The sequence below is a fragment of the Notechis scutatus genome, chromosome 1, assembly GCF_049901735.1.
Source record: "Notechis scutatus isolate UNSWTSFEM ecotype Mainland chromosome 1, rNotScu1.2, whole genome shotgun sequence".
Lineage (NCBI taxonomy): Eukaryota > Metazoa > Chordata > Lepidosauria > Squamata > Elapidae > Notechis > Notechis scutatus.
The window spans coordinates 94,641,138-94,929,495 of NC_142009.1; the positions used below are offsets into that span (position 1 = coordinate 94,641,138).

Genomic DNA, 288,358 nt, shown 5'->3' on the forward strand with positions numbered 1-288,358 from the left:
TCCAATTTCACCCAACAGTGAAAATGAAAGCAGACTTCATGATGTTGTTGTTTGCTGTATCATTCCCCATCTTTAACCCTTAATTTTTTTCTGATAGTTATTATACCATTTGCTTTTCTATTATCCTCTTGTAAAATCCAGTCTCGTCATCTATGTCCAAAATCCTAGAGCAGTCCTACAGTGTTCAAAGTGTAGCAAGAGATGGTTTTATAATCACTGTCATCTCCATCTCCTCCTCCTCCTTTTTCTCCTTTCTCTTGCTTCATTACAGAGCCTGCCTGTTTTGTATTACACTTGCCTGGTTTTTTAGTCAGCTTGTCACACAGCCTTATGATGATTATGACTGAGAGGAAGTGACTGGCTCAAAATCACCCAACTGGGGACCATGTCTAAGGAGAACCAGTGCCTGGATCTCCCTACTGTTTATCAGATAACCACTACACCACACTGGTTCACTAAATGACTTTATGATACCATCTATTCTTTATAAAAGTCATTCTAACCATTCCAAATGGTTCATTCTATAGCTTTCTAGATAGTCTATTCCTAGGACCGGTTTTTCTTGTGCTTAGGAGGCACAGGAATGTGAAGCTTTTCCTGCTGGCAGAAGCTAATCAAAGTATTACTGTATTAGTTATCTTTTAAAGAACAGAGGGGGAAATGTGACAACTCAGCCCTGACAAGCAGAGATTAGAAATTCATATCAAGCAAGCTTCAAGTTATACTGTTAGAGAGGAAGAATAAAAATAAACTGAATTGTGGAAAGACACACACACACACACACACACAGAGAGAGAGACACACAGAGAGCAGGGATAGCTAGGGTGACAGTGTAGGACTGGTGGGTACGGAGTTAGCCATTTGGCAGCATCTTGCAATGACCAGCCAGGAGTCTACTATCAGTTATAGACCATCTGGAACTTTAACTCAGTTTACTTCAAAGTGGGTGAAATTTCTAAAAATAGTTATTTAAGTTTGATATAGCAAGTAATCGATTGATCGTGTGCCACTACTTTGGTGCTGGCTATGGGTGACCACATAGAATTTTTTTTCTAGGATTACCTGTTTCAGTTTTGATCTTCGGATCTTCCAGTGTTGTCCCTATCACCACTGCAATTGAGTCCCTCTATCTTGCTCCTGATCATCCTCTTCCCTGGAGATTGATACAGATTACAAATGAGGCCTTTAATGTTCAGGTCTCCAAAAATAATGGGGACATATCTGGACTAGAGAGCATGTTATGGGTGCAGTCACAAAACTGCTGCAATGAGAAATTTGTTTATAGACAATATGGGTATCTGGCAGACATGGCTCATTGCAGAAATGGCTTTTCTCTTAATTTTTTTTTCATTTGAACTCTTTTGCAGTAGGGGCAAAAGAGGTTGGCTTGGACTCTTATTCACATAGTTATAACTCTGAAAGAAACATGATTCTTAGTTTAAAAATCCCACAACAAAAAAGAAAAAAAAAAAAAATTATTTGTTTTATAAAAAAAAAAAAAAAAAAAAAAAGTTGTCTAGAAAGAAGACAGATTAGCACAGCAGATTATTTGCTACTTGCGGTGTTTGAACACTTCAATTAACACACTGATAGTTAGGATTGTCAGTGATTTGGCAATGTCACTAAGCTCCAACATTTATATACACTGTGCTATAAGGTCAGCTCATCCAAAGCATGAATGATCATCTCAATCCCTTTTCTGAGTGCTGAAAGAGGAAGTGCTATGAACACCCTGCAACATGTTATCTTCTGAATTACTGGATCTATTTCCACTCCAAATTCCAAATAGAAAAATAGTCCCTCTCAGGACTACAGGGTGGGGTAGGATGAGGTGGGTGTCCCTGATTACAGAAGTTGCATTTTCTGTAGTCCCAACCCCTATTTGCCTGTTTTCATTTTCATCTGTCTCCATTTGCAGTGCACAACAAGCAATAAACACCAGAAAATTAGCTTTGGAAATAATAACTTCCTGCATTTGTCATTGAATTTCACTTCCTAATCATGCTGTTATGGCTGTTATCCCAACACTCTGCATGAATCATTAAGAGCTACTACCATTATTCTATAATTAGGAAGTTCTGTGAGAGTTTGTAATGAAAACATCCAAATATTTTGAATCCAGGTATATGGGATGGAATGCATCCAAGGAAAAGTCAAGTTCTTTGAGTGATCTACCATGGATTATATTTACCTCATGGCTTCTTTATTTTATTCCTGGTTACTCCGGGATGAGTAGATTCTGAACACATGAAAGGAAAACATAAAGGGGCATGTGTAATCTATCCTGAACTGAACAAGTTGTATCTTTTCCTTTATTTACGGATTTCAGAAAAGAAGAATATGAAAGACTGATTTATATCAAATTAAAATTTTAATATGTTTAAGTAAGCATTATTTTCTCTGGATGAGAACAGCAACCTAATCTTTCAGGAAAGGGACATTCCCTGCTCTACTTAGCAGGGGTGGGATTCCACCAGTTTGCACCTATTTGCTAGAACTGGTTGTTAAGATTCTAAGCAGTTCCGAGAACTGGTTGTTAGAAGAAATTACTGGCCTAATCCTGTAAGGAAGGCAGGAAGGAAACATTCTGGTGTTGCTTACAGAAAGTGCCTCTCCATTAACCGTTATTACATTCTTGGCAGGACTAGACTTCCTGTCTCAGGAACATCACTGGAGTTTTTTTCCCTCCTTTGCTGGTTCTTTGCTTGTGTGGAGTGACCATTCAAAGTTACAATGGCACTGAAAAAAGTGACTTATGACCGTTTTTCACACTTACGACTGTTGCACCATCCCCACAATCATGAGAGGCCAGGCGAGGAGATGCGTGCCTCGATGTGAGTGATGTTGAGTTGGCCATACCCAGCCAGTCACATGACCACCAAGCCATGCCCACCAACTAAGCCACAACCACAGAACTGGTTGTTAAAAAATTTGAATCCCACCCCTACTACTTAGGAATTAAAAATATTGAAACTGGGCCCATTTATATGCAGGCAGGCTACGGACATTTTCTTCACAACCAGAAAACAGCTCAACCTAGTGCCTTCTAGGTGGTTCCAATACAACTATTAGTCACCTAACCATAACTATTGGTAGTGGAAAATTTAGCCTCACATAACTGGAGGAACTACCATTTTCTGTGAATCTGCCAGACGATGGGGAAAAGAACAGGGACTTTCCAAATATGCATCTCTATTTATTCTTATTCTTTTGTATGTTTACAGATAGAAGTCAGGTCTCCCTTATCCAGGGGTTTTCATCAACCTTTAAACATCTCCTTCTCAATAACTACATAAGCCTGAGTGTTGGCCCACAAGAGAAAAACCTTTAATTCTGAGATGATGACATCATTCCAAGTCCATCAGGACAACTCAGCCTACCAAAGTTGCCAAATGAGAAGGCGATGTTTGAACTTCACTCTGCTGTGCATTGATCTAACATCATTTTGACTTGAGCTAGGAGACAGTGTATGCTAAATTGGCATGCTATTAATCAAGCACTGAAGACCTTGCTTCCCTGTGTGGATTTTTGGCACAGACAAAGCTCTTTTCTGCATCAAAAAAAGAACTTCAGTATTAATACCTACTCGTGTTTTTGTAAACAGAACACATAATTTCACTGCCATTGTGGCAACGACTAAGGACACCATACAGATATAAAAGGAACTGTGTGAATTGTTCATAGATGATGTGGCCTACAGCAAAAGATGTATTCCTTAAAGGGGCTTTCTCCAATCTAGTACATTGGACTGTTAGAAGAGAGTCCAGAGTTCGAAACCAGGCTGGGTCACCCAAAGAACACACAGGGCAAGCCACTTGGAGCAGAGGCAAAGTTTATTTGAGAGCATAATGTGAAGTACAGCGATCAAAGTTTGCGACCAAGTTACAATTGTCAAGTGATTACCTTTATACATTTCCTCTGTTCTGTTCACGCTTTCCAGAAATAGAGCATACCTTGCAGGAATTATTGGAAACTGCAATTAACTGGGTGGTCAAAGGGGGGCATGGTGGTTAGTTTGTGGCATTTTTCCATTCATTTACCATATCAACTGGCTTCTTGCTTAATTAATATTGATGCTGGGAATGGTAGGCACCCAATGGAAGGGATCTTTTTATTAATACATGTGATATCTGTTATGTACCTGAATGGGCTGCAACCTTTGGCTAATCTCAACCACTTTATGTGTGTAAAGGGGGGGGTGTTTATAATGACCATTCTTTTATAATGATCGAGTTATTAATGTCTGCCAACTTCCTATCAGTTTTGTGCAAAGAGTCTGTTCTATATTAACATACTTGTAATCCTGTAATCTGATTGGTCCACTGACTCAGCTTACTGATTGGCCCGTTTTCCCTATTCTGATTGGACCATATTTACCACCTTACGATTGGTCCGGCTAGATGGCAGGAGATTCAAGGAGCTGTCATTGGCCGCTAGCCGCGAGCAGCCGTCAATAAAAGAGGCTGCCGCGGCCCACGGTTTACACAGATTTTAAGAACTAAATAAAGAGCTGAAAGTCACACTGGTCTCCAGTCTCTTTTCCCGCGATCTAACAGAGTCAAACTCGGCTGAAAGCTCAGGAAGTTCTTTGTTTTGTGACCTAGAGTTTCCTGGGGTCAGGTATGGGCAAGATTAGTGTGTGGTCTGGCTAGAAGATATCATGGACACTTTTACTTTCTAACAGTACAATTCCATAAATTCTGACATGACTATGATTTGTGTCTATTTCTGCTAAGGAAGAAGAGGGCTAGTCGCCTTGTCCCATACAGCTTGAAGGAATTGCTGGGAAAAGATCTGGAGAAGCCTGTTAAAAGAGATTATCAATAGACTGGCTCTATTTTCTCTGTATATCAAATTGATAAAAGAAAAGAAAAAAGCTAAATTAGGGAATTTTCAGAACAATCTGATTCATACAAAGTTTAATTAAATATATACATAAAACTCAAATGGAATATGCCTGGATAGCCTGGGTAAGAATGTTAAGACTCAAAAAAATGTATGCAAGATCCTAAATACAAACCATTTCAGAGTCATAAATCCAAAACACAGATTCAAATGGTTGTTTATTGTTAAGTTTGGAGAATAATGGAGACCAGACATCTGACCAGTGACTTCAACTCTTTAATAACAGTAAATAGAATAGAACAGAGCAAGGCTATGGGCAGCAGTAGCCCCTTTTATAGGGTTGGCTGCTACCCTTTTAACCAATACTAAGTGCATCAAGTTCAAACTAATAACCAATAAGAAGTGTCCTAAGATTGGCCAATCAGAGGCTTGTTATGAACCAATCCTTGTTCATTGTTTAAGGACCAATCAAATGTGCAGGCTTCCAAAACCTGCTTTGCATTTAGGTTTAGTAATTTTTATTCATTCACAACACCCTCCCCTTGGGTTCCGCTTTGAGGAGCTGTAACAAAATCTTCAAGGTAGACAGGCCGCTTGGTCTGTCTGGATGATTTCCGTGGCTCCACCGGGTTTGTTCTCAAGTCCGGTTCCGTGGAGCGTTTGGGTGATCTTTATTAAGTTCCGCTTCGCTGCACGGTGATTCCGTGCTGCTTCCGTTGTTGTTGTCTCCGCCAATCAATGTTTCTTCGGGTTTCGCAGTTCGGTTTCCCGTGTTCAAGTCCCATGGAAAAGTCAACTCCCTCCCGTTTCAATCCCGGTACTTCGCTGGGCCGTAGGGTTTCCGTTGGCCTGCTATCCGTTATATCGAAGTCAATTTCCTCGATATTTCCTCCCCTCAGTTTGTGAACCCGGGAGCCATGGGCGCTGGGTAGTAATCTCGAACGGAGTTGGTCTATGTGGCGTTTCCACACCTTACCATCGTCTGTTAGCAGGCGGTAAGATTTAGGTCCAGTGAGGTGGGTAACGGTAGCGGGTATCCATAAAGGGTCGCCGGAGAAGTTTTTGGCAAAGATTAAATCGCCTACCTTAAATTCCCGGCATTTGCTGCTGGAGCCGAAAGGCTTTTCGGGTGCGTATGCGGGTGGAGCCGGTCGAGGTGCGATCGTAGTTTCCGCCCCATAAGAAGTTCGGCGATGCGTTTTGTTGGTAACGCTGTGGGGCGTGATGTGCTGCAATAATAAAATTCATTGATTTTCTCATCGATGTTTCCGAATTCCATTTTGTGGAGGGTCTTTTTACAAACTGTACCATGCGCCTCTGCACGCCGCTCGCCGCAGGGTGCGCGGGCGAGGTTAGCGCATGGCGGATGCCTCAGTCAGCAAGATATTGTTCAAATGGTAATGCTGTGAACTGTGGGCCGTTATCCGAGACGAGGACGTCCGAAAACCCATGTGTGGCAAATAACCTGTTTAATTTGTTGATAACTGAGTCCGTTGTAGTTGTGCTCATTCGATGGATCTCGAGCAAATTTGAATAGGCATCGACTGTAATAAGTAAAGTGTGCCCTTCGTAGGCCCCGCAAAGTCAATATGGATACGGGACCATGGTCCTCTAGGAGTTTCCCATTCGGTTGGGCTTGCTTTAGGTGGGGCGTTGCTGACGCCTTGGCAACGTTGGCAAGTAGCGACCCAGGCCTCGATTCTTTTGTCGATTCCCGCCACCAGGCGTAGCTCGTGCAAGTGCTTTCATCCGCACGATGCCCGGATGTCCGTCGTGCAATACCGCTAAAACAGTTCGTTGCAGTTTGCCCGGGATTACGACTTATCGCCCCACAAGATGCAACCCTTTGAGAAAACAGTTCGGGTTTGGCGTGCTTTAAAGGGCGCCCATTCAGGTGATAGCTGTTCAGTTGGCCAACCACGCTCAACCCAGCGTAGGATGTGTTGCAGGACCGGATCTCGTTTTGTCTCGAGTGCAATGTCTCTCGCCGTCAATGGCAGCGCGTGTAGAGTCTCAATTTGCAACGTTGTGATGGTTGGGGCTGGATCTTCAACCGATTCTGGAAGCGGTGTTCTGCTCAATGCATCAGCGTGGAGAATTGATTTCCCGGCGGTGTTGCAAGGTGTAGTTGTACGCCGCCAAGAATTCAGACCAGCGGGTCATTCTGGGGGACAATATATACGGGTTGGTTTATTACCCGCAATAATCCCCAGTAGTGGTTTATGATCAGTAATTATTGTAAACGCACGCCCATACACATATTCATGAAACCTTTTAACTGCTGCCACAATAGCTAAAGCTTCTTTATCCAGCTGACTATAATTTCTTTCAGCTTTAGCTAAAGTTCGTGAAAAAAATGCGACGGGAGCTTCTGTCTGCTCGGTAATACGTGGACCAAGATTGCTCCAACCCCAAAAGGTGAGGCATCACAAGTAATAGTTAACGGCAGAGTCTCGTTGTACTGCATAAGTACAGAATCAGAAGTTAGCAATTTCTTTACTTGTTGGAAAGCGTTTTGTTCACGTTGTCCCCAAACCCACGTTGCTTTTTTGTCTAATAGTCTATGTAATGGTTCAGCTACGGTTGCTTTATTGGGTAAAAAGACGTTATAAAATTGATAAGTCCAAGGAACGCCTGTAGATCTGCCTTGTTCCTTGAGTGGGGGCCTTCTTAATTGCCTTTAGTTTGTCCTCAGTGGGATGGATTCCTTGACTGTCCAGGAGGTATCCCAAAACTCCACCCTTTCGGTACATAGCTGGCATTTATTTTTTTAACTTTGAGGCTCATGCTTTGGAACCTTTGTAAAACTATGCGGAGTCGCTTTTTCTAGAATGTCCCTGTTCGGGCGGCGATGAGCACATCGTCGAAATACGGTATGACCCCTCTTATCCCTTGTAACAGCCTTTCCATTAAGCTCTGAAAGATTCCTGGGGCGACGCTCACCCCGAACTGGAGTCGGTTGCATTTAAATGCGCCCTATGCGTGACGATAGTTTGTGCCTCCGCGGTGGCCGAATCTACAGGCAATTGTTGATATGCCTGTGCTAGGTCTAGTTTAGCGAAAACTTTCCCGCCACCCAGGGAATGGAGCAGGTGTTGCACTACCGGCACTGGATATGCACTTTGCTGAAGTGCGTGGTTTAAGGTGGCCCGGTAGTCTCGCAAATTCTCAGTGACCCATCAGGCTTGATAGGCGTCACTATTGGGGTTTCCCATCGGGCGTGGTCAGTGGGTTCCAGCACGCCCTGTTCTATTAGTTTATTGAGTTGTTCATCGATTTTAGGTTTCAGGGCGAACGGCACCCGCCGCGGCTTAAGGCGGATGGGTGCTACCTCGGGGTTCAAGTTAAATGAGATCGGGGTCCCCTTGTACTTGCCTAGTCCGTTCGCAAAACGCCTTGGAATTCTTGCACGAGGGCTTCCTCCCAATCGTTGCTCTCGGCACGGTGGACTCCAGCTACAGTGATCCCAAGGGGTCTGAACCATTGAAGGCCTAAAAGACTAGGCCGGTCACGGTCCACGACAGTCAGTGGCAGTGCGACGGTGCGGTCCTTGAAAGAGACCTGGAATCGGCAGGACCTGACAACGGGAATTCGGTTACCCTGGTAATCTTTGAGGATAACCCTTTGAGGGTTTAGGTCTTGGCGGCGAATCGTCGGGATGAGCTGTTGAAGCGCCTTCCAGGACACCATCGAGAGGGATGATCCTGAGTCCACCTCCATTATACAAGGTTTGTTTTCGATAGCGACCTCTACTCGGATTTTCCCGGCATCAAGGGATGTAGCGTGGCCTATGGTAATTGTTTGGTGGGTCTCTTCCCGCCTGGTTTCTTCCGCCTGGTGGAAGTGGTGGACGGTTTGTTTCTGTAGGAGTGGCTTCCCCATTGGTGATTCAGTTTGTTTCGGGTGTGCCAAGAACTCTGAAGACTGGCATTCGGCCTGTCGGGGTTTGGAGTTTTGTTTGCTTCTGCAAACCTTTGCGATGTGACCTCTTTTCCCGCAAATGCGGCAGAGTGCGCCGAGGAATTTGCAGCTGGATCGTGGGTGATTCGCCCACATCCTGCACACGGTCGGGATGAGGGTTGTGTGAACTGGTCTCGCTCCGCTCGGAGTCAGTTGACCTCTTCCTCATTGCTTTCTGATGGGGATTCTAGGTCTTCGTGGTGAGTCGATACCGGTGTCTCTCTGAGCGAGGCGAGGTATCTTTGGCGAGTTGACGAGCGGTGCGTTGGTGCGGCGCATTCAGGCTGCCGACTTCTTGGTCGCTCCGCTGCAGTGGCTTCTTTAAGGGCATCGGTGAGGCTGATGTCCCCTTAGCCATAATTTTGCTCTGGATCGTGCCGCCTTCTAGGCCCAGAACCAGGCGGTCTTGGAGGGCTTCTTCTAAATCCGAAAATCCGCAGAGGCCTCCAAGGTTGCGGAGGTCCGCGATGTAGTTGGCAAGGCTTTCGCCTTCCGCTGGTCCCTCTGGTAATATTCGTGTCTTCTGACTAAGGTTGGCACGGTGGGCGCGTAGTGAGCCCGTAGCAAAGGCTCGAGGATGTCCCAGTCCATCGATTTTACTGCTGGCTTGGCAAGTGATTTTGCCATTTTAAACACGGTAGGCCCGCAATGGGTTAGGAATATAGCTCTTTTTTGCTGGTTGTAGCGCCTTTCAAATTGTTGGTCTCCAGAAACATCTGGAATCGATCCATGTATGACTCCCAGTCTTCGGTTTCTGGGTCGAATGGAGTGGGTGGTACGGCACCGCTGGTCATGTTGCCGTTGATGGTGCGTGTTCGACCACGTGCTCTGTTGGTTGCTCTGTAACTCAGTCAGCTCTTCGGTCTCCGTATCCCACCTTCGTCGCCAGTGTTAAGTTTGGAGAATAATGGAGACCAGACATCTGACCAGTGACTTCAACTCTTTAATAACAGTAAATAGAATAGAACAGAGCAAGGCTATGGGCAGCAGTAGCCCCTTTTATAGGGTTGGCTGCTACCCTTTTAACCAATACTAAGTGCATCAAGTTCAAACTTATAACCAATAAGAAGTGTCCTAAGATTGGCCAATCAGAGGCTTGTTATGAACCAATCCTTGTTCATTGTTTAAGGACCAATCAAATGTGCAGGCTTCCAAAACCTGCTTTGCATTTAGGTTTAGTAATTTTTATTCATTCACAACATTTATGCTTTCGACAGATGTCCATTTCAACAAAGATTAGATTAGATTAAGTTAGAATAGAATAGAATAGAATAGAATAGAATAGAATAGAATAGAATAGAATAGAATAGAATAGAATAGAATTTTTTATTGGCCAAGTGTGATTGGACACACAAGGAATTTGTCTTGGTGCAAATGCTCTCAGTATACATAAAAGAAAAGATACATTCGTCAAGAGACAAGAATCATAAGGTACAGACATTTAATAATAGTCATAGGGTACAATAAGCAATCAAACCATACTAGGAAACAATCAATAAAAACCATTAGGATACAAGGGACAAAGTTACAGTCACAAGTGGGAGGGGATGGGTGATAAGGAGTGATGAGAAGATTAATAGTAATAGACAGCAAATACTTACCTAAATACCTAAAGGGTAACAAAGACAGGAGCCAAATCTCTAAAATCAGTCTATATGCTTATTTTTTGTTTTACACTCTCCTTAAAAATGCCTATTAATGTCTGCAATATTTTCCTTCTATGTTTTATCCAAATATTTACATTCTTTTTTTCCAAGGCAGATGTCCTCACAATAAAGTTTGCATATGATTAAACTAGCATATAAGCCAATTAAAGAATACAGCATCCAATTATTTTATGAGAAACACAACAAAAGTAATTCAGAGTCTGGGTAAATCATGAGGAGTTAATCTCCAGTGAGCTTTTAAATCGGAGAGTTTGCATGTAACAATAGTGGGACAAAAGGATCCCAGGGAACACTGTCTTCAAAATTAAGATTGTTGGTTTTAATACAGAGTTCCCCAACCTTTCTGGCTTTGTGGTCCAGTGAGGGAGGGGAAGAGGGGTTCCACACTAGCAGTGGGCAAGCACACATGCTGCTTGTGCAAGTGAGGACATACGCATGCACACACACTCCATTTCCTTGGCCTGGTTCCAAATGGCTCAAGGCCCAGTAGTGGGTGGTGGCCAGCTAGCTGGGGACCCCCTGTTATAACAATACAGGTAGTCCTCCACTTATGACCACAACTGAGCCCAAAAGTTTGGCTGCTAAGTGAAACAGTTAAGTGAGTTTACAACATTTTGCAACCTTTTAAATGTTGCAAAGGCTGTTGAACGAATCACTACAGTTGTTAGGTTAGTAATATGGTGGTTAAGAATGTTGTTGGCGGCATTCTCAAAACTGTGTCTAGTATAAGTGTGTGTGTGTGTGTGTGTGTGTTAGTGTGTGTATCAAAGCTAAGCATGCTTTGGAAAAGACCCACGAACTCTGAAGTGCTTCTTTTCATTCGTTTTCAAAACATACACAGCGCCCATATAGTATTTTTTTCCTTTACCAACCATATCACAACCTACTTTGTATTCCGGCAATGTCTTGTTTAGACAGTTCTAAACACCTTCATTAATGCTACATAGTATGGCAAAAACATTAAGCCTGCCCTCCTATTGCTAACCCTTTAATAAAACTTCCCAGGAGTCCTCTTTAGTCAGTGGCAAAATGACTTACCTGCTGATTTCTGCAGAGCCTCCCCCTCTGTTAATGGAATAAAATCAGTCTAAGCCTTTCTTTCTTTATTGTCCAGTTGCACCAGGTGATTCCAAACTCATTTTGCATTTCACATGTGATTCATTCCTGATCGCAATATGTTGAACAGAAAATAGTAGCCAAGTTCAGCATTTAATGAAAGGTGTAATATATCAGGAAATTATTCTAGGTCTGCAGTTAGCGGATTTTGCTCCCTGATAAGACTTGATGCTATTTATATAGAGTAAATGGCAACAGAAGGTGCTGTGAACCAGTTAGCCATGCAATGCTGTAAAATACTTGAGTGTCAGGGGGGAAAAATGATGTGTGTTTCCAGGCTGAAAGCCCCTGGCCTGTAATGACATTGAACAGAATGCAAGCCAGCAAAAGCAGGCATATGTTTGAGCTCATGAAGCATGATTTTGACAAATGATTGGTTTAATACATCTTGCAATAAATTCGTCCTACTGCAAAGAGCACAGCATAAAGACCTCTATCAACATCCAAAGAAACTTGTGTATTCATATGTAATGAAATTGTTTGAGAAATGTCACAAAGAGTAGCTAAGTAGTTAATACATTCAGCACATATATGCAAATGATCACTGAAGTTTTAATAGATTAATAGCAGCCCACTGTGTCTCTGCTCCATCACTTCTTTTGCTTGCCTGTGAGATTTTTTTTTTTTAATATAGTCTCTTTTCTCTGTTCCTCTTGTGATATTTTTATTGAAATTAAGGAATCTGTAAATATTTTATTTTCCTTTACCCACTGTGTTTATCAATCCCTTGGCCTCATGATCAATGCCTTCATGTTTTTGTATTGATGTTTCACATCCCAAGCTGTCATTCCTTCACTTCCCTGTCTGTCTCTACCGATCACTTTTAGTCTTAACAGGAGTCTTAACAAAAGTTTGCAAGCTATATTTTGTTGAATCTACTTATCTACTTTTATTCAACACCTTTTTATCCAGTCCTTTTGTACCAACTTGAATGGTGAAAGCATTACCCATAAAGCATCATTCAATACCTCTTTTATTCAGTCTTCTTCTCCTTGTACTTCCTTGAATAAAGCATTATCTGTGCTCCTTTATAGCCATTCATTAGAAAGAGAAATCATTTTTCTTTGTGTGTGTTCTGTGCTGATCAGGGCAATTGTTAGTTTTACATTGATCAAAAACATTGCCACAACTTGAACATAAGTGCCAAAAGGGACACGTTATGGACATGAACACTTTGAAATGTTTGTGTTTAGGTTTGGTTGAGGATACCACCCTTCAGCAAACACAGATTGCATTTTGCGCTAATTCCTAAACCAGAGTTTCTAGCCAAGGTGACAGCTGTGACGCAGAGTAGGAAAACTTGTTTAATGCATGTGTAAGTATTTGAAATGCCAGCATAGATGTCTGCTGTCTCTGCACAACTTGGGCAAGAAGCCTACTCAGCTATTAAAACCATAATTCAAGGCAGTTGCTCAGTGGTGAGATTCAATTTTTTTTTACTACCGGTTCTGTGGGTGTGGCAGGGGAAGGATACTGTAAAATCTCCAGTCAGAGGTGACATTTGCTGGTTCTCTGAACTACTCAAAAGTTCCGCTACCAACAGATGGGTTTTGCCAGAAAATTTGTCCAAGCAATAGAAGCCATATACAATAAACAGACAGCAAAGGTAATGATGGAGGGAGAACTTACAGATTTTATTAATATAAGAAAAGGCACAAGACAAGGATGTCCCCTATCTCCTTTGCTATTTGTATTGACTTTGGAAGTGTTGAATAGAAATATTAGAGATGATAAAAGCATAAAAGAATGAAAATTAAAAAGGAAGAATTTAAATTGCAAGCTTTTGCTGACGACTTAGTCTTTATTTTGGAAGATCCGTTAGAAACAGCTCCACAGTTATTGGAAAAGATAGAGATATATGGTGAGGTGGCTGGTTTGAAAATAAATAAAGACAAAACAAAGATTTTGACAAAGAACATGCTACTGAGACAAAGAGAAGAACTGGCAGACCTGTTGAAAATCCAAGTTACGAATAAGGTTAAGTATCTGGGGATACATTTGACAGCAAGATGTAGCACATTAAAAGAGAATAATTATATTAAACTTAAACAACAGATAGCTATAGACTTGAAGAAATGGGAAAATTTGCAATTGTCATTAATAGGGAGAATTTCAACAATTAAGATGAATATTTTACCCAGAATCCTATTTCTTTTTCAAACAATACCAATTAGGCTCGGAAAAGACTATTTTGATGATTTAAATAAAATTATGTTGAAGTATATATGGCAAGGTAAGAAAGCGAGAATAAAGCTAAAGCTTTTGCAAGATGCTAGAATTAGAGGAGGTTTTGACCTGCCCAATTGGGAATTGTACTAGCAAGCTGCAAGTTTGATGTGGGTTAAGGAATGGATAACATTAAGAAAGACTAGATTGTTGACATTAGAAGGTCATGACTTGCTGTTGGGTTGGCATGCTTTTTTATGGTATAAGGGAACTAAAACACAGGGTTATTTTAGAAGACATTATATACGGGAGTCTTTGTGGTTAAACTGGGAGAAGATAAAAAGACAATGTTATTTGAAAATTCCAGTTTGGTTATCGACTATTGAAGCATTTTCCTATCCTATAATTTATAAGAAGGAACAAACAGTTAGATATGGGGAACTATTGGATGAAAAGGGTGAACTTAAATCGATACAAAATTTAGAGGAACAAGGTATAAAGATGAATTGGTTTTCATATGCGCAAATACATTCAAGGTATGATGAAGATTTAAGGGATTCTATGATAAACAGACTGATCTAGATAAGATCTTGATGGGTACTGATGAGAAGGTGATTAAAAAATTATATGGTTATTTACTGGGAATTAAATTAGAAGAAGAACAAGTTAAAGAAACTATGATTGTTTGGGGAAGAATTTTGGATATGGGATTGATTTAGAGAAATGGCAAAAATTGTGGTCTCAAAATTATAAAATGACAATGTCAACAGCATATAAGGAAAATTTGTATAAGATGTTTTAAAGGTGGCATTTTCCCCCGACAAGAATAGCAAGAATGTTCAAGAACAAATCTGAAAAATGCTGGAAATGTCACCAGATACCTGGCTCATATTACCATATGTGGTGGACTTGTGAGGACGCTAAAAAATATTGGACTAAAAATCGCATGTGGTTGGAAAAATGACAAAGAAACGTATAGATTTGAAACCGGAGTTCTTTTTATTGGGAATCTTACCAGATACATATAGTAAAGATTTGAAATATCTGATTGTAAATGTGTTAACAGCGGCTAGGATTGTATTTGCTAAAAACTGGAAGAATGAGAAAATACCATCACAGGAAGAAATTATTAAGAAAATATTGGAATGTGCTGAGATGAGTAGATTGACATTTGAAATTAGAGAGCAAGAGGATAAACAATTTTATGAAATTTGGGATCTTTTTTATCAATGGCTAGATGATAAAATACGATAATAGAATATTTAGAAAGTTAGATAGCAAGGAATACCTTTATTTTTTCTTTTGCCTATGTTATTTGACATTATATCTATAAAGTGTTTTTAGGATAGATTTGGTATGATTATATGATTTGTTATAGAATAAACTGTTTAAAGTATTGTTATCTCATAAAGCATGAATGATTAAAAGTATAGTCAAATGATTTATTAATAGCGATATTAGGATATATAAGTTTGGATTGACAAAATGAGTTGTTATGTAATATAACTGTAATTGAGACTACGAAATGAATGCACAAAACTGATGAACCAACCGACACACTGTACGTACATAAGAGAGTTGATGTTTTAATGTTTTGTTTGTCTTGTTTGTTTGTAGAAAATCAATAAAATTGTTTCCAAAAAAAAAAGTTCCGCTACCGGTTTTCCAGAACTGGTCAGAACCTGCTGAATACTACCTCTGCAGTTGCTCCACTTTTCTAACTTGGGTGCCTTCCAGATGTGTGGGCTTCAATGTCCAGGATTTGCAACCAATATGGCTATTGCTCTGAAAGCAAAGAATTGAATAACAGAATTGGAGGAAACCTTGGAGGTCTTCTAGTCCAACTCCCTGCTCAAGCAGGAGACCCTATATCAAGGGTCTTCAACCTTGGTAAGTTGAAGACTTGTGGACTTCAACTCCCAGAATTTCTGAGCTAACATGATGGGAGGAGGACTTCTGGGAATTGAAGTCCATAAGTCTTAAAGCTGTTGAGTTTGAAGACCCCTGACCTATATCATTTTGGATGAATGGCTTCTTAAAAACCTCCAGTGATGTAAGACTCACAACTTCTGAAGGGAAGCCACTGGTCCAGTTCTACTGGTTAATTGTTCTCACTATCAGAAAATTTCTCCTTAGTTCTAAGTTGGTTCTCTCCTTGATTAATTTCCACCCATTGCTTCTTGTCCTGCCCTCAGGTGCTTTGGAGAATAGTTTGACTCCCTCTTCTTTGTTGCAATCCCTCAAATATTAGAACACTGCTATCATGTCTCCCCTAGTCCTTCTTTTCACTAGAACACTGCTATCATGTCTCCCCTAGTCCTTCTTTTCACTAGACTAAACACACCCAGTTCCTGCATTTGTTCTTCATGTTTTAGCCTTCAGCCCCCTAATCATCTTTGTTGCTGTTCTCTGCATTGTTTCCAAAATCTCAACATCTTTTTTATACTGTGGTGACCAAAACTGGATGAAGTATTCCAAGTGTGATCTTTCCAATTCCAAGTGTCATCAAGTGAGGTGCGCATATCTGAGGAGCACTTGTTCATGGGCAGTCTTTCTGAACTTTCAGATAGATTGGATCAGAACTCCAGGCTGGCTGGCAATTGGAGAAGTGGTAATTGCATGCATCCCGAGGGCACGGGGTTGGTGGAAGTTTAGATATATAGATGGTCTCTGTTAGGAATTGATAGTCACCTAACAGTTGGGTTGGAAATATATAAACCAGGATAGACATTTAATACTGTCTCTTTAAGGGAATGCTAAAATTGTAATTGGGTATGGTTCCTCAAACAGCCATAAGATGGAGCCAGAAACCTGGGTTGTTTAGTCCTGTTGTTGATAGTTGCTAGTTGGTCGATGTTCTGATGTTCGCTGTTTTTAGTTCCTGAATTTTTCCCTATTTACTGTTGCCTGATTGTTGTTCTTCTTGGATTTGATGTGAGTCTATTTACTGAACTGTTTATGATACTGGACTTTGTTTTTGGATTATTCCTGAACTGTCTGCTTTAACCGTGAATGACTTGGACTGTTTATTGAACTTTGCTTAACTGTTTACTGGAAGTAAAAACCTACATTTTACTATTCAGTGTATCTGTGTGCTGGTCGTGTGTTATTCAACATTACTCTCACTATGTCAGAACAGCTTGGTTTGAAATAACATGTTTTGTTAAGCCCCAACTGATCAACTTACCAGCAGAAAAATATTGTAACTTGACAAGGTAAGTGTCAGGCTCTATATAACATACCTTTGCTTGTGTATTCAATTAGCTGAAGGCCAAATATGTGCCTGAAATATTTCTTTACAGCAATAATCTGAATCTTGAAATATGTGGTACCATGACAACCACAGTGTGTTTCCTTTCATGCCATTGTACATTGCTGTATGTTGTTAACAAAAGCATTTCAGAATAGCAATTTCAAAGAGCCATACACACAATTTTAAATGAGGTAGTTGGGGGCAGAAATAAATGACCAAAAACATCTGATTCCAAAATACTCATCTTGAGAAAGGATGCTTGACTGCAGCATAATATTGTAGGATTCCAGGTTTGTGTTGGCTTCCTTCTGCTTGGCTGAGTCACTCTGCTGTTTGAATCCATACTGATTATTTGATTGGGTCTATCATTATCTGTGCAGAGATGTCATAGCAGGGTCCACTTTCAGATGAGGCCAACTTCTGCTTTGGGGTGGGGTGCCTCCTTTCAGCTTGAAGATTGTTACTGATTAGTGACCATCTATTTGGAGGGAGGATAAGCATCCTGCAGTTCAGTGGTAGGTCATTGCTTCCTGCAGAAGGTTCATGATTCAGTCAAGTTCAGAGAAATTTGAAATGGGGCATTGAGAGATCTGCAGTCATTGTAGGGAAAACTGGGCTACTTAACCCTGATACAATATATGGCACTACCTTCCTTTCTTCATACAATGCAGAATTCTTGCCTTTTGCTATTAAAAGCAAACCAAGGCTTGGTTTACATAAGAGTTTATCTATGCTCCATTAAATAATATGTGTTAACTTGCACAATATATTAGGCCTTGCTTTAATATAAGTCTTATTTCATATGTTATGAGCAGATCCTCACTTTTTGATAGGCTCATTGTCTAGTATGGGTCGTTTTCCCTGTTCTGAATCTAGCCCATTGCAGATGCATCCCATATCTGAAATTGGCTTAAGAAACAACTGGAAGCAGCCTTAGAGACAAGCAGTTTACTACATTTGTCAGAGTTTACCCAATGTAACAAGCCAATAAATATAGTTAATAACCACAAAGACTTCATTCACATAGCAAATGAAAACCAAACCAAACCACAATAGCCATATTGCGTGAAATAGGTCTAAAAGTGCCACTCAGTTTGAACTTGCATATTAAAACCAAATACAAATTTGGCACTCTGCCAATCTGAGTGCCAAAAAAGTATACATAAATGTTCCTGTACTATATTAGCATACTCCAAACCCTCACAACTGATTGGTCCGGACGGACAGCGACCTGATTGGTCGAAACCCCAGCCGTGATTGGAGCGCTAAGAATCTACCGCGATTGGCTGCGCCGATCGCGGGAGATTCAAAGTGCTGCCATTGGCCGCAGAGCCGCGAGCCAGCCCTATATGAAGGGCTGCCGCGGCTTGTATTATTCAGACTATTCTTATCCTAAATAAAGAGCTGAACTCACTAGGATGGTCTCGCGTCTCCTTCGAACCGATCCACCCCAGATCTAACAGTTCCCTTAAAAAAAGAAAGAAATTCTTGAAATTGCTCTGCTCACATTCCTTTTCATCATGGGAAAAAATCTATCCATCCTGGTTCTGTCATCTTGAGGTGAGAATCAGCATCAGGAATGAGATGCAAATGCAGGCTTTTTATGAAGAGGAAGTGGAGGAAGGAGTACATAGATAATATCCATGCCAAATTAGGTTTGCCCTAAAAGTAAATATTTTCTATTCTTATCATGTGCTTCCAGTTGGAATGCTGAAAAAAGAACACCGTTAATATTAGTTTTCTGTTCTGATGAAATGCTGTCATGCAACTAGAGGAGATTCTCCAAAGACAGATACAATAAAACAGTCTTGTCCTTACAAGTCATAAAATTCCTGGTCCTGATTTTTACATTCCTTCCCTTGGATGAATCTGCTGGTGCATGAAATAACTAACTTTTAATTCAACAACCTCTGTTAGACAGCTTCAGGGTGTCTTGAGGTATGGCCTTTACGCCTCTCCTCTTATTCCTCATACACTTCAGTTGTGATGCAGCCAAAATTTTAACATTTCTGCCATTTGTACCACTAGAGCTCCATAACGCTCGGAGATGGCTATTTTCCACTTTCCTTTAGGAAATTCTTGCATCAGCTACCTCTCTCCTACAGTTTAACCTCTGCTATCTAAACCCCTCTAAGAAGCAATCTTATCAATAAACTTGGTCTTAATCCTTTGAGTCAGTCTCACAATCCCTGTTGGTTTGTTTTTTTTAATCTGTTTCCTTTCCTTGCTTAGGTGAACAATTGCCTCTAGACAAGATGGGCAGCACACAAATCAATCAAATAGATAAATAAATAGTCTGCACTAAATTCATTCCCCACTTTGGCCATTTCATGGCCATGGAAACATATGGCCCTCTCATTCTTCAATTGGGAGGAAAGTACACTGACGTAGTAAGCTTTGTCCTTTACCATTATTCAAGGATAAACTGGCTAGCAATTGCTACCCAGAGTACACATTAGGGCAATTATTTAGGTGATTCAATGATTGGTATATTCCTGGCTCTCCTTCCCCTCCTGCCCACCATCTCCTACTGTTGGAAAAAACAACCGCTACTTGTTGTTCTGAACATGTGGGTGTCTGTGACGAGGGACATGGTTTGACATTCAAGCTGTCATTTTTATTTTCTTAGGTATTTTGACTTTTTTCTCTCTGGAGAAGGCTCTGAAAAGATGGAAAGAAAGAGAATGAGTGGTGATTGACTGCCTTGATGCATGCCCCAGTTGATCAAGATCAGCATGGAGAAAAACTATTTATGTAGCCACTAAGAGTCATCTACAACTTATTACAAAGCTCACAACGTTTTCTTTAGAGGAGAATAAGAATCTGTGCACATGCTTGAAAGCAGCTGCTTGAAAGGTTTTCTCTAATCCTAAAGTTCACTGTGTTGTGGAATTTTGTGAGTTACAAATCCAATTTCTTTAGAAATACATGTATCTAAACCGGTTTTTTTTAAAAACACACATGCTAATTATCAAGGAGGAAATTTGATTACCATTGATTTTCATAGAACCGGAGAACCGTAAATAAAAATGCATCTATTTTATTTTTAAAACTGCAACTCGGACTTTCTATGCTTGTGGAACGGGCTTCCCAGATAAATACAAATGCTATGTGTCACCTTTCTGCTCTTGCAAGAACAACAATACATGATATTTGATCATGCGCTAAGAATAGCAATACAGCCAGGGATCTATTTATTAATGAGTGACCACTGAACACCTTGGGTATGGTGTGGATAAACTGCCAAGAAAGCAGCTCAAAAAATAAAGGAATGTTGGTAAAGACTTACCTAAGTGACACATGGGTGGCATGACTGGAAAATCTTCAGGAGTAAAGATGTAATCACATGTAGGAGGTATCATTAGTAAATATAGGAGACAAAAAAGGGTTGGATAGTAAACTTTTTTAAAAAAAAATCAGACTAGAAAAGCTCCTGTGCAACTGGCTGTTAATAAAAGAGGAATAGTTCAGTTTTCTATCCCATGGAAGGGAATTAAAAGTGTCTCTAATTAATAGCAATAGCATTTAAGACTTATATACTGTTACATATAGTGCTTTACAGCACTGTCTAAGTATTTTACAGAGTCAGTAGATTGTCCCCAACAATCTGGGTCCTCATTTTACTGACCTCGGAAAGATGGAAGGTTGAGTCAACCTTGAGCTGGTCAGGATCAAACTCCTGGCAATGGGGAGAATCAGCCTGCAATACTGCATTCTAACCACTGCACCACCATGGCTCTTAATTAAGTTAAATTAAACCTAAATAAGGAAAGGTGTGGGCTAAGAACTGGGGTAGTGGCATTCTAATAGCAGAATTAACTGCAAAGAATATGCTGGTTTGCCATTTTGAATATTTTTTTTAAATGGAGTGTTTCCTTCCTAAAATAGAAAACAGCAACATAAAAATGGTTTCTAATAAAATAAAGCCCACAACCCTTCAGCACCACAAACCTCCAACTCAAAGTACTTCCCCAAACAGAAAACAAACTATTAGCAAGGGCATGACAATTTCTTTTCTGCTAATACTTTTATTCACTATATATATAAAATACTGTACAGAGATTATGTGATGGCAAAAATCCCATCTTCTATAAATTGGACAACATAATTAACGTTTGCTTCATCTAATAATCCATTTTTGGGTCACAATCACAACTTTTTCAAATACACAAGCAACAGCTCTGTTTTTTTTCTAACTCTGCATGGAAGAGTGAAGGGTCATAAAGGTTTTATTCCTGTTGTTGTTCACAAAACACACTTTCATTTCTCCATGGTAACTACTGAGTAACCAGATAGAGACACCATCCTACACAAATGTTTACCTAGAAATATTAAGGCTTTTGTGAAAATAACCTGCAGTTGCTGAGTTGGAAGCCAGCAGCGAAGACTCTTAGATTTCTACTGTTCCTGAAGTTAGACAATACTTTTCTGTTTTTGGGAATCATTTTGCAAAAATGGATTGTTTATAAGGTCAACAAAGATATATTCACCATCACAAAGTTCAACCTAACCCAAGAATCTCTTTAATTATAGGACTCTAGTAGCTTAGTAAACAAAGAATTCCACAGCTTGCTGGTATAACACACGATTTGATGCAGAAAGTTCATCCATGAATGCTGCCTTTTGATTTATTTGAGAAGTGTAATGGGGTTGATGGAAAGGCCTCAATGGCATGAAATATTGAAAAAAAAGGCAGTTGATGTTGGTACTATCAACAGTTACAATACAGTAATGATTGGTATATGAAGTGGCACCTTTGTTAAAAAATGAAGATGGAATATGCTGTTATAATTCTCATATACAAAGGAAAGAGGAACAAATGACCAGACTCAAGTTATCCTACTTTGGTCACATTCTGAAAAGACTTAGCTGCCTGAAGAAATCTCTGATACTGAGAAAGGTGAAAGGAAAGAGAAGAGGATGACAAGCACCAGGGTGGAGTAACTCACTTACAGTGGTGATGGATGCACTGTTTGAAGAACTGAAAGACCAGATTAGGGACAGATTGTCACAGAAAAAAATCTGTATGTTCATTAAGAGTTGACCCCAACTTAATGGCACATGCTGTAATCAAATAAATATAAAGGGAAAGATAATAATAATGCAAACCATACAGGTGGATCCGTTTGTCAAGTACATTGGGAAAGTACATTCCATCCAATAGAAAGGATACAGAATAATAATTAGTGCAGTTTAGGAAATGGAACATTTTTACACTGGAAAGAGCTGTGCAATTCAAATTGTTGCTGGTAGACAAATGCATTAATGTGAGAAAGTTGTAATTTAGAGGAAGTGGCAAAATACTTTGAGTAACTCAAAATTGGTTATAGAATTTATTAAGAATGGTATATGATAGGAGCAAAAACACAAATGAGAATAAATTGGTTAATGAATAATTCAATATTAGCAGAAAGTGAGGGTACATCATATATTTTTGCTATGAAATATATTTAAGAATTCATAAAATACTTGTGGTGTAAATGTGTAGACATGCAGGTGAATAGAGGTGACATCTCAAAGTATATTCAATCATATGGTACAATAAAGAGCCCAGATCTAAATAATAATAATGCCTGAAAGGTCAAGGCTTGATAAGGAAAATTTAACAATGCTTATAATCTACACATCAATGGTGAAAAATTAGATCAATGTGTGTATCTTTGTAAAATGTTTATTAAAGAGGGAATAGATGGAGAGGATTTAACTGTAAATGCTGATAGAAAAATAATGGTAGAATGTAGTACTAATATTTGCCAAAAGAAGTTAAAATTTCTGTAAGTTATTTACATGGAAATAAAAGTTGGATATGGCAGGAAAAAACATAAAAGTTGACATGCAGTGGGAACATGTAACGTAAGAAATATGATGATAAAACAAGAGACAGGGTCAAGAATGAGTGGACTGATCGGATGTGGACAGAATCCAAAAGTGAGTGACCCGTTTGAAAGAAATGTACTAAGGTTGGATCATATATGAATGAAGACTGAATCACAAATAAATACAGTATATGAGGGGCCCTTGGTGCTCTCTGAGTTTGTTTTCTTGCAGACATTTCATTACCCAAACTAGGTAACATCATCAGTGCTAGTAAGGAGTGCTGTTTGCTGTCAGTTTATATTCTATAGTGCAGAGGTCTTCAAACTTGGCAACTTTGGACTTCAACTCCCAGAATTCTGGGAGTTCAAGTCCACAAGTCTTAAAGTAGCCAAGTTTGGAGACCCCTGTTCTAGTAGCTTGCCTATCAGTAGGAGTGGGGATGGTCTTAGATTCTTTGATTGGGCTGTTGGCTGTTGGCTTCTTTGGCAATTTCTTGATTGGGGAATTATTTGTTAGTCTGACGTTAACTTCAAATTAAGCAATGCCAGGGGTGTCAAACTCGTATTGTCACGTCATCACATTACGTATGAGGACTTTAACCCCCCCTTCACTAAACTAGGCATGGATGTGGCCCACACGTGACATATCCGGCCCTCAGTCTGGGAGTTTGACAGCCCTGATCTATGCTGATCTGAGTGCTTGAGTCATTTTGTTCCTTTTTGGGCTAGGTTATAGTCTCTTTTGCACAATCATGTACATAGAGTATATGATTGTAGAGTCAATGGGTCAAGAGGAAAGCATAAAACGAAAAAGTCGTGGCTAGATGGAGTTGATGACAACCTCAAAAAGTGAGAAATATAAAGTATATGAATTAGCAGCATTTCACAGTACTTGTGAAAAAAGTTTGGTTTGCTGGAACATATGGAGAAGTTAGTGAACGTTCTTGGTATAAACTAGATTTACTTAAACTTCTTTTTCTCATCTCTTGCATTTAATATTGTTGCTCATTGCTTCTCATTCTTTGTTTCCCCTACTTTTCATAATGTTGGTTACAATACTTGCAAACGAATAGCATGTTGGGTATATACAGGTTGAATATTAACTTGGGCAATTTTAACGATCTCTCAAGAGACCAGAAACTGCAGGCAGAAATATATTTAATTATGCCTTTCAAGCATTCATGTGTGAATTGAATTGGAAAATAAAAATAGCAATCTTTGATGTATAACTTTATATTGCAAACAAATTACATTAGAACACCCTTTTCACTAATGAATTGTGTGTCAGGGTGGGTAGGTAGATACATTCAGAGATTTTTTAAAGTCTTCTATATGCAGTTTGACATGGAAAAAAACAATGGATCAAACATTTGAGCCAGTTAATATAATCACATATATACCACATAGAATAAAATTATAGCTGAATGCCCTGAAATTAAAAGCTTGAAGCGTAATATTAGATTCATTTTTCCAAGGGTTTTAATTTTTAAATTTTAGCTTAATTTTTACAGAGAGGAACAATGTGTAATTATGATTTTCAAGTATTAACATTACACACATAATATGTATCAATATGCTCTCCAAACATTCAAAACGTTGGCAGACATGTAATAGTAGCTTTATTTAATGAAACCACTAATGGAAGATATAAAAAAATGTTAAAAGGAACATTTGAGTGTATTATTTCTGTAATAGTCTGCTTTCTTCAGTGCAGATAATTTTTAGTAATGTTTTTTCTAAATCCTCAACAGGCTTCTAATTATTGTTTGGATGTGAAAGTACATTTTAGCCTCTGCAGAATCAGTTTCCCTGTAGTACAAATGTTCTTATTAGGAAGACATTTTAACATGGGAAGAATATAAATGAGATTTGTTTTTTTTATATTTTGATCAAAAGAATAATGGGAGCCAAACCACTACGCTATTAGGTCTTTCACAGAAATTAGATGACCAAGTGGCTTTTTTAACGAGCCTTGTTATAAACACTGACTTTTCATGAAACATTCATGTTTGAATAGCACACTGCCTTTTAGAAATCAAAGGACAATTTGATGGAGTCATCTCTATATGACACTGTCTTTCTTTACATTTTCCCCATTTTTTGGGTAATGCTACATACCCAACTCTAACTCAACCCAGGATCTTATTCTTAATCCAATATGTGTATGGATTTACTCAAGCATACCTGAACATGTGTAAAAATCCAAATATTAGAGTTGTAGGCTCTCTGATCAGTTTGGCCTATTGTACTTATGATAGCAATGTAATCAACATAGGCTATTATGTTTAAACTGGCCAAGAATCGGATTTATCAAACAGGATTTATATAATAACACTATCAGGCATTGGGGAAACCCAATGTGCCAACAAAAATAGAATACAGAATAAAGTGTGCTTGCTTTAATATTGCGGGCACGCTCAATGCTGGATTGAACAATTTGAGGAAATGACTTAGGTCTAACAATTAAGAATGCTTCCAAACTAGTCCCTTTCTTTCTTTCTTTTAATAAAGCCTATTTGTCTCCTTCGCAAAACGTTATGGCAAATAGAATCCAAGTACTTCCAATATGAAAGCAGACAATATTCTTGATTAAGAAAAAAGCAAAGCCAGGATCATTGAACAATATATTCTGATTGACAGCATAGGACCCTCCCCCTCCCATCTGATAGCATCCCCTATCAACTGAGGCTTCCAAGGATAAAAAGCTGCTTCTCTGGTTAAACGCATGGTGCTTAGTTGGTACATTTTCCCTTCAGTGTAGATTGCCCATTTTCTTCTGAGGTAGTCCGCGACTTACAACAGTTCATTTAGCAACCAAAGTTACATCACTGAAAAAGTGACTTATGACTGCTTTTCATTCTTATGACTGTTTGCTGCAGCAGCATTCCCATGGTTACCTGATCAAAATTTGGATGCTTGACCACTTACTCATATTTATGATGGTTGCAAAGTCCCGGTTTCATGTGTTCACCTTTGGCGACCTTCTGACAAAGTCAATGGGGAAGCCAGATTCACATTTAATAACAACCGCAGTGATTCACTGAATAGCTGTGGCAAGAAAGGTCATAAAATGGGGCAAAATTCACCTAACAAATGTCTTACTCAGCTGAATAAATTCTGGGTCCAACTGTAGTCGCAAGTCAAGGACACATATGGAATGTTGCAAACAAACATCCCAAGAAGGAAGTGTTATTATACGCCGTTGTTGTTTTTTAACTGGCATGAAAATCAAGTCAAATCTTTATTATTGTCAAAGACCAGCATAATTACTCAACAACAAAAGCAAAACAAAAACAAAAGCAGCATGCCAAGAATGTATTCATAGATCTTCCTGCCTAGCAGGCTGTCCAGGGTACAGTTCAAATGGAGAAGATATGGCTTCGCCCCTTTTCTCTCAGGGCAAAGGAGTGATAGCAAAGGAGGATTTGGAAGGCGGGTAGGGTGGAAAATATGTGCATCACACACAGAAGGTGTTATGAAAAGCCTCTCAGTGGCACTCAGATGGAGCGTTGCTCCGTACATATTCTCAAGGATTCTGCTTTGTTGTGATTTAAATGGAGTAACTCAAATTGTCCAGGAAATAAGCGGACAGGGCTGACAGTGAAATGAGATAGTTGGCATTTGTTCTGGTGAACTCTGCGTTCTCAAGCTTGTGAAATAAAAGGATTTATTATGCGTGTATTTACATGTTGGCTTTGGCTGTCACTTATGGCATCAAGGTAAAACACACAAAACTTTTATTCTAGCCAATCAATCTTATTTGTCCAGCCATTTTACCCTTGGGATCATGTCAACAGAGCATAGCAAAGATCCTGATTCTTTCTAATGCCGTGTCAAGCAGGTTTTTTTTTTTTAAAGCTATTTAAAATCTTGGCTTTGGAAACAGGGAAAACATCACACTTATACAATATATTTGACATTGTACAAAGTAATTAGATGAAAAAGTCACTTTTTTCCTACAAACATTGCTTCTTATTGGTTCCTGTGTATCTCACAAGACTGGACAATGCTGCAGCTGAAAAAAATGCAGGGAAACACATCTTCATAAACATGCTAACTAATTATCTATCATGAATTTTAATTTTCCCCCTAACTACGTACCCAGAAGAAGCTTACCTTCCTAAACTTCCCTGATACAGGTAGCCCTTGACTTACTTACAACAGTTCATTTAGTGACCATTCAAAGTTACAACGGTGCTAAAAAAAGGGACTTATGACCATTTTTTACATTGACAACACTGTGGCATCCCTTGGTAGTCACGTGATCAAAATTCAGATGCTTGGCAACCGGCTCCTATTTATGACGGTTGCAGTGTTCTGGGGACATGTGATCCCCTTTTGCAACCTTCTGTCAAACAAAGCTGATGGGGGAAACCAGATTCACTTAAAAACCATGTCACTAAATTAACAATTGCAGTGATCCACTTAAACAATTGTGGCAAGAAAGGTCCTCAAATGGAGCAAAACTCAACAAACGTTTCACTTAGCAGCCAAAATTCCAGGTTCTATTGTGGTTGTAAGTCGAGGACTACCTGTAATGCTGAAACCCTATCTGCATCAGGACCTATGTACACAACACTTATTTTTCCTTTTCCCCCCTCCTTCCTTGGTCAATCTGCATGTCGGATTAGATCTCTCTCCCTCTGGTCTTACTCTCCCAGAGGTTTATGTGAAGCCCTAAAGGTAGTGTTCTCTTCGGAACATTCAGGACAGGGTATATCTGTATTCAGTTTCTGGATTACTGATTTCCTGGAGATGGAGATGTTGGCACTGAACCTCACATCTATTACTGCAAAGACAGATTCCATATAAACTTCAGCAGTAGCAGCAGCCCTAAATTCAATTAATTTAAGTATGAAATGTCCCCCTATGAATGGACTTGGAAGAAGCAACAACAAGCATCCAGAAAGCTGAATTTAAAGATAGAAGAAGAGCAAGAGAATTAAAAGAACCATTAAGGCATTTGAAGAGATCAACTTCCTTCTTTCATCAATTGCCTAGAAGGTAGAAGACAGAGACAAGCATACCACACTCTGTTTATGTATCTACTGGAAGCACAAACCTGCATTCAGAAAATACACTTTGTATAAACATTCATATGATGTGTCTTAACCCCCCTGCCCATGCACACTTTTAGCCCTTTTGAAATTTCAGAAATTATATTCACAAAAGCTATTTTTTCCCCTGTTTTAAAATTAGTATACTCATAACACATGATGAAATAAATGACCTGCTGCAATTTTACAATAAATATTAAAACATTTTAAACCATCTTGTTTTGCATGTAAACAATAGCAAAAATTGTATGTCAGAATCTGTACATAAGATTTAAAACTTGGTGTGTTAAAAAAGTAAGCAGTTCAAAACCAAAGTATCAATAGATAAAAGACAGGAGGATAATACAAAAATGTTCTCTTAGGTGGTAACAGTTTAAAGCCACCTAACAAAACCTTGTTATAAAGTTTACAGCCATAGAAATAATCCACTCTATTATTTATTACAGAATAAACATGGGCTAAGAGAGGTCATGGTCTGGTCAATATGGTAACTGGTGTAAGGGAAAAAAAAGGTAATGAGATGATATAATTCATATGTGAGACAGTGCATGCAATTCCACTCTAAACAGTACCTGTCCTCAACTTAGTTTTTGGTTTGTACTAAATGATCCACTCTAAGCAATGAAAGTTTGCATCTAAGTTTTATACACCGACTTTCCCCATGCCAATAATAAAATGCATAGGATGAGATTAGTCATATGACAAATCATGACTTCTCTCAAATCAATACTACAGCATTACACTGTATTTCCATGTACTGATACACATTGGTAGCATTAGAGTCCTTTATGTACCTACTTACAATACAATAGACTTGGCTTCTTCTGACTGTCAGATTTCCTCACTCCTCACCAAATAGGATGGATCTTAGAAAAGAATCCTTATGTATTATATTATCTACATGTGTTTCCTCTGAAAATAAGAACAGGTCCTGTATTCATTTTTGCTCAAAAAGATGCATTAGGGCTTATTTTTGGGAAAATACAGTTCTAAATCTATCCGTCTGGCTGACAATCTTAACTGGGGCTTATTTTGTGCGTAGGGCTTATATTATGAATATTCTAAAATCATGCTGGGGCTCATTTTCCAGTTGGGTCTTATTTTTGGGGGAACATGGTATTTTTCCCTATCACTTTCAATTATTTGGATACAGGTACGTCTCTTCCTCTAAAAAAGAAGCAATACAAACTGGGTATGTAAGTTATCTTCGTTTAAAATTAATCTGTATAATTTGCAGTTAAAAATTAAGACACTAAAGAAGTTGGATCAGTGACATTTTCCAAGATGTTGTCAACTAAGCTGTCCTTGTTCAAGCAGTTCCTTGTATATTTTCATCCGAATTGATGGTCTGCATAAAAGTTCTCTTATCTGATTCACTTTGGCCAACAGAGGCAACAATTCTCTATGCAAAGCTTCCTTTACTAGAGCTGTTTCAGGGCTCTTCCCTAAAGGAAAAAGAATAACAACACGTTTGTATACAATTAATAGTGATTAAAATGTTATGGAACAAATTACTAAACAATACGCCATTGTGCAGAAAGTATATAATTTTGCTTGAATGCATTTTTTTTTTACTGTGAAGTAAAAAAAATGTTAATCAGAGAAAAATACAACTTATGTGTGAAAATTGTACTTCAAAATGATGCATGATAGGAGGTTCAGTATCCAGTTACATTCTATTGGGTAACAGTAATTGTGATTCACATTAAGATTTCAGTACTGACTGCTCTTCGATACAATAGATTGCCTTCTTCTCCAACAAAACACTTTATTTAGTTCTGCTGAACAAAATTCAAGATACTGTTTCTTTGGCCATTCGTTTTGCATCCAGGCGGCACAGAAAGAAAGCAGTGGAGAAATAACTCTGTAGTCAAGAACACAAGAAAGATGGCACTTTGGGTGGATCACATCTCTCGTCCTTCTTGTCCTGTTCTCTCTCAGGCTTATCTTCTTTCCCAGAGTTCAGTAGTGTTTTTTTAAATAATCATTTTCAGTAGCATTGACATTAGTTCTTGCAAAGCTCTGTGTTCTCAGTTCAGAAAGGATACCTGATAGCAAACCGTAACCATCATGCCAGCGAGGACAACTCTGAAGAGTAGGGAGCAGAGACATGGATGTTGGTGCTACAGCCCTGCCTTTTTGGCCTCCAAAACAGTCATTTTCTACTAATGTCACTCTCACTTTCTTTGCTATTTCCAATGGCCACCTCCTCAGTTTTCACTGGGGTCCCACAATCATTTTGTATGTTTTTGTTTTGAGTTTCTTCTAGATACTGCTGTACCGCCTTGAGGACTGCAGTCTCCACCAGCTTTTTGCTGAGGCTCAGCAATTCTGCATCATCTGGCTCTGCCCCCTTTTTGTCACCTGTACACCACAACAGACAAAAATCAGTAAAACTAAGCAGAGAAAACTGCATGCAAATACACACTTCAGGGGAAAAGCTTCTCAGCACATGGGATACACATTCAGCAGGGTGTTCTTGCTTTCGTTGGTTCCAAAACCCTTGAAAAACCTTCAGAATGAAACATAAGAGGAGTCCCTGGTGCTCCCTGAGCCTGGGTGTTTTATTGCAGACATTTCATTACCCAAACTAGGTAACATCATCAGTGCTAGTAAGGAATGGGGTGGACTCTCAGTTTATAGTCAACCCTGAGTACAAACATTCTCCTTTGTTATAAAAAAAGGACCTGTAATAAGAGCAGTAAGGAAGATGACCTTGCTAGAGATACTGTCCAGGTCTGTTCCTAAAGCAACAAGGGCAAAAACACACCTAGTCTAAAACAAGAAAGTATGCTTAAGCAACTCAGACAGATACTTGCCTAATTTACATGAATATGGTGAGAGTAAAGAACGGACAGATTCGCAAGATTCTGCTACTATAGCCAATGATAATAAAAAATGTTGTAGACTGAGCCTTCTTGTAGAGTTGATTTCTTGGTTTGGTCTACATAATGAGGCTGAACTTAATTCTTTCTCAGTTCTTTGCCTGAATCTTAAGGCAGCCTGTCTTATTTCCCTGCCATGGAATTCCATTCCATGGATTCTGGCTGTTCCATTTACCTCTTTTGCCCAAAGAAAATTCCTAATCCAACAATTACCCAAAGCCTCAGCTTATACATTGAAAATCATCTTATTTCAGGAATTTGAAATATAAAACTTGGTGCAATTTGGGACTAATTTGTGTTATAGTCTGTTTAAATTATGAAATTGTGGCTGAGATGAGAAAGCCTGATGAGGGACTACTGGAAGACTAATTAAGAATAACAAAACATATAATAAATATCTTTAAACAGAAACAGAAGTCACATAGAGCTTATCCTCCAGAAGAATCACTTATTCTTTTTAGTTATGAAATGTTTTTCCAAGTTGATACACTATTGAAATGGCAAGTCAATGTTATCCAAAGATTCCTAGTTTGAAATCCTGTTTATTTCATATTTACTCCATAAGTCATACTTTGCAACACTCTTGGACTAGTTCCATACTTCAATGATCACATAAGGCAGAAATTGGAGCAAGGCAAATATTTTCCTTGGAATCTTTGCAATTCTGCAAATATGAGAAATCTTGCTTCACCACTTACTGCTCTTGGGTTCAAGCTACCCATTACTCTTTACCCATAAGATCCTGAAGCTGAATTCTTCCTTTTCTTCTCCTTTCTCACTTTGTAAGAATGCAAAGCGATCATGGTCTTAGTATTGGAAATAACTTCTGAAAAAGTAATGACTTGCTATTCTGTCACTTTCATAGCACATAGAGCTTTTAAATGCAAATAGCATGCTAGATATAATCAACAACATGCTAGAAAGCCTTTGAAAGATTGCCATGCCTTGTTTGAATATATTCCCATCACTGCTATCACTCAAATTCTTTTGCAAAGTGCAAATGAATCTATTTAAAAACATGGTGCTGGCAATTTATTTTGTGTAGTAGAGGTGAGGGATATTTGTTAAATGGTGGTAGCTCTCAGGGCAGAACATGAGCTGGGTGACATATTCTTATTGGTTAGCTGAAACAGAAGTGCTAAGTCCTGATGAACTCATAGTATTCTTGGTTTTTCAAGGTTAGTACAAATATATAGTAGGTCAATCTGAAACTGCTTTGTGAGGAACTGGGAAATGGAAATGCTGCCATGTGGAGGTGCTTTCTTTTTTAATGAAAATGTAATAAGCCCTAGCTGTTTAATCATATGCTTTCCTACCAAAGGGCAATTTATAAATATACAACTCTGTTGAATGCAGTCAATTTATATTTTGCTATGAAACTAGTATTATTGTAAAAGCAAAGTAAAACTGCTATTTTGCTCCTAAGCAACTCATTAGTAATGGACTGAAAATGTCACTTGCATCTAAAACGAACTCTGAAAAATAGTGAGCAGGGAGAGGAACACTGGTTCTTCTTTTATTTTACTTGTTTGGTTTCTATAGTTGCCCATCTCAATAATGACTCTGAATGGTATACATCTATGCCTCCCTCCTCTGCTCACCTAGCATTAATTTAGTTCAGGAGTTTTAAGAAGTGGATGGCTTAAACCACTGTGCCCCCTTAAAAACCCATATGCACATTCAAGGAGGAAAATAAGGGTCCGTAGTTATGCTCCATTATTATGGCAAGCTTTAGGAATAACTAAAGAATACGGACAGGCCAAACACAGTGAGCTGTGGTTTTCGTATCCCTACTTTAGCCATAGTCTTTGGCTTGAACCTGTTCTGACCAAGGCTTCCTGAGACAGTAACAAACACACACTAGTCCCAAAAACCTTTTGTTTTATTTCAACAGCTGTGAATTATATTCATTCACAGCTCGTAATGAGTCCCAAACAGTTGGTGAATAGTCCAAAAGAAGTCTGCCACAGTCCTTTGGGATAAGGCTGATAAGCAAGCACCTTTATCTCCCTTGAAATGCTGCCAACAACTAAATTGCCAATTAGCTGTACAAGGCCAAACGGAGCACAAAGTCAACACGGAGCTTCAGACTCCAAACCGATCAGAACAAAGTTGCTTCCCTCAAAGGCTCATGTCCCTTTGCTCCTCTTTCATATCTTATGGGAGGGGCCAATCACCTCCAAGCCTTACTCCTGAGTCACCCCTTTTGTCTTAACTGTTCTTGCCTTCTGACAGCTCTGCGCACTGGGAACAGGCTCCCTCTGTTCCTTTGCCTTGCTGATGTCAGATTCTGGAGGCTCCGAAGTCAGCACATAACTCCCTGGCCCCATCTCTGTGTCGATGCAGATTCCTGGTCTGAGCCTTCCCTGGCCTCCAAGACCGGCCCCTGTTCCTCCCCACTGTCTGACTCTGCTGCCAGCTCTGCAGGCCGCCAGCAGGTCACAACAGAACCATAGTTTTCATATTGTACTTTAGGTTATTCAAATTTAGACTCTTTTAAATCCTTCATGAAAATGAGTAAACTGTGAACTATTCACCTGCTTTCAATCATTTAAAAATAGAGAAACAGGGCACATTCTATTCTTCTTGCACTGCATTAGAAAGACCTTTTAATCTATTGAGATGAGAAACAGTGGAAAGCCTTGGGACTTGTAATAATAGCTAGGAAACTTTCACTGACTAATTTTTATTACATTGCTTGTATGCTTGGCCTTGAATGCTGTATAAATCATAAACAGGCCAAATAATTGAAAGACTTCAGTTGAAACAAGTTATTTTTCACTTTGAAGGAACTGTGTTTCTCTTCTGTTTTATTCAGTCCTATTTAGCACTTCCAATGAAGCTTCAATCTTTTATCTATTGTCATCCCCTGGGATACTATGTCACCTTTAATGGTAAAAAAAAAAATTCTTTTCCAGCATTAATGGACATCTTGTACAAAACACATTCTAAGTGGCTTCCTCCCCTCCTGGAATCTCTGTAACAAATGTTCAGAGACTTCAGGAGGGAATCCTGTCCATCTAACTGGGCAGTTTGTTTTCTAAGGTGACCAGATGCCTATGGGAATCCCATAATAATGGCCTAATAAAGAAAGCTACATCACATTTTTCTTTTCCTCTCCCTAGATTCTGAAATTAAACTTAAGTTATTGTTATTCTGTCAGCTCTCACATATATTAAAAGTATATTATCCATAATTTGTTTGATCCTTTCTGTAAAACAATCAGGAACCATTGCAACGTATTTTGTCAAAACATACAGTATATTCACTACCTTTGCATTCTGTATATAATCACACAATATATTTTATTTCCACACTCTTCAACCCAGTGGGATTTAAATTATTCATGGTAACTTGGATTGTACTAACATCAATGGTTCTACTCTGATTAAGTTTTGCGCAGGGGTGGGATTCAAATTTCTTAGCAACCGGTTCTGTGGGTGTGGCTTAATTTGCAGGTGTAGCTTGGTGGTCATGTGACTGGGTAGGTATGGCTTGCTGGCTGGGCGTGTTTGGTGGTCACATGACTGCTGGGCGTGGCTTGGTGGTCATGTGACTGGGTGGGTGTGAGCAACTTAATGTCATTCACATCAAGGGGTGCTCTGCCAGGCCCGTCCTCTCCCAGCCATTCCTTGTCACACCCAGCCTCAACTTATTTATAGTTCTGTAAAAATGTTGTTCACCTTTTTTTGACTTTATTATCTATTATTTATTCATTTATTATGAAATGGTATAGGGTTCCCCCAAGGTCCCTTCTAAGTTTTATTCTGACACCTTTCCCAGGACCTCTACTCAGAGTTTGGCATCCTCCACTTTCCTGCCTGGACTAGGAGGCCTCCAAAGTACCTTTCAACTGTATTAAACACAAGTGTACTTATGCTCTGGAGTCTGGACTATAGACTTTGAATGTATGTAAACCCTGAAAAATATGTGGTAGCTCTAGGCAAAAGAAAGGCAGTAAAATCACTCTAGGTGTAGGGACAGTGTAAAATATTAATATATGATAAATAATGGAACAATTAAAAATAATAGCAGTTTTCTCTCCCCCCTTCCTTCCTATTTCTTTTTTTTTTTTGTTCTTTCTTCCCATTTCTTTTTTCTCTCTCTCCCTTCCTTCTTGTTTTTTTCCTCGTTTCTCTCTCTCTCTCTCACACACACCAGTCTTTCTACCTTCCTAATTCTTTCTTTCCCTTCCTTTCTTTCTCTTTCTCTCCCTTCCTTCCTTTTTTCCTTTCTTTCTTTTCCTTTTTTTCTCCCCCTTCCTTTCTTTCTTGCTCTTTCTTTCTCTTTCTCTCCCTTCCTTCCTTTCTCTCCCTTCCTTTTTTTCTTGCTCTTTCTTTCTTTATTTTCTTTTTCTTTATTTCTTTTTTCTTTCTTTCCTCCCTCCCTCCCTTCCTTCCTTCCTTCCTTCCTTCCTTCCTTCCTTCCTTCCTTCCTTCCTTCCTTCCTTCCTTCCTTTTCTTTCTTCCCCTCTCTCTCTCACACACACACACCTGGTCTGGGTCGAACTGAATGATAAGGCAGGCTCCAGTCAGCAGCGGGCGGCGGGAAAAGGAAGAAAGTGGGGGGGGTGGCATGCACCGGCAGCAGGGCCATGGAGCACTCCCCCCAGCCCTCCCAAAGTACCTCTGCAGACAGTGTGCAGCGGTGGCAGCATGGCTGTGGAGCACCCCCGCCTTCCCAAAGTACCTCTGCGGGCAGTGGTGAGTCCGTGGAGCACCCCCAGCCCTCCCAAAGCACCTCCTCGGGTAGCATGCGGCAGCGGCAGTGGGGTCGTGGAGCACCCCCAAGCCCTCCTAAAGCACCTCCATGGGTGGCAGTGCTTACAAGAGGCAGCCAGGTCCCTGCCCTCCTGGTCAGAGCACCACCACCGCCACTAGCTTCTCCCAGGGGCAAAACGAAAGGAAGCGGGCGATGGCGGCGGATCTGGCTGCCTCCCATAAGCAGTGCTGTCGCTGCAGTGCCTCCACCCGCTTCCTTTCATTTTGCCCCAGGAGAAGCGGGCGGCGGTGACAGAGGCGGCAGAGGCGCTGTAGTGATGGCACTGCTTATGGGAGGCAGCCGGGTCTGCTACCCTACTATTCATAGCACCACTGCTGCCGTTCGCTGCGCTGCAGACACCACATGGTAAGGAGAGCTGGGGGAGCGTCATGTGGCGGCTTAGCCAGCCAGCCAAGCCCAAGGATGGTGGGGGCAGTAGCTAGCTAGGCCCCAGCCAGCACCACTGCCGGGATGGGGCCGCGCTGATCGGGAAGCCAGCCAGTTGAGCCCGGGGATGGTGTGTGGTGGGCAGCTAGCTAGGCCCCAGCTAGCGCCGCTGATGGGATGGAGCCGCACTGGTGGGGAAGCCAGCCAGACTAGCCAGGGAACAGTGGGGGGATGGCAAGGTCTGGGCACAGGCTTACTTGTGAGCAGGCAGATCAGGGCTGCTCAGTTGGGGTTAGGGTTAGCCTAACTCAGCTGGAAGGAACAGTGGAGAGACTCGTGTTGGCTCCGGCCAGGTCAGCGGCTGCTTCTCTCACTTGCTCTTGCTGGGAGAGCCTCTCCCGGCAGAGCAAAAAGCTTGCAAGTCCCCCTCCCTTTGGGAACCAGCTCCTGGGCAGCAGAGAGAAACAGGATCCAACTGGGCTGCTTCTCTGCTTCCCAGGAGCCATTTCCCGATGGGAGGGGGACTTGCAAGCTTTTCACTCTGCCAGGAGAGGCTCTCTCACTCTCCTTGCTGGAGCAAGTGAGAGAAGCAGCTGCTGGCTTGGCTGGAGCCAACAGGAGTCTCTCTATGTGTTCCTTGGTTGAAGGCAAGTGGTGATGGAGGGGGAGAAAGGCAACCAGCAGCGGTGACAAAACACAAGTGGTGGGGGAGAAGGGGCAAAACAAGAGGCAAGTGGTGGAGGGGAAGGCAACCGGGGATTCCACTCACCCAGGGAGATCATCAGATCAGGCAGGGCCACAGCGAAAGGCAGGCAGCAATGGCTGGCCTGGCGGGCAGGCAAAAGCTGGCTGAAGGCATGTCACACATGCGCACGATGTTGTGCATGTGCAATAGGGACTGACTGGGCAGGGAGCGGAGAAGCAGGCAGAGAGGGGTGGGACCAACCAGAGGCCCAATTTCCCGGTTCTCTGAACTACGGAGAATCATAACAACCAGTTCTATCGAACCGGTCCAAACCGGTAGAATCGCACCCCCTGGCTTTGCGTCTTGTCCTTTGGGATAAAAATCCTGTTCTTTTATGGGGCATCTATTCAGATACATAAAGAGTATTAACATTCTCCTAAACTTTGTCAAGGGTTTTTTTAGTCTGTCATTGGATTTAGATCCTAATTGTTCTTTTCTGAATCTATACCAATATGTCTAATCTTCTCAAAGTCTGTTGGTCTGATTTAGGTTATGGGACTACTAGCCTTTCTTCGCTATTTTTCCAATATTTATAAGAAGAGAATTAAAGTAGCTTCCATATAATAACACTTCATTCTGCAACTGGAGAAAGAAAAGAAGGTAGATAAGCTTGCAAGATTAATAAAGTTTATTATCTGCTCTTCTCTTGATTAAAGTCAAGAAACAAAGAGAAACTAGCAGATTTCATAGCACCAGGTTGATAAATGAAAACCTAACCAAAATGTGGCCTGGACCTTGATCTATTTCCCCAGACTAGAATGAAATTGAAGCATCATTCAAAAACCTTCACAAGCAACTGTATTGCCCATATTGGAAACTGAACTAGAAGATAAAATTGAGTCTGAAATTATAATGTTCATAGTTAAACAAGTGACCCTATTATATAATCATTTGGTTTGATTATAAAAAAGAAATGTTTGAGGAGATTTTTATGTTATTTGCATGTGCTTGCTAATATGAATTCTATATTCTTTAGCATACAGTGAAGAAAGCTAAGCAATCTGCGGGAAAGGTGGAAGGAACAGTATGTATATCACTTTTGTGTACTGCGGAGTGGATCTTCTGTGCTGAATTTTGTTGTACACACTTAATAAAGTTGTTGTAAAATCTTCCTCATTTCAAACATTTGGCATTAAGGAATGACTATCAATTACTGTGTTTAAAAATTAATATCCCATTCTAGATAGGCTATAAATGTTCCTGTTCCTGTGCAAGAGTCAGAACAAGTAGAATAGCTTCTAAAATATCTCATTTAAAAGAGGAATCAAGATAAAAATGTGTTGTGCAAATGCTACACAGTGGTTGCATATTTAATTTAAATAGCATATATTTTTCATGCTACTAATACCTTAAATGGCATGTAGAGTCCATGGGCATTGGGTCCCTGATTATCAGAGCCCAGATGAAATGGGTGGGACATGTCATCAGAATAGATGACCAATGTACACTTTGCCAGTTGCTCTATGGTGAACTAGAGTCTGGGAAGAGACCTCAAAGTTGACCATGCAACAGCTACAAAGATGTTGTGAAAGAAACCCTACATCATTGTGATATCCAATCAAGGGAACTAGAAGCTACAAATGCCGATGGAACTTGTTGGCCAGCTTTCAAGTCAGGCATTACCAAAAACTGACAGAAAACCATGAGCAGCATCATAAAATAATGTCCAATTACCACAACAATGGCATTGTAGTGCTCCCATTGGGCTGAATTCTGGTCTTCCAGATTGGGACTCTAGAACCACCTCCGTATCCACAAATGGTACAGCAGTATGTCTTCTTCAAACCTGAAGGCCTATCATAGCTATAAATGTAGTTTTCATGCTACTGTACTTTATCTTTAAGTAGCATTTAACATTATATGGTTCTGTTGTCATTTTCCCTTCATTCTCCTTTAACTTGTGCTATACAAATTCCAGGGTTTTTTGTTTTTTGAAGCACATGTAACAAGGTTAGAATACTTATTTCTTTTGTGATATAAGCATACTAGAATCATAATAAGTTCATTCAATTCCTCCCTCCCACCAGGATAGCAGCTGATTTAAAGAAGTCAGGAACACCCAATTCCAAATTGGGCTATGCTGTACCTGCTCCTGAAAAACAACTTCTACTAGAAGTGGCAAATTGCAAAGTTGTTATAAGGTGGTGTTCATATTCAAATCAGCCAGGTTTGTAAATATGCAGATCTCTTCTTTCACACACATCCCTTCTCACACACATGCATATACATGTATCTGGTGATAGGCCTGAATTGAGGATAAACATAATGGAGAATCAGCTTTTGTAAAAAGACAATTCTATATAAAGATAGCCTCATGTCAAATTCAACCTGCTGACAGCATCGTTCAATTTTCTTGGCAAAATTACAGAAGTTCTTTACGGTTATTTTCTTCTAGGATGTCCTTTAATTTCTCAAACTAGCTTTCAGCCCTGGAATTCCCATATAAGTACAAGCCAGAGCCAATTCTGTTTTATCATCCAGGATACATCTGATAGCGATGGATCCACAGGCATTCCTTTGTCTCTTTATACTGTATTTCTATTCATATTTCATCATCCTATTAGCCTGTTAACACTGGGGATATTTGTTCTTGCAAAGTGATCTTAAACTAGACACAATGGAAATATATTTGGTTGCCTAACCTCTTGGCTTCTGAAGCCATTTGACATTTTGACTAAATAGCTCATCTATGCCATCAATAGTTTTTCACTTGCAAATTCTTTATTTTGCTTCTTCCATAGACCTCTTTCAAAAGGTTTATGTTATTAATTGCAGTTTTCAGTCTTGTGTTTTTGACTGAGATATATCCACACTGATGCCCCAATACTGTAGTGAACTAGTCTACAAACCAATGTTATTGGAATGTGTCATTTCAAACTCTGGATTAAAGCTTATGCAACTAATATGCTTTCACTTTTTGATTATTTTCTTATATGTAAGATTTATTCTTTTGCATGGGGGAGGGAGGGCAATCATTTGACCTGCAAACTTAACCAAAACATCTTACATACAGACCAAAGATAGACGATGAAAGTTATTGTCTCATTTTTACTTCATAATTCAACTTCCTTTGCATTTGTGTGCACAAAGTTAATGGCCCCAATTAAGAAAAATCTTACTAACATTTCAGTCTCTGGCTTAATTACATTTAACATTAAAAGTTTCAGTACGTGAAGTTAAATTTTTTAAATAATATATTCGTTATTGTTTATTCTGCATAAAAAAGACTACCAAGGAAGAAGTGCTTGAAAAGGATCTCAATGTCCTTGATTGCTTTATAATTGCAATGAATGTTAAAAGTGGGAATTATTTATTGTTAAAAAAAAACCCAGTATAACCAAACTCATTGCCCTATTGGATAAAAATTAAAAAATGATGTATATTGGAAACAGATCTGCAAGCATGTTTTGAAGAATAAATATGTATTATAATCATGTCATATAATCTACATGATAGCTTCCCTTTTATATGTGGCAAATCAAACTTTTTAACAAACTTCATTCATATTATATTACGATGTCACAAACTTGTACTCATACTAATTCAGTTAAGCTCAGAATTAATGGAAGCCTCTAATATTTATCCTAAAATACTGTACTTCTGTGCTTAAAAAAAGCCACCCAGATATTTGGAGAAAGAATATACTAAAAAAAGTATTGCAGTCAAAAAGGGATTAACAAAGTGGAGGTACTTTGAAGCTTGACAATAATTATCAATTTGAAAAAGAACATTTTTCATAAAATAAAGAAGACTAATATTTTAAAATGTACCATAGTGAAGTGGACCAGATATCTGCATTTACCTAGTTATCATCTATGTTTCTATATATCTTTCTATAGCCCTCACTTCATCTGAATTCGGCTTCATTAGCTTTTTATTTAATTTGTTCCATGACTTTCTAGCAAAATACCATAATAACAAAATTTCTTTGGGACCCATTGTTTTATCCTACCTCTCTTACTTGATTCCAAGATTCTGCCAGTTATTTCAGCAACATATCTGCTCACTTCCTCTTACATTAAACCTGGCTCTTATCCTGCGCTTCTCATTAAATTTCTCAGAACTACATTGGATCTCCATCCAAGATTCTTAAGATTCTATTTTTGTATTCTATTGTATTTTACTTCATTTATAGTAACCGGAAGGAGATGTTGGATTAATTAAATGTTACTTAGAATCCGGAATTAAGCAGTAAAGTGACTAAATCATGGGTCTGCCACAGCTAAGGTACCTTAGTAATATTACTGGTTAACTAATATACTATTCTTATAACTGTTTATTTGGAAATTCCACTGAGTGGACAAGGTTATGTGTATAAACTGCAGAGTTTATCATTAAAGCCAACTATAGCAAAAACAGAAATGAAATGTAAAATAAAACAAAAATGCAACGTTAAGAACAGTTCCCCTAAATATTCCCAATTAAAAATAAATGAAATTTAAGATATGGGAGGTATCTCAGTTAGTTTTCTGACAGAAAGACTGACAGCACATAATGTTTGAATGTTGCTATACAAACTATTCTGAAACACAATTAAAAATGAACATTCCATTGAAATGATTATTATTAAATAAGTTAATAAAATTTATATGTTGCAGTGCCTTTTAAGTAATCTGAATAAAACTAAAAACATGCCTGGCAGCTGTTCAGAAAAGAAGACTCTCTTTGAAGAGTGCCATGCAATAAAACAAAAATACTAGAAAATCCTTTCCCTATTTTTAAGTACAACAGCAACAAATCATCAGTCTTTTTGGTCCTCCATGTCTATTGCATTTTGCTAGTAAGCACAGTCTTCAACTGAAATTAGATTTAGCGTGGCAATACTGCCCTATCGGATAGGGTACATCTGGTAAGTTAAACAAATACACACCCCAATGTTAAGTCATATTTCATTATATGCACTAACAGAATAACCATCCATACTTCAGAGTTACAGACATAAAATCTGTTTCCTAGCCTAAGAAAACATACAGATACATATTCAATTTCTACTTACCTGCATTCCTTTAAACCATAATATATAATTTAAAGTGTAGGTGAAAATAACCCATGCTCCAAATGCATATAGCTGGATTTTTTTTGTTCTTAGCAGTAAACTACATTCTGAAATAACTGCACCCAGTACTGGCATTGCACAAAACAACCAGACTTACTGATTTTTTTCTCCTCTCTCCCAAAAGGATAACAGCACAACTGGCCCATGATATTTACTGTTTGATTTTCTTCCTCGTCCTCTCAGTGTGTACCACCCCAAACTGTAAACTGCATGTTGCTCTCGACTCGGAAGGCAAACTGTTCATTCTACTCAGAGGAACACAGAAAGGCATACACACACACACACACACACACACACACTGAGGGGAGGGAAAGAGAAAGCAGCCAGCTCTCTGCTGTAAAGAATGAGAAAGGCTCCACCTCTTTGTCCTCGGCACTGATAGGTGTAGAGAAGGAAAAGTATTCCTACCATCTGGAGGGGTTTACAGTGACACTATTTTACGCATACACACATGGATGCTTCACACATTTCACAATTTCTTTGCACAGGAATTTAGAATGTCAAAATATAGTACCTTGTCACCATCAAGAACTAGTTATATGAATAGCTAGTTTTAAATCTTACAGTTGGGACAATGTTAGAGGCAGAGTTTCCTACTCAGATTTTTTTCCTCTTGTCTTTCTATGCCTCAAAAGCTGTAATACTTGCAGAAATGTAAGAGATACAATGTTTTCCATCACTTTATCTCAATTTTAAAAACAACCCATGTAATTTTATAATCCTACCTCACTTAAAACTTATAAAGATGCAGGAATGCAACCAGAGATGGGCAAAATCTTTATTTAAAGTCTATATGTTTTTCCCAATTGTTAATGTCGGGGACACATTGGTGCCTCAGTACTCGTTCCCAACTGGTTCAGGGAGGTGGAATGAGTATTAAAAAGGATGAATACCAAACAAACCATATGACTAATCACATGTTCCTTTGTTTTGGCCAGGAAGGACCTCCTATCTGTCCCTTTTCCTATGTCAATGACCTTCCCAGCATGGTCAACTTCCTGTCAGCCCCTGTGGCTACCCCTCACTTCTTTTTGCAGAGCATCAAAACAAACAATGAGTACTGGGACAACATTTTCACGTCCAAATTAAGTATTAAGTGCATTAAGTACCAAATTCAACAAGTTTTGAAGTGGTCGAGTACCGAGGTACCACTGTATTAAATCTTCTTCTAGACTTCAACTACTACAATATGCTTGATAATGCTTGGTTCTGCTTATGTGATTAACATTACAAGAGAGAAAATGCCCAACAGGAGATGGGACATGTCCTGAAGTCGTGCTCTATAGACAGAAGCAGCTACCAACACTGAAGTAATGAGGGCAAAAGTTGAAAATCCACTATTGTTTGACCTTGTCCTGGCAGAACAACATCTTATATATCAGCCATTCTGAAAATTATTTTGATAATTTTATTTGAGAAAGGGGATAGCTGGCCTCAACATATGGGAATCTAGTCTGTACTAGAACCATAGCTTAGCTTAGCTTTCACCACATGCAGTGCTCACGGAGATTAATTTAACTTTGCAGCCCCAAATTCCAACAAAAGCAATAATTTCTCACCACTATCAGAAAAGTAATTAATATTTCACTCTAGCTTTCCCCTTATGAATTACCATAAACAATTGTAAGGTAATTGCTAAACTCTTAGTCTAACAGGGATAATGTGATACAGCTGATACTTGGTTCTCTTAATCTTTAATAGTAAAAGAAATTTGAAAAATTTGATTTTATCTGATTACATGATAAAAAGTTATGTAATAAGCCTCTATCCTATTCTTTCTGTATCTTTACCAACTACTATCCACTTGCTAGAAGAATTTCTTCTTTGCAGTATTATCCACAAACAAAAACAGAGGAGCATTATTTTTAAATATTGAATCACAACTGTTCTTTAAAACAATGTGAAAAAAACACTCTGTCCTGAGGACACTGAGAATTGTTCCAAGATAATTTGGTACCTTATCAGGGACAGAAGTCAGAATGTTCTTTCATGGAAATACTAGTGTGATACTTTTCAGGCAAATATTATATGGTTCTTATAAATTATTCTGATATGGCAGGATGGACTGTAAAACTCTATCATGCATATGAACAGCTTCGTCTACATTTTGTAATAAAGCCTGCTTAAGCAAAACTGTCATCCTGTCAAATCACATGTAAAAAAAAAAAAAAGCACATGACCCATATTCTAAAGAAGAAATGAATTAAACATGACTACTTAACACACATCTACAGGGCATAAGTAAAAGCCTGTAATTAAAGCAAAAGAAAAGATGTCTGGTGGGAACTTCTTTCATTTTACTCTTTTCAGGAGACTAATGCCCTATTTATTTAAAAAGGAAACTAACTGGGAAAAATGCTAGAAATGTACTATTTGTTTCATTTTACAACTGTGAAGTGACAACAGATAGTTTATTTCTAAGAGTATTTAATGAAATATGTCCAAATAATTTCAGAATGAAGAAAAATGTGGGTTTAAAATTCTCATACTGAATTTAATAAAATTTCACTATGAAATCTGTCACTGATGCCAAATGAATATACAGGTTTTGATAAATAAATCTATTCACTATAATTTCACTGTTTTTATACAACATTTTATTCTATAGTTACTCTTCATACCCTTCTATATTTATTTACAATTTTTAAAAATCTGCATAAAAATTTATAACCATACTTTTTTCCTCAAATGCACATATCCTGAATAAAATGATGCTTTGTCCATTATCTTTTAAAATATACAGTTTTGTGTACTTTAGTATGCAGATTTATACAGGTAGTCCTCGACTTACAACAGTTCACTTAGTGATCGTTCAAAGTTACAATGGCAATGAAAAAAGTGACTTATGACCATTTTTCACAGTTATGACCTCTGAAGCATCCCCATGATTATGTAATTGAAATTCAGATGCTTGGCAACTGGTTCACACTTATGACCGTTCCTGTGTCCTAAAGTCATGTGATCACCTTTTGCAACTTTCTGACAAGTAAAGTCAATAGGGAAGCCTGATTCACTTAACAACCAGGTTATTAGCTTATCAACTGCAGTGATTCACTTAACAACTTTGGCAAGAAAGGTCGTAAAATTCAGTTTAAAAATGTCTCACTTAACAACAGAAATTTTGGGCTCAATTGTGGTCATAAGTCAAGGACTATCTGTCCTCTGTTTCGATTGAAAAACAGCATCACAGAACTCAGAAAGATACAAAAATAGATAACTGCATTTCTGCATACAAATTTATTCAAGAAATACTATTTAGAAATGTATGCTTGAAAAGTTGAGCCGAACAAATTTATCTCCCAGCCCTATTAACACATCACATTGGTTTCCTGAAGCCACTGAATAAGTTTAAGCAAGACATTATCTCTCCAATGCAGTCCCCAATCTGCATCATGATGACAAGCTGTGGCTCCCACAATGCTCTACAGACCCTTCTGAATAGAATCCTTGAAATCATTTTGATTTTGGTAGTATTTTCTTTTTGTCTTGAGTGTTTATATTTGTTCTTGTTCTAGGTATCTGTCAATAAAATAAAGTAAAATTTTATCATGGCCATGGCTATCTTTTCTGTTATAATCGTCCTTCCTTTTGAATTGCAGGTCTGGCAAAAGGAAAGCCAAGTGAAAAAAACAAAAAATCTCACTTCTATAAATAAATTGTTGAGTGCTACCTCAAACTCAAAGAACAAACAAACAAACAAAAAGAAGAAATATTAGAGCCAAGGATGTGAGGGAACCAAGCTTCTTTTTTGTTGTTGTTGTTGTTATTCAGATTCACACGGAATTTGTGGTTATACTATTCTGGACCTGAACTAGCTGCTACTACAACTAACTACTACAAGCTACTTCTGCTGCAGCCAGTTGCCTGCAATTTGGCAGTTCAAATTGCACCAGGCTCACGGTTGACTCAGCCTTTCATCCTTCCAAGGTGGGTAAAATGAGGTCCCAGATTGCTGGGGGCAATATGCTGAACTCTGTAAACCGCTGAGAGGGCTATAAAGCACTTATAAAGTGGTATATAAGTCTAAGTGCTATTGCTATGAGCATTAAATACAGGGTTAACAGCATCAAAATAGCAGGCAAAACTGACAACTTGCCTCTACTAATATGGGAGGGGGGAGCAATTAGATTACTCCAATAGCTTCTACCATTTTGAACCAGCTAACATTGCCAATGGATATCCCAAATGGTACTATGTTCCAAAGCAAATAATTCAATTCCTTAAACTATAAAGCAGATTTATTTATTTGTACCCCACCTTTATTATTATTATTATTTCTGGACTTAATTCAAGAACATATCCAATACACCATCCTTCTCCTATTTTCCCAACAACTCTGTGAGGTGAGCTAAGAATTACTTGCCCAAGGTCATGGCTAAAGCTAAGTTAGAACTCGCAGTCTCTTGCTTTCTAGCCTGGTTAACTACTAGACAAAATTGGTTCTCAGACCTTAAAACAATACTTTAATGTTTATTTAAAAATTAGGCCAAAGAAACCTGTCTTAATTGAAAAGTCCTTCTGCCCTTTCTCCAGAGTCTATTGATAGAAGTGAGTTAAACCTCCTCACTGTGGTTTCTCAACAATGTGTAAACTATCTTTCTCGAAGAGTTTTAACTGTATCTAATAATATATTTTGAAGATGAACCCTATAAATCAAAAGCAGAAAGGGCCCCCAAATCTTTTCATTTTTCACTGCAGGGTGGCACTTTCTAATATCAACCTTTATACCAAAAATCAAAACAATTTAGCTCAGCAAAATATGACCAATATATCTATTTATAACCCTTTATGTGTACCTCAACAATAATTCAGCAATCCTAAAATATTTTCAGAATTGGGCCAGAGTGCTTGATCAAATCAAAACAGATATTTTTAGAGTATTAGCTCATAGCCTGAATGACAGGCTAATGCTGTTAAAAGAAAATATTTTATGGAGACTTTTATGCTAAAGCAGGCAAACTTCAAAGAAAGTTTTATCTTAATGCTTTGAGATACGATCATTCCATGATGACATATCATCATTAATCTTTTGTAAGTTTTAACCAAATAGCCTAATATGTTTTAACAGGTTAGCCTTGTTGCCATTTATTAATTCTGAGAATTAAGCTTTTAATTCATCCATCATTCAGTTCTTCCCATTTTCAAACAACAGTATTGAATATACAAACCTTTGATTTACAAGACACTATTCTTTTAAATAAAAGGTATAGTATTTGAGTAAGAAATCTGTTCGCTGTAAATGGAGTTTTAAACTAAATATTTATATTAAAAATCAAAGGGGAAAAAGTCTCAGCCAAATGAAAATTAAATCAAATTATTTGCTGACCCTGAAGTATACTGCTAAAATCATGTTTTTTCAAGTTGTATTAATACATCAATATAAAATTGATACATAATACTGAATAATAAATTATTTTACTATTTAATGGCATCTTAGGATTTTAATCATTATAAAGCTAATAAATTATCTCAAAGCACAGCTAAAATGAATTAATTCATTATTGCCTACGGTCCTTTCTATCAATAAATTCATGAAGTATTTTTAAAGATTATAGCATCATATTACTTGTTAAGTATGCTTGCTCTGCATATAGATAAAAGTGGAATTTTTAACATCTAATTTCTTAACATAAATATTTTTAATTTTAATTTCAGATAATTATGAGACCATTGCATAAAACATTTGGTTTTGTATTTTTCTGCATTTTTTCAAACCCTTACTGCAACCTTTGATCTAAAATTTATTAGCAGCTACTAGTTACACAATCACAGTATACATACTAAATCTAAAGAGATCCCAATATTCAGTACTGCAATTTAAACATTCTGATAAAAAGAAGACCCTTATACTGCAGAACAATTTCCACTTTTGGTTGTTCTCAACCTCAGTTTTTTTCAGCCATTTTTAAAGTGTTGATTACTTGAGGGACCACTTGTCTCCCATAACATCTGCCCAGTCAATTCAATTCTGGATTCTTTCATATATTTTAGTTTGCACAGATGGCTTATCGTAGGTGGCACATTTCTCCTGATATTTTGGTTAAAAATCTGAGGTTGAATTATATGTGGATGGGCTCATACGTGAGTATACTGTATACATGATATATGGTTACTTTAGAGAAGTACTGTCATATGTTTTCACAGATAAGCCCATCCATGAATAAACTGAACTCAATTTGGGGGGTATATTATGGCACCTAAAACTCTGAGATTTTCTGCAAGTTTACGAAGTACACAGCACTTGTTTGCTCGTCAAACTGGAGGCTAGAGATTTCCTCTGCAAAAAGATTTTGAACTTTGTACCTAATTAGTTTCTATTTTTCTTTCACTGTCCCTGCTCCTCTTTTGACATTCTCATTTATCAAGTACAAGGCTGAAGTTATAAAGAACTGGCTCTATTTCTGTACAAATTTTAGCTGTGAAGTTTAAAGGAAGAAGAGCAAATGAAAAGCCAATTCAATGCTGCTTTTCTGTGATATAAAAACATCTGCACTTGCAAGCTGGGTAAACCACCTACTGACAGTCAAAGAGTCAGCTAGGCTCCTCTATGAGAGGGCCAAAAAAAAAAATCTTTGGAAACAAAAATTTAATGCTCTGGAAAAAAAATGCTGGCCTGTTTTTTAAAAAACATGGATTTAAGGTTTTTTTTTAAAGCAATAGTCCTATGTACACAGAAACTGGAAAAGAAAGACAAGTTCTGCCGTATGTATATTGCTAGCTGATACGACTGGCTGTACAAATAATCCTCGAGTTACAAATATAATACAGCCTACCAATGACATTTGTAACCGAGGATTCGTTTCCCTGCTTTCCCCAAAGCATTCGCCAATCAACATGGAGCCCAATGAGACAAAGGAAACAAGCTCCATGTTGACTGGCTGCCATGCCGCGATCCCTGAAGCTGCTCATTCGAACTAGTCTGTCAGTAGCAAGCAGGAGGCTGCTTGCCAGCAGCCAGACTGGGCCCAAATGAAGCCTGCAGACCCTCATGGCAGGGAAAGCCGGGCTTTCAGATGGGGTGAAGCTGTTTTCCTTACATCTCATGTTCTTACAGTTCACTGGCTTCTGAAGAAAAGACTTCAGCTTCTCTGCCTTGTGGGTGATCTTCTTCTGAAGCTCTTGAGAAAGTAAGTATAGTAAAGCTTGGGAAATAGAGTGGGGAGGAGACAGTGGAATACAGGATGCTAATGGCGAACTGGTGGGGTAGGATGGTGGGGTGAATAGGCAGGGAGCATGTTGTAGCATCTCTGTGGTCGGTTGTAAGGGCGAATGACCACTATGGTGCTGCAACATTCAGAACTTCGGGACCAGGTTGTAAATACTTTTTTTGGGAGGGTAGTAATTTTGAATGGTTGCAAACTAAACTGTCGTAATTCGAGGGATACCTATATTACAAATTTTCTGCTGCTTCTGCCAAAAAGTTTTGCATGGATTTGCTTTTTACTATTTCTTTTGTTTCTCAGGACTCTTGTAAGAATGTTACAGCTATTGCCTTGACCAAACAATTCTCCTGGCCATTCAACTGTAGTTTCCATAGCTGTTTATAATGCACTAAGGTTACTTCTTATTATTTTCAATGCAGAGTAGCCAGGCACAATTTAGCCCAGGGTGTCAAACTTGCGTCGTCATGGCGTCGTCACGTGATGCATCGGGACTTTTTCCCCCTTTGCTAAACTGGGCAGGGGCTGGGGCCAGCACGTAACGCATCCAGGCTGCGGGCTTGACACCCCTGATTTAGCCCATTCTGTTCCAGCTTTGGAGGTGATCCATATCAGGGTGATGACAGTTCTTACAGGCAGACCATTCACAATTACATGTTTCCAGAAATCTCCTGTAGTACGTTTGCTTTCCATAGCTCTTCCCTGGATTCTCAGTCATGAAATCAACTGGATCCCTTGGTCACTCATTGCCAGTGCAGCCACTTCCATACAGTGCTCTTTGGAGAGAGTCTTTGCATAAAATAAATAATTCCCATCTATTTTACTTGACATCCCTTTTAGGAGCCTGTCATTTATTAATTGACCAACTTGACAGGTAGCTAAATCTTTTATTGTAAGCCTTCACACAAACTTTCCCTACTCTTTACTGGGGACAGTGTTTTCCTACCAGCAAGATTCACTTTCTGGAAGGGGGAAACAAAGCAAAGGGAATTTATCAAGCCTTTCTTTATGTGGCCTGCAGTAAATAAATAACAGCACCATGCTGACCTTGTTACTGTAGCAGAATAGGATTCTACAGAATAGAAGAGGCAATTCTTTTGCTGGCTCTAGGACAGCTGCATAATACTTCAAATCAACTGAGAGAAACAGCCCTATTTCTGTTTAGTTTCCATCAACTTGGTTACAACAGAACAAGATAAGCAGATTCCAAATATATCTTTTAGCCTTTCCTCCCCAAAGCATGACAGAGAAAGCAATTTTAATGTGTAATTATAGATCTAATTTGTGAAGTAGGCAGTTTTTCAAAATGAAAACACTACCTTGATAACTGGGTATTGGAAATGTCAGTCAAAGAATGATTAACATATGGCCGCACATTTCCATTTAAATTCTAAAGGAAAGTAAGGTGAAGAAACAGAGATTTGGTGGACAGGTATAAAAAGTCTATAGCCTCAACCCAAGGAAAATCTACGATCACTGTATACAGATAAAAGACATATTCTTAAGAACTGTATATTCTAGAGCAAGATTTGAATTATTGGATTCTATGGCTAAATATTGGTGCTTCTATCACTTGCCATATCACGAGAAGAGCTTCAGTTGTTGAAAATACTGTTCATGCTTTTTTTTACTGTCAACTGTATGTACATCTTAGATTTACATATTTAACATTGCTCCTTGAAAAGATGGCCCACTGGGATCTGAATTGCAGATTGTCCTGTTTCCTCCTGAGCTTTAAGCTACACATTGTGAGCAGAATTGCTAAGTTTATACTTAAGGCAGCTAAGAACCCATTACACTGAATAGATCAGGGTATCCTGTAAAGCAAAGAATGCTGATTCTTCGTATTTACCACATATGTATTTTATTATTGTATTTCCTTTGATATATTTTACCCCAAAATTAAATCTTGTATTTTATTTTATGATATGGTCATAAGACTAATCAATCAATAAACTACCACTGTATACAAATATTTATTGATATATAGATACTTTGTAGTGTTCTACAAATTAGGAGTCATCTTGCTGTGAAAGAGACATAAAGGTAAATTATAAACTTAAAGGTAATGCTTTTACAGTTCTTTTTATAGAAGAATTGTTTTACTCCAAAGCATGTTACCTTTTATACATGCATACCTATATACAAATGCACTTATGGATATATACGAATGTACACATTACAAAATTTAAAAAAAATTCCAAATCAGGAAAGTATTTGGTGGTGACAGAAAAAACAATAGATGCTATAATAATCTCCCCAGATTACTGAAATTATGCTGCAGTGCTGAAACACAAAAAAAACGAGGGCATCTACTCAGTGGTGGGATTCAAATTGTTTTACCACTGGTTCGGTGGGAGTGGCTTGGTGGGCGTGCTTTGCGCGCACGCAGAGGCTTTCCTACTGACCTTCTCTTGCACTCCTGCACTCTCCCTGTGTCTTCAACAGTTGATGCGTGGCAATCCATTGTGCCACACGATGCAGCTGAGGTTGAAAAGCAGCAAATAAAGGTCAATATGGAGCCCGGGCAGGCGGGGCCCAGCAGCTGATCATCAGAGCGATTGAACCGGGCAGCGATCTTCAGAGCTACTGGGAGCGACTTAACTGGGATGAACTGGTAGAATCCCATCTCTGCATCTACTGTAATGAGGGTGTGCCACACAGCCACTTTTCTAAGAGTACTGGTTGAAGACAGGGCAATACTATGTAAAAAAGCTTCAAAGCCTTATGACAGGCCTAGCACTTAAGCTTGCATTCTTAATGTTATATTCACTTACAAAATTCTACAAAGAAATCAGCAAAGGTTTTATACATGCAGTATATTCTGCATTATTAGATAGCATAGAAAGGATTAAGAAATGTATTTTCTTACCCACTATAATCGAGGATTCACAATGATAGTAGCCATTGGGTTGCTTTTTTTTCAACATTGAGCAAAGATCTAGACGGTTCATAAGTTCATCTCCAAAATAATGATTTTTGAAATTTGCAAACATGCTTGAATCAATTCTCTTCACTCCCTTGTAACATCAAAGAAAAAGCACAGACAGAAGAAGACAAAGTGAACATAATAGAATGAGTATATATAAAATATTTCAAAGAATAACCTAAAGATGTGACTCCTTGGGTAGTACTAGTTTAGATCTCATTAAGTTTTCAAATAAAATTGATTATTTCTTAGTTAAATACTTTATTTAGAAAACTACTAGAGCTGTGGGAATATATTAAGCATTAAATTTCACTACTATAGCTTAAGTAGTAAGATTAGCATCTTCTTAAAGTAGCCTTCTGTCTGACAAAGAAAAAGACAACACTGTAGACTGCAACCCACTATCAACTGTAAATGCAATCTCTGATGTGTATATACCCTGTTCATTAGTATAATTCTTCTGATTGGTAAATTAGCAACTGAGGTTAACACCAGACTTATAGCTGATCTCTGGAAGCTCCAGGCTTTGCTGTTTTATTTCCAGCTGTTCCTGGCAGTTCAGCTCTATCATGCAGACAACGGCAAGAGTGACAAGATGCAGTATGCCTTCACATTGTTTGAACTCTTCCTCTGGACAGTTGTGCAGATAGAGGTAAGCAGGCAGTACAACTTTAGCTCTCTACCTATACTCTACTGCTCTCTTGTGATGAGAAGCTCATGAGGAGTTGAAGATTCAGTGCCAATAGATTTGCACATCAGAATTTCAATCGTCTCTACCCTCTCCACTAAAATAAACAAAAATTGGTGCCCACATTTGGGTTACTTTTTCCTAATTCTTTACCTTTGTATCTTTTTTATGGGTTTCTTTGTTGAATAATGGAAATTAGCTCAACATTTTATTTTCTCTGTAATTTGACTTTTAATAAAAATATGGATAACAAAATAAGTTTTTTGTTCTCTTCTTTTATTGTATCTCTATTTCCCCCTTTTCTCAGTTGTTTTCCTGTGTTTATTTCTGAACAGATGTCCTTTGAGATTTTCCTGCATGGCATTTTGGATATGATTCCAAAAATGTGTTAAGGATTGGAGAAAATTGTAAACTCAGCTCTTGGCCCCAACTATTTAGAATAATCATCTTTCTAGGATCAAGCAGATGCCTTTTGTAACAGCTACACAATTTTGAGAAAAAATGTGACTACTCTAATAAGTTGCAGGCAGGTGTTGCACTCATGTTCCCAAGTACATAACTGAATTTTACATAACTGTATTTTACATAACCGAATCTGAACACAACTTTCACAATTTAAAAAAAAAGTTAATTATGACAATTACTGCCATTTGTGATAGGAAGGGACTTCTGCTATTCTATTATATAAGTGAACAGAACAACCACCAATTGCATAACAGTAAATGTTACGATATCAACCTGACATCTGATACCTAAAGAAAGTATTGATTCAATAATTTGAAATGATTTCCTACTAAGCGATATAACATGTACTTCAAAATATAGGCATATCATATATATAAATTTTAAAATATAATATTTAAAATAAAATAGGCAGAAAAAGACTTATAATCAGCTTTAAATTTAGTTCTCTCAAGGCACAATGACCAGACTCAAAGTATCATATTTGGGGACATTACCTAGTTCTTTAGAAAAGTCTATTAAGTTGCTAAATGTGGTGGGAGAGAGAAGAAGAGGACAAGATGCATGAACTCAATTATAACAGCAATGGGTGCAATTTTTTGAAGAACCAAAAGATCAGGTTAGGGGCATCTATCTATATGGCTTCTAAGAATCAAAAGAGACTGAATAGCACATAATAATTATCATATTTTTCCTTAAAGTTATCTATAAACAAGTGTTATAGTTTTTCTTCTAGTAATGATTTATTTTGAACAATTTTTTTTTGCACAAAAAACAAGCAACACTCAGAAAAATAAGGGGACATATGAGATTTAGTACTAACCACTATAGTATATGCTAGATAGCTCTGTTTCGGTTAATGCCTGAAATGCGGCTGACATCTAGTGGTGCATCATGTGTGCTGCATATGAGCTGCTTCTTGATTTCTCATCCCTAGCTCCTTTTAGTTCCATAGGAAGTATTTTTAAATCAATAACTATGGACAGAGCCTATTTAACCACCCACTCTGCCACTACAATACACTGTAATAGAATAATATGATATTTGCATTCCATCAGCTACCAAGGGATTTAAACGAATGAGAAACAGGAGACAAACTAACCCTTTTAATGAGGGGTCCTTGGTGCTCCCTGAGCTTGGTTGTTTTCTTGCAGTCATTTCATTACCCAAACTAGGTAACATCATCAGTGCACTGAAATGAGTGCAAGAAAACAACCGAGCACAGAGCTTACCAAGGATCCCTCATTTTAACCCTGAATTACAAATATTCTCCTTTAATCTACATTTTAACAAGGTAACTTCCAAAACTAATCTCATCTTCCTCTAATATATTCAACCTTCCTTATCTTATGTCCAGGATATCTATATAAGGGACTAGTTTCCCACCCTACTTTTGTTATCCCTTTGTTAAACTCAGAAATGTTTCTGTGAAAAAGGAAGGCCTTGTGCAAATGCCTCACTCCAAGTAAGTTCCCAAGTTAATTCAAAAACTAATTTTCATTCATTCAGGGGAACAGAAACATGTAAGTTAGTTCTCTCCCCTCAAGATTCTGGCAAAGAAGCAATCTGAAAAGAATTTTATTTTGATGTCATGGCATGCTAAATGGCTCCCCTGAGTCGTGTTCGTCTCTTCACCCATCTCAAAGCGTTTTTTTCTGCTAGGTGACAACCCTTCCCCCACCTTTGTTTTGACAATGACAGAAAAGAGCCTGCAGAACAAACACTGAGTGGGGGAGGGGACCCTCTCTGGAATGCTGAAAGTGAGAGAAAGCAGCCATTGTGAGAGGATTTATTTAGGGAAGAGAAATTATTTAGGAAGGATCTGAAGGGTGGGTGTGTGTGTGTGTGTGTGTGTGTGTGTGTGTGTGTATGCGCCTGCATGCACATGTGCACAATTGTGCCGTTCCCCATTGCTCATGTGCCTTGGGGAATGGCGAGCTGGCCTTTTTGGATTGGCAGCAGTGGGGTTAGGGCTGAAGTCAAGGCCTAGGCCTCCATTTCAGGCCTAGCCTCGGGGTTGCTATCAAGTGCCACTGTTCCGGGGGAACAGTGTAGCCAACGGGGGAAGAGATGGGGGGGAATGTAAAGAATTTATCTTTTGGTCAGGCATGGTGGTAGTGTGACACATCAACTGAGTCAAGTTAGGCAATTTAAAATTTTTCACAAATCAAGCCTAAAAGGTTTGCCATTGCTGTCCTAGAAGCTCTGTCAAAGGCAAGTTCAGTTTCTTTAAGACCAATGTAGCCATCTTGGAATAAAAGGATCACAAGACTTCAGTGGATGATTAAAGGTGATGGAAAAATGTGTTACTTCTATGAGAAAAGAATGCAAAAGAGACAAATTCAGAAAATAAATGTTATGTAAAATAGGCTTTGATGGGAAAGTATTAGCAAGATATTTTTGCAACTGTATTGCAACAGCATGCATAGGAAATATGCTAGTCTATGTATCCGTGTGGATACCTGTCTATAAAATAAGGCTATGCCTCAATCAGAAATTATCCAGAAGAGATGCAGTACATTGAACACATAAGAATGCAAGCATGGCTTCTTAGCAAAGGGGTTTTCATCTTTTCCAAATAATTTTCAAAGCATGCACTAGACTAAAATATAGTACATGTATATAAATCTAAGAAGAAAAAATAATATGGATTTAGGAAATACTGATCAAGCGAGGTTACACCACTGGAATAATTAGAAAATACTGTAAATGGACGTCCATTTTAGAAAGGTACAGTCAGGAACACTTGTACAAAACTTCTTAATTCTTACAAGGGATAAAGTGAGATGCAGAATTAGAAGTGTTCTGCATGAGAAATATCTACTTACAATATAAAAAAGTGGCTTGTAGATAGATGAAACTTAGATTAACATTGTCATGGTATCTCTATTAGCAGGATACTTATGAGGGAACCCATTCATGCAGAATCTGGGTACTTTAGGCTTGGGATCAGGAATGCATTGGGGATTTTGTTACTGTACTAATCATCCTGATGCTGAAGGAAATTCCTATCAAGTTTATTTTAGATGTCATTTTCAAGTTTTAGAAGCATCTGGGCTTATTATGCTGGGTGACTTCAATATCCACTTTGGAGCTGGTTTGTTTGGGGTGGTTTAGAAATATACAGCACAAAACAGGGCAGTATAACAGGGTCAATATAATATAGCTTCCATGATTGATTTGATTTTTTTGTTCTAATCAGGAGGCTGTTCTGACAATGGAGAAGTCTGAGGTCTTCCCTGGAGTTATGGACAGACTGCTATCTGGTTAATGTTGGATGAATGGCTATACATCATCTTTGTGGGGACCCTGAATCCATTAGGATGATTTACCCCAAAAAAACTATTGGACAGGTGACTTGAGATGGTATTATTTTTTTACTATATGCCCCTCTGATCTTTGTTTATTACTTCTACCTATGACGTTACTAGAGATTTATTCAATTCTGTAAATTTCTGAATAAATAAATATACTATGAATAAACATACTGCATTCTTTAAAGGAGTCAGTTATTAAATATCTTAAGCACATTGGATTCCTTAGAGATATCTCTCAGGGAGATATTGATTGCTCTAGACTACCTCCAATCTTTTTCAATATTTACATGAAATGTCTGATGGGGCATCATCAAGAGATACAGAATTGGGTGCTCTCAGTCTGATGATGACACCCAAATCTATTTCGGTATGATAACCTCAGGTTCCCTTATATGTCTGACAGCTTGCAGTCAATAATAAATTGTATGAAACCAAAATGCAGACAAAATGGAAATGCTTACTGTGACTGGCATAATGGAGCAGCATCTATTATGTGAATTTTTTCACATATTTAATTCTGTATACAAAAGCTATAATATAATACCAACCATGCAGAAGAATAGCTGTTTGTTAGCTAAAATTTAATCTGGTTCATATGTTGCTGTCCAGAATTTATATTTCTGTATATTTACATACACATTTGGTCCTGTATATTTATTGTGCACAATATTTCTATTTAGACTTTTTACTTCAAAGATTCCAAATATCAGTATTCTCACTTTAAAAATACTTCTAAGAAGCATATGTTCTAAGAAGCATAGTCTTGATTCCAAAATGCAAAAAAAAAAAAAAAAAATTATTCATTCCTTATTAACAATATTACAACAATGTTGAAACCTTTCTTTTAAAAATGTATATAGAAAGATTATGGACCTGGTGTATGAATGTTATATTTTAATTTAAAACTGGATTCAGGGAATAAATTAATGTTAAGGGTGGATGGGGCCCTCAGAATGTACAGGTGTATGAGTTAATTATCTTGTATTAATTAGATTTTGTCCTGGTCCATCCACTATTTTACCCTGGGCCCCTTTACTCTTTGATATATGGCTTATACTTTAAAAAGATTATATAATCATTGTTTTGCACACATGTTCCATAAAGGATGAGCCACTAATTCAATATTGTGTATCCAACTACACAGGTGCTTGAACTTCTTTGAAGTCAAGGAAAATGAGTACTGCTGCTACTTTTTCCAACCAGTGCCAGTTCCAACCTCAGCATGTCACTGAAGAAGGTGATGGGCTATCTGAAATCTACCTGTGTGTTTTATGGTATGGAGGTGAGCTGGGAATTGTTTACTATGACACTGGAGACTGCTCAGTATATTTCATGTCTGACTCACCTGACAACGAAGACCTCAAACTGCTTCAGAGAGTGGTAGATGAGGTTTCTCCCAAATGTATATTGAGTAGTGCCAAACAAGATTCTAACATTGCCAAATTTCTGACCAAGATAGATACCACTGAAGGAGAAAAGCCAGAAGGAGGAAAACTAGAGGTTGTCCTCTATCCAAATATGGATTTTGGTTTGGAAGTGAGCAAACAAAGGATTCTATCTAGGCAATTCCCTTTTGTCCCTTCTCACATGACAGCAACTGAGAAAATTCTTTATTTGTCCTCTATTTTACCTTTTGAGAGCCCTCTTGTGCTAAGAGCATTAGGAGGTCTGCTAAAATTCCTTGACAGGAGAAGGCCTGGAGTTGAACTAGAAGATAGTCATGTTGTTGTCCCAATCTTAGCCTTTAAAAAGTTTGTATTGACAGATACTGTAAATGTGGATCAAGACACTTACTGTGTACTGCAGATTTTTAAAAGTGAAGTACATCCTTCTGTGTATAAGCAGGCCACTGGGAAGAAAGAAGGCCTGAGCTTATATGGAATTCTGAACCACTGTAGGTGCAAGTGGGGAGAGAAACTGATGAGACTGTGGCTCATGAGGCCCACCAGCAACTTTACAGAGCTTAATAAGCGACTGGATGTTATCCAATTCTTTTTGTTAGCTCAGAACCATGAAACAATTCTGACCTTACAGGAATGTCTCAAAAATATAAAAAACGTACCTCTGATTCTTAAGAGGATGGCTCTTTCTAACACAAAGGTAAGCGACTGGCAGGCACTTTATAAAACTGTTTACAGTGCTGTGTGCCTAAGAGATAAATGTCGCTCTCTCCCAAGTACCATTGAGCTTTTCCGGACAATTTCTCATGTTTTCACTGATGATCTACACTATATAGCCAGCCTAATTAGCAAAGTGGTAGATTTTGAAAGCAGCATCTCAGAAAACCACTTCATTGTCAGACCAAATGTGGACCCCATAATTGATGAGAAGAAACGAAAACTAGTGGGGCTTTCAGACTTTCTCACAGAGGTAGCTCGCAAAGAACTAGACGACCTGGATAGTAGGATCCCATCTTGCAGTGTTATTTATATTCCTTTGATAGGGTTCTTACTCTCTATTCCACGGCTGCCCACAATGGTGGGCAAGACTGACTTTGAGATTGAAGGTCTAGATTTTATGTTCTTATCAGAAGAAAAGCTGCATTACCGCAGTGCCAGGACCAAAGAACTGGATAGTTTGCTTGGTGACCTTCACTGTGAAATACGAGATCAGGAAACATTAATCATGTACCAGCTACAGTCTAAGATCCTGGAAAAATCTGCAGTACTTAGTGATGTGATTGAATATACAGCACATTTAGATGTGCTATTATCCATGGCAGTCATGGCTCGAGAGAATGGATATACCAGACCCAGCTTCTCTCATGCTCATATTATTCACATAAAAGATGGAAGGCACCCTCTGATAGAGTTATGCGCAAAAACTTTTGTGCCTAATTCAGTGGACAGCAGTGAAACATATGGACGGATTAAGCTCCTTACGGGGCCTAATTCATCTGGTAAAAGTGTGTACCTAAAACAAGTAGGTCTTATTACATTTATGGCTCTAATTGGCAGTTATGTCCCTGCTACCGAAGCTGAAATAGGACCTATAGATGGAATTTATACAAGGATCCACAGCAGAGAATCAGTATCTCTTGGACTCTCCACTTTCATGATTGATCTTAACCAGATAGCCAAAGCAGTGAATAATGCCACTGAAAACTCTTTGGTGTTAATTGACGAGTTTGGCAAAGGCACAAATACTATGGATGGCCTCTCTCTTTTGGCTGCTGTTCTAAGGCACTGGATTGCACAAGTGAGCCAGTGCCCATACATTTTTGTTGCTACTAACTTCCATAGCTTGATGCACCTGAAGCTCTTGCCCCATACTCCTCTTATGCAATATCTGACCATGGATACACATCAAGATGGAGACGAGCTTGTATTTTTCTATCAGATTAAAGAAGGCATGTCCACTGTCAGCCATGCAGCCAATATTGCAGCTTTGGCTGGCATGCCTTCCAAAATCATTGATAGAGGAGTCGAAGTATCAGAACTGTTTCGCAATGGAAAACCTATCCAACGTACTGACCATCCCTCAAAAGAGAAACAGATGCAAAATTGCAAATCTCTGGTGGATAAATTCCTCTCCCTAGATCTTGATAATTCCCAAGTGGATATAAAGGAGTTTATGATTCAGGAGGTGCTACCTTCTTCAGCTTCCATATTGTAACCTATTAACCTAGAGTGATTTGAATAGAGACCATATAAGTAATTGTAATACAAATAATATATGACTGAACTATAACGTTTAGTGTATACTGAATTGTTACAAAGTAGGAAATACATCAGAAAGAAATGCCATTTATTGATTCAGACAAAAAGCCTGAAAAATTCATAATCCACCAAACTGAGTTTTACCCATCAGGCCTTTATTATGTTTTACCCGATGCTTGTCACCCCAACCAGCATATTCCATTCTGTCATATATGGGAGATGACAAAACTATGATCCTGATCCTGCAAACCATCATACTGCTATTGTTATATTTGATGAATTATTAATGTGTATTAGTGAATAAATTATAACTGAAATGAAATTTAGAAGATTATTTATAGATTCCCTGGTTTTTTTGTAAACATATTTGTCAATAACATGATATTTGGACAAGTGGATTATGTTCAGGTTTACTTAACTTCTTTTTCACCGATAAATTATTTCAAAATTTGTGTGATGTTCATAACACAAAAATAGTCCAGAAAATATACAATACAAAAACATTTAAAAGCAAAGAAACTGGTATTAATATTCCTTTTTAAATAGTAGATTTTTCTTTGCTTTGGTGTATTTGTTAAATGTTTTTGTATGCTGGTATTCTAAAAAATAAAATCTACAATGCTTCATGTTGGTATTATTTTCAAATGTCCCAGTTTCTTTAGCTTTACAACAGAACTCTTTAATTCAGAACATTCAGGTATTTTGCATAAGGAAAAAATACCTCTATTACTGGTTACTGAAATACAGTTATAATATATGAGAAATTAAATTAGTTCAGGCACAACATAGATGGCAGTATATGATCAAGACTAGATTATATTTCTCTTTCTCTCTTTAGAGATATATATATCTCTCTCTCTCTCTCTCTCTCTCTCTCTCTCCCTCCCTCCCTCCCTCCCTCCCTCTCCTTTTGCATCCATAGTACAAACCTATGGCTTCCATATACATTTAAACCCGTACTATTCTTAAATCATTCATTAAGGCTGACATTAGATCAAAAGTGACATACTACTCCTGTTTAAATAAACTCATACATCATACATTGTTAAAATTACTAAACTAGTTTCATTATTTATTTTGAACACTTGCTAGTAATGAGACAACTATCATCCTGTAAAATGGAGATCTATTTACTAATAATGTTGTTCTTACTGTATTTTTTCTATGTTCAAATTACTCTAAAATGTTATTTATAATCTTGGAGAAATAATAAATATATTTGTAAAAATACAAATGTTTTAATTCTACTTTCATACTTTTTAAAAATATATTTTTCTGAATTTTATCTGCAAGCTATTACAATGGCTGCACTTAAAAGTTACATTATTTTCATTACTCAAGGGCTTCAGTGCTATGTATATTTACTTTGGAAATAAATGTGAGGCTCACTTCTAAGTGGACAGGTTATACTATCAATATTGTTTGATTTTTAACTCAAATTAAAATTAATTCAAACAGAAACTACATTTATGTAATGATGTGTATATATCATTTTAATGTCTTACAAATCAGGGAAATTCATATATTCTGTTTCTCAGATTCTCCTTTATAAAATATGAGCAATAATGACATCAAGGCAAAGGTCTTACTTTCATTTAATAAAGAAGTACTATATTTATTACACTCCAGAAAAGTGTTTGGCCCCAGTATTTCCTTATAATCTTAAAAAAAACCCTATGACTTGGGAATTACTATTAAAAAGCATGAAAACTGCAGAGGAAAACAGAATTTGTAAAAATGCCCTCTCCCTTAAATTAATCTTTCTTTTCTTTATTTAAGAGAGCTGTATAAACTGAAATTAATAGTTTTGAACATAATTGTTTTTAAATAGTATCAGATTATTTAAATAATTTCAATTATGCTGTTGGATTAGATTTCAACTGTGAAATAATCTCTGTAGGGCTTCCTGATAACAGACTTAATACTGATTTACCTGTCACTTAGCTACATTTAAATATAAAATTATATAACAATAATTTGTGGACAATGCAAACTGCCCCTCAGCCCTATTGTGATTACTTTACCTGCTTTTGTAGTTTTGGGGATTTTGACAACTTCATGAAGGTCAAGTGAGGCTTTAAAACTTTGTCATCTATGATGATACCTTTTTCTTGAAACATCTTCTTCACAATTTCTAGGTTTAAAAAAATAGAAGTACTTAGAGGTAAATCAGAGAATGAGAAATATCTGTTTCATGAAAAAGAAGAATCCACTGAAAAGAGAGAACACTTTATTTCTAAATTTGCTACAACTAAACCATATAATTTTACACATGTAACATTAATTGCATATAATTATGGTGCATATTATTTATTGGAGAAAGCAGAAATCCTACTCCAACATGGCTGTATAATGATACACAAGGATTGCCTTATTCTGAGACCACTCTCACACTTAATTTTACTATTACTGGGATGTGTGAAAGCAAACTGTCAGCTCAAATTTGCTTCAAACATGTTAATGCTAAATCACATTGTGCATTAAACTTACATGTATTTGGCAAGTCAGTAGTAAAGCAAACACTATTGTGACTTTTACAAAAGACAGAACTATTTTTAGTCTACTGCAATGTATTTTTTTTAAATCTTAAAACAGATGTCAAGAGTTTAAACATTTTTTTTATCATAATAATGTTTAAAATAAGGAGGGAATTGCAGAAGCATAGAGTTGGAAAGTCCACTGAATCCACATCCTGCTCAGTGCAGGAATCTAAATCTAAGTATTGTTAACATATGACTGTCTTTCCTCCACTTGAAGACATTAAAGGGGATCAACTACCTTCAAGGTGCTCTTGGTGGTTTTTCCCCCCTATTGAAATGGATTCTGCCTTCCTGCTACTTAAATCTATTATTCTGAATCTTGCACTCTAAAGAGAACAGGGATTGCTCTTCTATATATCTTTTCAGGTCATTGAAGAACACTATCAGTCCTCTTTTGTCAAGGCCGTTTCTCCAGTGTTTCTTCACAGGAGTTCGTTTCTAGCTCCATGATCGTTATTTTCTGAATCTTTTCAGTTTTCCTCAATCTGTCTTGAAATACGTGTCCAGAACTCAACACAACAGTCAAGATGGGATTTGACCAAGTAGAATGGTTACTACTTACTTATCATGTAGAAATTATACTTTTACTGATGTGGTATAAAAAGTGTGTTTGTCATCTTTCAATACATCCGTTGATTTATATTTAGTTCACAATAACTTACTGCTGTAATATCTTTTTCAAAAGTACTATTACCAATTTAAGTATTCTATAGCTGTACCTTTGATTTTTATTACTGAAGAACTTTGCACTTGTCACTTTCAATTTTCACTTTGTATGTTTGATTTGAATTCCATTTCTGTCTTCTGGTATATTAGCTATCACATCCAATTTTCTATCATCTGCAAACTGATAAGCATTCTTCCACCACTGCACCCAAATCATTAATTAAAAACACTGAAAAATAGAAGACTGAACCAAACAGCATTTGGTCTCCAATTTGATGAGAAACCACTGACAAGAACCTGATGAGTTATGATTTTCAAGCCAATTATAAATCCACTTAATGATCATGCATCCAGCCCATACCTAATAGCTTTATAATCAATATGTTATGGAGTCCTTTGTCAAATGCTTTCCTACAGTTAAGGTATAGTTTTTCTACAGTAATCCCATAATCTATGAAGGAAGTTACTGCAGCAGAACTATTTTTATGACATAATGACATAAAATTAGTCTGGCCAAATTAGTTCCTGCCAAATGTGTGCTGATATCCAGCAATTGTAAATTGCTTTCAAGATATTTACAGATCAATCTTTTTAAAGCCGCTACAGAATTTCCACAGGTATTGCTATGATGTTAATTGCTAGTTTCTTGAATTTGCCCCCAATTTTTGAAGATAGGAATATTTGCCCTCCTTCATTCATGAGGCACTTCAGATTTCCAGAGTGCCTCAAAATCTAATACACAAGATTTTATCAAGACTATTAGCATAATTCCTTCAATACTCTTAAAATGCAATTAATCTGGTCCTAGATACTGAAATAGTTTTTCCTTAATATGGTTCTTTCAGTTCATTCATCCTATCCTTCACATTTTGCTGTGGAACACATTGTTGAAAAAAACTAGACCAAAATAGGAGCTAAGTAACTGCATTTTTTTTAACCTTCTTCACTGAGCAGCTGGTATACAAGTTTTTAATTCTTCTTTGTAATATAAGATAGTCATAGATCAGAAAACTGTTCTCTTTGAATTTTTAAAACAGGCCACAGTTATCTGATCAAAGGTTTATATTAAACTTTAAATGTTAATGTCAATAGTTTATTGGAAATTTTCAGTATCTCCTTCTGACATTCATTTCCCATTTTAATTTCCTTTGCTTTATTTTCATGCAAAGATATTCACATTTGTTAACACGGCTAGATTCAGATTTCATGCCTCAGTAACCTTTCAGACATGTCCTCCGATTTTCCCTTTGAACTAGAAAGTTCAGTAGGCCTGTTCAGAGATTCTACGTAAGTTGGGAATGCCCAGAACTGAGTTCTATCTATTCTATCTCTGTCTTCATGAGCCCATTTCTTCATTCAGCTAAATATTTACTTATAGGCCTATTTAACATCAATAGTAATAGCACATAGCTCTTCATAGCCCTCTCTAAGTGGTTTACAGAATCAGCATATTGCCCCCAACAATTTGGTCCTCATTTTACCGATCTTGGAAGGATGAATGGCTGAGTTGACTTTGAGCTGGTGAGGATGAAACTGCTTGCAGTTGGCAGAATTAGCTTGCAATAACGACTGAGCCACCACAGATAAGAGGGAAAACTATTTTTGTCCCTGTTGTTAATTTTTAAACATTTCTAGAATCAGAAATGTAAACCTGCAACAGACCATCAGTCCGGTTTAGTTCATCGGTCTAGTCCTGTTTTAGTTCCACAACTGAGACCAGCAACCTGGTCCTTAAGGAAATGATCTCTGGGTGAACCGCAATTCTATTTATAATCTTACTTTGGTTTTCCTTTGCTTTACAGACCTGTGAAGGTTGTAAATGTGACCATTAGTTGCAAAGTTACATTTTCATCTTTGTTGTAACTGCAAACAGTTGCTAGATGAGGCGGTTGCTAAATGAAGAATAGTAGAATAGAATGGAAGGGACCTTGGAGGTCTTCTAATCCAGCTCCCTGCTCAAGCAGGAGAACCTGTATCTCAGACAAGTGAGTGAAAAAACCTCCAGTGATGGACCGCCCACGATTTCTGGAGGCAAGCTGTTCCACTGGTTCACTGTTCTTGCTGTTAGGAAGTTTCTCCTTAATTCCAGGTTGCTTCTCTTTGATTAGTTTCTAACCATTATTTCTTGTCCTGCCTCTGGTATTTTGGTGAATAATCTGACCCCTTCTTCTTTGTGGCAGCCCCTCAAATACTGGAATAGTGCTATCATGTCACCCCAATTCTTCTTTTCTTCATACTAGCCAGACCCAAAACCTGCAACCATTCTTCGAATAGTTTAGTCTCCAGGCCTTTGATCATCTTAGTTACCCTTCTCTGATCTTTTTCCAAAGCCTCAACATCTTTTTTTTTATTGTGGTGACAAAAATTGGCTGCAGTATTCCAGGTGTGGTCTTACTAGGGTTTTGTAAAGCATGTAATCTTCATGTAATCTGATTCTATGCTTCTGTTTATACAACCCAGGATTGTATTAGCTTTTTTGGATGCTGTTGCACATTGTTGGCTCATATTCAAATGATCATCTACTAAGACTCCAAGGTCCCTCTTACAGTTACTGTTTTTGAGACAGGTCTCACCTAACCTGTACTTAGACATTTTATTTTTCCTGCCTAAATGTAAAGCTTTGCTTTACTCCAGATTAACATTCATTTTGTTGGATAGGGCCCATTGTTCAAGTTTGTCAAGAACTTTTGGGAACTTGAACTAACTGTATTTGTCAAAAAACTTAAGATTTATGTTGAAAGGCAAAATGACACCAGAACTATAATTACTGATTATAGTCCCACAAATATGGCAGAAACGAAGTTTTAGCACTAAATAAAATTTGCTCAAGATTGAAAAAGGAAAATTGCTTACCCAATGAACTTGAAATACTTTACGGTGGAAATTATGTTTAAAATGTTAATAAAACTAGAAAGGGTACAGAAATGACCAGTAAAATAACTGCCTAGAAGTGACAGTGCAGTAATAAAAGATTCTTCTGCAATCAGTACCATCAAAGCATATCCATGTTGAAAAAGGAATTGCTCATTTTTGGTTTTCACACGTCAAACAACCTATATGAAATCAGTACTTTTCAAATGATATTTTAACTGCTTGTTTACTAAAGTAGAAAGCTCATCTAAAACAACTTGTTCAATGCTGATTTCAGTCTTCTGCAAGGATACTTTTGAGTTCATTCAGATCCAACAGATTTGAGTTGTACCTTGTGTAAAAATGCATTGATAATGAAACTGATAGATGGCCGTGCAGTTTTATGCAACATTTTCAAACAAGGAAGCAATGAAACAGGAAAAATAAAATATTGCAGAGAGAAAGAAAGATCGCTTGCGCCCAATTCTACTTCTAGCTCTACCTCTTGCCTGTTTCAATATTACTCATTCTAGGAAAATGTTGCTGTTGGAAGAAAGAAGGATTTCTTACCCACTTAATATAATGATTGATTTGTTTGACTTCTCTGGAAATCTGACAAATTCTACAATGATTATCTCAAGTTAGAAACTTGGCAAAATTTGGGATTTAATTTGGGATTCAAGAGAACTTGGACTACTGAATTTATTCTGACATTGCTATTAACCACATCTACTAACCAAATGGAACATTTTTACTACTTGAATTTTGAACGGCACAAATATTTTGAAATGACATGCATTGTGTCTAATAGTTATATTCAAATAAAGACTTATTGTGTTCCCTAATGCATTCCCCTCCTCCTTTCCTGATTGCTGGGTAATGCTTGTAGTAAATGTAGGCTTTTATGAAAGAGCCAGAGTAAGTGCTGCTAACATTGTCAATAAAGACCCACACAGTTTCAAGACATAAGCTTTTCAATTGTTAGTTTGTGTACCATCAGCACAAAATAGGTAAGGAAAAAAAAGTCATTGTTTATGGTAAATGCTTTCTCACAGCCTAACAGTATGAGAATGTATTTCCAATTACTGTCTCTTTATCTTCCCTTTTTTGTAAAATGCAGGTGAGAGTTTTTTAAAAAGCTTCACATATAGGTGTTGAGGTGCTGATACACCAAATGTCATGGCTCTTTAACAGCAGGTGGCAGCACTTCACTGACCATGGCTGATCATGAGAAAGTTTATTAAAATGTGTATTTTGTGTGTGTGAAAGAGAGACAGAGAGAAAAAGCCTAATTAACAGCAGAAAATGCAGCACTACTAACAGGGATGTGTGTGTGTGTGTGCTTTTTAAGTCTAGAAAGAAAGCCCTATGAGGAACCAATAAAAGGATGGGGGATTATTTAGCCTACGTCTCTCACAGGACTTTCTAGATTCGTCAATTTAGAAGTTTCCCTTTGACTTGCTCCCATTTGACACTGTTGAAATTTGACAAATTCACTGTTTAAGGAATCAAAGTATCTGTCCAATTATTTATTCTAATTAATGGCAATCTAGGATGAAATTACTTTTTCTATATTAATAGCACAAAACTTAGGTGATTTCTATTATCGTATTTCACCATCTGAGGAAGTTTTAAAGTGTACATTCCTTTTTGTAAAATACACAGTGATCAGAAAGCCATTTCTTTGTGAAGCAGCATTTAGAATCCTAAGGGATTCATTCCATTTCATTTTGTTCCATTCTAAGCACTTTGGTTGCTCATTTATTTATTCTTTTTTTCAGTAAAACCTGATTCAATTAACAGCTACTGAGATGTTTGCTCTTAGACAATCAGCATCTAACCCACAAAAAATATGATAGGCATAGCAGGAAAAAGAAAGCATATTAAATAAGCTTATTTAGAAACACATTAGGAACAAATAAAATATTACTACTTATTTTGTGTATAGCATGATACTCAAACAGATGCACAATAGTTACAGTGTATACAATATGTATACATGCTGAAGGCCTGCCTTGTGTGTGAACTTTTACTTCAAAATGATTTGATTAGACTCACTCTCAAAATGTACACAAGTTTCTCTAGAAAAGCTAGATGTTATTAGCAACCTGAACAATGCCAACACAAGATTAGTATCTAATTAAATTCATATAATCTGCTTGTTGGCTGACCTTAAACGCTCTCATTTCCTGTCATTTCTTTATATCGTTCTTCCTCTAAACCGCTTTGGTTCAGTAATAAACAATAGGCAACCTAATAACTCTTTTTTACAAAATGAAACAATAATCCTAACAGTTAAAATAATATAATTGCCATAACAGTACATTGGAATAAGACAAATACAATACAGAGTGCTGTACTAAGAGAAGCAACAAAATATGTGGGGGGCTTTTTGTCTGTGAAAATACTAGTAAACACATGACATGATGTCACCATATTGGCAATGTTTCTTTTGCTTACAAAAGATAACAAATAGATAAAAACAGATTATGTATAATAATAATAATAATAATAATAATAATAATAATAATAATAATAATATTTATTTATTTATTTATTTATTTATTTTTATGAGATGTATCCGAAAGTCATATGTAGAATAGATGCATCTTTTGGAGGAAATGACTTGTGTTCCTAAAGTGAGTGGCCCACCCTATGCAAAGTCTATTGAAGCAAATGTGGCAGCTTTAACAGAAATAAATTTTAGTTATAGGAAAAAAATTCAGATAGGCAGAAAAGCAGCATCTAGCTAACTACATCCTACCAGAAGCAAAGTCAGCAATAGAATGTTCATGTGCAAAAAACAGAAAGGAGGAATTTGAGATTAACAATCGCATCAATCAAGAACAGAAATAGTTAGTGATAAAACCAGAGAGAATTCCCAGCAGATTTTCTGCATCTTGTGGTCCGTAAGTTATGAAAAACTGAAGTTACATCTTCAACATCCACTTCTTATTTTCCCCTACTCTTGAAACTTTTAGGAAAGTAATCAAGAAGGTAAGAGATTAACCTTGGTTTTAAAATTAATTAAATTTGCGGGGGAGGAGTGAAACAGAAGAAAGAACAAGTGAAAAAATACATTGAAATTGAAAAAGAAAGAAAACAAAGAGCCATATGCAAGTTTCAGATGAATTCTGGATTCAGAAGCAAAGTGTATGGATGCAGGAAGATTTCTTAAGGCTCCTTCCACATTTGAAACAACTGGCTTCACACTGGCAAAAGACCTGCTTACTCCTTTGGGATTCCCATTTACTTCTCTCCCATATGTAATCATTAATGCCTTTTTTCCCATTTACAAAAGAAAACAGTGCTAGAGGCAAGAAGATGGGAGGAAGGACAATGGCTTGGCCATTAATTTTCTTGGTATCTCCTTGTAGATGGCCCTTTTTTCTTCTCTCTGCTTTGAAACTCTTCTCCTTGGACACCCTGAGATAAACCACGAGGATCCTCACGCAATGCAGAAAAGTGAAAAAGTGAGGAGAGTGAGGCTGCTAGCTGTGCCACAAATTATAAAATAGTTCTAAAACTTATTAAATGACTTTGAGATTCAAAAGTCTATACAAATATTTGCAATGCGTTTCCCCAAACATTTGTTCCTGAGGAAAATAGGAAAATAAAAATAAGAGAACAAATAAGGGCAATAATGTGGCAGATAGTTCAAGTTTTAGTCATAGTGAAATTCTTCTTCTAGAGCTCACTAATAATTCTGATCTATGGAGAAAGATCCTGAAAGAAAATCTAAGGTATTGTCGGCTGCCAGCAGAGCTAGCTGCAGAATCAGACGAGGAGGAGGTGGAGGGAGAGCCTGGGCTGGCTTCGGAGCCTTTGCAAGGCTCTGATAAGGAAACAGCACCAGAGAGAGGCAGAGTGGGGGCCTTCTGTCCTCCCCCAGGTGGAGAGGCAGATGTTTACGGGGCCTGAGCTGAGTGAGGGGAAGGAACAGATGGGGCCCATCCCAGATGCCCATATGCAGAGGAAAGGAGAGGAGAGCAAAGGAAAACAATAAGCCAGCTCTCAAGGAAAAGCAGACATCAACGCAAGCCAGCTCCTCCCTGGCTGGGAAATAAATAGTAGGGGTTTGGGAGTGGCCGGTTGTCACAGACAACCGTTCGCTTTTAGATACACCAACCCATTCGGATTTCTTGGCCAGGTCTGTTGGGACTAAATTACATTTGATTTTTGTTTATCCACATGAATAAAAAGACTGTTTCTACTCTGTTTGAAAAGGGATTTTTACTTGTGAGTAAGTGGCTTATTATTATTTGCTAAGGCTGGGTCAGAACAGGTATTTTCTTAAGATTGTTTGCCATTTTTAATAGGTTTCCCTATAAAAATGTAGATTTCATAATCTGCCATACTTTGCTCCAGGTCCATCATCAAGCTCAATTTTATTAGTATTTTTGATTAATCCACATAATGTTCTGAAACAAGAAATATTTACAGTAATATAAAAAAGTAACCCCATGTAGGTTTTTTTTTTGCATTTTTGACATTGGCAGACATATTAATATCTAATTTTCATTCAAGAAGTATGTGAAAATAAAGGTGATGTAATTGAACCAAAAAACTATGAAAAATTGATTTTGCAATCATTTATTTTAAAAAATTAACATATGAATTTCCTTCTGTAGAAAAAGCTTCTTGGCTCTTTTGGCAGAAACAAACTCAAGTAAGCATTTATTATCCGTGTCTACCAGCTTTTTATATTGACTGGAAAGACTTCTTTCCCATTTCTCCATGCAGAATATTTCCAGCTGTGTGATGTTTAACTGGTTTCTTGCAGGCACCCCCTATTTCAAATCACCTGACAATGTCATCTAAATTAATCAGATTTTCAGTTGGCTAAGCCATCTCAAAAAACTCAATTAATAATAAAGGAGATCTTGACCCCACTTTTTAACTGTGTGAATTTACAGAAACACAGTTGTTAGGAAAAGTGTTGCATAGCATGAGATATTTCATGACATCATACATATAAACGGGTAGAACAAAGGACCATTAGAGTGTTTGGTATTTATTTCTGTGTTTTTCTCATAATTGGTTATTAGTTATTGCTCCTAGAAACATTTTGTTTAGACATTTAAAATTAAAATACAAGATTGCCCTTGTTATTTGTGCTTTCATTGACACCTGACAACTGCCTGGAACATTTTCTTGGCAAAATTTCAGAAGTGGTTTGCCAATCTTTTCTTCTTAGGATTGAGGGAGAATATATGGCCCAAAATTACCCAACCAGTGTTTATGCCAAAGTTGGCAGTAGAACATATGATTCCCCAATTTTATAACCTCGTATCTTATCCACTTTATCTAAGTGGCTGTCATATCAAAGAGATATAATGATACAAAAATTAACAATGCTTAAGTATTGCAGTATATAATACTAGAAGCTTTTGAGTTAGAACTGGAAATACTTTTTTTGGCTACAAAGGTCCAACTTGAAAAAAATGCTCCTTTTCTAATAAGTCCTGATTTATTTCAAAGGATGCGTATTTTATTTTCCATGAGTAGAACAACATGTTTATTTCATTCTCCCTGAGAATGTTTTCAATGCTGCTAAAACTGCCCCCATCTCCATCCTCCAGTTTCATACTAATCATTTGGAAATTAGAGAAATACATAGAGTGCCTGTGAATCTTCTATTGAGCTATGCAAAACATAATCAAGATGGCTGTGGCCTTTGCAACTTTGAAAAATTCTCCTAATGTGAGTCACACAATATTCAGGCATGGTACGACTTCACATTCCTTCAAGCACAAAAGAACATTCATTGCATTTAATAATGTCTTAAAGGAAAACTTTTCAAGAAATGATTGGAATTTGGGGAACAGTCTAAAAGGACAATGTCAAACTCCAGGCTTTTCTGCAAAACTAAGATCTTTTTGTTAATTTATTTTTCCAACACTTTGCTTTATCAGATGGTTTCTGTTTTTTAATACTACATTTTGTATTGCTCCCATTTTAAGTTCCATTCCATTGGATCTAATGCCTACAATCTCTCATTTCTCCTATACCTAGCAAAAATCATGGGGCAATTCCCAAGAAATGCATATATTTCTCTCTGTTTTTCTTAGCAAGTGATACATGACAAGAGGTTACATCCCATTCTGAAAATTATTTGTAGCCATCCTGACTACTTGCCAAAGATAATTTATTCCTCCATAAATCTGTGTATTTTTAAAGTGCTGTTTTCAGTGGCCAACCAAATTGTAGTTGCAATCAAAATTTAGATATTGGCCTAAAAGCAGTATTGCTATCACCAAAGGATAAAAGTCAAAAAAAATCATGTTACTGACACTACTTTCTCCATTTAAACTTTTCTTTCCCATTCGTACCCTCATTAATTTTGCACCCTCTGACAAATATCAATATTTATTTTATTTATTGATTTATTTGATTTGTTAAATCACTTACAAAATAATAGGTATAAGTATAAACATGAGTAAGAATACAGAAAATAGATACGATTAAATGGGGACAATAGGACAGGGACGGGAGGCATGATGGTGCACTTATGCACGCCCCATATGTATGTATGTAGAATATGAAATAAATCCTACAGAAAGAAATTTTATACATCCCCCATCTTCACAAGATACCAACTACAAACCTCCACTGATGTTTAAGCTAATAACTCTACTTCCTTGATACACTTGAAGTAATAACTGTTTTCTTTACACTTAAGCCACCAAGGCAACTTGTAAGAGTCTGTTTTACATTTTTTTGCTGTGCTCTTTTCACTAAGGATACTCCTGTGATTGCCCCTCACCTCCCAGTTCATATTTCACACAATCCAACAGGAAAAAAGCTCTTAAGAGTGTTTGCTGGCTTGCAGATCTGTAGGCGTGCAATGCTCTCAGGAGCTGCTCTCAGGGAATACACATTTCATCTTGTAGGATCCTGTAGAGCTGTAGAGCTATGGAGTAAGATTTTTTAACCTTTTCTGTACATTTTTACCGTATTTCTCACAAAATAAGGCCGGGCCTTATTTTATTTTTTTGACCCCCGAAAAAATGGCTAGGCCATCTTTTTGGGGGTGACTTAATTCCACCCCCTTGCATGCTCGGGCGGGAGGGTGGCAATGGCTTGGATGTTGACCTTGGCATTAGTGGGGCACTTCGTATCGGGAGAGCTTCCGCCACCGTTGCTTTCCCTTCTCCCCGTGCTGCTGCGGCGTTTAGAGCAACTCCACGGCGTTTGACACAGCCACACGTGGCCAGCCAGGGCTCCTCCCTGCAACCAGAGCCCGGCGGAGACATTCAGCTTCAGGCACTCCTGTCGCCGCCTTCCCTTCGCCTTCAAAGGCAAAGCCAATTCTTTTAAAAACAACGCCCTACTACCGGTACAACAAAGCCTCCCCTGCCCGAGAGGGCAGCCCAACCCCACGTGGGGAGGCATATCTCCCGGGGCCGCAGTGCAGGATCGGCGCACCCCGGGAGAAGCGCCCAGCCGCCATCCCTGCCTGGCGCTGGGCAGAGCATGAAGAACTTCGCCTGAGGCGCCTAGCGCAGCTGACAGGCGGGCCCTCCTGCCCGGCAGCGGAGCTCTCGCCAAGGCAGTGAGCGCCTCCCCGCCGGGCCCTCCGCTCATCCTGCCAGGGCCGCGCCAGAGCCATGGGGGCTGGGCAGAGCCGGGAAAGCGAGTTGCGGGTGCGCACCCGCCTGCCAAGCGAAAGAGCCGGCCCGACCCGAGCTTGGCTTCCTTCCCAAGTCCCTCCAGCCTGAACCCAAAGGGGCCACCGGGAGAGGCCACCCGAGGCAGTGATAGAGCCCACCCATCCGTGGACAGGGAGGCAAGGTGACGGCCCGTGCCGCGTCCTCCTCCGAGCTGAGCCCTGTTGAGTCAGCGCCTCTGCCCAATGCCTGTGCTGCTGCAGCATTTGGAGCTGCCGGCGCATTTGGAGATGTGTGGGGACAGGGACGGGCTGGGCGAGGGGTGGAAAGGACGGGCAGCTTCGGGCTCTCTCCGCCGGACCCTCCCGCCAGGGAAGCAGCGCTACCGTGGCCTTGCCTCCCTATCTGCGGATGGGTGGGTGCTATCACTGCCTCGGGCAGCCTCTCCTGGTGGCCCCTTTGGGTTAGGGCTGGAGGGACTTGGGAAGGAAGCCAAGCTTGGGTTGGCCCGGCTCTTTCGCTTAGCAGGTGGGCGCACACCCGCAGCTCGCTTTCCCAGCTCTGCCCAGCCCCCATGGCTCTGGTGCGGCTCTGGCGCAACCCTGGCGGGATGAGCAGAGGGCCTGGCAGGGAGGCACTCGCCTTGGCGAGAGCTCCGCCACCAGGCAGGAGGGCCCAACTGTCAGCTGTGCTGGGCGCCCCAGGTGAAGCTCTTCGCGCTCTGCCCAGCGCCAGGCAGGGATGGTGGCTGGGCACTTCTCCCAGGGTGGGCCGATCCTGTGCTGCGGCCCCAGGAGATTCGTCTCCCCACGTGGGGTTGGGCTGCCCTCTTGGGCAGGGGAGGCTTTGTTGTACCGGTAGTAAGGCATTGTTTTTAAAAGAATTGGCTTTGCCGGTGAAGGGAAGGCGGCGCCAGGACGCCTGAAGCCGAGTGTCTCCGCCGGGCTCCGTTTGCAGGGAGGAGCCCTGGCTGGCCACGTGTGGCTGCGCCAAACACCGGCAGCATGGGGAGAAGGGAAAGCAATGGTGGCAGAAGGTCTCCCGATACGAAGTGCCCCACCAATGCCAAAGTCAACGCAGGCAGCACCATATCCGGGTATGCAACAAAAGTACTTCCTAACGGCAAGCCCCCCTGCCATTCCTCCCCATTTCACATGTTTAATATAGGCCTTAATTTGGGGGGAGGGGCTTAATTTGATTTTATGCCTATAAAACATGCTGGGACTTCCTATTGGGGGAAGCCGTATTGTTGAAGAAACACGGTAATACTTTCAAAATGAATTAGATCTTAAGGAAGAATATTTTACAATGCAACAGATAAATATGCACATGCATACTATGTAAGTGCAGTGTGTGTGTGTACAAATATGTTTATGCAAGGATGCCCAGGAACTTAATTACTCCTGTTCTGGTGAAGGGAAAGGCTTTTTTTAAAAAAAAATCTTAGGAGCACTGGAAGCTCTGGGAACACTTAGCAATTTGCAGATTTGAAACATACAGGGTGAGTCCTCTTTGGCTGTACAGTACCTTCTGTGACCACGAACATAAGACTCTAACTCAGCATCAGAAATTGCTCTTTGCAAATTCTAAACCCACAAGTATACAGACATTAAACTAAAAGTGGTTTTTATCTGGAAATGGCAAGGACAAAGTATAGCAATCTCAGGGTGGTTTTAAAATGGGTTGAGAATCACTTGCAATGGGAAAGCTAGTGATTATGGCAGAGTTCTGTGTTTGAAGTATTATCTATATAGGATGCCTTTTTGCTCAGTGCAGTCCAAACAATCTCATGCAGAACCCTTTCCTTTGTAACCTCCATACATGAACTCATGGATGAGACATCAATAGCAGACCTTATACTTCTGTCTGGTTGTGGCTTTTCCCTTAATATGGACATTGGTTTCCAGATGCTTAGATTGCCAATGAATTTGAGTCTCTGTCTATAGAAACCTCTAGCTCTGTAATTGTAGATAATGGTTTGTTGCTCTCTTCATAACTAGACAATGGATACAGCTGTGCATTGCATGCAAGTGGTCTGTCACTGCCTTGTATTAATGATAATCTTTCATTTGTTATCACAGTTTCTGATGAAATAAAAATAATAGTTTCACATGTTTATGTGTGCAACTGGTTCCCTACCTGTGAAAACTAATTATTTCCACAATGTGGAAAAGTAGGGAATCTAAAGCTGCTTAAGCAACGTTACTAAAAAAAAAACACCAAGATCAAACAGTGTTTTTAGACTATCTGGCCTCAACACCTTGAGTTCCTCAAGTGCAGACATCACACAGAACTGTGATTAGCCTTTAATATGAAGCTCATTTTTGTAGGCATGAAATAAAAATAGTAAGAAAGGACTGCAGGTGCCCAAAGTGTCTCTCTGTTTATTCTCCTAACGCGTAATCTCAGGCTTCAGATTATCTCTGAATCAAGATTAGGTATCTAATCCTTCTTGAATTGGTGAATGATCATGTAGTTTCCAATCATTCTGTAGGAGTGGTAGAATAGTGATGTTATCCCCATTTCTAGAGTTATTATCTTGTGTTCTCTTTAACTCCAGATTCACAAATGGATCAAGCTTGCTCAAGGACTAATGTAGCAGCTATATCTAAACAACTTTTTTTTTTTTACAAAAATTAGGCTACTTTGTAATAATATTAAAAAAAGATTTACCTGCTATCTTTAAAAGCGTGGTTGTGTTATCACTCTCAGTCAACTTTACAAATCCAATTTGATTTCTGAAGTGATCAATGCCTTGAAAAGATAAATTCAAAGGCTTCCCTTGCAGTAATTCTTCAATTAAACCTCCACTCTCCAAGAAAGCACCAACACCACTATCAGAAAGAAAATAACATATGCATATTAATCTATCAGTCTATCTTCTATCTGACTTAATACATACAATCACTGCATTAACTTGCTACAGGAAGTTCTGACTTAATGATCATTGGTTCTGTGACCAAAGTCATAGCAGCACTCAATGAACGATACTTATAGCCAGTTCCCAGAGTTATTGCCATTACAATGCCACCAATGGTCACATGATCAGAATGTGAGTGCTTTGCAGCTCACAAAAAATCAGGACTTCAACTCCTCCCCTGCCTACCCCACCCCCATTTCTGCCTTTTTGGCCACTTTTCACAGTGACACTTCTTGGTGGTGGCAGAAATGCTGGGGCTGAAATAGAGGCTTGGACCTCTAGCAATCTCAAGCCTGCTGTGCCTATTGACTTGTGCTGTCTTCTTCCCTCTGCAGACAAGGAACGCAAAGCCTGGTCCTACCCAAGGCAGCTGCTGGCCACATCAGACCTTCCTTCCCCACGAGGCCACTTGCATCGTTTTAAAAAAAGGATTGTCATTGTCCAAATAGCTTTCATCATTCTCGTGATGCTTTGGAAGATCTCAGAAGCTTTTGGAAGGCTTTCTGAAGCATTGCAAGAACCAGCATGCGCTATTTGGAGAATGACGGGTGCAGCCTTCTCACGAGATTTCAGAAGGCCTCCGAAGCCTCTCAAAGCAACACAAGAATGCTGCATGCTATTTGGAGAATTGTATGAGTAGCCTTAGGAAGGCCTGGTGTAACCAACAGCTGCCTCACACAGGTATGCCTTGTCAGCAGGAGAAGACAGCAAAGGTCAGCCGGGAGCAGCAAGGCCTTCAGAGTACGGGGCAGAGTACAGGGCATTGGTAGGCAGTGGTGTGGGGTTTGAGGTGGCACTCCTTGGCAGCAGCGGTGTCGAATCTGAAGTAGAGGCCCAGGGGAACTGACAGCAGACTAGACTGCTGAAGACCCCAGGGCCTTTACCTCAGCTCCAATGTACCGTCACCAAGGAGTGTCGCTATGCAGGGTAGTCAAAAGGGAAGAGATGGGGGGGGGGGGGAATAGGTAGATTGGAGTAGTAGAAGAGGCAGGGGAGGCACTCCCTTATGTTAGAAGGCTTGAGACTGGGAAGGACCAGGCTGGGAATTGAACCCAGGCTGGATTGTCACCTAACAACTAGTAGGATACAGACAATGAGAACAACGGGGACTGCCAGGATTGAGGTTGCTAAATGAAATTATGTGACATCATGCTTTACAACTGCATTGTTTAGCAACAGAAATTCCAGTTCCAAATATGATTGCAACTTGAGCATTACCTGTATTAATTATTTTCTAGACTGCCTCCCTCATTTTTCATAGATTTCCTGTTTACAGAATACTAACAGTAATTTAAATTATCAATTTACCACATGCAGTTGTATAAAATGTTAACTTTACCTGAGCTAATAGACAACTCATGACCCACCCCACCCCCTGGGTCACGAGTTAAGAGGTTTTTCCTTACCAGAATCCTCAATGCCTTCAACAATGGCAGAGCTTCTAATATGTTTGAAAAGTTCTTCAAAAATTTAAAAAGATGCATCCGCCTTGAAAAGAGCCCATGTTAAACTGTCAAATATCAGGAGCTGACCACAGGAAACATTTTATGACATTTTTGTATTGTGACATGAAATGCTTTCTGATCATTTTTTTTGTCATAAAATGTTTTATGAAATCTACCAAATTTCAATTCCAGAGGAGTCGTGGATCCTGGATTTTAGATTCATTCTTTAACTTACCCTGATTTGAGAAATCTCGGCTGAAAAACTTTTTCCCTATGATAAACTGTTTTACCCAGTTTACAGACATGAGAGTTTTAGCAGTATATATAGTTAAATCTAGGGCAAACTACAATGCTTCCTTGTAAACTTCCAATTTGACTGAAGGCAAGACAGACATCAGTGATATTTCAGTCTTGCCTTGTTGCCCATCTTGGCAACCTATGCACACTGCTTTCTCTAACACATACAATAGAGAAAATGTCTTTTTCCTAGCACGGTTTCAGATCAAGTTGCCTAATGCAATATTTCTGTTACATATTTTGCCATAGGAAAAGAAAAGAAAATTTAACTGATCTGTCTTGCACATTTAAAAAAAAATCTTGTTCTTTCGGTGTTCTGGATGAAGTAAAGTATCAAACTAAGACTTTGGGAGAGTTGGATACAGAGCAAATTACAAAATGATATAGTTAACCTTGGGTCAGGATCCTGGTTTTTGAAATTTTATAATTCATTGTTATTCTGGTGAGAAATGGATCAGATTAAAACACAATACAGCTTAAAAAATAATTAATGGGATTTCCTGCCAGTAGGCATCATTAAGAATTCAGCCTTATTAAGCCTATTAAAGCCTTTAAAACCTTTGTTGTTGTTATTGTTGCCATTGTATTCACATAACTATCACTAGGTGGCAGTAACTACCTTTTAAGCAAGCGTCTTTCCTTTCATACATTGCCCTGCAAAAATGCATTTTGACTCAAAGTATGCCTTAAGGAAAGAAATGTTAAGATATGCAATTAGTTCCTTTAATAATTACCAAGACAGCTTACTAAAGCCATAACTGTGACTGGGGATAGTAACACAATCAACACAAATAAGGCATATATATGTTCTGACATCATTGCCTCTAAATTAATCATTTTCTAGCTTTCTCTTTCTATCCCTTTTTGTCTACTGTGAACTCTGAAGGGCTTTGCTACAATATTGATGTGAATTGTAGAGACTCCCATGACGTGTCCTGGAGATCACATATGTCACACTTTTCAAGCCATATTATTTCAAAGTATAACTGTGCCTGTAAATAAATTTAATAATCTCCCATAGCAACACACTAAAGTACAGGGAAGAATCAGCAGCTAGGGACTGATTTTCAAGAAAACATGCTCACTACAATTCATTGAGAAGGGTAGCAAAACAATAATTGTTTCCTAGAATACAGCTTTAAAATTACTGTTGTAAAATCATGGATTTCATAAGAAAAAGAACAAGAAATCAAAACAGCAAGCAGTATGCCTGGGTAATGGATAAACTCTTGGAACTGAACTACAAAGACCCAATTTTAATCCCTCCTTGACCAGGGAGTCTGGATGGGTCTCATAACCCAATTTTAAAAGGTTGCTATTATGGGAGATAGAAAGGGAAGGGGGGTGATTTTATAAATTCCATAAAAATTTTTAAAGATCTGAGTTTTTAGAAAAAGTTGGAATATAAATTGAGTAAGATAAGACTGTTTCGAGGCTTAGTTCACATCAGCAACTCTTTCTCCACATGACTGTTTCTAATATTAGTTGCTACGAAGAAACTCAAGGACTTTCATTGCCTATATGCTAAGGAAAGAGGCAGGGGTAGGTTAGTTTCCGTAGTAAAAGCAGTCCTTTATTTCAATCTATCACAAGTATAGGAACCAGCCACATCAGGGTGGTTTCTCTTCCCATTGTCTGATAAGGAGGGTCTGCATAAAAGTAATTGGCTGGATTGCACGTGTGAACAAGTATTACATGGTGAAGAAACCAGCCAAGAATGGTTTATATTCAGCTCTCCCAACCAAGAATGTAGGAAGCTTCAAAACTCATTCACACCAGATTTATAATTTCTAAAGTAATAAAAAATAATAATTATCAAGTCACATGAACATTAATAACTGCCTGGTCTTGATATCTCCAAAAAAGAGGTATATATTGGTAGAGGAACATACTATTCTTTATACTTTCTTAAACATTATCTACGCTTCAGCCACCCAACTTTCTCCCTAATCACTTTCTACCCTATATATGCAAATGGTTCTTAGCTATTCTACAATCTTAACTGTCTCAGAGATCTTCTATTGCCAGTCTCTAAACTAAGCAATAGCTGATTCATTTGCTGACACTAACCACAAAAGCAAAGCATGAATGATTCTCACTTCTTCTGCTTCTAGTTCTGCTATATGGGGGGGGAAAAAATCAATCCTCTTTCTCACTGAGAATTGTGATGCTTGGCGTTAACTAGATCTCACATTACAACAGAAACTTATCATGCTGGTGACCCAAGACTGGGTTGGCATCTACTATCTTTTGTCCACGCTATGTGATCTTGGAATGTACTTTGAAGATTCTGAAAGATAACATGGATTTTTTGAAGTATTTTATTTTCTTTCTATTTTTTCGGCAGTGACCATTTTCAGAAAACTATCCCTTAGATTTATTTAATTATTTACCTTGTTTTGGTTTTGTTATCGAACTTTCCTTTGTAAAGCAAAGTTATAAACATAAACCATTTTTTAAAAAAATCTTATGAACCCTTTTTCAGATTTTCCCTTTTTCATGTCTGTCTTTTATGTTTTCCAAGAAAATATAATCACCATACCTATAAACCACTTGGTAAAAAGACAAAAGTCAAATCCAAGTAAATGCACTCAAGTCAATATTACAAGTGACATTATGTCAGGCTTAACAAACAAGAAAGCTGTCATCCTGAACTGCTATTATAATTGAAGTACCAGTATTATATATATAATATAATGTACTTATTGGAGAAGCTACTGTTAAGATAATATGAGGTCAAGGCCACAATAAATAACCATTTGCAAGAGATAGGTTCCTCTCAGATAAGGATAACAAAAGACAGAAAATGAGGTGGTTGAACATCTGAACTTTTCCTGGAATCAATCAATTACAGAAAACATATCTAGCCAGATGATACTGTGACATTCCTGCTGGATGAAAAGATAGCAAGATGTTTAGATAACCTTTGAGTGACTGCTGTAAAAAATATTAGTAACAGCTATACAAACATCTGAGATTATAAGTGTGGAAGAAGACTAGGGTCTTCATCCAAACTTTTATAAAATGGCGCTCATTTTATAAAATTGGATGGCTATCAAAATAAAAAAAATATGGGGCACAGAAAAGAGGTGCTATAGGATTCAGAAATGGAACAACTTTTTATTTGATGACAAAGGAGAAAAGACTAGAAGTATATTCGGCCAATGTAAAAGTGTTGGAAAATATACCACTTTTAGGTGGTATATTTAGCACAGCATGTGCAAAGGAATTCTGTTGCCAATTTTACACAGTAAGTGAAGAGAGGGAGAGTTTATTTAAACGTAGGTTTCATTTCCATTGGAGACATACCACAGACTGAACCTAACTATCTGCAGAAGCAATGGAGTATTTCAGATGCTGCACTGGCTTTCAGTAATTGATGGTATGCTGAGACAGACTGGAGGAGAAGACCTGCTTCCATATGATCCCCTTTTTAATTAGTGAAGGATGAAACTCCATATTCAATATTTTTAAGTGGTCATTTGCATACTTCACTACTCCGGCTAGAGAATACAGAACTTCAAGTTGGCACTGAAAGAACATTCAAAAATAATGAGTGCACAAGCATAAATTGAATTATGAGGAGACAAAGAAATTGCAGGAAAAGGGGGAAGGGGAAAAGAATAGAATAGAAAAGGCAGTGGGTGCAGCAAACAAGTCTTTATAAAGCAGTACTTGTTTTTTATATATAAATCATTAAATAAACTATAATGTTTAACAGACCACTTATGTCAAAAGTGAAACTTCTTCATTTTTTTCATCGTTAATTTAAAGCTGTGTTAAAAGTAATTTTTGCTGCAAATCAATAGTGTATTCAACATCTGCGAACTGTAGGATTTAAGATCACAGCTAAAATTACTGGAAGCAAGTAAATGGAAATGTTTTGGTTTTTAGCACAGTTATGTTGAGAGGTTCAGCCACAGACTCATTATATCCTCTAATTTACCACATGATTTATTTTTTGCTAAACTCAAGCCATTAGCTGCTTTGTGAAGAAGTCAGAGCTGAACACAAAGTTCCCAAAAACAGTTTTAATGGTCCAAATTCATAGGCCCTTAGCCAAGTGCAACAGCGTGAAAAGTATGTATGTAGCCTTTAGTGGTGCCATCAAATACAGTATATGCTGACTAGAAAGTTAAGTTCTAGTTTGAAATAGACAAAGATAATCAACAAGAGTAACATATGCCATTTCTGTCCTATAATCAAGCCTAAATTCTGACTGAGAAGAATCTGGATAATCTGTTTTATTTAGACCAACGCTAATTTGTCACCACCTTCTCTATCAAAGTGGGTAAACATTATTAAAAAGGGCTGACTCTCTTCAGACAAAAGCACATTACTGAATTCTTAAAAACAAGGAGCATTATAATCTTTATCAAAGACAGGCATGATATTCCCCTCTGAAAAAAAAATCGGGGCCGGCCAAAAGAGACCCCCCCCGCCCGCCCGCCTCTCGCACCGCCCGCCCGCCCGGCCTCCGCTCGCACCGCGTTGCCTCGGGAAGGGAAAGGCAAAACCAGGAGCTGCTGCTGCCGTTGCAAAGCGCCGCCGTGGCTCTTCCTTTTTGCCTTTCCCTTCCTGAGGCAACGCGGGACTGGAGCCACGCAGAGCCGCGCCGGCGGTAGCAACTCCTGACTTGGGGCCTCCGAGGGGAGGGGAAGGAGGAGAAGAAGGGGGGGAAAGGGGGGGCGATTTCCAAAAAAATCGGAATTCCGATTTTAATCGGAAGAATATCATGTCTGCAAAGAGTGTATTCTAACTTGCTCACATCTCACTTAACCAAACCATCCAAAGGCCCTGGGAAGGATGTGGACTGAGTCCACAACTGCATAATCCAGGTTACTGAAACCAGTAACCACTTCTTCTGGTTCCAAAATAAAAAGAAATCTAGATTAAAATTTAAAAAGATGACTTGCTCACCAGAACAGGTTCTGTCCAACTAGCGCCCAAAGCAGATATCTACTAAGATACCCACAAATTCACCAGGTGTGTCTGTCCCATTCATCTTTTCTCGAAAGAATCCAGGTTACTCTAAATGGCATTTCTGGGAAGCAATTTATGAATGTAATAAATGTGGAGAAAAAGTGACACTTTAGTGCTCTTGCTGCCACCATGCAATCTCAAAAGAACAGCTCATCTCAGTATTTAATTGTGTCCATTTCTAGGTTTTCACCAGCTATGTTTAAATGTCACTATGTATGTGTACAATATGAATGTACAGTGCTAAAATATCAATGAGGAGCCTACCACTTCACATAGTTGCTAAGTATGTGTTAGTTCTAGTTATCTAGAAGTAACTGATCATTCCCCTCCTGGACTACAAAAATTCATATTAATAATATATCAATGGTTACTGGGAAAGTAATTGATGTCATAATTAATATTAAAATAATTAATACTTGTTTCTACTCCTATTCATTCTTTTCCCAGTTCTATCCTAAACAAAACAGATTTTAAAACAACCTTTGATTTCAGAATAAAAGACTTACTTGCTAATTGCTTCTTCGTTGGACAGATGCATCACTAAGAGGGTGACATGGAAAGTGCCATAATGAATCATTGCTTTGGAGAGCCTATTATCTTTTTGTATGATTGTGTTCTGAAGAGTCTGAATGCCATCTATAATCTAAGATAAAACAGAAGCATATAGAAAACCAAATTACTGCAAAGATTACTACAATTACTGCAAAAGAAAAAAGGGAGGGTGAAAAAAGATTGAGCATTTTAGTTTTAGGTAAGCAAATATGATAGTTAGTAGAGTCATGGAAGAACACAACCAACCAAGGCAAGGAATCCATTATATCTTAGTGGGATTTATGCCATAAACTAGTCCAGGGTATGGCATTTATTTATTTTTTTGAAATTGTTCCAGTGCACAAGTATATAATCAGGTCCCTGATTGGAGTTTTAAATCTGCTTCAATAAATTTGAAGCTGGTGGGGAATAAATAATTTGTGGATAAAATGGCACCCTGCTGTCACATCTTGTTATGGTTTTTCCTTGCAAAATCATGTCACTGTACACCATTTGTGCCCGATTATATGCTTTCACAAACATTTCATTCATATTAATCTTAAGCAAAGGACATGACAGCAAGTAAGGTTTCCCATTAAAACATGCAAATCCAATCATAACATTAATGAATACAATCATTGAAAAAAAGGACAAACTGTATTAGCTTTCGCTCTGAAGAGAATTGTGATGGCATGTCCAGTCTATTTGACTGGAAATGCCAAAACAAAGCAGTAAAAGAAGCTATTATCACAAAACATCTGTGTTACATCAACCTCATTTTAACAGCAGGTATTGCTAGGTTGGAAGTTATAGGAGTGAGAATATGTAGCCCATCCTCAAATATTAATATATTTAATATTTAATTAATATTTAATATTTAATATTTAAATATTTAATATTTAAATATTTAATATTTAATAATAAAGGAATTGAAGTCCATTTTATACCACATCAACATAAAGAGTTTGATTGTTCTTGAGTTATCATGGCCTGGGACATTAAATTCATACAGTCTGGTAAATAATGACAGGATTATAAAGTAACTCCACTAGATTAAATCAACTGTAGCAATGGGATGGGGGATATTAGTATTGATTAGAGATTCACAAAACATATGAATAAGGTGCTTCCCTGTTCAATGAGCAGGATTGTACTTGTTGTTGTTGTTGGCCTGGGACAAATTTAACATAATTGGAGAGAATGAGGGCTATAATACCGGTATGTAGGGAGAGAATGCCATGATATTCATTGAGGATTTTGAAATAGGTATTTAGGATTTACATAATAGTATTTTTGTAATGTAACTCAATTCTTCAGACTGAAGTAAACTGTATCCACAATATCTGACAAGTTACTAGCACTGTCAAAAAGCGTTGCAAATATGTTTTAGTTTGGATCCTCCAAATTATAAAGTAAAACACTGAGAACAAACTCACCAGTCATATTTTAACCTAGCATGTTATGGAAACACAGATAATATGCTTGAGGGAAAGAAAAAATGCTAACTGGCAGATAATCATTTCTCAAAAATCTTCCTGTTTTCAAACTACCCTCTTACTTTCCTCACTCCTTCCACCTTCTTATTAAATTTATCTTTGATGTCACTGTTGCAATCAGAATGTAATCAGAATAGGTGAGCCTTTTCTAGATAACATGATTTTAAATCAGTGGAGTTCCTGTGCCAGCAATATGAACAGATTGTTGTGATTAGAACTAAACTGTGGTTTATCAACTGTGTGCCATTTTGGCTACTAAAAGAGTAGATTTTAAGAAAACAAATCACCTTTGGATTTGTGATTGGAACAGAAATGAAATAATTGGGTCTGTCTTGGTTTTTCTTTTTCTTCGTTATTGTACTGTCTTCTTCAGTCCCCTTTCCTGCTAATCTCTTTCTCTTCTTTTTAACAGATGGTTTAGATTTGCTCGAGGCTGGATAGAAAGCAAAACAGTTATTATACTGTAAGCACATGTAAGTAGAACAATGCATAACATCTGATAAATACAACATCAAAAGGCCATTCAGACATTATTTTACCCTCATTTTCAAATCTGAATGGTAAAGTTTCATCCTTTCTTAGTCAGAAACAACACCACCTCCATTCTGTTCAAGATGTTCCTGTCCTTGGAAGTCCCAAAGGTGTTTTTTTTTTAATGCAACTAGACTTGTTTTGTTTTGCTTGAAGACATTTCACTTCTCATCCAAGAAGCTTCTTCAGTTCTGAACGGAAACTCAGAATTGAAGAAGCTTCTTGGATGAGAAGCGAAACATCTTGTATCAAAACAATGAAAGTCCAGTTGCCTTTTAAAAAGCACATTTGAGACACCCATGACCAGGATGGTCAAGAATCTCCATAGACACACACCCTTGGAAGTAATGCTCAGGAGTGCAGGTGGAAGGAAGAACTAAAAACAAAGGCCATGTTGCCCTCTTTTTTCAATGTTTAAAAAAACCAACAATAACACTGCTATATACAAATCTGGTCCCAGTCCAGGTTTACAAACCTGGAGCTTCCACATATTTTGGACTGAAATTCCTTGCCACTGGCTGTCCTGCAGTAACTAATGACTAACGAAAGCCCAGAATCCAATAGAAGAGAATATGTGTAGTTCAGAGTTGAATTGTGAGGTCCTTGGTGCTCTCTAAGCTTGCTGTTAGCTTGCAGATATTTCATTACCTGACAAGATAACATCATCAGTGCATGGAGTTTGCTACTGTGGTATACAACAGCTTGGCCTGCCAGCATATGCGGGAATATGATTTTCTCTTCACTAGTTCCTTGATTGGGCTATTGCCTTCTACTAGATTACTCATCGGGTCTTAAACTCAGTGTTGATTGCTGCAGAGGATGTGTTTAAGTACACATCAGTGTTCAAGACAAGCAATCTAGCAAAAAACAATACCCTAAATGAAGAAACTGTCAAGGAGAAAACCACACCCTCCATCAGCACTGGTAGGCAAGCTAATGGATGGGGGAGCAACATCCCTAGCATTGATGATATGTTCTAGTCAAGTAATGAAATGTCTGCAAGCAACCAACCAAACTAGGAGCATTAAGAACTCCAAAGCCCAGACCCGTGATGGCAAACCTATGGCACGCGTGCCACAGGTAGCACGCAGAGCCATTTGTGCCGGCACACAAGCCAAAGGCAAACTTACCTTACTGCACATGCACGTGCCTCACAGCTGATTTTCGGCTGGTTTGAGGCCTTTTTCGGCCTTCCAGAGGCTTGAAAAAAGCCTCTGCAGGATGAATAGGCCCATTTCATCACTTCCGGTATTAACAGGAAGTGACAAAATGGGCCCATTCAGCCTGCAGAGGCTTTTTTCAAGCCTTTGGAAAGCTGAAAAAGACCTCAAACCAGCCGAAAATCAGCTATGAGGTGCAGTGCAGGTAAGGGGGATGGGGATTGCACGCGCATGCGCAGGGGGGCGCGCATTGCCTTCTGGGTGCTGGTATGAGAGCGCACAAGTGCCAGCGTGCACACAATTTTTGGCACAGGAGCCCAAAAAGGTTAGCCACTACTGGCCCAGACTATCTGATACCAGTTTGCTTCATCCTGCTAATGTTTTTTTCAATTCAATCTCTAATACATTGATGGGAAAATCTCCCTAAACAAATATTTGTTATGGCTAAAAAAGAATCAAAAATTCAAAGTTTGAAATGTTTCTACCTGTTATAAATGTAAACATAGTGGGATCAAGATGATTAGGAAATACTGTTGTTTCCAGAAGGGCCACTTGTTTTGTTCATTTTTTCTTTTACGAGGCACTCATACAATGTTGCTTCAAAATTATTGTATTCCAGTATCTTCTGGGGCACCTTAAATCCATGTCATTTTTTTCAGAGTGCTTGTGTGAGTGTACCCTTTGTGCGTGTTTTGAAATTAAAACTCAAATTACAACATCATTTGGTTCCAGGTGGCCTTTGCAAAGTACTTATTAAGACTTCCTTCTGCTCTGCTCCTAAAGCTTTAATTAGTTCTGTGTTCATACGCCCTGGTCTCACTTAATCTTTGAGTTAGTTGCCTCAGGTATAATCAAGCAATCCCATCTTTCGTTATTAAATGTTTTAACTGCATTTTTCATTATTGAAATTGCCCTTTTGTGGCATTTCCCTACAAGGTTAGCATGAGCAAGCATTAGAACACAGGAAGCTTTTGCTTTATAGAAATTCTTATACTGAATAACTTGGAATTCAAATATATTTCAGAAAAAGGAAACTTCTAGCCATTTTGAAAGGGAGAATTAACAAGACCTGGAATTTGAAATGGCAAATGTTAGGGATTTTTTTTTTTTAAGAAATCTGGCCTAAATATTCTTGTTTGCTTAACTACAATGTGAATATTCAATCTAACAAAGTTTCAGAGTTCTATTCTACTAAACTTACTGCTAAGTTCAAGTTCAATATCTACTTCAGCAAATGGCATTTCCGCCATCAAGTTATCAATCGAATTGTTAGAGCTGTACGATTTCTTCCTCTGCTTTTTCCGTTCTTTTTTCTTGCACTCCACAGTTTGTTTTCCATCTGGAATACATTTAAAACAATGAATTTGGTTTTAGATTTCATGGCTGATTAAACCATCACCAGTAAAATTCTGTCCTAGGCTTACAAGCTCATTACAGGGCAGTTTTTCAAGCACAATATCAGAGGTTCTCCTGCATTTGCTTGTTTCTCCAGTTTGCAAGTTTAACTGATTTTTAAAGCATTAAATAGATTACAATAATGGATTTGCATATGTATTTTGATCCCCATTTGAAAAACAGGGATGAAGCGGACACAAGTCTTTCATAACAATCTACAGTTTAGAGTAATTCTCTTGCTCTGATTTTTAAGCTTTGAAACTAGAACAAATTTATCTGGCTATGGCTAAATAAGCTATTAACAGTGTTTTATTAATGTGAAGAAAGGTTGGCGACTCAGTTCTGCACTGAAAAAAATGATTCAGCCAGGGTACATTCAAAGGCTTCTCACAGCTGGCTGGAACTGTTAAATGGAAACAATATTATCACTTATTTGACTTCAGATTTTATTGGTTACCACTCATTTCTTATTTAGAGCTATTTGGGAAACTTACGATAAAAGGTGGTACACATACTTTTAAATAAATAAAACTCAAACTTTTTTTTTCTATTCTACGAGGGCTATCCACAAAATAGATTACGTTTTCGTCTGTAGCAAGAAGGGGCGGAGCTAGCGCGGCCATCTTTGGTCTGTGCGTGCGCCGCTCAGTCTGCATCTAGTCATGCTAGTGGGAGGTTCGTATCGTTGCTCATTATTTCACAGCAAACGTTTGAGATGTGTGCTGCAATTGTGAGGTGCGATCAGTGATAAGGTTTTTGTTGGCAAAAAACCATAAACCAATTGAAATTTCCATCCTCGTAAGAAAAGGAATTCAGAACAAGCGTAGATGAAAGTTAAGCTCAAAAATTTTGTTTTTACATGACAATGCCCGACCACACACAGCAAATCGCACTCGAGAAGTCCTGAATGCTTTCAAGTGGGAGATTTTTCCTCATCTGCCCTACAGCCCCGATCTTGCACCAGGAGGCTGAATTTTATGACAATGGAATTACAAAGCTTGTTCACCGCTATGATAAGTGCCTCAATTTGTTCGGTGAATATGTTGAAAAGTAGTATTTAAGTGTCACTTTCAAGTGTATATAATAAATTTTTTTCCCTACACTTTGTTTTTTTCCTATCGCAAAACGTAATCTATTTTGTGGATAGCCCTCGTAGATACTCAAGTATCTGCAACTCCACTATTGTGTTATCATTATGTATGCATTCAGGAACGTAACCAAAAGCCATGATTCAATTATATTCTTATCCATTATCCATTGTAATGGTGGTTATCAAACAACCATATAACAGAGGAACTGTGAGAATTGTTTTTCTTTTTGATCTAGGTTGCAGATTTAAGCAGACTTAGAGAGATTTGTTCGAGAATCTCGGAAATCTTGCTGGGTTGCCCAAGGAAAAATGAACACAGGATTCTATCCTGAAAAGCAATAAACTCAGTTAACGTGTTTAAATTTTGCTCCATATCACATTGTTTATTAGCCATATTTTTATAAATCATATCCTTCATGTATATTTCAGAATTTCATGCCACTTTGATTACACCATGTTCTGTACAAATACGTTTGCACCTTTAAAAAAACAGGGCTTAAAACTCTTTGCTGTGTTTGGCTTTTTCTTTTCTTGAGCAGTAATGGCAAACTACAGATGATATGCCATGCCATTTCTGGTGACACACCAGGCCTCTAGACCAGTTTGTGGTCAAACTCAGGGTGTCAAACTCACGGCCCATGGGCCTGATACATCACGCACTGGACACGCCCATGCCTGGTTTAGCAAAGAGTCACAACACCTCACGTGACAACAAAACAAGATTAGTTTGACACCCCTGTTCTAGATGCTCTAGAGCTCACCTGAGATGGCGCTGCTCTCACATGGCCTCTGGGGCCTCATGCAAGAATTTCAGAGTGAAGTAAAAAAAATCTCCCATCACTGCAGAAAGACAGATCTCATTGTCAAGGTTGGATATTCCACCTCTAACCTAGAGGGAATTTGGTAACAAAGGAGCACATGCTATTCTTAAGACATAAAAAGAAACCAGTGGCTTGATAGATGGGAGTGTGAAAAAACCCAAACATTTAATCCAGATTATTAGTATCCTGTATAGTTTCCTGGATACCTCATCCCTAGATAGGGGAGATAAGCCACCCGATTACAAGCTAATTGGCTTCAGTGTTCAAAAAACAAGGGAAGGATAACAAGGATAACTGCTCCTGGAAGCTGTACAGAAATTCTAATAGCTGTTAGATGGCAGCCGATTGGGGAAAAGAGATTTTGTATGAAATGCTAAGATGAATATCCTAGTTGAGCAATCCTGTCTTCAACAGGTTAATGGTTTTAAAACCACCATGTGCCTTTTTATCGGGGAGGGGAACAAAAGGGAGAAGAAAAATTGTGTGACCCCAAATCAGAGGCATGAATTTCATTTGCTCTGTTTTAGACAGGCAGCTAAAAGCTTACAAATGTATGCACCATGTAGGCAATTTATTGGGATATAGATCACAAGTACCTTTTAGGTACACTATCACTGACCAAATCTAGTTTGCCATCTTAAATTTCCAAAATTATTGCAAGTAAAAGGGCTATTATGGCAACTGTCTTTTATTAGTCTAATTATACTTTTGGTCCTGTATGAAGACAGTATTTAATGAAACAAACAAAAAGGTAAGATGAATTTCCCTGATGGCTTTGCATCAGAGCTTAATTGTCCCATTTGCAACACATAGAAATGTGTGGTTTGGCCATTATATAAATATAAATGCTGTGAACAATCAATACACAAGGAAGCAGAAACTGCTGAACAAAATGATTTGCCGTATTAAACAAGTGAGGCAGGTATTCTTTCTCTCAAGGGAAATCATCAAAAAAGGATGAGACAAACAAGTGAGTCATAGTCATGAGTGGATAGTCTGCTGGTTAACAATAGTAAATAGATAGATCATAAGTTACTCCAACACGTAACAGTTGGTTATTGTCCTTTATTGGCCTATAACTTTCATTAAAGAGTATTTTTTTGTAAAAGTTTCATTCAGAAAAAAAGACCAATTATACTTTGCAACCCAATCTATATACCTCTAATATTGAAAGCTTTTGCTCTCAGAGACCGAAAAGCTTTAAGTTTCCTGCTGTAAGTTGCAGGTTGAACTGAATAGCCTCAATGATTCCTTTCAACTCTATGACGGCATTGTTATAAAACAATGAAAATCATTAATTGAGTAATGTATGCCTAGGATTAGGTACTTTCACAGAATATACTGTTCCTTCCTTGTTTTCAAACTGAAGATGCATTTTTAATTATGGAGAAGCAGGGGTGTGGATACTATTAGAATGGAAGGCATCTAGGGAATACAAGAGATGTAGACTAGATTGAGAAATCAAAACAACACATTAGAAAATGTCTATGGCAAACCACATCTGAGACTGTTACCAATAAAATCATAAGAATATTCATTATATCATCAAGAATTGAGTCTGACCTCGAGAATCTACTGCATAGATTCATAGGATGTTCTGTTCCTTATTACTGAGAAACAGTGATTTGAACCAGATTCTATTGTAAATGTTCAATTTCTAAAATACGAACACACTCTCAGGAATAGACAACATGTGGTTTTATAACAAGGTTGCTTACTGCTGTCATACAGAAGCGTGTAATCCTTAATTATTAGAAATTTTGAACTCTGGAATGCCTCAGATAGGTTTTGCTGAAGTTATACTACCTGGATCTGTGAGCAGTATCAAATACTATTCACAAATATTAGGAACATAACAAAATATACCTTGATTCAACCCTTGCATCTCCCAAGATAGGTATTTCCTCATTATTTGTGCTACCATATCTGCCCTTGAGAGTATTGGTTGTTAACTAGGAACTAGGGTTTATTTCAGCATATCCTGCATTGTAAAATATTTTTGGAACAGTTTTCAGTATCCCTCAGTGAAAGAAAAGTACTCCATTTTGGTTGTCTGTAACTTAGAAACAGGCAACATTTTAATACAGTTGGCCCTTGACTCATGGCCACAATTTCTGCTGCTAATCAAAGTGGTTAATTGAACCACATCTGGTTTTACCCTTTTATGCTATAGCTGTTAAGCGAATCACTGTGGTTATAAGTGAATCGTATGGTTATGTGAATCTGGCTTTCTCCATTAACTTTGGTTGTCAGAAGCCATCTGGGAAGATTACAAATGGTGATCACATGACCACAGGATGCTACAACGGTTGTAAATACTTGTTAGTTGCTAAGTTTACTTTACTTTATTGTCACTGCACCTCATACAACAAAATCAAACACCATCTTCAGTGCACATCATGACCATGAAAATAAACACAAACACACATCCTTCACACTCCACACATTGAACCGAAAACCCCCAACACTGCACTATACAGTAGAATTCAAAAGAGCTACTGCCCTGGGATAGAAGCTGTTTTTCAGCCTATTTGTGCTTGTTTTTAATTATTCTGTACCGCCTGCCAGATGGTAATAATTCAAAAAAAGTGTGCTCAGGATGAGATGGATCTTTAAGAATGTTTTGAACTTTCTTAAGGCAGCAGGAGCTATAAAGCTCTTCCAAAGAGGGGAGAGGGCAACCAATGATCTTCCGGGCAATGACGTTAACCCTCTGGAGTGCTTTCCTTTCAATATTGCATCATGTGACTATGAGGATGCTGTGAGAATTGTAAGTGTGAGTCAATTTTTTTCAATACTGTTGTAACTTCAAACCAGTGCTAAACCAGTTTTAAGTTGAGGACTACCTGTACCTGAATAATTGCTGTCTTAGGTAGTAAATATAAATGTACCTCATTGACATTTCCCCCCAAACTGTATTAAAAGTCTACTACAAAGCCTGAGTTGCTGACAGGTGTTAAAGTAGACCAGGTATTAATATCACTTTCTTTCTAAGTGTATTTAAAAGATAGAAACTTCTAATTTCTCTCAGTAATTCGGTTTCTAGAGAAAATGGAAGGGCAGGGGCACAAAAAGCACCTGTAATTTTAATGCAAACTGAAACAGTTTGAGATAATGGACTAAGATGGATAGAAAATTCAACTTAATATTGTATCATGAAGTTTGTCACATCCACCAAGTTTTAGTCAAATTTCTCTAACAGGATAAACATACAGTGAAAGAAAATCAATTCTTGTGTTATATGCCTACTAAAAACAAAACAAAATACCCACATGAATACATGTAAACCAAAAGGTGACTTTGTAACAAACGAAATGAAGTGACTTCTAAAGCATTTCTTAGAATTGTTCAAATTGAGGTTTTATTACCCTTATCAACTTGTTTGCTTAAAAAGCATGGGTTAATAGTGGCATGTTTACGCACTTAAATGCTCACTTACTACACTTCAATAAGCCCATCGTAACTCCCATTCCTAGTGGTAACCTCCAGCTGCCAAGTTACATGATAAACCAGCAGCAGGATTACACTTGATCACTAAATTGGAAAGGAGGCCATCAGAAAACACCCGAATAGCAAGCTGGGTTGATTATTATTATTTTTTAAAAGAAGGCGACAGTGGCAAGTCACTTTGTACTCTTGCCAAGAAAGCAAAGGGGGTCAGGTCTGTATAATATTCAGAAGTTGAATTGGATTCAAACAAGATCCTCCGTTAGCTGCAAGGTTTTCTTACTCAAGTCTTTTCAGCCCAATTCGTTGATTTCTTTGAGCAGGATTATCACCCCTTTTGTGGAAGACTTATTCATAATACATTGGGGAACACTCGTACTTATTCATTCACGCATCGGGTGGTCTCTCTCTAGAGAGAGTATTCTGATGCCCTTATGATGACCGAGCTCCCTTTTTTGGGTTAACTAAGGGCCCGGAACAAAGCATTGCACAAGTTTCCTTGGAAGGGAGGATTCATTATCTGCGACTGCCAAACTGAGAGAGACAAAATGGAAGTGCCCCCGCCCCACTCCCACGTTAAGGAAGGAAAAGTTGAAGAGAAGGGTGAGTCTGCTGGACGCTCCTCTCTTGGCTTTGGGGCCGCTGCTAGCATTCATTATCTCCTCCTCACCGATCTGTCGTGACAACTTCTTGCTCGCAGGGGGAGGCTGAACTTTTCCTCCTATTCCAGCTTTCTCCTCCTCCTCCTCCTCCTTCGCTTCCAGCCTTTGGGAATCCGCCCGGAGAGGGGAGGATCCCTGCACAGCCATAACGGCGCCGGAGAAGACAGATCCTCGTCCCACCTCTGGGGGCGCCCAGGGGATCTGGGGGCTAGAGGACCCAGCTGCCCCCGCGGCGAAGCGAACGGAGCGAAGAGCCCAGAAAAGAAGTCGCGGCACTTTCGATATCATAGCCCGGGCTCTCGCTTTTCTCCGAGCACCTACGGAAAAACGGAGGAGTCAAAAGGAAAGCTCCACCGGTGCCTGCCGTTCAATCGGCGGAGCGGACACGACTCTGCTCCCCCGCCCCCGCACGTGTAATTTAGGGGAAACTACGGCTCCCAGCATGCAACGCAGTTTGCAGAGGGGGCTCGAAAGGAGCAAGCCGTGCGTTATGTTTGTTGGGAGTCAACGGCGCTTCGAATGTTTGTTGGGAGTCAACGGCGCTAAGCCTTTCTGATCGGTTTGCATCGTATGGTTTGCATCGTATGAAAATATTTTCCAGCTATTATTCGTTCTCCTTCTTGGGATTCTCCGTTGTATTCTCTGAAGAATCAAAATTCTTGGTGTGGGATATGGACTGCATCTGTATAATATTCTTGAGCCACATAACCCGTAATTCCCGCCATAGCTGCTCTTTATTGGAGGTGGCAACACACCCCTTTCAACCAGATCAAGGTTTAACCGTTTTGAAAAACACAGTGTTTCTCAATACTTTGTCCTTTCTGGTATCCCACGAGCATTTGTGCCAGGAGAGCACCAACTTCACTGTAGTAAATATGACTGGTTCAAACGGGAAATAATGGGTATGGCAGCCAAGCAATTTTGGAAGTTGTATGTATGGCATGCTGTCGTTGCATGGCCCTTAGCAGCCAACTTCATAATGAGCGCCTTGTATTTTCAGCTGCTCTACACCTGTCCACATACCTGGCTTTGAAATATAAACAGGAATTGAAGAGGCTTCTAGAACGAGGCTTCACCGGGAGATGGCTTAATTGATGATTTACTTAGGATGAGGTGATGCTAGAATGGTTCTCATTTGGGTATATATTCAGTTTGGGCTTTTGCACAATGCACTGCACCTAAAAATTACCATTTAAATGTATTTTGCAAATTTACCCAGTGTAGGCAAATAATTGAATGCCAAGACAGAAAATCAGGGAACATTTTAAACTCAGTTGCAATTATTGACTTGTAGCTCAATGTACTGTGGAATAAAGTTAATTTATGCTCCATTAAATCATATAAATCCATGTTAACTCAGGAAACTAAAGTTGTCAATCATGAGCTAGTAAGTTGCATGAACCCAGCCAAAGCAAACCCAGCTAAAAGAAATGATGGAATTCTAGTCACAATGCAAGCCCTGCCCTTTTTACACATATCTGTATGTGACATCTGCATATACAAAAAAGAGTGCAAGTTTGTATAGCTTACTTAGTTTCCACCTTGCTTTTTGAATCTCCCTCCTAACAGATGATCTTTGAAATATTCTTACTACTGGATTACTCCATCCTTTTGATCAACCCCCATCATTTGGAGTCCATTAAAAATATATATTTGAGTATATACAAATTTGAAACTTAGCTGTTTTTGTCTTTTAAGGAAACTAAATAATATCTTGGGCAAATTACCTGTAATTTTTTTAGAAGAGCCTCAAAATGTTTGATCTCCATACTTTTCCCTCCTCATTTGTAAACATGATGTTTGTCTTAAAGTGGGACAGTGGGTCTCTTTTAGCACAATCTATGTCACTGGAGTGTTGTGGGGGGAAAGTAATGAAGGAAGAGCTATGCATACATTGTTGAATTGCAATGTTAAATAAAAGCAAGATATAATAAAATAATCCTTAACGTTGTCAAAATATTCTGGTTCTGGAATTCTGGAACATGTTTCCATCAATATGCTGTATTCTTTTTAACAGTTTTGAGTTTTCACATAGCATTTAGTCTGTCCGCCTGGTCAAAGCCAGATCTAGTCTTCTGAAATCTGGTCCTTTCAGATCTGATGGGACTACAATACCCAAAATTCCCAAATTGGGAAACATTTCAATTAATATGTACATGTACATGAAAATAAAACAAAGCTAGGTTATCTCTCTTGCAAATTCACACACACAGCATGAATAGAACTGAAGCTGCAGCAGACGTCTAAGGAGGGAGGAAGGAGTTAATAAGGCACTGGAAAGAAAAGGGGAAAGTGTTCATATGGAACCAATTACAGTGGTATTGTAAAGGATGTTCCCTCCAGAGGAAGAAAGCTAGCTAATGGAAGAGTTATCTTCCTGGAAATGCAACAACACACATCTTGAACAGCTGGCAATGAACCAAAATATTTTTAAACCCCTTTGTTAAGATTAAAGGGAAAGAGTGACCAGTAAGATGGAGTTAGCAAAATTCTTCTAGAAAAATAGTTCTGAATGCAGCCCATTTTCTACCAGTTTCCAGATTTTGAATTGGTTGGGAGGGAAGGATACTTATAATACTTAATCGTCTTGGTTGTTTACTATTCAATTCAGTGATTTTCCAGGTATGTTATAACTTTCAAATTAAAGAGCAGGCTTTCATCAAAATTAGTATTCTGCTACAGAATGTTAAAAGACCAGTTGAATCTGGCCTGGTAGCCTGAGTTCCTTATTTAATGGCTCTTTTCAAAGGGAAAACCTAATTGTGAATGACTTAAGTCCTAACTAGACTTGTGTATTCCACTTCTTACTAATTATCACAAAGGTTTTATAAAGGCAGCAAACTTGCTTTGTACATGGAACAGAAAAATGGAAATCTAAACACCAAGTGGCATTGAAAAAATAAAATATTACCAATCACCGCTTAACGTTTATATAGCACACCCTACAACAGGAAATGCCATTGAGGATTTATTTGCTTACAGATTTGTGATTGTGGATGTAGGATCATCTGAGAGATGGATTTGTGATTGTAGTCGAGACTTCATAGTGATTTGTGTGTCTTTTATAAAGCTAGAGATGTCACTTCATCTAACTTGGCTGAAAAATGGACAAGGGAGGAATCAATGTTCATGGTATATGTTGGCATTAATGTTGGTTAAATATTATGGAGAATTTCTGAAATATAGCTAAAACAGACATAATGGAACCCTAGTGAAATGGACAGAACTAGTGAAGATACAAATTATAGAAAGGAGAAGGAAACACAATTGGAATTTGTGTCACTTTGCAGTTCAAAAGAAAGTAGTGAATTTGCTGTGATTTCAAGCTTGAACTTATATTGACCATCTGTGACTGGGAGCCTACTGTCTACTTTTAATTCCAATCATGTGGCTTTTTATATCTTTTTATACCAGGTGTCTATCCAGATACACAAGAGATTGTAGTGCTTTGTTTCCACTTCCCCACGTCAAAATATTTTTCCATGTAATACCTTATGCTACTACTAGTTAAAAAAGAAATTTCCTTGTGACAATTTTATTTCTGAATTCTTTGTAGATTCCCTCCTCCTAATTGACATGGAGAGGATGCCAAAATTCTAGATTTCTTTTTAGTGCAACTTTTGAAACATAGCTCTTCATGGTTACTATTTAATATCCCTATAAATAATAATAATAATAATAATAATAATAATAATAATAATAATAATAATAATAATAATAATAATAATATAAATCATCTGAGTGATCTGAAGTTATACGGAAAATCGGAAATCAAAATCCAGTCACTGACCAATACAATTCAAATTTTCAGCACTGACATGTGGCACTGAAGAAAAGAAAAATTGTAGAAAGTGATGGAATCGTAATGCCAAATGGATAAACCATCAAGTGCCACCAACCTGAAGCCTACAAATACCTGGGCATACTGCAGCTGGACAATGTCAAGTATGGGCAAGTGAAAAATGTGGTCAGCATAGAATACACACCAAGGGTCAGAAAAATTCTAAAAAGCAAACTGAATGGTGGTAACACCATCAAGGCTATAAATACCTGGGCCATACCCATCATCAGATATACTGCTGGGATCGTAAATTGGACACAGGCAGAGCTGGACAGCCTGGATAGAAAAATGAGAAAAATGAAGATCATACGCTATGCATTGCACCCACATAGTGACGTTGACAGGCTATATTTGCCCAGAAAAGCAGGTGGCAGAGGACTTTTGCAAGTGAAGCAGATAGTCGAAGAAGAAAAGCATGTTCTGGCAGATTATGTGAAAAACAGTGTTGAACCAGTTTTGATGGAGGTCAACAATAGGAAGCTGCTCAAAGTGCAGCAAACCAAGAATCAATACAGGAAAACCGATGCAAACTCGGGCTGACAGGTGTAACAAAGTACTGCATGGACAGTTCCTTGAAAAGATCCAAGGAAAAGTAGATAAGGAAAAGACCTGGTTATGGCTGACCAATGGAACACTGAAGAAAGAGACAGAAGGCCTGATTCTTGCAGCTCAAGAACAAGCCATCAGAACAAATGCAATCAAAGCCAGAACAGAAAAATCTGCTGATGACCCCAAATGCAGATTCTGCAAAGAAGCAGATGAAACCATCAATCACATACTGAGCTGTTGCAAGACAATCGCTCAGACTGACTTACAAACAACATCATAACACAGTCGCTCAGATTGTCCACTGGAACTTGTGTCACAACTACCATCTGCCTGTAGCAAAGAACTGGTTGGCAAGATTTAAATATAGTTAAAAGTGTCTTAAATTAGTTAGTTGGCTCTAATACAAATGCCTATGTAATCTAAGTCAGATTACTATTCCATAGTATTGTATGAACCTCCCCAGCAGTCCCAATCATACTCGCAAAGTTCAGTGGTAAGATTATTCATTTCTGGTGGTAGAAATTGGATATGCCACACTCAAGGCTAAGGATGTTGACAGTAACATTACTTGGCTGCTCAGCCTACCTATTCCTCCCACTATTTTCCTAGCCCCTTCTTTTCCTAACATTCCCTTTGCTACTGCCAATAATTTTGGAGTTTTCCTTTTCTCCTCCTGAAGCATTTTTAGCCAAACATAGACTACCTGGAACTACCTATCTGCACAAAGAATAATGTGTATAGAAGGTTGCATAGCCCTATATTTTTGTCATTTGACAGCTGATGTATGGGAGGTTATATATGGGTTGGCAGCAATTCCATGCATACTTGTAGCATGTTCTGCTCTGTTAAGTCCATTTTTTTCTTATTAGTTCCATATTAGATTGGGAATTCTAAAAGTAATTAGAAGAAGAAGGCAATGGCAAACCTCTTTCGTGCTGATTTCTAGAAAACTTCATGGATTCTTACTCTGTAGGGTTGAGCTGAAATGTTATGAATTTGGGATGTTTACTTTTGAAAATTAAGTTTTCAAAATAATATTCTTGTGGCTTTTCCAAATCCCTAACGTGCTATGGAAAACTGGTGTTTACAACTCTTATAGCTGGGTTTTTTTAAAAATTCTCTAAGATATGAAGACAATAGTTTCAGTTGTTTTATTTTGAAAACATGTTATCTTATCTTTTGTATGGAAACAAGGAATGATGATGTCTTTAATTGGGCTGCTGTGGCGCATGGCTTTTTGATGGCGCACTTCTGTTTACATACAATTGATCTGATCCTACCAGAGAGCTTTTTGTATGCTTAGGATCCAAGACACTTCCAGGCCTTACTGATCTCCAAGTAGTATTTCTCAGCATTGCATGATGAAGGTTTATTACTCTTCTAAGCAAAATCCATATAGCTTACAGTTTCTGAATACAGAGTTTTGACACCATTCCAGGATGCCACATTGCATTAGTGTATGAAGTCAGCCCAAAGCAGGAAACTGCTTCAATGGGATGTCTGTTGCCTTTTTGTTTCCTGCCTTTCGAAAAGAAAACGTATCTCTAAGTAAAAGGATATGTGCTTGAGAGGCCACTATCAGAAGTTATCCACCAAAGCAAGATACCATGAAACAGCTCACTAAAATCCAAAAATCTCATACTTTGAAACAGGTTGATGGGGGGAAATATGCCTCTCATACAATAACACTGGTAAATCTTTGCATTCTGAAGAGAGAAGGGGAGGGAGGGAGAATGGAAATCTTCCAACTGCTGTAAGTATTTTGAATTAATCTTCAGTCTGAAATGGACTGAAGAGAAAATGTGTCAAACAGATCATTAAAAAGCAACATCCACAATAAAAGGCATAATTTCAGCTTGATGCATATGCTGTGTACTGATTTCCTTTCCGGAAAAAAACGCCCTGTATTTTGCATTTTTGACCATGCGTATACATAACTACCAACAAAACAGAACACTCTTAATTGATTTCACTGGGATTTTCAGTCAGGAATGCAGAACTGGATCCAAAAATTTTCTTGTTCCAGTTGGAAGAGATGCATTATTGCGACCTAGTAAATCATTGTTTTAAGACTAAATTCATTGTTGGATAAAAATCCAAAGGTAAAACTTTGCTTCCCCAATGTTATTTTTGTGAAACATTATGGTTACTTTAAAAACCTTCGTTACACTTATATCTTTTTTAAAAATCCTTTTGAGATTTTTACTTTTTTTCCTGTCTAAAGGGCTATGTTGCAAAATAAAGGATATTGTTATCTATTTTTTTAGATGCAGAGGATATTGACAGTAGCATAGGTAGGATGCCATGAAACAGCTTGCACTACAGGGAAGCTCACGTTTTATAGAAGGATAAAGAAGACAGTAGATGAGAGATACAAAGAAAAGACATCTTAATATCCAGTGCTACAGAATGCTAGTTGACCAAAATGAAAAGAAGTGTACAGAAATTCAGCAACATGTTGAGTATGCATGCAGCCTCTTTTAAACTCAGTTTGCTCATTTTTGGTCTCATTTTGCAAGAGCTCCTCTTTCCCCATATAGTTACAAATTCATTCATGTATATCTGTGTGTGCACAAATACACAGAAAGACACAGGTAGACACTCTCATATAGAGTCAGGTTGCCTAAATTATCCAAGGCAGACAATGGATTTAGGTACTGTTATTTTTATTTCACACATATTTCGAATCACAAATTAAGTTCAAATTTTCATTCAAAACTCCAACAATATTTAACAAAAGTTAACACTTTATTTAATAAGCAATGAGGAAATTAGGTTAATATATGTAATTTAGGAACACATTTGTATGGGAATAGAGATAAACATAATAGTGGCAATTCTTTGTTTTTACCAAGGGAAAAACTGGATCATTTTACACATCTTCATAGCATATGAACTGGCAGACTAATACTCATCCTAAAATCCAAACATAAAACAAATATGGGCGTCCATTCTTTCTCTTTCCAAGACTGTTCCACATTTGAAACTGAAAGTAGAATTATACATTCCTATTAAAGGTCACTTTATTAGATCATGCAAGTCTTTTTAAGGGGGAGAAAGCTTGCAGCAAATTAGCTCTTGTAGATAGCAATATCTTGCAAATTTCTCTTTCAATCTGTGCAGGAAGGTACAAGTTGCTGTCAAATTTGTTCTGAGTGTAGATCTCTCCATCCAGCTCCAGAAGCTGATTTCTCTGTTTCTTCTTGTTCTTTATACTGTTTGCCTTTGCCTCCTGCTTTCGCTCTTTCATTTTCTCTGCCCCCAGTTCTTGACTCTGTAAGCTTTTTGTTACCCCTGGAAAGTATTACTCAGCAGGTGTAACAGTTTCTTCCACGTACCTTGACTTCCAAAAGCCACAACACCATCTTGCTTTTTATTGCAATCTATTGTGCCTTGCACATGGGGGCATTGGTGTTTGGACAGAGGCAGTGGTGGGATTCAATTTTTTTTACTACCGGTACTGTGGGGTTCTGTGGGCGTGGCAGGGGAAGGATACTGTGAAAATCTCCAGTCAGAGGGGGTATTTGCTGGCTCTCCGAACTACTCAAAATTTCCCCTATCAGTCCTCCGGAACTGGTCAGAACCTGCTGAATACCACCTCTGGACAGAGGCAACTGAATTTGGGAGGACATTGAATGAATTATTGACGTGTAAATAGTAAGCCAAGAAATATATTTGGACTCATAAGTAGTAGAGATTCATCTAGGCCATGGTTCCTCAAAGAAGTCAATATTGACCCCTGAGTTGAAGAGGTTACTAAATGTTTGGTGATCAGCAAATGAACAATAAATGATGAAAGGTTGATTGTGATCAATTAATTTTTTCGGGATCTCTGTAGAGTTCCACACCAGTCTCTCATCCTGAAGATGAGATAGATATTAACAGTTTCAGTAAAAGAAAAGGAAAGCTAAATCTCATATTGTTCATATTTTAAATATTACCTATTTTTATGAAGTCATGTCTACGATCATGGTACTATTAAATTAGTTATTAAATTATTTTCATATAATAGATGTTTGGGGGTCAATGAACAATCTGAAAGGATTGAAGAGTTCAGGGACCTCTGATCAAGCACAATCTTGCTAGGCAATAATATTAACTCAAAATTATTGAATTATGTTGCTAATTCAAAGTGATTCAATATAGGTTTTCATAATCCGAATCTCAGTTGTAACAGCCAAAATGCAGGTCTTTGCCCTGTTTTTGATTATAGCAAGTTAGGAAAGCCCAGTTTAATATTTTGTATCACTACACTTAGAGTGAGGTAACTAAAATAATAAATATCAGAAGTAGTCATCATCATCATCATTATCTTCTTCATCATTCCTGCAAGTGCAGAGTCGCTTTTTGGATCAAAGAACACCATCTTGCTTGAAGAAACACAGCATCCAGGTCATGTCTGCATTTGAATGGAGATGGGTGGTGACAAAAAATTGATCAAATGGCTTGTCACCTGGCTTTAAGTTAGTTTGATCCGTGTTTGATCTGTGTTCACTTTGGCATTGCCCTGATGAGTGGGCAGTACCTCACTGCCAAATATCAAAAGTAGTGATGGCCACATTTTTAAAATTATCACAACATTTACAAATTCCTACATACACGTAGCATTTAGCAGGGAGTGTCCTTTTATCTTGCACCTCATGCATTTCTTGTCTGAACATTTCCCATCAACTGGCCAAAGCAGAGCTGGTATTCAGCAGGTTCTGACCAGTTCTGGAGAACCGGTAACGGAAATTTTGAGTAGTTCGAACAACCGGCAAATACCACCTCTGCCTGGTCCTGCCCCCATCTATTCTCTGCCTCCTGAGTCCCAGCTTTTCTTGCCCTGCACAGGAGAACGGAGCTGGAAAGTAGGTTAGTGGGGTGGGGAGGGAATGGGGATTTTACAGTATCCTTCCCCTGGAGTGGGGTGGAAATGGAGATGTTACAGTATCCTTCTCCTGCCATGCCCATCAAGCCAAGCCACACCCACCAAGCCACGCCCACAGAACCGGTAGTAAAAAAAATTGAATATCACCACTGGGCCAAGTCACTTTGACTAAGGAGATCCATCACCGTAAGACTCTTAAGAAGCAGTTTTCCTTTCTTGCACAAACATTTGTACATAACTTTTGATTGTCTTTTCTGACAGAGCCAACAACTAACCATTATGGGAAAAGCAGATAGACTTTCACTTCCCTTTGCCAACACAAGCTGGTTATATTCTGTGTCTTGGCGCTTTTCTGAGTCTCTTTATTCTGGGTAACGTTACTAGAGCAGAAAAGCCTATCTTTTGTCCTTGTTTATAAAGGGATATTTTATTCAGAAGGATATACTGTATACAGTACTGATTTGCAAGAGAACAGCTGGACTGAAATTCAAACCTATAATATTGTACTTTGGCGATGATCCCTGAACAGATAGTTCCATGTTCTGGGTTCCATAGAAACAAGAATTTTGTTGAGATAAAAACACGAAGCTAACCTCTTAAAAAGGAAAATTAACACTTGAGTCGCCTCACATGTTTAACCTGGAGAATATATTTGGATTATGAATTGCATTAGTAGTGTATATATGTACACAGGGGATAGGTGATGTAAACCATTGGACTGGAAATTCAGAAAAAGAACATTTTGCTTATAGCGATGTTTTGAAATATATCATATTGTGAATTAACTTTTATTTGTAATTTCACAACAGAGTTGCTCTGTCCACCAGCCGAGATAACTATACTTATAGGTCATTTGATTTCTTGAATGTTATTTCCACATTGTAAACCAGATGTTGAACAGAATAAGAGACTGCTTTAATGTTTTTGTATTGTTTTATGCTTTTTAACATTCTAAGCTGCCCAGTCATCTTGTAGTGTGATGGATGGCTAAATAAATAAATAAAGTAAGTAAGTAAGTGATTTCCACCACTCCCTGACTGAAATCACCAGATTCCTCAAAGCCAATGGGCATTTTCTTCCTGTACATAGGTACCATTGCAGAAGTAACTGCTCATAGATGAACACTGAAAATAGATGGTATAATCATGCCGCAATAGATAATGATGTGGCACCATAGTTGGCAGGATTGCAGAAGCTATGTACCGATACAGAGACATTTATTTGCATACTTAAATAGAAATATATAAAGAGAAGGGCTTCAAAACAGAATTATTGGGTGAGTAGCACCGTAATCCACAGTTCTGGGATCTCATACTGCCACACACCTTCTATTTGCAGACTTTGTGAAATTCACTGGACAAAGGGATCCCACCTTGCTGCTATATGCAACGGAAGGCTTCAGCATTTAAATACGTTTCCTGCAATACACATGTGATTAATGCTATTCCATGTTCATAGTGTTTAAGAACTAGAATGCACTTCTGTACATCTTGGAGTATTAATGTTAAATCTTGATAAAGTTTCTAGGAAGTTTGTTTCTTTTTAACCACTTTTATGACATGCATTTAGATATTCAAACTTTAAAGATTTTCATAACTTTTCCAGTATCTTATTTGCTTTAAAAAAAAACTGGCCTTGCTTAAAAAAATAAATAAAGGTGATATGAAGAGATCCAGGGTAGGACTTGGAAGTTCCAAGTTTCAAGCCAATCCTCAGCTATGGAAATTCTCAGCTATGGAAAGTCACTGGATGACTTTGAACCAGCCATTCTGTCCCAGTGGTGGGATTCAAATTTTTTTTACTACCGGTTCTGTGGGCATAGCTTAGTGGGCATGGCAGGGGAAGGATAGTGTAAAATCTCCAGTCAGAGGTGGTGGCTTTGCCGGCTCTCCGAACTACTCAAAATTTCCGCTACCAGTTCTCCAGAACTGGTCAGAACCTGCTGAATACCACCTCTGCCTGTCTCCAATTATTTCTGTCTGACCACCAAATTTAAGTACAATAGGTGTGCTCCAGATCCCTTAAATGTTGCCATTTTGTGGGACTGAGGACAATAAGGACAACTGAGAACACATGTATTTTTTATCATTGCCCCTGTCCTCAGGAACGACATCCTTCCAGACAGAGGTGGTATTCAGCAGGTTCTGACCAATTCTGGAGAACTGGTAGCGGAAATTTTGAGTAGTTCGGAGAACCGGCAATTACCACCTCTGACTGGAGATTTTACGGTATCCTTCCCCTGCCACACCCAAGCCACGCCCACAGAACTGGTAGTAAAAAAATTTGAATCCCACCATTGCTTCCAGCGATATGTGTGGCACATTTTATTCATTTAACTTATATGCTGCCCATCTCACCTAGAAGCAATTACTCTCCTGTAGCTCTGAAAAACCCTTTGAGACTTTGTTGTGCACCACAGTCTGGGGTTAATGTGTTTCTGATATATTTGTGTACCGTCTATTGTTATAGTTGTTTTAGTCTGAGCTGTTTATGTGTGTTTTAAATGTTTTAATTTTTTACTGTTTGGGGGATTTGGTAAGCCACCCAAAAACTTCTGGAATGGGTGGCCACTACACATCTAATAAAGGTAAAGGTAAAGATAAAGGTTTGCCCTACCCAGTTGTGTTTGACTCTAGAGGCTGGTGCTCATTTCTTGGTCGAGAGAGTGTGTTGTCCAAAGAAATTTCCATGGTCATGTGGCCAGCATGACTATATGCCAAGGCACATGGAACGCTGTTACCTTCCCACTCCCATTTATCTACTCGCATTTGCATGCTTTCAAACTTCTAGATGGGCAGGAGCTGGAGCAAGTGACAGGAGCTAGCCCTGTCATATGGCACTCTGGTCTTGAACTCCTGCTGCCAGCTTTCCAGCTGACAAGCTCAGCGTTTTCAATTGCTGAGCCATTGTGCTCCCTCTTAACACATCTAATAAATTAAATTGGTTAATTTAATTTAATTTAATTTAATTGTGTTTTTGGAGGCATTATTGGATATAAATGTAGAGCAGGTAGTCCTGGCTTACCAACTATTTGTTCAGCAATCTGTTGAAGTTGTAATGACTGATATTTATGACTGAAGTGCTGATCGTTGTGACCATCCCATGGTCACATGATCACAATTCAGATTGATCCACTTATACTTACAATGGTTATAGCATCCTGCAGTCGTGTGATTGCCATTTGCAACCTTCCTTGCTGACCTACCACAAGCAAAGTCAATGGAGAAGGTGGCAGGGAAAGTCACCAATTGTTGTGGCAAGTCCCTTCAGGCTCATATGATCAGAGCTATCGTAGTGCAGTGGTTAGAATGCAGTATTGCAGGCTATTTCTGCTGACTGACAACTGACTGCAGCTTGGCAGTTCAAATCTCACTAGGCTCAAGGTTGATTCAGCCTTCCATTCTCCTGAGGTTGGTAAAATGAGGACCCAGATTGTTGGGGGCAATAGGCTGAACCTGTAAACCGCTTAGAGAGGGCTGTAAAGCACTATAAAGCAGTATATAAGTCTAAGTGCTATTGCTATTGCTATCAGTCCCTCCCCACCCTTCCTGTGCTTGTACCCTGCTGCGCCATTAACCCCTCACCTTCCTGCACTCACATCATCCCTTCTGCAACACCCCTCCCCCCCCCGCACCATTCCTGCATTCATTACCTAGGATGCCCCATGCTTCTTGCTTAACAACTTCTTTTGTGGAAAATCTTGCCTATCTTGGGGTTACGACAGCAGCTGGGACTGCCAAGATTATCGCCATTAAGTGATGCAGTCTCATGATACCACTGCATCACTTAGTGACAGCAATGCCAGTCCAATTACTGCTGTGATGAGGTCTATCTGTAATGTTAAATAAAAGATTGCTTTATTTCGCACCAGCCCTGTCTGCAACTGAAATGATAAATGTAGCACTAGTGACATTCAGATGTGGTAAGCAGACAAAACTGGTTATTGAGTGCAACGAGTATGGGCCTTGATTCAGCAATAATCTGCAATTAAACTGTTGTGACTGCTTATATGTGAACACCTGGCCAAACGTTGCATTGGGACAATATTTCTTAATCACAGGGAGCTCAGTAAATTATTCATATAGCATGTCAAATATAAACTATAATTAAGATTGGTCATCCTTATACATTAAAATTGAACTACTTTGTCTTACCTATCACTTCATAATAAATTGGGGGAGAAGTTATTTTTGGCAGTCCTGTAATTATAGAAATAATAGTGAGTCTTTATTTATTTGATCCAATTTGTTCAACAATACCAATACAACTTAGCATGACACTAATATTGGCATGGTTTCTTATGATAGACTTTACTATTTAAATTCAAATAGCAGTGCAGCTTTCTTTTAGGCCAACAGAAAGATGAACATTTGTGTGGTTGGCACTGTTCCCAACTAGTTATGGTACTAGTTATGATTCAGAAAATGGATAGACACACACTTCTTTTCTACCTTTTATTCATGCACAAATTCATGAACAATGTTAACTGAAATTAATTTCTATAGACATTTCTATAGCCTCTCTAATGGCAGAAAACTATACAATTTTAAGAACATTCCCTGTAGCAATGCTTTTATTAAGACTAACGGCACCTGCCTTATAATAGTGAAAGCAATATACGGAACATGGCCTTCTGCCCAATTTAAACTGCTTATGAAATCATTGCTTATGAAAGAATTCTGTATATTTCTTAGATAAAATCACATTGTAATGGTACATGAGAATGACCTTGGGAGACAGGAGGAACAGATAAGAAGCAGCTTAGCCCACAGAAGGAATGGGGGGCATAGCAAACATTCCAGAAGAGACCCTCTCTAGTTTCTTGGATTGTAAAGTTAAGGGGGCTGAGAAGATGTATTTTCAGACTTGCAAAGGGCCGAATCAATAGGGTTGTGAAGGTGCATAGGCATGCAGGCATACACATATTTAAATTGGAACAAAAATAGCAGTTGCCTTCATAATAAAAGCAATGTAGTTGTACTGCAGGCATGGCATACACTTATTTGATTTCCAACAGAGGATAGCCAAAATGCCAGATGTGGCCCTCGAGACATCAAATCCCAGGTCTGTTTTAATGTAACCTTAAAAGAAAGAGCTCTTACTTCTGGGTGTGGGTCTTGTCTGGACTATCTACCACTTTGGAATGGGTGCTAGCTGGGCAGAATCCAGTCTTATGAAGTTAACTGGGCTTCTTTTCAGCTTGTGGAACCTGAGAAAGGGGATTCCTGAGAAACGCGGAAAAAGCCTTTCTCTTGCAAACTGTCCCCCTCCCACCTCTATTGGCTCTCCTGGGGTGCGAGCATGTAAATTATCCCTTCTTTTTTGAGGGAGGGATGAATTCCACCTGCCTTGAAGAAGGTGGGAGAGTACCACCACCCAAAGATGCTCACTTGATCTGACCATTTTTGATCCTTATTGCTCAGTCTCCCACGGTTCCTTTTTAAGGGAAGGCTATTGAGAAAGCAATGCAATTCAGGTTCAGAAGATCTTATAAGAAACAGTTCGTCTGAATCCTTGTCATTTAAGGTCCAATCCTAATCATTTTACATCATTTGGAAATGGCACTGAGTCCTCCAGTTGATGACTGTAACTAAGATCTTGATGGAGGGAAATCAGTGGTGGTATTCTACCAGTTCTGCCAAGCCAGTAGTGCCGATGAGCAGTGGAGACTGAACCAGTTCTCTCCTATGCGCTGCTGTTGGGCTCACCCACCCATATTAACCTTTATTCCTTGCTTTTGAAGTGCAGCTGCTTCGTGCGGCATAGCAGATTGCTGCACCGCAGCTGCTGAAGCCACAGGGAGAGTGCAGGATTGCAGGAGGGGAGTCAGAAAGCCTCTGCGCCCGAGCAAAGTGCATGTTTGGCACACGCGTGCAAAGCGCGCCCACCAAGCCACGCCTACCGAACTGGTGGTAAAAATATTTGAAACGCACCACTGAGGGAAATCTAAAGGCCCTATTGGCTTTTGATACTGTCAACCATGGTGTCCTAATAAACCATCTCCAAGGAGTTGGAGGCGGCATACTTTGATGGTTTATCTTCTGGATGGGCAGTTATAGCATGTAATCATGAGGGACCAGAGCTGTAGCCCTTGGGTGCTCCAGTATGGAGTGTCAAAGGCACCTGTATTGTCTTAATGTAATGTATTTATGAAGCCATTAGATGAGGTTTATTTGTCACTTTGGGTTTATATGTCATCAGTATACTGATGATACGTTTAGAATAAAGAAGAAACTAATCTATAACATGTAATAAATATAAGTTTCTGGCTTTTAAGAAAGATGCAAACTGTTATATGTTAATAATATGTTGTTATGTGGAGAATCCAGTACTTAGTTTCCATTGATGGAACTTTTTGTTCCATCAAGGAAGTCTACTCCATCAGCGGAATCAAAGATTCCCAGTGTGTTGCTTTGTGTAGTATCATCTTAGATTCTATTTCTGGAGGACTTGAGGACCTCTGGAGCAATTTCTTTTCAAGACAGGAAGTATGAGCACAAAATCCTGTTACTGACGTGAACATCTGCTTTTACAACATTGGATCTTGCTCCAAGGAAAAGTCTTGTTTATTTGACTTTCAGCATAATCCAGTTTATGCAAACCAAAATGTTATGATCTCTGGGCTCAATTGTACTGACTCTCAAAGAAGATTGCAGCTGATATGTGAGAGATCCCAGCTTATGAAGAATGGAATTTCAAACTGTTTTGTACTCAAAAAATAAAATAAAATAAAAAACATTTGCTTTTCAAAATAAGTGTCATCTCATTTTAACACTCTAATTTATGGTTTCTTTTTCATTCTGAGGTTGAAATACATCTATATCTATTAAAATATGAATAACTAAACAACTACTGAAAGAATCATAAGGTTTGTGATTTATTTGATATAGATAACTAGGAATACTTTATGCCACTTTCATACTGTTCATTTCAAAGTTACATATTAAATATTTTAAGGGGTTGCATTAGAAGCATCACAGATAAATAGGACAAGCTTTGCCAACAGCATAATTACGCATAAACAAACACTTGAGAAAGACTGCTGGGCTTTCCTCAATAGAATATTAAAAGACCAAAATCTAAGGTGGAATTTTATTTAATGACATAAAAAAAATAAAGGAGTCAGTTTTGAGTTGCAGGCTATATTTTCATCTGCTGTATTTTTTTCTTCCCTATAATTTCAAGTAAGTGGTGCCTACAAGCTTGATGAAATACAGTATGTAGTTTGTTAAATACAGTTTAGGAAGTTCGTACAATGACCAAAAACATGTCATACAGTGATTATACCACGATCAGTAATGGTTTTATATATATAAATATTCTTTTTAATGTTGTGTATATCTTTTACAAAAAGGAAATTATATTGCATACAAATGCAAACATTACAAACTTTGTATACATGTAGCAGTTAAAGTATAGGCAGTTTTGAATCTGTACTTTAACAGCCTGTATTTTGACTGCTACATGTATACTCTATTTAATACACACATCTGTACAGGATCTAGGTGGTTTTTTTTTTGCCTGGGTTAAGCATATATTGGGGGAGTGACTTTTGTTTGTTAATGCTGTTAAAGCATTTGGTTTTTCCCTTCATAATGATGTTTAGTTATTAAACTTATATGCCATCTGATTAAAAACAAGAAAAAATAATCACACTATTCAAACCGGAAATTTGTATACAGTAGTGGAACTTTACATTGCTAATCCTTAATAATGTAAGGAGCCACTTAAATGATATTTCAAGGATTATCAAGTCAGAGACAAATCAGTGCAGGTGAATTTAGGAATGTTACTTGGTTGGTTCATGACAGCTGTAAAGTCATCAATGAAAACATGTAAATGATACCAGATACACAACAATCAAAATACAATTGAACAGAATTTTAGATAGTCTTTCATCTCCTAATCAAAGCAATTTGTGCGGGGTGTGAAAAATATTTCCTTGTTTATTTATAAAAGATCTATGTAGTATGTAAAATATTATGTAAAAGAGTATTATCTTAAGTAAGAATAACTGTAAGATCAAACATTGTTTTCTTTCCGTTTTAATAAGGTTTTATTTATGTCTTAAAGAGGAGAATTGCAATGCATTAAGCTGAAAATAACTGCAAAATAAAAGTTGAATGGAAAAGCAAATGTTTCATGAATATCAAAACAGATCAAAATAATATTTGTAGCCAACAAACCTGTTTTCCCATTTGGTTTTAGCCACACCTCCATTAAATATTTGCACTTTCAAAAATGGGTATAAATTAACTGCTTTTATTTTGAAGCAAAAGGTCTTGTTTTGAAATATGCTTTTAATCCAGACCAGATATGTGACTGATGCCTGCTCAAAAAAGCCTCACTTCTGACTATTATTTGCCTTTCAAAATGTAGCTATTTCAATTGAAAGTTGAGATGAGACTTTATCTGAATGAAAGCCTAATGAAGGTGCTATCCTGGATGTAAACTTGTCAGCTTGGGAGACGGGGGGAGGGCGATGTAGAATAATCTGCAGGCAATTAACAATATCCCCAAAAGTCCACATGGAGTGGACTGAGCACAAAATAAAAAACATGTTTCCACCATTTTTAGTTGCTATATAGAAAACTGAGGACAAAACATCTGTATGAAATCTTGAACATCTCAGTTACACTGAATGACCTCCCTAGACGAATGTTTTGGTTATTACTGTTCTTCATTGGTCATAGATAGCAACAACTTGCCAGACTAGACATAAAAGGGATAAGATGGATATTTATCCATCTTTAGATGGAACCAGAGTGGTATTCAGCAGGTTCTGACCAGTTCTAGAGAACTGGTAGTGAAAATTTTGAATAGTTCGGAGAACTGGCAAATACCACCTCTGACTGGCCCCGCCCCCATCTATTCTCTGCCTCCCAAGTCCCAGCTGATTGGCTGGGTCTTCTTTTGTTGCCTTGCACAGGAGAACGGAGCTGGAAAACAGGTCAGTGGGGTGGGGAGGTTATGGGATTTTGCAGGAATGGGGAGGGAATGGAGATTTTACAGTATCTTTCCACTGCCATGCCCACCAAGCCACACCACGCCCACCAAGCCATACCCACAGAACCGGTAGTAAAAAAAATTGAATCCCACTACTGGATGGAACTACCCATACATCTGTATTGTGCCTGTTCATGGCTTCAATTTAAACTTTCGTCCAAAGGTCTCATCTGTGAAGACTCTCCTTTATCCTATTCTCAGTTATCTACTCACAGCGTGCCTCATACTAGAATTATCAGAGCTAATTGTCCTCAATGTAACACCACTTGCCATAGCTCATGAAATTGACTTCATCTCAGGACTATTTTTCCAGTTCCCTATTGAAAACCTTTCCATGCAGATGGAACAGTGGGGTCTGGGAGATGGGATGTTTCATAATCTGCAAGAATTGCAGGCTTGGTATTGCAATCAAAGTCCTGCCTCTTTTGTACACGCTCACAGGTAAAAGGAGTGGGCATTCAGTTGTGAAATTGAGAATGCCAGATTACACATTCTCCCCTTCACCATTGATGCCCATGGGTAGAAAGGTTGGATTTTTCCCCCCAAATGCAAATTGACTAGGTTAGATCAGGCCATCCTTCTGACAAAGATGGGCAGAGAAAGCAAACATAGCAGTGGAGAGGCAAGAAAAGATCTCTGAGTTCTCTGGCCATGTAGCTTGTTCAGACTACGGTATAATATTAGCCTTTCGAGGTAGGAGTGGGACAACTGGCCACAGCCAACTTGCTGCTGCCAACTAGCCATGGCCAACTCGCCATGGGAAAACTCGCCATGGGACAATTTTAACAATTCTATTTAATTGTTTTAAATAAATAAAATTTCTTTTAATTTTTACCATTCACATTTCATTCTATCTCTCCTTTTACATCCTTTATTTAACGACTCTGTTCCGCCAATTCTTTGATATTAGTGTAATTCTTGTCCCGCAGCGAGTTGGCAGTGGCATGTTGGCCATGGCAAGCTGGCCATGGCAAATTGTCATAGACCACTTCTAGACTGTCCAGGCCAGAGGCATAACCATGAGTAGTAATTCTGCCTTTATTATACCATTACATTAACAGAATCTTAAAACACCGAAAGTATTCCCCACCCCCATTCCTTTTACTCTCCAGAAAACTAGAGAGAGTTCCTTCTGAAATGCTTTCCCCACCTCCTCTCCTGTGTGCTTTTATATGCCAGTAGTCCAGTCTGCAACTTCTCCTCCTGTCTCCCAAGGTTATTCCCATTACATCTAGCTTGGGGGGAGGCAGGAGCAGGGGTTACAGGTATCTGAGTCTCAGTGGTTGACAGTGGTTGGCTTGATGGGGGGCTGGACCTGGGGGAGCATATGACTGTTACCTCCTTCAGTTTACACTTGCAAGTGCCATTCTTGCTTATTCTTCAAATTAAAACAATTTTAAACAATACTTTAACAGTGTGGGCCCCATGTTTTTCTTGATGGCTTAGGATTACAATAGGCTTTTATCTTTTTTCAATTAAGGAGACTTGCTGTACGTATTATCAGCCACCTTTCATCCAAGCAATAAATGTTAAATGGATCACAGATGATTTAGTGAAGCTGTTTAAATATGCAGCTTCCAAACCAAGCTAATGTGCAGACATTGATTAGAAAGTGGGTAATGGCATTAATGCAAGCAGAAAGAAAATTAAAATGACCTGGAGGTGGGAAGCATTACCCTATGGAGCTTCTACCTCAAAGTACACTTCTGCTTAGTTAGATTTGATGCCATCTAGAAATATAATGCTGTTGAAGCCCAACCTGTTAGCTCAAAGAAGCCAGAAGCCTAGCCATTATGATAATTATGAATGACAGTAGAACTGAGTTAATACATCCTTGGATGTTGTTAGCGCCTTTCTGCTAATGACGTTCACATCTCCACTGAGGTATTACTAACCCAGTAAGTCTGGACAGGTGCCCATTAATATGGAACTGAATCCTCTACTTTGCAGGAACAGGGAAGAAATTTTACCAAAGCTCCAACCGGTTAATCATTCAGGGACAAGGCAATGGGATGATGGGCAGGCCGGAGGGAAAATGTTGGTGTTCTCTTATGTATTCCTGATAAAATAGTGTTCCTTCTAAATACCTCTAATGTTAATTTATGTAATACAAGTATATAATTCCCTTGATCGTGGGACCCATGACAGACATCAAAATAAGGGACAACGTAAATACTTGTTAAATTCATCTTTTAGCTGCCATTCCACCAAACTGCAGCAGTGTGTTGGAAACCAATGTTTGTCTCCAGAAAAAAGTTCTCAGAGGTGTAGTTGTTTTAAGTTCCTCTTTTCTCTAAATAGATTATTTTGAACTTTATGAATTTGTGGCATAGTTAGTGTTTTCTCATTCACTCCCATGTCCTTTTTATTATATGGAAACACAAAAATACAGTTATTAAAATCCAGACTGTGACTGTGTCATTACCAAAATAAAAAATGGAGAGAAAAATAGAAATAGTCAGCAAACAATAGCTAAAAATTTCTAGTTCAAGACCCTGACCATTAACCCCATTTTGGAAATAGACACCCCCAGAATGAATAAACTGTTTAAACTTTTTATGGAACTACAATTTAATTTTTGGAAGTGAGGGCTGTGAGGAAGCAGTGTCCCTCAAAAGCTTGCTTAAAGCTCATGAATTCCTCTTTGTCAAAGCATAAGTGAAAAGCATGACGGAGCAAGGAGACAGCATTGTTGTTTAAACCAACATTGCTGACAGCTAGACTGTTTACTTTCAGCCGAGGTTTTTCTTTCCTCTTTATACAAGCCTGTGTCAGTGGGTCACATTTTCACCAAGACGAATGGCTTTAAAAACATGAGAAGTATCAAAACAGAGTCAAAATCTGTGCATGCAATGGAAGGAATGTTAGATACCAAGTTTCTCCAACTATTAAGACAACTGGTTAAGGAAAAATGGGGAAAAAGAGACCTGCAAAATGCTTCCTTCCCTGTTTGGCTTTGTCTTGTCCACGAAAACATCTTGCTAGTGACAATATGCTTGGGAGGCTTAATTGAGAGAAGGGGCTCTTAGCTCCAGTTGTTTATAACACGGTGTTAATTAAACCTGCTGAGGCTAGTGTCATTAAAATCATTAAAAGCCATTATAACATCAGAGTGAAAGAGGAACTGGCTTGCATGTCTCCTATGCATCTTCAGAGCTTCACAATCTTTAAAGGCAAAAGTTGCTGCTGCTTCTGGGTCAGTGTTGGAGAACATTCTTCCCATTCTTTCTGAGATTTTCTAAACCCTAGGGAAAACAGAAATGTGGAGAAAACACATAAGCTGTGTTGACTCAACTGCAAGTGCAAATCTTGCCAAGAAGTACGCTGTTGAGAAGTAATTGCTTTGCTCTTCTATGGTTCAAACACGGCAATCAATGGTTTGGTTAACTAAGAATTACTGTGCTAAGCACCATAGGAGGTATCATGCTCTTCAGTTTGAAAATTGGTATGAAAAATGACATTTTGGAAAGCCCATCAGGTGAAATGAAACTGAATTAATTCTTAACTGATGTGTGACAAATCCCCATTTTAATATAGATGAATTATATTGATTTCTTTAAGGCCACAGTGGGCAAACTTAACCACCAGATGTTGGACTGCATCAATCTTTATCCCACATCCATGACCATCAATCATTATTCCACATCCATGCTAGGACCCAAGAGTTTTGTAACATCAAAAGGAAATGTATTTTACTACATACATTTTGCAGGGGAGTTCATAATTTTAGGAGGTAAAGTTAAACTATTTTGTGTTAAAATCTATGCAATTGAATTTGTTTCATTCTCCCAACTTTAGATCAATTTATCTCATCGTTTTAGGTGCTACGATACATGATTTATTATTTTAATCCTTTAGGTATATCAAAAGCAAATAGCTATCCATGTGTATCCATATACTTACACATTTATACTAAGCAGAAAGTAAATGTTGAATATTGGGCCAGTATATACTTCAAAGATTTTGCAAAAGAGCATAGATGTAAATGCTATAGGTCAGGAGATAAGTCACCTTGAACAGTTAATTATTATTTTTAAATATAAATGGAATAAAAATAAATAAATAATAAATAAATAAAATCAATCCAGGTGGATTGGGACTTGGGGATTTTCCCAACAATTTGGGAGGCACCTTTGTCCACATTCGGTAGACTTTTGGAATACGAAGGGAGCAGGGCACTGGCTGAAATTGTTGTAGAAGTTGGGAAGTCGAGCTTCAGCCATTCCAGAGTGGGATGATTCAGACCCTGGCTCTATGTCCTTTGTTACTTAACATCTATTTGAAACTTACTTGTCAATCAGAGGTGAGGTGTATCAGTATGCTGAAGATAGTCAACTGTTTATGGCCATTCTAGCTAATCTGTGGATGCTATGCAAGTCCTGAATTGGTGTCCAGAAGTGAAAGGAACATGTGTGAGGAGAAATGAGTTCAAATAATTCCTACCATGAAAGTTGCAAGACTCCAGCAATATGATAGGTTTGCATTCCATGGTGCCTTTCCTTAGCTCCAATTGGTGTGTCACTTGTGGCCTGGTTTGGACCAAAATGTTCAAGGGACATGTCCTGATCTCCACAGAACTGGACTATTTCACCCTATTCCACATAGGGCTATCTATGGAATACAAAATGGAAATTTCAACTGATCCAAAATTTGAAGGTTAGACTGATAGCTAGAGAAATTTGCAATTGTAGAATTATATTTATTCTTAGAGCTACAGGTTACCAATACTCTGCATACAATTCAAATGTGCTGGTTGTGGCTATTTCTTAACCATGGCACCAGAATAGATCCAGAATTTCTTTGCCCATCGAAAAAGTGCTGTGGAGAATCCTGCATCCTCCTGCACCCACTAGAAATTGGTGTTCAGACAAAATGTCAAGTGCTTTGAATAAGACTCCCTGCCCCACCTCCTTTCAGAAAAATACTTTATTTTTGATGTGTGCCAGCATGTCCACAGCAAAAAAAAGTGTCAGTAAAGATTATTTTATTTATTGCCTGGATTTCAAGATACCAGAGCCCAGAAAGGGCAGCTTATAAAATGTGGGTCATTATTACATTAAAATTAATTTTAATATTTTTTTCCCTTTTTGAATTTTGGGAATCGTTTCGAATTCGAGCTATTGGAATGACACCCCAGAACAAATAAAACTAAAAATATTTAGTGAGCTAACAAAGATTGCTGCTTCGTCCCCATTTGGTGCAAGTATCTCATGTGGTTGAGTAACCCAAGGGCAATGCATATGGGACACGATGGATGACATAAGAGACATTAAAAGCTCCTGACCAAAGAAATCTCAGTCACCGCGCTGCATCCCGGATTTCCTTCCCGCCTAAAAATGCAATAAACGATTTGGCAGGGAAAAGGAACCAGTGAAAGATTTTAAATCGCCAATTCACTTCAGGCAGCTTATTTGTTCCCTCCTTTGCAGAACAGAAAGCATCCACGCTAAAACAGTACGCGCCCCGCGGGCCCGAAGGCGCGGTTCTTCAAACTTCAAGTCTGGCGATTGGCTGGGCGTGGCGAGAAAAAAAGCAGGAGGGAGGGAGGCAACTGGCCATGCTTGTGATTGACGGGCCGAGAAACCCCCCCCCATAAGGCATAGGTGGGGTCGAGAGCTGTCCCGAGGCCTTGATTGGCTGAGAAGCGCAAAGGGGGCGTGGTTCCAGGCGGAGGCGGTTTAGGGCTGGGGTGGGGCTGACGGCCTCGGCCAGGGAATTTCAATTTTGAGTCAGACTTAGGGAGACGGTCGGTACGTGGGGTCGAGCTGGAGGAAGGCAGGTAGGGAAGCGCTCAGCGCGCGTAGCCGGAGCGACTTGTGCCTGTTGGCAGGACTGAGCACGGGACTCGGCGTCAGGCGCCTTTTCCTCCCTGGGAGCGGGGGAGGCGTGCGAGGCAGGCAGCTGGGCTCCGAGCGAGCGGGAGAAGTTGGGTTTCCCTTTCCTTCTTTGGGCGCCGGAGGTGAGTGGAGATTTGTCGGTTCTGCTCCCCGGGCAGCGGTTACTGCCTCGGACGGGAGGTCCGGCTCCTGTTCATTTTCAGCCCCAGACTTAGGTCGGCTCCGTGGGGTATGTGGCCAGCGCTGGTTCTGCTCTGCGCCCCCCCTTTTATTTTATTTTTCCCTTCCTCCGCCCGGTCGCCTCCTCGTCCTCTGGCCCAAGATCGGTGATGTAGTTCGAATCGGTGGCGCCTCCGCGAAAGTCAGCCCGGGCTGAGCGAGAGGAGGAGTGGGGGTTGCAGCAGCTCCGCCAGGAAGGCGCTTGCCCTTCGGCCTCGGGGAAATCCGTTTCCCTCTTTCCGCGGGATGAAAGAAGGGATAGCGGGGAAGTGGCGGGGCGGGGGGACGACGAGACGGACGACGAGTCCGCAACTCCCGGGCCGAGCAGAGTTGGCGCTCTTGGCGAGTTGTTCCGCAGTCAGTAGAGTGAGATGCAGAGATGCGCCGACGGCCCGGAGACGCTTCTTTCGCGCTGAGGTTGGGAACGGCGCCTTCACTGCCAGTTGAAGAGAGGGGGGGGGGGGAGAGAGAGAAGGGAGGAAGAGAGAGAAAGGAAAGAAAGAAGAGAAGAAGAAAGAAAAAGAAAGAAAGAAAAGACCCTGCGCCGTTGGAAACTTCCTTTAGTTAAGGCTGCATCCAGGAGCCGGCGCTGGTGTTTGTTGAAATCTCCCTCCTTTTTTTACACCTTGCCGTGTGTGTGCTCAACACCCAAAGTGCGCCCTGGGGCGAGTATGAGAATGAGCAGCGGCGACACTTTTCTGGAAGTTCGCCCACAAAATCTCGGGATCATAACTTATTAGGGAAGCTGCTGCAAGTGGGAAAGGGGGGAGATCTGTCAACTCTGTTTTTACACATTGGAGACAGCTGCTATGGTTCGTTTTTTTTTGTGGGGGGGAGGGGGGAACCACCGGGTAAGATCACCAATTTTTTTTTAAAGGGGGAAGGCAGGAGTATTTTATGAATGCAGTTAACATATGAATCATATCAAAGTTATTGAAAAAATGATGATTAACAGTTTTGGAAAATATTACTGTATTTGTGAGGCTTGTATCCTATCTAGTCTGCAGCAGCCCAAGATAGTGTACTCCTGGTTTTTCTCACAACAGAAACCCTATGAGGTAAATTTGACTGAGAACATTTATCCAGAATGCTTTGGGTGAAGGTGTGCTTGAATTTGGGCCTCTCCAATTTTACATCTACCGTCTTCACAATTATGCATAAGTGATTTCTCTTTAAAAATCTAAAACCCACAATGGCACTTTTATAATGATATTTTTAAATGAAGAATGTATGCTTTTTCTTTTTTCTCTGTTAATCTAAATACTGAGAGGGTGGCATTATACAACCAGTTTTATTCAGGATTTTTCTATTGCACATTTGATAGGACAAAAGAAATTATTCTTCTCCCCAAAGTAGTGGCGCTTGTAAAACCCTAAATTTAATTTATGAAATTTAAAAATGAATATTAGGAAGATACATTTGGTATTAGATTATGCTAACATAAGTCTGAATCAGTATGAGGACATGTACATAGAGAAATGATAATTCAGGATTGTATGCACTATCTCTGCATTAAAAATTAAAGTGATAATTCTGGTTTAGGGTAGATGAGATGGAGAAGACTGAAGTCATCAAGAGTTGGGCTTAACCTGATGAAGATGTTAACTTCATACTTTGAAGAGTGAAAGCCTATGAATATTATGTTCCATCTTTTAATCTTACCTAGCTAATTGTTTTTCATTCCTGCAGGATATTCTAGGCTAGGATGTTGTATGGTATGAGAAAGTGAAATGGAATAGAATAGGAAAGCTGTGACTTGTTTATTTTATAATGTTATGGGAAAGCATTGTTTCTGGATAGCTTGTTGATGAAAATAAGAGAAAGTGGCTGAACTAGAAAGAACCTTTTATTCACGGCTCTGTCTAATTGGCTCCCGTTTGAACCAAGGATAAACCAACACTTTCATTGACATAAAGAACAAAAGTAAATAGGGTTGTCTTTATACTTGCCTTTATGCTTTCCTCTTCTTCTTTTTCAGCATGCTTTAAAAACATTTTTCTGTAATTTAACCAATCTTCTGTCCTGGAAATGGCCCAATGTACATATCTAGGGATATTTCATGTAAGAATGGTACAGAACAAAATTTATTTGCTACACCCTTTTTTCTGAATTTTTGTCCATCTTATGTAATGAAAAGTTTTTTAAACTTTCAGTTATTTTAATGAATATATTAGCTCAGTATAGTTTATTTAGTGGTTTGAAATTTAGTTCAAGTTGTTGATCAGTAGTTTTTGGAATAAGCTTAAAACATACTGGAAATAAAACTACAGTCTTAAGTAAAATGATTTCAAAAGTGTTTTGGGGTAAAATGATTTGATTATTAAACAGTCATGGTCATAACATTTGAACATAAGCAACTTGTGCAGCAATAATTATGAACAATTTTGTCCTGTCTCCTGGGAATTGGTTGAAATTTAGCAAACATACAGTATGAAGACGTATCTAGGTAATAGAACAGAGAAAAATTGACAAGTGTATTTCAGTTAATGCAGGTTTTATAATATTTCCAAATTTCTGAAAAGGTAATAATGTCCAGATGTAGGATGAACTGGTGTACATGTAAATAGCAAAAATATCGCTAATTTACAGAGAGTTTTTTAAATCTCTCAAAAAAGAGTGTATTTCTACGAATTATTTCTAAATTTTATAGTACCGAATTTCCTTCAACATCTGCAACATATTGATTATGTGCCATTAAGTCAGTGTCAACTCTTCCTGACCACATAGATTTTGTCCATGATGATTGGTCCCTGACTTTGTTCTTCAGGTCCTCTACCAATATCTTCAACAGAACCACTAAAACATTCTTCCAGGTCCACAAATGGGATTTTTGTGTGTGTTATGATTGGACTATTAAGTAAGTATTTGGAGTAATTACCTGATTTGGGATGTATGATTGCTTGCCAGTTAGGAAAAGTAAACATATTACCTTCCATTGTTTGAAGAGGAGGAATAACATGCCACTCCTTTTGAGACTGTTTGCTTTAATTGTCTTGCTTTCCCTGTTTATACACAAGGACAATGAAAGGTGTAATGAACAAAAAAGGATGTCCCCCTTGAAAGCATACGTGTAGAATTACATGTAGGCGTAATTCTGAAATAAACATATTTAAAGCCATATTGTTCTTTTTATTCAACTTTACTGAAACAACATGTTTCTTTTAGAACCCAAGGGAAGTTTGATTCTTTTATGTTTTAGGAGACATGTCTTTGATTCTTCTAGTTTGAGAAGAAAATGGCTAACATTCATGTGCTGAGAACCACAGAGTGCCATCTTGCAAAACTTCAGATGGGCCTTTTTACTTTTAGCACATGGAATGCAGTCCATTTTGATATTAGTGAGGCATTTATAGTGGCGTCTTTAAGATCGTTAATGAAGATCTACCTTTTCATAAGAACTTTTCTATATGAATGTTGCATGAATAGTTTCCATGTTTTTCTTGTTTCCCCCCATCTTTTTAAAATGAATGCTATTTTTATTCTGCTTTAGCTTACTATATTAAAAAAAGTAAAGATTCAAATTGAGCTTGATTCTGAGTGACTACTTGGGCAAATCTATGTTCATTTTCTTGGCAGTCGTATGAAAGTGTTTTGTTACTGTCTTTTCCCAGGATGCTGATTAGTCTTCCTAGCCTAATTTGGTGGTCTTTCAATATCATCCAGAATTACCTGGGTGCTGCAACCTATCTGGCCCTATTGTATTGTTGTATTTTAATTTCCCTATTACAAACATTCTGACATTTGCAAAGAAAAAAATCATTCTAGAAATTTATCTTTGCTATCTAGTTCTGTTATATAGTATAATAAAAACATATTTACATTGTTTACATTTCTTGTGTTAATATTTTTTTTTATTTAGCAAGCAGAGATTAATTTAATCTGGCCTTTCCAGGGTTTAACTTTTCCCAGTGTATTCCTTTGAAGTGTCTTAGAATTTTTACTTGTTTTGTAAACTTTCTTCACATTTTTCACATGCATGTTATGAGATTTATTTATTAGATTTATATCTCACATTTCGTCCAAGAATTCAAGGCAGCATACATGACGTTTGACCTGTAATTCTTGACTTTCAAGAAGTTAAAACTAGAATAAAGGTATCCTTGACTTACAACAGTTTATTTAGTGATTGTTCAAAGTTATGATACTGAAAAAAAAATGACTTATGACCATTTTTCACACGATCATTACATCCCCATGGTCATGTGATCAAAATACAGACACTTGGCAACTGACTCACATGATGGTTGCAGTGTGCCTGGGTCATGTGAACACCTTTTGTGACCTTCTGACCAGACAAGTCAATGGGTAAGCCAGACTCACTTAACAACCATGTTACTAACTTAACAACTGCAGTGATTTACTTAACTGTGGTAAGAAAGGTCCTAAAATGGGGCAAAATTCACTTAACAGCTTTCTCACTTAGCAACAGACATTTTGGACTCAATTGTTGTAAATCGAGGACTACCTATATGTTACAAAGGTGTAAACAAAACTGGGAAGTCTTTTCTATTAGAATATAGTGTGATCTAGTTCTCCCTACTGATTAAACTTCTTCAAAGGTAATGTAAATTTGTTTTTCTAAGAAAAGGTAGTATACAGTATTCAAGCTCATTGCTTGGTTGAAGTAGGTTCATCTAAGTTTATCTTGTTGCCTTTGTTACAAGAGGATATTGATATTCCTTTTAAGATTTCTGTTAATAGTGAGGCAGTATTGTATATTTTCTATAATTTGTACTGGTTTATAACTTAATAGGAAATAATCCTGTTGAACTTGTTGCTATTAATTATGTGATGTGCTGTACAAATATTTAATACAATTTACAGAATAGTTTTATATAACTATATCTGTCAGGTTCCAAGTAATACAATCATCATAAAATTCAGACTTGACAATATCTTAGAATATAATAAATATAATACCAATTACAAAAGTAATTTATTATTCATTTGGATTATTTATATACAATACTTCCAAAATTTCTCAAAACTTATATTTGTTTTGTTTATAGTCTTGGCAAACACGGCCCCTTATGTGAGGCCACAGAGAAGCAGATTTCACATTAGAGATATAGGTACAAAACTTTGTGAACTTGAAACATTGAACTGCTTCAGATAAGATTGGACCAAGTTGCTCTAAAGTTGAACTCAGGACAAGACATTTCACCTAAATACCATAAATCCATGCTTCTACTGTGACATCTGATTACCTACTATTTTTTATTAGCTATTTGCTATTTCTGCTACCTTGGGAATAAATTATAACGTATGGGCCAAATGTTTTTGCCACATCGTACTTTCTTCAGTGAGTGGACTTAATAACTACCTATTTATATGGGTAAACTTGAATTACTTTTCATTTCGTTTAAATAAATTATTGATATTGAATATAACAAAGATTCACCCAATCAATCTCTTCCCATTAATCAAGTTATTTTAAAATAGAGTTAAAACAAAAATGTGACTTTAAATATTAATATTCTTGCTCATAGATTTTGCGTCAACTCATTCATTGGTCACTTGTCATAGTCTCTTCAAATAGTTTTAAGCACATCTCCTTTGCTTCAAATTAGGGACTTAGGTGCCTAACTTCTAATAGGTTGTGTGCTACAAAAGTAAGTGGTCTAACATAATCATGTATTATTTTGGAATTGATAAGCAAATGTGAACCTTGGTATTCTAATTTGAAGTCTACTGCTGAGTTATCCTATTTCAAGTCTACCCTTCTGTTTCCATGGTAGTGTTCTGCCAGCTAGAATAACATTCCACATTGGATATAATTGTTCTTGATATCTAGAGAATCCACCTGGAGAAGATTTAGGCTATGGATGGATCAAAGTGGAAGAGATGTCTTGCTATGTAACTGGAAATTCACACTTTGCATTGCTTGAAGTAACTTCTAAGGAAAGATAATTGAGAGATCTGTTACCAGTTATCTTTATATAAGCACAAAGCAATGTTAGGGATTTTTAAAAATATATATAATTTGAAGTAGATTGAACCTGATTTTCAGGAAACCTAGTAGTACGCCTGCAATCTAACCTTTGCCTTTTCATATGTATTCCAAATGGCAGCATCATACTTGTCAGCATAGTGCTGTATGATCAGAAAGCTGTTCTTTTGTTTCCTGTTGATGGTTTGTTTCCTTTGTCTTGCGTAAGTAGTTTTTTTTTAAACACTTGAGATATGCTACTAACATATTGTGATTTTTTTTCTTTATTCAGCAAATGTTGAAACTGATGACAGTGCACATTTATGGAATGCATAGATGTAAGCTGCTATGTATTTAAATAAGCTGGTTATGGATTACAGTTTGTGCTTGCATTAGAAAAATCAAAAGTAGAGAAACTGAGAAACAGTTTCTGGGATTTTTCTTTTCTCTTGCACTCTCCTGTGCTATCTGGAAAATATACTTTGGTGCATTGTGATACTTTTGGAACAATGTTTATGAGTTGTCTGTGGGGCTGCCAGGAAGGGGGAGCTAGCTTTCTACTCTTATTGGTGTCTTATTGGTGTTTTTTCATAACTCCTGACAGATGGATGTCTAATTGCTTTAACATATTCAGAGAATCAGAGCCCATGACTAGCTATTGGATTCTATTGAAAGCAACTGTTCTATTTTTCTCAACTGGTACAAAATATTTGTATTTGTTTTGTCATAAAATTGAAGTGTTTTATTGCAGGTATGAAATAAAATGAACCTTGAAATCTAGTGTTTTGTCAAAGCTGTGTAGCATAAAGGAACTGCATTCTTGTGTATGCACAAAAATGAGCAAAGTTTCAACCACAATTAGTGGAGCAAGTCATCATGGTTTACATGATACACAAATCACAGTAGCTGCGCTTTCGCAACATGCTTTCTCAAAGAAAACTATGTTGTGATGTAGCATAAATTTCTAGTCTGTCAGGTTGGCCCATTCAAAAACAAGATGGTAACTAACTTCACAAAAGTTTACTATCTTTCACTGAATTTGAAATATAGGTAGTCCTCAACTTATAACCATAATTGAGCCCAAAATTTATGTTGCTGAGATATTTGATAGTGATTTTTGCCTGATTTTGGGACCTTTCTTGCCACAGTTGTTAAGTGCATTACTGCAGTTGTTAATGAGTAACATGGTTGTTAAATGAATCTGGCATTTCTGTTGACTTTGCTTGTCAGAAGATCACAAAAGAGCATGACCCTGGGATATTGCAACCATCAAAAATATGATCATGGAAATGATACAGTGGTTGTTAAATGTGAAAAATGGTCATAAGTCACTTTCTTCAGTGCCATTGTCTTTGAATAGTCACTAAATGAATGTAAGTCAAGAACTACCTGTAGTTTTATATTGTATGTGTAGGTTAAGTACTAAATGTGTTCAAATGCTAAGAGTTGCATGTTTATCAGTTCTATAGCAATATGAATAACGGAATCTGTTTGCCCATTTATTTATTTTGCAGTTTTATTCAAATTTTAACGGAAAACAATCCCTAAGTGGAAGATTTTACAATGTAAAAAGAAAAATTCAAATACAAATTTACAAGTGTTCCTTTACATATTTATTAGTAGTAGATTGCAGTACATTCGTTTTTAATAGAAATGTTTAGTAAGCAGTCTGAATGACAATGATAATATTGAGTAAGGAATGTAAACAAATGTAAAGCACTTATGGAGTGGCATATAAGTATAAGTGCTATTGCTATTATGTCTCTCTGAATAGCTTTTTTGCTATTGGTAGTGAGTGACCAATCTTGAAAAAGTTCCATGAAGTTGTATTTTGATCAAAGAAAAATAAGCACATGATTGAACAGGCTTTACTGAAAGTAATTTATCAGGGCATTTATCTTACCAAAATTTCAGAGATTTATTTTGTTTAGATACAGCAGAAACATGGACGTAGGTGCTTAGATTTTCAAATTTTTTCACCAGTGCTTAAGAAAACATAATGTTCATGAGATTGCAAAAATTTCTTGGAGAAATTTGATTTGCTTTATATGTATCTTTACATTTGTAGTGTGATAGTGTTATAAATTAAATGAACACTTGAAAATGGTCAGATACAAAGTTCATAGTAATATTGCTTCAAATTTAAGGAAACCAATATTCTAACATTGATAACATTTTTCTTCTTTTGTTTATCTTAAGTAAATTGTTCTTGGAGAAGTGGAAGTGTAATATTTAACATATGTAATTAGCAGTTTTAACACACTTGAGAATAAAATTGAAGATGTAGTCCAACCGTTCTTGATATTAAGAAATGGAAGCGTAACTCGAAACGTATTAAGACTTAAACTTTAAAATGAAATATTCATTTCTGGAATAACTTTATATGAAAATGTGAACAGACTAATAGTTAAAGTTAATAGCATCTTAAATTAGTTTATGATCTAGCATTTCAACTGGTAGTTTCATTTTAATTTTAATCTTGGAGTCCTAGTGGACATTTCACTTAAATTTGAGCCAATAGTGTACTACAGCTGCCATCACAGTTCTAGCCTGCATTAACAGAGGGATAGAATCAAGATCACCTGAAGTGTTAATACCACTTTATAATACCCTGAGAAGACAGTTGAATATTGCACCCAGTTTTGGTTGCCATGATATAAAAAAAGATGTTGAAACTCTAGAAGGAGTGCAGAGAACAACAAAAATGATTAGGGGACTGGAGTTTAAAACAATATGAAGAATGGTTGCAGGAATTGGGTATTTCTAGTTTAATCACAAGGCTGTTGGTTCTGTCGACAGAAGAAAGCAATGAATTGGTAACAGGTGACAAGGCAGAATGTCTTGTCTTATAATTTATAGCTATCTTTTCTTAAGAAGAAAACTAGGTGGCCATTATTATGTCTCTAGTGAAAGGTGGGGGGGAATTGCAACTTAGCATGATCAAAGAAAGATTAAAAATACTTAGCTAATTCAAATGAATTCAAGTCTCCCAAGCCAGGTTACATATATCCTAAGATTCTGAAAGAATTAACAGAGGTTAAAACAGAACTAGCCTCTGTGATGCCATGGTGCTGCAATGGTTACAATGCAGCATAGCAAGCTAATTCTGCTGACTGCCAGCAGTTCAATTCTCACCGGCTCAAGGTTGACTCAGTCTTCCATCTTCAGAGGTTGGTAAAATGAGGATCCAGATTGTTGGGGGCAATATGTTGACTCTGTAAACCACTTAGAGAGGGCTATAAAGCATTGTGAAGCAGTATATAAGTCTAAATGCTACTACTAGTGTTATGTGTACTGGTTAAGAACTCATGGAGAACTGACAAAATTCCAAGAGACTAGAGGAGAACAAATCTTCACATGTGCAAAAAAACAGAAGGGATAGAAAATTGCAGACCTGTCAGTTTGATTTCTGTGCTGTGCAAGATTTTTGAGCAGATTAAGGAGCATGTTAATAAACACTTGGACAGTAATGCAGAAATCAACAATAGCCAATATGGCTGGTCATAAATAAGTAATGCTGGACTGTTACAGGCTATCTCCCATTTGACAGAATTGATAATTTAATTGATTTGGGGGAGTGATGTGGACATATTTATTTCCTAGGCTTATATGCTGCTCCAATTCTGAAGAAATCTGTTTGGCTAACACTTCTATAAGAATGTTAAAATCCAAATAGACACCGAGGAACAATCCAGCATCAGGCCAAATTCTATAATGGAGACCAATTACTTCCAGAACTTTCTTGATAACTGCCCTAAAACCCAATAGCATGGGATTTGAGGTACATTGCTCCAATGAATGAGAGCTGCATGGAGAATACATGGCCCCTTATTAGTCTTTAAGAGAAGCGACCTGGAGGGAAACTGTCATTTTTAATTTTATTGGGCCTGTAGAGGGTGACAACCATCACTTTCAATTATATCCAGAAACAGTTCGTGATGTAAAGATGTAAATGCTCCTACCACAACACCAGTAGCTGAATTCTTGACCATTTGAAGTTTCTGGATACTCTTAAAAGGCAATCATACTCTTAAAAGGCAATAACTTGCTATGTGTGAGTTAATTAAAACATAACTGGAAACAAGGGCCTAAAATCCAAGAATGGTCATTATCGATGCCTTAGCCACATCTGCTACTTGCTCTTCAAGCATGAGCTGTGAGTTGGAAAACTCTCAAATTACTTTTACCTCATGAGGAAATGTGATCCAGAAGCAAGGATTATCTCTGGAACTGGAATGTTTTCTACGCCCACAGTCATTCTGTTTTCTGGAATTAAACCTGATAGTGTTCTTCCTCACCCAGATCAGACTTTAGAGTTAGAGCTTTCATTGGATCTCCTATTCAGCCTGGAATTGAGATGTACAAATAAATATTATGAATGTAGTGTTGAAACCTGGCTATCTTCCACCACCCCCACCCCCGAATCTCAGGCCGTTGCTTCAACGAGAAAAGTTATCTTCAAAGTTGAATAGGAGGAATGAGGGTTTTAAGAACTGTGACATCTCAATCCGAATATCATTAGAGCATGACCTCTTCACCCAAATTACCATTGACTGGGATCTCCCTGTTAGGAAGAAATAGAAACATTGGAAATCAATACTTCCCATTTCCAACTCCTAAAATCTGTTCAGGGGGATGCCATGAACAGTGAAACCAAAAGCCACAGGCATTCAATAGGATTAGGAGAATACTAGTGTCATTATCTCATGCCTATTACACATCATCAACAAGAGTGATCAGTGTGATTTCAGCATCCGATCTAGACCTGAATCCTGACTAAAAAGTGATTACATACATTTCCTCCACAACTGAATCTATAGTTCTCAACCTTCATAACAACCTTATCTAAAAAGAGGAGATCTCAGACATGAACATAATTACTTAGTAAGTTATATATTGTATTTTGAATTCAGTAAACCATCCAGTGAAGTCTAGAGATAATCCATTAATAAAATCATAAAATATGGGTTAGATGATAAAACTATTAGACAGATTCATTATTGGGTGAATGATTGAATCCAGAGAGCCTTCATAAATTTCTCATATTGTATAGGAAATATGGGCAACAGATAGATAATAATTTCCTTTTCTTCAGGCAAGGAGAAGGGGAAAATTATTTTCTCTGAATAGCACCTGATCAGAGATGGAAGTTTCTGCCTATCTTGCAAGGCCCTAAATGTTATTGAAAGCTAAGTTCAGAAGAGTTCCCATTTTTCAGCAACACTGAGACATCCTCTGAGAAATTTCATCCCTTTTCTATAGTCAAGATTTAAAATAGCCTTCATGTAAACTGTTTGGTGCAATGTGATCTTAGGAGGTCTTTTGGTTAAAAAAAAAGTGAGTTTCTGTACTCATAAATTTACTTCATACAATACTGCACTTAAAGTTAAAGTAATTTTCAAGCACATTCCCAAGAAATGTGTTTGCTGTTTTGGTAGATTAATAAGAAAACCTGACCAGTATTCCTCAGCTGGTTTAGTATTGGAACAGCAAGTACTTTTTCAGTTTAAAATTCGGTTTTATATATTTCTTTTAAAAATACACTGATCCATTGAAAACATCAAGAAAATATCAGATATCTTACCCACTGGCAACTGATGATGTTGTCCTGCATTTGCATGTAGATATTTAACAGAAATAGAAAAAAGTACTGATCTCTGTGGCACCTCATAGATGAAGGACGAAGGATGATCAATACTAATTGGTGTTGTACTGTATGCGTTCTATGTATCATTTAACTAAATATTCAGTAGTTCAAATTGTCTGCAGGAAGGAAGAGAACTAGCCAACACCAATTAGTGTTGGTGTAGGAAGGAAGAGAACTAGCACAATACAGTTGTACCCATTCCCAATCCCTTGTACCAACCTAGAAGGTTACCCTGGTTAATGGTATTGAAATCCACCAAGAGATCAAGTAGAGCCAGAATGGATACACTACCCCCATTCTTCTCCTGCCAGAAATCATCCAAAAGTGCAATCATTGCCATTTCTGTCCCATATCCGGGCCTGAAACCTGATTGGAAGGGGTCCATATTATCCACTTAATCAAGGATCTGTTGAAGCTGCTGTACAACCTTCCCTAAAAAAAGAAGGTTGGACATCACTTAGTATAGTGGGAGCCAGTGATAACTTCTTGTGGAGGGAGCGACCCCTCCTTGAGCAGGCATCTAATGAGCAGATGGCCAAGCTTGTTGTCATAAGGGCATGTTCATGTTCAGCAGATTCAAAATGTTCTCAAAAAAAGAGAACAAGATTGTCCCCAGGTACCTCCTTCATAGCTGCACAAAGGCTGCCATCTAACTGGGAATGAATTTGAGCTATTTTGTCCAACAGATGCTCTGAAATTTCTTCTGTATAGCCATGCAGATGAATCTCTAGGTACCCCTTACCTAGAAGAGCTCAAGTCACCTGGAACATGATTGCCAGGCAGCAATCCTCAAACACAGTAAGGATGGAAAAGTAATGGTGCTTTGCCACACTTATAGCACCTAGCTATACCTTAAGAGTGGCTGTCACCGGTGTTTGTTCAAGTTTATCCTTCATTGACCTCCAGCAGTAGTCTAGGTATTTATTATCCTATTTCATCTCTCTCGGCTCTTCCACAAACCACAGAGAGTGACAGGTTCCATAGGAAGGAAGAGATTGCATGCACCTGATCAAAAACCGTAACAGCCTTCTCATTACAAGTGATGACTAAGGCCTCAGTCATACTATGCAGCAGACTAGCAAGAACAATGCTAGCTCTCTTGAGAACTCTTCAACGTCTATCAGTCACCAGGGGTTTAATTTTATGGTTGCCAGGACATAATGTGACCATGATAAAGGAGCTAGAGGGAGCTTCCCCAACTCCAGATCATGTTGCCTTTGCTCCAAGAAGAGGACCAAATCAGGTATATGACCATTGATCCATGTGAGACACTGGATGACCTGGGATAGGCCTATATCTGTCATGATGGATATGAACTCCTTAGCCACTTCAGGCTCTACTTTCGGGGAAATCTTCCAGGACTATAAGATGTAGAATTGCACTGCCAACCCTGATACGCAGTTGGGGAACTCAAATGAAGAGACAGCCACACAGCAGAGAGGTTGGTACAGTAGCAATACTATATATAATTATAAATATTACCTATTAACTTCAGAAACTTTTAGAAATAATATATATATTTCCATATAACAAACAGGCAATTTTTGTCATAGTTTTTTCCTGATAAAAAAATATCTTCCCATATCTCAAAAACATCCTTTAGATTATTTGAAAATGTAACAGATGGGTTGATTTTTCTTCATTGCAGTGTAGTAAAGCAGCTTACACCATTAATCTAAGGATAAAATTCTCTGCTTCCTATTCTGTGTTATATAAACGTTCTTGTTGTAATCAGCATATAAACCACAATTCTTTAAATCTTTTTCTTATTGTCTTCCAAATTTTCAACAAAGTAATTCTGGGTTTATTTTGATTTTCTAACTGATCATTTTATCTACTTCTGTAAATACTAAATCGCAGCAGATTTTAATCTGTAGGCATATCCACTGTTTTAGATATCAAATATACATACATACATACATACATACATACATACATACATACATACATACATACATACATATCTATCTATATCTATATCTATATCTATATCTATCTATCTATCTATCTATCTATCTATCTATCTATCTATCTATCTATCTATCTATCTATCTATCTATCTATCTATCTATCTATCCTATCTATATGGTATCAGCGTGCATTCCATTTCTTGAAAACATGTATTTTTCCATATTGTACTGTATGCGTTCTATATATCATTTAACTAAATATTCAGTAGTTCAAATTGTCTGCAGCATTTGGAGTGTTCATTTCTTTATATGGGCCATGCTTTTCTTTTGGCTTGTTAAAGGATTGACAATAATATTTGGAAAAAGAGCCAAATATTAATATGGATAATTATTTGAGGGGTGGACAACAAAACAATTTAACTAGGTTATTTCATATTTTTAATGTAATTTTTTTCTCTAGCATAGAAATCATTTTTCGATAAAATAGTATTTGTTGTAGCAGTTTGAGACACAATAAAATATCCCCCATGTATGATATAAACTTTAATACTTTCAACTAATTTAGAATAGTTGTTTTTATTTTTTTATTTTTATATTTTTACTGTGGAAATATTAAAGTTTATACCACACATGGGGGATGTTTTAAAACGGGGGTGCTTAAATCCAGCCCTCAGAGCCGACCTGGAAATATCAGGGGACCGGCCCGCGGTGCTCTGGCAGCTAAAATGGGTCCTGTATACCCCCCACCTTGTTTTCACCCTCCATGGCCTGCAGCACTGCTGGCTGAAACCCGGGCTGAAAAATGGGGCCCAAAACAGGTCAAAGATGGGCCCAAAACAGGCCAAAAATGGCCCCAAAGCAGCCTGAAAAACAGGCCAAAAACATGCTGGAGGAGACCAGGGAAACATGCAAGGGGGCCACATGTGGACCCCCACGTGCTATTTGAGTTGGCAGGGTGCTGCAGGAGGCATCTATCATGTCCCCCCATCTCCCACCACCACCACCGGCCCACAGAGAACTACAATGCTAATCTGGCCCTTGAAGAAATCCAGTTTGACACCCCTTTTAAAATGTACATAATCACAATCCTCCAAAATAAAAATGGATGCAACAAGCTACCTACCACATCCTCTTCAGGAAAACTCCATCTCGAGTAGCTTGTAATGTAGAATGTTACAAGAAATGGGGCAAACCTTTATTTGTTCATTTATCATATTTATAAAGCCACCCATCTCACTAACAGCAACTCTATTAGAATATATAATAGTGACTCTGTAAGGGTATACAACATCGAATAAAATCACAGATACATAAAACAATCATAAAAATATTTTTAAAATATCTTTGTTAAAAGAATATATTATAAAAAATTAATATAAACCACTAACCTTAAGACTACTCCACAGAGAGTTGACTCCAAATGAAAACCATTCTCTTTTCAGATTTCCAACCCAGGGAGGGGACCAACACACTTTGGAGCAAATGGCCTTCAGGTCTCCTCTATGCCTTTCCCCTCTTCCTATCATTCCGGCAGTCATTCGGAAGATGTTGGAGGAAAGGGCGGAGCTCATAGTCCTGGCATTGGCCCAGGAGACCCTGGTTTGCCGATCTGGTGAATCTGTCTGTAGCCCAGCCGTGGAGGATCCCGGCCAACAATATCTCTCTCCATCAAGGAGCCTTATTCCACCCGGACCCTCAGTGGTTCTGCTTAGCCATTTGGTGCTTGAGCGGCAATCTCTGAGGGATTCTAATCTCCCTGACAGGATGATAGAGACCATCCAGGCCTCCTGTAGGCCTTCTACTACTCGCATCTATGATGCTACCTGGAGGGTCTTCAGCACTTGGTGTTCACATTCAGCCTGAGATCCCATTTCAGTGTCTGTTGCAGATGTGTTAATTTTCCTTTCAAGATGGGCTGGATCAGGGGCTCACACCTAACACCTTCTACCGTCAGGTGGCGGCTCTGTCATCGATGTTGTCCTGGGACAATTATTCATCATCCTTCAGTTCGCAGGTTTTTGAAGGGGGCTTCTAATCTACGACCCCCTGTAGTTCACAGGTATCCCACCTGGGACCTCCCTAAAGTGTTGCAGGCCCTTATGGGAACCCCGTTTGAACCTCTCAGATCTCTTATCACTTCAGTTTATGACCATCAAGGCAGTTTTTCTAGTGGCCATTACATCGGCCAGGAGAGTATCGGAACTTGCAGCACTCTCAGTTATGCAGGATCTGTGCATTTTCCATGAGAACAAGGTGGTTCTAAGACTACATTTGTTCCTTAAGTGAATTCTTGGTTTCATCAAGACATAGTGTTACCAGATTTCTGCCCCAAACCATTCCATGATTTGGAACACAAATGGCATATGTTGGATGTAAGGTGAGCCCTTTGTATCTACATCAAACGTACTGTGGCCTTTCGGAAGTCCGAAACTATGTTCATATCTTTCCATCCTAATTCCTTGGGGAACAAGGCTTCATCATCTACCATAGGTAGATGTATCAGGGCATGTATCTCCAAGGCCTACCAGACTTTGTCCCTGTTGGTGCCCAAGAATCTAACAGCCCACTCCACTAGAAGTGCTGCTACTTCCGCTGCCTGGTCTACCCAGGCCTCTCTTGAGGAAATCTGCAGGGCAGCTACCTGGGCATCTCCTTCGCCATTTATACAGCACTATCACCAGGATTCCTTTGCTTCTGCTGATGCCGCGTTGTCTGACTGTGGGACAACCTTCTGTAGTATCCTTCTTCCAGAGTGAGTGGACCAGACAATGGCCCTCACGTGGACATGCAGGCTTTGGTATATCCCATTCCTGGACTCTTGGCGCAGCGTGGATGAGAATGTGTATGATTACCTGAGAGCGCTCTTTCTATCAATGCTGCAAGAGAGTCCAGCCCCACCCTTGTGTGTCTGGTCTTGGTGGGGGGGGTGAATTAATTTCACTGTTTATCTTCCAGAGACATGTTACGCCTGTCAAGCATCTTTGCCTAAAAGCTGGGGAGCCAGCTAGGGGCTGGCTTTTTATATAGTGGCAGACGCAACTCTATGACATCAGGGAGGAGTCATATCCCATTCCTGGACTCTCTTGCAGCGTAGATAGAAAGGGCGTTCTCAGGTAATTATACCAACGCCCATTATTGCACATCCCCCATACGAGTTCAGTTTTAATCTAGTAGTGTGATGAAATTTGCACTTCTCACTTTGAAAAAACATGGTGACCTTTTTTTACTCTTCTTGTTTTATACCTGAATATAAAGTGTATGTGTACATAAGAGTCACCATAAATCAAACTATGAAGTACCTTTCTAGTCCTATCTCATGTTAAACATAACAGATTGTTCTTGACCCTTTTGGTCAGAATTTTAATTCACCACTACAGCCTCTTCTGAGCTTAAGTGTGACCTTACATTCTTTCTGCCTTTTTGCCTTGCAGCTGTGCTGGCCAACAGCCATGCTGGCTAGCTGTCATGGGAGTTGTAGTAGAGCAAGGGAAGGAAACAGATTGGGAAACATTGCAAATTTGAACTAAATTTGAAGAATGTTAAAATCCTTCAAAAGTTATGCTTTAGAAGATACAGGAGCTTTTGGCTTCTGGAGAAAGGGGGAGGTTAAGCATTTAAACACATGCAGAGAGATAGAGCAACACCATAGAGCTGCACCATATTTTTAGTTTTTCATATTTTAGGAATTAATATTTACTGCAATGGTGGGAAGAAGTCTGTGGCCCTCCAAATGTTGTAGTTTCAACTCTTAGTATCTCTAATCCAATCTTTCTCAACCTCGGCAATTTGAAGATGTGTGGACTTGAGAATTCTGGGGATGAAGATCCACACATCTTTAAGTTGATGAGGTTGAGAAAGATTGCTCTAAATGCTCATTGTGCTGTAGACAATTAGGGTTTGGCTAACTACCATTTACAGGATAATACCATTTATAGAACTAAAAGTTTCTCATTCCTGTGGGATGGTGTGTAGATTTATGAATAGTATACATAGTCATTAACTTTTTCTTGTGGGTATGGAAAAGATCTAATTTAGTAGAAATTATGTTTACTAAATGTTTTGTGTAACAAAATCTCAAATCTATTAGGATCTATAGATAATATTTTGGATTATCCATAGATAATATCCATAGAAAAGGGGTGCGGTGGTTCAGTAGCTAAGATACTGAGCTTGTCGATCAGAAAGGTCGGCAGTTCAGCGGTTTAAATCCCTATTGCAGCGTAACGAAGTGAGCTCCCGTTACTTGTCCCAGTTTCTGCCAACCTAGCAGTTCAAAAGCATGTAAAAATGCAAGTAGAAAAATAGGGACCACTTTGGTGGGAAGGTAATAGTGTGCCTTTGTCATTTAGTCATGCCGGCCACATGACCACGGAGATGTCTTTGGACAGTGATGGTTCTTCGGGTTTGTTATGGAGATGAGTACCGCCCCCTAGAGCTGGAAACAACTAGCATGTGTGTGTGAGGGGAATCTTTACCATAGATCCATATTTTGAGATTTTAATAAGTCTCTTTACTGCCTTTTAGATGAGATTGTTAGTTTCCATAGCCATCAATATTAGCCTTTATGTTGACCTTCTAGACTTTATTCTCTGACTCGAGTTAAGGTATCTTACTTGACAGTTTATAGTTAACAAGTCTAAAGCTTTGTTAACTTTTTTTAACTTAATTATTTTATTACCTGTCCAGGTAACATAAATTTATTGTGAAGACATAAATAACATAGCTAACTTATATTTAATATCTTTTCTTTTTAAGGAAATGTCCTAGAAAATATGAAAGTAAACACTTTTTTTCAGTTGTCCTCCCTCCTTTGTACTGCATCCAACATGCCAATTCCTCTCATTCTTTACAGTTATGTTTTTATTCAGAATAATTAGCTGGTAAAGAAGCTTATGACAACAGGTTTAACACATCATTTAGGCTAGGATAAAATGGACGTAATGATCAGATGCATCTTTGTTTTGTTTTAGTACTTGTTACAATATATATTTTAAAAATTTTCTATTATTTTCTTTTAATGTGTTTGAGAAATTGTTTTATATGCATTTATCTTATAAATACAGAACTTGTGTTTTGTTCTATGCAACAGTCGGTGAACTGATACCTTACTTTTGTAAAATTCCTGAAATCATTTCAATGAATTAGCCATAATTAATGCAATTGTCTTTCAAAAAGATTAAAAATATGTATGGTATGCTACTGTTCCTATAGGAGAAAATTGTAGAGGAGGCAGTATTGTTCTCACTTAGCACAATTCATTAAACTAGCACAGATTTAAAAACCAAAGCACAAGAGAATTTTTAATATCATTGGTTAGATTTGATTTCTGTGATAATCATTCACTTAAAGAGAGTTGCTTAATGTTTATGGACCAAATCAATAATACCAGGGGTGGGATGCTTCTGGTTCTGCCCGGCTCTATAGAACCGGCAGCTCTGGAGAGCAGCAGACACCGAACCGGTTCTGTGCCTGCTGCTGTTTGGCCCACCCGCCCGCCCGGGCTCTTACCTGTCCTTTATTTCCTGCTTTTTCAACCTCAGCTGCTTTGCGCGGCATAGCTGAGGTTGAAAAAGCAGTAAAAAAGTGCTTTTTGAAATGCTGTGCACCCGTGCGCAGCGCTTATCACTTTTCCCGGTGGCTCAGCCAATAGTGTAGTACATGCACATGCAGATACCAAACCGGTAGTAATGCCGGTTGAATCCCACCCCTGAATAATATCAGAAAGGCTTGTCTGCTCATGGCTCCATTTTGTATTGGTTGGTGACAACAGAATGTATAATGAAAGTCTATAGTATATTGCTGTTCTAGTAATATTTAAACAACAGTTCTGGGTTCCATAAAGCTGCATTTCTAATTTAAAAACATCTCTTGTGTATGGTTCCATTCAGGACATACAAAGCTTATCGTACATATAACATTGCAATACTTTAGTAAGTTATAAATTTGGTTTTAGTCAATTTTGTCATATGAAAAAAGCAAGACCAAGGATCTCAATCTAAATGAGAACAGATAGTCCTCGACTTATACCACAATTTAGCCAAAAATTTATGTTGCTAAGTGAGACATTTGTTAAGAGATGTTTGCCTCATTTTTCTTGTAGTTGTTAAGTTAGTAACATGGTTGTTAAGTGAATCTGGCTTTACTTATCAGAAGGTCACAAAAGGAGATCATATAACCCCTGGACACTGCAACTGTCATAAATATGAGCCAGTTGCCAAGCATCTGAATTTTGATCACATGACTACAGGGATGCAGCAACAGTCATAGGTGCGAAAAAAGGCAGTAAGACACTTTTTTTCAATGCTTTTGTAACTTCAAATGGTCACTGAATGAATTGTTGTAAGTTGAAGACTACCTCCAATGTAGATTAAATGGCAGTTCCTGAGAAATTAGACAAGAATCTTATTTTAATCTTTATATTCTCTTATTTTGTTACAATTCTGGTTTGTGATTTATTTTAAACGGTTGAAGATCTGTGTTATTTATCATTTCAAAAATATATTAACAATTCTTAAGTACTCAAGAATTTTGATAGGCTTTATCTGAATCATTTTTGGCCCTCTGCCTTTGTCATACTGAAATTCTATTTGTTTTCCAATTTATCCCTTTCTCCAGGAAACACTCAAATTCATAAATCATTCTGTTAGATTTGTAATTAACACCTCAGATTATCCAACTGTAGCAAATCAAAATTTTCCAGGCCACCAGCAAAGGCTTGCTAAAGGCAATAGAATTGTGTACTCATTCTCCTTATTTACTGAGAATTTGTCTGTTGTGACAAATCTGAACTACAAAGAAACTTAATGTTGCCTCATGAAAATAGCTGTGGAATCTGGCATGAGGAAAATACCAGAGCAAATGGGTGTGATGAGTCATTTCCCATTTCTTTCTGACCTTAAGTTCATTCAGTTCACTGATGTTTTTAGTTTTTCCCTCAGTCACTATTTCTGTTTGTCAATTTATACTCAGAGGTAATCAGGGACATGTTGGGATTTGCTCAACTGTAACACAGTTGCATTGCATATGTTTATTTGTATGCGTAGCATATACAACTTCAGCTCATATACATATTTTTCTTGGTCTGTTCTTGCTTTGGACATAGGCTTTCCCTTTACTCTGGAAATTATGATTATTGTATCCATTCCTATTCTGCAAATTGTATCTACCAAAATTAATGGCTGAATTAATTTTTCAAGTAGGAAAATATCACTGAACATGGTAAACTTGTGTTTTTTTTATTGAATAATCAAAATTTGAGACCAATTGTACCTACCAAAGGTACAATATAATATTAGATTTTGTGTTCTTCAAATTTAAATAATGTATTCTAAAATAGTTAATGTATTTGAAGGATTGTTTTCTGACGTAACATTTTTTCAGCAGTTTTTGTGTTTTTAATTATAATTGTCAATTTTACCCAAAATAAAATAATTATTTTGTATATTTTTTTAGGAATTAGTGTGGAGTAAGAGGTTTTTTTTCTATGCCAACTAGACATTAATAATCTGCATTTGAAGATGTTACTTGTATTTTTATATAGCAGAGAGAAATGTATACAGTAGATACTAGATTTCTATGTATGAATAATTACATGGAAAGCACTAAAATATGAAAGTAACAACTTGTCTCATTGTCTTTAAAATTAACATAATTCATTACTGTTAAGTAAAGTACTGTTTTTTCTTCAGAAAAATAAAGTACATTAATTTTTTAAAAATGTTTCATTCCACATTATTGTCTCTTTGAAAAGATATTTTATCTTGGAAATACGTTTTTTACTTGAATCATTTTACAATAAATAATTCCTTCATTATTATTGTCCACAAGAATTTTCCAGAGTTAGGGAGTTCCTGTGTAGGATGTGAAAATTCATTCTTTTCAGTCTGCTTTTTTCTTTTCACTATGTTGCATAGAGAAATACGATAAAATTTTGCAGTTGTTTCTTTTTCATGTGTTGAATAACTTTATATCATTTATCAAGAAAGGGACCACATGTTTAATTAGGGTCATGATATGTTTTAGAGTAGGGCTTCCCAACCTCTAGTCCATGGACCAGCACCAGGTTGCGGCATGCCAGAAACCGGACCACACAAACAAGCAATGCCCCATCTGTGGGATGCAGGCAGCACACAAAACCACATGCATTCCAGTCCACAGCACCAGTCCCTGGCGCCCATAAAGTTGGGGGCTGCTGTTTTAGAGTGCTGTTTTATATGCAGTTAGATCATACCCACTCACTTTATGTCAGTATTGGTATATAGACAGAGTTGCTTCCCGTAGTTTCAAACTGGATTCTTTCCCAGTTGAAGAAGACAGGAATGAAACCTGAAGCCTTGGCATTCAAAGCAGAAAGAAATTCATCATACCAAGGGACGAAACGGCAATCGTGGACAATTCTATAGATTTACTCTGTCCTATATCATTTTGTGCTACCCTGACCTCTAGGTACAAGGCATGGCAGGGCTGTGGAGCATTGGGTGGCAGGGGAAAATGGGATTTTATGCTGTGATATGAGGCTTGTAGCGGTATTTCTCAGTGGCAGTATGGGGATGAAGTAGAGACCTAGGGGCAGGGGCAGCTAGCTGACTCAACTTCAGCCCCAACCCTACTAAGGAGTGCTGCTGTGCAGAATGGCTAAAAGGACACAGATAAAGGGAAGATAGAGGGAGGAATTGAGGTCCCTGTGTGGTCATTAATGCAGGGAGGTTGCCAAAGGCCCAAATTTTGATCATGTATTGCAGTGGCTGCAATTTCGGAGATCAGTTGTAAATCCCTTCATTCAGCACTGCTGCAACTTAAACAGCCGTTAAATGAATAGTCATAGGTCAAGGATTATCTGTGTGCAATTACTGGATTACCTTGAAGGCCTGGTATAATGTATAATCTCTCTGCAGTTCTGGACATTGTAAAATGTTTACCCCCCACAATCATGTAACTACATTTTGAGGACATAGCAAATGGGTCACCCTTATAACCACAATTTGTGACTTTTTTTAATCTACTTTTTTGTCAGTTTCCAGCAAAAACCCAATTTGAAAGAATGGGTTTACTTAGCTATGCTGTTTGATTAACAATCACATGATTCACTTAATGACTGTGGTAGCCACTGAGATCCTATGGATAGTGCTAGATGCTAGCAGCAAACTGCAGCCTTTAGATATGGGGCCTCTTTTGTTACTGCATGATCTCATCTTCTATCTGTTGGATTGGAAAGTCCCAGACCTTCCAGGCTTATAGGTGATCTCATTTACTAACATCACCACTAGTCTTAAGGATTGGTTGGGAGGATGTATCAATGTACTTGGGGGGTTTCACCCATGTGGGATCTATTCTCCAATCCAGATGCTGCCTTCGTCTTGTAAAAACCCTATAAATGTAATAAACACTGCCCATGCAGTCAGACATCTTGGCACCCTGCACAATGTCTGGTCTTTGAAACCCATCAAATGACCACAATGATTTTCTGAACAGCCACCTTGAAAAATGTCAAAAAAATGCAGTCACTTGGATTCTTTGATTTTATGACTACAACAACTTACAACCGGATTTCAAAAGGCCAGCAGATTGGGGTCATCGTCAGTGGTATTCAGCCGGTTCACATCGGTTCAAGTGAACCGGTAGCAAGGATTTGGCATGGGTTGTCGAACCGGTAGTAAGTTCTGGCTGGCCATGCCCCTGATCCGGTCGCCCGGTCGCTGTTGACTCGCTTGCCCCACCCGCCTGATGCTCACCCCTTAAGGTATTTCTTTTTTCCCCCTCCCAACAATCAGCTGTTCATACGATCAGCTGTGCCAGGATTCCCCTAGCTGTCTTACTGCTTCGCCCAGGAGGATTCCCTGAGGCCCAGGAAGGCAAAAAATGGAGGGAGGGGTGCAGTCCAGGGGAGCCTTCTGGGAGCAAAAACACCGCCCCCAAGAGGCTTGCCTGAGGCCCAGAAGGCCCCCCAAAAATGGGGTGTGTGTATGTGCAAAAAAGCTAAAAAAGCCACGCCCACCCAGTCACATAGCCATGCCCACCAAGCCATGCCCACAGAACCAGTAGTAAAAAGTTTTGAATCCCACCACTGGTCATCGTCAGTTCTCAAGAGAGAATGTTTTAGAGGCCAAGGGCTATGGCAGAGAAGACATGTCTCTGCCAGCCAACTTTCCTTGACTGGCAGACTTGTTGCTTCTAGAAAGACAAGAAGTTAATTCTTTTGAGTTTGCACCTACTGTAGATTAAGAATATTTACATAATTATTTGCTTTGAGTTCTGAGAATAAATTTGTGTACATTTCAGTAACTGAAGTGATCCAAACAGTAGCATATTTGTCTGGTAACCAAACATGCCATAGTTAATTTTTTGTTTGTTCTGTTTCATGTTTTCTTTTGAGATTAGATAAATGGAAACAAGGTTGTCTTATACATATTTATGATAGAACGAAAGGAATAAAAAACATTTTCTATTTTCTGTTAAGGTTGAATTTTCCAGCAAAATTGGGGCTTGCGTAGCACTACTCTTACTCGTTTTAGAGACTGGATTTTCATCTTACAATTGCATCATTTGTAGTATCTAATACTTGCAAACCACTGATTGAATATACTGGTTTGATTTCCCTAAAATTGTATATAACTTATGCTGTGGAAATTAAATAAATCAATATGTCAAAAAACTTTTGAAATAGAATTTTCAGTAATAAGAAAGCATGAATTGATTCCAGTCTGTTGCAAAATAGAAGTGTGTTTTTGACTAATTGTTGAAGTCTATATACAGTTTTAATATGAGTAATGAATGATCAAATTGTTCATCCTAGAATAAATCAAATAGTATAGTTAAAATCATACCTTTTAACTTTGAAATGATATACGCCGTAGTTTAGAGCTTCAAAAAAATGGTATAGTGATACATCAGCATTTTTACTAAAATGTAGTGAATTTTTAAGAAATGGTAAATGCATTGTTAGATCTTATTTTATTCGACATCTGTTATTCTTTCATTAACATCCTTTAGACATAGTCCTTCCACGAAATAGACACCATTACTGACAAAGTTGATATTGTGATTAATAATTTATGGCTCCATTCTTTAAGGATCTTTAATATTTCCAATGTTTTAATATTTTGTGTCATTTTGTAATTTCCAGTATTAACTGCAATAAAATTCAAACTGAAAACGACCCACAATAAATGCCTTTTAGACTTCACTGCTAGTAGAATTCTATGCATGTCTACTTGGAAATGAGTCCCACTGAATTCAGTAAACATTTTTCCTAGTAAGGATGATGATCCAGGTGGAAGAATGAAATATGTTACATAAACAGTATTTGAGAAAATGCATATAGTTAACAGCTTCTAATTATATTTGTAGGGAGTAAAAAACTGATGCATCTAATGACACATATTTGATATTAATCTTTTAAAATGTGAAATACACAGTTACATGTGTATGCTTGGTTAGCTACTTTCTGCATTTTATTATCAACTGTCATTACCTATGCATCATGCAGCATATTTTTTGCATTTTTACCAAAATGATTCAATAACTCAAAATTGAGTTTTTGATACTGTATTTTATCTAGATGCCTATTTTAATTGATTGGAATTACTAAAAAGTCATATGTTTAAAAAATATTCTAAGCAAAAAAAAATAATTGTATTTTTTAGGGCAACAAGTGATAATGACGACTGAAGGTGGTTCAGATAGTGAAGTAAAAGAATCAGAGAATCTGAGGACTAACACAGGAAGTGAAAATGCTGGGGATGCACCAGAAAGTCAAGAAGATCAGAAACAAATAGAACACGGTTCTCCTGTCCTTCCAACTGCAGCTACCCAAAAGAGCCCTAAAAGCTCAGGTGGAAAGGGCATTTCTCGTTTTATCCCCCCCTGGCTTAAGAAACAAAAATCATACAGCATATCAGAACCCAAAGATGAAACTAAGAAAAGAGAGCATCTAGCATCAGAAGAAGAGACAGCAGTGGACGAAGGAGAATGTCATCTTTCAGAAGAAGCTCAATCTAAAGGAAAATTAGAGGACATTTCTGAGAATCTCCAAGAAGCTGAAGTGGGTGGTGATAAAGAAGAAAAACACGTTGAGTCACAGGTACATCCTAGACAGCAAAACAAAACAAACTTTAGGAATCACACTTTAGTGGCCTTGTATTGTTGTGGCTACTGTTATGTTACATTTTCTTTTGTTAATATAAATTAATACCATTCATTCTGAGGAGTATTTTGATTTGGTAGTGAATCATACTGTTCATTTCTGCCTAACCAAATATTAAAATTTTGTTACTTCAGATTCAGCAAAATCTAGCTATTGAAATTTACCTAATTTTTATAAACTAGAATAGAGGTTTTTCTTGTTTGCTGATGATTAAATAAGAAACTTGGGAATTGTAATGGCTCAGCGATTAAAGACACCTGAGTGCCTTGTTCCATGTACCTTCGGCATATAGTCATGCTGGCCACATGACCCTGGAAATGTCTTCAGACAATGCTGGCTCCCTTGGCTAGGAAACAGAGATGAGCACTGCCCCCTAAAGTCAGACATGACTGGACAGGGGAAAGCTTTACCTTTAAATAAGAAACAGTAAGACAAGTAATACTGTGTAATGTTGTGGGTCGTTGGGTAGGTTGATGACAGGTCTCCATTGGTTTATGAAGGCTAGTCTGAAAAAGGTCTGTCCTGAAATCCAAGGATTTTGGCATGGAGTGTTTGCAGTATGAGGCATGCAAAAATCCTGCTTGGATTTCAGAATAGCTCTTTTCCAGCCAACCCCAAGACAAATGGACTCCTTCTTGTTTCTAGCAGCTGGCTGTAAATGCCTCATGCTGCAGATGTTCTTTGCCAAAATTCTCCTTGAATTTTGGGATGGATTTTTTTCAACCATTCCCTAGAAATCAGAGGCAATCCATGCTTCTTATCTGAGAACGTTTCTGCTTAAAAACCCTCAAAATTGCTTAATAACTGCAATTCAATATGCTGAGATTTTGGGCACTGAGTGAAGTAGTCATGTGACATCCTGCTTAATTACTGCTTCTTTCAATGACCAAGATTCCAGTTGTGGCAGTTAAGTGAAAACTACCTGTGTTGCCATCAAGTTGGTGTCACTCTTAGAGACCATGTAGGTAAATTTTCTCCAGGATTTGGTTCGGTAAGTAAAATGCTTTTCAGGGTTTTTTCCCCCAAACGTAACTTTGGGTACATCTTTAAATTTCAAACCCTAACCCTAACCCTAACCCAAACCCAATGAAGTTCATTTCATTTTTCAAATACTATGTTTAACTATGAAAATTTTCAGAAAATCCTCTTCTATAATCAGCACTGTAAAACAGGAAAATAAGGGTTTGGAGTTCAGTATAGCTACTCCCCTATCAGTTTCTTTCTCGTAATGTATTAATATGATTCGGTTTTCCACAACCTTTAATCTGCAAGCCAATTACAACAATGAAAAACATATTCAGGTTGCATCATCCTTGCTTTTTCTCCGTGTAATTCTTTTTGCTCAGCCCTCCCCCTCCCTCCAAAGCCAATTTTGCCCAGTTCAGGTCTTCCTAATTTATATAATTTATTTTTCAAACATATGAAAACAGATGTTAAGTAACTTGCTTAGATGATGCAATATGTACGATAAGCAGAAACATTTGTGGCTCCCTTTATTGTAAAGTCTTTTGCATTCATAGCCTATTTGTGACTGCTTGGAAGCCTGCAGGTACTTGCTGCTTGAAGCAGAATAGACTAGCTGTATAGATAAGGTTTTTTTATTCTTAAAGAAGGAGCTGTATTTACTTGTTTGCATGGAGTATTCAATGATTAGGATTCTGACAAAGATATAGAAATGATGAGGAAAGACAAAATGAAACTAGACTTGTAACTAGATATTATTTTCAAATGAACAAACTTAATTGTGTGTTTCCAGTTGTAATACCTTTGCTTCTGTTTGCCCTCCAACAAAAGAAATAATTTTTTTTCTAATAGTTGGGTAAGCTAAGGTCTCAAAATAGCAGGCTAACTAAGTGTCCTAGAGATTTGTTCTCTTAAGATTGGTAGTCTAAAGGGACAGTTGCTAGGTTGAACATGTATATGAACCAGTATATGAACATAGAAAGTTACATACTTGTCTCAAGCCACAGTAGCCCTGTTTTCAGTTGAAGCTGTTTCAGAGTTCTCAATCTGGACTGTATGTGCACTAGTGAGACACATTTGCATTTCAGAATATCTAGACCTAACTGAGCTCTAGAAAGAAGTCACAGCACCATTTTGTCAAGATATCTTTAGGTTCTTTGTGGCCAGTGTCCTCTACTTTCATGCAGTAGAATCTCAGAATATCTGTCCTGATTCTATCTATATATTTTTTTACTTGCCTGAAGTATGAAAAAAATTGTTTTATCATTAGTGAAGCATGCTTGATGCCTCCTGCAAGTTTTTTCTATAGACAATTTGTATTTTCTCTGAGCAAAATGATAGAGGAAACAGATATATGTATATCTTAATGATTAACTGCTATTGTAATTTGAAATATGCATGTATGCATTTGATTAAATTTAAATTCTGTAACTATAATATTACTGTATGGTAATATACATTTCCTTGCACAGTCTGATAAAGAAGACAAAGAAATTATTTCTGAAGCTACAGAAAACACTGAAGATCGGAAAAGAGAGACAAAAGAGGTGCAAACAAGTGAAGTCAAAGTAGAAAGAGTGCTTCAAAAAACTCCTAAGAAGATCAGGATAGTACAGGCTAAAGTTGTGCTTTTGGATGGCACAGAATACAGTTGTGACCTTGAGGTAAGCTAGTGAGTTTTATTTATTTTTTTCTCTAAGAGGGAGTAAATGTAATACTCTTGTAGAAATGCGGACTAAACCATGTAATGTGTTATATGTTAATAATATACAGCATCCCAATGCAAAGTAGATTTATACACTGCTCAAAAAATAAACACAAAAATAAGACATCCTAAATCTGAATGAATGAAATATTCTTATTAAATACTTTGTTCATTACATAGTTGAATGTGCTGACAACAAACTGACACAAAAATTATCAATGGAAATCAAATTTAGCAATCCATGGAGGTCTGGATTTGGAGTTACACTCAAAATTAAAGTGGAAAAAAACACTACAGGCTGATCCAACTTTGACGTAATGTCCTTAAAACAAGTCAAAATGAGGCTCAGTAGTGTGTGTGGCCTCCACGTGCCTGTATGACCTCCCTACAACTCCTGGGCATGCTCCTGATGAGGTGGCGGATGGTCTCCTGAGGGATCTCCTCCCACACCTGGACTAAAGCATCCCCCAACTCCTGGACAGTGTGTGGTGCAACGTGGTGTTGGTGAATGGAGCGAGACATGATGTCCCAGATGTGCTCAATTGGATTCAGGTCTGGGGAACGGGCGGAGCAGTCCATCGCATCAATGCCTTCGTCTTGCAGGAACTGCTGACACACTCCAGCCACATGAGGTCTAGCATTGTCTTGCATTAGGAGGGCCAACCGCACCAACATATGGTCTCACAAGGGGTCTGAGGATCTCATCTCGGTACCTAATGGCAGTCAGGCTACCTCTGGCGAGCACATAGAGGGCTGTGTGGCCCCCTAAAGAAATGCCACCCCACACCATTACTGACCCACTGCCAAACCGGTCATGCTAGAGGATGTTGCATGCAGCAGAACGTTCTCCAGTGTTTCCAGACCCTGTCACATCTGTCACATGTGCTCAGTGTGAACCTGCTTTCATCTGTGAAGAGCACAGGGCGCCAGTGGTGAATTTGCCAATCTTGGTGTTCTCTGGCAAATGCCAAACGTCCTGCACGGTGTTGGGCTGTAAGCACAACCCCCACCTGTGGAAGTCAGGCCCTCATACCACCCTCATGGAGTCTGTTTTTGACCATTTGAGCAGACACATGCACAACTGTGGCCCACTGGAGGTCATTTTGCAGGGCTCTGGCAGTGCTCCTCCTGTCCCTCCTTGCACAAAGGTGGAGGTAGAAGTCCTGATGCTGGGTTGTTGCCCTCCTCCAGCCTCCTCCATGTCTCCTGATGTACTGGCCTGTCTCCTGGTAGCACCTCCATGCTCTGGACACTACGCTGACAGACATAGCAAACCTTCTTGCCACAGCTCGCATTGATGTGCCATCCTGGATGAGCTGCACTACCTGAGCCACTTGTGTGGGGTGTAGACTCCGTCTCATGCTACCACTAGAGTGAAAGCACCGCCAGCATTCAAAAGTGAACAAACCATCAGCCAGAAAGCATAGGAACTGAGAAGTGGTCTTTGGTCACCACCTGCAGAACCACTCCTTTATTGGGGATGTCTTGCTAACTGCCTATGTTTTCCACCTGTTGTCTATTCCATTTGCACAACAGCATGTGAAATTGATTGTCAATCAGTGTTGCTATCTAAGTGGACAGTTTGATTTCACAGAAGTGTGATTGACTTGGAGTTACATTGTGTTGTTTAAGTGTTCCCTTTATTTTTTTTGAGCAGTGTATAAAATATAAGTACACAGATTTGTATAAAATCATTTCAGTGTTGGGATTTTAATTTTCTGTGTTTTTCCTAATGATCCACAGCATGGGATTTTTCTTTTTAATAGTTGTCAACAATGTTAATTTAACCATCTACTAAAACACCCAAAAGCATTTTTACTGGTACTTACAAACAGTTCAGTCCTCATGTATGAATTTAGGGTTTTTGCCCTACTGTGCATCACTTTGTTTACTTAAACTGTACTTGTCATTTGGTAAACATTTACCAAATTAAAAAAACCAAATCCTTTAGGATTTTCTTCACAGTCACTTGGTTCTTATGATTCCAGACTGCTTAATATTATCCAGAAGTCAGTATCATTTAAGCCATGATAAATACCCCATTTGTCATTTATTCATAAGCCAACATCTTCAAAATCATTGGCTCCAAGAATCTTCTTATGTTCCCATTTAGTCACTTTTGTATTTTTATCCAGTTAGCAATCCATAAAAAGCATTTCTTCTAATCCTACGATCACTAAGTTTCAGAACCATTAATGAAGAACTTTGTTAAAAATGTTTTGAAAATCCAAGTATAGAGTAACAGCAAGGTCATCTCCATCAGGTCCTATTGTTTTCTTAGAAAACTCTGAAAGATTGGTGAATTAGAATTTGTTTATGCTGATTTTTCTTCAACAAAGCTTATTTTTCTATGAACCTATTTATTTTTTATTTGATTACCACTTCTGTCAAGTGGCATAAAGCAGATGTTAAAGTGGCAGGGCTTTCCAGATCTTGCTAGGTATCTTTAAAACCTGGTATTATACCGCTGCCTTCAATTTCTTTGCAAGTGAACCGGTTTGAATGTTAAACTATATACTTTGGGGAAAGATTAACAATTATCTTTGAAATTCAAATGTTTATTATATTGTACAACTGATTAATAATCAGTTCTTTCATTTGAGTTTGACATGCATTTTAGTAAAAGATGCTCATATGTAATGTATAAAACAGCTTTTTAGACATAGGGTAAGTATGTACCTGAATTTATTAATTTATTAAAATCAGAATAAAGGTTTATAATGAATGTTTGTTCATCATTTTAGACAATCTTTTCTCTAAAAGATTGCTAATCTGTACTTAGTTCCTTCTGCCTTTCCTTCCCTAGTACATATATACAGAACATTTGCTTTTTCTCAACTCACCTACTAATATGAATTTCCTGTCCCCAAGTTGTAAAGAAATCTCTTTTCTGCTATACTTATAAAACCTGCTTCACTAATCATCAGTCAAGTCATATTCTTTGTGTTGGGAACATTCACATGTCCAACTTCAAATACTAAAATTGTTGTACATATTAAATCAGCATTTTTTTTCTGCCACAGAACCATCTATGGAACCACAGTGAGGAGTATTAATGCTTTTTGGCAGATAAAGTCACTTGGAGTTGGAATTTGACTTGGCAGTCCAAGCCACAAGTTGAGTTGCCCATAGCACAAATTTGTAAAGTCATCTGGACTGAATTCAATTTTGTAACACTGAGCACATGGATAAGGTTCTTTAATCTGCTAGTTCAACCACATGATTGTTAAATTCTGGGCCCTCCTGGGTTATCAGGGTGGCTTGGGAGATGACCAAGGGATAATTCCATGCAGTGTTATCGTTTTTGAAGTAGGGTATAATTCCTTCAGCCCTGGAACAGTTGATAGTATATTCCCTTCTCAAGAGGCCATTACTGAAGCCCTCCATTCAGGGCAACTACCAACAACAAAAATTTCAACAGAAAAAGAACAAGGCAAAATGGACAATTTGCACATTGTATTATTTCTGCTGATATTGGTGCCATGCCAGAGTATGCTCTCGTTGTCATCTGTTCTTATTTACTGGGGAAACTACCCATTTTTGCTATATTAAGGAAAAAGTCAGGATGTGGCAATTTGTAACATCTACCTAATGAGCTCCTCAGTTTATATAGCAATGATGAAACTATTGCGAACAAAGTCTGGAAGAACATCAGACAATACAACTGCCTTTTCTAAATGACATTCTTTGATGCCAAAGAAATCTTTACAATGTGGAATAAATAGAATCCTTCTGGGGCTTTTTAAAGGCAAATCCATAACTCAATCAGGCATTTAATGCCAGATCCCAACCAGCAAATTACATTTATCTAAATTTACTTTATGGATCCTTAAGCTTGGAATACCATAAACAAGGCCTGTCTCATTTGTACTCTGCTCTGGCCTGATAAAGCATCCAAGCCAAGACCACAGATTATGATAACATTTGTGCAAGCCAAAATACCAGACTCAAATGAAGATCTAGAGCTGCACAAATCGGTATTGAAGGCCATATTGCAGTAGAAATTCTGTTTAGAAAAATGGTGCATGCAGTAGGAGATACCCAAAGCTATTCAATGAGCATAAAAGGTATGGTGATGATTAATGTACTCTCTGCAGCCCATGGTCTTCAGAAATGGGAGAATGCGAAGGTTCTGAAGCAGGATAAAGTTGAACTGTAACTTCTCAATGCACAGCTATTGTATTTATTGTATTTATCAATACAGTCATGTTTTGCTTTCACTATACATAAAGGACAAGGACAAACTATGGAAAATGTGCTGATTTATTTGAAGAAACCAATATTCCAATATGGTCAGCTATATGTCACTTTAAACCAAGGAAAAAGAAGTGAAAATGTTACAATATTCTTTTAAAAATGGCAGATCAACCCCGGATGTTGCGATTAAAATGTTCTTTATTAAAATGAAAAACATCTATATTTGTCTTGCTACACATCTCTCTTCTTTAATAAGATGTTTTCTTTTTAAAGTTTAAAACCAAAGCCATAGAAATCTGCCCATGATCTTTCTGTTTCTGTGTTTAGGTAAGGAAATATCTCTGAAAGGATGATCCCACAGATCATAGGTTCCCTAGTTTCAATTAATAAGGCAGCAGATGCAGCTCAAATAATTGAAATTAGGCCACATTTCAATACTAGAATAACCTTGTAAAATGTTAACATTGACACTTGACATTTATGACTTGTCTGAGAAGTCTGTGTAACCTGTTGTGTTTATCATTTTCCCTTTATGGAAATGTAGGTGTATTTGTCCAAATTAACATTTGCTATGAAATATTTGAATGTTAAAAAGAGAGTTGCAGCCAAGTCAGATATATCTATATATCTATATGTATGTATATCTACCTACCTACCTACCTACCTACCCATCCATCCATCCATCCATCCATCCATCCATCCATCCATCTATCTTTCTCCAGATGAGCTGTTCAGAGCATCCATTGTTTGGGATGATGCTTCTGTTGCTCGTTTGATAGGCTGGGCTTTAATTGAGAGGACGCTCCTCCTCCTCCACGGGACTCCTCCCTAGCGTCCCCAGTTTTTGCTCAACCTTCGTGGATATAGGCAGCTTAATTTCCTTTCCCTTGACCAGAATAGCAAAGGCTTCAAAAGGAGTCAACAAAAAATTAAACTCTAAACAACTCCTTTAAGGCTTTTAGTTTCAATGAGTCAAGCAGCTCCCTACGATATATAACTCGAGCCAAGGGAGTTCTCCGTAGCTTCAGATAATTGGTCAACCCCAGGACGATAGGAGGTGATAACGCCTCAGCCGCATGGCTAAAAACTCACATTACGATCTTTTCAAGCCAAGCCGCTACGATCGCCGCCGCCCGCGCCCGACAGGAGAGGCTCCATTTTAAAAGGGTCCGAGGCTTTTTTTCTCTCCCCTGGGAACACCATCTGGGGTGGGGCATCAGCGCCCATCTGCCCCACCGCGCCTTTTTATTTAAGAGGAAACTCTGCAGTATCGACTCCCCACAAGGCGTGGAAATGCTGCTGAGCCGATTTAACTCATTACGCGCCTAAAAAGATAACGGCTGGTGCCATTGCAGACTCACTAACCATGCGGTAGTGTTCTGCATTTTATTTCTGGAACTGTGAGAGGCTTTTCTTTCCCCAAGCAGGGGTCTCCTTCCTGGAACCCGAGAGAAATCACCCTAATACATATGTGTGTGTTTGGATAGATAGATGATAGATAGATAGATAGATAGATAGATAGATAGATAGATAGATAGATAGATAGATATTCAGATATAATTATTCTATTTTGGACCCTTATTCATTGAGCAAACTGTTGGCTTATGGCTTCACAGAATTAAACAGCAGCACCACAGCGAGCACCAAGGCCTGTGTCCGTCTGGGCAGGAAGCTGTTGAGCGCCAGTGACTGCAGGATCACCCACAATTTGATTCCATATTCAGTCATCTAATTATGAGTTTGGTAACAGCACAACAATTTATGTTAGTAGCTGTGCACAGATATAACAAAAATATTATCAATAATAACAATATTAATGATATCAATATTATGAATAATAACATAATAACGAATTTACCAAAAAATGGGGGGGGGGGAGAGCAAATATCAAGAGGATTCCCTGCCTCTGTTTATATCAGTCCTCTGAACCAGTTAACAGTCCATTAAAATCTTATACACATATAGATACATAGATATAGATATCTCACCTTGTGGGCTTTAGGTCAGAATCTTCAAGGGCAACCAAAAATACCCCCAGAGGACAATAAACCAACTCAAAGTAGGTCAAAACGTCCTAGAGAGACCTCTAAGGCAACAAAGGATGCCAAGAGACACCAAAATGCGTGAGATGAGCATATCTTAAATTTAAAAAAAAATGCACAAAGGAGGTTGAACAGAAGTCTCAGTCCTCTTCCCCAGCCACGCTGGTCCCAGTTCCAGAGTGCTCGCTTCAGCAGCACATATACTAAAATTGGAATGATACAGAGAAGATTAGCATGGCCCCTGCGCAAGGATGACGCGCAATTTGTGAAGTGATCCATATTTCACCTTGCCTCCATCCCTGGATCTCTCAACACCATCCAAGAGAGCCTCAGAGAGACCGGTTCAACCCAGGCCTTCAGTAGCGCTACTTGCCTGACAGACAGTTGTGGGACCACACCAGAATTCCTCCTCCCAGAGGATCTCCCTGACAAATTGAAGGCCTGGAGGGACATGGCAACTTGAAGAGGCATCGCAGCTGGGGCACAGTAGAAGTTGATGGCTAGGCAGCCTCCACAATCTGACCTCGATTCTCACTCGATTTAGTTACTATGCAGAATGGACCTTTCTTACCAGCAGGTACCTCCTTCAGGGGAGTATTATATAATCCAGTTACACATTCACATGATGCACAGGATGAGGGAGAACTAGAGACCAGATGGAACAGGTTGAAGAAGGGTCTACTCACAACAGTGACCAAAATCTGTCAGAGGCGGCTCCCCTAAAGAAGGTGGGCATGTCAAACATTGAAGGCATTAAGCCAGACCACCAACCTTCAGGTCTGTTTAGCCCTCAGACTTTTTTCAAGTCTCTGTTGTTTGAAAAAAAAACACTACTTCCTGCCTTGATATTCCATTTCCCTTTGGCCCAACAATCGTTAATATAAGGGGGGGTCAGATGATTTAATCTTCCCCCAACCAATAATGTAAGAGGAAGTCATAACTGTCCCACAGAGGTTCTTGGACCTTGTCCAGAAACAAGGGGTCTCTTCAGTGGCGTATCTCTTGAGGAACATGAAATATAGGCCTCACGACTGTGCCCGTATTGGTGGAAGGCTCAAGCCTTTCACGGACAGATGGGATGCCTCTATCTCTATTTCCTGGAAGATTAGGCCTGGCTATAGAATTTCCATCCTCTCCCCGGAACCTTTGCATTACTTGCCTTCTCTCTGGGGATCCTGTTAAAGGGAGCATGATGGAGATAGCTATTTTTCATTTATTGGAGATCCAGGCAACCAACCTGTGGCACCAGATCAGCGGGGGCAATTTTAGTTTTAAAATGACTTAATCGATCCATAGTTCATAGGAGGCTTAAGATGAGTATACTGAACTCCATATTTCTGAGCTTCAGAAGGGGCGATTTTCTACCCTCCATTGACTTAATGGAGGCCCATCCTCACATTCCAATTAGATCCTCACATAGCAAAACTCTTCATTTTTGTTATAATACTCAACGTTTTGAATACATTGCACTGTCCTTTGGGTTGTCGTCTGCCCAAGGTTCTTACGAAGGTTCTGATGGCTCTGGCTGTCCATCTCAGGGGAACACCTGTTAGACGGCAGTGTTATTTATATGACATTTCATTATTATCTTGTTCATATAAACAGGCAAAGGGGAGGCCTTAGCATCAGTCATCACTAGGAGAGATTTGTAGTCCATCTCTCATCACCCACACATATGCCATTTTCTTGCACAGGGCTACAATCTTACAGCCTCCTGTAGTGCATTGATATCACACGTGGGACCTCAACAAGGTCCTTACCGCGCTCAAGAAAACCCCCTTTGAGCCCATGTAGGCCATGTGTCTCCATTCCTAACATACAAGGTGGTTCTCTTGGTTGCCATTACATCGGCCAGTTACATCTTGGATCTAGTAGCCTTGTCAGTTAGACAGGAGCTCTGTATTTTTCACACAGACAAAGTGGTCCTTAGTCCAGATCCATCTTTCACCCATAGATAAATTTGGGTTTCTGCAGACCATAGGAACTGATACTCCCGTACATTTGTCTGAAACCGACATAAAATCTGGCACGACAATGCCACAATCTAGATGTAAGGCAAGCTTTCTGCATATATTTCAACCGCACGATGTGTGTTAGGAAACAAAGGTTCTCTTCGTTTCTTTTCAACCACCCACTATTGGGTGCAAGACCTCATCCTCAATGACCGGTAAGTGGCTGAGAGCACAATTCCCAAGTCCTATGGGACACAATCTATTCCTGTACCCAGGGGCATCACTGCTCATTCGACCTGGAGCGCTGCGATGTTGACAACATGGGCCCCAAGCGCCAGTAGTGAAAATTTACAAGGCGACAACATGGGCCTCACCATCGCCTTTTATTTAGAAACTATTAGAATGATGTCTTCGCCTCTATGGAGGCTGCCTTTGACAGGAAAGTGTTACAAAGGGTCCATAGGGACCAAGAAAAGGGGAATCCGAACCAGACGGAAGCCCTCCCGTAGGACACGCCAAGCTTTGGTATGTCCCAAACAATGGATGCTCTGAACAGCTCATCTGGAGAAGGGGCGTTGGTGCTTACCTGACACGCCCTTTCTCTGTGAGCTGTGAAGAGCATCCATCCCCACCCTTATTCGTCTGGTGGGATGCTATTCCGGCCAAGTATTAGAAAGGGTGAAGGAGAAGAAATATTTCATCACTTCGACTTCGCCAAAACTGGGGATGCTAGGGAGGAGTCCTGTGGAGGAGGAGGAGCATCCTCTCAATTAAAGCCCAGCCTGTCAAATGAGCGACAGAAGCATTATCCCAAACAATGGATGCTCTTCACATCTCACAGAGAAAGGGCGTGTCAGGTAAGTTCCAACGCCCCATCTATCTATCTATCTATCTTATATCGGTATATTAATGCTGTACTTTCTCAGATATGTTTCAGACTATTTCTAGCTTCCTCTCTGCCCCTGCTTCCTTCTTATAGATGAATTACTTCCAGTCTTATGAAAGAGGAATAAATGTTAATATTTAATATTTTCATTGCCCTATATTCTTGCTTATTTGCAATTTAGTAGAACATAGGACATAGTCTTTGTTAATAAGTAGAAAATACTAAATCCAGTAACTGCACCTTTTTTTATTGAATTAAAATATCTAAATATATGTGTGAGATTATGTACAAGCTTTATTATAGTTCATTTTAGGCACCCAATCATATAACTATTTATCAAGTCTAAAGAATGCCATAATGAGACCTAGGCAAGCTGACGTATTGTAAAAACTCTTTCCAAAGCAAATAAAATTTTCATCAGAACGTTCTACTCAGGGCATTCTGTTCTAATTAAAATGTTATGACAAGGACATTTAAATATGACTGCATGGATATATTTTATGCACGTCTGAACAACTGAAGTGTATTGGGCATGACATAACTGTTTCAAGGATTTTGTAGTATGCTTGATTGAAATGCAAGACTGCACTTGCTATCTTATAAAAAATTAAATGCTCAAGTACCATATGTCTTACAATTTGCCAGTTATTTCCTGGCCATAATAAGTTGTATCAGGCATGTTTTTAAACATGAAGGTTGTTCAGTCAATCTTATTTTGTTCCAGCAAAATGCTAAAATAAAATCTTTTATTTATAGTTTAAAACCTATAAAGTCTGTTTAAATTATTCCAAGTATTTTTCTTGTCTCAAACTGTGTTTTCTGTAAAAAGATTTGGCAATCAGGAATATATTGTGTTAGATTTAGAAACATAGCTATAATAACATAAATGAAATAACGTACTTGTTTTATTTTCATTTTAAACTTGAGATAGACTAAAGCTATATATAAAACATCCCTTCTGACAGTTTTTCACATTGATGTTTTAATACAAAATACCACTGAGAAGCTTCCAGCAGTTAAAATTCAGTTTATGCCATTTTTCTGCTAAACATTGTCATTTTGCTGATCCACAATACTAGTCCATGATGGCTCATTGGTCCAATTAAAGAGAATTTATTTAAATATTTTCTTAAAAATCAGTTTTTAAATGATAGATGATAAATTTAAGATCAATATTTTCTCAGCATGAGTACATTTCCTTTGGATTGTTCTAACAAACTCTTCAACAATACTAACATTTTTTTATTTGTACCTTTAACAAAATACTGTTAACTAAATACAACCCAAGATTATAATGGACATATAATGCATGTACGTTATAGAATTTTTGCTCATATAAGAGAATTTTGAATGGTAACCTGCCAAGTGAAATGATGTTTTTGAAACCTAAGCTTGAGTAATCATACCAAGTAAAATTGGGTGGCAAATTGGATTTTATAAGTGCTGAGAGTCATTTGACAAAATTGTATTTATAGTGAAATGGAAAATACCCAGGGTTTTATTTACTAGAATCTTAAATACTATTTGGAAAGCAAAAATGTAGCATCAGAAGCACAAAATAAGAATACAATATTTAACTGATTATGTACACTATGACTATCTTCTGGACACTGAAGATTTAGTAGCTACTTCAGTAGGAAGCATAATAATAATAACAGTACATGACTTATGTGATTGTGTGATATCTAACTTTATAGCCAAAAATATTTCACTCCTTTTTGAAGTTTTTTACATAAGAAATAAAATGTATTTCAATTTAATATATTTGGCACATGGATGTCCTTTTTTAAATACAAGTCTAAACTGGAACTTTCTACATATTTAATCCAATTTAAACCAGGTTATTTAATTTCTTGGATTTATTTGTTATTACATTTTAAAGTCCTGCTTAAATGATAAATTGAACATGTAAGGCGACAAGTAAAATCTATTGAGCAGAAAATACAAGTTAAAAAACTAGCCTCCTAATTGTACCTGAGTATATTATTAGAAATAGTTTTGCGTTGCAGGGGGTTTATTTGTATTATTCCTTGCGTTTCAGCTGATGAGATATAAAACTGAATGATCTAGTTAAAATTGTAAATGCTGAATATAAATTGAGCAGTTCAGTTCGGTATGAATGTGCTTTGATTTCTTTTGGACAACAAACAATGCTTTTATTGAGCTTGGTAGTTTTATTGCATACCTTTTCTCCCTTGTCCTTTGTATTTGTACAGTGTTTCTCACAACTACTGTGTAGCACATAGCTCAACAGCATAGATAATCCGTTCAGTTTAAAGCTTTCTGTCTCTGACTGTCAGGCACAATAACTTTAGTGTTGCAAGAGCCTACACATAGGCACTCGAAAGGGACTTCTCTGGAATTGCAGTGGCGTCTACTGAAATCTGCGTGATAAGCAATTGCAAAAATGTCTTTCAGTTGCCAGGTCTCTGAAATGTCACATTATAGTTGCTTTTTAAAAGCCATAAATAGCCAAATGGGGATGTAGGACTTGCGTGAAAATGAAAGGCACCATACTGCACCTCTTGAATTCTGCCAGTAGCAGACACTATTTCAGTGTTTCGATAAATCTTGAAAAGCCAGAAAGGCGAGTTGTCTATTCTCATTTATTAATTCAAATCAAACTACAGTATTTTCAATGCCCTAAATTTTCTCTTTTGGATATTTACACTCAGGGTTATATATGTATCTTACTGCATTTCATTAATATTAATTAATAAAATTATTACTATTTAATAGTACTAATTATTAATTTATTATTAATACAATTATATACAATATTCAATGCAGACAAAAAAAACAAACCTTTTGAAATTTTCTGTTTGCTTGTTGTATACTTTTGCTGCCCCAAAGTATTTAAAACAATAATACAACTTTCTCTGACATTTTGTGTCATATGAAAATATTATCAATCAAAGCAATTGTTTCTGATAGATTTCTTCTATCACCTATATTCTTTAAAATGTTAAGATTTTATTCTTTTTATTTTTATGTAGTTGGGGTTGTATCTCTTTTGTTAAGGTGACTTGAAAAATATTGGTTCTTTCATGTTTCACTTAGCCACTCTGAATCATTCTAGTAACTTTTATTATCTTCTAATCAATTCAACTTTTATTGAGGTTATATGGTCATGGTTGTGAATGCATCTGAAGGTTATATTTAATGCAAAAAGAAAAGGAAAACTAATGAATGGAAATAAGATTCTATAAATCACTTAAGTGTTACATTTCTTCACTACAAATCTAACATTAGACAATAGTACATTGATGGCTAACAGTTGTTTTAAATATTTAAATCAAAATCATTAGACTTTCATAAGTCTAATGTTTAAAACAAAGAGCAAAAATAATGAGGTTTGGGCAACTTACCAAGATATCAGATAATTCAAGGCTGAGTATGTAGCAAAAGTCCCTGAAATGCTGTCTTATGACCATGGAGGCGTGCGGTACTCAGAAATCTGGATTGCAAGTACTTTTCGTACCCCGTTGTAACTTCAAACAGATGATAAATGATAGTTGTAAGTTGAGGACTATCTGTATTTAATAATTAGCAAGTCCTCAGATAACAAACTATATACCGTATATACTCGAGTATAAGTCGACCCGAATATAAGCCGAGGCACCTAATTTTACCACAAAAAAACTGGGAAAACTTATTGACTCGAGTATAAGCCGAGGGTGGGAAATGCAGCAGCTACTGGTAAATTTCAAAAATAAAAATAGATACCAATAAAAACTTTCTCTAGGACAGCCTGCGAGCCTAGAGCTCAGAAAACAACGCGAGCCACCACCACACCACCACCTCCTCCTCCTCCTGAGTGGACTGAAAGCAGCTGGGGCTGAGGAAACGAAGCCAAGCGGAGCTGAAGCCACCTCGGCTCGCGTTGTTTTCTGAGCCCGCGAGCCTAGAGCCAGGGCGCTTTCATTGCACGGCGGAGCTTCTTGTCTCGGGAAACACCGGGCGTCGTTGCTGCCCCCTGAGGGGAGGGCGAATCTGGGCTGCGCGATTGGGGGACTTCGTGGCTTTGGGTGGGAGCGAGGACGGCTGGAGTCCACGAAGTGGGGCTTGCCTGCCCTTGCTGGCTGCCTCTGCTTCCTTAGGGGCGGGGAAGGGGGCTCATCTGGACCAAGGGTGAGTCTCCCCCTCAGTTTCCCCAGAAGGATCTTCCGTTGCTTTTGCCTTCTCCCTACGTCTTCCCTCTGTTAAAATCCCCCACACACACACACACTTATTTTCGAGAGGATAGATTTCGTGTCTGAGCATTCTCACATGATGGTGGGTCTTTCCCCCCCCCCTAAAAACAGTTAAAAAAAGAAAAAACAATATATCCTCATGCAAGAACTTTTCTGCTTCCGATTACCCCCATGCTTACAAGTTGCAAAGGAAACACGGAAGCAGGGAAGCGGCTGCCCAGCTCCAGAGCTCCACACCATTTTTTTTTCAGAGGGGAATCTGACTCGAGTATAAGCCGAGGGGGGTTTTTTCAGCACAAAAAATGGGCTGAAAAACTAGGCTTATACTCGAGTATATACAGTATATTTGATTCCTTTAAAAAAAAGTTTTAAGAGACATTGATGATTCCTAAAGATACACCTGTATTTCAGGATTTTAAGAATTACTGCTGAGTTTTCATTTGTCCTACTTAAATTTCAGTTATCCAAATAAATATCTCCCCTCCATTGGTTTTAATTAGCGCTTTCCTTTGTGCTGGGGATAGACTATGAAGTATCTATTCACTTTTGATTTATTTTCTGAAATAGCAAATTGAAACCAGTGATAACAAATACAGAGTAGTTTTCTTTGGTATTCGTGTGTTTTAAAATAAAATATATTTCTCATTGTATTATATAAATGTTTCACTAATTTATCCTATTTTTTCCTAGAAAAAAGCAAAAGGGCAGGTGTTGTTTGACAAAGTATGTGAACATCTTAACCTACTGGAAAGGGACTATTTTGGCTTGCTATTCCAAGACCATACAGATCAGAAGGTATGTATTAAATGTGTAAAAATGACTTCTAAAAGACTGGGAACTTTTGTAATATATGGAAATTTATTACTGAACATTAAGTCTTTTATAGTCCGGAGCCTAGATTTCTGAGCAGAAAAGGGGTAACTATAATGCTATCTCTTGCTGTCATATTTTGAATGAGCAATTTTTCCCTGGGTGGGGCAGGGTGGGGGAGGAGGAGCACACAACCTAGAAACCTTGCATGTGCAGTTTACAGTAGAGTTTGTGCTTCTATGAGAATCTAATACCTGATGATCTGAGGTGGTGATGCGGCTGTAAATACAGGTCAAGTTTTGCTCTCTTGTCTGCTGCTCACCTCCATCTGGGTGGCCCAGTTCCTAACAAGCCACAGTCTGATACTGATCCATGGCCCGGGGTTTGGGGACCCCTGGACTAGATGCTGTATGGATGTGATCAGCTGAAGGAGAGAATGCTGACTGAAAGCATTTGAACTCTAATTTTCACTTTTGTTTTAAAAATACATTTGCAATAAATTAACATCATCAGTGTTTGAACAATTAATTAGAATGTAACAGTCGCTGATAATCTTGTCTTATGGGGTATACTTGCATATAAGATCTGATAGGTTAACAAGTTTTAACTTTGGGTACAGAAAAGAACCAGTTGTTCATTACACAGAAATGTAAAAAGATTTAACAAAAGATGAGACATAAGAAATATCCTTCTCGTTTTCCTGAAGTATTGGAGTTCTGTTTGGCTAAGTGGTGATTTGTACAATAGACAAGGAGGAAAGGATTGGATCTGTGTAGTTCTAGCCCTGTAATTTATATCATACAGAGGAGTCTTACTCTTACACTATATTCTGTTTAGGAGTCTGCCCCGCCATTGCTTTATATGTCAAAAGACTTGATTCCATTTCTCATCGGTTTTTGACTGCAGAAATGATATGATAGAAAAACTTTATTATCTCTTTGTTTCCTTAGAAGACAAAGATTGCTTGGTAGGATCTCTTGCTGAGTTTATAGATCTAGTCTTAGGGCCAGTGTTGCTCTCCTATTATTTGTTGGGGGACCTCATTCTAGGCTTCCAGGAAGGCTCAGGAATTTGTAAATGCAATAGTGACCACTTGTAATTTCCACCCCAATATATGTAAATGGTTGTATGCTAGATCTTATGTAAACATAGAATAAAATAGAATAGAATTCTTTATTGGACAAGTGTGATTGGACACACAAGGAATTTGTCTTTGGTGCATATTCTCTCAATGTACATAAAGAAAAAATAAAATTCATCAAGAATCATAAGATACAACACTTAGTGATAGTCATAGTTTACTGATCAGCAATCAAATCATACTAGGAAACAAATAAAACAATATAAATTGTAAAGATACAGGCAACACTGTTATAGTCATAAGTGGGAAGAAATAGGTAATAGGAAAGATGAAAAGAATAATAGTAATGCAGTCTTACTAAGTAGTTTGACAGTGTTGTGGGAATTAGTTGCATACATTGGAGAATTAATAATACCCCAATGTATGCAATGGTCATATACTAGATCTTGTCTTCATCTAAAAGCAGATAATTAACAATCTGGATAAAAAGAGTATTAATTACCTTGAGCCTTCTGCTGTGGTCAGGTGATTTTTTGGTTCAAATAAAATTGACTGTCAACTATGCCCTGCAGTGGGCAAGCAAATTTAATACAATAGACTGCCTCATGTGGATCTAGAGAGATTTCCGAAGACACTTCGGGAATATCTCAACAATTTGGCAGCCAGTTCTGTTGCTTTTATAATGAACGACTGGGAACAGGAAGCTTTAATGAGTTTGCTTCTAAGTCTGATGGGCTCCTTGGTTTATTAAGGAGCTCCAAGAGAAAAAATGACAGTAAATCTGTCTGAATACAAGTTCAGGTTCAGACCTGCATTGTGATGGTAACAGAAGCATTGATGAGCTGATGCCTGATTGGCTTGTTTAGGGTGGCATCCCCCAGTTTGGGAGAGTGTTATCTTCCACTTGGCAGCTTTGACAGTTTTTCACAGTATTTAGCCAACGACGTGGTTCAAATTTGCCAGAGGTTGAACTCTTCCTGTGATTATCTAGAGTCTATCCCAATACCTGGGATAGCATGTTGTCATATTGGCTGGATTTCTTTAAGTTTGTACAGTCTTAGGAGGTAGACGGTATGAGCATTTTACTAGTATACAGAAGACAATAAAAATATTTTTATTTATTTGCGAGAAAAACCTGTGTTTCAAAGGTTTTTCATCGAAAAAAAGTATCTTATACATGGATAATTAATTGTGAAAACTAGATTTCCTGCTTTGTAAAGGATTAAATGCATTTAATTTTAATTTTAATTGGTGTTCTATGTTTATAGAGATACTGAACTTCAGTAAACTGTTGTTTTCATGAATTAGCACAGAAAAAACTATAGAAAATTAATTTATAAGGAGGAAAACAGTAAAAGGCAACCTAATCTAAAAGGAAATTCTATCATGTTATCTGCATATTTGAAGAAGCAATTAAATTATCTTTTATGACCGTAAAATCTAATAACAAAATCTTAAGACACTTGAGGTCTTTGTTTTTTTAAAAAACATTTTTATGCCCTTTAACTTGGCTCATGAAAAGACAGTGATTTATGAAGGAGAAAGACTTTATAAACAAACAGCTAGCTCACTAGCAATCCTCAGCTAGAGAGAAAGCCACAGACAGGAAAAATATGAGACATTTGTTTTCATTTTATAGTCTTCAGTAAAAAAACAAATAGCTTGCTTGTATATATAGATAATAATTTTACATTGTCAGTTAATATAGGCACAGGGAACATCTGTCTCTGAGTTTTCCATCTGGTTTACAAAGTTATCTCCTTGTTTCTATCTTTGATGTGCATATCCTATCCTGAAGGAAAATCATCTTTCTTGCTCAGCAACTTATCCAAGATAAAAATTGTTCTTTATTCATATCTAGAAAGGAGGGGACAATAAAAAAGCATCAGCACAACACTGCTTTCATCAATGCAAAAATCTTAAATAAGTAAAAATGATGGAAGTATTAGATCCTGTAGATACTACTGCCCGCATATAAAATTGCTTCGTAGGTCTATGATTTAGTTAGGACCATTTTTCAAAGAATTGTGTCTGTCCCAAAAATTACAGTGAGAGAATTTGAACAAATCAGTTGTGTGAATATTATCTTACTAGTTTCAGGAACATTTTATAATTGTATAGCAAATAGTAAACTCTTACTTTTGCAGAATGAAAGATAACTATTTTGACTACTCAGAGCCTACCATTGATAAATAGTGAAGTAACATTTGTATATTTTAACCTTTTGTATTTAATAAAGTTTTTTCAAAATTAAAAAAAAGATAAATAGTGAAGTATATGGAAATTGGACATTTTTTAATGAATGAAGAAATTAACATAAAGGAAAGTAAAAAAAATCGATGTAACTCAATTTAAATCACAATCTCTTTTTGAGAGCCTTCCTGGATTCTCAGATCCTGGTTCAGAGAGAAAACGGCAGTAATGGCAAGAAGGCCTTTGAACAAATTTATCTTGTGTGACAGTTGTATCCTTGGCAGGCCATTCTTACAGCACTCATGCCTTAATCACTTCATGCTCAATCCTGTGAAATATTCTATGTGGTGCTTCCCCTGAACTCAGATGCCACAACTGGTTTAGAACGTGGCTACACAAATAGTTATGGATGTTCCTTTTTTGTCCATGTAACATTTCTACTCTACAAGCTGCAGAAGACACCAGCCAGTTTCTGGATGCAGTTCAAGATATTCTGTCTTATTGAGCACTGGATGGCCTAGAACTTGGTTATCTGCAGGGCAGTCTTTCTCTTGTCATCTCTTCCTATTCAATAAAATCTGTAAGGGTTGGCACATTTCACATCCCAATTATAAAGCATTGTGACTTTGTGAGACCTAGGCAATATTTATTTGTTAAATTTATTTGCCACCTCTCTCACTGTGAGGCTACTCCATGCCTTCTCTGTAGCTGTATTATCTTGTGAAACATCATTTCCCCTGAGTTTCATATGACCCCAGTGCTGTTGAGATTTTTAAAGCCGTGGAAGTGTGACTCTTCCAATAGAGATAGGAGGGGTTCATTGATTTACTCACTGACAGTTTATTGCTTATTGCTAATAATAGTTTTCAGTTGGTGAATTTCCAGGATGTGGGACCACCTATTACTATCAGTTTTTGTATTTTATTACTTCTGTAGCTGTTTAAATCCTAACAAGTAAGCCCAAGCTTTTCAGTGGTTGAGGCAGTTTAAGAAATTGATAGATGAAAAATTATCAGAGTATTATATACTGATTTTGAATGAATCAATAATAGTTACACTATAAAACACACATTAAATGTTTTATTTTCATTATGTGTCATTTCTTTTTTTTAGAATTGGCTTGATATTTCAAAGGATATCAAGAAGCAAATTCGCAGTAAGTGCCCCGGTCATATCTTTTATTGTCACACTACAGGTAGTCCTTGATATACGACTGTTCATTTAACAATAATCTGGAATTACAATGACCTCAGGAAGGGTGCTTTACAACCTAAAGTATTTCTGGTTGTCACATAATGATGCATCAATAATCCCCATGTGATTGTGATCTGGATGCTTGACAACCTGGTCTCACAACTGTTGCAAAGCGCTGCACAATCATGTGATCGCCATTTGCAATCTTTCTTGCTGGATTCCCCCCAAAAATCCTTCTCATCTGTGGGGGCTGGGAGCTGAACTCTTTTGGTAGGGTGCAGAAATGGAGCTGAACAAGTTATCTTCCATGCACTAGACTTGGATTTCAGCTCTTTCTTGTTTCAGGGGGATGACTGAAAGAGCTGCCTGCCAAAGGATTTCGGCTCACCTCTATGAATGGAAGGGAGCTAACTCCTTTGGTGGGATGTAAAAATGGGGCTGAAATCCTGACTTTTTCTTTTTGTTTGTTTTTATTGCTTAAATACTAAAACAGATGGCTCTCTTCTATGCTTTAAGACTGAGATATATAATAAAAATTTCTGAAGTTTATAATACTGTATTTACTGTATTTATAAATATGCTAAGATTAAAATTGTTAGAAATCTTCTTCAGTGTGCACAGTGTTAAATAATCTAGATCTTTCTAGAATAAAAAGAGTTAGATTAAATATTTATCAGTATATATTGTCTTAGGTTCTGGTAAACTTTCCAAGACATCTGTTAGAAAAGTTCCTAGAAAAATCAGGCTTTTGAAAAGTGAACAGATGCAAATACTTTATCAGTCTGGCACAATACTCCAAAGCTCATTTGGTAAACTGCACAATCTAATCTGGTATTAGGGTTACAATGTCTATTAATCCTATTTTGATTTTCATATAAAGAATGCAAGAATTTTTTCTCCTCCTTTGTAACTCTTGGGATTGGAACATACTGATCAAGTTGCCTGTTACTTTACCTTTAGCTAAACACATTTCTTTCATTTTGGTATATTTTACGTTTTTTTTATTGTGAGCATTTTGTAGGAGTTCTGAGGCTGCTCACAAGGTGTTATGCAGACAAATAAACAATATGTACAGTGTCCCTTGTTGTCCATGCTTTTTGCCTCCCTTTGTATATTTATTCATGTGGAAAATGATGAAAAGGCTTTTGTGCACGTTTATAGTACTTGTTTCACAATCTCATTATCCACTGTTGTTCATCTGGAACAGAAGCGCTACAAATGGGTGCCACCTGTACAGTCTGTTTTAATGATTGCTTGTATAGCAACTCGGGAGTTTTAACAATTCATTGTTCTGCATCTATATAGTTCATTATCAATAGAGTAATCTTAGACAGATCAAATATTAAAGTATTTGCATTATGAGAACAAATATTACTGAAAAATAATGAAACATAAAATTTAGAAAAATAAAAATAAAAAATAGACATAAAAATATGGACAGGTGGAGGGAACCATGAATGAAATTGGCTTCCTTTAATCATTAGCAATGGTTTTCTTCTCTGATAATGAGTCATATTGTGTTTTAGAGATGACCTTCAACTACAGTGACCTCTCCCATAAAGCCCTTGTAAAAATCAAAGTTATAAATGAACAATTTTAGTTTTTTTTAACAATTCCTCAAATAATGAATCACCAATAAAAATCAATATTGAAATAGGCTAACAGTCTCAGAATTGGCTCCAGAAGACATCCAATTTATAGAATCTACTTTTTCTATTTCACCTGGCCCTTATGGATTGTCAGGAGATTTTATAAAAAATTTAAAGATATTTTAATACCTGAATTTTTATTTTTATGCAATACTTTGCACCAAGGCCTTTTCTAGAGTCTTGGAAGCAGTCTAATATAAATGTGATCCTTAAGTTGGACAAAGATTTCCAGGATTTGGCACCATATAGGTGCATTTCATTTCTTATTATGGACTGTAAACTGTACACCAAACTGTTAGCTAATTAACTGATTATAGGTAAAATTATTCTTATGGATCAATTTGTCTTTGTTTCAAGTTGAAATGCATCTATCCCATCAAGAAATTATTAAACATTATACAATATAGTAAAATCAATCTTCCCTAGCTATTTGTTATTTAGATATATTAAAAGTTTTGATTGTCTGGAAATATAATTTTAATACAAATATTAATTAAATATAAATATATATTTATGAACGATCTAAAGTTCAGGTAAGACTTAATAATTATGATTCAGATTCAATTACAAATTTAAGAGGTACCAACAATATTGCTCTTTATCCCCTTTATTATCCAACCTAGCCATAGAAGTGTTGGCAATAGCATTTAGATCCAGTAATCAGATTTGTGGGATGAAAATGGGAGGTAAGACATAGCTTTTAAATCTATTTTCAGATTATATGATTTTGATTCTCCCAAACACTTCTTACTCAACCCGCTATACTAAGTAGGAGTTAAAGGAATTTGCAGAGGTGCCAGGACAAGATGTTAATTTTCATAAATCACATCTGATACTGTTTCATACACTCCCAAAAATTCAAAAGGAAATTTTCATACTTTTAATTATTCCAAGTATATAAATATCTTAAAAATATTTAGAATTTACTATTACTAAAATATCAGTAATACATATATAGTTATATATCTATTGATATAAAACTATATATAGTACCAGCATGCAAGAAATTAAGAAAATAGAAATTGGGCTTCAAAATATTTCAGTGTTTTAGATGAATTGCAGCAGTAAAGATGAAGATTTCGTATGGCTTAACTTTTTACTTCAATGCGTTACCAGTGGTAATTCCAGTACAGGCTTTAAGACATTGGTGTGGGGGTGGAGGGAGGAAGAATGCTTTTATGCAAAATAATTGAGAGTAAATACAAGGATTCTCTACAGACCTCAGACACATGGAGATGCATTAATCTCAAATGGTATGGGCAAAACAATTTAAAATCTGGCATATTAGTAATTACACAATATAAACAAAAGAGTTTCTTACAAAAGAGTTTCTCTCCCCATCCTTAGTGTCTACATTTTTTTCCTAGTTGTGGATAAAAATAATGTTTACTTTGAATGTTTTCATTTTTTCTCCCATGTATTCTCTCGGGAATGTGTTAAATGTAGATTTGCCATGGCAGTTCACCTTTAATGTGAAGTTTTATCCACCTGACCCTTCACAATTAACAGAAGAAATCACCAGGTATGCTATTAAGCATTATTGAGTAGAAATCCTACATTAATTAGGGTCTCTTGGAAAATCTGTAAAATATTACATTTCATAAGCCTAAAGAAAATGGCCAAATTTAAAAAAAGTTATTAGGTGCTATTACTTTCCTCTGTGTTTGATTTGTAGTATTTTTCATAAATCTAGTATAGAAATGTATATACAAATAATTAACTGCAGATAAATGTCATTTAAGAAAAATTAATCATCTAATGGCAATGTTTTTACTGAAAACAGAAGAATAAGTTAAAGCAGAAAAGCAACAATATTGAATCCACTGCAGATATTCAAAACATAGATCATAACCTGGGCAAATCAGGAGGAAACACTATTATAACTCTGACATTTCTATGGTTGTGGTTAAAGATGATGTGTGCGTGTGTTTTTGAAGTATACTACTTAAAAACTAGTAGTCAGAATAATTGCACTAAGACTTCACTGATAGTATAATTTCCAGCTTAATATGAGAAATAGGATATATTCAGGGGTTTTTGCAGTTATTAATAAAGAAATAAGTTATTAATAATAAATAATTTCTGTGTTTGCAGATTGCTTTTGATGTAGATTTTTAAAGTATTAAAATAGAGAAAAATATTAAGCTTTTGTGGGGAAAATAAAAGGAAGGAGTATCATGAATGTTCGCTAACTTGAGTTACGTATAAAGTAATAAAGGGAATAGGATAAAAAGGAAACAAACAAATAACATTTGTCAGACAATTATCATTGCTCTTTTTCCTAGGTACTTCCTTTGTTTGCAGCTTCGTGAGGATATTGCTTCTGGACGTCTACCATGCTCTTTTGTGACCCATGCTCTGCTTGGTTCATATACTTTACAAGCTGAACTAGGTGACTTTGATCCCGAGGAACATGATAGTGGTTACATACAGGAATTCCAGTTTGCACCTAACCAGACAAAAGAGTTGGAGGATAAAGTAGTAGAATTACACAAGACACACAGGTGCGTCATGTTCCAAGTAATTGATTTGTATGCATTTTTGTTTGCTTGTGGCAAATAATGCTCATGCAATTAAAAACAAAATATATAGCCCTAGGCTGTAGTCAGGCATTATGTAATATAACTCTGCCACTCCCTCATAAATAGGTAAATTAATCAAGAGATTGTTATTAATAGCATACAAATAAATAAGGAGAGAAAGGAAAAAATAATGAAAATAATAAACTTCAATCATTCACTACAAGGGGAGAAAAGGAAATGAGTGTTAGAATAAAGTTTTGGGAGAAAGATCCCATAATATTTCCCAGAGGGCAAGGTGCAATTAAGAACCAGTAGCAACAAAGTTTTAATTTGCAGGATACAAATAAGCATAACAGTAAAACATATGGAAAAAGTTCATAGGAACACAGGAACTTAAAAATGCAAGATATTTCTCAGCTTCCATATGGTTATGAAATTGTTTCTGAGTACTATTTGGAAATTTTAAAACAAAGATGACTAGAAACTAGGGATCCCCCCCCCCCCTTCTTGATTACATCAAAGAAGCTGCAAAAAAGATGTTCAACAATGCAGGGAGTATTGTTTGAGTCAAACATCTTTATTACTTCATTAGGATTTTCATAAAAGCAGTAGCCCTGGCTATTCTTCATTTTGAGAGATAATAATGTTTGAATCCCTCAAGAGCAAGTTCGGTTCTTTTCTTACTTAAATAGTAGATGTTCGCAAAACACCAGAGCATTTCCCTTTATTGGTAACCAACATCAGATTTTGATGTAACACTCCAGTATGTTTTGATAGTTTTTACAGTTTTGCAAAGACTGGAAGTGATTATATTTGAAAATGGACTCACCTTCAGCATGAATGATACATTGTTTGAGATGTTTAAAATGGATGGTATTCAAAGCAGTGCTATTCCTTGCAAAACTGGCCGTATCTCGAGACAAAATACTGGCTTAGATAGACCATGGTCTGGGTAGCAAGGCCTATGTTTTTATATACTAATAAGAACACAGCATAACGTAACTTTGGTTTTTTATGTTTCTTTTCTAAATATTTGCAGGGGTTTGACTCCAGCACAGGCAGATGCCCAATTCATAGAAAATGCCAAGCGACTATCCATGTATGGAGTGGATTTACACCATGTTAAGGTATTAGTCAACATTTTTATAGAAAATGAACTTTTATGTAGAAAATGTAGATTCGTGTACTTAAAATATTGTATATTGTACAATATACATGGCATTGTTGTTTGTGAGGAAAGGAAGAGAGTGTTGCTGCTGGTGCCAAATCAGTCTGAAGGGAGATTAGAATACAGGAAGTAAATATGTGATTAGAATATGGGAAGTAGAATTCCTGGCAGATGTATGAATCAATCTAAATCCATCCTGTATCAGAAATGTAGTCCTTGATATATTCTATTTCTCTTGCTTGAAAGACAGGGATATTTGGAGAATAATTTGAAATCTATAATAGATATTTTAAACATTTTTTATTGCATATATGTCATTTCATGCTCGTTTAGGCTTGTTTTAATCAAGAGCTGTATCTTCTGAACAGCATTCTCTTGTCGCATTCTCCCTTACACATTCTCTCAGCCAACATACACAAGCAAATGCAGAATTGCTGCTTTTTCCATGATCCATACTATTGGGGGAAAGCACCTTTCCCCAGTGCTGCTGCTTCTGTAGTAGGTGGTAAGTGGAATGGGAGAAGTGATATTGTTTGCACATAACACCATTTATAGTCCCAGGTTCTGTAAATCGGCTGTGTAAATAGTAAATGTACTATTACAGGTTTTGGAATGTTGAGATCAGGTAGGGGACTCCAATATTTTAGTCAATTTTTTCCTAGCTGATTTACTGGAGAAAGTTCTATTGAATCAAAGCCTTCAGCAGAAAGTCATTGCAAATCTTGGAGTAGCAAAACACCTATTTCATCCTCTCCTTACCCAACAAAAAAACCAAATTGCCAGTCTAAGTATCCAGAACTTTTATTAGCCCATTGGCATTTGAAAAAAAGGAAAAAAAATCTGAACACTTGCCCTAAAGGGATATTTGTGAAGCTGCCAAGCTGTTATTCACTCAGTACATTTAAAGGACTATTGTTAACTGTATTAGTGAAAGACTATCATGCTGGCAGTTTCACAACTAGGAACTTTTTTTTATTGTTATCAGCATTTTGCTGCAGTTAGTACAATGGTGGAAATTGGGAAATAGTGAACGCTCTAAAATGATCTGGAATAGTAGGTGGGATGAATGAAAATTCCACAGAGCAAGTATTGTTCACAACTTTTAGCATATAGGAGTGTGTATATGTTTGCTTTTCCCCTCGAAATTACATCTATAAAATACTTTATTATAACATATTTATTGTAAAAAACTTGGGTCCTCCCATGTTTTCATTTTAAAGGATGGGTTTCCTCTACTAATACTTGACAAATATTTGGATAGTTAATGACTTGAAATATTAAGTACAATATTGCATGCTACAAAATTGAATGGATTAAACAATATATTGCTGATTATTGATCATTAAAGCTTTTTAAAAATGTGTTTTGTTTCCATTCATATGATGGATGTCTATCTTCTGTGTACTGTTTTGATATTCAGTTCGTATATGTAACTTTATATAACAAGGCAATGACTTTTATAATTTTACAATATTTCCTTCATTATCAACTGCCTGTCTGTCCACTTCTGAAGTATTTTCTTAGATTCAGTATTGTTGCTCAGCTAAATTTCCATGTCTTCTCTACCCCTGCTACCTTATTATCTGCCTGCCTATGTATATTCCTACTGTAATGGGGTTGAAATCGTTTTCATTCTTAATTTGATAGGATTCTGAAGGTGTGGACATCATGTTGGGGGTTTGTGCCAATGGGCTACTCATTTACAAAGACAGACTTCGAATAAATCGTTTTGCATGGCCCAAAATTTTGAAGATTTCTTACAAACGCAGTAATTTCTATATTAAAATCAGACCAACTGAAGTAAGTACATGGATATCATAATTTACATGTCAGAAATTGGATGAATATATGTCAGCTAATTCAATAGTTCATAGTGTGATATGTGTCTGCCTGGTAAAGTGTTTTTTCTTAAAAAAACAAACAAACCATACTAGATCTGTTGAAGAGCCCTAGTGCAAAGCAGCCATAGTTACTCAAAGGCTTCTTTTAGCTGGTGCATGGCCTTCCTGAGATGTTCTCAATATTGAATATGTCTAAAAACATATTCTCCGTGGCTTTGCTATTTCTCCAGCACTTTGTTTTTTTTGTTGCTTCATATTTCAGAATCATACACCAGATTAGATCCATAAGTAATGAACAGTAAGGCATATTTTAAAGCATTTGGTGCTCACTAATAATTCATAGGCAATTTAAAAGATTCCAAATGCCATTAAAAAAATTGTCCTACAAATGAATTAGTATGGAATCTAATCAATTGTAGACTTGCTTTTTGACACTTACCAGATGTGTACTATATGCAGCTCATTAGTGCAAAGCTTAATTATTCAAAAATGAATGCATGTTTTTGCCTGAACATTAACTATAATAGGAAATAGATAGAGATACTATCATTTTCATTCTTAATTCAGACCAGTTCCTACTTTGCAGTAATTTTGTCTTGTTTAGAAATAGCTTTTCTGTATGTTAAATGTTATGGAAAAGACTTCCAAGAAAGTGTTTAGTTAGTCATCTGTATTTACATTATGTTTGAATTGTAGCCTCTGAGTAAGGCATTTGAGCCTCTGGTTGAGAGTTGTTAATGAAATTGCATTTTAAGAGATGATGGTGACAATGATGGTGATGATGATGATGATTTTATATTTAACTCAAGGCAGTGAACATACCCAATACTCCTGCCTCTTTCCCCCAGAACAACAACTACGTGAGGTGGATTGGACTAAGAGAGGGTGACTGGCCCAAAGTCACCTGGCCTGGAACTCTTCTGGTTTCTAGGCCAGGATCTTATCCACTGGACCAAGTGACTGAAAATGATTACATTAAGTTTAAGAGTAAATGAAATCAAATGCTAACAAAAATTAATCCCCACTGATTTAGTATGACTTACTGTCTGATAGATACTCGTATTGTCTGTACGATTGGAGCTTTAATCTTTAATTTTTTAAAAAATAAAATTTAGTTTGCATATGAAGCTCAATAAAAATGAACATATTTTTTACAACATTTATAAAGGAAATTTCATTTATGAAATGGAAAAACGATGTATGAAAAGTTGTCAGTAGGATCCTGGGAACCAGCCAGTAAAGACATTCAAAACTTATTTATAAACACTAGGGAGGGGTATTCTTTATTTTCCTTAACTATTAGTGTCAGTAATTGAAGGCAGTAATGAAAATGAATCATAATAAGAAATATAATATTGAAAAAGAAGTCCAAACAGTTAACTAGCCCAGATGGTTTTAAAAAATTGTATTAATCTGATGATATTAATTTTTTTCAGCTGGAACAGTTTGAGAGTACTATTGGCTTTAAGCTGTCAAATCATAGGGCTGCAAAACGATTATGGAAGGTTTGTGTGGAGCATCATACTTTTTATAGGTAAAACTTACATTTTTAATTAGTGGGTTATGGGATTTCCATGGCTTTTATGTTTTTTAAGGAAAAGTTTTAAATATAAAAAGCCTCCTGAGCTGTTCATAAAAGAGCTTCCTTTTAAAAATATAACAAAACAAAAAGTCTTTAGGTTTTTTCCTCAAGCTATATACTAGATTTTTCTCCTAAAATATTGTTACGCTACAATAGATGATAAGTTGATTATTTCTTTAGTAATCTCTAATATGATACAGTGGGCTTCATTATGGTTTTGCAAAATGTTTATGCTAGGCAATCCTGTAACATATTGATAGATATCTAGGGCATCTACCAGTGTCAATAGTAAAAACAGACAATAAATAGAATGAAAGGATTCTGATAGAAATATATTTTTGTTTAGAATCCTAATATTCTCCCATCTTTAAGGTGTATTTCTTCAACACTTTTTGCCTTCGTTATAGTAGATTTTTTTTGTTCCCTTTGATAAAAGTGTAGGCTGCAATAACTTAGCTATGGTAATATAGAATATTTTGTTAGAGGAGAATTTACCAGAGAAAGAATTTTGAGTGAAAACAACATTGCCTTATTATTCCAGTTTTCCCTGCAGACAGAAAGTGCTGCTACTGTTCATTGGCTTTTTGACCTGCAAACTATATCTACTTTTTGCTTTCCAGTGAAAGCTTCAGCAGACAATTTATTGGACTCAAGAACTAGATTTATCCCAGGCTTCTTTTTCCTTGTACTGGGAATTCAATTTTATCTGCTATTTGTTCTTCTTACCAAAACTGCTAGTTTCTCCAATTTACTTTTATTTTTAATTAATAATTAAATATATATTGTATAAATATGCATATGCCCTCTATAGTCTGTTTGAAATTTAAATCATTGGGGTTTGATTATACACTTTATGGAAGACTACCCTTATATATGAGTAAGAACTTCCTAGCACAAAATGCAACACATGTTTGTAGGAGCTAAGTGATCATGTTAAGCTTATTTGCTACATCTGTTCTAGCGGAGTTAGGTTGCTTTCATTCTAATTTAAGGAGCTAGTTTTAGCCTCTTAAACCTTAAGTGGTTTAAGACAAGGTTATCTGAAAGAGCATGTCTATTGATATCAAACTGCCCAGCATATGGGGCTCTGTTTTCATTCATTCCTGAAAATGATTTCACTGGGGACGAAAATTTTAATGGTGCTGGGTGATTGCAACTCACAGCTGTAAAAATAAAACAAATTAAAATAAAACTCAATATCTGCGTTTGTGCATTCTGTTGATTAGTCTCATTAGAGTTATATTTAAAAACCTGCTCAGGGTGGCAGAAAATACTGGGACTTTGAAAGCATTGATGCTAAAGACTTTTTGATTCAATCTAGATTCAAATCATAATCCAGAAACCAACAAAATTTTATTAGAGATGGAAGACAGAAAAAAAAAAACTTCAAATAGTAGGAAAAAGGAGAGTGAACTGCACAAAATGCAGAAAACGTATTATCATGTATTAATATCTTCTGGCATCACCATTTTAATTTTAGCATTGAGAGTCTTGAAATTTGTCAGGAAAAATGTTCTAGAATGATTTTCTTCCATTTGGAAACATTTTGTAATCTTTTATTGAAAAGAAGCAAGGCTTTACAAGGAATGACTTGGTATGGAGAAGAAGTTGATGCTCTATATGAAGCTTTAGCTGATCTAATGGATCCTAAATCATTTATTTTGCATTCTGTTTGTTATCAGGTAGTTCTTACACTTGCTATATTATACTTACATATTACTTAAATTCTAGATTGCAAATATGTTCTTCTGAGATTGCATACTTTATTCCAGAATTGCCTGTTTTGTGCCTGAGTCCACATTTTTAATAGTATAAAAGATCTTTAGGATTATATTAATGCTAAAGGTTACATTAATGCTAGTTAAATTGTGTTTTACTGACCACAATTGTGACCAACAACTTCATCACTAAATGAAGTGGTTGCTAAGAGGGAAATCATGTGATTGGACTGTGTTTTCATTTCCCCACCCCCACCCCAGAGGTCACTCTAGAGGTGCTGGGAGAACTTTCACAAAACTGACCAGACTAATCAGTTTCACATCTTCAGTTTTTGTTTGCCTCTTAACCATTCCCCCACCCTTTAGAATGCTCACCCCAACAATGAGAAAATTAGCAAGAAGTAAATTAGTGTTTGTATTCACTTTCATTGGAGGGTAAGGAATTACAAGAGAGTAAGGAGGCACACAATGGGGAATGCACATTGGAAGTAGTGCACTGATGCCAGCATATTATGCAAACAGCCTGATTTATTTCCCACTCTCCAATCTCTGCTTTGCAGGTTGTAAATGTAGGCATTAGTCTTGAAGTTACTTTTTTTTCAGAACCGTTGTAATTTCAGTCACTGATCATGGCAATTGGTAAGGACTATCTGTATTCAATCTACAAACTGACTAATGCTTTGGATTATAACCCTTAAAATCTATATATCAGTTCTAATCTCTTTTCCCCTGAAGATAATTAACATAAGGAATAAGCTTACTGACACTAATGTGACATCTACCCATAGAAATTGCTTTCCAGATAACACATAAAGAAATGTTTGTAACAGGAGTCTTACTGCCACAACATATTAAGGCAGAAATTCTGATTTTCCAATTATAGATGCTGTTGAATTACAACTTTCATCATACCATATATTTAGCTGGTAGGGGCTGCTGAGAGTTTTATTTCAGAACCTGTGAAAATTTTAATTTCATAGCCCTAAATAAACTTTTTTGGTCCTAGTTGATGTAAAAATTACTTTCCATGAAGCAATGATTAGCAAGCGATAATGGATAAGGCTGCTGATGGGATCAGGAATATCAATGGAATGTCCTAGGAAGAAGTACTCTCACTTGTGGAGGTGTCAGACACTTATCTATAAAGCCACTAACAATTGTGTCTGATTCAATTGTACCAATTTAATTCTGAAGGACCAAATTACACTTTGATTTAGCTTAAAGCCTGCATTAAGAAAAATGTGTTCTCAAATCAAAGGGAAACAAAAATTTGTAGGTGTAACACTGCACCAGTGTTACAGTCAGTTTTGGAGCCTGGTATGCATTTTTTTAAATGTACACACACCAGCAAAATCTTGGAAGCTGTTAACTTTTTAATAAAATAACTGCATAGTGTGTATCCTATCTTAAGCTGTATATGCAACAGAAGTGTTAATGAAAGCTTTAGTATCTAGTGATTATGGTCATCCAATGAAACAGGAACTTAATTTCCCCTCCATGCAGATTTTTATGCCTGCTTTTTGTGACACCTGTGAGATTTCAAGGATTTTTTCTGTGGTGGCCCAATCATTTTCTAATGACCTTTCCTACAAGCAATACTCAGTCTTTTCTTTAAAGTATTAGTTATCTTCAGCTAAATGTAGTTTTTTTTTTTTTTGCTGAACAGTGTTCTTCATTGGTTAATGAATTGCAAATTAATGTCTTTATAATTTCTGGTTTTTCTATAGTGATATATTTTTTATTTTTTGGTCACATTTTCCCATTGAACATCTTGTATAAAGAAACACCCAAGCCTTTTTCATTCTTACTCTGAATAGAGACAAAAGCATATTTCTAATAGTGCCAATTGTTCTAAGTCTTCTACTATTTTATATTGCCTTCTTACAACTGATGCCATTATGCAGAAAATCCTAAGAAGTTCAAATCTTGATTTAATACAGGTGAAACTTGAAAAATTAGAATATTGTGCAAAAGTTCATTTATTTCAGTAATGCAACTTAAAAGGTGAACCTGATATATGAGATAGACTCATTACCTGCAGAGCAAGATAGTTCAAGCTGTGATTTGTCATAATTGTGATGATTATGGCTTACAGCTCATGAAAACCCCAAATCCACAATCTCAGAAAATTAGAATATTACATGCAATCAGTAAAACGAGGATTGTACACAGAACATCAGACCTCTGAAAAGTATAAGCATGCATATATACTCAGTACTTGGTTTGGGCCCCTTTTGCAGCAATTACTGCCTCAATGCGGCGTGGCATGGAAGCTATCAGCCTGTGGCACTGCTGAGGTGTTATGGAAGACCAGGATGCTTCAATAGCGGCCTTCAGCTCTTCTGCATTGTTCGATCTCATGTCTCTCATCTTTCTCTTGGCAATGCCCCATAGATCCTCTATGAACCCAGGTCAGGCAAATTTGCTGGCCAATCAAACACAGTAATCCCACGGTCATTGAACCAGGTTTTGGTGCTTTTGGCAGTGTGGGCAGGTGCCAAGTCCTGCTGGAAAATGAAGTCAGCATCCCCATAAAGCTTGTCTGTGGAAGGAAGCATGCTCCAAAATCTGGTAGACGGCTGCATTGACCCTGGACTTAATGAAGCACAGTGGACCAACGCCAGCAGATGACATGGCTCCCCAAATCAACACAGACTGTGGAAACTTCACACTGGACTTCAAGCATCTTGCAATGTGTGCCTCTCTATTCTTCCTCCAGATCAGTCTGGGTACTTGGTTTCTAAATGAGATGCAAAAGTTGCTCTCATCAGAAAAGAGGACTTTGGACCACTGAGCAACAGACCAGTTCTGTTTTTCTTTAGCCCAGGTAAGACTCTTCTGATGTTGTTTGTTGTTCAGGAGCAGCTTGACAAGAGGAATACAACATTTGAAGCCCATGTCCAGGTTCCGTCTGTGTGTGGTGGCTGTTGATGCACTGACTCCAGCCTCAGTCCACACCTTGTGAAAGTCCCCAACACTTTTGAATGGCCTTTTCCTGACAATCCTCTCCAGGCTGCGGTCATCCCTGCTGCTTGTGCACCTTTTTCTTCCACACTTTTCCCTTCCACATAACTTTCTATTAATGTGCCTCGATACAGCACTTTGGGAACATCCAACTTCTTTTGCAATTACCTTTTGAGGCTTTCCCTCCTCGTGGAGGGTGTCAATGATGGTTTTCTGCACAACTATCAGGTCAGCAGTCTTTCCCATGATTGTGATTCCTACTGAACCAGACTAAGAGACCATTTAAAGGCTTTGCAGGTGTTATGGCTTAATTAGCTGACTAGAGTGGGACACTTTGAGCCTAGAATATTGAACCTTTTCACAATATTCTAATTTTCTGAGATTGTGGATTTGGGGTTTTCATGAGCTGTAAGCCATAATCATCTCAATTATGCCACATCACAGCTTGAACTATCTTGCTTTGCATGTAATGAATCTATCTCATATATTAGGTTCATCTTTTAAGTTGCATTACTGAAATAAATTAACTTTTGCACAATATTCTAATTTTTCGAGTTTCACCTGTAGTATTAAATTCATAGTCCCTTTTAAAAAAAAATAAAACTGGAAAATGATCTACTAGTCCATTGCTATGACTTCACTAAACATTTGGAAGATAAAATCACTCATATTAACTTGAAATTGGACACCAGCTGGGATAACAGGTTTATTTCTGGAATTATTTGGATTGTTTTCAGCATATGACTGCTAACAAAATAAGGCAGTCTCATCTGCATTGTTAGCTTTGCTATCTGTTAATTAGTTCCTTGCTCTACCTGGTTAGTGAAAGCAGCCAGGAACCATGAGGAACTGAATATAGGTAGTGGTATATGCCCTCCATTTTCAAAGAGGTGGTGGTAATAACTGTTCTCCTTGAGTAATCATCATCCAATCCAACTATTTTATAAAACTTGAAAATTGTCAATTACAATTTTGGATTGCCCTGGACGAAATAGGTTATCTGGATTCTATTTAGTTACAAATTACACCTAAGTAGAGAATCAAAACAGCACTGGTTGCTCTTTTTGATATTTGGCAGAATGAGGAAAGAGGCAGTACAATTATCTTGATCTTCCTTGACCTCTGGGTGGCCTTTAGTGCCATGGACCCTGTTGACCTTTTGTAGCACAGCCAGGGCTGAAAGTCAGGGTGAAGCTTTGGTGTTTAACCTGCTTCCTGAGAAGCTGGTTCTAATCAGTAGTTGATGGGGAGTGGGGGAGAGATTGCATCCTCAGTCACTGTGTATGGGATACTGTGTGTTATTTATTTATTTAGTTTTTCATTTATTTATTGGAGTTTGTGTTACTGTCCAGCTCTAGTAATGTGGTTCACGTAGAACAGTAACAACAAAACAGTATTTATTCAATTTGTATAGCCACTCATCAACTCCTTAAATTGTGCATAGGGTTTGATTGGGGTAGTGCACCACATCCAACTTCAAAAATGGTAAGTTCCTGGAACCTAAGGGCCCAAAAGCCACTCAGTCTTGCTAGGGTTGAGCTGAAGCTTGTTCCCAATCCAAATTCCCACAATCCCAGGGTTATAATGTGTGCCAGTTGTCACCTTTATTGAATTGAGACATTTTATTCACAGTTACTCATGCCTGTGTCACTTGACAGCAGAGGATTACTGCAATGCGTTTTCATGGGATTACCTCTAAAGATCATCCTTGAAGTTTCAGCTAGTGTAATTATGTCTGTTCTAAGGTTTACCCATATAATACTATTATTGCTGCCAGTTAAGGTGCTGGTTGTCACCTTTAAATCTTAAATGGTCCAGGGCTGGGATACCCCTGTGGCTGCCTTCTCTGAATTGAATATGGTTGTTTAGTGTAAGGTGGGAGTGTGGACATCTTGATAGTTCTACCATAGAGGGAGTGCCATCTTCAGTGAGCCCAGGCTCAAGTGTATTCAGCAATGATCCTCCTTGGGAATAACTTACTCCCAAGATATTTGAATGAAACCATCCTTATTACATTAATGGGGAGCCATAACAAAATGTTTCCTCAAAAATGCATTTTTAGACTAGTAAAATCATGTTGTCTGCAAATGGTGGCCATTAGATTAATTGCAATCGTATTATTGATTTTATAATCCTCACAGTCTTTCACTATGAAGCAGCATGTAAATTATAATAATTATGATTAAGACAACTTTCGTCTTCATGAGCTCCATGAATACTGTACCACCACATAAAAGCAATCTTTGAGGAGAGGAAAATAAAAAAATACTGTTTTGTTACTGGCATTTAATTCATTTAAATTCAAATATTTTATGCAGGTGTCTTTGAAATAAATAGTCATTCATATTATGACTTCCAACAAATGATGTATATTCATGGTAGCTTCTGAGGAAAATAATGCAGCAGGTCCCACTGTCATAAATGTAAACAGCTTAGTCCAAAAGTGTCAACTTCCTTCATGTTAGGGTTAGTTTGCCTCTTATTTTTTTCTTTCATTTGATTACCTTTTATACGTTTAAATACAGACCTTCTAAAACTTACTTCCTCTGTAATATTAAAATAGCCTTGTACTGTACTTAAGTCCTAGGATTCTTTCTAGGAATTAAAAATTTAAACATAGAAAAATAGGGAATGTGGTAGAAGAGAAAATATATGAACACTCTTATCTATTCACTAAAATATGAAGACTGCCATTGGAAAATATTTTTGTCTCTGTTTCATAATCCTCTAGTATGCTAGCTGGGAAATTCTGGGAGCTGAATTCCACATATCTTAAAATTGCCAAATTTGAAAAATACTGCTCTAGCACAAGGTTTTTGAAATTATGTCGCATATAACTCTAGACTTCCACAAAAACTTGATAGGTCTATTAGAAACTTAAGGGGGGGGGGATTCACTCATATGCTGCCAGTTTTTTTCACTATAGCTTTGTCTTGATCTGGGCTTCCAGTAATTTCCTTTCATTATTTTCCTTTCCTTTCATTCCATGGCTTAAAAGCATTTGAAATCTTGCTCTAGCAGATGAATTACAATTTTTGGCAGGAACTTTATAATAAAATGTCATCCTTCTTATCATAAAAAAGTAAAATATGAGGTAGTCTTTATACATACATACAGTCTGTTACATATGACAAAAAGGCAATACTGAAGAGAATATTTTCAGAAATGTACAGACTGTTTTATAATTCCTAAAAAGAAAAAAGGAAGTACTGTGTTTAGTGACTATCCTTTTACAGTCTGGAAATGACCTTGTTCACTTTTTCATGGTTGCAGGCTTGTATCACCAGAACAGCCTCCAAAAGCCAAATTTCTCACACTGGGCTCCAAGTTCCGTTATAGTGGACGTACCCAAGCACAAACACGCCAGGCTAGCAATCTCATAGATAGACCTGCCCCACACTTTGAACGGACCTCAAGCAAACGAATTTCCAGGAGTCTTGATGGTGGTAAGAGCTGCATAGAAACTGTAGTGATTTTCTTATTTATTACTTATAAAAGAATCTTATACATTGGAATAGTGTAACCCTGTTTGTCCTTTAACTTTCATGTAGTAAGTACATTTTTCATAGGTCTTGCCAAACCTGTTTTTTAAGAGAGAAATCCTGCTGAACTTGTTCCTTAAGAAGTGCTACTTTTTTCAGTATATAATGGATTGGATTGGATTGGATTAAAAATGTATTAAAGAACTGTTCCATAGAAGTTGCTGCTAGTTCCTCTTGCAGAACTGTAGATGTCAAACTATTTGTCTATAGTTTATTTACAGCTAAGTATCTCATCCAAATTCAAAAAGGTGGATTGACCAATTCAAAATTAATTAGAGAATGTGGCCCAGATTAACTGATCTTTATTCTGTGTATGGATTGACTAAACATACCATAGGCAGTAGTTTAGAAGTTGCTAGTTGAGTGAGGAATATTAGACATGGACTAGAACAGTGTTCTCCAACCAATGGACTGGGGAACACTGGTGGCCTGTGAGAAAATTTTGGTGGTCCGCAGAGAAATGTCGTCCCCCCCCCCCCAGCACTCCTCCAAAGCAATTAATCCAGGCTGCACAGGAACACAAGGCTGCGCCGCCCACATGGCCCACCCACCTGCTGGCCCCCACCCTTCGGCTAAGTGCAAACCTTACCTTGAATAGAGCTACATGAGCTGGAACTGGAAGGTAAAACCAATAGGGGAGGGAAATCCGCCCCGGGGTAGCTTGCTGACATTGGTGGGAAAGTTGGTCTCATATTCCAGAGCTGCAGTAGTTATAGGACTGGCCCTTTGGTCATCCTGGAGCAGCTCCTCCAGTCCATGGCAGGCAGGTGCACCCGGGTGGAGGAGCAGTTGCTCCAGGATGACCAAGGGCCAGTCCTGTGACTAGTGCAGCTCTGGAATACGGGACCGACTTTCCCACCAACGTTAGCAAGCCACTGTCAGTCAAAATTCATATTAGTGGTCCGCAGGATTTAAAATTATGAGTTTGGTGGTCTCTGAGGTCCAAAAGGTTGGCGACCCCTGGACTAGAGCATTCAGAGTAAATCAAAAGCTTATGTGATATTAATTTATAGAGCAGTTTTCACTCTTATGCAGGCACATGCACAAATAATGTAGAAATAGGACATGTTATAAATACTGTAACTGTAACATGCTTTACTGTGATAAATATATTTTGTTTTTATATTTTATCAATATAACATGTATCTAGTGATATTTATATTCTGTCACATTTACATATAGTCAAACATTATTGTAATTTTATTGTAATTCTCTCTTATTGTGTTTTATTTCTCCTTTGTAAAATTTCATTGATATAGCATATTTTCTCAAACTACGTGATATCATAGTCCCCTAAAATAATAAATTCCACCCACCCCACATGAATAAACTTTTTTTCATTGGTGGTAATGTGAGTAAGAAAGAAGTATACCACTTCTTGTAATTAAGTTTTAAGTTCTATATCATAGTCTGTATCAGATTTGTAGAACAACAGCTGCCTTGTTGGGACAGAGGCCAAAAGCCCAGGGTGAGCTTTGACATTAACCCCCAGTTAACCATGCAAGACTAACCAGGTTTATAAAAAAATATGACCCCCTACAGAGAGTCTGAACCCTTATCCTGGTGGAATGCTTGTTTGTTTTTAAAGGAAACAAGTCAGAATTCATCTGGAAACTAATAGGGTTTTTCTTGTAATATATATTTTTGCAGCTCCGGTAGGCATTGTAGACCAGAGTCTGCTAAAGGACTTTCCTGTTGCTGCTGGTGGGAGGATCTTTGAAACAGCTGAACAGCACAAGTTAAAAGATGATGAAGGCAGAGATGCAGATGGAGGCATTGCTAAAATGTCACAATTAGAAGATGGAAAGGTATGTTTGTTGAAAACAGTCTATTTTGTAGAAATAACATTAAATTGGAATGCTATCTAAGTTGTAGTAGTTAAATCGTAGCTTCAAACTTCTATGGCCTGTTTTTATAACTTACCACCCTCTGTAGGAGAAGGTGTGGATAGCATGAGATCAAATTATGATCTACTTCTTAGGGTTCTAAACCATTGAGTAACTGTTGGAATAGTAAATGTGTGTACTTTCATGATTAAACACTCACAATTCTAAACATTTAACTGCTTTGTAAGAGTAACTTAAAATCTGGAAATTTTTCAAGATCTATAATTAGAAGCATTGTGTGTCCTTGTGCTGCTGTCCCCCCTTCTATTAAAGCTTTGAATGTCTGTCTGTTTCCATTTACACTGCTCTTCACAGGCAACAAAAAGCTGGTTGAGGTGACATAATCCAAATGTCTGGATTGTATGTTGTTTAATTAGGTAACAAATGGGGCTTTATAAATGTTTATACATTAATATTCTAACAGTACTGCTTACCCTATTTTTGAGTAAAAATTATCACTAACAAATGTCTCCCTTCCCTCTTCTTCACACTTTCCTTCTGCTTACAAATATACCTTTATATTATGGTCATGTCTGTATCTAAGATTAGACTTTCTCTACCACTATACTCCTCCCATTTTGCTTTTCTCCTGTATTTTGCTCTATTTTATGCATTTATGCATCACCTTTCATTAATTCTCTTTCATCCCATTCCTCAAATTTAATTGATATTCATGAAATGGACATGCTTTTAGATAGTTTAGATTATAGGAACCTTAGTAAACCTGCACGGAGAGCAGGAACTCTCAGTCCTGTGGCTGAAAAGCCAGAATGTAATAGAAATGAAGATAAATCATTTACCAGCTACTAGCTTGTAACTCATTTGGGGGGAGAGGGGGGTGTTCTTTTTGCAATAGACAGAGAAGCTGATAAAATTACTGAAAATGAAGATGCTATATCTACAGTATTTAGTTTGAGAAAATGGTTTTCTTTAGTTTCCATGCATGGTTTGATAAGGATAGCTGCGTTGGATCTCCTAGTTTTACAGAAATGTACATCTCCTTCCTTCCACTTCGTGTTCAGCAGTATCTTTCTGATACTTCTCTCTCATTTCTTCCTTTCTTTCGCGTTATTTGTGTCATTTCTCCTTACTTTTTAATCAGTTCCTTTTTCACTCACATTGTCCCTTCCTGTCCTTCTGTTATGTTGCAACCTGGAGCCTAAAGCAACTTCTCTGAATGTTTTTAATGGCGCTACTCTAACAGACAAAGCAAAGGAAGAGAAGGTGTGTAACTTTGTTGCCCTCCCAACTTTTTTGTATATACATTTGTTAACACATGTTCAGAGGTAACCTGTATTTCCAGAATGAGGCCATGGTGGTTGTGCGTTTAGTACGATCTATTGATATGTAACCATCTATATAAATTCTGTGGTATTAAAAATTAAATAAATAGTATGGTTTACTTGACACTATTCTTAGAGAAGTTTTAGAACACAAGCTACATTAAGTTGTTTCCTGATATGTTTAGAATCTCACAAATCAAGAACTGAACTGCAAAAACTGGCCACCAGATTTCAGAAATGCAATCTTAGGCTACTGGAGGCCTCAGATTGCACACTCCTGAATTAAATAAACTCTTTACATTGAAGCTTTGCTTCATGCTTGTGGCAATCAAGTCCATACATACCTATGCACTTAGTTGCTATTCTTATGGCATATCTCTTCCAGAATGGATTAGGTTAAGGCATTCCCAAAGATGAAACATACCACTTGCCAAACAAGCAACTGGCCTTTAGACATAATATTCTGTAAATTGTTTAGCATTCCTTAGTCATTTGAAAAATAATGGAACTGGTTTCCTTTAATATGTATTTTTTCTTCCTATTTCTTTTAGATAGTTCTGCCTCTTTCTTTTAGATACTAGTATCTCATTTTGACAAATGCTCAAAAGGCTTTGTTCAAATGTAACAATAAGCGATTGTGCATTATGATTAGAACAAGGCTTTATACAATACAAGTTTGTGTGTTTTCCTTCCTACAAAGAAGATATAGGAGGAGTCTGGAAGCGTTTATTTTCACTTATAATAAATCACAGTCTTAGTTAGGGTTTGCCTATACAAACCAATTTCAAAGCAACTCCAGTGCAACTTCATTGTCCATTTTAAATTTTTAACAATTTTTAAAACTGATTTGGGGAATTGTTCAACAGGGGTCACAGATCAGTAATTCAATAGCTAATTCTGATTTTCTTTTTGTCACATATGTCATATGTCAAAGCTGCATATGACTTTTGAAATTTTAGTTGTGACTTCCTAGTTTCCCAAAACTCTAGAAGCTTATTAGAACTTATTAAACCTGCTGAAAAGCAAACCTATACTTATATTTAATTAAATGTTAATGAAACAAAAAATAATCATGTATTGCATCCTGCATGTCACTCATATCAAATATAACTCTTGGGCCAGAAAAAGAACTGAGTGAATAGTCTTGAATTCTGTATACAATACAATTAAAGCAGGCCCTATGTTGGAAGTATATTTCAGTGTTAATCAGAATGTGAAACAGTATTGCTTGGAGGGGGGGGGTTGGAGGAATTTAACTTTACTGGAGAGCACATAAACATCTCTTTGATATGGACAAATGTTAAACGTGCTAATCTTGTTGAAGATAACTTGTCATTAGTTGTATTTGGCATTATATTTGAATAATATTTCATAAGTGAGAGGCCATACCTGTACTGCCTCTACTCTGGTGTTTACATTGACCCCACTCATTATTTATCTACTCCAGTAATGTCTCGTATTATTGTTAACACAGATCAATTGCATCTAAAGATAGTTTGTGCCTCTTCTCTTATAAAAGGACTGCCAACTAATTGCATAGTGATTTGCGTTATTGGATTATGCGAGGAATAGGCAAAATGTTTTCAGATTCAGAATGACTTGAAAATCCAATTATGAGAGGCAGATGGTCTATTTCAACCATTTTGGAAGTATATCTAGCACTTAAAACACTTTTAAAATTCAATGCAACAATCAGCTTCATGCTAAAAAGAAATGGACAATTACACCATGCTGAAGTAGTTTGAATTTGAAACAGTTTGCATATATCTAGATAAATAAGTATTAATAGCAACAGATAATACATAAGTAAGTATTAAAGATAAAATAATTCATTGAAATATATGATGGGTGGGAGAGTTGCAAGTTAAAAACTTAAATGAGTTTGATATTATATATGTATCAAGTTCTCCAGATGAGCTGTTCAGAGCATCCATTGTTTGGGATGATGCTTCTGTCGCTCGTTTGATAGGCTGGGCTTTAATTGAGAGGACGCTCCTCCTCCTCCACAGGACTCCTCCCTAGCGTCCCCAGTTTTTGCTCAGCCTTCGTGGATATAGGCAGCTTAATTTCCTTTCCCTTGGCCAGAATAGCAAAGACTTCAAAAGGAGACAACAAAAAGGTTTGTTTTAAACTCTAAACAACTCCTGTAAGGCTTTTAATTTCAATGAGTCAAGCAGCTCCCTACTGTATATAACTCAAGCCAAGGGAGCTCACCGTAGCTTCAGATAATGATCTCTCGCCCCCAGGACGATAGGAGGTGATAACGCTTCAGCCGCATGGCTAACAACTCACATTACAATCTTTTCAAGCCGAGCCACTACGATCGCCACCACCCGCGCCCGACAGGATTGGCTTCATTTTAAAAGGGTGCGAGGCTTTTTTTCTCTCCCCTAGGAACACCATCTGGGGTGGGGGCATCAGCGCCCATCTGCCCCACCGCGCCTTTTTATTCAAGGGAAAACTCTGCAGTATTGACTCCCCACAAGGCGTGGAAGTGCTGCTGAGCCGATTTAACTCATTACGCGCCTAAAGAAATAACGGCTGGTGCCATTGCAGACTCACTAACCATGTGGTAGTGATCTGCATTTTATTTCTGGAACTGTGAGAGGCTTTTCTTTCCCCAAGCAGGGGTCTCCTTCCTGGAACCCGAGGGAAATCACCCTAATACATATGTGTGTGTATGTATATAAATAGATAGATAAATAGATAGATAGATAGATAGATAGATGATAGATAGATAGATAGATAGATAGATAGATATTCAGATGTAATTATTCTATTTTGGACCCTTATTCATTAAGGAGGAAACTGTTGGCTTATGCCCTCACAGAATTAAACAGCAGCACCACAGCGAGCACCAAGGCCCGTGTCCGCCTGTGCAGGAAGCTGTCGCAGGCCTACATCTTATTTCAACAATTCCTCCTTTCTAGGCCTATGAGGTGTTCCAAATTTGGCTAATTCGCAAATAATAATATTAATAACAAAATAATAATAACAATAATAGGAACAAGAATAAGAATTCAATATTCTTACATAACATTATACAAAACTGGGGAGCATTGTTTTAGGGTTCCCTGGCCATTGCTGGTTCAGGCCCCTGGACGTGCCAACCACCCAACATTTCAGCCTCATTAACAGTAAAATTTAATAAGCGGTCACAATGGCAAGCGGCAGTAGCTCAAGAGCCATGTCAAATTCTCAAAACAAATTGAAGCATTCTAAGAGTATCTCCTAAGCAGCAGAAAAAGACGCTAACAAGGGCCAAAAGGTACTAGAAAAACACATGAAGTTCATGTGGGAGGATGAAGAAAATTCTCAAACCTCATCTCCTCCAGGCCTACTTCAGCTCCAATCCCCCTCTGAATCTGTCTTTGTAATCCAGATGCAGCGCAGCTGCACAAGATCAGGTAGCCCATCTAGATCAGTACAAGTGACTCGAAGTGACTCTGTGGCCACATTGCTCCAACAGCAGCCAGATTCTGTCAAGATGATGACTTACCGGAAAAGATCCCCACAAAGATGTGACTGTGGATGGAATTAGCAATACGCCAATATATCTCTGTGGGGGTGCAGCATACTGCTCTGGCCAACAACAGAGCGCTCCTTCTGACTGGAATTCCCTATAACTCTGGTCACTAAGCAGGACAGAGCATCCTTACCCTCAGATATCTCTCCATAGGAGATTCTGTAGTTTCAGATATACTCCTGCAAGGTATATAGAATAAGCAAGGGCTATTGATCGGGTGGAGTCAGAGTTCACACTCAGAGTTCTCCTGCTCAAATTCTCAAATTCTAGTTAGATTCGCATCGGCTCACAATAAGAGGTGATGGTTGATGCTACATCTTGACGACTAAAACAAAACCAGCATCATTTTGTTTATAAGAATTCCATGGCATTATCTGTTGAGAGGCCACTTCCCCTCACAAGGATCTCCGTGAGAGTCCAGGGGACATTTATGCCGATTACGGACCTCTTTCTGAGGTTGACTATTGGGCTTCCTTTTTAAGTTGGCAGCCCTCACAGAATTCTAGCAGCACAGTAACAGCAAGCGCCAAGGCCTGTGTCCGTCTGGGCAGGAAGCTGTTAAGCGCCAGTGACTGCAGGATCACCCAATTGCAATACAGGTCCTGAAAGGTGTTCTCTATTTGGCCTCACAATTTGATTCCATATTCAGTCATCTAATTATGAGTTTGGTAACAGCACAACAATTTATGTTAGTAGCTGTGCACAGATATAACAAAAATATTATCAATAATAACAATATTAATGATATCAATATTATTATGAATAATAACATAATAACAAATTGAATTTACCAAAAAATGGGGGGGGGGGGAGAGCAAATATCAAGAGGATTCCCTGCCTCTGTTTATATCAGTCCTCTGAACCAGTCAACAGTCCATTAAAATCTCACACATATAGATACATAGATATAGATATCTCACCTTGTGGGCTTTAGGTCAGAATCTTCAAGGGCAACCAAAAATACTCCCAGAGGACAATAAACCAACTCAAAGTAGGTCAAAACGTCCTAGAGAGACCTCTAAGGCAACAAAGGATGCCAAGAGACACCAAAATGTGTTAGATGAGCATATCTTAAATTTTAAAAAAAATGCACGAGGGAGGTTGAACAGAAGTCTCAGTCCTCTTCCCCAGCCAGGCTGGTCCCAGTTCCAGAGTGCTCGCTTCAGCAGCACATATACTAAAATTGGAATGATACAGAGAAGATTAGCATGGCCCCTGCACAAGGATGACGCGCAATTTGTGAAGTGTTCCATATTTCACCTTGCCTCCACCCCTGGATCTCTCAACGCCATCCAGGAGAGCCTCAGAGGGACCAGTTCAACCCAGGCCTTCAGCAGCGCTACTTGCCTGACAGACAGTTGTGGGACCACACCAGAATTCCTCCTCCCAGAGGATATCCCTGACAAATTGAAGGCCTGGAGGGACATGGCAACTTGAAGAGGCATTGCAGCCGGGGCACGGTAGAAGTTGATGGCTAGGCAGCCTCCACAATCTGACCTCGATTCTCACTCGATTTAGTTACTATGCAGAATGGACCTTTATTACCAGCAGGTACCTCCTTCAGGGGAGTATTATATAATCCAGTTACACATTCACATGATGCACAGGGTGAGGGAGAACTAGAGACCAGATGGAACAGGTTGAGGAAGGGTCTACTCACAACAGTGACCAAAATCTCAGAGGCGGATCCCCTAAAGAAGGGGGGCATGTCAGACATTGAAGGCATTAAGCCAGACCACCGACCTTCAGGTCTGTTTCGCCCTCAAACTTTTTTCAAATCTCTGTTGTTTCCCAAAAAAAACAACAACACCAACTTGATATTCCATTCCCCTCGGCCCAACAATCGTTACTGTAGGGGGTGGGGTCAGACGATTTAATCTTCTCCCAACCAATAATGTAAGAGGAAGTCATAACTGTCCCAGAGGTTCTTGGACCTTGTCCAGAAACAAGGGGTCTCTTCAGTGGCATATATCCCTCTTACAGGATATGATAGAAATTTTTTAATTTGGTTTTCTGATTCTGCTAAATTTCTCATCACCACGATAGTAGATAAAACAATAATGGCAATTATCACCCTCCTCTGCCATTCCAACGGAAGCAGAAGAGGCTCTCAAGTCAAAGGATATACAGGGTCGAGTTGTCCCCATGTAGGGCATGTCGATCTGATGTGAGGGCCATAAGAGCGGAGTCGGCCGCATCCCCCTTTTTTTTTACTAGATCGTCTCTCAGGTTGTTCCGCCATCTGAGGGAGATTATCTCAAATTCCAACATCAGGGAACACAAGGATGCCGCAAAACTCTATTAAATTATCTGCTCGAGCCAGGGCATCTCAGGTTACTCCTCGCCTACTGCTATGGCTCAGACATTGGCAAGCAGATATCACACAACTAATGGAAGCTTGCTTCCTCCCCAATATCTTCTTCTCCCCCCAATATATGGAGATAATTTGGTTGGTGGTGCCCTTGACCTATCTCTGATAGAGACTAGAAGCAGAAAATAAGTTCCTCTCTTTTCATAGACCCCAAAATAGTCCTTCCCAGCTTTTTAGAGGGTTCCTTCGTTCCCTCTACCAGGGACTTTTCCTCTCCAGACTCCAGGGACCGTCTGGAGACATGAATCACCAACAGTCAGATAGTTTCTGATCTGGAGATAGATACTGAAGGGGAGGGCAGAGCAAAAGAATCTCTTGAGGAACATGAAATAGAGGTCTCCGAGTCACAACATAGGCCTCACGACTGTGCCCGTATTGGTGGAAGGCTCAAGCCTTTCACGGACAGATGGGATGCCTCTACCTCTGTTTCCTGGGTATGAGATATCAGAAGATTAGGTCTGGCTATAGAATTTCCATCCTCTCCCTGGAACCTTTGCATTACTTGCCCTCTCTCTGGGCATCCTGTTAAAGGGAGCATGATGGAGACAGCTATTTTTCATTTATTGGAGATCCAGGCAACCGACCTGTGGCACCAGATCAGCAGGAGCAATTTTAGTTTTAAAATGACTTAATCGATCCATAGTTCATATGAGGCTTAAGATGAGTATACTGAACTCCATATTTCTGAGCTTCAGAAGGGGCGATTTTCTACCCTCCATTGACTTAATGGAGGCCCATCCCCACATTCCAATTAGATCCTCACATAGCAAAACTCTTCGTTTTTGTTATAATACTCAACGTTTTGAATACATTGCACTGTCCTTTGGGTTGTCGTCTGCCCAAGGTTCTTACGAAGGTTCTGATGGCTCTGGCTGTCCATCTCAGGGGAACACCTGTTAGACGGCAGTGTTATTTATATGACATTTCATTATTATCTTGTTCATATAAACAGGCAAAGGGGAGGCCTTAGCATCGGTCATCACTAGGAGAGACTTGCAGTCCATCTCTCATCACCCACGCATATGCAAGTTTCTTGCACGGGGCTACAATCCTACAGCCTCCTGTAGTGCATTGATATCACAAGTGGGACCTCAACAAGGTCCTTACTGCACTCAAGAAAACCCCCTTTGAGCCCATGTAGGACATGCGTCTCCATTCCTAACATACAAGGTGGTTCTCTTGGTTGCCATTACATCGGCCAGTTATATCTTGGATCTAGTAGCCTTGTCAGTTAGACAGGAGCTCTGTATTTTTCACACAGACAAAGTGGTCCTTAGTCCAGATCTATCTTTCACCCATAGATAAATTTGGGTTTCCGCAGACCATAGCAACTGATACTCCCGTACATTTGTCTGAATCCGACATAAAATCTGGCACGACAATGCCACAATCTAGATGTAAGGCGAGCTTTCTGCATATATTTCAACCGCACGATGTGTGTTAGGAAACAAAGGTTCTCTTCGTTTCTTTTCAACCACCCACCATTGGGTGCAAGACCCCTTCCTCAATGACCAGTAAGTGGCTGAGAGCACAATTCCCAAGTTCTATGAGACACAATCTCTTCCTGTACCCAGGGGCATCACTGCTCATTCGACCTGGAGCGCTGCGATGTTGACAACATGGGCCACAAGCGCCAATAGAGAAAATTTACAAGGCGACAACATGGGCCTCACCATCGCCTTTTATTTAGAAACTATTAGAATGATGTCTTCGCCTCTACGGAGGCTGCCTTTGACAGGAGAGTGTTACAAAGGGTCCATAGGGGCTAAGAAAAAGGGGAATCCGAACCAGACGGAAGCCCTCCCGTAGGACACGCCAAGCTTTGGTATGTCCCAAACAATGGATGCTCTGAACAGCTCATGGAGAAGGGGCGTTGGTACTTACCTGACACGCCCTTTCTCTGTGAGCTGTGAAGAGCATCCATCCACACCCTTATTCGTCTGGTGGGATGCTATTCCGGCCAAGTATTAGAAAGGGTGAAGGAGAAGAAATATTTCATCACTTCGACTTCGCCAAAACTGGGGACGCTAGGGAGGAGTCCCGTGGAGGAGGAGGAGCGTCCTCTCAATTAAAGCCCAGCCTGTCAAACGAGCGACAGAAGCATCATCCCAAACAATGGATGCTCTTCACAGCTCACAGAGAAAGGGCGTGTCAGGTAAGTACTAACGCCCCATCTAATTTATCAATTTTATTTGGACTATGCTGTGTTACTTGAATGACTTCTGTTGATTTCAAACATTTATAACAAAACCAAGAAAAACCTGAAAGACTATTTTATTGAGCATAGGACAGCAGACTTTATTCTAATTATATTATAATTAAAATAGCTCATTCAGAAAGTTCAAAACTCAAAAACTTATTTTTTCAAATTATTCAGTTTTTAAAACTCCTTTAAAGTTATAGATAAAAATATACTAATATAGAGTTCCGTCTGTAGAATGACAGAATTTCCATTTCAGCCATTGCTACAGTGCTGTAGGTAGATGCCTAGTGTGTTAAATTTATATTTAAGCGACTGCCTGTGAAGGCTGCTGGATTGGGGCTGACAGGCGAAAAGGAAGCAGTATGCTCCTTCCCATATTTAGGTAGACCAGGTTGCCCTGGTAGAAAAAGACATTTAGATGCCTAGTGGTTTAATACATTGAGCAATATCTGAAGCCAATACATTTTGTACTTGTAAATAGGTTAAGTTGTTTGCAGTATTTCCAGTTAAAAACTCTATTATGCTCCAGTAGCTTCCTCTAATTCTCCTTTTTTGCTGATCTCTGGGTGATTCCACTACATAGACGGAAATGGAAGAGGACGAAATTCACAAGAAGGTTGCTGACTGCATTATTAGCGTCTGAAACTTCTATAGTTTATGTTTGCATGGTACCTTTCTGTATTTAATTTCAAAGCCCTGTTTATTGAATTTTAAGCACTTTTTGGCCTTTTTAATGATCATGGGCTTTTCCCCCCCTTGTTCTCTTTTATGTGTGTGTATGTGCTTTAATTTTACAGATTTATTCCTTGAGAGTAAATGGGGAAAATATTTATGTCAGACATAGCAATTTAATGTTGGAGGTCTGTATAATTAAAGGAGCACTTTCTGTTCTCATGGGCTGCTAGGCTGCACGAGATGGGAAATCACTTGCAGGCTGCTCTGGGCACAATGCATGAAATGCATGGAGATGTTCAACTTGAACATGCATGTTCTATTTTGGTAATTCTGTAAAATGAGCTATATTTTCAGCTGTTACAAATACTTTTCAGTGGCAAGTGGAACATGGCCCTGTTTAGATGTTAAGACTTAAAAGAAATAGGACTTTTTAGAAATGTCTATCACTTTATAAAGGCACTACCCAGAACTTTCAATGTTGTAACACTTCCTACACCTGAGTGGAAATATAAGAATAGAAAAAATGTGGCTTTCAAGTTAGAACAGAAATTTTGAGTTCTCTTCCTAAATTATTTGTGGGCAACATACCAAACTTTTTAAAGCATTGTAGGTTTAATTTCATAATACTATCAATTATTCTTTGTGATACCAAGAGATACCAATTGCCAAGGGTTTGAAGATGAAATTGTGCATGTAGAATAATGGCAGAATAATTTGTAAATAAAAAAATGGATCATCCAGATGGGGCTATTTCCAATATTAAATTTAGGATATCTGAGAGATAGGTAGATATATAATGGAAAGGCCTGTAGATTTACAGTAACCTTACTAACATGTTCTGTTGCTTTCTGGCAGCTTCTGATAACTTAATATATATTGGCATAACTTTACCAAAACATTGTTGAGATTATTGCATAACATTGCATTGAACAAATCCAAGAAAAGTGCCTAATCTTAAAATTATTTTTTTAAAAAAATATTATATTGAGACAAGTTGTAATAAATTAAAATTGATTTCCATTTTTTAGATTCCCACTAAAATTTCAATTGTCTCCTGAAATTTTTGTATTTGTATAGTTTATCTTGTCACAGATGGCTATGCTTGAACCTTTTCAAATAAGATTTTTGTTTATACAAATAGCAACAAAAAGCATCCAATTTCCCCCAAACTGGGAAAATATTTTCTCTACTTGCTGGTTTAATGTTTTCTTTCACCAGCGTCTGTTTTTCTTTTTTCCTTAACCTATATAGTATATTAGTTTTCTCAGACTTCTCTGCTATGTATCCTCTTAGGTTTGTCGCCACAAGGATAATATAAAAGAACAGAAGATTATTTCTCGGTTTCATTAAATTAATCAGTTAGCCCAATTCCTTACTATTTTATTTGTTTTATAAATTAATTTGCAGATTAATTGCAGAGTAGCTTTTATTCCTCCCCTTTCATGTGTCATTAACAATGACATAACATTTAGAAGGAGCTGCAGAAGTCAGGTTTATACTTGAAATAATTCATCTGAAAGCTCAATAGGTGGATGACAAAGTCATCTGTTTTCATTAAGCTATATTTTGTTCTATTAAAGAAGGTATAATAATGGAATTTGCTGCTTCCTCCTTGTAAATTCATTGCAAACAAGGAAAGATTATGGTTCTTCCAGCAAAATATTTTCAAATGAATTATTTTACTTTTTTTTTTTTTTAAGTGGATCGTATTCCTGCAAATAAATGCAAATTCATTGATAAAGATCTTGTAGCAAGAGTCTATTCTGGCTCTAACTCTGACAGCTAAGCCAAGCTACTCTAATTCTCAGTCCCTTTCTTAGTATATCCTGTATGTGATGTATGCTTTGCTGATATAAATTATAGAATCAGATGATTCATTTTTACAACAAAGGCAATTATAATTACAAGGTAATACTTGTAAGTAAGCTTAGAATATGCAGATTCACTGCAGCAATTCATTTGTTGCTTAAACATCAGTTCCTCATAGTTGTAGAATTTATTTCATTCTAGTAGGTAGCATAAAGCCTCCGGCAGCCACCTGCCCAAGTTACCATGTTTTTGTCCAAGAAAGACATGCAGGGTTACTGTAAGAGTTTCTTATTCTTATTCTTACTCTTATTTCGTATTGTTCCTCACATATAGACATAAATTTTCCCAACCAACTACTTGCTCCATTAAGATATACTGAAAACTTCTAAGGAGGACCTGCCTTGACCCTCTTTCTCTCAATCAAACTGTCTTAATTTCACTGTATCTTGGTTCTCTGGAATGCAGCCCCTCCCTCCTGGGAATCCAGGCTGCATTTTACCACAGTTTTGCAGCAGGTTATGGCAACACCAACTTTTTATTTTATTTGAAATATTTGTAGTACACGATTTTTAACATTATAATGGAAATAAAAACAAGGTATTTATTTTCCTGAAAAAAAGTATAAATGAATATTTTTTAATTGATAAACTGCTGTTATATTTTCAAACACTAGGCACTTTTCATGGTTTTTTTTAAAAATGTCTTTGTTGTATGAATTCCCTGCTCTTTTTACATTACACATTGGTAGGAACTGGATAAGACTCAGGATGAATTACTGAAGCATCAGGCTAGCATTAGTGAACTCAAGCGCAATTTTATGGAATCTACTCCTGAGCCACGCCCCAATGAATGGGAAAAACGGCGTATCACACCTCTAACTCTACAAGCACAAGGGGTATGTCATTAAAGACCCTTGTCAACATTCCATAATGAGCAATATGTATTATTTTATACCGTATTAATAAGAAAAATAAGAACCATCTCTTCACTGCTAATGTGAAATTTATTTGCAGCTAATACTTATTAACTTTGTGTGCATGTTTTGCTTTGTTCACAAGTTGTAAGGAAACCAGAATTGAAGATACTGGTCATAACTCATTAGATTAACATTTAATAGTGCATTTCTAATCATATTAGTTCAAAGTTTTTAAGAAACTTTGTTGATTCACTGTTTACAGTAAATGACAAGACACAATCTATCAGAAAAAGGAAAATAGGGGAGAAGCATTATTTACAGCATTTTCTCTCCATCTCACAAACTAGGATGTTTAAGATTGGTGAAGAATGCAATGTAGTCAGAGCATCAGGGATTTGTGATATTAGAAGATCTTGAAACATAATAGCATTAAGAGTATCTATGGAACTTTGGTATAGCACATTCACTATTCAATTAGGGATCGTAGTTAACAACTGTGTAGAAAAAGAAAGGCACCAACTTTGAAGGGTATTTTGAAATAGATATATCCCTTTAAAAAGTTGGCATTTAGAGATTCTTGTTGGTGATTGCCACCAACTTGAGTATAGAATCGTGGAATTTGAATTTTGAACCAAATATTTTTATAGTACTTTTCTAATACAGTTTTAATCTGTATGAACATTGAAGTCCTGAAATTGTTGACTTTAGGGTTTAGGGTCTTTAGGGTCCTCTTGATTTGACCAGGACTTCATTATAAAATATATAAGCACTGGGAGACTTAGACTCTTTTTGTCATTTTTTCTGTAAGCTATATTAGTGAAATGTTATAAATCCATAAATTAAGTTTGATGTGTTTGTATAGTGTACATTTCAATGCCTGTGTTTCTGAGAGGTACTCTACCTTGTGGGTTGACACTTTGTAAAGCTCTTTGATTGTCTTCTTCCATGTTGATTTGGAAAAAATAATACAAATTTCCCACAATGAATGTAAACTAAGAGCAGTGGGAATATGCCGTCAGTGGAATAGGAATGGACTTAAAGGGTCTACTGGTTGACAAAAGAGCACAAAGGAATGGTAAATGAGGATGCCTACAAATTTATCTTTTATTCCTATACTTCCAAGCATCTGGGGTCCTGTTATATGTTGTTATTACTGTGCTTAATTGTTCAATGTCTTGTCTTTTTTCCCTCTAGCTGCAGATAGCAATTTCCAAAGTAGATATTCAACTTAAACTTTAACAAGTTATCCCCAGCACAGTGGCAGTTCTTTTAAGTTTGAAGAATACTTGTGTTTTTTCTCCCAAACTCAGAGCCCTTGATGAACTGCCTTTGGTATTCTGAACAGCATTTTCTATTGCCACTATTGCCTAGCACAGCATATGTGATAGAATATATGTGATGGAATAATTTTGCAAAAATTACATAACCTCCAGTAATCTGGATTTCCTTAACAATAATGTTCTATATTTCTTCATCTGGGTATATACCAAATTATTGAGCAGAAAGTGAATATAATTCTATATAATATAATAATAATATGGAATAATTTATATGTAGAATTAAAATGCATCATATATAGACATACTTAGTTTACCTAAAATCTATTAAGTTTACAAACTGAAGGATCTATTTCTAATTTTTTCTTTTTTTCTTTTATTCTATGCAGATGAATGTTATATGTTACATGTAGTTGGACAATGTTACTATTTCAGTTTCTTATGCTACATCTTGTCTATCTTTTAGTTCTGGTTTCAGTATAGTTTTTAAAATTTTAATCTATGTAGTTTTAATGTTTTAATATGTTCATTATTTTTTATTTGTAGGCCTCCCAGTTATCTTATAGGGGAGATGGACAGATATTAATAGATAGATAGATAGATAGATAGATAGATAGATAGATAGATAGATAGATAGATAGATAGAAGCATTGATAAATTTTATTCCTGAATTTTATCATTGCGATTGCTATAAAGTATGTATTTGTGTGTGTGTATGTGTGTATGAGAGAGAGAGAGACTAATTGCATGAGTGCACACACACACACACACACACACACACACACACACACACACACACAAATAAATGGGGCATATTAAAGTGAGGCAACATCAGTAATTATTTCATGTTGTTTTTATCTATTAATAAATTTACATTTATTGATTAAACTTAGTATATTTGCCACATAACAAGATTTCTCAGTATGTCTAATAGTGATACATTTAAAATTAAAGTACATCTTGATCAGGACTATACTACAGCATCTAACATTGCTCTACCGGGTTATTGTAATATTTACTTTTCAGGAAAAGTAAATATTACAATAACCTGGTAGAGCAATGTTAGATGCTGTAGTATAGTCCTGATCAAGATGTACTTTAATTTTAAATGTATCACTATTAGACATACTGAGAAATCTTGTTATGTGGCAAATATACTAAGTTTAATCAATAAATGTAAATGTAGATTTTTTTCACCTTAACAAGAAAATGAAGTTAGAGCTTTACAAAAGAAGAGATATATTTTGTACAGAAAATTGGGTTCCCCTCCCACCTCAGAAAGCTATAATTCTTTCTTTCAAGGACTATCCAAATATCTTGAAAAACTCCTTTGCTGTGTACTTTGAAACAGACTACTGTTTGATAAATGCTCCTATTTGACCCAACTTGTTTTTTATATATGCAATCATTTTATTCAAAAATAATTAAAGAGACAATCAAAACTTAGCATTAGTTCAACTATTCATATTACAGTTTGTGTTACAAATTAACTCCAGCTTTACTGTCCATCTTCCATATTGAGGTATAATACATTAATGCAAAACAGTAAAGTTTTAAGTAAAACTGCAAAATTAAAAATAGAATCATTTGATTCATATTGATTATGCAGGTTTATTATACACATTCATTGTTGAACCTACTCTTACCTGTAGTATTAATATTACAAGGAGAATAAATTTATTAAACAAATTCAACTAATATTAGAGGGGGGAAATTGAAAATGTGATCAAATTTTAATGGACATGTCATGTTAGGGTGATTTAATGTGAAATTTATAGTTTTAAAAATAGAAGAGGGTTAAATGGAATGGCAAATATTGAATTAACTTTAAAATATATTTTTGTCATAGAAGTAAAATAATTTCTGTCTTTAAGGAAACACATTTGAAATATACAATTCTATGTATTTCTCTTTTTGCATGATCTTTTCCTTTTATTCCCCCTGTTTGTCTTTTTCTTTCTTTCAGCTCACTTCTGTCTTCTAGAGTTAATTTGTTGATTTCCACTTTCTAACTTGTCTAGAGCCTAGAAGAGGAGATAGCATCCATTTTATTTAGTAAAGAGGGGTTTTCTACTAGCATGAAATCTGCCTTCACTTCAGCTTTCTCGTGGACAGCAGAGAGCGCTGTTGGGAAAGATAATGTACCTTCTGAAAAACACTCTGCCTCATCATTCTCTCAGCTATTACCTGAGGTGCTCTTACACATTTCCTTTTCCCAAATCAAAGCATAGAGTTGTGGATGGGTGGATGGACAATTTTTCACATGTCAGATAAATGCTTAGGTCCAATAAATTCAGTGTCCTGTCATATTTTAAAAGACGTAAGCTGAAATTATTTTGAAAAGCCTAAATGTTCAATAGAAACCAAAATATGCTGAAAACATTTGCATGGTGGGCTTTTTCCATCAATGCTATTTCAGAGTTATCTCCCCAAATGTACTGAGAATAGATGACTAGATGACAGGCACTTCCATTATTCTTCTTTTTACAAAATTCAATATCTAATGAAATATTAAATGCAATATGTTTTGTAGAGCAAAAATAGTAAGGTAAAAATAGTTTACCAGAAATCTGTTTCTTGGAGGTAGATCTTAAAAATTCTTTTTCACTATTTGTGTGTATACATAGACACACACACACACGCATAATGCAGGAAAACCATAAACGTTAACTACATCAAATTTTATACTTGTTAAAACTAAAATTCCTTATTATATCACACATGCTGTGCTAGGTTTAATTGCACAAAAATACTATTTTCCTATTTGCTCATATTTCTGTATCATTTAGCTTTTAAGCTCTGTTAACTAATTTATCTATATTGTAGGACCTATGGCATGGGTCATAAAAGATGCTAAATGTTAACAGTTAATGTCAATATAGCAGGGAATCATTACTATGTTCTAGTCATATTGCTTTATGCTTACATTATTAAATAAACTCCTTCACCTGATGCAGTATCCTTATGGATAAATTTCACATTTCTTTAGAGCTACATTAGCTCTATAGTTCCTACATTATAATAACTTAGGAAGTCTTATTACTTTCACTGAAATATGAATATTTTGGTAGTTATAGCAACATAGCCAGAAGCCCCTAACTAAGTTAACTAGAAACTAGTACTGCATGTACATGTATGAAATTTCTGAACATTTCTTTGATTTGACTGAATGATGTCTGGTTAGTATTAGCGTGGATGGTTTGGCTTTTGTTATTTATGAGAGAAATACCAATATTAGAGTGTGTGTATGAGAGAGAGTTTTTATATTGGTGTTTAACATAACCCATAATAAAGCTCTGGAAGAGTCACCAGCTCAAGTTTTTTTTAAAAAATATTTTCAGTGTTCTTGTTTGTGATCTAACAAAATTGCCCCATAAATGTATGAGTGTATAGTCAGCTCCTCTGTTCTGTTGTAAAATGTAAAGGCAGATGTTTGTGTCAGTTGAGTGTAAAAATGTATTTATATCTCTTCCAATTGCTTTTTTGTTTCACAGAAATTTACTTTCCAAACGGAAGAGCCTTCCATTGGAACCAGCAGGACTATTAAGGTTCTAATATATTGCCATAGTCCATTGAGCTTTTACATTTCAAAATCTTCTTTTGTCTTTTCTTTGTTTGTTATTGTTGTGTTTTTTTTTCATTTAACAATTGCAAGTCATCTTTGCTCTTCATATGACCTGACCCACTTATCCTTAAGTTTTATGTTCGTTATTTTGTTTATTCATATGTTCTACTTTTTGTTTTTTTTCTCACCCATTTGTTTTGTGCAGAGTTCACATGAGACTCTAGACATAGTGGAGAAGAAGCAGGCAGAGGTTGGGATAGCAGAGACAATAGTCACAGATGATACCGACAGGGGGAAAATGCCATTTGTCTGTGGTGGTGGGGAAAGTCAGAAGATGGAACACCTAGCAAAAAAAGACTCTTCATCACTGTCATCCAATAGCAACAGTAGTGAGAGTGAAGATGAAGTTGGAGAGTATCAGCCACACCAGCAGATTATACAAGATACTATAAAAGAAGAATTGGAAGAAAATGAAAGTCCCAAAGAGGAGGAACAGAGCTCAACAGCAGAAGTTTGTGTTAAATTTTCAGAAGAAGTCAGTCCAATTCAAACAGCAATTGAGCACAAGCAGTTGACTGGGGCTCCAGTCCAAACAAATGAAGCTTCCATAAACATATCAGAGAAGACAACATTAAGAAGATTGGATGATGAATGCCCAAAAGAAGAAAAGGAGGAAGATCTACCCAAACTAAATGGAGAAGCATTGCATGTTGACATTGATGTTTCACCACAATTAATTTGTTGCTCAGAGGTAAATGGTAGAAGAGGAAGTGACCCGGAAGTGTCTTCATCATAGGGTCAAATATTTCTGCCTTTCTTCTTCTCTATCTTATTCGGAATTCATAATATTGCAGATTGAGGGAGTCAAATTTTTCATTTCTCCCAGAAGAAATTTGGGGTTATAACTTTTTTTTTCTTTTTTAATTTTCTCATGTTCTCCTTCTGTTTGCATGCTTTATGAGTCTTCAAACATTTAATTGATTGGTCTTTTGTGACAAACTATGAAGCTTTATAATGTGTGTGGCAAAATCAGCCAGTATGTTTAATATTATATTTATCTCTTAAAACACAAAATTTTATACACATTTGTGAAAAATCTACTTTTAGAGCTTAGCACAATCTCACTTCACTTGTACATGGATATTTGTACTTCATAAAGCATCACTGGTTGTAATAATTATCATATTACTGCTGTTTGCCAAAAGCCTTTGCATTTACACGTCTCGTTATTTTATATCATATAGGCAGATCTGTAAAGACATTATTACAACAGATGATAAATCAAAATTTTCTGCATCCAAAATATACAGTCAAATTATAGTGAATGATATGAAGTAAAACAACTTTTAAGAGTATCCTATTGCACATTCTAGGTTTAGGGAGCATTCTTGTCAAAAACAATAGTGCCAATCAGCTAAATCTGGGTATACGGAGGGGCAGGGATTATAAGCAGCATAGATTCATAACGGGGTGTCATCTTTAGTAGATTTTACTTGACCATTCCTGTTCAGGCATCACTGGGCATATTGAGAAGCCAAACAATGCCTGATTTATTCATATTCATATTCATATTTGTTTAAGGTATTTGGGGAGTTGCATATTTAAAGGACTTGGACATCTTTTTTCCTTAATCAGTTAACATTATCCATGAATGTAGAATGGAATATCTACTAATATAGTTTGAAAATGCTTTATAGGTAGGTTATTGATGCTATTGTTTGTCAGGATTGTGCACCTGGTGTTAAGATTTGATTTTAGAAAATTGAAATTTCTTTACAATAACCACTGTTTCCTCATGTCAAGGTCTGTATACTGTATAGTTCACTGTTTCATGACTATTGAATATAGCCTTCTGTATTTTCTGAACACTAGCCTCCACTTATTAAAACTGAGATGGTGACGATTTCAGATGCTTCACAAAGAACTGAAATATCCACCAAAGAAGTCCCAATTGTTCAGACAGAGACTAAAACTATCACCTATGAATCTCCTCAGGTACAGATGTTTAAATTAAAATAGCTGCATTTAATGAAAGCGATCGTGCTGCCTTTCTAGATAAGAATTTAATAAGATAGGAATCACAACAATCGTGATCACAACAATCATGGCTTCCTTTCCATATACTTCCCAAATGTTTGAGAAATAATTGCTTTTGATCCTATATAGATGACAGAATAAGTTAGATTACATTTACTGATTTCTTCCATACACTGTGCATTAGTCTGTCTAAACAAATCAGGATGCCTAGTACATTTGCAACATGAGTAGTTTACTGTCCTATCTTTAAGCCCTGTCATTGGCCTATCTTTACATTTCTAATGTCATATTACTCGCTATAAGCGCTGTAATCTTCATGATTTTGCATAACGGGAAATAATATCTGAATTCTATGCAAAGGGAATTATTGAGCAATCATGAAATAGAAGAAGCACAAACATTGGAAAGTTCAGCATAATGAAAGATGAAATGAATCAACTACACATGGGTATTTTACGCATCAGCAAATTGAAAAGGATTGGAATTGGACATTTTTCTGAGATCATACTGTTTGTTTACTGCTCAGGTCACAAAGAAGAAATGACATTGCTTTCATAATCAGGATATAAGCAAACACTGTGCTAGAATACAGTCTAGTTGATGAGAGGCAGCATTTGATTTCTTACAAGGTTGCTTCTGCTTTAAAAAAATCATAAATTTGTGTTTTTATTTAATTTTTAATCAGTATTTGCTCTTGCCTATGTAGTTTGATGATGGTGGTGATGTTGGTATGTTGTTGAGTGCGCAGACAATCACATCAGAATCTGTCTCTACTACCACAACCACACATATTACTAAGGTAGGAGAAAAGAAATAATTTAAAGTGTGAAGCTCTTTGTCACTCAGGTTTTTTTTTCCTGAATCTTTGAGCTTTATAATTCTGGTTTATATGAACAAGTTCAATTTCTTCTATTTGATTATTCCTACTGTGGGGAAATCTCAACAGTTCATAATGGTCCTTGTTCTTTTCCTAAAAGGAGTTGGAAGCCATATTTGCATGCCAATTTAAATAAAATATAAAAATTGCTTTAATATGCTATTATAAGACAATGAGTGAAGCCAGTGTAATCAAGTCTATTCATTTACACCAGCATTTTTGCTTACTGTGATATGTTTATACTTCCATGAAGAATATTTATTTTAATAGTAATTGGCTTGGTTAGAGATGAGTTTTGTAGTTGTCTTCTCATACATGAATACTAGCTTTTTAAGGTTCTTAGTTTTAAGGTTCTTAGTTTTGTATGTTACTCTATGCTAAGAAACATAGTTCGTGTTAAGACTTTTCCTTTTTTTTAGTATTTTAGCAAATCTATAGGTACTGCACAATAAAATTATTAAAGTAACATACAAAATAATATATTTACTTAATAAAAGTATGGATGTGTCAGAAATATTTAATGAGTAACAGCAAGTTGATTGCATCACACTCATATCAGAAGCACTAAGGCACTTGGTGGGGTTGAAAGGATTAGCCAGTGACATCACCATTGCCTGGGGGATGCCCAGTTGGAGGCTCCTTTCCTGTCCCCAGCTGGAGCGAAGGACGGGAGCTCACCTGCCCCACAAGCAGCACTTAGGTCTTGAACTCAGGCTTGCTAACCTCCCAACCGAGCATCCTAACCATGTGAGCCATCATGCTCCTATAGAGCAGTTGATAAAAATACTATAAAGGTTGCAGCCAGTCAAGAATTTATAGAAGAGTATTTCAAAAGCTCTGCAACAGTGGGACTTTGCTGACTGTCTCAAATTATAGTAGATTAACTTTTTTTGCCTCTCTCCCTTCCCCCCTATTTTATTGTTTCTGAAATTTCTAGAAAATGTTAATTTCCAAATAACTTAATAAAAGCTAGGCAACTGGTAGATGAAAAGTTTTTTCTAACCTAGCATAGGGAATAGTATAAATAGCTCAAGAGCACAACCTGTCCATCCTTTATGGGTTTCCTTCTCAGAAAGGGTTTCAAGCTCACCTTGGAACAGAATTCCCCCTCCCTCCTCTCTCCTTGAAAAAAAAATATGAATCAAATGAAGCCAGTGATCAAATAAATAGCCATGAGTTGATGGGATGGTGGCAAAAACCTATTTTTATCTCTTCATGTATGAGGCCTATTTTTATTTGGCTAGTGAAAAGAGAGAAGTTGGATGCCCTGATTTTGGCACAATTAAATTTTCTAGGCAAGAACTATTTTAATTTGCATTTTGAATTCTGTTTTTAAAATGATAGGCTGGTAAAATGTCAAAATGGTTCCAAATCCTTTTTCAGCTGGACATATTATTTTAAGAATTGTGTTTCCAGTTATTACTTTCTTTCTTGTACCATTAACAGTTCTCTAGCCATCTTTTTCCCTAATATGATGCTGAGGAGGGTGTGCTGAAGAGAGGTTAGGAATGATTGCAGTTATCAATAAAATGCACCTGTAGCAGAAACAGTTGTAGATAGCAGGAATATTAATCTAGAAGTGACAATGCATTTGCTTTTTCCTCTTTACTCCAAAGGCATTTGAAGTGTGTGTTGTAGCATTGTCTAATTTTGCACAGGTAGATTTCTGATGAATATCTTTTTCATTGCAATATTTGTCAAGTAAATTCACAGCATTATAAGATTAAACAAACCTTTTCTGGTGAAACTTGTAGATGGTAAAAGGTGGTGTGTCAGAAACCAGAATCGAAAAGCGGATTGTTATCACGGGAGATGCAGATCTTGATCACGATCAGGTGAGACAAAATGAATGCTTATAATGAGGGAATTATATATGGAGGAAAGGAAGCTTTAAGAATATAAGGTATAAGAATTGGAACTTATGATAAAATGAATAATAGTTAAAATATTTAATTTGCAAAATGCTTTATTTACAAAAATATTGTTGTAGATTAAAGCAAAAAAAAAAAGTCATGTATGTTCATTAAACTCATACTGAGCTCTCATTAAAGTCTTCATAAATAAATGTAACCAGGATTTAATTTTAATTTCTTAATGGTAATGTATCAAGATTTCCAAATAAATTTAATCTGAGATTTGGATGTATGTGACAAATTCAATCTCCTTGAAGCTTGAAATGAAATGGCAGAGCTGCTTAGCATTAGATCCGAGGGATATCCTTCCCAACACATGCTCAACATGGCTGGAGAATTTGAAAAAGTCAGACATGTTTGTTTTAATAAAATTTAAAATTATCATCTTTATTTAGGAGTCTATAAAATGATGACATCCTAAAGTAATCTTACAGTGGGACCTATGCATTTGTATGAATTTAATCCATAAATATTGATTTTTGTGTGTGTAAATACATGGGTTTTTTTTTTCAGTAGTATGCTGGTCATTGTTTCTGTGATGGACATTTAAATAGAAATAAAATAATAATTTATACAATTGCATTCTTTTTGTTTCCATACATTCTGAAAAACTTACTGCTAAAGAAATGTCAAGTAGAGAAAAAAATATCTGTTTGTATATTTCTTCGTGCTGTTCCTTAGGGTTTGTTTTTGCATTTTTTTTTTCAGCTGAAGTTTACACTGCTCAAAAAAATAAAAGGGAACACAAAAATAAAACATCCTAGATCTGAATGAATGAAATATTCTTAATAAATACTTTGTTCATTACATAGTTGAATGTGCTGACAACAAAATCACACAAAAATTATCAATGGAAATCAAATTTAGCAACCCATGGAGGTCTGGATTTGGAGTTACACTCAAAATTAAAGTGGAAAAAAATACTACAGGCTGATCCAACTTTGATGTAATGTCCTTAAAACAAGTCAAAATGAGGCTCAGTAGTGTGTGTGGCCTCCACGTGCCTGTATGACCTCCCTACAATGCCTGGGCATGCTCCTCATGTGGTGGATGGTCTCCTGAGGGATCTCCTCCCACACCTAGACTAAAGCATCCCCCAACTCCTGGACAGTCTGTGGTGCAACGTGGCATTGGTGAATGGAGCAAGACATGATGTCCCAGATGTGCTCAATTGGATTCAGGTCTGGGGAATGGCCAGGCCAGTCCATAGTATCAATGCCTTCGTCTTGCAGGAACTGCTGACACACTCCAGCCACATGAGGTCTAGCATTGTCTTGCATTAGGAGGGCCAACCGCACCAGCATATGGTCTCACAAGGGGTCTGAGGATCTCATCTCGGTACCTAATGGCAGTCAGGCTACCTCTGGTGAGCACATGGAGGGCTGTGCGGCCCCCTAAAGAAATGCCACCCCACACCATTACTAACCCACTGCCAAACCGGTCATGCTGGAGGATGTTGCAGGCAGCAGAACGTTCTCCACGGCATTTCCAGATCCTGTCACGTCTGTCACATGTGCTCAGTGTGAACCTGCTTTCATCTGTGAAGAGCACGGTGCCAGTGGCGAATTTGCCAATCTTGATGTTTTCTGGCAAATGCCAAACATCCTGCACGGTGTTAGGCTGTAACCACACACCCCACCTGTGGACGTTGGGCCCTTATACTACCCTCATGGAGTATGTTTCTGACCGTTTGAGCAGCCACATGCACATTTGTGGCCCGCTGGAGGACATTTGGCAGGGCTCTGGCAGTGCTCCTCCTGTCCTTCCTTGCACAAAGGCAGAGGTAGCGGTCCTGATGCTGGGCTGTTGCCCTCCTACGGCCTCCTCCACGTCTCCTGATGTACTGGCCTGTCTCCTGGTAGCGCCTCCATGCTCTGGACACTACGCTGACAAACACAGCAAACCTTCTTGCCACAGCTCGCATTGATGTGCCATCCTGGATGAGCTGCACTACCTGAGCCACTTGTGTGGTTTGTAGACTCCGTCTCATGCTACCACTAGAATGAAAGCACCGCCAGCATTCAAAAGTGACCAAACCATCAGCCAGAAAGCATAGGAACTGAGAAGTGGTCTGTGGTCACCACCTGCAGAACCACTCCTTTATTGGGGATGTCTTGCTAACTGCCTATGCTTTCCACCTGTTGTCTATTCCATTTGCACAACAACATGTAAAATTGATTGCCAATCAGTGTTGCTACCTAAGTGGACAGTTCGATTTCACAGAAGTGTGATTGACTTGGAGTTACATTGTGTTGCTTAAGTGTTCCCTTTATTTTTTTGAGCAGTGTATATATATTATTAATTTTGGTTTAGGGTTAGGGATTCTGTGGATATTGCTGATCTTTTCCACATCAACAAGTAAAATTTTAAGAGCAAAGTGTCTAGTGTTCTGAAATGCATTTTCCAAATTCTGCAGCTACCACATTAGCACAAATTGGAGAGAGGATGACAAAATTGTAGAGTGGAAATGATGAACAATAAAAAATATTAACTCTTCCAATTGCCATTTGTTTGCTAAACTGTATTTCATTAGCCTGAGATTGTAGATCAGCTCAAGTGGGAAAAATAGGCTAAACAATAGAACAAGGCATATTGGAAACTAGCAGAAAAAAACAAGTGCTTTAGCATACATTTGCTACCGAGTAGTCTTCAATACCTTACAAAACAAAACATGAAAAAGCATCCTTACTTAAACAAGCTTTCTACAAATTTTAATACTTTAAATAATTTGATATCATTCAGCAAATTTGTAAATGTATTTATAGCTTTTGATATAACACTTTAAAAGTTTCTTCTTCTTCTACAGTTGGTTGTTTTATTACGGGAATGATATGCTTAGTTTAATATTTAATTAAATTGTTCCAGGAAGATAAGCATTAAGAGCTTTGCTAGCCATTATACGTTAAACTCTGTTAATTTTAATTTGCCATTTAGTTATTCTACTTTTCTGGCATTGCAGGCATTGGCACAAGCCATTAAGGAAGCCAAAGAGCAGCACCCTGACATGTCTGTAACAAGAGTAGTGGTGCATAAGGAGAGTGAACTTGAAGAGGAAGGCCATTAAGGTATGGATTTTCAGCTCATAATGTATACAACAATCATTCATATAACAATTGTTTGGAGAATTTATTCATAATGGCTTTAGATTATAGATACCAAGCATATGAAAACCTCAACTTGAATATGTCTTATAGTAAGTAAATGGATCTTCTGATTTTGCAGTGATTTTATTCTTCCATATTTTTTTTAAAGAATGGTTCAGGAAGCAAGAGTACAGGAAAGAAAAAGGGAAAGGGATGGAGGCAGTTTTCAGTATCAAAACATGAGAAATGGCAAAAAGGATACTTGTTTATTGAGAATACTGTCAAAATATTTGATGCCACCTGGTGGTATATTAAATATTTGTCCATGACAATCTAATGCGGTCTTTTGTTCCAACATACAGTCAAATCACACCTTTTAATAATAACTAGGCAGATTTTCCTATACATGACTATTTGTCACACAACTTGTAAACTTTTTGAACTGATCCCAAGATAGTATTCAACATTTAAAAAAAATCCAAAGTGTGGTAAGAAAGTTTAGTGTTGTTACATTCAACAATATGCATTTTTCAAATGGCATGTAAATGCTTTAGGTGAATTAATAACTATGGATTTTCAAATAATATTGACATACTATTCATATTATTGTGAATATTCAGTTTGATAAGAACAGTATATTATATTCCAGCGTTATCAGTGATCTTGACGGGAACATGGCGCTTTGTGCTAACCCTGTGTTTTCTAAATTGCACACCTTGAATTTTAATGTAGATAATGTTGATAATACAACAACCCCCCCCTCCAATTTTCTGCATTTACTGCGAGCAGTAAAAAGTTCTTCATCCTGCTTTTAAGTCACCACTATATTTGGATATCAGGGAATATTTGTTATATTCCTGCCCTTAGAATTGTGGATTAGTATGACAGCACCTTGAGAGATTCACGGACATCAAAGCAATTTGTGGTTTAGATTGGCAAAAATCCTCTCTGTTCACACCACAGCTTTTCCCAAGTTACCCAGATTTGGAAGAGAAGTAGTAACATGTAATACCTGTCTTTGTCTCTGACTTTAAGCCAGGCAGAACTGGACATGCCTACCTTAAAAATTATGTTATACCTTGTGATTTTAATTATTATATCCTATATTATATTTTGTGATATAAGAAGAAATTTATCATTTGACTAGTAGTTGCTTTAGTAACTTGATGCCAGATGGGCAGCAAATAAATTTTAAAATAAATAAAACAGATATTTCCCAAAGTAGAAGTTATGTTTATCTAACGATATACAAGGATTTTTAACAATAGCTGGGTTTTAGGTTCTACATTCTAAGTATAATACTGCTATTTATAATTATAGAATAAAGTAGCAGGTTCTGTCCCTCTGTAGCTTAATGGTAATTGGACCAATTACAGTGTGAAATTTATTGGAAAAATATAGCATGAGGCCTTGGGAAGGAAAACTGTTTTCAAAAGAGAAAAAAGGCAATTTAGTAAAAATGTTTTAATATAGTTTAAGATTTATAACTATAATTGCATTAAATGTCTTCTTTAGGTTTATGAAGAATCCTTTGAGACTATGAAGAACTTCAATAATTCCAAGTTGATATCCCAGCCAGTCTTTCACTGAATACACCAAGCCTCACTACAGGGACCAAATTTCTCTAAACCGAATTGTCAACCTTACAGTTTTTCATGTATGTCTTTGTTTTTATAACCAATTTTTAACATTCTTGGATTTTTTTTAATGAGGTATAGAGATTTTTTTTTGTTCAATTCCCTGCTATTTTTGTACAACTGATTTCTTGTTTGCATGAAGCAAAAATATTTAGAAAAAACTGTTTACTTGAGCAGTTTTAATATGCAGGGAAAAGGAACCCTGACTAATTTAGATACAGGCTTTTCAAAATGTCTCAAAGATTTAACTGGAAAAAATTTACTTTTTCAGATAAATGTCAAACAGTACAAGAAAAATATTCTTTTTATTAAAAAAAAAACACAAAATGTTCTTATAGCTTGGCAGGGAAAGTAAACTGAAAATCTGTATGATTTTTATATAGATTCCTATATAAAAAAATTCTGTTTATTCTGATGATCTCCTATTTTTTGAGAGAACTGGTGCTGGTATCATATAGAAGCGAAGTTTTAGTTATTAAAAAATATATATATTTCTACTGACCAACCACTGTTCAAGTAGCCTTTTGTTTGCACTTCACTGTCCTCAGCCAGTCCCTTCAAAGAGACCTAAGGGTCTGTAACATTCCAGAGTTGGAAGCACTTTGCTCTGTCCTTCCAGCAAATTTAGGCAGCTTAAAACTTAACGCTTTTCTCTTAGTATGCTAAATGTCAGATACTCCCATTATATAAATGCACCTGCAGAAAAAAATCTTGCTTTGCCTAAAAAAAAAAAACCTCAGGGTTGGCAGCGCTACTGATTCAAATGCAGAAAGTGTGTCGGAGCACACACTGAAAGCAGCATGCCAGACTATCTCTCCTTATGCAACTCCTTACAGAGTGGAGGAGAATTTTTCCATAGGTTTGTCTATGCGATCCCAGGAATAGACATGTCTCACTTAAGCAGTTGCAGTCCAGCACCACAGACGATCTTCTGTCTTGGACTCTTTGAGGTGCCTTTTAGTCTTTGAATCTTAAGTGCTGCCCTGCCCTAATAAAAACTCATTAACTCCTGTTATAACTGACATTTGTTGAGCAGTTATTGTTTAAGTAGCTTGCCTAATAACAGGAACAGGTTTTGAGGACCAAAAGAAACCAAGGGTATGGCCTTAGGTCCATTTATCAGTGGTACCTGCTACTGAGGAGGTCTCTATGAAAACCTGTTGACTATATCCATTTTTCTCCATTGTTCACCATATGAACTGTATAGTTAAGATGCCATATTAAATTTATAGCAGCTTGAAGTTGTATTAAGTGATATTTTGCTTGCATAATACTGTTATAAAATAAAGTTTCTTTATTCTCTAAATGTTTCTCTGCTTTTAATATTTGACATTAAAAATAATGTAAACCTATCAGCATAACCTAGTGTTTATATTGTGTTGGGATTAAAAAAAACTTCTTAGGAACGTATTCTTACATACTTAAACACATATCTGCTTTGCTTTTGTCCTTTCTAATATTTAGAGAAAATATTTTTTTGACTTTCAGAGGATCACTTTGAGAGAAGTGGGGAAATGGTATTGTGGCCCACTCTATGGCCTTTGATCAGTTGGGTTTTCTAAACTTCCTTTGTGGCTCTTGTGCTTTTCAGCAGTTATATGAAACCAAAAGATTTGGACTGAAATGTCACTAGTCTGTTGGTAACACCCTACCTCTGATTTCCATTCTCAGATCCCAAACATGCAGTGGACCTGTTGAAAATATTGATGTTTCACAGTTAGTGTTAGGTAATATTTATACCATTTGTTTCCACAAAAAGTCTTATTTTTATAAATAAAATAACTGGTGACTAAAGAACTTTGAATAATGTATTAGTTCATTGAAACAAGTGGCCTACATTAATTCAGATTATAGGTGAGAGCAATTGTAACTTTTTAAGAAATGCAAATTCAAATAGTGGAGTAATGAAAGAATGGCTTGTTTATGAGTTACAAACTCTTGAGTCAGAACTTGGTGACTGCCAATCATGTCAGCCTGTCCCATGTGATGATCCACAGCTTTTTCAGTTTCCAATAATGTCTTTTGTCCACTCCAGTTTTACTTATTTTCCTTTCCTTTTTATGCTTCCCTCAAAGGATATTTGGAAAAAAATCTTTTTTCTAATTATCACCTGCTCATATCACATGACCAAAATATGTTTCTGTTTTCTGATACTTCTCTTAAGGGAATAGTCAAATTTTATTTCATCCAGGACACATTTATGTTTCTCCCAATCCATGGGTCTGTTATCAACTGACTTAACAAACCCTAAAATTCATAATTTAAAGACTTGTATCTTATTACTCAACAGCTGTATATGGCTACTAGAAAAGCCATTGCTTTAATTATTCTGACTTTTGTTGTCATGGCAATGTCCTTCATTACCTTGTTTAAATTTGTAAATTGCATTTAATTCATTTTTAATGCTTTATACCCATTTTTGTTGCTGAACATACACACACACACACACACCATAAGTGTCTGTTTTCTTCATTATGGGCTTACTAAGCATGCTGGTTGACATTGTTGTCTTTGTTATTTAACGTTAGCTCAGATTTTTCATTTCCCATTTTTACTTTCACAATGAGCTCTTCCACATCATTTTTATTTTCAGATAATAAAGTAGCATACTCTGCAGATTTCATTAGTGTCTAATCTCCAAATTTGATTCCAAATTTCAATTCTGCCTGTCAGGATCTTTTAAACTATACTTAGCTTGGGCTCAAGACACAAACGACTCATCAGCAGCACAGCTCCTTAAACAACACACATACTATTACTCAATACTACTCATGCTTTTCCACTCCTCCTGCTATTCCTACTCCTTACAAATACTGTTAGAGAAAATGTCCCTTTCTGGCTGCTTTACTTCCAACAGATACCTCTTCCCAACATTCTCAGCTGTTTCACATAGCTTTTATAGACATCTGCCATGCTGACACTGGGGAGACGGCTTAAAGAGAAGAGACAGAAACAGCACAGAATTTTTTTTAAGCAGCCTACCACAAACCTCATCTCTTTTAATAAAAAAAACCCCAATCCTGTTTTTTCATGAGGCTCGTGCCACTTATTTGTGTCTTTCCCGTGCTGTAGTAGCAAATCAGCGATGACATTTTGCTGTCCATATCTTGATATATGATATTGAATTGGCAAGGTTGTAATGTGAGACACTATTTGGATTAACGGTGAATTGGTATATTTCATTTGTTGCAGCCAAGTGAATGGTTGATGGGTATTACAATGACTTCCCAACCCCAAAAATATACACGTAGAGCATTGATTGCCCATTTTAGTGCACAGGCTTCTTTTTCAATGGTGCTGTATTTTTGTTCTCTTGGGCGGAGCTTCTTTGAGAGATAAATTACAGGGTTGTCCATCCCTTCCTGATTTATGAGGAGCACTGTGCCTAGCCCATTATATATGTCTATTTGTAGGACAAAGGGTTGGTTAAAATTCAGCCCTTTTTAATATTGGCTTCACGCACAGCATGTGTCTTATTTTATCAAAGGCTTTCCTTTCATTTGAGTAGGGGCTAAAGACTTCTTTAGACCATTCTCCTTTAACCTTTTCAGATCTTAATGCTTCCTGCTTTCTGAAAAAGGCTGTCTTACTCTTTCTCCTATGTCTTCCTTCCAAACATCTTCTGATCATTTTGCTGCCCTTTGAACTGTTTCTGGGTCGTGGTCTTGTGCCCAAAATCTCATTTTGGTAGGGAGCACATGTAGAAACTGTTCTAAAATTACTTCCTCTCCCAATTTTTCTTTGCTTCTTTTTTCTAGCCTCAACTATATCCTACCTAGGTCTTCCAATCTTCCCTACGATATATGAATCCCTTCCTGTTTGTCATCTGTGTAGCTCCTAATCCTCTGCCTGTAGGTGTAAGGAGCTACATGATACATGTATAGGATTACCTCTTTAATATGATAATCTATTTCTCCCAGGGGTGAGATTCTACCAGTTCGCACCTATTTGCTAGAACCGGTTAACATTCTAAGCAGTTCAGAGAACCCATTGTTAGAAGAAATTACTGGCCTAATCCTGTAAGGAAGGCAGAGAGGAAACATTCTGGTGTTGCTTATAGATACTGCCTCTCTGTTAACCCTTATTACATTCTTGGCAGGACTAGACTTCCTGTCTCAGGAACCTCTCTGGAGTTTTTCCCCCCTCCTTTGCTGGTACTTTGCTTGTGTGGAGTGACCATTTGAAGTTACAATGGCACTGAAAAAAGTGACTTATGACCATTTTTCACACTTACAACTGTTGCAGCATCCCCACAGTCATGAGAGGCCAGGCGAGGAGATGCGTGCCTTGATGTGAGTGATATTGAGTTGGCCACGGCCAGCCAATAACATGACCACCAAGCCATGACCACCCAGTCACATGACCACCAAGGCATGCCCACCAACTAAGCCACGCCCACAGAACCGGTTGTTAAAAAATTTGAATCCCACCCCTGATTACTCCCCTAGTTGAAAGACTATTAAAAGCCCTTAGAACATTTCCCTGATAAGCATGGGGCTACTAATCTGGCCACCCATTCATTCATAGTCCATTTATGAGAGTTAGTAACTCTTTCAAATGTGGCAAAGGTTTCTATATCTTCTTCTGTTAACCCAGGGATTTTGAGATCTTTGGGACCATCTCTCCTCTGTTCTGAAAACCCTAGAGATGAATGGTCCCCCTGTCTCCTGGTGACTGGAGGCACTTCCCTCCTTGCCTCCCTTTCACTCTTCCCATTCAAGCCTATATTTCCACTTTCCCTTCAAAAGCTTTCTTTTTAAAAGTGCCTTTTCATTTGCTGTTGCCTCAACATTCCTGTAATGATACCGGAGGTTCATCAGTTTTCTGCCTGCTCTGCCTTTTCTTTCACTAGGGTAGATACCTGTCTCTACCAAAGTAATAGTATCTTTTTTAGGGAGAACATATCTGCTCTTTCTACTTTTTCCATTCCTGTTTGTGTCAGCTTTGGAAGCCATATTGACACCAGACTCTTCCACACTGCCCCGTTCTTAAGCCTGGGAAAATGGGAGAGGGGAATTTCTTGGGGTGTATGTGGTTAGACATAATAGCATTCTTCTTCTAAGTCAAGGTCATGTTGTTCTGCACTTGGGTGAGGGGGACGTCTCAGGTTGGGACGGACAGTGATTGGGGCATATGATGCGATGATGGGTGCAGGGGGTGGATTTGTAGTTTTTACTTATTGCAAGGAAACCCAGAACTTTCAGCTTCGGGATTCCCTAGATGTGCCAGTTTACTATCCAGATAAAACAGAACTTTTGAGAAGATGTCTGTCTTGGAGTTATTTGTTGGAGTGGAGGTTTTCTGGAATGCTGACTGATTGTATAGGCTCTAGTGAGAGGTCCAGTTTCTGCAGCCAGGATTGTTGGCTGTTGCCTATAAGGTCTGAACTCTGCAAGAGCCAAACTCACTACCTTTTGCAGCTAAGGTTTAAATATCCCATCCCACGCCTTTTGGGATATCCCACCACTGCCACCACTTTGTCATAGGATTTTTTAAAAAAAACTATACACAATTAGATGTGCTCAAGACACAAAAGAGCCAACAACAGCACAAGTCCCTAGACAGCACACACAAGCACTCACCTATTATTACAGTCACTACTCACTCTTCCCCATTCCTATTACTGCTGCTACTCCTACTCATTGTGAGTATTGCTATTGGAAATGTCCCTTTCTGGCTGCAGCTGCTTCTTTACTTCCACACACAAACACTTCTTCCCCCTCAGCTGTTTCACAGCAGTTGCTTTTATAGGCAATTGCTGTGCTGCACACAGGAAAGAGCTTAAAGATAAGGTCCAGAAGTAGCACAGGTGCTGGCAATTTGAGCAACCTGCTTGCCCACACTGCTATTATTATAATCACTGTAAATTAAACAAGTTCAGGGACAGGATGAGTCCTTCTCTTACTCCCTACATTATTCTGAGCCACTCTGTTTCGTCAAACTCCATTTCAACAGTAGCTTCTTACTCATTGTAAAAGAATAACCGAATGTTCTAGCACATTCACTGGCTTTATTTTCAAATTCTGACATGAATTACCTTCAAAACAAACTTGCTGTTATCAATAAAACAAAGTGTTTTAAATTCTCTTAAATATTTTCTCAAATACTCCCTTTAATTTTTTAAGTAATATGTACATATGACACCAGTAATTCATGAACTGTTCCACACACTGCACTCACTGACTGTATTATACTTCTCCATATTGCATTTTCTCGTATATTATCAGTTGTATTCCAATGTTTTCCAACCAATCACCCTCAGATATAGCCTGTGTTTTGGTTGTTTAAAACAGGCTGCAGTGAACCATGAATTCACTTTGCTAAATTCTATAGCCCTATGTCCTGCAGTCTTGCATTTACAATACTCAGAATGAAATTTTGTGGATTAGAGTGGATTTTAATCTGGATAATCTGGTACTACTACAGCTGGTACTACTACAGTGGACAAGTGACTACAAGTTTGCAGTCTATAAATCACAGCAAATGTAGCAGATTGTCTTTTCTTAATCTTACTGATTGTGCAGGACTCTATTGGGGGAAATGATCTCTCAAGTATCTGAGACTGTTTACATGCCCAAGGTAAACCTGGTTTGCTTGTTAATTGTTAGCCAGTGCACTTGCTTCAACAGAGTGTAACGTGCATGCCAGATATTCTTGCATAGAATGCTTCTGCTGAATTCTATTGCTGATAAGTGCTCCATTACACTTCATGTAGATATTATAGTGCACTGGCATCTCAGCAGTCAGGGAGCAGAGGCATCATCAATAAATTCTCTTCTCTGAAAATGTCCTTTCAAGTAGGATTGGAATCCATCTAGCATAGTTCTTAAACAATTCCCAACTCACACAGATGCTCCAGGAAATAGTGTAGTATACACTATCAAAAGCTGCTGAGATACAAAGCAAATCAGTAGAGTAAAATTACCCTTCTTTCTCTCTAACAATAAGTCATCTATCAGGTTAGCCAGTCCCAAGCCAGGTCATAGCCCAGATTGAAAAAATATGTCTTCCAAAAGACTCAAGGCTATGCATCATTTATTCAGCTTCATGATCAATCTTAACATTTTTGTGGATCCAAGAGTTGCAGTTGGTGGAATGATAATACAAAGGTGGTAAGATCATTTTTTTCTGTTCTTTTTCAGTAACTATTGGGTTTTCTTTCAAAACAAAACATGAAACTACAATAACCAATATGTATCTTTTTAAAAATGAAGTTTATTTTCAGACCAGAATTTTCATGCATCTACTTCTTCAAAATGATGGGAAAATAAATCATCAGTGTTCACTAGTAGTAACTTATTTATTTATAAAATTTGTAGGCCGCCCTCTTACCTCAAGATAACTCTTGGAGCTGATCTTGAGGTGCAAAAATGTGAGCTTACTGAGCTTAGCGGGTTAAGCAACACACATTCCCTGATTAGAAAAGCAAGCCCACTTAGGTATGGTAAGAATTCCCCTAAAGAAAGGGATGCATCACCCGCAGGCCACGCTCACCCCAGATCCACGAAGGGGGAAAATATCGTGAAATGTCACGTGATGGCAATGTGACGCCTTGAGTTTGACACCCGTGCCCTAAGACAAAAAATAGTCCTGATTCTCTACATATCCATACTCTTTTCCGACTCTTCCTGCTGATGCCTTAACTGTTACTCGCATGGTATGCAAGTGATGAAAATAATGCCATGCTGATGCAGTGCAAGTTCCAATGCTTCTGTGTGAACGCTATATCATGTTGTCAACTTTGCGCGGAGAAAAGTGGGGCAGCTTGTATGGTGACAGCATAAAATTGCTTTCATCATTTTGATGAATGTGGTAGATCCTATGGATGCTCCTGCTGTTGAAATCCATTATTTTTAATTTCAGATGCTTCGGCTTGAAAAATTAGTCATGCCTTTAGCAAAAAGTTTAAAACCTGTTGACCATTATTTTCTTGGTTCTCATAATTTAAATTAAGGTTAGTAGCTAAGCTGTTTTTGTGCCTGCTGGGCTTCGTGATCCGCTTCCTCTTTCAATTAAAGCGGAAAAGGAGATGGAAAAAATGTAAAGCATGGGTGTCAAGCTTGATCGCGTCACATGACGTATTGTGATGTTTTGCCTTCGCAGAGCCAGGGTGGGCGTAGCCTGTGCGTGACTCAACTGGTCCGTGGGCCGCCAGTTTGAACAGGCCTGATGTAAAGTAATAAAGAATTTCCCCTTTTAACAATTTGTGACTGGCCATTCTCATAATGTGATAGCCCCTTTGGCTGCTAGTTTGTGAGATTTTTAAATCCATACCTCTTCTCCAATATTTGGGCTAATACATTACATCGACTCTCATAACTTTTCTGTAGTTTATGCAGTTTCAATAATTGTGTAAATCACAAACTTGTATAGTTTCCTTTCTACCAGAAGTATCCAACCGAGCCACAGCTACCTGGGCTGCAAGAACTGATTTGGAGGAGAAATATTTGCTTTTTTTTTTTTTTCCAATGACAGCAAGTATTTATATTCAAAAAAAGCTCCGCCACAAAGTCCATGTAATCAGGAAAGTCAATATTGTGCAACAAAAGCAAAATCAATTCATTAGACCTCAACAAGATAAAGACTAAAGCATCAGACAAAAGAAAGCAGCAGTGTTTGATGTATTTATTTTTATATGCCATCTCTTAGCATTTTGTATAACAACAGTTCATGCTATATGTTTATACACAGTTAACATTTCATTTGTTTCTATTTCCACAATTGCAAATGTTTCAACTACAGAAAAACAGAATAAAACTCAAATGCTTCTATCTTGTGAGAAGATTTATTTTTCCCCCTGAGAGAACATGAAGACATTTTCTGAATTGGGTTCAAAAAGCTGTGGCCTCATCAGAAGAAGGAAAATAACTAAAACATTTTAAATGACTTTTTTATCTTTTTCTTATCCACATCAACGGAATATCTTTCCCGGGTTTTAAATAACAGTAAGCTGCAGTTGAATTTTTCCAGTAAATAGCTGAAGCTGAACCTATCATCCAAAGTCACATTCTCTAAAGAAATTGTCATCTTCTTACTGATGATCTTGCTTTCTTTTTGAATTCCTCAATTTGTTGCATTTGGCATAGTACTGGAGGACAACATCTGTGGGATTATTGGCCAGAGACAATTGCTTGTTCACTGAAGAGAATAAAAACATTTGCAGGTGTTGAGTGCCAAGAAGGCCAATTAGACACAATTAAGTAGAGAAGCCTTTCTGATAAAATAAATGGCTAGCTTGAGTATTTAACTTATTAAAGAAAAAAACATTTTTATTAGTGTATCGGAGGCAGCTTAGATAAAAGTTCCACAATACCTATGATAAATAGAGTCATATTATGTCAATCTTAGTTCCCATCTTAAACAATGGGAACAGTTGTGATTAGATTACTTTTTGGCTTTTGGGGCTAAGATGAAGAAATAGAATAGAAATACATGCAAGAAATAATGACTTTCACATCTCAGAAAAACCCTTTGCACATTACGATAGTCAAATTCTTTCGGTATATCTTGAAAGTGGACATGAGGCAAAGGGTTCGAAGAAGATAGTTTGAGGATGGATAAACTATTTTTTTTTCCACCAAACACTCTCTTCCAACTTCCATCAATTCCAACCACCAGTCCCAGCAGTCAGGTATGAAGGCATTGTATGTATCAGCATATCTTATCAGAATGGCTACTCTATGCTGGAGTGTATTTAGCAATAACTACAAGTAGGATAGTGGTTATTTAGCATTTCAAACAGACAATTTGAACTATTCAGTCCTAGTTGATACATAACTTTATAGCAAAGCCTTCTATATTATGATAGTGCTGCCTTCTTGCTTACCTTTCAGGCCCCCGCAATGGTGGCTGACTTACCTTCTTTCAGCTTGATCCGGAGGTAGACAATGAGCAGTAACAGAAGTAAAGTTACGGGCAGGAAGATTCCAGTGAAAAGAAACCAGCCAGGCACCTTGCTCAGAAACACTCCTAGATTATATCCCATGGCCTAGGAAACACAAGCAGTAATGTAGGCCTACCAACCCACCGTCTTCGTATGTTTGCGTTCCTTGATAATCCTTGCTTCTGCCGAAGGGCCTTTGCTCAGTCCTTATGACATTTCCCCCTTTCTGGACTTTGTTTTGTTTATACAAGCTTGTGATTCCTAATAAGAATAAGCCACTTACAGAGTCACTCGGTGCAAAGTTTAAAACAGCATGTTGGAATTATGCTGAGTGGTCTAACTAAAGTAGAAGAAGAGGCTTTGTTTCCTTTTCTGAGGTCAATCATTGTTTGGATATCTTCTGCCCTGATCATTTATTATGATCACAACAGTTAATGTAAGAGTATTATGTTATATAAGATGCATTTTTAGCACTTGTCTTACATTGCTATGTGCTGAAAGCTATCTTTCTGCACAGTTAACAGATGAATATTGCTATTTCTTATCTCTCATTTCCAGAAATATGGTATAATAGTTGGGGATCAGGTGTTCTCATTAGCTGCCTCTAAGAAATTTTGAAGCATGGTATTGCCAAAGAAAGTGGGGTTACCATCCAAAGTAATGTTTTGGGTGTTTAAATAGAACTAGTGATATAAACAGAAATATAAAAGTCCTAGGGTTGTTTCCCCCCCCTTAAAGTTAAATTTAATAATACATAAAATGCCAACAAATTTCATTGAGCACTGAAATCTCTTCGGTGTCTCTTGTTCATCTCTTCTTCTATCTTCAGGAACAGATATGATGATGTATCAGCTTGTTCCTTGGTATTATTCTGCTCTAATTACCATGCTTTGATTCTGAGCTAAATAAACCCTTTTATTTACATTGCATTTTGTCCAATAAGAATCATATAAAAATATTAAAACATATTGACATGTCCAGATACAGAACAGATTTAAACAGATTTAAAATTAGTTTCCATATAATTAATACAAATGCTCTGCATTATTCTAATTAATCTTGAAGCTCCTTTATTTGGTGATTCACAATACAGCATAAAATAAAATAAAACATAAAAGCAAATTCCCTAAGGATTGCTGCTTGAACTTTCTAAACTGTAAGGTGTCTGTAAACAAGGAAAGCAGTGCAAGACTGAACTTGATCAAATGAAAAGCAAAGTGAGAGAAAAACAGGCAATTGATTGCTTGTAGAGTGTCAAGCTTACTTTATGGATCCCACATGCTCTATCATCATTTTCATTTAAAGACCCCATAATCCCTTGAGGGATGGAGGTTGAGCAACTGAATGGAGCCAGCAGAGTGTTTAATGGATGGATGCCCTTCCTATCGCCAAAGCTGAGTTATGTTCAGCAGATATATTCTCAGTGTGCCCAGAGAGAGAAATACTCACAACCTCCTGATTGTGAGGTGAGAGTTCACCTCTAGACCACCACACCATTCTCATCTCACATGCTCTATGTATTTGTAATATTAATGTTGCTGTGCTGACAGAAGTGAAAAATCAAAAACATCTTGTCAATGACATGTTTTACTCAGCAACTGCTTTAATAAATATGACAAAATAAATACCCCCATTCATGAATTTTTTATTCTGTTCTGTTATATGGCTATGGAAGCCAACATTACTGTGTCATGTCAAAAGCCATTACTTTCTCATTCAAAATTGCACATGTCTAGCAATAAATTTTACTTGGTTTCCTTCATGTGTGTATTTTAGTGACAATGTATTTTTTGAACTTGTCTTTCTTATTTTATATGGTGTTCGTGTCTTTCAATATACAAGTGGTACATCACTTTAGCCCCTTATTGAGTTGAAATGATGCCTCTAGAAATGTAATTGTATTTGCTCATGTTTGGTCTGTCTCCATTTCTGCTTTTGTTGCATTCACCTCTTACAAGAGGTGGTATTCAGCAGGTTCTGACCAGTTCTGGAGAACCAGTAGCGGAAATTTTGAGTAGTTCGGAGAACCGGCAAATCCCACCTCTGCCTGGAGATTTTACAGTATCCTTCCTCTGCCACGCCAACCAAGCCACGGCCACAGAACCAGTAGTAAAAAAATTTGAATCCCACCACTGACCTCTTACATACACGTCTCTCTCAACCTGCATCATGCAAATTCTTTAGGGGAAACACTTTCTATACTGACAAAAAGCTGCCATCAGACTGATTGATCAACAATAAAGGGCAATCTCCTATAATAACTTGCCCGTTGCTGCCGTTTTTTACCACAGTCTGATAGACATTTGGATGGGGCATGGAAGTAGCCTTCTTTATTATGGAACTGTCCCAAAAAGAGCTAACTTCATTAATGATTTTCTATAATACAGCATATAACAACTTAGGGATTTAAAAATATTTATATAATGAAGATGTATATGACAGTAAGTACTGTTATGTAGTTTGGGCGATACAAGAACATCCTAGTTTTTTGTGCAGTTCAACAATTCCCCTTAAAGCATTTGATAAGCTGATTCATGCTGAGAAGCCTGAATAGATGAAATTCATATTATTTTCTCCCATATTTTCTCTTTATATAACAGAATAACCTGCACCTTTATCATTTGATCTGGACTCATAAGAAAATGGGTTCAATTGCTAAACAATTTGTTATTTGCTAACTAAATCATCACTTGAGACTTTCAAGAAGAGATTGGACTGCCATTTGTCAGAAATGGTGTAGGGTCCTCTGCTTAGGCGGGGGGTTGGACTAAATGACCTACAAGGTCCCTTCCAACTCTGATTATCTGTAAAAATAGGTCATCAGCATTGGATGAGCCATTGTTAGTTTCTCCCCAAAGTCCTACCTTCACATACAAACTTTAAAGCTGAAGATATTGGCTCAAGGCAGAAGAAGCAAAGAAGGCCTATTAACACCTAAGCAGTAGGTCCAAATTAACTTTTTCTAGCTAGCCACCCTGCAATGAACTAAGTGCTCAATCCCAAGATTGTATTCAAGCAAACAGTACCAAGTTAAATTAGGCTGAATGTATTGATTTTATTTGTACCTCTGAATGGGTTTTCCTCTATTCCTATTTCCTTAATGAACTTTTTATAACTGGAGAGTTGGATTCATTGGCTTTAAAAAAGAATCACTGAAGGGAGAGAGGTCTGGTAGAAGAACTATCCAGCTGGACAAATTGGAGCAGTATTTCTCAAACTTTGCAAATTTTAGAAGCATGGAATTCTCCTGCCAACTCCACAGTATTTAAGTTGCCAGGTGTCAGAAACATGTTAGCTGGGAAGTTCAGAATTCAGACTTCAAACTTGGCAACTCTAAGATGTCTGAACTTTCTCAGGTCCACACATCTTAAAGTTGCCAAGTTTAAGAAACACAGGATTAGAGGGAGTCTGGAGGATCAGCCTGGCTAGTGGCAGTCCATCAAGAATCTTCTTCAGGAGCCCTTAGAAGAATAGCTCTTGCAGGAAAGTTCTCCAATCTTTCCAGTTAGCTGGCAATTAGGATGCAATGTTTGATTCAAAGCTTAAGCAGTTGAATAGTTATTGGTTGCTTTAGGCTTAATATACCTTTGGGACTAAGAGCTAGAGTAAGAATTAGGATAGCTATTTGTATTAGGGTCAAGTTTCAATAAAGGATTGCTTCATTGCTTTATTGAAACATGGTTAAATCTTTTATTCTTTGTCTTTCCTATTTGTAGGCTTACTACAGTGTTAAGCTCTTTTCACCCTGGGAAAATGACCTTGAAAAATATTTTGACTCCAGGAAAGTACAGAATGGCATTTAAAGTAGTCGGAGTGCAAACCCACTCAGATTAATTAAAAAAGGGGACAAATATATAACAAGCTGGGAAAGTTACAACCAGATGTTAAGTTTGTAAAAAATACATATTCTAACTAATGAAAACTTTTTTGAAAGCCTAGACATGGGATTCAACAAATTTGTATTCGCAGATATCCAATTAAAGCAGATGGGGTAACTATTATGTCTAACAGCAGTCTTAATGAACTTTGTGATAGTGAGGGACACTTTATTTTTTCATAGTACTATTTATTTGATTAACTTTTATGGCCCCATTAGGAACATTTCTGAAATTGTATATATGTCTGTGTGTTTGTGTGTCTAATTAAATTTAGAGACTCTGGGTAGTTTGTAATTCTCTCCCTCTTCCAAAAAACAAAAATAAAACACAAACACACACACACACACCACAGAAACAGAGTTTCAACAACTGTTCTGTTCCCAGGCACAGAATCAGCAAAAGTTTTCAAATATTTCCAAAACATTGTTAGAATTGGAGCATACAGTTTTCTGGTTGAAATATTTTGTAGCCGTCAACATATAATGTCTGCTAGACATTATGTCATTCAAGATTCTCAATTATATAGAAGTGCTTAAAAATTATGTTCCCTCAAACATATGCTGCATTCTTATCCTTTAAGAAATCATTAAAAACATAGTTGTTGCCTGAAATCTTGGAATTGGATGAATATGGAATCCCCTTTAGCTTAACTTTGGTTGTACTGTGCTTTCAGTTGGATGTGCTTTCTTTTTATATGTAAAATTTTTGTTTTATTTGCAAGCAGCCCAGAGCTATTAAGAAGTCAGACAGCCTCTAAACTGGAAAATAAATAAATTGGAAGTTATCACAAGCATATATATTAGAATTCAACTTAATATTATTATTCTGAGCTAAAATAAAGAAGCTGTGACACAAGGTGTAAGGAAAGCAATCTGAATAATTATTGAAATAGAATACCCCATTAGTGTAGTATATGTATGTGACTCAGCCAAATAATAAGTGAAGTGACATTCTACATTCTTGCGTGCCGAGAGTTTGCTCTGTGCAATGAAACTGGCATTTCCCGTGTTTAATTTGTTTCTACCAACAATATTGATTTCTAGTATGGGGAGGAGGATTTGAGATAATCCAACAGTTTGTCCTCTGCTGATCTGATTGGAAAAAAATCTCATAACAGCTGAGAGCAACTACCTTCTCTTAAAGGGCAATACCAAAGGAAAGTGTGGTGAGGGTTGGAATAATATTTGTGGACCCCCAATGACCCAAGCGGGCTTGATTTAAATATGCTGGAATCTGTTTCTTGACTGAAACTGAATCCAAAACCCTTAAGCCCTTGAAAGGTAAGTCCAAGACTGCTATTTATGAAAGCTGTAGACTTACTGTAATTCACCCAGTTGTTAGCCATGATGAATTAAATACCTTCTGTCACTTACCGATTGCAGGTGTAATGTGACATGAAATAATAAATGGCATTTGGCATTCGTCATGGCATGCCATTTATTTCTTGTAAATGCTAATTTGATTTATCACATTTCACCCCTTAAAACTATAGTTCTACATCACAATGAGGCTCTGTTGTCTGCCTGTTCATAATGTTTCCCTGACAGGAAGGCTCTATTTTGAACCTCACCCTATTTTTCATCCTCTGTTTTTCCCCATATTATTTATAATAATAAATGATAAACCTCAGTCTTGATTTCTTTTGGAACCCCATGCAGATTAGAGATTTAAGCTGAGTAAAACAGTAAATTCTAAGAGAAGGCTTTTGCATATAATTTGTCAAACCATCATAAGTAACAGAAAGTAACAGAATTAAGAGAATAATAGAGTTGGAAGGGACCTTGGAGGTCTTCTAGTCCACCCTCTGCTCAAGCAGGAGATCCTATTCCATTCCAGACAAGTGGCTGTCCAGAATCTTCTTAAAAGCCTCCAGTAATGGAGCATCCACAACTTCTGAAGGCAAGCATTCCACTAGTTAATTGTTCTCACTGTTAGAAAAAATTTTCCTTAGTTCTAAGTTGCTTTTCTCCTTGATTAGTTTCCATTCATTGTTTCTTGCCTTGCTTCTGGTCTTTGGAAAAATAGATTGACCCCCTTCTTCTTTGTGGCAGCTTCTCAAATATTGGAACATTGCTATCATGTCACTGCTAGTCCTTCATTCCACTAGACTAGGCATACCCAATTCCTGCAACTATTTTCATATGTTTTAACCTCCAGCCCCCTAATCATGTTTGTGTCTCTTTTCTGCACTTGTTCCAGAGTCACTACATCTTTTTTATGACCAAACCTGAATGTGGTATTCTAAGTGTAGTCTTACTAAGGCTTTATAAAGCAGTACTGATACTTCATATGATCTTGATTCTGTCCCTCTGTTAATGCAATCTAGAATGCATTGGCTTTTTTGGCCAATGCACATGGCTGGCTCATATTTAAGTGGATTCAGATGAGTGCATAGGGACAGGTAGTATTCTAGCTTCTCAAATTGCTATTGTACTCAGGATCAGGGTTCCTGCTGAGAAGTAGATAATAGTAACAGAGGATGGGAATTCTTGAAAGGAAAGTGGAAAATCCACCTCGATCTAGTGGACTCCTTCCATGCTACATTTATAAGTCTCCAAATATTTTTATTAGGACTGTTTTTATTCATTTTTATGCTTTGTTATTTTAGTTGTATTTCAGTCTAATATCATCACAAAATACGTTACTTTATTCTATGTATTTAATTATTAGTCACATTCATATAGTTGCCCAAAATACTAAAAGCAACCAGGAGATGCACTGTGTCACCCACCTCAATCCTCTGAGATGATCCAGAAGGATACTATGAATAATGGTACCAGAGGTGGTATTCAGTAGGTTCTGACAAGTTCTGGAGAACCGGTAGTGGAAATTTTGAGTAGTTCAGAGAACTGGCAAATACCACCTCTGACTGGAGATTTTACAGTATCCTTCCCCTGCCATGCCCACCAAGCCACGCCCACAGAACCAGTAAGTAAAAACATTTGAATCCCACCACTGAATGGTACCAAACTACAGCAATTAGCAATAGCAATAGCATTTAGGCTTGTATACCATTTCACAGTGCTTTTCAGCTCTCTCTCAATGATTTACAGAGTCAGCCTATTGCCCGAAACAACCTAAGTCCTCATTTTACCAACCTTGGAAGGAGGGAAGGCCGAGTCAACCTTGAGCCAGTCAGGATCAAACTCCTGGCAGTGAGTTAGCCTGCAATACTGCATTCTAACCACTGCGCCACCCCCAGCCATTGGTATTTATTGGATTTAAAAACATTTTGCACACCCCTAAACCAGAACAAGCAAATTAAGAGAAATTATGGAATAGTTCAGTTTTCTCAACTGGTGTGCTTGCATGACGACTCCCATGATTATCCATCAGCATGGTCTTTGGCTAAAAATGGGGCAGGGAGGAAAGATGAAAGAAACCTTCTCATTGTCAAAATTTATCTCTTCCTCTTTCATTTGGAACCAAGTGAGAAGAGATGTAAGTGATTAATGCTGCCAGATCACATTTGCCTAAGCTCACTTTCTCTGGGATTCTCCTCAGGGCTCTCCCATTCATCCCTCACAAGGCATGATCACAGCTGCACCTTACCGCTATGAGTGGATCCCTCTTTAGGGATTTTTCCCGGACATTATCTCACCACCCTTCATGGCCACTGTGTTAAATATTATCAAACTATTTCCAGAAATAATTTTTTTTATATTTGTTCCAGTTTAACAAGGAGTGCCAGCAAGTTTCCTTCCCATCCTTTTTTTTTGTCACATTCTTGGAAGCAAGTAGTCCAGTTCCCAATTGATAAAGGCTACAACACAGAACAATGCCAAGTTGGTATTTCCCCCCCCCCCCCGCCCAAAAAAAATATTTAAATAGTCCAGGAAGTACAATCAAAATGTAATTAAAGTGGTTAGGCTAGTAAGCGTCTTCCAAAAAGAGGGGCATTTTAAGAAGGGTGCTGGGAGCACAAAGTGGATTTAAACCAAAAGCACAACTGCCAACTGGTCATATAACAAGGGATCAAACTGAAAACTGCTTGGTGATTAAAACTTGCTGCTAATAAAACAAGCCTGTTATTGCTACTACTGCTGTTGCTTTATAGGTTGGTGTCCATGCCTTTAGACTAGAGCTTCAGGCGTTTTTCTAAATGATTGACAATGAGAGTCATACAATTCTAATCTCCTCTTCTCCCCCTCCTGCCACCAACACTCCCCCATCCCACACACACTCTGTTGTGTCCCTGACTAGCTAAGTCTTCAACCTGGTCCGCATTTTGAGCGGGACCATCTTACTGTTCCCATTGGTTGGTGCCGTTTGACAGCAGACTATATAAGGAGCTGTCAAACGGCATCAACTGGGCAGTTGGGGCTCCGGCTCCAGCCAGCCGGCTGCCAGCCCAGCTGGGCAGCCACGTTAATCTGTTACTGCTTCAATAAAGAAACGTTACTCTTCAGCTCCTGTGTCTGCCTGGTGTGTCCGTCAAGACCAATACAACACTGGCGACGAAGGTGGGATGTCAGAAGAGACACCCAGGCAAGAAGCTAAGTCACTGAAGAAAGAGCTGAAGCCACAGAATGTCTGGAGCCGCAGACAGTCTCTGCGCGCGCCAAATTTAAAGAGCCTCCTCAGCTGAGGAAAAGAAAGTCTCCCTGAGCTGAGGAGAAAGTCTCCCCGAGCTGAGGAAAAGAAGTCTCCCTGAGCTGAGAAGAAAGTCTCCCCGAGCTGAGGAAAAGAAGTCTCCCTGAGCTGAGGAGAAAGTTACTGCCTGACAGGCACTCTAGCCTCCCGTGCGAAAGGCACCCCTGTTAGCGCTACCAAAAGCGCAGAAGTCTGAAAAGCCTCCCCAGTCGAGGAACAGACGTCGCCTCAAGGCCCGTGAAGGCTGGCGAAACCCCGTTGGCGCTACCAAAAGCGCAGAAGTCTGAAAAGCCTCCCCAGTCGAGGAACAGACGTCGCCTCAAGGCCCGTGAAGGCTGGCGAAAAAACCCCCACCCGTGGGCGCTACAAGAGCGCAAAAGCCTACAGCCTCTAGCAGAGGTCCAGATTTCGCCTCAAGGCCGTGAAGGCCGGCGAGACTACACTTCCACCCCCCCCCACCGATCCGGCCGCTGTTACCGTCGCTGCCGCCGCCGCGCGACCCCGACAGCCGCTCCCGCCAAGGACGCCGAGCGCCTCCGCTGCAGCCGCTCCCGCCGAGGACGCCGCTGCGGCCTCCGCTCTTCTGCCGCCGCTGCGGCCTCCGCTACGCCGCGCGCCTCCGCTTCTGCCGCCGCCGCGCCTCCGTCTTCAGCCGCCGCCGCGCCATCCGCTCTTCAGCCGCCGCTCGCGCCTCCGCTACCGCCGCCGCGGCCATCCGCTCTTCAGCCGCCCCGCGGCCTCCGCCGCCGCCGCCGCGGCCTCCGTTCTTCAGCCGCCGCCGCGCTGCATCCGCTCTTCAGCCGCCGCGCTGCGGCCTCCGCTGCCGCCGCCGCTGCCATCCGCTCTTCAGCCGCCGCTGCGCCTCCGCTGCCGCCGCCGCGGCCTCCGCTCTTCAGCCGCCGCCGCGGCCTCCGTTCTTCAGCCGCCGCGCGGATCCGCTCTTCAGCCGCCGCTGCGCCTCCGCTGCCGCCGCCGCGCCATCCGCTCTTCAGCCGCCGCTGCGCCTCCGCTCCGCCGCCGCTGCCTCCGCTCTTCAGCCGCCGCCGCGCCTCCGTTCTTCAGCCGCCGCCGCGCCATCCGCTCTTCAGCCGCCGCTGCGCCTCCGCTGCCGCCGCCGCGGCATCCGCTCTTCCGCCGCCGCGCGCGCCTCCGCTGCCGCCGCCGCGCCTCCGCTCTTCTGCCGCCGCGCGCTGCCTCCGTTCTTCAGCCGCCGCCGCGCCATCCGCTCTTCAGCCGCCGCCGCTGCGCCTCCGCTACCGCGCCGCCCCGGCCATCCGCTCTTCAGCCGCCGCTGCGGCCTCCGCTGCCGCCGCCGCGCGCCTCCGCTCTTCAGCCGCCGCCGCGCCTCCGTTCTGCCGCCGCTGCGGCCTTCGCTGCCGCCGCCGCGGCCTCCGTTACTTCTGCCGCCGCCGTCGCGGGGCCTCCACAGCCGTCGCCTCGCTCCGCCGCCGCCGCGCGGCCTCTCCTGCCGCCGCCGCGGCCTCCGTTCTGCCGCCGCCGCCGCCGCAGCATCCGCAGCCGTCGTCTCTCTCCGCAGCCGCCGCGCGCCTCCGCTGCAGTCGCCTCCCCGTCCCGGCCATCGCCGCCGCTGCCGCCTCCGCCGTGGCCGCCGACAGCCCGAGCGCCTCCTCGACTTCCACCGGCTGCCGAGCGATGGGCCTACTGCGGGTGCAGCTCTTCGTGGGCCTGCTGCGTTCAGCTCCAGGCCTTTCTCCATTTCAGGCTTTTCACCATTGTGGACATGGGTACAGCCATTGGCTCTGCAGAGATGCAGATAATAAAAATTCTCTCTGCCCCCCCCCCTTTCCAATGGCTCTGGGGGGATGGATCCGGTATTTAGGGGGAGGGGGGTGTCAGGCGTTGAACAAGGAAGTTCCATGCACCCACCTCCAGGGTCTCTCCCACCTTGGCTTGTCTCCCTTGTCATTAGTACTACACTCCCCAGGGGGGGCGAAAGCTAGGTAGGTGGGAGGTTGGATGTTCTTGTCCCAAGGGGGGGCCAGGAGAGCACAACGAGCCTCCAGCCTTAGGGTTCAGGCACCTCTGCCCTACCCCATGCAGGCGGTCACCAGACAGGTTTATTCACCATCTTATCTGGTTCCCCTTCTCAGGCTCCTGCCTTGTGACAGGTGGGGTGCCATTTTCTGTGCAAGCCACAGCTAGACCTGCCATCTCTACAGCGTGGGTTCCAAGGCAGGCAGCTGTCAGTATTTGACCCACAACCCTTGGGATGTGGGGCCCCTACTCCGCCACAGGCGGGAGGTCACCTGGGCAGGGTTGCTTGCCACGTTTGTCAGGGTCTCCTTCCCAGGCCAGGTGCTCGTCCCTGGCCACTAGTTCAATTTCCTCACTAGTTCAATTCCCTGGTTATACCATTGTATTCCCAAAAGGCTGGGCAGCGCATGTCCTTAGCTAGGGGAAAGGGGTGTTGTGTCCCTGACTAGCTAAGTCTTCAACCTGGTCCGCATTTTGAGCGGGGCCATCTTACTGTTCCCATTGGTTGGTGCCGTTTGACAGCAGACTATATAAGGAGCTGTCAAACGGCATCAACTGGGGCAGTTGGGGCTCCGGCTCCAGCCAGCCGGCTGCCAGCCCAGCTGGGCAGCCACGTTAATCTGTTACTGCTTCAATAAAGAAACGTTACTCTTCAGCTCCTGTGTCTGCCTGGTGTGTCCGTCAAGACCAATACAACACACTCCTTCTACTAGTTTCAGTACTAACAAGCTTCTGTGGACACACAGGCATCCAGAGCAGGAATCTGTGTAAAATATAAGGTCCCTCTTTCATTTTCAGGCCTTGCCCTCAGTGTACAGTATTAGCAAATCACCTTTCAGTGTTTTACAGCAGAGGTCTCCAACCTTTCCAGCTTTATGGATTGGCAGCAGTGATGAGGATAGAGGATGATTCCGCATAAGCAAGTGCATACGCAGCTCCATTTGCGCATCAAGTTTACACATACACCACTCACAGAATTGAAGCTCATCCCTCCCCCCACTCACTGGTGCCCTAAGCATTGACAAATCTTGGTGCCCCCCGTTCTTTGTACATACTGCACAAATGAAGCCATATTCTCAACTTTGTGGTGGTCCCTTTGGGCCTGGTTCTCAGCCGTTGGTCCGGATAATCGTAGATAGAAATATGAGTCAGCAAACAGGCAGGTTTGAAGTACCTTTATTCTTTGTTTTTGAAGTACTTTTATTCTTCTACACACACTGCATTCAGTAAGAACGGTTTATTCCGATCCAGGTTAGCACCAGGAGCGTTTGCCTTCCAGTGTAATTTATTCCCTTACCCCACCCACCTAAATGCTTTTAACTCTGCCCTATGCTCGTTTCCCAGTCACCCTTCCCTATTACGCCTAGCCTCCTTTAAACCTTGTATACTAATGGCCCGCTTTCCTATCCCCGATTCCCGTGTAATCCCCTCTTCCCAGCCAGTATACACAATTCCCTCCCCCAGGAGTTCCAGCTGTTACCAATGCTCAGTGGCGTTTTGGGATCCCCAACGCATCTGTAAGGGATTCCCCCACTCCGTTGCCTCCCAGCCATTTCTTGCTCCATGACAGCCGAAATCCTAGTTAGCGTCAGAATGATAGAAACAAGGTCAAGGCTGGCTTCCCCAGCTGTTGCCTCTCAGCCATCGCCCCTCAGATGCTTCAGCTGACTCAGGCAACATCTCATGTGTGTGCTGATCCCTCCGGGACCCAAGACGCCGCTGACGTCGATTTGCACAGAGCCCGACACTGGTGCCCTAAGCACATGCTTAGTCTGCTTAATGGTTAATACACCACTGCTCCCACTCATGCAAGTGGTGCTGCACCCATGCTTGCTGGCTGCTTATGTGGTCCAGTTCTGAACAAGCTGGAGCCCAATACTGGGCCATGGCCCAGGGGTTGGAGATCCCTGTTTTAGAGGGCGAGTAGAAAGTACAAGTAGTCTTTGATATACAACCAGAATTCCACCCAACTTTATGACCTTTTTTTTTGCCGCAGTTGTTGAGTGAATCTCTGCAATTGTTAAGTGAATCATGTAATACAGCAAATCCCGGTAAATCTCCCCTCCCCGCGTTGACTTTGCTTGTCAGAAACTGGCTGGGAAGGAGGCAACTAGTGATCATGTGACCCTGGGAAGCTGCAAACATCATAAATATATGCTGGTCGCCAAGTGTCCAAATGTTGAACATGTGACTATTGATATGGTCATATGTACAAGGACTGGTCGTAGGTCCTTTTTTTCATTTCTTTGAATCAGTGGTGGTATTCTACCGGTTTGGCTCAGTTCAGGTTAACTGGTAGTAAAAAAAATGCTACTGTTCAGCCATAAAGAAACAGCTACTGGTTCGGCAGAACCGGCATTTTTTTCCCCTCCCAATGATCAGCTGTTCCTATGATCAGCTGTGATGGGATCCCCCTCACTGTCTTACTGCTTCACCCAGGAGGCTTCCTGAGGCCCAGGAGGCAAAAAAACCAGAGCATGGGGTGTGTGTGCTGCTGTGCGCCCCCCGCTCCGTTTTTTGCCTCCTGGGCCTCAGGGAAGCCTGCTGGGAGCAAAAACCGCCTCCCAGGAGGCTTTCCTGAGGCCCAGGAGGCAAAAAAAAAAACAGAGCTAGAGGTGCTGCAAAAAAGAAGAAGCCACGCCCACCCAGTCACATGGCCATGCCCACCTAGCCGTTGCCACCTAGCCACGCCCACAGAACTGGTAGTAAAAATATTTGCATCCCACCCCTGGTTGCTAAAGGAATGGTTGTAAGCAGGGGTGGGTTTCTACCAGTTCTGTCCACCTCTGTAGAACCAGTAGTTCTGCAGAGCAGCAGACATAGAACCGGTTCTATGTCTGCTACTGTTTTGGCCCACCCACCCGCCTGGGCTCTTACCTGACCTTTATTTCCTGCTTTTTCAACTGCAGCTGCTTTTCGCGACATATAGCTGCAGTTGAAAAAGCAGGAAAAGAGGGCTTTTCCAACCGCCGTGCACCCGCGCACAGCGCTGCTCAGCTGTCCGGGCAGGTCAGCAGGTCCTAAATTGCACTCGCGTGACTTGTGCACATACGCACGCAATGCAGAGCATCAGAACCGGTAGTTATGCCGGTCGGATCCCATCCCTGGTTGTAAGTCAAGGACTACCTGGTATCCTGATCTTTCCTATTGGTCATTTTCTTCGGGAGGAAGGAAGTCTTTTGCGATTCCCCCGCCTTCCTTTATAGAAAAGTAATGCCGTTGAAGCATTTATGGTTTTGCTTTCTCTGCTGTTTACAGTTGATCAGGGTGTTGTCGTCATCTTGTTAGAGGCTTCCTTAATTTATTTTTGTTCCTTGGGTGAACCTCGTTTGTGCCAGGTTCTGACATTTCAAAATTCTAAGGGTTGTTAGGAATGCCTTAAGGGAAATACTAGTTGTTTAGCAGCTGTAGCTGAGATTAGGTTCAAAGCCTGTGGGAGTAAACAGGGATTTTACCCAGACGTATTAGTTTAACTGAGATAGGAAGTTCAGCAAAAATAAAATAAAAAAGTTGAGCTAAATGTGACCTTTTAAAAGTTAGTCAAACATATGCTGAGATGAGTCACAGGAGAACTGAACTTATTGCATCTGTACCTGCCCCTTTATTAGTCCAGGGCTCTTCAAATTGCTGGAACTAATGGTAGATGGGTCAAGGGTCAAAAGAGATGAGAGATGAAATGGGCCATTGCATGAAAAGGAAAACAAAAAACAAAAAACAGAGCAGATCATAGTCTGCTGAAAATGAGGAGGACCAAGGAGACCTGAGAAACCAATGAATGCCCTGAATCAGGCCCAACACAACAGTGGCACTAATCCCTCTAAGAGTGGGGCTTCAAGCCACAGATTGGTTTGGATTTCTCAGAATTACCTCCAAGGACAGCAATGCCACAAGATAGCCAAAAGTTAATAGAATAGAAATAGAATATAAATAAAATAGAATAGAATAGAATAGAATAGAATAGAATAACAGAGTTGGAAGGGACCTTGGAGGTCTTCTAGTCCAACCCCCTGCCTAGGCAGGAAACCCTACACCACTTATCCAATCTCTTCTTTAAAACTTCCAGTGTTGGAGCATTTATAACTTCTGGAGGCAAGTTCCACTGATTAATTGTTCTAATTGTCAGGAAATTTCTCCTTAGTTCTCTCCTTGATTAGTTTCCACCCATTGCTTCTTGTGCTTTGGAGAATAGCTTGACTTCTTTGTGGCAGAGAAGCAAAGAAGCATGCATTCATAAGAGAAAAAAAAATTCGGAAGTAATGGCCTATTTTGGATCCCTTGCTCCCAAGGAAGTCTATATGCTCTGGGTGAAGTTCTAGTCATACCAGTTGTGCTGGAGGTAAACCCTTGAAGGTTTTGTATAAAACCTGCCATTTTTGAGAAAAGCCCAACACTGAAAGCAATCTCTGTACTTTACACATTCCTGTACCTAGCTCTTTAATTTCATCTTCCATTGCCTTCTTTTTTGGACTCTGACCCAGTTTGGACTTTGAAGCGCCTTGCTTTGTGCCTTCTGTACTGGCATTATCTGCCTTCACTTATTTAAACTTATTTAACTCTCTGCCTGCATGTTGACTGCATGGGCAAACCTAGAAGCTCATAGTTGAAGCAGGACAAGCAAGCCCTGAAGAAGGGCCTGATGGAGTAAGCAGGATGTGAGGAAGATATTTGTTTCCCTTTGTCAACAATGGATAAGATATTCTACTACCAAGATTATGTATTACCTTGTGATTATATTTATATGCTGCTATTGGGAAGCCAAGGACCAATTCCTGGACATTTACACAGTATGCAATGCCAGACAGACTATTTTGGCACAGAATATAAACTGAGCCATTTGCTATATTTTCAAAATGTATCACAACACAATTCTGAGTCATACTTCCCTCTGCCTGTCAAGCGCTTCACTCCAACACTGGGGGAATCCCTATTTTTGGAGGGAGAATGATTTAAATTTTTTTTTTTTGAAAAAATAAAAATTGTTCCTGAGGCATTTTAGCAGCCAAGGTATTATTTTTACTCCTTTTCCTGATTCCTCAAACTTTACAAGCCAGATCACATATTTTGGGCCCACTCACACTAAAGCAGGGTCTCCAACCTTGGCAACTTTAAGCCTGAGGACTTCAACTCCCAGAATTCCCCAGCCAGCTTGCTGGCTGGGGAATTCTGGGAGTTGAAGTCCTCCAGGCTTAAAGTTGCCAAGGTTGGAGACCCCTGCACTAAAGTATTCATAAAAGACATGCTTGTAGGCATCAGTTGAACTTTGACTTAATCCAAGTCTGGCCTCCCATAGATAAACGTGGTTTCTGGAAATAATAGTGCATCATGGGTCAGCTGCAAGATTTGTTTTTCAAGTCAGGATTCCTTCAGAGACATGCGAAATTTCAGTAAAAGTCTCGGCATAATTCCACTGAGAAGCTTCTTATGAGTCATCAGAGCTTGATAACAGGTGTAGTTTCTGGCAAAATTATGCTTTGGCTATCTATAATAATAGAAATAAACCACTGGAAGGAATGCATGTCTGCTTTCTGAGCCTTTCCCTTGGTGTATTTTTCTGGTGGTTGGCAATGCTGCTCCAGTGTCATGATAAGAAGGTGAAAGCCAGAGAATCCCTGGCTGCAGCCACACAAAGAGGGAAAACCTTGGAAGGAAACCCTTGTGTTTTCCAAAACAAAGAGCCATTGTCCCTGCCAGTGCGGCCTCAGCACACTTTATAAAGAGCAGTTCTAAATGAAGCCTCACAGCATTGCCCTTTCTGAGCTAATTAAGTTACGATCTGCCCTGAGCAAAATCTCCAACTTTTGCTTCTTCCTAATGAAGAATTCAAAATGCTCCATGAAAGGTCACACAGGGTTTGTCCTCCTCTTTCCAATCAGCTCCTCGCATTAAAAAAAAAGGGGGGGGGAGCTCAAAGAGTCCTCTTGAGACATTTTCCCAGTCCAAGTTGGCAAAGTAAGAGACCTGAAAACAGGCCACAGGCTCACCAGTATTTCCTAAAGATTAAGAACGCTGGGAAGGGTGAGGTTTTCTACTTGAAGGAAATACTAGCATTTTTCAGCCATTCTGATAGGTAAGAAACCATGGGTAGAAACACACGCTTGTTCTGTCTGAAAAACAAAACAACAAAAAAGGTCGTTAGACAAAGGTGAAGTTCCACTTTGGCACAACGTGAGTTTCCTGGTAATCAGATATTGCGAGGCCAGAGGCTTGCAATTGTATGAAATCCCAATATGTGTTTTAGAAGCACAAAGAACTGGTTTTTTCCCTTTGAAGTTAACAAGCCAATAAATAATAAGCAAAATGTGCTGGCTCATCTCTTGGTGGAATTAATGGGATTTTTTTTTCTCTCTGTTAGCAGAGACAAAACAGAAAATAGGCAGATTCATCTGGCCTGTTACTAATAAACACTAGACACTTCTATCCATGATCACTTGTTATTTCTTGCACAGTCATTTTGTTTTACTGCAAGGGGTGGCTAGAAGCGTCTTCCAAAGCAGCTTGTGAGCCTTGTCAAAACGTGGCTACTTTCACAGTGAGAAAAGAGGTACTTCCTCTTTGAGCTTCCACTCAAAGGCAGATACAAGTGTGACAAATGACAAAAGTAGCAGCATACTATCACAACATAAACTCTACAGTGTTGTATATGTGCTCATCTACACGCTACTAAAAGTCTCATTATGACCTTTAACTGGGCAATGGTGACCTTTAAATGGTGCATAATAGGGCCACAATTATTCAACCAAATTTATGGACTAATTTATAAAATGTGTCCAAAATCCAGGACCCATGACTCCCCAGGAAATTAAATTTGGGAAAGTTGTGGCTGCTTCAGTGCTATTGGCTACTACTATGCTGCTGCTGCCTTGGTCACCTTGATATACTACCTTCATCTCTATTTTCAATGTTTCCTGGCAGTTTCCCAGGCAGTCTCGCAGTCCCTTGCTCTCTCTCCCCCATCCAGCAGCAGCTACTTATTAGAAAGGGAAGGGTAGGGAAGAAGAAAAGAAGGGAGGGAGGGAGGAAGAGAGAGGAAGAGAGAGGAAGGAACCCCTATGAATTCTTCCTAGCCCATGTCATCCCCAACACACTCCTTAGCCTTCTCCAACCTGCATCACCCCCAGGCATTTTCCCCAACCCAGGCAACACTTCTTGTGTAGTCCCACACACCACCCTCATCCTGCAACACCCTTTGAGCAACTCCACACATCCTCCCTTCTGGTGCTGCCATGCCATACACCACTAATGACCTGCACAATGCCTCTTGTGCATTCCCATGCACTCCCAGGCATACTTCCCAACCCACGCTACTTCCCCTTGTGCCATCCTAGACGAGCGTGGCACTTCACACATTGGGAAGGGAAGGGAGATTTCTGATGCTCTCATCCAACTCCCCACAAGGAAACTCAATGGGGAAACTGGCAGGAAGTCAGAACTTGCTGCTGCTCTTATTGATTTTGGCCTAGTGGGGGGGTCATACTCCTTCTGTTCTTAGGTAAGGAAGTATCTCTGAAATGATGAGCCAATAGAGCATGTATTGTCTAGTGGACGTAAAAAAAGGTGTTATGGTGATGCCATTTTCATCATTTTGAAAAAGCTTAAGATCTTGAGATGACAAATCTTTTGAATAGTTTGCATAATACTTATGAACGCCTCATCATTTGTCCACAGTTAACAGCTTAACTTCTTTGCCAGGAGTTTGTGAAAGATCTTGTTACTTCACTGGAGTTCCAAAGGTTAATGGATCCTTAAGCAAGATACACAAGAGCTCAAACTCAACCTATGCAATCCTTTCCTACTTGCTTAATCTGCTAAACTAGTTCCTGAGTACACTGAGAGAAGTTGGGAGTTTGAAAGTGCTTGCTTCTTCTTCCTATGCAAGAAAGTTTTTTTTTTATGAGGATTACTAGATCATGACAACCATTACCATACCACATTCCCTGTTTCCTAGTTGTCTTGCATATCGAGTGATTAGTCTGTTAAGTGCAACAGCCTGTGAGTGCACCATGAGCTACCTTATGCAAAGATCCAGGACTGCAGCTCATAGAATGTGTCAGCTCTTTTTTTTTTTTTTGGCCTTATTTATTGATTTGATTTGATTTGTCAATCGCTTACAAGATAATAGGTATAAGGATAAACATAGTTATGAATACAAGAAATGAGTACAAATAAGGAAAATAAAAGAAACAATAGGACAGGGATGGTAGGCACGTTGGTGCGCTTATGCACGCCCCCTACAGACCTCTTAGGAAAGGGGTGAGGTCAATAGTAGAAGGTCTAAGGTTAAAGTTTTTGGGGTTTGGGGAAGAAACCACAGAGTCAGGTAGAGTATTCCAGACATTGACCACTCTGTTGCTGAAGTCGTATTTCCTGCAATCAAGTTTGGTGCAGTTAACCTTGAGTTTGTATCTATTGTTTGCTCTTGTATTGTTATTGTTGAAGCTGAAGTATTCATTGACAGGTAGGACATTGCAATGTATGATTTTATATACTATACTTAGATCGGACCGAAGATGGCGTAGTTCTAGGCTTTTTAGGTCTAGAATTTCAAGTCTGGTGGCATAAGGTATTCTGCAACGAGTAGAGGAGTGGAGAACTCTTCTTGTGAAATATTTCTGGACTTTCTCAACTGTGTTAATATCAGATACGTAATGTGGGTTCCAGACTGATGAGCTGTATTCGAGTATTGGTCTAGCAAATGTTTTGTATGCTCTAGTTAGTAGTGTAATATTACCAGAGAAAAAGCTACATAAGATTAGGTTAACAACTCTTAATGCCTTTTTGGCTATGTAGTTACAGTGGGCTCTAGCACTTAGGTCATTAGAGATGAGTGTTAGGGATATACACCCTAGCAGAACGTGCAACGGCAGTCTAGCAGGCAGGCAGATATGTGAGACAAAACGTTGTAGTAGCTTACACTCAGTAAGACAGATACACTGTGCAGGTTAAATAGTTTTTATTCCAGCAAGAGTTATAGCATAGTCAAACGGTCCATATTTCATACACTAAGTTCAGTCAGTCCGGGGTTATACAGTTTGCAAAGTCCAGTGTCGAAAAAGAGTTCATTAAACTTACAATCAATCAGTCCAGTGATATACCTCTTTTGCAGTCAGAGATATGAAGAAAATCAAACCCCTTTTCTTCTCTCAGCAAACACGCAGTTATCACCATCAATCCATTGTCAGCATTCCAGTAAAAGCCAGAAACAGTGAGCTCTCTTGCTCCCTCTTATGGTGATTTTACAACCGCACCCAAAAACTTGGTTTACAGTTTAAAGTGATACATACACTTAAACTCACTAACATAGTTTATATATTATTCTACCCAAACTAAGTTAGGTAACCAATGTTATCCCTAACATTCTCCCCTTTTGGGTAATATAATAATATATATATCTATTTACAATTTCAACCCATAGTTTTCACAACTTTCCTTGTGCTTTACTGCACCTTGGGCTTTTGTAAATCCATCTGCAAAATTGTATTCAGTTATGCAGTATTCCAATCTTATCAGACCATTTTTCACAGATTGTCTAACATTCAAATATCTAAGGTCAGTGTGCTTAGATCTAGTCTTTACAGCAATATTTGTAGCCAACCGTATGGCTGCTTGATTGTCCTCATAAACTACAATGGCATCCTTAACAGTTACTCCCATATCTAACAACAACTGTTTATACAGAATTAAATCAGTACATAATAAAGATAAACATGAAAATTCTGCTTCCATTGTGGACATACTTATATGTTGCTGTCTAATTGACCTCCAACCAATCAGTGTTTTACCTAATAGTATAGCCATGCCTGAAGTTGATTTCTAGTTTTTATATCTGTTGCAAAACTTGCATCAGCATATGCACTTAAAATCAAATCATCTTTTGGCTCTAAATACAATGCATAGTGCATTGTCCTTTTAAGATACCTTAATATTCGCTTTAGCGCTTGCCAGTGACGTTCATTTGGTTCAGCATTAAATCTCGCCAATTGATTAACGCCATAAGCAATATCTGGCCTTGACCAATTACTTATATATGATAAACTACCTATTAATGACTGATAAATAGTCTTATCGAATTTTGAACTTTGAGCATCAGTACGACAAAATCCTGACTCATTGGAGTTTTTGCCGGTTTACAAAGTTCCATTTTATACATTTTTAGCAATTGGTATATTTTATCTTCTTGTGATATCTTAAATCCACTATTGGTTTTGTTTATTGTCAATCCTAAATACTGTCTTATTTCTCCTAAATGCTTTAATTTTATCCTCTTACTTAATAATGATATTATCTCAGTAGCTTCATTATTAGTCTTCGTTATTAAAGCAATATCATCTGCAAACAACAATAATAATGATACTATGCCATTTGTCTCTCTCTTGAATAAACATGGATCAGCTAAACCTGCTTTAAATCCTATATTGTTTAACTCTTTTACAATATATTGGTTCCATTCATAACCAGATTGTTTCAATCCATAGAGACTCTTTTTCAGTTTCCAACAGTCATTATTATTTTTTATCATCCTTAATACCTACTGGTTTTCTTAAATATATAGTGTGCTGCAATGGTGCATGCAGATAGGCAGTTTCTACATCTAAATGATTTATAATATAATTCTTTTTAGCTGCCCACACTAAAGCTGCTCTCAAGGTTATTGCCTTTAAATTTGGTGCAAATACTTCATCATAATCATATGCAGTTTGATTAAATCCTTGAGCTACCAACCTAGCCTTATGGGTAACAGTCCCATTTTTACCAGTTTTTAACTTAAATATCCATTTGCAACCAATGGATTTTTCACCTGGAGGTAATTTGGCATTTTCATAAACTTTCATTTCCTTTAAAGAATTTAATTCCTTTTCCATTGCCTTTTGCCAATTCTCCTGATCCTTTGCAGGATACATCCTAAGTTCTTCAACACTAGTTGGAACTTTATTAACTTGGCAAACTACACTTGCTTGATACCTATCAGGTGGTCTGGTTACATGTGTAGAACTAGGTATTACAGGGCTTACAGGTGGACTTTCATGTTCTTCCTGTTCCTGATTATCTATTTCTTCCTGTTCTGGTCCTATATGCTCTTCCTGAACTTCCTCTTTAATTGTACTCTTCTTATTACTGATTTTTCTTTTTGTCTTTTGTAGGGTTCTATAATTACTTCCTTATTTGAATCTTGCTCCAGTTTTTCCCATCCTACATGTTCTAGGAATTGTGCACTAGCACTACAGTAAACTCTAGATGTACCTTTTTCCCAGAATCTGTATGATTTGTGATTAGATTCATAACCTACAAAGAATAACCTTTTAGCCCTATGTTGCCCTTTCTTTCTCAGTTGTGTAGGGATATGCACCCATGCTGGTGCTCCAAATGTGTGAATGTAGCTTAGGTCAGGTTTTCTGCCATGCCACCGTGTGAATGGTAATTCACCAGTTGTTGAATTAACAACATTATTCAATATATGATTACCACACATTATTGCTTCTCCCCACAAAGTTTCAGGTAATCCTGAATCTGACAACATAGTACGAGACATTGCTTGTAATGTTTGGCCTCGTCTCTCTATAAAGGCATTATGTTGTGGCCTATATGGTGCAGACTTTTTATGTTCAACACCTGCCATCTTCAGTTTATTTTGGAATTTATTGTTTATAAATTCTGTACCATTATCAGTAATAAGAATTACTAATTTCCTTTTAGTTTTTCTTTCAGCAAATTTAAGCCAATTAAAGAAATTTTGATATGTTTCCATTTTGTTTTTCATTAGATAACAGAAACCATATCTGGAAGAATGGTCCATTATACTTAGTATATAACGAGCACCTCCCACGCTTGGTTTTTTAGGACCTATAATATCAGCAAATACTACCTCTAGAGCAGGGGTGGGCAAACTTTTTGGCTCGGGGGCCTCATGGACTTTTAAAATTTGACAGACGGGCCGGGTCAGCACAAGATACGATACATATAAAAACTGCAAAATCTCCGCAAAATCACTGCGCCTAATGCGCCACCTGGTGTCGAAATGCCTGTCATTACAAGTCAAAATCAAATGAATGCAATCATTCAATCATTCACATCAAACCTTAATTCTGTACCAATCTTGGCGGGCGGTTAAAAAGACCAACGGGCCGGATGTGGCCCGCGGGCCGTGGTTTGCCCACCCCTGCTCTAGAGGCTCCTTTGTTTTAAATCCATTAACTCTATTTGCTGGTATCACCTTGCTTTTCTCTTGACTACAAGAATTGCAGTGCAAATACTTACTGCAAGGCTTCAGTTTTATACCCTTAGATAGTTCTACCGTTTGTTTAAGCATTTTAAAATTTATATGCCCTAAACGTCTGTGTAACAAATGTATGCACTCATCATGAGGTTTAACATTATTATAAACTGTGTTAGCCACCTCTAAATTATCATTTAACACATACAATTCACCTTTTTAAAGTTGCAGTAACTTTTTTACCTTCTTTTTCAATTATGCAATTGTCTCCCCTAAAGGTAATTACATAACCTAGTTTAACCAAAACTCTAACTGAAAACAAATTAAACTTAAGCTGTGGTACATATCACATTTTTACATTTTCTTTTATGCAAGAACAATATGCTATACCTTCACCTTTAGCCTTAATTTTCCATCCATTAGCTAACGATATCTGCTGTGAACTTGTGGACATCTTAACAAATCTTTTCTTATCTTTCGTTATGCAGTGCGATGCTCCACTATCTACCACCCATAAATTATTATTCACAGTTTCGTTGCTATACATGGCTAACTCTAAGCATTCTTTATCCCTTTGATGCATTTTAGCATTCTGGCTGGCTTTTTGGCTTTTTGCTTTCTTGCAGAATCTAGCCAAATGTCCTTTTCCTCCACAATTAAAACATTTTCTAATTGTATACGCTGACGAAGATATTTTCTCTTCTTCACATTGTGGTTGTTCCCTTCTGAGTTGATCCCTTTCAAGCCTTCTCCTGGCTTCTTCAATTAATCTGCCAGTAATGTCAGTTAATGTAAGGTTATCTTTTGGCAGAACTTCAAGTGAAGTTACGTAGTCATCGTAGCTCTCATCTAACGAAGACAAAATTATATAAACTTGGTGTAGTTCAGTGAAGATAAGTTCTTTTTCATGCAGTTCTTGAAAAATTCTCTTCATTGAGTTTATATGATTCAGCATGTCTCCATTCTTTTGAAGATGTGTTCTAAACAGTTTCCGTGTAAGATTTATATGTGCTCCTACACTGTCTTGAACATAAATCTTATTTAAATTCTCCCAACATTTCGCAGCTGTTTCTTCTCCATGAATATGTACAAGCTGTTGGTCAGAAAGTGTCAGTCCTATTATACAGAGAGCTTGCTCATTCTTCAATTGGTATTCTTGTATTTTCTGGGCATCATCCTCATCTTCCGGATCCCATGCATCTACTTCTGGTGGGTTTTGAATTATACTCCACAAACCTTCTCTTCGTAGAAGTAGGCTGCATTTCATAGACCATGAAACATAGTTTGTTCCATCCAGTTTGGATATTAGAGACAAACTTTGTAAGTTGACTTGTGCCATCTTTATCTGGATATTAAACTATAATTAATAAAACACAGCTGTCTGTTTACAGTATTGTGTTGCTACACAAACTCTCACTCACAAGCCTGTTATATCCTGGTTAGTCTGACTGTGCACCTGGGCCCATAACCAGTGTTAGGGATATACACCCTAGCAGAACGTGCAACGGCAGTCTAGCAGGCAGGCAGATATGTGAGACAAAACGTTGTAGTAGCTTACACTCAGTAAGACAGATACACTGTGCAAGTTAAATAGTTTTTATTCCAGCAAGAGTTATAGCATAGTCAAACGGTCCATATTTCATACACTAAGTTCAGTCAGTCCAGGGGTTATTCAGTTTGCAAAGTCCAGTGTCGAAAAAGAGTTCATTAAACTTACAATCAATCAGTCCAGTGATATATCTCTTTTGCAGTCAGAGATATGAAGAAAAATCAAACCCCTTTTCTTCTCTCAGCAAACACGCAGTTATCACCATCAATCCATTGTCAGCATTCCAGTAAAAGCCAGGAAACAGTGAGCTCTCTTGCTCCCTCTTATGGTGATTTTACAACCGCACCCAAAAACTTGGTTTACAGTTTAAAGTGATACATACACTTAAACTCACTAACATAGTTTATATATTATTCTACCCAAACTAAGTTAGGTAACCAATGTTATCCCTAACAATGAGTATTCCAAGGTCCTTGACAGAGTTTGGATCATCAACAAGGTCTTGACTATTCAGGTTGTATTTTATTTTCTGATTTTTTTTGCCAATATGTAAGACAGAGCATTTATTTGTTGAGATTTGAAGTTGCCACTTGTTTGACCAATTTAAATTTTGACTCTTCCATTTAGCCTCATGAGCATTTGCCTAAGGAAGTGAATGTTCTTTACACAATTTACTCCAAGGGCATTTCTAATCATGATGCTTTACTTTTTTAGTCCCTCCTGTACGCAGTATCATGGCTTAAAAATATAGAGACTCTGTATCTATAGATAAATTTAGACCATCTACAGTGCCATCCTGCAAGGATTATAGCTTGCAGGGGAACAAATACTTTGCGTGAAGAAGATCCCAGATAGAATCATTGGCATCTGCCTTTGCAAGGATCAGAAAAAAAAATGAGATTAAGGCCTTGACCTGACACTCTAAGCAGCTGTTGCCAGATGTTATGGAGTGATGGGGGAAAGCAAGCTGTTCTCCTTTTGTGTCAGACAATTCCCTTTCCAATTGGAGCAAAAGATTCATATGGATTCTACATTTTCCATATGGGAATAAAAAAACTGTAGTTTCTCATTTTCGTCTATCATCCGATTTGTGTCTAACTGCGACATAATAGCTTATCTGCTATTAAAAACTGAGCATTTCATTCAACCCCTCTTTTCTTTCTTGGCTTTCCTTTTCCATTCATACAAGATCCTTTCAGTTATTCGGTACACATTTGGAGAGGTTGGACTTATGAAAGTGTGGTCTACCTTTAGGTGGGACTTGTTGGAATGTAAGTCATTTGAGGGTCCCATGTTACACGTTTACAGTTTTCAATAGCCATATACAGATATCCCTTGACCTATGACCATAACTGTGCAAAATTTATGTTGCTAAGCAAGACAGTTGTTAAGTGAGTTTTGCTTCACTGTATGACCTTTCTTGCCACAGCTGCTAAGTGAATCACTGTAATTGTTAGCTTACATGCTTAGCTTGTTAGCTTAAATGCTTAGCTTGAGTGATTCTGGCTTCCCCTTGACCTTGCTTGTAACAAGGTCACTAAAGGTGATCACTTGACCCCAACTGCAACTGTAATAAATAAATAAATAAATAAATAGTCAGTTGTCAAGCATCTGAATTTTGAACATGTGATCATGAGAATGCTGCAACAGCAGTATGTGTAAAATTGGTCCTAAGTCACTTTTTTCAATGTTCTTGTAACTTCAAACAATCACTAAATAAACTGTTGTAAATCAAGGAGTACATGTAGAGCAGAGATCCCCAAACATGGCAACTTTATGTTATGCCCCTGGTTGAGACTGATTCTGAGGGAGAGGAGGAACAGCCGGCAGGAGTGGAAGTGTGGCACCGGAGGTTGTGGAGGAGGCTGGGGAAGGGCAGAGGCCGGCTGAGCAGTCAGAGGAGGACCCAGGCCCATCCCCTCTCCATTTTAGGGCACACAGGGAGGAGAGGATAAAGGGAGAGACGTCATCTGCTCAGGAAGAGAGGGCCTTGATCCTCTTTATGGGCTGTAGCTGTGACAACTGAATAAGAGGACGGACATGCATACAGGCTGGAAACAAAGCGTGGAAATATCTCTAGTTTATGGTTCCTCTCTGAGTTTGGCATCCTTCCCAGTGTGTGTTCTGTTATCTGTGGATGTTCTCCAGCCCTTATCTTGCCTGGTTTGTGTTGCTTTTTTCCTCCTTCTTGTAACTGTTTGTGTGGGAGTTTTTTGTCTTCCGTCAAGGATATTCGGAGCTTGGAAGCAAAGTGAAGGAATAAAAGGGGCTTCACCTGTTTTCTGTGATTGTGTTTGTTTTGTATCCCACCCTGGGTCATCACACTTTAAGACTTGTGAACTTCAACTCTCAGAATTCTCCAGCTGGAGTCTTAAAGTTGCCAAGTTTGGGGACCCCTGATGTAGAGGATGAGATACTGAGATACTTTGCTATACTCACACAAAGACAAGAGTCTCCTGCTGTCTCTTGACTCCTTCAGTCCAGAAAGTGAAAGAAAGGAGCAAGGAGAGGGCATGGGAACCCCTGCCCATCTGTCATCACCTACTTCTCTCTCTCCAATTTCAGAATTTCTAGTACTAAAGCTTGTTTTAGTCTCTGGTTTGCTTACTTAATTACTGATGACAACCAAAGTGAATGAAAGCTGTGTTGATGCAGTCTGAAAACAGTTGGTTATGAGCCAAATGAGATGAAGCTCTGCAACTTCCCTTTAGTCGCTGTTTGTTCTGTGAAGCAACAAAGAACCTGTGGTGTACTGTACATATGGTAAGCATTAATGAGCACTTAAGAGGATTTTTTGTTGTTCCTTACTCTTATTGTGCTTTTGCCCCGTGTTGTTCCCTCAGAGACACACACTTTTTAATGATAGCTTTAATGATAGTATACCTCAAGTTCTCAATGAGATGACAGAGAAAAAATATGGGAATGATTCCAGGAAAGCTACTTCCAAACTTTCGCTGCCTTAATGTGATGTGTAGAATTATGAAGAGTAAACAGGGCCACCAAATGCTTGAGGGAAGCTTTCATTAAACTCTGGTTGAATGCTGCTACCTGCCATGTGGCCATTTATATCAGCTCTTCCTTCTATACTTGGTATGTTTTACCTGGATTGTCCAAAAGCCAAGATTGTAAGACTTTTATCATACTGGGTGCCATTTTGACTTTTCTGACCAAATTTTGCAGACATTTCTGATTCTAACAAACCCCAACATTGGAGGCACCATAGAAAGTGTGGCAGCTTGAACTATTTCTATTAGGTATAATATCAGGTAAACTTGATAAGAAAAATATGTCTTGACAGCAGCGAGGATTGTATTTGTGCAATGCTGCAAAAATTAAGAAGCACCACGAGATGAAGAAATAATTAAGAAGATATTAGAATGTGCAGAAATGGACAGACTGGCATTAAAAATGAAACAGAAAGAAGATACAAAATATTATCAAACATGGAATCTATTTTATCAGTGGTTGGAAAAAAGGTGTGGAGATTAAGAGTGTAATATATATTGTTAAGCAAATTTAATACCCAGATAACATGATGTTTATTAAGCACTAAGAAATGTAACTAATAAAAAAAATTAATAAAAAGAAGAAAGAAAGAAAGAAAGAAAGAAAGAAAGAAAGAAAGAAAGAAAGAAAGAAAGAAAGAAAGAAAGAAAGAAAGAAAGAAAGTGTGGCAGCCATGTTTTTCTGAATGTTGATGCATTCTGAGGGGAAATGATAAAACCAATGTGACCTGTGATAAGATGACTCATGGAAAAGAAACTTCAAAGCTATTATGATCTTATCCTCTTTCTTCCCATCCACCACACACACTTCCCTTGGTCTCAGAGATCAGTTCAGTAAAATAAAAATAAAAACCATCTGGAATTATGTACATGCACCAAAAGAATAACACAGATTATGCACACAAATATGCATATGTACACATGACCAGAAGAAGAAAAAAACTCAGAAACATTTAATTTGGCCTATTTAATATTGAGGGAGATGGGCGATTCAGAAACATGAAATATAAATAAAATATATATTCTGCCACTGGACCTCTAGTGTCTGTCCTCTGGATTCTTATTTTTTTTTCCTCCCAATCCCCTTTCAAAGGCTTAAAATTATTCATTCTGAGAACTGAATGTAAAAGTTTATGAGTTATTTAGATTCTGGAGATTAAATATTTCTACTACATTAGATTTGGAATAGAAGAAGCAGCTTGTCTATATCATCGGGCTACAAAAACCGAAAAGTATCTGTAATAATATTACTAGACAGTCATTCTGACTGCATCAATCTTTGACTTCATAAACGTTTTATCCAAGTTGGCATGGATGCAAAAAAATTTATCTATAAAATATGGCGCTAATTACTCACAGTGGGCTCTAAGACTTCCAGTAATTGTCTCTGTTGGTTTATATCTAAAGAATGTTTCTTGTTGCTTAAATAAATACATAAATAGTGTTGCTTTGCATTGCAAAGAAGAAGTATCATAGAAGACAGTTTTCTTCACTGTTAAAGAAAACATTCATTTTTTAAATCACAGAGTGACAATTAATAGAAAACAGAGAAAACGCTTTGTTATTTGTGGTAATCCTAACAAAAAAACAGAGACTGGCAAACAAATTGGGACTAAAAACAGATTTCAGAACATTGGTTACACTACATCACTTTTAGTAACTAAAAATGCTGATGCAGTAGATAGCGATGCTTATACCTGCAAGCCACTTATGTGAACCCTATACATAGTAAATAGACTACCTCAACACAAACTCTGTTCAGTCCTTGGATCTCCCAGGGAACACTGTTGATCTCTGCACAAACTGGATGAAGCAGGTTCTCCTTGCTGTACTACCTACTGCCCATAGTACTGCAAAGAATTTGCCCCATCCTGTTATTTTAACCTTGTTTGAGTTGCAAGATATAAACCTTAGTATTTTGTTTCTATAAAGCTGAACTTTTGCTACAAAGTTTGCATGGACCTGCAGAGGCCTGCAGGAACAAAAGACCAACCTTTTCTGAATTGCTTAGATTATTATAGTACCAGAGTTACAAAATGGGATGAGTGGGGAAGAAGGTTCTATGTTAGTATCAAATGAGAAGATATAAGAAGGAAGAAGGAAGGAAATTTGCAAACATATAGGAAATTTAGAAGAAAGGCAGAAGGGTTGGTAAAGAAGGAACAATCCCTAAAAACAAAAAGGTAGGAACTTGGAAGATTGGTTCACATGGAAGCCAATCAGCGATTGGCTTTCCTTTCAAGACAAAAAGCAGACTGGGCAATCTAGTGATGACCATAGTTTGGACTAAGGGAGCAGCATCAAGCTGCCATGCAGAAATGTCCTAAGACACTCAACTTTAGTTACAAATATGGTCCAAGCCTACCTGGAAAATAGACCTAAGTTATTCATTCAATTAAAAGATTATGAACCACCCCAGAGTCAGTTTTTGATATGGAAAGACACTTTTGGTGGTATGTTTCCCACCAGCACTGCCTTCTGTTCTTCATTATTGTAATTGATGTCTCCAAAACAGAAGGTCCTATGTTGGAGATGGCACTGAAACACACATTGCATAGGAAATCGATTGGTACTTCATGGATACCATCACAGATGTAATGCTCTCCAATCTACAAAAGAAAGAAATTCCTAAGCAAAGAGGCCCAAGTGGAGCTATTCTTATTAGGTCTTCCAAAAATGAGAGAACTTCTGAATTAGTTATTTTTGTTACCAAAATGGTAGTAATTTTGGTAGTAATCTGGCAACTTTCTTTAATTAATGGGATTGTTATGAGCAAGCTTCAAGGAAGGAGAAATGGACAGGTGGAGTCTCATATGAGTTGACAATTATTGCCCTATCTGACTGCTATAATAGAAATTTGGAAATTCTGGAGGCAAGACACTATCAATGACCATATTGTTCATGACGGATGATGATCACATTAGTAGTGAATCACGTGAAACATTGCCTGCAGGTGTCTCCTACTCTTCCTTTGCCTGTACTGCACAGGACAACATGTTAGAATTGCTTCATAGCAATAGCACTTAGAATTATATACCTCTTCACAGTGCTTTACATCCCTCTCTAAGCAGTTTACTGTCAGCATATTGCCCCCAACAATCTGGTTCCTCAGGAAGGAGGGCTGGGTCAACCTTGAGCCAGTACGAATTGAACTGCTGAATTGCTGGCAGTTCGCAGTCAGCAGAACTAGCCTGCAGTACTGCATTCTAACCACTGCACCACCACAGCTTGTTAGTGAGATGGGCATAAATATAAATTGAATGAATGAATGAATGAATCAATCAATCAATCAACCAACCAACTAACCAATCAGTCAATCAACCAATCAAACAACAGTGGATGCCACTGCCGTAAAGACAGCCTCAAGTAGTCAATCTGTGATGACCCGTAGTCTCTGAAAATAACCCAAAACCCAAAACATATATTAAAGTCCGGTAAAGCGTTCAACTTAACTTCACTGTTTTATTAGGCACAGTTTAAAGTCACAAAAGTAAATAAGGAGGCAAACAGAAAACCAAAACAAACCACATTGATGAGAGTTCTGAAGAAAGCTGAGATAACTAATTATAAACTCCAGGAAAATAACCAAGAAAAGTCCATGGGAAGAACGCCAGCAAAGATAAGCCTCTTTCAAGGTGAACACTAATTGACTTCAGCAATTCTAACTGCGCAGTTGCAAACTTATATACATAGCTCCCAGCTGCAAGCCACAAGGAGGATCATGGTAATCTCCTCTTGAGTAGACCTCGCTTTCCCCTGGTCTTCTCCTCCCTGCGTGACCTAGGATGGATAGGGGATGGGCCTGGATCCTCCTCTGACTGCTCAGTTGGCTTCTGCCCTTCCCCAGTGTTGTGAATCAATAAACCCCCCCCCCCCCCCCCCCCCCCCCCCCCCCCCCCCCCCCCCCCCCAACCCGAGCCTCCTCCACCACCTCTGGAGCCATACTCCCACTCCCTGTTGGCTGTTCCTCCTCTTCCTCAGAGACAGACTCCACCAGGGGCATGACACAATCAGGAAAATGCATCAGCAGTGAAGTTGTCAGGATTCTGAGTTCCAACAAGACATTCTTGTTTCTATCAACTCCCAAGGTTTACGATTTGGCTGTCCTTTTCTGATTAAAATTTCAGATGTTGTGTCAGAATAAGGTTGATGAGAAAAAGTGTATAATTTATGTGTCAACAGAGAATCAGCACATCCAAATGCTTGTGACAGAACAGGATCAGGCTCTTCCAAGGCAGCATTCTTAAGGTCTCATTATGTGCAGTTTGCATAATATCTGTTGTTTAGTTCATTGAAGTGTCAACAGAGGAATACAATAGTGTTCCCTTAAATCTCATGAGTAAACTAAATCTGTTGCTAAGCCTTTTTTCCAAATTAATTTCTTGTCTCTGCAGCAGGAGCATTCTGCAAAATAAGTGAATTTGATTATATATTATGATTTTTTTTAATATTTTGGGCAGCAAATTTATGTAATTAATTAATTAGACTCTGGGATTTCTTTCTTGTTTTGCAAGAGTCCTGAAACTTAGTCAATGAAGGTTGTTTTCCAATTAAATACTATCAATGTAACAGGGACTATAAGTTATGAATCATTTATTTGAGGAACGAAGACCTGAACTTAGCTATGAATTCATGGATTTGTTTCCTCCTCTTATAAAATAAACACATATAATTCTATCCATTCCTTTTTATAAGGAAAATGATGCTTGGTAAGAACCAAGTCCTTGTTCAGTTTCTACCTCTTAGAGGTAGAAACTGAACAAGGATTCTCACCAAGGAACCAAGAAACCTCAACAGTATGGATGATATCAGGGCCTTAAGTATGGAAATTCTCTTCTGATCTCATCAAATCCTCTTTCCAGAAAACTTTAGCTTGCTTCTTAACATAATAAAGCTGAGCTTCTGTTAGGCCAACCAAAGTCATAACAGAGAGATGACTCCTATAGCTCTGTATTGGTTTGGGTTTCATAATTTCTTTTACTTGGAAGTTGGTGAGAGAGAGAAAGCAAATTATGAAACTTATTTTGAATTATACATCTGTATCTTTGATATCTTTGATTTTGTTTGCATAAGGTATGTGGCTTAGCTTTAAAAACTAATGGGCACTAGAAGCATAACTTTCAAATTTTTCTTTAACTGTAATTTTCTTCTATACATTTTAGTTATTTTTAGTATAAGTCTGTTTCGTCCCACTGGTGTATGTACATCTTTGGATACATCAGAGGAATGTCCCATTAATGGGAAAAATAGACAATTTAGGCAGAAAGGATTTTCCCTCCTGCCTGCAATCTCTGCGTGCCCCAAATCTTCTCCAGAAGTTTGAGGTTCCTCCTGAATATCCATTCGAGTGATGAAAGAATTCAGAAGAATGGAAAAACCACTGCATGCAGAAACATCTACTTCTGTAGCACTGGACAGAATGACTAATACTTGGAATCTATGTATAGTCAGATAACAGATAACAGGATAATCAGAGTTGGAAGGGACCTTGTAGGTCATCTAGTCCAACCCCCCGCCCAAGCGGGAGACCCTACACCATTTCTGACAAATGACAGTCCAATCTCTTCTTGAAAGTCTCAAGCGATGGCGCTCCCACAACTTCTGAGGGCAAGCTGATCCATTGGTTGATTGTTCTCACTGTCAGTAAAGTTTCTCCTTATTTCCAGGTTAAATCTCTCCTTGTTCAGTTTCCATCCATTATTCCTTGTCTGGCCTTCGGGTGCTTTAGAAAATAGCTTGACCCCTTCCTCCCTGTGGCAGCCCCTCAGATATTGGAAGACTGTTACCATGTCTCCCCTGGTCCTTCTCTTCACTAGACTAGCCAAGCCCAGTTCCTGTAACCGTTCTTCATATGTTTTAGTCTCCAGTCCCCTAATCATCCTGGTTGCTCTTCTCTGTACTCTTTCTAGAGTCTCAACATCTTTTTTATAAAGTAGTGAACAAAACTGGATGCAGTACTCTAGGTGTGGTCTTACTAAGGCTTTATAGAGTGGTATTAGTTCCTCCCTTGATCTTGATTGTATCCCTCTGTCAATGCAATTTAGGATTGCATTAGCTTTTTTGGCTGCTGCTGCGCACTGCTGGCTCATATTTAGCTGGTTGTCCACTAAGACTCCAAGATCCCTCTCACAGTTACTGCTATTGAGCCTGGTTTCACCCAGTCTATATGTGTACTTTTGGTTTTTCTTGCCTAAGTGTACGACTTTACTTTTCTTTGATATTGAATTTCATTTTGTTAGATATGGCCCTAGTCTGTCTGGATCTTGAGCCTATCTTCTTGGGTGTTAGCTATTCCTGCCAGCTTAGTATCATGTGCAAATTTGGTAAGTTCCCCTTCTATTCCCTCATCTAAGTCGTTAATGAAGATATTGAAGAGTACTGGGCCTAAGATGGAACCTTGTGGCACCCCACTGCTTACTTCCCTCCATGTGGACTTAGACCCATTAAGGACTAACTCGTTGAGTACGGTTTGCCAGCCAGTTGCGAATCCATCTAGTCCACTTTTTCCTAGCTTACTAAGAAGTAGGTTGTGGTCTACTTTGTCGAATGCCTTGCTGAAATCTAAATATATTATGTCCACACTATTTTTCTGGTCTACCAATTTAGTCACTGTGTTGAAGAATGAAATAAGATTGGTTTGGCATGATCTGTTCTTAACAAACCCGTGCTGACTGCTAGTTATTACTTTACTTGTTTCTAGACTTTGGCAGATTTGTTTTTTTATTATCTTTTCCAGTATCTTCCCAGGTATTGATGTTAGGCTGATTGGTCTGTAGTTTCCTGGGTCTGTTTTTTTTCCTTTTTTTGAAGATGGGAACCACATCAACTCTTTTCCAGTCCTCCAGTAGTTCTTCGGTGCTCCAGGATTTTTGAAAGATATAGTGCAGTGGTTCTGAGATGACCTCTGCCAGCTCCTTTAAAACTCTGGGGTGTAATCCATCAGGCCCTGGTGATTTGTTTTCATCAAGATCAGACAGGTGTTCTCTTACTATTTTTTTTTGCTTATTTTAACTTTTATTTCTGGTCTGTCTTTTACAGTTATGTTTTTGGTGGGTTGAGCTATAGTTTCTTTTTGTGTGAAGACCGATGCAAAGAATGAGTAAAGCAGTTCTGCTTTCTCTCTGTTGCCTGTTACTTCCTTGCCATCTTCTCTCTTTAGTTGACCGACTGTTTCCTTGATTTTTTTCTTGTTATTTATATGTTATTTATATGTTGGAAGAAACCTTTTTTATTATCTTTGACTTTTGTTGCAAGTCTTTGTTCGTTCTGAGCCTTTGCTATCCTGACTTTGTCTTTGCAGATTCTGGCTATCTGCTGATATTCTGCCTTAGTTGTATGTCCTTCTTTCCATTTCTTGTACTTGTCCTTTTTTTCTTTCAATTTTCCAGAGAGTTCTTTGTGCAGCCATGCTGGTTTCTTCTTGGATTTCTTGTTTTTCTTTCTCAGTGGTATTGTGCTGGTATGGGCTTCTATGATCATACTTTTCAGAGTTTCCCAATATTCTTGAGTTGTTTTCCCCTTTAGGATTTTCATCCATGGAATATTTCCCAAGTTCTCTCTGAGTTTATTGAAATCAGCTCTTTTAAAATCCAAGACTCTGGTGTCATTATGTTCTGTTGCTTATGTTTGTGTTATGTTGAATTCTAGTATGACATGGTCACTCTCACCCAAGGTTCTTGCAGTTTCAACTCCCTCTATCACTTCTTCTCTGTTTGTAAGAATTAAGTCCAGTATAGCTTCCCTCTAGTTTCACCCTCTACCTTTTGGACAACAAAGTTGCCAGGTAGGTTGGTTAGGAACTTATTTGATTTCTCACTTGCTGCAGAATTAGTTTTCCAATTGGTATCAGGATAATTGAAGTCTCCCATTACTATTGTTGTGTGTTTCCTGCATATGTTTGTTAGTTGGTTGGCAAAAAGGACATCTATTTTTTTCTGCTTGATTGGGTGGCCTATAATATACACCTATGGCCATGTCATTCTTTTTTTTCTTTTATATTGACCCATATGCATTCTAGGAAGTTTTCATCTTTGGTTTCATGCATTTCTGTAGCAATATAGTGGTCCTTTATATACAGTGCAACTCCACCTCCTCTTTTATGAGGTCTGTTTTTTTGAATAGTTTGTATCCTTCTACCAGTATGTTCCAATCATGGGTTTCATCCCACCAAGTTTCTGTTATTCCAACTATATCATATCTACCTTCATGTATTCATAGTTCGAGTTCACCCTGTTTGTTCCCCAGACTTTGTGCATTTGTATATAGGCACTTGAAATCTTTATGTCTGACGCTGTGTTTGCTGTCTACATAACCTGTGTTGTGCCTGCCTGCCCCTAATTTCTTGCACATACCATGTGCATTTGATTAATGCACATGGTATGGCACTAACTATTAAATGCTTGGTTTTGGTTGACAGCAAGATTGGTAATCTTACCAGCACAAACATCTATTTTGTATGCACTGGTATCCTTATTAATTTTAGGTTTCTGGGAACAGAAATGTTCTGTATCCATTAATTCTCTGTCCCTGCTGTTCAGTTTAAATGTTTATCCAGGAAATCTGTGAATTTAATGCCAAGTAACTCAGTCCCTTTCTTTGATGGATGTAAACCATCTCTTTTGTACAGTTTTTCATTGGACCAGCTGTAGATATCATGACCAATAAAACCAAAGCCTTCCCTTTTACACCACTCCTTTAGCCACACATTAAATTCCACTATGTGCTGGCCTTTCCCTTTTTGTTCCTTGTATACTGGTAGAACCTCTGAAAAGATAAGCCTACAGCCCATATTACTAAGTTCATACCCCAAGCTCTGGAAGTCTTTCTGAACAGAAAGTACATCCTTCTGGGAAAGATCATTTGTACCAAGATGTATAATAGCATCAACATCACAGTCCTAATGTAATAGTCATGTAATACTGGAGGAATGTAATAGTCATGTAATACTGGGGGAATGCATGATTATATTCTGCTCTGAACTTAGCGTAAGAAAATATTTGTACTTTGCAGATTCCAGTATTTGCAATAAAAAAGTTTAAATAAAGAATTAATCTCAGTGCTTTGCCTTTCACATGGCTGTACATGGCAAACTGATTCATCAAAACTAGAAAAAAATAGGCCACGACTGTAATTATTCTTTGGGTTTCCTCTATATATGGGTATAGTATCTAGTAGTAGCTGGGTCCTCAGGTGACAATGCTTTCATCAAAATGACAGAAGCAATGTGTTAGATCGGCTAGATTGGTCCCCATAGAGACGCGAGACCAAAAGTGAACATTTAGCTCTTTATTCAGTATACAGTTCTGTACAAGACTATTGTTAGGCCATGACTGTAATTATTCTTTGGGTTTCCTCTATATATGGGTATAGTATCTAGTAGTAGCGCGGTTGATTCTTAGCGCACCAATCACGGCCGTTTAGTTGTCCAATCAGGTTGCAGTCCGTGTGGACCAATCAGGATTCAGGGTTTGGAGTATGCTAATACAGAACACAATGTTGCATTGCAAATTCATTTATTTTGTTGTATGTATACAATGTTGTGATGCAAGTAGAAAAGGAGCAGGGCTTTTATGGCAAAATAACTTGCATTATTCTGACCCCTGCCTTGCAGCCCCATGAATATTCTTAGTCCAATATTCTTGGCCTGGTTAGCTAGAAATTGGAAATGTTGCAGACCCACGTTTCTAGAGGGTACCAGGCCAGGGAAAAGTAACATAGATGGATACATAGTTGCCATAACAAACATAATTTTGCTCCACTGCTGAAGTATTAATATTTGACTCTGAAGGTTGAAAACTGGATCTGTATTGCAGTAATTGAGGCCTTTATCAATTACTATTTTCCTCCTTACTCATTATCTTCACCCATAGAAATTATTTTCTTCTGGAGAGAAACCTCTCTCTTTAGTATCCATGGAAATGGAATAGTGAACAATTCATTATCAATTCATTAGTCCTGAGTTGCCTAAGATGGCTGCTTCATGTTGTCTAATGATAGAACCAGCTCTGCCCCTTACTTTTTCATTCCTAGTCCAAATTTCATCCCAGTACTGTAATATTGAGAATTTTCAGAAACTGCAATTAGATTTTAAAGATCTTATCTTACCTTATCTAAAAGAATTACCAATTTGTCACATAGCTTAAAAAAATTATTTACCTCAGGCTATTGGGTTTTGTTCTTCTAGTCTAACTTATTTTTTGTCAAATATTTCATTTCAAGCAAGTTGTTTAAATACAGTTAAGTACAGCACAGCTAAAGTTAAAGTTTACAAAAGGATTCCATGTAGTTAATACCTGAGGATTTACACTAAATATTTGCTTTATATATTTTCTGAGTACCAAGTGACAGAAGATCTAGCTACACACTGCTTTCAGGAAAGCACACTGATCACAAAATCTTTTGAGCCCCAACTGACTGAGGATTCCACTAAAAATCTTTTCCAAATGATAGCCGCCAAAATCTATAAACCCAGGGTTTTTCTAAATGCCATTTTAAAGGATATTTACTTGTTCATGAATGTTCTTATTCAAAAGACAAATTCCTTTGAGGTTTTCCTTTAAAAAGAGCTTGTATGTTTGAGAGTTAGAAAGTCTGTCTGTCTGTCTGTCTGTCTGTCTGTCTGTCTGTCTGTCTGTCTGTCTGTCTGTCTGTCTGTCTGTCTGTCTGTCTGTCTATCTATCTATCTATCTATCTATCTATCTATCTATCTATCTATCTATCTATCTATCTATCTATCTATCTATCTATCTATCTATCTATCTATCTATCTATCTATCTATCTATCTATCTATGCATGTGTGTGTGTGAAGGGAGGTTTTGTCAAAGGTGGGGTAGGGTGACTGAAGTGCTTTTCTCTTTCTCAAAAGCTGACTTTTCTTCTGACAATAACCACCTCTTTTTGGCTCCTCATGAATGTTTGTGTTTGCCTTTCCTAGTGGACAGAGAGAAAAGAGAAAGCTTAGTAAGAAAGAGAAAATTTGGTAAGAAATATGTCTTGTGGCAAATGCATAATCCCACCTGCTTTAAATCAATGTAGCTGCTACATTGTTGTGTAGCTGATTTCCTAGCAAAAAATAATAACATGTTGACAATAAATTGAACATTGGGACTGAGAAGCCTACAATGATTTAATATTTGTTTTTGATCATTAATTCTATAGTGTTGTTAGTTCTGGCAGTGGCTATAGGAAGATTTCAGCTAGTAACTGTTCCATTTATGACTTAAATAGACCAGTTTGTACAGTTTCCATGTACTTCCCTGTAGCTATTGCACCTGAACAAATAGCACTCTCCCTCTTTCCCAAATCTTCCTCTCCCAGAGATAAATACATAAAATGTGTCCAAGTGGTGTTTTTTTTCATCCATTGGCACTCACATTGTGGCAGAAAGATGAATCTGACACTGTCAGTCTGGAATAAAAAAAACACTGATTCGTTCTTCTGCAACTAGCTGCTCGTTTCTCAAAGGAACATTTAAAAATTTCTCTGATATGCTTTGAGCCTCACTTATAAACCACTTTCACAGTTGATTGATCAAAATTTAAGCTTTTGAGTGCAAGAAAGATTGGGTGAGTATAAAGCAGGAATTTCCACACAAATCCTAATTTCAAAACTCTGGAAGTTCATGAATTTAGAACCTTGTCACACTGCTAACTTAAATTATTTAAACCACTATCTCTTTGCCTGGAAACCATAGTTTTAAGAGACAAGTATTCCTGCATTCTCACTTGTCAACAAAAAAGTTTCCTGACACCAAGCAGGCTAAAATCATATACACTCTTGTTCCATTGAATTCATTGTTGTTTACTTCATATATATACCGTACACATTTAGGACAGCTTTCTTTAACTTTCATAATGCATAAATTATGGTGAATTTGTGGCATAGGCTTGCATCTGTGACATTAAACTATCCACTAGTCCCATTTTGAGCTAAAATAAGGTACTAATAAAAGCTGGAATGACCAACAAATTTGACTGTCTCCATAGAAACCTATACATGAATATGAGTACAGCTTCTAGCAGTTTCTCTTGTGTTGGCACCATACCACTAAGGAAACAGTGCAGTAAATATGAAGAATAGGGGTGGATTTTTTTTGCTAGAAATATGGTTATTTATAAAGAATTATGCCTTTTGATTAAACATGAGTATGTAAGAACTATTACTTTGGAACAGATGTTTCTCTCTCTGGATTCAAATAAAAACGAACTCCTGTTTTTTCCTTTATCTAAATTGTATCCTCTCTTGGCAACCTCTCAGTCAGTCTTTACTTGCTTGGGGTAAGTACTACAGGCATGTGGTAAGACCTACCTTCCTCCCAGTTCTGTTCTTGGTATTCTCTGAGCTAGGTTACAGCCAGTATATAGTAGAAGATTGGCAGAATGCACCCATGAACATTGATGGCAATGAGAAGCCATGATGATGATCATTTCTGATCATTTATCTTCTGAGCACAGAGATACATTCAACCATAATTTCAAAGCTACTGACATTTTAAACCAAGTTAAAAAAAAGTCATAAAATTCTCAAAAACTTGGCATTCTGATCAATCAGTCATCAACGCATGTGTAAATCATATCTATATACCCTTAGGAAATCAAAGGTCAAGAGTCTAGTCCAGAGCACATCCTTCCTACCAACCAACATTCAGGTGAACAGAAACAGTATCAGATAAATAATCAGGGAAGAAATTACATTGCCAACCAAGACTGATAAAACAGATTACTATATATACTGTAAGCAATCAGCAAATTCCACTCTCCTGTGCATTGACTATGTTACTTAGCCAGGTAATAAAAAATCTGCAAGAAAATAACTAATGTAAAAGAACATCAAGTACTCAGTTGCTGCCATTTATTGATCTAGGGCTTTATTGTGTAATATCCAAACAACACCTTTGTTTTCCTCTCTTCTCCTGTCTCTTCCCATTCTGCCTTCTTATTATTGTTCTTTTCTTGGGGCAGATTTTCAGTTTTGAACATAACATCTAACACTGTAGGAAACAGCATATACTTTCTCTTTGCATATATCTAAAAAAAAAAAAATGATCTGATTCATCTTATTCTTAGCTGGTCAATGTATGAAATATACCATAGGGTGTAGAGAAATGTAAGAATTTACAGAGATTTATGACCCACACTGGCACAATGGTTAGGATGCAGTACTGCAGGCTACTTCTGCTGACTGCTGGTTGCCTGCAATTTGGCAGATCAAATCTCAGAATGGCATGGTCCTCTCTCTCCTACATTGTCCAAACTATGATCCATTCAGGCACAGATGCTTATTGTTAAACCCTGGTTTGTTTCCCAATAAAATACAGCTGGTCTTTCTGACTGAATATTCCCAAAACCTTCCATCCTTTCATTCAGACTTCTGCCTTCAAACCAATTCTTCAAAAAGGAGAAAGGAAAATATTTTGGATTATTCATCCCAAAGCTCAGAAATAAAGAACTTAAGAAACGTTTTACTAATTCTGAAATATAATGGATAGTTGTGCTACTATGCAGTCTTGCATATAGGAAAGGTTATAGTAAGTGCAGTGGCTAAACTTTGCTTTCTAATTTACCTCATGGAATTATAAATATGCAATCTATATGCGATCTATTTCTATCAATTGTGCCATTGTATACATGGGATTACATGGGATGTGCTTTTTGGAGAAGCAAAAACTAAATTCTATCAATCCATGGAGTTGATTTATTGGATGTCTTATGAAGCATCATCATGAAAAAACATACACAAACAGAAAGAAAGTACATTCAGGTGTTTTAGAAATGACCATAATCAAAACACAAGTAGAGAACTGACTAATTTCACTTCTCAGTGTTATGCATATGATGAGTGTTAGGAATGTAAGTCACCTAACAGTTGGGCTGGAAATATATAAACCAGGATAGACATTTTAATACTGTCTCTTTAAGGGAATGCTAAAATTGTAATTGGGTGTAGTTTGTCAAACGGCCATAAGATGGAGCCAAGAACCTGGTTTCCCAGAGTGTTGCCGTTCCTGCATTTCCCTATTGACTGTTGCTGATCGTCATTATTCTTGGATTTGATGTGAGTCTTTTACTGAGCGGTTTATGATACTGGACTTTGTTATTGGATTATCCCTGGACTGAAAACTGACTGCTATAACCGTGTATGACTTGGACTGTTTGTTGGACTTTGCTTAACCGTTTACTGGAAGAAAAAACTACAATTTACTATACAGTGTATCTGTGTGCTGTGTGTGTGTTATTCTTCACCACTCTCACTATGTTTCCCTGTTTGCGCTCCTTCTCCTAATGGGGAATTACCTCAACAATGAGGCTACTGGAGATATCCATACGTTGAGCATAAATGCAGGAAAGGAGAGGGAATTTGAATGTACAGTTTTGCAGATGGAAGACCTTGTTACTTCATTCTTTCATTAGCTGAAAATATTGCTTTTTCCAGAAGCGATAAGAGATAAATTACTCATTCCCAAAAGCCAATCCTTAATATTTGGAATAATATCACTTTTCCAATTTCTCAATAGAATTCTATTTTGTCATCTCCCATATCTGGTAGAGTCTTAATTCCCCATAGACCAATGTGGTATTGTTCTCCTGTCTCTATCCTGTGCAAAGATTGGAGGGCAACCAACCCTGCTTTAAAGAATAAAACATCAATCCTGGGCTGGAAGGGACCTCAGAGGTCATCTAGTCCAACCCCCTGGAAACATGACTTCTGATTGCACAAAAATTGATGGGCGAAAATGCACACATGGTTAGGAAAAAAAAAGTTAAAACAGCATATAAATTATAAACCAGAATTATTTTTATTAGGCATCATACCAGAAAAATATGAAGAAAGGCAATGTATATTTAACACTACATGTCTTAATAGCAGCAAGAATTGTATTTGCACAGCACTAGAAAAATGAGGAAACACCCACAGAAGAAGCAATAATTGAAAAAATATTAGACTGTGCAAAAACGGACAGAATGACACTGAAGATAAAAGAGAAGACACAGACTATATTTGAACATGAAATTTGTTTTACAAATCTAGACAACAGAGGTAGAAACTAGGAACTGGAAAAATAGTATTATGTAAGCAAATTTACCCAGGCAACACACAAAGCACTTACGTATGTAAAGAGAAAATGTATAAATAAATAATATTTTTTTAAAAAATGATGGGCCCAGGTGTACTGGGTTTTTGAAAAAAGGATTTTAATTCTCTGTTATTTTTCTCAGTATAACAGAGCTTGTAAAGTTCACTCAGTCTGGATTTTTAGACAACCTTTCAAGATAATTATATTCCACCAGACCTTCAACTCTGATTAGGTTGATTCAGTGGTGGGATTAATTTTTTTTACTGCCGATTCTGTGGGCGTAGCAGGGGAAGGATACTGTAAAATCTCTAGTCAGAGGTGGTATTTGCCGGTTCTCTGAACTACTCAAAATTTCGCTACCGGTTCTCCAGAACTGGTCAGAACTTGCTGAATACCATCTCTGGTTTGATTGCTATCCATCTAAAGAGAAAGTTGATTTATTGTGTATAAATATTGGGTTTGCTAATAATTGATTTATTGCCACTATTATAATTTATTAGTATTGTTGCACTTAATATGTTGTAAAAATGGCTCTTCAAATCTTTTGATTAGGGAAGGCTATTAAAATTGTAAAATAACTAAATGATTTTTTTTTCTTCATCTCAATCATGACCAGTTCTCAGATATTGCTTCAGCAACTCCTTGCACTTTTCCTGGCAAAGATTTTCAGAAGTGGTTTGCCACTGCTTCCTTCCTAGGACTGAGAAAAAATGACTGGCCCCAGGTCACCAACTGGCTTGGAGCTTAAGATAGCATTAGAACTCATGGGTTCCCAGTTTCTAGCCTAGTGCCTTATCCACAACATGATAAATTTGACCATATAACTATAAATTGGAAAAGTGGATTTTTATTATGATGTATTATCATTGTTTATTATAATTTACTGTAATTACCTTACTACTTAACAGATTTCCAAAGAAAGAAACCATTCATCATCATTCTTAAATTAATTTTAACAAAAAGAGATGAATTCTTAAATATTATGCAGCTGAAAACCTCTTGTTCCAGAAATCTATCTGATCCTATCTCACAGCACAGAGATTATTTTTAATTACTCAGGTTAAGTTTAAATGACAGAATTTCTGACTTGCTTGTTGCAGAAATGTGTTGTAGAAATGTATAGTACAAGAAAACAAATGCTCCTTACAAACTCATTTTATGCAAATAGAACAGAACAAATTCTTATTAATTATCTCATCAATCACTGAAAGAATATATTATTTTCCCAGGGCAATGGAAACTGCAACTTCAATTTTCCATTGTTTTGGAAAACCAAATAATTATTCTATGGGATAACTGGCCTAACCAACAGCACACCATCAACATCCTTTGGCAGAAAGCAATGAAATATAATAATATATTACTGTAAATTTCCCATATTATTTCCTATAATTGAGCATCTCTGTCACAGAAAGTGTCCTTAACAAGAAAATGATAACAATGAAAAAGTTGATGAGTTTACAAAGATTTGACTTTGTTATCACTGACCGCTTTAGAGAGAAAAATAACTTATAAGGACATGAATTATGACAAAGCTTATTAGAATAATTTATGGATGGTTTCAAAGTACTAATTGCTGCCTAAATTTAGCTTTTCCTTTATTATTAGACATGAGACTAGAGGAGAACTCAATAGAGTCATTAAGGAAACAGAAATATTCCTTATTCTGCCCAACATAATGGAATACTGTTTTCAATATGAATTGTTTTGATCTTTTTCCTGGATTCAAAAATAGCATCTTCAAAGCCCCAAACCAGGGTTGGGCTGCTCGGTTTTCACAGGGGTTCAGGAGAGCCCCTAGCAGTTTGGAGAACCCCCAAATCCCATTCCTGTCTAGTCCCACCTACCCCACCCTGCCCTCCCAGGAATCACTACACGGCCCATTTTGGATTCAGGTAAGTGCAGGGCACACACGGAGGCTCAGGGAGGATGAAAAATGGGCCTCCTAGAAGTTTGGGAAGGCCGGAAATGGGCCCTTTTCCAGCTTCCAGAGAGCCTCTGGAGCCTGGGGAGGCTGTTTTCACCTTCCCGGAGGCTCGAGGAAAGCCTCCGGATTCCAGAGGAGGAGCAGGCTGACTAGGCCATGCCCACGTACACCCAGCAACCGGACAGAGAACCCTTTGCTAAATTTTTGAAGCCCACCCCTGCCCCAAACCACCTTGTGGCTAAACAGCTTGGTGTGCAGGTGGCTCATGTCTTCTCTGTAGCCATTGGCTAGCTGATTCGATACAGCAAAATCTTTAAATGTTATGAGAGTTGAGGCTCAAACTGCCTCAATGAAGGGAGGGAGCTGAAGACCTCAGGTTAGAGAGAGTTGCATTGCAGCAACAAAAGTATTCTTGTGGCACTTTAAAATCTAATAAATGCATTGTCATACAAGCATTTGGGACCCATTAGATTCATGTGACTTTGTGCTGCCCCAAAATATATGCAGCAATTTGTGGTGTCTACCTTGTTCAGTGATGGTTAGTCCAAAGTAACTAAGCTTAGGACTTCAACCTAATGAATCAAATCTCAGGTATACCCAATGCCAGTGATGGCAAACTAGGCAGTTTTTGTGAGAATAAGGTAGGTGTGCTCTTATGTGGCGGCCAGACTCTCCAGAAGTCTCACAAGAGGGCTATACTCTCTTGAGCCACACCAAAACAAGGTGTGCTTTTACACACTTTGTGGAAGTACAGAGGTCACAGAAGAGAATTCTCTTAAGCCACTTCAACAAAGAAGGCCTTTTGCAACTTGGAGAAGCCTCAGGTAGACTGCAACAGCCTATCAACAGGAAGAAAAAACTGTCTGAGGATAAGTGGCGTGTGGCAGATACTGGGATCACAGACACAATTGGACTGTTATTTTTTTTAAATAAATGAATGTAATTGTTTCTTTTTTATTCAGGGGATGGGTGATAGCAGTCAAGTGAGGCATTTTCTCAATTTTTGACATACCAAGCCTAAAAGGTTCCTCATAACTGCCCTATACATGTTTCTATTATCTTCATGTTCTACACCAGGTGTGTCAAACTTGAATCATCATGGCATCATCACGTGACAGATCACGACTTTTCCCCCACTAAATCGGGCATGGCCGTGACCAGCACATGATGCATCCGGCCCATGGGCCGCAAGTTTTTCAGTCCTGTTCTACATGTACACAATAAGTGATTTAAAATAACAGTGCTTTGATTTACCACTTGGTGTCACCCTAAGTATCAGAAAAATACAATGAGGCTAGCAGCATAAGCTACACTAAAACCAGGTTTGATCATCCTGCTTGCTTTTTGAAACAAAATTGTAATGTAAGAAGTCACAGGTTCATGGCTGCATCCTTCATAGCAGTATATTTTTTAGTTCTTGTAACTCTGGCTGTTAAATTAAAATTTCTACAGCTGACTGATTAGTAAGAATTTTTGTCTTCCTGAGGTAGGCTATTAATATTGTGAACCCATTGCATTTAATAGCATTATACTAGATTTGGAGTGGCTAGGACTTTTTACAAAACATGTTACGTTTGAGCTCAGTAAAACAAGTTGTTTTCCTTATTTTATTTTATTTCTCAGAACAGGCAGAGGTCCAAGAATGTTTTAATGCTAGCTAAAAGCAGCAAGTAAAGTTCATGTACATCTCTTATCACAGCTGTTCAAGTACATAATAAAAAATAAATATAAAGTAACTTGCATTTCCATTAACTCCATTGATCATTCTATCTATTAGGAATTATACCCCTTGGACAATAGCGATGGGTGTTGTTTTTTTGCTCAAAAAGGAAAATCATTCTTTAATGTTAATTAAAGCTCTTTAGTGTGGATAGAATATTATAACCTATTTGTTCCCTGATTTAATATTTTGTATTTCAGAAGTAAATATAACTTACTTTCGTGCTGATTACAGCCAAAAGGTGTAGGCCTCTGAATCCCCTTTTCCTGTTATGTACATGTTATTGTTTAATTGAACCAGGAAGAAGAGTAACCCTTCAGAGCCCACAGCATAAAAATATAATACAAAACAAAATATATTCTCTTATTTTGATTTTACCAAAGAGCCCCATTAGGATCTTTTCTATGAAATTGCTTGTCAACTAGCTGCCCCCAGTTTGGAAACATCTCCAGGATGTTACCTTTACTTCGATAACCAACTGCTGAAGAACAAGTGGATATAAACAATTCATGCTTACTCTACAGCATTCAGAGGTATGAGTGAAGGAGATTTAAAACCTAGACAAGGCAATATGGTGGCCATGCTGGACTAACACTGAAGAAGACAATCCATGAAGCTCAGTAGGTGACTTTGGGCTGGTAATCTTCTTTTAGCTTAACACATTTTCCAGATATGTGAAACTATAATATAAGAACTATGTGTGAACCCTACACTTCTTGTCTAGGTAAAATAAAATTGTATTATAGAACAATTATACTGCTTGTAGGAATTGGGGGGGAGACTGAATTATGTCCAAGCCCAAATTCTTTCCCAATAACCCTCTGAAATTTGTCTATGTCTAAAACTATGTCTATGTCTCAGAGTCCTTTTAAATGGAAAAACTGGCTGTAGAAATTATTGGTGTTTCCTCTATCTTCCAATGCAATTGTTGCTTAGGGTACAAAGCTAGGAGCTCATCCAAAATTTGGTCAACAATTATTATTGAACAATTGTAGCAGTGGTGGGATTCAAATTTTTTTACTACCAGTTTTGTGGGTGTGGCTTGGTGGGCATGGTGTGGCTTGGTAGGCGTGGCAGGGGAAGGATATTGTAAAATCTCCATTCCCTCCCCACTCCTGGGGGAAGGTTACTGCAAAATCCCATTCCCACCTCACCCCACTAACCTGTTTTCCATTCTTCTGTGCAAGGCAACAAAAGAACACCCAGCCAATCAGTTGGGACTTGGGAGGAAGAGAATAGATGGGGGTGGGGCCAGTCAGAGGTGGTATTTGCCGGTTCTGCGAACTACTCAAAATTTCCGCTACCGATTCTCCAGAACTGGTCAGAACCTGCTGAATACCACCTCTGAATTAAACACACACACACACACACACACACACACACACACACACACACACACACACACACACACATATATATATATATATATATATATATATATATATATATATATATATATATATATATATATATATATGTATGTGTGTGTGTTTTCTAGATTTTCACAAGTACAGGTATGCAGGTTTTGCTCACACAAACACAAAGCCGAAAGAACCAGCCTGAAGATGGCGAGTGGGACCTCGTCGAAATGTCGCCAAGATACTCTCAATCTTCCATGGGAAAAGATCCGAACACACCAAAACCTGCATATATATATATATATGGCATTCAGCTTTGTTCGGGTATTTTCCCACGTCATTGTAGTTGTGCTTTTAAAGTTGTAGCAACATTTCGGCAGAATCTCATCTGCCATCATCAGGCTTCTGTATGGCAGATGAGATTCTGCCGAAACGCTGCTACAACTTTAAAAGCACAACTACAATGACGTGGGAAAATACCGAACAAAGCTGAATGCCATACATGTAAGTACCGCGAAAACTTAAGAAAACAAATATATATATGTGTGTGTGTGTGTGTGTATGTATGTGTGTATATATATATGTGTGTGTGTGTGTGTGTGTGTATATGTGTGTACATACATATATATATATATATATATATATATATATATATATATATATATATATATATATATATATATATATTTGTTTTCTGAGGTTCTCGGGTATTTGTATGTGGATCTTTGGTTATTCGGGTTTTCTCCGCGTAAGATTCAAAGTATCTAGGCAACGTTTGATGAAGTCTCATTCATCATCTTCAGGCTTGCTTCTTCAGCTCTGTGCTTCTCAGAGTGATGTGAGCTTTCAGCTGCTTCTTCCTTCTAACTGCCAGTGGGGGTGTGACTTGACTGGGTGGGGGCTTGGCTGCGTTCCGATTGGGTGGGGTGTGTTCTCATTGGTTGGAGGCTTGGCTGTGTTCTGATTGGTTGGGGGGCTGGCCATGTTTTGATTGGCTGGAGGCGTGCTCTGTTCAGTTGGGGGCTTGGCCGTGCTCAGGCTAGTCCCAGCTGCTGGGGGATTTGAGCTGGTGAGCTGGGATCTTGCTGTTTGGCTTTGAGTTCGTGGTTGTGCCACATCTTCATGGTGGGGGTCAGTTCGCTTCATGTATGGCTCAGATGGGTTTGAAGTGGGTAGTGATGCAGCTGCAGTGCGGCTTCTGGTCTGTGGTCGTGTCTCATCTTCTGTGTGGGTGTGAGTCTGATTTTTACATGGAAGTGTGGTGGTGGCAACCAATCAGAACACAGCCAAGCCTCCAACCAATGAGAACACACCCCCACCCAATCGGAACGCAGCCAAGCCCCCACCCAGTCAAGTCACACCCCCACTGGCAGTTAGAAGGAAGAAGCAGCTGAAAGCTCACATCACTCTGAGAAGCACAGAGCTGAAGAAGCAAGCCTGAAGATGATGAATGAGACTTCATCGAAACGCGTTGCCTAGATACTTTGAATCTTACGCTGGGAGAAAACCCGAAAACAAAGATCCATATATATATATATATATATATAAAGATATATATATATATATATATATATATATATATATATATATATATATATATATATATATATATATATATTCATATTCTGAGGTTTTCACGGGTATTTGTATGTGGATCTTTGGTTATTTGGGTTTTCTCCGCGTAAAATTGGAAGTATCTTGGCGACGTTTCGACGAAGTCTCATTCGTCATCTTTAGGCTTGTGTCTTCGGCTTTGTGCTTCTCGGAGTAATGTGAGCTTGCAGCTGCTTCTTCCTTTTAACTGCTAGTGGGGGTGTGACTTGATTGGTTGGGGGTTTGGCTGTGTTCTGATTGGATGGGGGGTTGGCTGTGTTATGATTGGCTGGGGGTGTGTTCTGTTCAGGTGGGGGCTTGGTTGTGCTCAGGTTAGTCTTAGTTGCTGGGGGATTTGAGCTGGTGAGCTGTGATCCTGTTGTTTGGCTTCGCGTTCGTGGTCGTGCCACATCTTCATGGTGGGCGTCTGTTCACCAAGCCCCCACCCAATCAAGTCACACCCCCACTAACAGTTAAAAGGAAGAAGCAGCTGCAAGCTCACATTACTCCGAGAAGCACAAAGCTGAAGACACAAGCCTGAAGATGACGAATGAGACTTCGTCGAAACGTCGCCAAGATACTTCCAATTTTACATGGGAGAAAACCTGAATAACCAAAGATCCATATATATACTGTATATGTATGGTATTCAGCTTTGTTCGCCAATGGCAGATGAGATTCTGCTGAAACGTTGCTACAACTTTAAAAGCACAACTATAATGACGTGGGAAAATACCCGAACAAAGCTGAATACCATACATGTAAGTACCCGCAAAAACTTAAGAAAACGTATACTGTATATATTGTGTGTGTGTGTGTGTGTGTGTGTGTGTGTGTATGTATTTGTTTTCGTAAATTTTCACAGGTACAGGTATGCAGGTCTTGGTGTGTTTGGGTCTTTTCCCATGTAAGATTGAGAGTAGCTTGGCAACGTTTAGATGAGGTCCCACTCGCCATCTTCAGGCTGGTGCTTTTGGCTTCATGCTTGTGCAAGCAAAGTGTGATCGGAGCTGCTGTCTCCCTATATATACTGGTGGGGAGGTTGGCTGTGTTGTCAGTTCTTGATTAGTTGATGGAGTTAATGTTTGCAGATTGGCTGGCATGTGTGGCTGAGGTATTGGCTGTGTGTCTATCTGCCTCCTGTGTTGTAAAGACCTGGATAATGGGCTGTGTGATGACCTTCTGAGTTCTATTGTTTTGGCATCCTGGGTTGTGTGCTGTAATCTCCTGGGTCGTTGGCTGTGTTGTAACATCCTGAGGCTTTGTGGTATAACCTCCTGAGTTCTGTGATGTGATATCCTGAGCAGGTGGCTGTGTTGTGATGTTCCGGGTTTTGGTTTGGCTCTGAGTTTGAGGCCTGGCTATGTGTTCATGGTGTGTGTCAGTTTGCTTGGTTTTGGGGGTCGGGTGTGTGGCAGCTGGTGATGCAGCCGTGGTCTGGTTTCTGGATGGTGGGTTATGGGGTGGGTTTGGGTTTGAGTCTGGTGAGGGAGATTGGTGGTGGCGTCATGTGTTGTCTTGGGTCTGGTGTTGGTTTTCGTGGCTGGGACTCATTGGTTGATAAGGGCTAGTTTCCAGATATCTGGTACGCGGGAGGTATCATCCTGTTTATTCATGTTATGGGGGTGTTTCTCTATTTTGATGGCTTCCCTGATTATTCTCTTGTTGAAGTGTTCAGTATTGGATAATTTTGAGGGAACCAAATTAATCGCCAATACTGAACACTTTTTATCACGTGTTTTAAATATTAGCTCACTTATGCTTAATTTAGAAAACGACAGGCCAAAAGAAGTAATGCATGGGCTCCTTTACTAAAAATATGTGTCTCAAGCAAGATATTTAGGGGGGAAAGCAGGTTTAATGATGGCATTTCAAGCAGAAAGTGATGATTTATTGAAGCCTGCTGTAGTTTAACTAAACACATATTTGCAGAGTCAGGTTCTAAGGGCTGTAATTTTTCTCTATTTGTTATAATCTGCCTTCCAGGTGCTTTTTCATATCACTGAAGCACTCCTTTCATGCCCTTTTAGAAAAGAGTGAAGACTATTTTATTTCTATCAATCTATTTTTAATTAGATGAAGAAAACAGGATCTGGAAACTTGGATATTGCAAATCCATGCTCTGAAACAATAATAAAAAAGCCCAACAACTTCTGGCCTGCCCTGGGTAGGAAAATCCTTTTGTAAGAAAGTGTTTAAGCAAGCACTTAGAAGATCTTTGGATGATTTGCAAATGTCTACCTGATACCATTTATCCAAATAGTAAAGTTTTTGATTGGAAAAGCAAAACAGACAGGTCATTAAAAAGATTTTGTTTTTGTGGAATCTGTTTTTCTTCTCTGTGTAGTTCATCTTGCATGAGCCTGGAGGGATTGCAAAACAAGTTCATAAAAACCTGATAAAATTGCATAAAGACCAGAGCAAGAGTCAGGTTAACTCATTATGACCTGCAACGCGAATAGAGGACAAGTTACAAATTGTAGATAAATTACTCAAGATTAAACACAGTTTCAAAATATAAGTATCCATAAAATGCCCAAATAAAATACAGTCTCTAGATTCCTGGGAAATAAATTTCCTGCAACAGTTCACAAATGAAATATCCTTCTCTTGTAGGTACTCTATCCTCTGGTCTGAGGGTGATGGCAGAATGTAATAAATATGGAGGAGATGAAAAAATATGTCCTAATTCCACTAAGTGGACCAGACATAGTTTGAATCCTTTGGCAGTAGCCTCAAATCTTAACACATCACCAAAATCATAATTAATATATTAGTATTTTCAAGGTTGAGGCCTACTCATTGTCAAATTTGCTTTGACATTTGGAAATTCTTCAGAATCTTATGGATTCTTCAGGAATTGTTCTTCCCTTTATCATTTGTTTTATGTTCAAATGTACTGCAAATATCCCTTAATTTAAGGTATGTTGGTATTAGGAAATGGTTTCATGTTCTAATCTGGACTTGTGGGTCAAACTATGGTTCTCCTAAAGTACTATGAGATAGAATCAATTTCCTGGGTTCTGGCTCTTTTTAAAATATAAACTATGCAAATATTTGAAGGAATAGCCATTCCTTCAAATTCATTGCGATATGAACCACAAAATGTTATATAAGGCAGGACAACACTTGTGGGCAATTCCAGTCTCAGCCCATGTCTCCAGACAGAGAAGAAGAGAAGCACCTAAGACAGGGGTGTCAAACTCAAGGCCCGCGGGTGCTTAGATCTGGCCCGCAGGCCACCCTGAAAACAGTGAAGGACTGGTCCGCAGTGCCTCTGCCAGCAAAAACAGAGCTTGGGAGGTCTCTGTGTGGCCATCCCAAGCTTCATTTTTGCTGGCAGATTGCAGGAGGCTGTTGCATCTGAAAACGCAGCATGCCGCTCTGCCATTTTTACTGGCAGAGTGCTTGGGTCACCACAGGCGCCCCTGACAAGAGTGACATTAAGTTGGCTAGGCCTCTCTGGCCACCACCCCTGACCTCCTGAGGTCAAATACAACACTGATCTGCAACTCAATGAAATAAAGTTTGACACCCCTGACCTAAGACAAGTACTGGCTGAATATTCTTTCATGCTGAAGCTTTTCAAGAATACTGAGTGCGGTTGCTTTTTCAGTCATTTGGGAGCATCACATAACTGATGATAACAAAAGATTAAAAAAGAAAACTATTAAAACAATTTTAAAAGCCTAACGGGATACGCACCCCCTTAAAAACCTTCAGGCAAAGGTGCGCAGCCTGAGTCCTCAATTATTTGCCCTCAAAACATTACTGCAAAAATTTTTGTTACCATTTTGTTTTGTTGCAATTTTGAATGTGAGGCAAGTATTAAATGTACAATTGGAGAGAGTTCTACCACAATATTTTGGAATGTGGCCTTGATTATGAAGCCAGAAATGCACAGCTTTTGCCATAAGTCAAACTGGAATCTGGAGTAAATAAAAGAATCTATATTTCAATTGGAAGAGATGGTTATGTGTGAGCAAATGTTTGCATGTAAAATTAAAGCTATGAAGGTCAATTCCGTCCAAGACTACTTAATTGTATCACATATGAAAACATTCAATTAGTAATACATTTCAGACAACAGCATCATTCTTGTGTAAGAACAGAAAACCAATCTTCCCCGATATTGTGTCTCCCAGAGGTGTTCAGCAGCGACATCTATGATTTCAAGCCAAAATGGCCAAAGAAGTCAATATCAGAAGATCATCTGACTGAGAAACCTTGCAGGATAGAAAATATCATCATCAGAGAAGTGTTCTCACTTTCACATATTAAGTTGCATCAATGTTTCTGAATGTGTTCAAACTATAGTGAATAGGATTTTTTTTTTAACCTAATCTGGGATAATGTGGAAGAAAGATTAGTTTTACAGTCAGCAAGAGTACTATACCAGATCCGCTTAACCCTATGATTTAGAACTTCTTGCACATATGAAGGCATTAATTGGTGAGGATTAAACTTGTCATATTAAATGTTATGCTCTAGAAACCAAATTCATGGCAAAATAAAGAATTCCCCTGAGATGTGAGCATCTCTAATGGAAAATAGATACGAACTTTGACTTTGTGTCAGTATGTCTGCCATCTGAAAATGTTTAAGAGAATCAGATTGTGAAGTGCTGTCACTTTAGGTTAGAGTCAGTGATGAACAGCAAATCAACTGAGCATTTCAAGATAAATGATGTCACTGAAACCAACAGGCAAAAGCAATACAATATCTTCTTCTCCCTTAGGTTTTTTTTTAAAATGCCTGAGTAAAAGATGTAGAATGTGTCCATCAGCATATCTGAGACTAATTGGCACAGGTTTTTCTGTACGGATAAAGACTGAAAGCATCTCTCTAGCTGTGCTTTGATCAAACCTCTTGATGAAAAGAGCATCCTTCAGTGGCAGATGCCTTCAGTGTTGTGTTCCTTTCTTATTAAGCACTTATAAACATAAAATGGATGCTTTTAATTGAGGGAACCCGAAAATGAGACCACACTTAATTTTTTGCATGCAGTGGTTTTAACCATAAGAAAAATATCTGATCTAATGCTGTCACAATTATCAGTTTTTAGATTTCAACAGTGACTTATGCTGGAAATAGTCCCCTATATTTCATTGTATTGCAGAGAAATGCAGAGATTCACAGTACTGTGAATATCTTATTGTGCTGTGATTTTCCTGGACTGCCATCAACACAACTGGATTGTCATAAGCTGAATCCTGCTATTTTCATCAGAGTGATCAAAAACAGCATTGGTTTGAAAACTCTGCCTCTTTTGACACTTGTGAGGTGGCCTAACACACAGTAAAAAGAGGTGGGGATTGTATTGTGATACTACAACACCACTTTTGTCAATCCCACTTGTCCATACACAGGGACACTGATGTCTACATATAAACCATGGTGGGAGTTGCATAAATCAAGGTTTTCATGAAAATATTTGAATAGTTTTATTTGAATAGTTTTATTTGAATAGCGCACGTGCATAAGTGTGTGTGTGTGTTTGTAGGTATTAATAAAATTGATAAACCATGTTGATCCTGGGGGAAGTAGGATATGTAGAGGAGACAAACTAACAGGGCCATTGCAGCAAGAAACCCAGTCCTCCTCCAGAATAACTGGCCTTCTTTAAACAACTAAGTTGTGTACTCTATGCATATTTCAGTAAGTTACCAAAACAAGAATACATTTGTTGGAAATTATTCCTAGGGTAATTTCCTTTCTGTGGTTCCATGTCAGCATTCTTCATCTGAGTTTGGGAGCTTGGGAGCACCAACTGTCTACTCTACACTAAATGGAAGAATCCTTGTGATAAGAAGGTATGTTACCATCCATTTGCCTCTCATCCATATTTAGCAAAGTAAACCTGCAAGAAAAACATGCAGATCAAATCAACATATCCAGATCATAAAGAGAGATGGAAACCACTATCCTTTCCATCTCCATCTTCAGGGAAGCTCTGCAAGGAAACGGAAATCACATTCAATGAAAAGCCATTGCTTTATTACAAATAGTTTGCATCTATGGAGGGGTATCAAGATGGAGGGGGTACCCTGAAGAATGCTTACCCCTTGATATTTTTTTTTTACATTCTTAAATTTAGATGTAAGGTCTGCTAGACAGAGGAAACAAAAAGTTAGAAGCCAATGCAGAAAAAACTAGCAAGGTCTCAATTTTTTCACTGGGAATGAAGAATGGTTGGATTTGTAAAAAATAAAATTCTGTTTTTAAAATAATTTGTATGGTGTGTATTAAGTCTGAATCAGTTTGTTTTGAAATTATGGGTTTAACTTAGCAACAATGATGCAGCTTCAGTTGTAACTATTTGAAATTATTTCACAGCTGAAACAAGTGTGATAGCAATTTTGAGTCTTTAGCACAGAGGAAGACGTGTGTCTGTTTAGTGTTAGTATAACAAAGCTAACTGTAAGGCATGTTAAAAAGACATTGGCATGGGGAGTACAACCATCCAAGGAGAATGTTAATTTAAAAAAATGGGGAAAAATTTTTCCCCTGAAAATCTGCTGATCACAGTAATTCACAAGCTTACAACTTGTTTAATAAAAAGAAGCCCTTAAAGTCCCTAAAACCTATTATTGCAAGATGTTTTTTAAATAGTGAAACAATAAAGACACCTAAATAAATCTTTTCCACTGAATTGTTTTATTTGAGCTGATGAGTCATTAAGCTATGAGATTGTTTTGTTTGGATTTAGTATAATGTATGAGCTGAACCACTGTGATTTTTAAATTATGTTTTTTAGCCTTTGCATCATTTGTGAACTAGATGGCTTGTTCAGTCATCATGGTTACAGCAAACTGTATCCTACCATGATATGTGAAACCAATATGATATTGATGGAATCATTCATGTAATGACTGAATGTTAGGTTTCTCCTGTGGAAGCTCAGGTATGGGTACAAAGTCTTGTCCCGAAGCCACTTTAAATGGAGTAAACCCAGTACTACTATGTATCGAATTATTATATGCCACCTCAGCAAATGGCAATAGGTCAGCCCAATTATCTTGCTGATAATTTATATAACATCGAAGATATTGTTCCAATACCGAGTTAGTTCTCTCACAAGCCCCATTGGTTTGTGGGTGGTGTGCAGAGCTTAAGCCCTGGGCAGAGCCCAATAACTTCAGGAACTCCTTCCAAAAGTTTGAGGTAAACTGGACACCCCTGTCTGAGATTATGCGTTCAGGAACCCCATGTAACCTGTAGATATGTAAAATAAGCAGTTTAGCCAACGTTTTCACAGATGGGATTTTCGGACAAGGTATGAAATGTACCTGTTTGGAAAACAAATCAGTTACTACCCCAATAACTGTATTCCCCCAACTTTCAGGTAATTCCACTATAAAATCCATAGAAATTTCCTTCCATGGAGCCGTTGGTCTAGCCACATTTTGTAGTAAGCCTGCTGGTTTACCAGGAGGCCATTTGGCTGAGGCACAGATAGGACAGCTAGCCACATAAGTCTCAATGTCCTTTTTCAAGGTAGGCCACCAAAATTGCCTTTTAACCAAGTGTAAGGTTTTCACGAATCCAAAATGTCCAGCAGCTTTAGAGTCATGAGCTTGCTGTAATATTTGGTTTCTCCCCTTTGGTTTTTAGGAGGTTTGTGATAGGTATTGCAATCTTTGCAAAAGCAGGGATAAATTGACAGTAAAAATTAGCGAATCCCAAGAAACTTTGGAGTTGTTTCCTGGTGCAGGGAGGGGCCCATTCCAAAACAGCACGAACCTTCCCCGGATCCATTTCTATGCCATCATGTGAGATGCGATAGCCTAAATAGTCAATTTTTTCCTGGTGGAATTCACACTTGGACAACTTTGCATACAGCTCAGCAGCTCGAAGTTTTTCCAGAACTGACTGCACTAGTTTCACATGTTCATCACGAGTCTCCGTGTAGATAAGAATATCATCAAGATAAACCAACACCCCTTTGTATAGATGTTCATGCAACACCTGGTTGATCATTTGCATGAATACTGCAGGGGGCCCCTGTAGGCCAAATGGAAGAACGTTGAATTGGAAACAACCCATGGGTCAGTTAAAAGCAGTTTTCCATTCATCCCCTTCCTTAATTCGAACTCAGTAGTATGCTTCTCTCAAGTCGAGTTTTGTAAAAATTTTCCCTTTGGCCAAGTGGGCCAACATATCCTTCATCAAGGGGAGGGGGTACATGTTCTCCACTGAAATAGCGTTGAGGTTTCTGTAGTCAACACATAAACGAAGGGAGCCATCTTTCTTTTCACGGAACAACACTGGGGTTGCTACCCGGGGTCTAGCAGGTTGGATGAAACCACGTTCCAAATTCTTATCAATAAATGACTGCAGCTCTTCTAGCTCCCCCGGTGTCATCGAGTACAGTTTCGGTTTTGGGAGTTTCACCCCGGGTAAAATTTCAATACTGCAATCTGTTGAGCGATGGGGGGGAAGCTCATCCAAGGCCTTTTCACTGAATACCTCCTTTAAGTCCCAATATTCCTCTGGAATTTTCTTCTCCCCCTTCAGGCTCTCGGTGCCAGTGGAGGCCAGTTCAGTGGGATTCTTGAGTTTCGGTTGAGATTGCCCCTCCCCTTCTGGGCGTTGGTCAGTACATATGCGCAATGACCCTCTCCTCCAATCGATGTGAGGGTTCCATTTCCAGAGCCAGGGCAAACCCAGTATTAGGGGCGCTCCATCCCAGGAGCCACAATAAAACACAAAGTCTCTCTAACTTCCCCATCGTCATTTCTATTGGTTCCATTATGAAATGTGCAAGGCTGCCCCCAGCTACCGATTCATCCAGTTGGCAAAAGGCTATGGGCGTTTTTAAAGTCTTTAGCCTTAAGCCCATTTTCTCTACTACCTCCGAGCTGATTACGCACCTTGTGCACCCAGAGTCTAACAAGGCCAGCATTTCCCCTTTGGCTCCCGATGTGGGTACCCTTAATCTCACTGGAATGGTCATAGGGCCCTTGTTTGGACTTACCAGTGAGTCGTCTTCCGATTCGGATTCACTCTCTTCAGAAGTGGTTGGAGTTCCCAGCTCCTCTCCTTTTGGAGGGGCGAACTCTACAACCTCCTCTGCTTTAAACACCATTTTGTGAGGCTTTGCTGGGGTTTTGTCAAGTTTTCTTCCTCCTCCTGGTGCCCCCTTTGGCTCTAGCTTGGCACGGCAGTCTGAAGCCTGGTGGCCTTCCTTCCCACATTGGAAGCATGCAGTGGTTTTGGGTTTTGCCGCCATTCCTCCCTTTTGAGGTTTTAAGGCTTCTCAAGGGCTGGTGGGGGAGGACTTGCTCCAACCAAGCCCCCCCCCCCCAGGCGTCTGTTTCGGGTCAGATCAATTTCCACCTCTGCTGCCAGCACATACCACAGCTGCAGCTCACTGGGGTCTCTTCTGGCAATACAGCTTTGATATACCCCTTCATTCAACCCATCTTTAAAAGCTTCTATCAGGGCTCCCTAGGACCAGCCTTGAATATGACATGCCAGCTCTCTAAATTCCTGGGTGTAGTTGGCCATTGATCTCTGCCCCTGATTTATGGTCTTCATCCTAATCCTAGCCTTGCGTTCAGCAAGTGGGTCTTCAAACCTGGCCCGCAGCACAGTCATGAACAGATCATAATTCATCAGCTGAGGGGCATTATCATTATGCAAAGTCACCATCCACTTTGCAGCTGTTCCCTCCAGAGCCCTGGAAACACATCTAACTCTGGCTGCTTCTGAGGAAAAATCCCCTCCATATTCCTCCATATGGCTCCAGACTTGTGCCAGGAAGAATCCTAACTCCTTGAGATCCCCCCCCCATATTTTACTTCCAACGGAGGCACCTTTGGAGTTCTATGTCTTCTGGCAATTACTCCCCCCACTGGGGGACCCTGGGTTGCTGCTGCCTATTGCGCTAGCCCAGGTTGATTTATGGGTGTGGCTGCTCTGATTCTTCTGGCTGGGGCTGCCTCCCCCTCCTCTCTCTCATACTTTTGATCAGTTTGAGGTTCTCCGATAGCTTCATTTAGAAGATGCAAGGCTTGAGTTAGTAGAAAATTCTTTCTTTCCTTCTCTTGCCATGGCTCCTCTCTTCCACGCTGATGGGTAGTGGTCACTCCTGGAGGAGGCTTTTCCTCAGGATCCTTCCAGCTGACTCCCAGGGACCATTTGGGTTTTACAGCTGGTTTTTCGCCAAGACTTAATTCTGCTAACAAGTCATCTTCCCCTGCTGCCTCTAACAGCAGAGAATCTTGTCCTCCAGCTGCTCCCAGGTCTTCTTGGTTGCTGGCTGGATTTGACATTTTGTTCAGACCCCCTCGGAAGAAAATTTATTAATTCTCCGGGTGGGCTGGTAATGGGGAGATTCAGAATAATGTCAGCTGGTGCTCCATTCAAAATCCAAGAAAGAAATACTTAGACTCCTTTAATCAGAGAAAAGATATATTTTACTGTAAATCAAGTGGTAGCAACAAAAGAATTCTGAATCAGAAAATGGGCACGTATATCACCTATACAAAGCAATGGCAACGTTCCCACCCCCAATAGTTCAATTGGCTCATCCAATTAAAAGTTGTGTATATCATCATGTGGGTATCTCCAGGTGGTGATGAGGCCTCTGTCCGTTGACCTTGACATATTTTGATAAAGAGTTGCAGCTGCACATAGCATAGGATAGAAACCTAAGCAAGAATCTACCCCCCGCCAGCTTATACAGTTCTGATTTGTAACACCTCCAGCTCACTTCCCATAACTATTCCCCCCTCCTCCCCCGGTTACTTATGACAGCCGAAAGATGCAGAGCAAAGGGAGAAAATCTTGAAGGATGACACATACATTTCTGGACAAAATATATTAATCAGACTCAGAACTGCAAGAAGCATTATCATGGAAATTATAATTATTGTAACAGCTGGATTCCCTTATGATTCTTCAGAGTATTGTTAAATCCAACATGAAAAAGAAAGTCAAAATCTTAACTAATTCAATGAACAGGTATGATCAACAGTAAAATAAAGGAGAATAAAAGGATGAAGCTATTATAGTATCCCTGTGTTTTATTATAGTAAATCAAATAGAATAGAAAGAACAAAAACACATGAAGGAAGCTCTCAGAACCTATGGATATCTTAACTGGACTTTCATCAGATCCACAAAAGGATTCAGCAGGAACTCCTTCATAACAAAGAAGAGAATGATAAATGGAACAACATCGTCACTCCATACATTGCAGGAATATCTGAAAAGCTCAGGAGGATTTTCAACCAACATAACATATATGCCCAGTTTAAACCCAAGAATACATTAAGGCAGAAGCTTGTCTACCCCAAAAAACACCCAGACATAAACAAAGTAATGTGGTATATACAGTGCAGACCTGTATATTGGGGAAACAAAACAACCACTTCACAAATGCTTTGCACATTGGCACAACACAGGAGAACAAACTCATCAGGACAGGATTCAGCAGTACATCTGCATTTCAAAGACAAAGGCCACACTTTTGAAAACAACAATTTTGGACACATTTGGGACATTACTGGTTTGAAAGAGGAACCAAAGAGGTCAGCTATGTCAAAATTGAAAGGCCTTCCTCAACAGAGGGGGAGAGATATGATACCATCTATTTCCTGTTAACAATGTAGTTCTTTCAAGAGGCCCAAGAAGATTCCACATGCGTTTGCACTCCGATTCAGGTGACTGCAAGAAAACAAGCTAGCTCAGAGAGCACCAAGGACTCCTCATTTCAACCCTGAGCTACAAATATTCTCCTTTATTAGTCTACTTAATAGTAAATCCTACTGAGTTTCTGTTTCTCCCAGAATCTAATTCTAGAGTTTCAAACTTGAACGTTCTAATTGTTCAGAATGTGCTACATTATGCAGACAGTGACTTGCTGTATGCGTTTCTGAATCAGGATCATTATAAAGAATCCGAATCAGAAATGAGCTGGAAGGGACCTTGGAGGTCTTCTAGTCCAGCCCCCTGCCCAAGCAAGAGATCCTATACCATACTTAAAGCATAAATAAAAACAAGATAAATATATTAATATATTAAATATATAGGTAGTACTTGACTTAGGATCACAACTGAGCCCAAATTTTAAGTGAGACATTTGATAAATAAGTTTTGCCCCATTTTATGACCTTTCTTGCCACAATTGTTAAGTGAATCACTGCAGTTGTTAAATTAGTAACACAATTACTAAAGTGAATCTGGCTTCCCCATTGATTTTATTTTATTTATTTATTTGATTTGTCAATCGCTTATAAGATAATAGATATAAGTATAAATATGAGCAAGAATACAGGAAATAGGTATGAATAAATGGGGACAATAGGACAAGGACGGGAAGCATGAGTGTGCACTTATGCACACCCCTTACACAGACCTCTTAGGAATGGGATGAGGTCAATAGTGGATAGTTGAAGGTTAAAGGAGTGGGGGTTAGAGGATGTAATAACAGAGTCAGGTAGTGCATTCCAGGCATTGACCACTTTGTTGCTGAAGTCGTACTTTCTGCAATCAAGTTTGGAGCAGTTTACATTGAGTTTGTATCTGTTGTGTGCTCTTCTATTGTTGTGGTTGAATATAAAGTAGTCATTGACTGGTAGGACATTGTAGCAGATAATTTTGTGTACTACATTTAAGTCTAACCGTAGGCGGCATAATTCAAGATTGTCCAAGCCCAAAATTTCAAGCTTGATGATATAGGGTATTCTGTTGTGAACAGAGGAGTGTAGTACTCTGCTCGTGAAATAGTTCTGGACTTGCTCAATTGTATTAATGTCTGGTATACAGTGCAGATTCCAGACAAGATGAATTGTATTCGAGTATTGGTCTAGCAAAGGTTTTGTATGCTCTAATTAGCAGATTTTGCTGGTCACATGACCCCAGGACATTGCAACCGTCATAAATATGAGTCAATTGCCAAGCATCTGAATTTTGACTATTGAACTATTGGAAGTGGTGCAATGGTCACAAGTGTGAAAAATGGTCATAAGTCACTTTTTTCAGTGCCAATGTAACTTCGTACAGTCACTAAATGAACTATTGCAAGTCATGGACTACCTGGGTTATATTTCTACATTAGAAAATCTGTCACTTTCTCCATCGTTCACATGGCAGAGCCTATCATGACAGACAGACCGGCTAAGGAGGTGTTAAAGCAGAAACAAATAGCTGGCTTATGTTGCTAGTAATTTTTGGCATCAGCTAACAGCCTCCTGTAGCATTTTAGCTCACATCTGGTGTTGGAAGCAAAAAAGCTCATTGCAAGATACAGATCTAATATAAATCAGCACAGAGAGACACAGCCCACAACTGGGCTTGTCAGTTTATATCTGCCTTTAGATTTTAATTATCCCTTCCGTCAGACGTGACAGGTTGTAACCTGGAGATTCAAATAATATACATAAAGCCCTCGAAAGCTTTGAAAATGTCAAAACACAGCGAGTTAAAAAGCTAACCTGGGAGTCAGTTTATGTAATAACAAGAAGGGACGAAAAATGTCTCCATCCCACAGACTGCTGTTCAATTATATTTTTATGAATAACTTTGATGGTGAGAGAAGAATGTAAGATTGGGGAGAAAAAGAACAGTTGAAAACAAGGCTGCCCTCTGAAAAGTTCACACCATTGAATGAAGTCACATTGCATCTATAAATTATACTAGAATGCTGGTGTATCTCTAGAAATTTGATTAAACTCGGTGCAAACAATGTGTGAATTATTGAAAAGAGGTTTTGAGGAAATAAACATGACATTCTTTCTTAAATGCATAGCAGCTCAGTTCTTGTTTCAATCATATATCAACATATAACTAAGGAGCCTCTGTGGCGCAATGGATAGAGTGCAGTACTGCAAGCTACTTCTGCAGCCAGCTGCCTACAATTTGGCAATTCAAATCCCACCAGGCTCAAGGTTGACTCAGCCTTCCATCTTCCGAGGTGGGTAAAATAAGGACCCAAATTGTTGGGGGCAATATGCTGACTCTGTAAACCGCTTAGAGAGGGCTGTAAAATACTGTGAAGCACTATATAAGTCTAAGTGCTATTGCTATATCAGCCAGCCCAGCTCTTCAAGCCATACAGAGGAAATATACTTGGGTGGGTTTTCATGGTTGATATCAATAAAATAGTGATGAGCTTTTAGCTTTCTGATGTTTCTCTTCAGAGCCATTTTCCAATAGATCATTTGAGAAACCAATCCAGACCCAGTTTTCTGTCACATGGACCAATCAGAGATTAGCTTGTCAGATATAAATGCAAGAGCCCAATTAGTCTCTGTTCAGTTCCACGTCAGGTGCTGAGAAGTACACCAGAAGGGTGTCACTAATTTCTGAAGATGCAAGTCATAGCTGTCATTGAAATGTCAGAACATCAGAAAACCAGACTGTACCCATTCAGCCTGAAAGCTCATTACTGCTTCATACAGAAGATAGATTGGATTTAAGTTTCCTTCAATCTCTGGTATTATCAGGTACCCACTTTAAAAACATATTTCCCATATGGGCAATTAAAATGGCTATTAAGAAGTACCTTTCCTACTTACACAATTGCATTTTTATTATTTTTTGATTCATACCATGTTCTTGCAAATATTTAACCTAATGGAAAGAATGTGCAACTGATATTCAGACAAAACTAGTTAAATGCCTCTGGAATTATATACTGTAACATATGATCTCCAAGTACCAAAAAGGAGACTAATACAAGATTCCATTGTATGGTAATGAGACTCTAAAGAATACTGAATGCCAGTATCAGCAGTTTGACACTCTCCTGGGATTAAATTAATGGATCAAATAGACCAGAAGTAGCTACCAAAAGCAACTTGGTGTAAAATGATTACCCAGTGAGTGAATTTGACATGACAGGTAACAAATTCTGCAACTTTGCATCATTACTGTGATGCTAATATTAACCATCTTCAATTCAAATTCCAAAGCGGCATTTTTTAAACAAATGATCTAAGAAAAAAAGTATAATTTACCTTAGCAATACAGATCAGTAGATATTTCAGAGTCAGATTATTTTCATGTGTCTCAGAGAGCACAACACACAGTTCTTTATAGTCTTCTCTCCCACCTCAAGGCAAAAGATTTACAGATTTACATAAGTCTAACCAAAAAAGACATCCAAATAATTATTCCTTTATTTTTCTTCAGATTCAATCTGTTTGCATCAGAGGAAAGAAAATCTTCGTTAGCTTAATTCTCAAAAAGAGTTTGAGACCTGTAAGAGATCTTGATGAGGCCAAAGCTAAGTGAATACAGACCTCCATTGCCCAACACTTCCAAAATGAGCACAAGCCACTCCCTTGCATATGTAACATAGAATAACAGGGTTGGAAGGGATGTTGAAAGTGTTCAACCCTCTGCTTGAGCAGGAGATCCTGTACCACCATTCTGAACAAATGTTTGTCCAATCTATTCTTAAAAACCTCCAGTGATGAAGCACCCACTATTCCTGGAGGCAAGCTTTTCCAACAGATTAAAATTAGCACATGCTGGAAAATGTTGCTCTGAATTGGGACTGGGTTAGGGACTTCTATCCTCACTGTGAGTTGTGTTGGGGGGAATGCACGAAGGGAGGCTCAGCCAATCTCATTGTACACATGTTGTACACATGACAATAAAGGTAATAATAATGAATGTAGCTCGCAGAATTATTACTGGATGCCTTAAACCTACACTTTACATTGTGTAGTATGCCTTATTTTAACTGTGATGCTTCTGACACAAATAAACAAAATTGTTCTTGTTAAGTTTGAGGCATGGGCTTAATGAACGGAGACCAGACTGTCAACCTTGAACTTCAGCTCTTTATTTACAACATGTTAACAGAGACAAAAACCCCCGGCTAGCAGTCACTCTTTTATAGCGTAAGCTGCTATCCGGATAACCAATGGATAGTGTTATAGCGTTTGAATCTTGGCGCGGCCCGCCAACAGCCAGTCAGATTGCTCGGAATGAACCAATCATAACTTGTCATTATATGGGCCAATAGGATGTGCAGGATTACGATCCTGCTAGGCAAATGAATCTTTATTAATTACATTCTTTTAGTTCACAACAGTTCTCACTGTCAGGAAATTTCTCTCCTTAGTTCTAGACTGCATCTCTCTTTAATGATTTTCTACCCGTTACTTCTTGTCCTGCCCTCTGGCGCTTTGGAGAATAGGCTGATCCCTGGTTATCTGTGGCTTCTTAGAAGAAAGTAAAGCCATTAATTCAAAAACTTGAATCTCTGTTTGCCTTCTCAGAAATGAATTTTGTTGGATTCGTTCCCAGGAAAGCATTTATAGGATCTCAGCCTCCTTATAAAGAATCAAACAATAAACCAGTCACACAGGTAACAAAGAGCAAACTCTTCTACTTGACCCCTTTTATTTCAGGGTCAACTCCAAACTATTTATGCAAGCATAAAGTATCTTTTTTGGGGGAAATCGTTTTTAGAATATGGGAATACACTGCTGTTCATGCTACGCAACCTTATACATATCTATTAAGAAACAAGTCCAAAGGAATTCAGTTTTATTTCCAGGCCAAAGGAATGCACAATGAGCAGAATTAAATCATATGAGCTGAAACAATAAGCACTGATTATATTGGGGTTTGAATTTTTTCTAGGTCTAAGATTTTGATGGAAGACTATAGTTTGAAAAACAGCAATCTCAGGAGATTTGTGACAGTTGCCTGTCTGTGTAACAGACTCACATATTCTTTGGTGGTTAAGAAAGAATGGGACCAGTATTAAAATTCATTCCCTTGTTTCTTTTTCTTTTTTTAATAACTTTTGCATTGCAGGTAATGTTGTAGACAGTGTGATTTGGCCTGAATTGCACCAATAATTCCAAATTTAGTTGGAGATGTCTGTCTATATAGATATGCCCTACATTATATATTTAATGAAACTAGTAGTGAATTGGACATTCACACATACTACATAATATGGTGGCCTTTCTGAGAATTAATCCTTTATTATATACATTATAGAATTTGTCACATATTAATAAAATAGGTGGTTCCGTATCAGTTTTTTTTTTAAGTTTAAAAGGGATTAGTACAATTTAGAGGCACATAATATATGTAATGAATGTTTTGTCATTCATAAGTAATCATTATTCATCTGTTTGCTGGGTTAGCATACAGGGGAATTCCAGCAGGATTTTGACAGCAGAATTTTATGGGTTTGTTCAAGAGCAAATCCTAACATATTTTCCATCTATGTCAACAGTAGATTCTTGAAATATGTGAGAGACCAGAAAGGGAGCAAGAAGAAATAAAAGCCTTCTACTATTAGTATCTTAACAAACAAAAGGATGAATGGACAGGACTTGATAATAGTGATATATGTTCCTTGGGGCATGATTGTTTTCAGACAGGAACACAGCCTGGCATACATTTACAAGAACAAGTTTATAGTGATGCTTGAAGAAAAAGTATGAAGATTGGAGCAATGAATAGCTATGCTTCAGCTCCTAAGGGAGGACATTGTTAATGTATAAATAAAAGAGTTGTTGGATCAAGCAAAAGTGATGCTGCAAACAAATAAAGCAGCAAACCTCCATAAAAAAGAGAAACAAAGATACACAGTGGGCAAAAGTGACAATCAGAAACAACAGAAGGTGAGGATTAGTGTTAGAATTCCAGAAAAGACATGAGGTCCTTAGAGAAAAAGAATTTGGGCCTTTTGTTGGTCAAGAGCAGAAAGGTTCAGCTTCTCAGAAGTGTAGCACATATGCAGTGGTATTGTGCAAGAAAACAAAAAGAAAGAGTTGCTCAAAGAGGATACCCTATGCAATTCCAGACAAATGGCTGTCCTATCTCTTCTTAAAACCTCCAGTGATAGAGCACTCACAACTTCTGAATGCAAGCCTCCACTGGTGAAAGAAAAAGAGAGTGAGAGTGAGAGAGGTAGGTAGGTAGGTAGATAGGAAAGAAGGAAGGAAGGAACACTGACCTTGCCTTCACTCAATGAAATATAAGAAGGAAGAGGAGGTACAACACAATCAGA

At 38.3% G+C, this 288,358-nt stretch overlaps 3 protein-coding genes, 1 long non-coding RNA gene and 2 other non-coding genes across 50 annotated transcripts; 4 read left to right on the plus strand and 2 right to left on the minus strand.

The window, feature by feature from the left end:
* Window positions 1–27,842: 27,842 nt before the first annotated feature.
* Window positions 27,843–96,296, minus strand: AKAP7 (A-kinase anchoring protein 7). 3 transcript variants are annotated; one of them, XM_026666105.2, is made up of 8 exons: window positions 94,382–96,296; window positions 88,160–88,297; window positions 85,555–85,700; window positions 83,747–83,883; window positions 76,269–76,429; window positions 61,954–62,063; window positions 51,747–51,894; window positions 27,843–29,325 (listed from the first exon to the last, which is right to left on the minus strand). In XM_026666105.2, the coding sequence occupies exons 1-8, from the start codon at window positions 94,659–94,661 to the stop codon at window positions 29,171–29,173; spliced, it is 1,275 nt and encodes a 424-aa protein (XP_026521890.2). In that variant the 5' UTR covers window positions 94,662–96,296; the 3' UTR covers window positions 27,843–29,170. The 3 variants fall into 3 exon arrangements, with proteins under 3 accessions (XP_026521890.2, XP_026521889.2, XP_087828045.1); XM_026666104.2 differs by having other exon boundaries at window positions 27,843–30,244; XM_087971919.1 differs by lacking the exons at window positions 51,747–51,894; window positions 61,954–62,063; window positions 76,269–76,429; ... (2 more) ...; window positions 88,160–88,297; window positions 94,382–96,296 and adding an exon at window positions 41,812–41,997 and having other exon boundaries at window positions 27,843–30,244.
* MSH5 (mutS homolog 5) lies at window positions 57,444–60,175 on the plus strand. The gene has a single exon (XM_026666103.2). It carries the CDS (start codon window positions 57,444–57,446, stop codon window positions 59,883–59,885), a length of 2,442 nt encoding a protein of 813 aa, XP_026521888.1. The 3' UTR covers window positions 59,886–60,175.
* EPB41L2 (erythrocyte membrane protein band 4.1 like 2) lies at window positions 92,972–212,889 on the plus strand. 43 transcript variants are annotated; one of them, XM_087971655.1, is made up of 23 exons: window positions 92,972–93,034; window positions 143,824–144,260; window positions 146,759–146,950; window positions 160,952–161,056; window positions 165,459–165,501; window positions 168,635–168,710; window positions 169,474–169,692; window positions 170,750–170,837; window positions 172,526–172,678; window positions 174,156–174,253; window positions 182,257–182,429; window positions 184,176–184,333; window positions 185,570–185,635; window positions 194,378–194,410; window positions 197,027–197,173; window positions 200,493–200,663; window positions 201,966–202,019; window positions 202,242–202,787; window positions 203,909–204,031; window positions 204,780–204,872; window positions 206,705–206,785; window positions 209,823–209,928; window positions 211,462–212,889. In XM_087971655.1, the coding sequence occupies exons 2-22, from the start codon at window positions 143,838–143,840 to the stop codon at window positions 209,925–209,927; spliced, it is 3,147 nt and encodes a 1,048-aa protein (XP_087827781.1). In that variant the 5' UTR covers window positions 92,972–93,034; window positions 143,824–143,837; the 3' UTR covers window position 209,928; window positions 211,462–212,889. The 43 variants fall into 43 exon arrangements, with proteins under 43 accessions (XP_087827781.1, XP_087827765.1, XP_087827771.1 ...); XM_087971639.1 differs by lacking the exon at window positions 92,972–93,034 and adding an exon at window positions 118,371–118,598; XM_087971645.1 differs by lacking the exon at window positions 92,972–93,034 and adding an exon at window positions 118,371–118,418.
* On the plus strand, window positions 153,410–153,515 carry LOC113411278 (U6 spliceosomal RNA). The gene has a single exon (XR_003370759.1). It is a non-coding gene; the product is annotated as a U6 spliceosomal RNA (small nuclear RNA).
* Window positions 190,374–190,479, plus strand: LOC113411428 (U6 spliceosomal RNA). Its single transcript, XR_003370779.2, has one exon. It is a non-coding gene; the product is annotated as a U6 spliceosomal RNA (small nuclear RNA).
* Window positions 212,890–220,194: 7,305 nt separating the features above from the next.
* LOC148132916 (uncharacterized) lies at window positions 220,195–221,889 on the minus strand. Its single transcript, XR_015750674.1, has 2 exons — window positions 221,442–221,889; window positions 220,195–220,721 (listed from the first exon to the last, which is right to left on the minus strand). It is a non-coding gene; the product is annotated as an uncharacterized LOC148132916 (long non-coding RNA).
* Between the last annotated feature and the right edge of the window lie 66,469 nt (window positions 221,890–288,358).

Coding starts and splice junctions, on each gene's coding strand:
- MSH5 (XM_026666103.2), top strand. CDS start 57,444: ATGAGTACTGCTGCTACTTTTTCCAACCAGTGCCAGTTCCAACCTCAG.
- AKAP7 (XM_026666104.2), bottom strand. CDS start 94,661: ATGATATCGAAAGTGCCGCGACTTCTTTTCTGGGCTCTTCGCTCCGTT. Junction 88,298..94,381: donor GAAGTTGTCACGACAGATCG/GTGAGGAGGAGA, acceptor AATGTATTCCAG/ATGGAAAACAAACTGTGGAG. Junction 51,895..61,953: donor CCCCAAAACTACAAAAGCAG/GTAAAGTAATCA, acceptor TGATGTTACAAG/GGAGTGAAGAGAATTGATTC.
- EPB41L2 (XM_087971632.1), top strand. Junction 182,430..184,175: donor TTCCAGGAGTCTTGATGGTG/GTAAGAGCTGCA, acceptor ATATTTTTGCAG/CTCCGGTAGGCATTGTAGAC. Junction 204,032..204,779: donor TCACCTATGAATCTCCTCAG/GTACAGATGTTT, acceptor TTGCCTATGTAG/TTTGATGATGGTGGTGATGT.